At 49.2% G+C, this 243,793-nt stretch overlaps 7 protein-coding genes across 18 annotated transcripts; 2 read left to right on the forward strand and 5 right to left on the reverse strand.

Moving 5' to 3' along the window:
- Nucleotides 1–3,417: 3,417 nt before the first annotated feature.
- On the reverse strand, nt 3,418–7,756 carry TFF2 (trefoil factor 2). The gene is made up of 4 exons (XM_003823885.6): nt 7,629–7,756; nt 6,629–6,778; nt 4,552–4,698; nt 3,418–3,610 (listed from the first exon to the last, which is right to left on the reverse strand). Exons 1-4 carry the CDS (start codon nt 7,705–7,707, stop codon nt 3,597–3,599), a joined length of 390 nt encoding a protein of 129 aa, XP_003823933.3. The 5' UTR covers nt 7,708–7,756; the 3' UTR covers nt 3,418–3,596.
- An 11,913-nt stretch (nt 7,757–19,669) lies between these two features.
- On the reverse strand, nt 19,670–23,909 carry TFF1 (trefoil factor 1). 2 transcript variants are annotated; one of them, XM_008977591.5, is made up of 3 exons: nt 23,785–23,909; nt 20,637–20,789; nt 19,670–19,883 (listed from the first exon to the last, which is right to left on the reverse strand). In XM_008977591.5, the coding sequence occupies exons 1-3, from the start codon at nt 23,867–23,869 to the stop codon at nt 19,867–19,869; spliced, it is 255 nt and encodes an 84-aa protein (XP_008975839.1). In that variant the 5' UTR covers nt 23,870–23,909; the 3' UTR covers nt 19,670–19,866. The 2 variants fall into 2 exon arrangements, with proteins under 2 accessions (XP_008975839.1, XP_034803832.1); XM_034947941.3 differs by having other exon boundaries at nt 19,704–20,789; nt 23,785–23,886.
- Nucleotides 23,910–26,548: 2,639 nt separating this feature from the next.
- TMPRSS3 (transmembrane serine protease 3) lies at nt 26,549–53,653 on the reverse strand. The gene is made up of 14 exons (XM_034947989.3): nt 53,532–53,653; nt 52,922–53,066; nt 47,532–47,642; nt 46,534–46,650; nt 46,010–46,133; nt 42,991–43,116; nt 41,475–41,518; nt 40,499–40,664; nt 39,527–39,696; nt 37,540–37,635; nt 33,972–34,117; nt 33,147–33,299; nt 30,139–30,192; nt 26,549–26,816 (listed from the first exon to the last, which is right to left on the reverse strand). Exons 2-13 carry the CDS (start codon nt 53,013–53,015, stop codon nt 30,175–30,177), a joined length of 1,365 nt encoding a protein of 454 aa, XP_034803880.3. The 5' UTR covers nt 53,016–53,066; nt 53,532–53,653; the 3' UTR covers nt 26,549–26,816; nt 30,139–30,174.
- A 7,846-nt stretch (nt 53,654–61,499) lies between these two features.
- Nucleotides 61,500–105,583, forward strand: UBASH3A (ubiquitin associated and SH3 domain containing A). Of its 2 annotated transcripts, XM_003823881.5 has the most exons (15): nt 61,500–61,619; nt 63,817–63,870; nt 66,866–67,052; nt 70,552–70,750; nt 70,938–71,051; nt 73,928–74,097; nt 75,873–76,081; nt 84,165–84,288; nt 89,936–90,035; nt 92,872–92,994; nt 95,479–95,571; nt 100,364–100,508; nt 101,224–101,330; nt 102,447–102,556; nt 104,975–105,583. In XM_003823881.5, the coding sequence occupies exons 1-15, from the start codon at nt 61,507–61,509 to the stop codon at nt 105,110–105,112; spliced, it is 1,986 nt and encodes a 661-aa protein (XP_003823929.4). In that variant the 5' UTR covers nt 61,500–61,506; the 3' UTR covers nt 105,113–105,583. The 2 variants fall into 2 exon arrangements, with proteins under 2 accessions (XP_003823929.4, XP_003823930.4); XM_003823882.5 differs by lacking the exons at nt 70,938–71,051; nt 101,224–101,330; nt 102,447–102,556.
- Nucleotides 105,584–130,359: 24,776 nt separating this feature from the next.
- On the reverse strand, nt 130,360–155,315 carry RSPH1 (radial spoke head component 1). The gene is made up of 10 exons (XM_003823879.5): nt 154,464–155,315; nt 153,782–154,324; nt 150,611–150,724; nt 150,403–150,508; nt 144,096–144,186; nt 143,394–143,529; nt 140,346–140,417; nt 134,980–135,133; nt 133,733–133,882; nt 130,360–130,744 (listed from the first exon to the last, which is right to left on the reverse strand). The coding sequence occupies exons 2-10, from the start codon at nt 153,833–153,835 to the stop codon at nt 130,692–130,694; spliced, it is 930 nt and encodes a 309-aa protein (XP_003823927.1). The 5' UTR covers nt 153,836–154,324; nt 154,464–155,315; the 3' UTR covers nt 130,360–130,691.
- A 1,939-nt stretch (nt 155,316–157,254) lies between these two features.
- Nucleotides 157,255–241,493, forward strand: SLC37A1 (solute carrier family 37 member 1). 8 transcript variants are annotated; one of them, XM_055105134.2, is made up of 22 exons: nt 157,255–157,397; nt 159,952–160,073; nt 166,243–166,339; nt 176,004–176,237; nt 183,465–183,546; nt 192,330–192,462; nt 193,116–193,194; nt 197,162–197,297; nt 200,051–200,127; nt 201,117–201,283; nt 204,801–204,838; nt 211,749–211,829; nt 218,319–218,450; nt 221,652–221,742; nt 223,450–223,512; nt 224,333–224,418; nt 225,451–225,499; nt 226,618–226,691; nt 227,993–228,071; nt 234,778–234,875; nt 239,801–239,865; nt 240,407–241,493. In XM_055105134.2, exons 4-22 carry the CDS (start codon nt 176,182–176,184, stop codon nt 240,420–240,422), a joined length of 1,602 nt encoding a protein of 533 aa, XP_054961109.1. In that variant the 5' UTR covers nt 157,255–157,397; nt 159,952–160,073; nt 166,243–166,339; nt 176,004–176,181; the 3' UTR covers nt 240,423–241,493. The 8 variants fall into 8 exon arrangements, with proteins under 8 accessions (XP_054961109.1, XP_054961105.1, XP_054961110.1 ...); XM_055105130.2 differs by lacking the exon at nt 166,243–166,339 and having other exon boundaries at nt 157,261–157,397; XM_055105131.2 differs by lacking the exons at nt 157,255–157,397; nt 159,952–160,073; nt 166,243–166,339 and adding exons at nt 171,604–171,651; nt 172,358–172,444.
- Nucleotides 228,095–240,400, reverse strand: LOC103787009 (uncharacterized). Of its 3 annotated transcripts, XM_055105137.2 has the most exons (3): nt 239,785–240,400; nt 233,688–233,769; nt 228,095–233,567 (listed from the first exon to the last, which is right to left on the reverse strand). In XM_055105137.2, exon 3 carries the CDS (start codon nt 230,250–230,252, stop codon nt 228,828–228,830), a length of 1,425 nt encoding a protein of 474 aa, XP_054961112.2. In that variant the 5' UTR covers nt 230,253–233,567; nt 233,688–233,769; nt 239,785–240,400; the 3' UTR covers nt 228,095–228,827. The 3 variants fall into 3 exon arrangements, with proteins under 3 accessions (XP_054961112.2, XP_054961111.2, XP_063457400.1); XM_055105136.2 differs by having other exon boundaries at nt 228,095–233,769; XM_063601330.1 differs by lacking the exon at nt 239,785–240,400 and having other exon boundaries at nt 233,688–234,782.
- Nucleotides 241,494–243,793: the final 2,300 nt, after the last annotated feature.

Consider the following 243,793-nt stretch of genomic DNA (forward strand, 5'->3'; position numbering starts at 1 on the left):
CGGCTCTGCCATCCACTGGGCCCTCCCGCCAAGCCTCACCGGCTCTGCCATCCACTGGGCCCTCCCGCCAAGCCTCACCGGCTCTGCCATCCACTGGGCCCTCCCGCCAAGCCTCACCGGCTCTGCCATCCACTGGGCCCTCCCGCCAAGCCTCACCGGCTCTGCCATCCACTGGGCCCTCCCGCCAAGCCTCACCGGCTCTGCCATCCACTGGGCCCTCCCGCCAAGCCTCACCGGCTCTGCCATCCACTGGGCCCTCCCGCCAAGCCTCACCGGCTCTGCCATCCACTGGGCCCTCCCGCCAAGCCTCACCGGCTCTGCCATCCACTGGGCCCTCCCGCCAAGCCTCACCGGCTCTGCCATCCACTGGGCCCTCCCGCCAAGCCTCACCGGCTCTGCCATCCACTGGGCCCTCCCGCCAAGCCTCACCGGCTCTGCCATCCACTGGGCCCTCCCGCCAAGCCTCACCGGCTCTGCCATCCACTGGGCCCTCCCGCCAAGCCTCACCGGCTCTGCCATCCACTGGGCCCTCCCGCCAAGCCTCACCGGCTCTGCCATCCACTGGGCCCTGCCTGCACTGGACAGGGATTATTGGAGCCTCTGCAGGGAAAGGGAACGGAAGGGAAGGGAACCAGGGGCAAGCAGAGGAGACGAGAAGCAGCCGGAGACCCCAGGAGGAAGGGGCAGGGAGGCAATGATTGGGGGAGAAAATGGAAAAGAGGGCGAAGGGAAAAGAAAGCCTTGTTTTACTCAAGGGGTGGGTTCAAATGTCACCAGCTGTTGCTCCAGGGCCCCTGGGGGGACCCCCTAAAGGAGGAGGAAGGGGGTGGCCCACTCTGAACTATCTTGCGGTGTCACGTGGTTAATTAACTCACTCGTGGTGCTGGAGCCGGCGGGAGCTGTACTATTGGTAACAGATCAGAGTGGCCCATGGACCCCCAAGCCCAGGCCCATGGCAAACACAACGGAAGTTACTTCAGAATGCCTGCTCAAGGATCCAAAAGGCAATGTAGGAACTGGCTCAGAAAATGGGGCCTTCGTGCATCAGAGAATTTCTGAAGGAGGAAATGGGATTGGAGTACCAGCATGAGAAGAAAGTTCCCAGAAAGACACCATGGGAAACACAAGTGCCCACATATTAAAGACGTTCCTGCACCTAGAGCCTCATGCCAAGTGGCCTGCAGACAACTGCCTGAGAACAAAAGTCTGCAGACCAGAAACTGCCCGAAGAGGCATGAAACCAGAAGCTTTCACCTCATCCGGCACCCAAGAAGGCCCCAGTGCCAACTCCGGGAGCAGAACCTCCACACTCTTCACCCGGGAGGCACAGATAATTCACATGCCCCTGGAGAGCATGCCAACCACCCTTTCCAGGAATCCACTGGCCTGCTTTGGCTTTTCCGCCAGTGTGGCCAGGGCTGGCTGACCCTGGAACCCATAAACTAAGTGTACTGGGGGGGAAAAACGGGAGAGGACACGGCAGCCTGGGAAGAATAAATTCACAAACATGAGCATCCGTCTCCGCCACCTGATTATCTTGAGTGTTTCTGAGACCCCGTGTTGCTAACAAGGGCCACTGTTCATTGAGCTGATGATATGTTGTAGGTAAGACTGAGACACAGCTGAGACCCAAGGCAGCATGTGGCCTCCTCGCAAAGCAGGCATCCGGAGAGTTGATGTAAGGCCACATCCGTTCCTTGAAGAAGCACTTCCTAATACTCCCATCTTCCAATAGGAAGCTAGCGGCACTGGCCCCACCCCACCCTGGAGGGCAGAGGCCTTGGATTTTCTGGGGTGACAGGAGTGGGCTATTGGGTGACACATTTGCTAAGCCAATTGGCTTCGGGTAGAGAGGGATGTTGGGGGAAGCAACAGAAAGACTGGCCTAGCGTCATCCACTCTGCACTCCCACCACGGAGCTGAATGACACCAGAACCTCTTAAAGGAGACACAAAAGAATCTTTCAACTAAACACAGAGCTGCTATTCAATGCAGCAGTCCCCACTGAGTATCTATCCAAAGGAAATGAAATCATTCTATCAAAAAGATACCTGTACTTGTACATTTATCGCAGCACTATTCACAATAGCAAAGATATGGAATCAACCTAAGTGTCCATCAACAGGCAAATGGATTTAAAAAGTGGTATGTATACACAATGAAATAATATTCCGCCATAAAAAGAATTAAATCATGTCTTTTGCAGCAACATGGATGGAACTGGAGGTCATTATCTTAAGTGAAATGAACTAGACACAGAAAGTCAAATATCACCTGTTCTCACTCGTAAGTGGATGCTAAAAATGTGTCCACGCGCACATAGAGAGGGATGGTGGGCAATGGACATGTGGATGGCTGACGGGGGTAGGGGGCGGATGACGAGAAGTTAGTTAATGGGTACAGTGTACGTGATTCAGGTGGTGGACACCCTAAAAGCTCTGACTTGACTACTATGCAAACTACACATGTAACAAAATTGCACACGTACCCTGTCAATTGGTACGATAATAATAATAATAATGAATAAATAAGAATCTTTCACACAGTGATCTCCCCACGGCTGGCATTGCCTTAATGAAATGCTGTCAACTTCCTCCCTTAGCAGATTACCAAAGCTACCCTCAGGCAGAGGCCAGAAAACACAGAAGCAAAGAGTTGGGAGAGAATTTTTGGCCTACCTGGTCAAGGCCCCTCCCTGCTTGCCTTAGAAATAGGAGACGACCGGCTGCCCCACACTCGTCTCAAAATCGAGGGGTCTGCGATGCATTCGGTCAAAGAGAAAGGATTTTGCAATTGCAATCTGAAGTCACGTATCACTCCAAGAGGTTTTTAGGGCTAGTCATTTGAGTTTTTATAAAAAGGACTGAGAATGGGAGTTACAAAGTGATTGTGAATTCTGAAATGTTCTTACATGCAATACTTTTTTATTGCTTTTAGAGAAACCTGAATGTATTTGATGAATTTTTTCTCTTAGAAAAATGGAAGGGACATTAAAACTGCCAGGCATGGTGGCTCACGCCTGTAATCCCAGCACTTTGGGATGCCAAAGTCATCCACTTTGGGTGGACCACTTGATGTCAGGAGTTCAAGACCAGCCTGGCCAACATGGTGAAACCCCATCTCTACTAAAAACACAAAAATTAGCCAGTGTGATGGTGGGCACCTGTAATCCCAGCTACTCGGGAGGCTGAGGCAGGAGGATAGCTTGAACCTGGGAGGAGGAGGTTGCAGTGAGCCAAGATTGCACCGTTGCACTCTAGCCTGGGTGACAGAGCAAGACTCTGTCTCAAAACAAACAAACAAAAACCCTGCATATACACTCACACATATGCACATTCGCACATATACACACACCCATACATGGGTACGCACGCACACCACCATTACCACCTCTGTGTTAATGAAACCAAAAAGAAATTTAGCAGATTTTAAGGGTTTTATTTAAAGAAATTATATGTTAAACCATTGAAAATGAGGAAAAGATGGTTAAGAAAACCCAGGATTTCATGAAATATGAAGCTGATAAGAAGGCGAAGTTTCTTCTTTGGTTTCGGAACACCCGGTGAGCCAGATGCATCCTCTGGAACCAGCTTCTCTTAGTAATGGCAGTCTAGAAGTTTAAATGCAAGATGGTTGGTAAGGGAAGCCCAGAAATGGGAGTGCCTAGGCTGCGAAGCTGGGGTGGGCGCGCATCACTTTGCCCAGGAGCTTGCTACTGAAGAAGGAGCTCCTTTCCCGGGGAGGGGGTGTAAAGGGACCAAATCTTCCCACCTCAGGCCAGAGTTTCCTCTGTGGGGCGCATTCTCCCCAGACAAGTGAACATTTTCTAGGTGGACCTTTAGGTCACATAAAAAAATCACTCGGAAAATCCTGAACATGAAATATTTCGCTCTTTGGAGTGCTTCGATGTCCTAACAAAAGGAAAATAAAAGGCATCCTTCAAGGACCAGTAGCTCTTTCCCCATTTTCCTGGGTCTGCTTGGTCTTTTTTTTTTACCTCGCCACACCCCGAGTCAGGAACACACTATCACTAAGCGGGTGGGAGAAGTGGACCCGTTCACCTCTGCCGGCGGGACCCTCCCGGGACTGCCCGGAGCAGGAGGTTGTGGATGAGGTTTGTCATTCGGGGTCATGTGGGGGAGAACGGGGAAGCCACGGGAGAAGGGGCCAGGTCTGCTTGAGCTGGGCCCTCTCTGGTACCCAGCACAGTGCAAGACACTCAGTAGCCTCCAAATGCAGATGGGTTTGCAATAAAATAGGCAACGCCTCTGAACGTTGCAACACCTGGGGAGGCCACAGGGATGAGCCGCTGTTTCTAGAACCATCACAGATGACGCAGTGGCAATGCTGGAGGCTATAAACTTATTGAAAAGACGCTGTCTTTGCCAAGAACATTCTGGAATTGGCTTCAGAATCCCGTAGGAGGCAGGGGCCCTGGCCTCGATGGCATTGAGGCTGCGAGGCAGCTCCCCTCCCTGCACCCCACCTCTACGGACGGAGGAGGAATCATGGTGTCCGGGAACCAGACAGAGAGTCCCACAGCGACATTACCTTCCACAGACTTCGGGAAGAAGCACCAGGGCACTTCAAAGATGAAGTTGGAGAAGCAGCACTTCCGAGAGGCGCATTCCTCGGGGCTGATGCCCGGGTAGCCACAGTTTCTTCGGTCTGAGACCTCCATGACGCACTGATCCGACTCTGCCATGGGACAGGCACAGCACCGAGACCCAGTCAGGCCTGCTGTGCCCTGGAAAGCTCCACCCCTTCCTCCTCTGAGAGCAGCGCTGATTTGCAGCCTCCGTGGATCATGAGGTGCTGCCTGGGGCAGCATCCCCCGGGACCGCCTCCCCCGGGGACTGTGGAAGTGTCGGCCCCAGCGACGCTTGGCTGGCCTGTCCTCCGCGAAGGTGGGGCCTATGTGGGGTGGTCACAGTCAGAAGCTCTGGAGTCCCCCGCCTTGGGGAAATCATTTTGCCTCTCGGGACTCAGTGTTCTCAGTAAATGGGGTGGTCCCCCGGGCCAAGATGAGAAAGGGTTTGTGGGCACCTTGGTAAGATGGAAAGCGTTTGGACATGGTATTGATTCCCAAAGACACTGCCATTCAGTGGGCGCTCGTGAACAATCCACCATCTGCCTGGTTTCCCTGCGGGGCCCAGCAAGCCTCCCAGCAACAATCTTGGGGATGAATCCCCCTTCTCCAGAGGACGTGCCTGGTTCCACACACACAGGTGCACGACACACACACAACCTTCCTTTGAGCACTCGTCGGCGTTACGACTTGGGTCCTGATCCCGTGCACTAACATAAAACTCACTCCCAAAGAACCCTAGAAGGCTTCACTTCCTTCCCTAACATTTGAGGGCTGTCAGCCCTTATGTTACTACTGTCCTATTAAATACCTTCATTTCCCCCATGGAAGCTTCTTCAGAAGTCACACTTCAAAAGCTAGAGGAGACCTCCTATATATATATATTTTTTTCTCAACTAAAGTAAAACTGATGGCTCCACACACACGTCTGTTGAAAGAACTAACAGTGTAGAAACAGGGTAGGTGGGAAATTTTCATCTCACTGTTGGCTGACCTGGGTTACCTCTAGACTAACAGTCCAGGCTGGCCCCAGGCTAACCAACCTGGGCTACCTCTAGACTAACAGTCCAGACTAGTCCCAGACTAACCAATCTGGGCTACCTCTAGACTAACAGTCCAGGCTAGTCCCAGACTAACCAACCTGGGCTACCTCTAGACTAACAGTCCAGACTAGTCCCAGACTAACCAACCTAACCAACCTGGGCTAGCTCCAGACTAAACAACCTGGGCTAGCTCTAGACTAACAAACCTGGGCTAGCCCTAGACTAACCAACCTGGGCTACTAGCCTCAGACTAACCAACCTGGGCTAGCCCCAGACTAACCAACCTGGGCTAGCCCTAGACTACCTCTAGACTAGCAGTCCTCTAGGCTACCTCTAGACTAGCAGTCCAGGCTAGTCCCAGACTAACCAACCTGGGCTAGCTCCAGACTAAACAACCTGGGCTAGCTCCAGACTAACAAACCTGGGCTAGCCCCAGACTAACCAACCTGGGCTAGCTCCAGACTAACCAACCTAGGCTACTAGCCCCAGACTAATCAACCTGTGCTAGCTCCAAACTAACTAACCTGGGCTAGCCCTAGACTAACTAGCCTACACTAGCCCTAGACTAACCAACCTGGGCTAGCCCCAGACTAACCAACCTGGGCTACTAGCCCCAGACTAACCAACCTGGGCTAGCTCCAGACTAACCAACCTGGGCTAGCCCCAGACTAACCAGCCTATGCTAGCCCTAGACTAACCAACCTGGGCTAGCTCCAGGCTAACCAACCTGGGCTACTAGCCCCAGACTAATCAACCTGCGCTAGCTCCAAACTAACCAACCTGGGCTAGCCTTAGACTAACTAGCCTACACTAGCCCTAGACTAACCAACCTGGGCTAGCTCTAGACTAACCAACCGGGGCTAGCTCGAGACTAACCCGCCCAGGCTAACCCTAGACTAGCAACTGGGCCTCCTCCAGCCCCTGCTCTGGGCTCCGCCTGTGAAGCTGGGTCCTGGGTTGCCAGCTGCTGGCCCAGGAAGATTCCCTGGAAGATTACCTTGCTTTGGGAGGGGGTGGAAACACCAGGGGACCCCAGTGACACTGGAGTCGAAACAGCATCCATTGTCAAAACACTGGTCACTGGTGATTCCAGGGAAGCCGCAGTTCGTCCTGTTACGGGGGCTCAGCCTGGAGCACTGGCAGGGGGCTGTGGAAAGACCCTCAGTCGGCCCCACCCTGGTACCCCAGACCACACTGCTCCTTCTCTCAGAGGTTCTAGGGGATGCCTCTACTGTCTTGTTGCCACATAGAGAAACACAAAGTCTTATCTTGCCCATATTTAAGCAATGCAGTTTCCTCCTGAGAAGCCGATAGGGCTTTGCTGAAATTGTTATATTAGTTTAAAAGGAAAAAAAAAAAAAAAGCCAGGCATGGTGGCTCATACCTATAATCCCAGCACTTTAGGAAGCCGAGGCGGGCAGATTGCTTGAGCTCAGGAGTTCAAGACCATCCTGGGCAACATGTCGAAACCCCATCTCTACAAACAATACAAAAAAAAAAAAATTGGCTGGGCATGATGGTCCACAACTGTGGTTTCAGCTACTCAGGAGGCTGAGGTGGGAGGATCACTTGAGCCTGGGAGGCAGAGGTTGCAGTGAGCCAAGATCACACCACTGCACTCCTGCCTGGGCGGCAAAGCCAGATCCTGTCTCGGAAAAAAACAAAAACAAAACCCTCCTAGAAGAGGGTGAACAGATGGACCCAAGGCCAAGATCCAGGCGAGAGGTGAGTGCTCTGGGACTCCAAGGACCCTTGGTGGGAATGCCCTCCTGGCCCGACACGGGGCCCGCTGACACCTGCCGTCACTCAGCCTTTCCCTAGGAGGGAGGCCCTTCTTGGAGCCACCCTCCTGAGCAGCGGCAAATCCCATGTGAACAACACACATTGCCAGATGCCTTTATAGCCATTCCCCCTCTCAAGTTAATTTATGGTTGTGCTTTTTTTTTTCTTTAAGAGAAATAAAGAAAGCACATAAAAAGACCCTCTCCTTCACTTACAGGGTTTCTCACTCCCCGCCAGGGCACATAGCCCCAGGACGAGGAGCGCTGCCAGGAGCTGGGCGTCTCGCCGTCCCATGTCTAGCTCAGCTGCACCCCAGGGTGGCTTGCAGAATGCATGGTGCCCACTGCTGGGTATGTTTTATAATCTCCTCTCTGTTTGTCCAACAAGCAGAGATAACCTTTCTTCTCTGCCCCGTGGCCCCAGCCCTTCCACCGTGGAGGCGAAGAGGAGGCAAGAGGCAGCTGTGCCCTGTGCAGGCGAGGCTTCCGGGCCAGGGTGACTCTCTCCCTGCTCGGCGAGACCTCTTCCTGCCCTGGACAGGGAGTTGGGTCATGCCAGGCTGCCAGCGTGGAAAACCGGCCACGTGCAGGTCTGGGGCTGGGCACACACAGGGTCACACCCAGGAAGGGATAAGCTATGCATTTCTATTGATAGAGTGGGCAGGGACCACAGGAATTTAGAAAATATTAGGGCCAAGTTTACTGGGGAAAACGTACAGGCCAGCAGATAGCATGGAAAAGTCCCCTCCCTGAGGAAGGGAAGCATCTCAGAGGAGGTAAGAGACTGCTCCCAGGGCTGTGGTTAGAGCCTCCCCAACCACAGCACGATGCCCTTTGTCCCATCTTCAGCAGGAGGGGCTGCTCTCCATGGAGATGAGGCTGACAGGGTCAGCGGAGTAGCCTGTGATAGGCAGGTTTTAATAAGTTCATTTTCAGCCAACCCCTGAAATGGGTTATTTTTGTTCCATGGGAATGCTCTACATCTTCTGAAAGATGGCACCTGGGACCCAGCCCGTGGCCTTCCTGGGGTGGGATGTGCTGGAGAAGGATTCTGTGGACCTGACAGAGAAGACAGAAGCCAGAGAGTAGACACCTGGAAAGAAAGAGGGGAAAGTGTGGTGGGAAGGACAGAGGGGACCCGAAGTTCCCCACGCCAGGGAAATGACAGGGGGTTGCCAGTCTGTTTCTGATGGTTGAGCAGTCAGGGGCCCAGAGACGCAGGAAACCCAAAATCCTTGGTCCACCACGGGGCTGTCCTCAGGGTCTGGAGAGCAGGCCCCATACTCCAGGCCCCCATCCTCCAGGCCCCATCCTCCAGGATCCATCCTCCAGGCCCCCATCCTCCAGGCCCCCATCCTCCAGGCCCCATACTCCAGGCCCCCATCCTCCAGGCTCCATCCTCCAGGCTCTCGTCCCCCAGGCTCCATCCTCCAGGCCCCCATTCTCCAGGGCTCCATCCTCTAGGCCCCTGTCCTCCAGGCCCTCGTCCTCCAGGCCCCCGTCCTCCAGGCCCCCATCCTCCAGGCCCCATCCTCCAGGCTCCATCCTCCAGGCCCCCATCCTCCAGGCCCCCATCCTCCAGGCCCCCATCCTCCAGGCCCCTGTCCTCCAGGCCCCCATCCTCCAGGCCCCCATCCTCCAGGCCCCCGTCCTCCAGGCCCTCGTCCTCCAGGCCCCTGTCCTCCAGGCCCTCGTCCTCCAGGCCCCTGTTCCTCCAGACCCTCGTCCTCCAGACCCTCGTCCTCCAGACCCTCATTCTCCAGGCCCTCGTCCCCCAGGCTCCATCCTCCAGGCCCCCATTCTCCAGGGCTCCATCCTCTAGGCCCCTGTCCTCCAGGCCCCCATCCTCCAGGCCCCCATTTTTCAGGCCCCTGTCCTCCAGGCCCCCATCCTCCAGGCCCCATCCTCCAGGCCCCTGCTCCTCCAGACCCTCATCCTCCAGGCCCCCATCCTCCAGGCTCTCGTCCCCCAGGCTCCATCCTCCAGGCCCCCATTCTCCAGGCCCCCATCCTCCAGGCCCCTGTCCTCCAGGCCCTCGTCCTCCAGGCCCTCATCCTCCAGGCCCCTGTTCCTCCAGACCCTCGTCCTCCAGACCCTCATTCTCCAGGCCCTCGTCCCCCAGGCTCCATCCTCCAGGCCCCCATCCTCCAGGCTCCATCCTCTAGGCCCCCGTCCTCCAGGCCCCCATCCTCCAGGCCCTCATCCTCCAGGCCCCTGTTCCTCCAGACCCTCGTCCTCCAGACCCTCATTCTCCAGGCCCTCGTCCCCCAGGCTCCATCCTCCAGGCCCCCATTCTCCAGGGCTCCATCCTCTAGGCCCCTGTCCTCCGGGCCCCCATCCTCTAGGCTCCATCCTCCAGGCTCCATCCTCCAGGCTCCATCCTCCAGGGCTCCTCTGGGTCCGGGTCAAGTACCTCCAGGCTCTCTGCTGACTGTTCACCACTGGGCAACCACAGGGACTCGATCCATGAAAACTCTGGCAAGGTCAGTTTCCTTGTTCTACATCCCTGTCACTTTAGTCACCATCATGATATAAGTGCCTGAGTCATTGTTTTCTCTCATATTCCCACCCACCTCTCCTCTCTGCTTCCTCCCCATCAACTCGACTTCCCACCGCTCACTGCAGCCCCTTCAGGATTCCTGCTGCGACCACCTGACCCATGCAAAAGAGACCACTTCTCGGCCTCTCACACTCTCCTGGCCCTGGCGGAAGCCTGTGTTGTCATAGGCATGCTTCCCTGGAATCCTGCTCAGGCCCCCACGCAGGGACACTGAGTGCCCACAGAGTTGGGAAACCATTACACGAGATGGGACGTCTGCAATAGAGTGGCATCGCTAGTTGAAAGTGAAGCTGTTCACAACCTCCACAACTGTACTTGGTGGCCACGTCCCCATCACATGGGTTCAGACTGGGGGGACTGGACATTGACTTTGAGCCCCAAGTCTTCACCCTCATGCAAAAACCATCCTCCTTGGAGATGCAGGCTGGGAAGGGCGCCATGTCCGGAGTCCCTGCCCTGCTGTCATCTGCCGACCTTTGTGCAGCCTGTCCCTTTCGTTAAGAATTTCAGCACTGAGTTCACTGTGTTCCTTGTCATGCTAAGACTTGGCCACATCCCAGGTATCTTCAACATGGCGGTGGATGTTTCATCAAAATTCACAGTCGCTCAGATTTTATTTTTCCTCATCTCTAGGAACTTCTATCTCCACTCCACTTCTGCCACTTCTGCCACCCTCCCATGACCACACTCAGAACTTGAGCTCCACCTCTGAAAGAGGGTATGCAAATGTCCTTTCTGCCCAGGATGTCCTAAGCTCCTAACATTCTCCCTTTGTCTGAATCCTAAAGCCCTCCAATCCCCTATTCCCCTGTGAGCCCCCTCCTGTCTATCCTTCCTTCCTGCTTCTCCAGCCTGATTTCAACGGTGCTTACTTCACCCACCGTCTTCCTCACTGCTGTTTCCCACTGTCTCTGTGCCTATGCCATCTGCCTAGCGTGGCCAACACCTACTTTGAATTGTTGCCACTCTCAACGCATGATCTCAGCGCCATCCAGGCACTCAGGGCTGGCGCCCTCCTCTTTCTGTCTATCCTTCTCCACCCCTGCTCACTTCCATTTTGCACACTTTGGGGATGATACTTTCCATCAGTTCACATAGAAAGTCAACAAATGGGAACCACCTCAGCTATCAGCCATGTGGACTTCCGCTTTTGACTATGGAGTCACTGGTACCAGGCTAGCCTCCCACCATGAGTAACTCTAAAACTACATAAGTAACAGTCTGCAGATGCTGAGCAGCAGGCAGTGCCAGACAGCGATCCCTGAGAGAAGAGAAACAATAGGGGGAGTCCCATGGCTGCCTTGGTTTCCTGGAGACGCTCTCCAGACTACAGCACAGGGAGGGGAACCCAAATAGCACTGAAGTCCCATCGGGCTGAGGAGACAGAGGCCAGAACTGGAAGCTTCTGAGGCAGGCGGGTTATCAAGGTAAGAGAAGGAAGCTCCAGAAATATAAAAGTGTGTCCTTTGAGCTTTTCGTCAAATACTATGCTCTTCGTGCCCACAAGGCCAGGCTAAATAGCCCCTGGGGACAGAACAATCACTGGGGAGGCTGAACTGAACAACTAGTGTAGGGTTCGTGGGGCTGGAAAGCATTTGAGCTCAGAGCAGCCAGAGGTGTTGACCACTTCAAGCATTCAATAAAGGCCATGCCGTAAAAAGAAGGCTGATCTTTCTAGAGGAAAGCTACTCAAAATCCATTCGAACAAAACTTTAAAACAAGTCTTGCAGGAATCAAGTTAACCTGCAAGTAAATTAACTGCTTGTATTAGTTCACTCAGGTTGCTGTAACAAAATACTACACATTGTGTAGCTTAACCAACAGAAGTGTACTTTCTCACAATTCTGGTGCCCAGAAGTCCAAGATAGGGTGTCAGCACATCTGGTTTCTACTGAGGCCTCTTTCTGCTTGCAGATGGCTTTTTTTCCCCATATCTCACATGGTCTTTCCTCTGTGCACGCACATCCCTGGCGACTCTTTTCTTATAAGGACACCAGTCAAATTGAACCAGGGCCCACCCTAAAAGCCTCATTTTAACCTGATTACCCCTTTTAAGACACTGTCTCCAAATGTAGTCACATTCTTAGGTAATGGAAGTTAAGGCTTCATATATGAATTTGGGGGAAATAATTCAACGGATAACACTACCTGAGAGAGCAAAGCATTCAACACTTTACTAATGAAGACAGTAAAACCTAAATACACAACATAACATCCCTAATGTCTAACAGAAAATCAGAAGTTACTAGATGTGTGGAAAGAACTAGGAAATATGGCCCATAATCATTAGAAAAATCAGTGAACAAAAACAGACTTAGACATGGCATAAAATGTTCAAAGATTGAAAGAAAAACATAATATAATAAAGGAACAAAAAGGAATCTCAGTAGATAAATGGAAACTAAAAATTAACCAGGTACAAATTTTAGAAATAAAAAATACAACATCTGAAATGAAAAATACACTGTATGGGTTTTCGATTAGATACTATTAGATGCTGCAGAGGAATTGTCAGTTTACTTGAAGTGAAGCCACTGCAAGATAAACTATGCGAACTAGAGCATAAAGTGAAAAAGGGCTAAACAAATAAACAAGATTCCAATGACCGGTGAGACAATGTCAAGCAATCTAACATACATGTAATTGATGTACCAGTAGGAGAGGAGAGAAAAAAATCTTTTAAAGAAATACTTGATCAAGAATGAGTATTGAGTAGATATTCATTAGATTTTTCTGAAGTTGGTGAAAAGTATAAACCTACAAATCTTAGAGGCTCAAAGAACTTCAAGGAAGATAAATAGCAAAAATATCACATCAAGGCACAGCATGATTCGTCTGTTGAAAATCCAGTGACTTAAAAAATTCTTAAAGCAGCTGGAGGAAAAGACTTCTATAATTTGAATGTCCCTCCAAACTCATGTTGAAACTTAATCCCCAATATGGCCGTATTGAGAGGTGGGGCCTTTAACAGGTGATTGGATCGTGAGAGCTCTGCTCTCATGAATGAATTAATCCACTCATGAATTAATGGATTCATGGGATGATGGATTCATGGGTTATTGTGGAAGGGGACCTGGTGGCTTTATAAGAAGAGAGACCTGAGCTGGGACATTAACACACTCAGCACCCTCACCATGGAATACCCTGGGCTGCCTTGGGACACATCTGAGAGTCCCCACCAGCAAGAAGGTGCTCAAGAGATACAACCCCTCAACCTTGGACATCCCAGTCTCCAGAACTGTAAGAGATGAAGTTCATTTCTTATAAATGACCAGTTTCAACTTAGCAACAGAAAATAAGCTAAGACAAAGACATACAGCATGGAGGAGAACATAATAACAATAATGACTGATAACACAGTATTATTTACTCAACACTCATTCTTGATCAAGTATTTCTTTTTATCTGATAATGCAAACCAGAAGACAATGGGATAACGTGTAAGTGCTAGGGAAAAGTTCTATATTCTGAAAATATGCTTTCAAAACAATTGCAGAGTTGATTCATTGTGACAAAGACTGTAAGGCCTCCAAAACCTACAATATTTACTATCTAGCCATTTAAAAAAATCCAGGCTGGTTGCAGTGGCTCTCGCCACAATCCCAGCACTTAGGGAGGCCTAGGTGGGCAGATCACCTGAGGTCAGGAACAGCCTGGCCAACATGGTGAAATTCCATCTCTACTAAAAATACAATAATTAGTCAGGCATGGTAGCTCATGCTTGCAATCCCAGCTACTTAGGAGGCTGAAGCAGAAGAATCGCTTGAACTCAGGAGAGGTTGCACATACCCCTATATTGTAGTCTTAAGCTGTCTAAAAATAAAATTTAAAAATAACAATGGAGGGAAATATTTGTATTCTATTTTTCTTAAGAAAATGTTACAGAAATGAGCCTTATGAGCCTTAATCCTTTTTCCTCCCTCTATAATCTTGTCCTGAAAATAAGATATTTAGTATACTGGTTGTTGGGAGACAGTTCTCCATAAATTTCTCACATTTCTGCACATCCTGTGAATAAGAAACTAACTATCCTTATGGCATAAGACCTAAACTTAAGGCACAATATTAAGTACTGCCTTGACATCTGGTGAAACAGAGAGGGCCTCAAGCAGCCTCACCGAAAGTTCCCCTCCCATCTCTACTCATGGATAAGGTCCCCTAGCCAAACAACCCTCCCTATCAAGGGATCAGGCACCGTGCTTGCTTATCCGTGAGTAGCAGATTTCAGTTTTCTGCCAGCCCACAGAATTATTTAAACAAGCCAATTGCATCCTCCTGGGGGAACCACTAGCCACTACGCCCTCTTGATACTACAAAGCCTGCTTTCCACAGCCTTTGCTTATTCACTCTGCTCCTGAATGCCACCTCTGTGTGGCTCCACATGGCACAGTGTCCTCAGCCCCTGAGCTATAAGGATATGGGACTCACAAACTGCTATTGTTCTCACCTATGTTGTGTTGGGGGTGGCGTGTTCAGTCATCCCATCATCCTAGGGTGAAATCCCCCCCTCACTAACGAAATGCATAGGAGGCAATTAAAACAGTTCTTTCTTCCAGACTATCTCTCCAAGGATGTTTGGGTCACAAACAATCTTGGAAAGTGGATAAAGTGTCTCCCTCTGAAGCAAAGAGCAGGCAAGCTCACTGTCCCTTATAAAACACTTGGATCCCTAAGTCCAGGGCTTCTCTCCTATAAGGCAACCCACTGTGTGTGCAGGCACCCATCTGAGCCCATTCCCAGTCCCAGTCCCTTGGGGGTCTTGGAGGCAAAGAGAACCAACACAAGTAACCTTTCTTCATGCTGCTTGCTGTAGCATGAGTAATAAAGTCATTTGTCTTTAAACCAGGAATCTCCTGTCTTCTGCCAGCAAACAGGAAACTGGCAGACTCACCTGCTGGCTTGCACGTAGGATATAATAAGCTCAGCCCTTCCCACTTCTCGACACTGATAGACTAGATCAGATGAAATGTAGAAAATCCTTCCAATACTTGCCTTTAGCTTCACTGAGTCCCCTTGTAGCACGTGCATGTGTGGGCATGTATGGTTTGGTCTAATTTAGTCTGTTTGCTACCTCAAAAATGTCCAGCTCAGGGCACTGTTAAGAGCTGAAAAGAACAAGTCAGAAATCCTTTAAAAATAATACTATTTATTCTTGTGTTACCAACTGGTGTCTTCTGTCTACTTGGACCTTTAAGTCAGGGAGCCCCTTCTTCCTAATGGCCATCCCTTCCTTCTGGTAAGTTACAAGGACTGGGATTTGCCAGGTGTGTGTCTCTTTCTTATGAGCTGATGTTTCCTATCAGACTCATAAAAATTAAATATTGCAACAAACCACCCCTCCCTCTACTTGCAAAGAAAGGTGAGGGAGTTTTCTTAAGTTAACGATATCTTTCCCAGTGACCTTACAAATATGAACTTAAGCCACAGCTTGCCTTCGAGAATTAGTTCCTGGTCTGACCTTTAGTTCAATAAATGCCCTGAACAGAACCCTGTTGTGTAGGAAATTATCTAGAAGCAACTGTGGCCTCCGAGTACATAGCCAGTGGCAGAACAGAGGTGTGCATAGACCAAATTAAGGTGTGAAACCTGCTATTTATTAAATCAATTGACAGCACGTAGTGAAAAATGAAGGGAAAGAGAAGGTGAACACCTCATAGAGGTGTGGGAGGGTAGAAGGACCACACGCCTGAATTCTGGCCACGAGGAACTCACGCATCCTCTCCGTCTCTCCACCTTCTCCACCAGGATCATAGTAATGGAGATCTCAGCTGGGGACCAGGAGGTGGAGGGAGCCTGGGGCTAACACATGCTCTTGCTTTGTCTAAGAGATTCTGGGGGAGGGCTTGTGAGCTCAGCTGCAGCCCCGCACGATCCACAGAGCAGCCCATGTTTACTGCGCATTTCCGGGGCCAAGCGCAGGGTGGGTGGTCACCGTGAGCTGCTGGTTCAGGGCTGAAGGAGTTGTCAGCCTAGAGCACACCATCGGTTCCCTGTGGCGCGGCCTTCTCATCCTTTTCTCTCCCTAATGACGTTCTTGTTGGTTCCATCCTTCTCATCACACAGCATATCTCACAGAGGACCACGCCTTCCCTGTCCACCTTGAATACTCCTTATGAATGTGTGCCCCCATATGCACCTGACATACCTCCAGTTTCCCAAAATCCACTTTGTTTTCTTGCCTCCCACAGCAGAATTGCCTTGTCTCACACAGTGGTGACAGCACTCTGTAATAATCTGCATGGGCCAGGGCTCCTTGGTTGCAGGTAACAGATACCACTGTTACGGCCCAACTCTGTTCTTCTATGTTGAAGCCGGAACCCCCAGCGCCTCAGAATGGGATCACATCTGGAGAAGGCGCCTTTACAGAGGTGATTAAAATTGTGAAATCAAGTTTAGCCTAAAGCTTCCCCCTTACATATTTTAAATTTGGACTAAAGGTTTCTCTGTACATCGTGAACTATAACAGGTGGAGGCGTAAACCGACCGTAGCCTACACTTGTGCCCATCACCGAGTTCTGACCAATCAAATGCAGCCAACTGTCCGAACTGAGGGGCCAGTCACCGAGTTCTGACCAATCAAATGCAGCCAACAGTCCGAACTGCGTTCAAGTGAGGCAAAGGCGGAGCTGTAACCAGTCCGGCTGTTTCTGTGCCTCATATCCATTTTCTGTGCCTCACTTTCCTGTCTCTGTCCATAAATCTGCTTCCACCCCATGACTGTGCTGGAGTCTAAGCCTACTCTGACTCAGCAGGCTGACCGATTCGTGAATAGTTCTTTGCTCAATTAAACTTCTTTAAATGTAATTCAGCTGAAGTTTTTCTTTTCTTTTCTTTTCTTTTTTTTTTTGAGAGGGAGTTTCACTCTTGTTGCCCAGGCTGGAGTGCAGTGGCACAATCTCAGCTCACGACAACCTCCGCCTCCCGGGTTCAAGCAATTCTCCTGCCTCAGTCTCCGAGTAGCTGGGATTATGGGAATGTGCCACCACACGCGGGAAATTTTGTATTTTTAGTAGATGGGGTTTCTCCATGTTGGTCAGGCCGGTCTCGAACTCCTGACCTCAGGTGATCTGCCCGCCTCAGCCTCCCAAAGTGGTGGGATTACAGGCATGAGCCACCACGTCTGGCCAAGTTTTTCTTTTATCAAGTTAAAATGGGGTTGTTAGGGTGGGCCCTAATCCGACCTGACTGGTGTCCTTATGAGAAGAGGACATTTGGACACACAGACCCCAGACACACAGACAGACAAGCATGGGAAGAGGCAGCACAAGGGTGCTGCTTGCAAGCCAAGGAGCAGCTTACAAGAAAAGTGTAAACTGACATGTAACTCCATTGAGCAGATCTGAAGTGGAAGGGCGCTTTTTATTTTTTTTTTTTAAGACAGTGTCTCACTCTGTCGCCCAGGCTGGAGTGCAGTAGCACAGTCTCGACTCACTGCAGCCTCCACCTCCTGGGCTCAAGAAATCCTTCCACTTCAGCCTCCCTAGTAACTGGGACTACAGGCATATACCACACACTCAGCGAGTTTTTGTATTTTTAGTAGAAACAGAGTTTTGCCCTGTTGCCCAGGCTCCACTGAGTGGAGGCCCAGGGAAACCACAGGAAGGCAGTGACCCACCTTGTTAACTGGCTCTGCCTGCAGTCCTTGGTGAGAGCGGTTGTTCCTGGCCATCGTGGCTGGGCCATAGGCTCACTGCTCTATGGTAGATGGAAGATATGGGCCTTGGTAATATACTGAAATGCCACAGGAAACCAAACCAGAAGTGATTTAACCCACAAGCACACTTAGGTTTATTTAACATGATGTCTCAAGGTGGGTGGGGGGCTCAAATCAGTAGCTCAGGATTATTAAGGCTCTAGCTCTTGGGCCTTACCTCATTATTACATAATGGCTGCCTGCAACACCACATCACACCCACCTTCCACAACACCCAAAGGCAGGCTGCAAGGGCTGGCCTAGGAAGCCAGAGGGCGCTCTTCATTCATCAAGGGAGAAGCTTGCCCCACCTTCAAGGAGATGCCCCCTATGTCTCATGGGCCACATAGAATTGCATGGCCACTTCTGGCTAAAAGAGGGGCTGGGAAAGTGAATTCTTTCTCCCCCTTCCTTCGTAGAGTGCAAGTTAGGTAAGAAAGAACGGATGGTGGACAGCCAGGAAACAGTCGGCTACGAGATGTTGTGTGGAAAGCCCACCTTTCTGACACTGGAGAACTGTGGGAAGAACGGACAGGCCACACACCAGCTGGGCTCTGAGAACCCCCAGCTTCTGCTCCACAGTGGGCCAGCAGGAATCCAAAGGGCATGGGCAGACCCCAGGGGCTCCTTCACCCCACACAGGGGTAGAGAGGGCAAGACAGGGTAGAGCGAGGTAAGAGACTGAGCAATGCGTTCCCAAAGACTGTGACCGACATAAGCTGTGCAAATTATTATGACAAACTGAATTTTAAGAGGAATTGGACTAAATAAAGTTAGCTCGTTTTTACCTGTAATTAGCAGACAGAGAGTGTAAGATCAGACATACCATAGATGGAAAAGAAAAGCTAAAACTTCCTTGCACATCTGAGAGGTAAGAGGAGGTGTCTGTGGTCCCCCTGACACATACGTGACATATGTATTATTACGGCTCATGTGTGTGCTGCTGTGTGCAGGGGGCAGGGGGCTTCCCGTTCCTGATGGTTCTTCTTGGTGGGTGTCTCCCGGCCTCTCAGGCCTGTTTATCTGCTGAACGTGGTAGCCAAGGGTTTGGGAATGATTTGCCAGACTGGTTAATGTGGAAAGAGCTGGCCCCGCTCAGTTCTGCACCTCCCTCTGGCTGCAGAGAGCTTTCCAGAGCTCCGGGGGACCCCATCTCCAGTATAACTGTGCAACGTGTGCCCAGCACAAGAGCACCAGATGGAGGGACAGGTGGGAGGAGGAGGAACCCAGGGTGCATTTAGCTTGGGGCTTGCTGAGCTGAGGTCCCCAGAGCAAGGACGACTAGGCTGGGGGGACACCCTCTCCCAATCCTTGCCAAGCTACAGAGGGGCCAGTGGGAATAAAGTGACATTTTGGCTTCTGTATCCCTCCCCTGCTGTTCTATTTTCTAGTTCGTTCAGATCTGAGGTTGGGGAGGGGTTTTCCTGGAGGGGTCAGTCCATGCCACCCTCTGCAATTTTTATTACACATGCTTTCAGACATTCTGCTACAGGTTTCATCTCCTACGCCAATTTCTATGTGGGAAAGCAAATAAACGGAAAGGTAACTTGTATCACTTGGTCGCTGGGGCATCCACGGTGAATAGTTAAGAAATGCCAGGGGAGTCGGTGTCCATTTTCATGCCTGGACAAGAGTGCGGCTTGGACTTGCGTCCTGCTGCACACCCCGCCGTCCTGCTGCACACCCCACCGTCCTACTGCACACCCCACCATCCTACTGCACAGCCCACCGTCCTACTGTACACCCCACCGTCCTACTGTACACCCCATCGTCCTACTGCACACCCCACTGTCCTACTGTACACCCCACCATCCTACTACACACCCCACCATCCTGCTGTACACCCCACCATCCCTGCTTTCTGCACTCAGCTGCCCACTTGTATCCCAGCTCAGGAAGCCCAGAAGATGCAGAACCTCTGCGAGAGCCCAGGGCGAAACGCTGCGCTTCACTTTCAAAGAAAGGAAAATCATTCATATTCTTTAAAAGAATGAACAGCACAGATTAATATCGATCTCTTTTAATTTTTAGGCCAATTTTGAGTAGTCAAAGTCAGAGCAGTCAATCTGTGTTGTGAGCCAAGGCACAGCTGCAGAACCGTGTCTGAGGTGTCCGGTGGAGGTGGCAGCCGAGCTCTGGGACTAATCACCGTGCTGGGGACGGCACCGCGTCAGGATGCAGGCAGATCCCTGCAGAAGTGTCTAAAATTCACACTCCTCTACAGGGGTGAGGGGGAGGGAGGAAGAGATGCTTTAGTGAGGATAAATATTTTCTTTCACATTTAAACAATTACAGAGTTTTTACTTTAAAGTATCAATAGGCACATTCTTTAGAAAACATGAACTGTCAGCCGGGCACGGTGGCTCATGCCTGTAATCCCAGCTCTCTGGGAGGCTGAGGCGGGCAGATCACCTGAGGTCAAGAGTTCAAGACCGGCCTGGCCAACATGGTGAAACCCCGTCTCTACTAAAAATACAAAAAAAATTAGCTGGGCGTAGTGGCACACGCCTGTAATCTCAGCTACTAGGAAGCTGAGGTTGAACTCAGGAGGCAGAGATTGCAGTGAGCCAAGATCGCACCATTGCACTCCAGCTCAGGGGCAACAGAGCGAGACTCCATTTCAAAAAAAAAAAAAAGAATACATGAACTGTCTTCAGATTTTGTCATGCCTTCCCCCTCTATCCTAGGCAAGCTAGAAAGCGTTACCAACAGTGGCTCTTCACAGGCTTTTAGTTAGAGATGTGAGGAGAAGCCGGGGGGAAATCGGGTTTCTTCCCAAGTCCGTTAGCCCTGCCTTTCTATTCCTGGACCTAAATGCAGCCTGACTCAGGCTACCCCATTGCACCACCACTGGCGGCCGTGACTCTGGGTAAAGGCATAGCTGGTGATGCTGATCAGAGCCTCTGTAGTCTTAAATGACTTTTCTAACTAATTCTAAATCTTCAGAACCCATGGTATAAAAAGGCCATACCTTCTGGAGGGACGTCGATGGTATTAGGATAGAAGCACCAGGGGACCCCACGAACGGTGTCGTCGAAACAGCAGCCCTTATTTGCACACTGGGAGGGCGTGACACCAGGAAAACCACAATTCTGTCTTTCACGGGGGGCCACTGTACACGTCTCTGAAAGTGCACAGGTAAGAAGCAAAGTAAGTTGTGGGCTGAATTCCTTGATGTTATCATGCACACACCCATCCAGCTTCCTTCTCCAATGACATCAGCAACTGTCCAGTGAGGCAGATATAAAACCCTCAGGACATGAGAGGGAGACGTGGTCCTCACATCCTGATGTGCAAACATTAAGCTCAGGGAAAATGCAAGGTGCCCCGGGTTTGTGGACTTTGCATCTTTCTAGGTAACTTATTTATTCACTTTTTAATTTCAACAAATGATTATTAAATTTTACTCAATACATAAATATTTACTGAGCACCATTTGTGTGCATGAGAAGCGGGAGCTATCATGGCAAAAGCCAGGCACTGTGCCAGGTGAGAGAGACCCAGAAATTAAAACCAGAGAAGTCATTAATAAGAGTCTAAATATCTGGGCCCAGGCTCACGCCTGTAATCCCAGCAGTTTGGGAGGCCGAAGGAGGTGAATCACTTGAGGTCAGGAGTTCAAGACCAGCCTGACCAACATGGTGAAGCCCCATCTCTACTAAAAATACAAAAAATTAGGCGGGCATCGTGGCACACGTCTGTAATCCCAGGTACTTGGGAGGCTGAGGCAGGAGAATCACTTGAACCCAGGAGGCAGAGGTTGTAGTGAGCCAAGATCGCACCATTGCACTCCAGCCTGAGTGACAGAGCAAGACTCCATCTCAAAAAAAAAAAAAAAAAGAGTCTAAGGATCTGATGGAGGAGAAAGGCAAGAACATGTGCGAGACAACGCAAGGCCATCGTCCCAGGGTGCCCAGGGTAACCACGGGGGTAGGGCACTCCCCGGAGAGGCCAATGACAAGCAGGCTGAACAAAGCAGGGGGGCTCCCTGCAGGAGGAGGTTCACCAGGTGAAGATGGAGCCGCATGGGCAAAGGCCATTCCAGAGACCCAGGTGTGTTCAGGAGGTGGAAACCCATTGCAGGTAAGGTGAGAGGACCGGGTGGGGTGGTCTAGTTGCCGACGGAGGGTACAAGCTGTGAAACAGCTTGAAGCAGGGCAGTGAGGAAAGGGATCTAGAGGAGGAAGACACGTGGACAGATGGGGCTGGCTGGGGGCTGCCGCAGGATCTTATGCAAGAGGTTCTAACACCAGAGCTTCAGGCTCTGAGCTCCGCGGAATCAAAGGTCTCAGAAAGCAACCTATTAGGATCTGGTGGTTGACAGCCTGCAGCAGGGGGTGAAAGAGGAGCCCAGAGCACCCTCCGGTCCCTGTCCCTGTCTTGGGGCATAGGAGGGGAGGAACTCAGTCTGGCCACACTGGCTCAGGTGAGGGCGCCCCAGGGGAGGCCGAGAGGGGCTGTTCTCTTGTCTGCTTTGCTATCGGGGACTGCCTCGAGCTGTCTTTGGAGAAAGTGTTCCTGGCTTGCTGGGAAGGATCCGTGTTCACCTCCCGCTGCCCAGCAGCTTCCATGGGAACCTTGCCCTCCTGGGGTCTGGACCCGTCGCGAAGTGAAGGTGATCATCACCCACCCCCGGGTCACTGTGGGGGTCAAGAGAGGCCCCGTGGTGAGGGAGGATCATCATCCTGGGGGTTGGGGGGGTTTCCTCCGCAGGGAGGAAGATTTCCAGCCCCGGCGCTCTGCCTCCGGCAGACTCTGTCTTGCCCACCCGCTTTGTCGCATGATGGAAATAAATGGAAATGGTTTACACACACTAATGCACTAAACTGTAATCACAATTTTCTAGATTTCAGTTGTAACAGGATCATGGACCTGAGTGACCCGCAAAGACGCTCTGAGCCTTGAGCCAGAGGGTGTGTGGGGTGGGGAGAGGAGTTTGCCACGGCCTCTGTGATCCCACAGCACAGGGGGCAGAGCTGGGGGCTGGGGTGGGGGCAAGGGCGCAGGCAGATGGGCCTGGGGGTGGCCAGCACGGGGACCCACCCAGTTCGTTCTGTACACCGAGGCCACTTCCTCTCTCGGGTTCCAAAGCTCCCCCGCTCCCTGCCATGGGCTTGGGGGTATTCCCACTGCAGCCCAATGCTGGCTGCTCTTCTATGCTGCCCAAGCCCACCCCTCAGGCCTGGTACCCCACAGCAGCGATCAAGAGGTGGCTGGAGGGCAGTGGGGGCACGGACAGCACCACTGGGCGCTCCCTCTTCAGGCCTCTCTGGAAACCCTTGCTTTGGAAACGTGGAAAGCCCTTTCTCCTGCCCCCACCTTGAAACTGTACCTAACAACGGCAAGTAAGTTATTCAGCTCCCCGCAGCTGGCAAAGTGCAAGTCGCAGATGCTGCCACACAGCATTTCCTGACAGCCCTAGGGCAGACCGTTGATCCATTCTGCAGGTAAAGGAGTTGAGATGCAAACACTTCCCAAGGAAGCAAGAATGGCCTCCTCCTCCACTCCCTAGAAGGACCCAGGGCAACCGATCCACTTGACAACACCAGGGAATATGGGTTGCCAGCCACGCACTCATGAGAGAGGTGGCTTTGACTCCCAGAGCATGGATCCCAGGGGAGCCCAGGAACCTGTAGGAGAGGGTCTCCCCGTTGGCCACCACTGGGACGGGCATTCGGGCCTGTGGGAGAGGGTCTCCCAGGTGGCCATCACTGGGACGGGCATTTGGGCCTATCTGGATGGGCCTTGGGAGGGTCTGCCCCTGGGGGAGACGTTGGCATGAACACTCAAAAGCACTATTCTGAGACCCCACGCCAACACTTCCTCTTTGAAACATGACACTTGGGAGGATTGTATAGTCTTCCTAACACAGGAAAACAGCCCCGACTGAAGGCAGCCCCCTCCTCGTCGCACTTCTCGAAGGTCTCCGGGGGCCCTGCCACCCTGCTTTACTCTCCACCTGCTTTTGCCGATCCTGTAAATTGGATATACTTTTAAGGGCCTAGAACAGCACCTGGCACAAAACAGGTGCTCAAAAATATGTATGTAAAACAGTGGCTCCTGGCGGAGGCTGCCCGAGCTGGCTGTGGCCCCACAGAGCAGGAAGAAGCACGCCTTACCTGTCTGGGCCTCGGCCAGGGTGCCGAGGGCCAGCATGGACACCAGGACCAGGGCGCAGATCACCTTGTTCTCCATGGCGGCCATTGCCTCCTCTCTGCTCCAAAGGCGACCCCGAGTCAGGGATGAGAGGCCGCCCGAGCCCCGGATTTTATAGGGCAGGCTCTGTTTGCTTAAAGAGCTTTAGATAACATTTGCCTAAGGAGGCCCGGGGATCCTCTGAGACAATAATCTCCACTGATTTTTATCAAAGGTGTTTCCTAGACATGGTCAAGCTACATGGAAGGATTTGCTGATAGACAGAGACGACATGTGGTGAGGTCATCTTGGCTGAGGGATCTGAGATTCAGAAAGTCCCTCTTTCCAATGGGAGTCTCCTCCAACCTGACCTTAATCCAGGTCCTACTCATATCTGAGAGGCCCTCCCGCCAGGGTAAATACTGTACTCACTGCAGAAGTGATTCATAGTGAGAGATGGCCGGAAAAAGGCTTGGCCGTGACAACAGTGGCTCACGGGGTGGCCACCGTGACCTTGCAGGGGGAAGGGAAGGAGCTCATGAAGCCCATTCCATCTAGGCCTAAGCTAATTCTTTTACAGTGGAATTGTTTTAATAATGAAATTGTAGGCCTGGCGCAGTGGCTCATGCCTGTAATCCCAACACTTTGGGAGGCCAAAGCAGGCGGATCACTTAAAGTCAGGAGTTTGAGACTAGCCTGGCCAACATGGCGAAACCCCGTCTCTACAAAAAAAAATACAAAAATTAGCCAGGCATGGTGGCGGGTGCCTGTAATCCTAGCTACTCTGGAGGTTAAGTCAGGAGAATCACTTGAACCTGGGAGGCGGAGGTTGCAGTGAGTCGAGATCACCCTACTGCACTCCAGCCTGAGCGACAGATTAAGTCTCCTTCTGGGAGGGGCTGGGGGCAGGAGGGAGAAAAAAATAGTATATACGAGCTGCCATCAAAAACTGACAGAGTGAACGTGGTTCACTCCCCTGTGTCTATGGGGCTCCCTCCCTCCCCCTCCCACGCCTTCCCAGTTAGTCCCCTGGACTCCTGTATTTCAGAGGACAGCCTCCTGCTCTCCTGTACCATGCCTCACTCCCCTCCCCTGCTTGGAGCTTTCTCTTTCATAGCTCTTATTACCTCCTGCTGGATAAAACAAGTGACTGACACATTATGTTGGTTATTTATTCATTGCACTCCTCCCTGCAGCAGACGGGAGGGCGCATGGGAGCAGGGGTCCTCGTCTCCTAGTGCCTTGAGGTGGCCCCAGACCCTAGAACAGTGGCTTTGATTGGCATTCGAAAAACAGCTGTTGAAGAGCTGCATGAAGAAATGGACAACAGGAGAAATCTTTTCTTCTTCAGTGAGAAATTAGGCCCTGAGGGGAATGCATGCTAGCCTAACAAAGGTACTTTCTTTTCTTGGGTGACCTAGTCAGTACATTTCTGCAGCCCCTCTGGGAGGGGAGCCTGGGCCAGAATGGGGGCGGCCATGTTCCTCTTCGCTCCATCCCAGGACCCAGCCCCTCCTCCAGGGCTGCCACTCCTGCGCCGGGGTCTCCACTCCTGGGCCAGGGTCTCCAGGAGGGGCCTGACCGCAGGACCCAGGGAGGGGCCAAGGCCTGGTGTCCTCTGTGGTCAGCTTAAGTTTATTGAAAACAGGACGGGGGCACCAAGCCCAGGGTGGTGCTCATAGTGACGGTGGTTTTCCCTGCTCTAATTTCTCGGATCAAAATGGGGGCTCTTGGAAATGGGATGTAAATTGCACAATCATTTGGAGAAAAGGTGGGCAGTGTTCGGTGAGGTTTAAGCCATACAGATTTTACAGCTCAGCAAATTCTTCTGTTTCCAGGCCTGGTCTCTTAATCCCAGAAACATGTTCATACTTGGGCAGAAGAAAACACAGGCAAAGATATTCTTTTTAGCATTGTTTGTAACAGCTGGAAACAGGGAAAGAAGGAAGGAAGGAAAGGAGGGAAAGAAAAGCAAAATAAATATTCATTAACCAGGGAAAGGGAAAATGAACTTAAAATACAACACAGTCATCCCTTAGTACCCCTGGGGGACTGGTTTCAGGACCCCCCAGGGATGCCAACATCCACAAATGCTCAAGTCCCTGGTATAAAATGACATAGTGTGCAGAAACCACGTGCATCCTCTCATACACTTTAACCATCTCTAGGTTAGTTATAATACCTGATGCAATACCTACACCTCATTTCATTCTGCAGATTCTACATAGTACTTGACTTGCGGCACACCCAAGTTTTGATCTTTAAGATGTTGTAAATAAGATTTCAAAATACTTTTTTTTTTGAGACAGAGTCTTGCTCTGTTGCCCAGGCTGGAGTGCGGTGGCATGATCTCAGCTCACTGCAACCTCCACCTCCCAGGTTTAAGTGATTCTCCTGCCTCAGCCTCCTGAGTAGCTGGGATTACAGGCATGTGCCACCACGCCCAGCTAATTTTTGTGTTTTTAGTAGAGACAGGGCTTCACCATGTTGGCCAGGCTGGTCTCGAACTCCTGACCTCAGGTGATGCACCCGCCTCAGCCTCCCAAAGTGCTGGGATTACAAGTGTGAGCCAATGTGCCCAGCTGGATTTTAAAACAGTTTTGATCTGACATTACTGGAATCCATGGATGTAAAACCCATGAATATAGAGAACTAATTGCATACATGTATTATACTTTACATATATTATATATGTATGTATGTGAGTATCTTTCAGAAGATGAAAATGAATAAATAATGAGAAATATTGAAAACAAAGCAAAGTGAAAAATCCTTTAAAATGGTTTGTAAAGTAGGATATCATTTATAATGTAGATTTCCAAACTATGTGAAACAATGTGATATACTGTTGGAACTGCATCCAGATGAACAAAATGATGACAGTGTAGACAGGAAGGAGACACTGACTTCAGCATGATGGGTCTGTCTAGGAAGGAGGAAGCAGGAAAAGGCGGCGGGGTAGGGCGCAAAGGGGCCTTCGATGTCTCCGTAATGTTTTCTTTTGTTGAAGAAAAATCTGAGGGAAATAAGGTAAAAAGGTTAGCATCCATTAATGAGGGGCAGCGTAGATTCACGGATGTTGTTCTAGCATTCTGTACATGTTTGCAATTGCTTTCTTGGAAAGCCCAGCTCCTATCTCCTTGGGAGAGCTGTGAGATAACTACCAAGTGCCGGAGTTTGGCCTCCCACATTAGGGCTGGAGCGGCTGGAGCTGCCCCCAGGACTCTCCATTTCTCGGGACAAGAGCTTTATCCCTGTGAGAGTGGGCGGAACCCAAGACCACACCATACATAGCCTTATCCATAAAAACCTGTTGAAGACAATTCCAGTGTGGCGAGGGAGAGAACGCAGAGGCGAGCGCCAGTCCATCATCAGTGGGGGACCCTGTGCCAGCATTTTCACAGCTCTGGGTCTTAGTTTTCTTATCTGAAAGACGCAGTGGCTGGGCCACAGGACATCTGAAGACTCCGCACCTCAGACCCTCTCCGGCAGGCATCTATGGCTGTGGGGGCGTCTGTGGCTGTGCAGGCATTGCTTGTTTCCTGCGCCCAGCCGACCTCCCTGCGGTCTGGCGAGAGCCCCTCATTTTCAGTGCGAGGCCCCGCAGCCGCCCAGATTCCCCACAAGGGGGACGCGCAGTTGGGGAGTCAGTCTCCTCCTGACGCTCCCCACCTGCCCGCTGCCCCTGACCTGTGCCTTGGCAGGAGGGGGTTCTGTAGGTGGCCCTGGAGGGAGGGAGGAGTTTGGGAGGAAGTGGATCCGGGGCTCTCCTCCAGGATCCCTCCTGGGATCACCTGGGACGGGCCACGTCCCCCTCTCAGCCACAGCCCAGGTGGGCGTCCTCTCCACACACCATCTTCCCCAGGCCCCAGAGCAGACCCCTCACTCCCCTGCCCCAGCCTGGGGGGTTTACCAGCCGCAAGGAGACTTTTACACTGTCTTCACTCTCCTCGCATTGCCCAGATCCGCTGTGGCGAAGCCCGTTTCCTGGCAGGCCTCTGGTCAAAAAAGCAACTGCCACCCGAGGGACCCTTTACAAGGACACCCAGCATGAGGCCCTGGGGTTGGGGTCCTCAGGTATTGGAGGAGGCAGGTACTTTCCTGGCCAGGGAACTTGAGGCACAGACCCACAGCGTGGAGCGGGACCACATTCCTCAAATTAACCCAGAAGGAGAGGGGAATGAGTGGAGTGTGAGGCCAGGCTCCTCCAGGGAGAGTGGCTGAGGCGCTATGCTTCCATGGTGACAGTAGGGCGGTAACCTCGTCAAGTTAGCCAGCTTCTTCCAGAGCCACACACACCCAGAAAGGAAAGAGGAGATCCAGGACTCAGCATGGACGCAGGACGATCAGAAAGGCGTCCTTGGTGGCACACTCTCCAGACACCATCCACTCCCTCCGGACACCGCTCACACCCTCCAGCCACCGCCAACTCCTTCTGGCCACCAATCACACCCTCCGGTCACTGCTCAGTCCCTCCAGTCAGGGATCACTCCCTCCAACGACCACTCACACCCTCCAGCCACTGCTCACACACTACAGCCACCACTCCAACCCTCCGTTCAGGTCTTACATCCTGTGGCCACTGCTCATTCCCTCCAGTCACCACCCACACCCTCCGGCCACTGCCCACACCCTCCAGCCACCGCTCAAACCCTCCGTCCAGGTCCCATATCTGATCACTGCTCACTCCCTCTGGCCACAGCCCACACCCTTCAGCCACCACTCACACCCTCTGGCCACCGCTAACACCCTTTGGCCACCACTCACTCCCTCAAGCCACCGCTTACTCCCTCTGACCACCCCTCACACCATCTGGCCATTGCTCACACCTTCCTGCCACTGGCCACTCCCTCCAGCCAGAGCTCACTCCCTCCGGCCACACCCTTCGGGTGCCACTCAAAACCTCCGGCCATGGCTCACACCGTCCAGCCACTGCTCATACCATCCAGTCACCACTTATGCTCTCTGGCCACCGTGCACTCCCTCTGACCACCACTCACACTCTCCGGCCACTGCTCACACACTACTGCCACCACTGAGACCCTCCATCCAGGTCTCACACCCTCCAGCCACCACTCACTTCCTCCGGACACCACTCACACACTATGGCCACCACTCAGGCCCTCCATCCAGGTCTCACACCCTCCGGCCACTGCTAACTCCCTCTGTACAGGGCTCACTCCCTCCGGCCACCACTCACACCCTCTGGCCACCGCTCACTCCCTCCGGCCACCGCTCACTCCCTCCGGCCACCGCTCACACCCACTACTTTGCCTGGCCTTGCTCTACTTTTGAGTTCTGTGTATGACACGAGCTGATGCTGATCTGCTGAGCAACCTGTTCCGACAGAAGAATGCCAAGTCCACAACGCACACAGGAGAGATGACAGTAATGGAGCCCCTGGAATTCAGTGGATGATTTTGATTCACGTCACCAGTCCATGCAGACACGCCAGACAATGAGGGAAGGAAACATATTATTTGGAATCAAAGGACAATAATACGTCAAGCACCAAATGCTACAAAGAAATCATGAAAATAGGCCTTAAACGAGTCATTCCTAGATTAACCTCCCCACATGTGAAAATAAGTCTTGGAAGTAGAAAGGGTGGGTTTGGTTCTGGTCCCTAGAGATGAAAACGTGCAGTGACTGCAGTTCTGCACTTCTGGGCTGGTGCGTCTTTTCTGAGTGGCTGTTGGTGGCTTTGCACGTGAGGTCACATAACTGCTTATCTCGTCAGGAATTTTGCAAGACCCCTGGAGAGAAAACCAGATGGACCCGTGGGAAAGGCCGCCCTTGCAAGTTGCTGCTTCTTTTGTTCTTAGTGAAGATCAGAAAGGAGCGTGAGGCTAGGCGTGGTGGCCCATGCCTGTAATCCCAGCACTGTGGGAGGCTGAAGCAGGCACATCATTTGAGGTCAGGAGTTTGAGAGAAGCCTGGCCAACATGGTGAAACCCTGTCTCTACTAAAAATACAAAAATTAGTTGGGCGTGGTGGCGGCCGCCTGTGGTCCCAGCTAGTGGGGAAGCTGAGGCAGGAGAATCGCTTGAACCAGGGAAGCGGAGGCTGCAGTGAGCAGGGATTTCGCCACTGCGCTCCAGCCTGGGCAACAGAGCGAGACTCCATCTCAAAAAAACAAAACACAAAAAGCAGCTTGAAGGTTGTGCTGGAATCAGATGGAAGGGTGCCTCTTTCGGGCCTGCTGCTGGTGCCGGAACTCAGAGCTCCGAGGGTGTCTGCTCGTGTGCAGGTTCCCGGAACTCAGAGCTCCGAGGGTGTCTGCTCATGTGCAGGTTCCTACACGGGAGGCCAGGGGAGGATCGGGCTGTCTTCATCACCTCAGGAACTCAGGTGGCTACTTGTCCCCTTCCTCTTCAGGTTTTTAGGTCTCTCTATAAATGAAAACAAAGGCGTTATTGTTTTTAGCACTTCCAGCCATCCGTCCAACATGATGACGGAGCGGGCACCTGCATTTTGCCCTGTGGGAATTGTGGGGCTGTTCTCCACGATGAAGACAAGGTTGGCCTCCCCCTGGGGCTGCCAGCTCTGAGCGGATCCCAGGCAGGCATGAAAAGCTCCAACCAGCAATGCATCCGCAGGTCCCATCTCCGCCCTGTGACAGTTCCGTCACTTCCGTAGGAACCTTCCAGGTCTTGGCACTATGTTCCTGAGTTCTGGTTTGAGTCAGAACAATTTTGTTTTAAACCCCCAACTAGATAGAGAAAAGTGCTGGATGAAAATGAAGATGAGGCCACGGGCATGCCACCAACTAGCACACGGGACACTTCCCCGCGAGACAGTGAGTCTTCGGAAGGCCCTCACGTTGACTTTCCTCACAATGGACAACTGAAACGCACAGCAGGCCCGCTGGAAAGCCTCCCAGGAAAGGAAGTCTCTTCTGGGTCTCCCCTAGGACGTCTGAAGAGGGACTTGGGAACGGGCGTGTCTGAGGCTACGCATCTCTCGCATGCACTGGTGGGTTGGAGGCAGCGGATGACTAAGGCGTTGTGCAGGGAGCAGGGGCTCCAGGCATCGCCGGAGCCAGCATCACAGACGAGCTCCTCCACCACAGCTTCACCACAACAGGGGAAACTGCCTCCAAGACCCTCCCAGCGTTTCTCAGTGTGCCCTGAAGCCCCCATGCAACACATTCACCAGGGTCTTCACCCCAGACCTCCCAATCAGACTCCAGATAAATGCCCTGCAATCTTCACATTTAACAAACAGCCTGAGAGAGGCTTCTGCACCCCTAAGTTTGAGATCTGTTGATTCTGCTGTGCAGTCACACTGGGGCCACGTCAGGGATCTGATGTGAGGCACACTCTGCCCTTGTTAGCTGGGGGGCCTCATGCAGGTGGCCTCCGCTGTAGTACAGGGAGGGTCACAAGGTTCTGTGGCCCAGGACGGTGCTGACATGGGAGGGGCTGAGGCGGCCCCGTCATGGAACCGTTGTGAGCGGGCTCCCCAGACTGATTTTGAACGTTTGTCTCCAGCTCACCCACGACAGCTGGAAGACATGGCGGTGGGCTTCTCTGCCTTGCGCCTTCAGTGTCTTAAGGGGGACTTTTAGGATCACCAGCTCAGTGCTCAGCCCCTGGGGATCTGTGTCCCGTGAAGGCCTCCATGTACTGCAGACCCGTGTGGAGGACCGGCTTCTCCTTTCCTGCCCTTTGCCCTCTGTGCCCGCACGACCCTTCTGTGCCCCAGGCTCCCACAGCACCCTGAACAGTGAGGAGGTCTCCCATTCAGTTGTCCATCCTGGTCCTTTCTACAGTGCGGGCGGGCTGGGCTGAGCTTTATACTGAAGAGCATAGCAGGCCACTCAGTGCCTAGTATGGGGCCAGGCTGCCTCTCCCAGCAAGGTGAGCAGGAGCAAGCACTTTCCACCGAGCCGGAGCACAGCCCTCACCACGCCCCGAGGGTGTGCTCAGAGCTGCAGGGCGGCAGTGCTGGAGGTGAAGCTAGCCCAGGTCTCAGTCCCAGGCCTCAGTCCCAGGCCTCACCCTGTGCCCGTGGGCACCATTCTTTAGTTTCTCATTTAAAGCACAAAATCAGTGAGAGCAAAATGGGAGTTAACGCCTGAGGCACATTCAGCATTTGATGTCCTTTCTTGGCCAATTGTTTCAAATTAAATGAGCTTTTTAAAAAGGTCTTGGAGCCTTGGAGACAGAAAGCTGACTGGTGGGTGCCAGAGGCTGGGGAGGAAAGTGGAGTGGGGAGTAACTGCGTGCTTCTGGGGTGCTGCGTGTCTTTTGGGAGATGAGAATGCTGGGAACTGACAAGGGTGGTGTCTGCACAGCCCTGGGAATGTGCTGATGCTACAGGGTTGTTCACTTTAAAATGGTGAATTGTATGTTATATAAATTTCACTTGAATTAGGAAAAAAAAGTCCTTACTTTGACGTCATTGTTAGTTCTTGGAAACTATGACTTTAAGCAAAATGATATATAATGAAACCAATTTTTTTTTCTCATCGACTTTATAACAAAATTACACTGCAAGCAAGGACGTTGCTGGAGGGCCTGTGCGCACTGTTTCTCCTCCAGCTGCAGTTTCTAAGATCCCATCAACCGTATTCAGTGAGGACCTCCTGTGTTTGAAACCATCCCAAGGAGTGGGGTGAGAGACTTCATCTGAGATCAAGCCAGCAAATGTTTCCCCGGCGCCCACATGAGAAAGGCGCCGCGTTCACCTGCCAGCGCGCAGCTGCCAGGGTCCCAGCGAAGCCCTAAGCCTCCTTCTTCCTCCTCCACCGTCTCAGGTTTCCCCTCCATGCCCGGGTCCTGCCAAGCCAGCCTCGCTGTTGGGTGCCCCCCTGCAGGCCCCTCCCACTTCCACGCCTCCCCCTCCAGGACCCTCCACCCCCCCACACCACCAATGCAGAGCTCCCCAAGCCTCTCCTGACTGCTGCCTCTCATCCCTGGCTCCCAGCGAGGTTCCAGCCCCTCAGCAGGCAGGCAAGGTCCTCTCCCGCACTGTCTCGGCCCCCCGCCCCCTCCCACTTTCTCCCTGCTCCTGGCGCACACGGGGCACGCCCGACCCATCCCCATCCCAGCAGGGGCTCCTCCTCGCTGCCTCCTCCTTTCCCATGTCGTGAGGCTCCTTCTTCCTCCCGGCCCCAGCTCCTCTGCCTGCCAGGCTGCACCCACCCAGAGCTGCCCAGGACTAGCTGTGATCTCTGTTTTCAGCACAAGCGTCTGACACCCTGGAGCCACCAAATCACTGCTGCTGAATTGACAACCACTGGGTCACGCCCTGGTTTTTATAGCAAGACCAGGGTTACATTTAAGGGACCTTAGGGTCAAAAGCCAGGGACAACGTGAGCTGGGGAGGGCGCCGCACCCACCTCCATCTGCTCGTGGATCCAGTCCAGGAAGGAGGTGACACGGGTGTACACCCCAGGCTTGTTCACCTCTGCGCAGCCGATGCCAAAGCTGGTCGCTCCCACTAACTTCCACAGCCTCCTCTCTTGACACACCAGGGGCCCCCCGCTGTCCCCCTGGGTGACAGGAAAGAAGCAAAGATTGGGGGACAGTCACCGCCATGCGAGATTGCTTTCTGTGGACAGTCTGCCGTGTGAGGCTGCTTGCTGTGGAGTTGGGACCCCCCTTCATGACGTCACAATGGATGACCCAGGTTACAGAAGGGAACCCACCAGCCCTTCCAGACACAGCATCCCCAAGGGAGGATGTCCCTCGGCCCCTTTAGGGTGCTGCCTCCAGCTGTGTGTCCCTTCCAGAATGCAGACCCTGACCCTCTGAAGCTCAAGGGCAGCTGGTGAGAGGGAGGGTCCACCTGGCCAGGGCCCTCAGGTGACCTGTGATCCACCTAGTAGAACTGGAGTCCCATCCACTGCAGCTTTCAGAGGGCCAGATTCACTGGTTCCCCGCCACCTGCCTCCCCACCACCTGCCTCCCCTGTGGTCCCCCACAAAGTCAGAATTGGAGGGGAGCAGCATGAGACCCCTCCCACCACCCAGCACCCACGCAGAGCCAGATCACTGGGTAAACACAGGCCTGGCAGCCAGGAAAAGGACTGATATCTTGAGCAAATTTCTTCTCCACGCCCTGTAAATTTACTTTTTGTTCCGTCACAGGGAAACGCTGGCAACGGCCTGTCCCAAGGGCTGGGTCACCCTGCCACGGCCTCGCCCACCGCCGTGGCCCCGTACCTGGCAGCTGTCCACGCCACCCTTCAGGTAGCCCGCGCAGAGCATGGAGGGGGAGATGATGCCACCGTACACGTCCCTGTGGTTGCAGATCTTGTTGGAAATCAAAGGGACGGCCGCGTGGTTCAGGACAGGGGAGGCGTCACCTGCTTCAAAGTGAGTGAGGGGATGTGTGTGAGAAGGAAGCCCGGCCCAAAACACAGAAGGCACGTGCTGAGACCAGGGGGGTGAGGGAACGAGGGACGAGGGGGATGCTCTCTGGTGTGACGCAACGGCGGAAAAGGACAGAGCCCTGCGGGTGGGACGAGCAGACTCCCACTGTCTCGAACCACGTCAAGCCCGAGCTTGCCCTCCTACGAGTGGCCGCAAGGGGCCACTCTGCTTCAAGGCAGGGCCACCGACTCTCCTAAGGTGTCCAAAGAGGAGGAGGAGTGGGGGCAACAGTGGCCAAGACACCTCCCCAGGGCACCAGCCCAATCAGCCATCAGAACACCCCAGGTTATGGGAGGGAAACTGAGGCTCAGGAAGGTCACTCCCTCAGCGTCTTTGTGAACTCTGGGATGGTCAGCAGAAAAATGACCCCAAAGACATTCTCACCCCAATCCCCAGAACCTGTGACTGTGTCACCTTACAGGGCAAATGGGACATTGCAGGTGCATTGAGGGACAGGCCTTGAGTGGGGAGATGATCCCGAGTAAGAGGGTGGACCTGACGAAGTCACAGGGGTCTTTTGAGGAGCCGGAGGAGAAGCTGTGACGACAGAGCAGGGACCAGAGTCAGAGAGTCAGAGAGAGATTCGAAGATGCGGCATTGCTGACCCGGAAGACCAAGGAGGGGCAGAGCCAAGCAGTGTGGGCAGAGTGCAGACGCTGGGAAAGGCCGGAGACAGATTCCCCAAGGGCCTCCAGGAAGAGCCAGCCCAGCCCACACTTGACGCCAGCGCCCTGAGACTGAGTTTGGACCTGTGACCTTCCTAACTATGAGATGATACCTTTCTGTCATTTTAAGCCACGAATTTGGGGTCGTTTGTTGCAACAGTCACAGGAGACTTAATCCACGTGCAATGGGCCAAGCACGCCCCCGACACCGAGGGATGGACCCCTCCAACTCAGCTGGTTTGTGACCCAGGCATCTTGGTGTTTTAAAGACTCCATAGATTCCATGGAGACAACAAAATCACACAATGACAGGACCCTGAGGGGCTGCTCTGAGGAGCACATGGTATCGCAAGACACTCAGCTTCCTGCCCGGAACGTGGCGAAACAGCTCAATGCATTATGGGAGAAGATTCCAGGACAGGCTGGAGCTGAAGCTACATCAGGACAGGGGCTCGTCGGACCTTTTGCACTGGACAGAGCAGATTGACAGCGAGAAGAAAATCGGCAGCGGGATGGAGAATCTCCTGGGAGGATGAAGCTGCTGCACAGCCTCCTCTTCAGAGCCCAGTGTCATCAGAATGACTCTGGTGGGCTGGGTGGTCCGGAATGAGAGCCCACCATGAGAGGAAGGGGAGCGTAGATTGGTGTCCCAGCTCCCACCACACACTAGGGGTGCTGGTTCTGATGAAGTTAGAAAGGCCCTGGACCAGCCACACTGGCACAGAACTGGGCCTGGGCTATGTGGGTGGGTTGGAAACTACAGAGAGCTGTGAGTGCCCTCGGCCAGGTGGGCAGCACTGCCAGTGGGTGGGGGGTAAGTAAGCCCCACAGACTCGAAGCATCCGGGTCAGCTCCTGGGTGCCTTCAGCCGGGGGTGGGCTCAAGTAATCGGTGTTGAGAGGAAAACACTGAAATTCCTGTGTTAGGTTGAACTGTGGGCCCCTCCAAAATATGCCTACCTGCCACTATGGAGCCCAACCTTATTTGGAATAGGGTCTTTGCAGATGTAATTAAGGTAAGAATCTCAACATAAGATCTCCCAGCATTTAGGGTGGACCCTAAATCCAACGACTTGCTGTCCTTATAAGACACAGGAGAGGGAAGTTTGAGATACAGAGACACAGGGGGCAAAGCCACGGGAGGAAGGAGGCTGAGGCTGGAGATCCAGCTACAAGCCCAGGAATGCCAGTGCAGCCAGCCGCTGCCACCAGAACCCAAAGGAAAGGGGTCAGAGCCTCCAGGAAAACCACCCTACAGACACCTCAACTGCGTGTGGAAATAAATCTCCACTTTTTTTGTTTTTGTTTTTGTTTTTTTAAACGCAAAGTCTCACTCTGTCACCCAGGATGGAGTATGATGGCATGATCACGGCTCACTGCAGCTTAGAATTCCTGGGCTCAAGCAATCCCACCCCAGCCTCCTGAGTAGCTGGGACCACCATGTCAGGCTAATTTTTGTTTGTTTGTTTGTTTGTTTTGAGATGGAGTCTTGCTCTGTCACCCAAGCTGGAGTGGAGTGGCATGATCTCGGCTCACTGCAACCTCCGCCTCCTAGGTTCAAGTGATTCTACAGCCTCAGTCTCCTGAATAGCTGGGATTACAGGTGTGCGCCACCATGCCTGGCTAATTTTTGTATTTTTAGTAGAGACAGGGTCTCACCACGTTGGCCAAGCTGGTCTCAAACTCCTGAACCTCAAATGGTCCACTTGCCTCGGCCTCCCAAAGTGCTGGGATTACAGGCATGAACCACTGCACCCGGCCCAGGCTAATTTTTTAAATTTTTTGTAGAGACAGGGTCTTGCCATGTTGCCCAGGCTGGTCTCAAACTCCTGGGCTCAAGCAATCCTCCTGCCTTGGCCTCCCAAAGTGCTGGGATTACAGGTGCATGCCACCAGGCCTGGCTAATTTTTGTATTTTTTGTAGAGATGGTGTCTCTCTATGTTGCCCAGGCTGGTCTCAAACTAATGGCCTCAAGGGATCCCATAGACTCGGCCTCCCAAAGTGCTGGGACTACAGGTGTGAGGGAACACACCTGGCCAATTTCCATCGTTTTAAGCCACGCAGACTGTGATAATTTGTTACGGCAGCCACGGAAAATGAATCCTCTTCCTACTAACAAAGAAAGTGATTGATGGAAAAACCTAAGACTCATGACCAGCTCTGTACTCACACTAAGGAAAGGGTGGCCCAGGCTTCATTTGCATGGACTATGGTTACTGCCACTCCCACTTCCCTTATTATTACAGCGATCTCATCTGCTGCTGCTTCCACTTGCTCTTTGTAGGATGAAAGAACACATCTTCCAAAGTCCCACAAGACAAAGAGTCTTCACAAATACGAATCTTTGAGTTCTGAATGAAGCCTGGGAGGGTTGTCTAGGTGGGCTCTGTATGTCCTCAGTTAACAAGGCCGGGGGTCCGGGCAGGGAAAGGGAAACACCTGCTGTGTTCGAGAAGGTCTAACTCTCTCCTGAGAAGGTCTGCAGGGTCATGTTGTCCCCATAACAATGGAACTGTGACTCCTGACCCACAGTTCCTTGGCTGACTGTGTGTCCCGAGAAGCTGACATGCACTCCCTGGCCGGGGTATCTGGGCAGCCCATGGGAACATCACACTGGGACATTGGGGGAGCCCCCTCCGCAGCCCTCTGGGTTCTGAGCTCCTGGACTCCGAATCTTGGCTTCAGCCCACTGACCTCCATCCTCTGTGGCCCCCCATCCTGACGTCCAGCACACTTTTCCATCGGGGAAGTTCTCTTCAGAGTTGGGCAGGCACACAGGCTGGATCATTTCTGCTTGAAGGGAAACAATAGTTCACAACTCAATTGAAGCAGGAGTCCGAGAAAACAATCTCATCTATGCTTCTGCCTCTGAGGAGCCCAAACTATCTCCCAAGGGAGGGAAGGTCGAGCCCTTGGTTACTTGAAACCGATCAGCTCACAGCAGGAGCACCTTACCCCATCCACCACACCCAGAGCATTTAAAACTGTAAAAGAGCCCTCCACCGTGGCAGCGTGAGGGAACCTAGACCAGGGTCAGCACACCTCTTGTGGAAAGGGCTGAATAGTCAACGTTGTAGGCTTCGTGGGCTGTGCGGTCTCTGGCTGCCATTGGAGCATGAAGACAGCCCCAGGTAATAGGTACCCACATAGGTGTGACTGTGTCCAGTAAAATGTCTATTTACCAAAGCACGATGGGGCAGACCAGGCTCTCAGGCCAGCACGTGCCCACTCCTGGCTAGATCACAGTGTGGGTGTTGCTTATAGAACACGGCTCCATGAATATTGCTATGGTTCCTGGGATATCTGGAGGCGACAAGTTTGCCTGTGTGTAGGGCTGGGTCCTGTGGGCCTCCCCCAAAGCCAGAGTACCCTGCACATACCTCGGGCTTTCGTGTGAACACACCCTGAGGTTCCCCGAGCTTTTCTGTGCAGAACAGTAATGGAGAGGTAGAGAAGGAATAAAAGAACTCACTTGAAACTTTGGCAAAGTACAAGTGCTGGCACCTCATTTCCTATAACCAATATCATTAATAATAGTTGGCAAACTGGCACCACCATAATCATTTTCCTGCTTCTCTGAAAATATTTGTTTCTGGGCATTACATGTCCATGTGATGGATGCAGTAATGACTCTGCCAGATAGAGCCTGCAGCTGGTCTCAGGTCAGGATTCTGCTTCAATAAGAGGGAATTCACCTATTTATTATGCTTTCCCTGCTTTCTTAAGAAGGAAAGAGGGCTGTAATTTAATTGGGAGTAGTCTCCTAGTACTTTGTTTGCATCTATGAGATGTTTGAAAGTTTTATCAGGTGTAGCCCTTCTGGCATTTTTGTAATGTCCAGAGGGCAGGGCTTGACTTTTCCAAGAAACAGGGTCTTTAGGAGCTGCTGGTTGGGAGAGAACTTTTCTCTAATTCCAGGGAGCTGAGGGTGCCCAGCATCTTTCAGCTTGTAAAGAAATGAGAGGACTCCACCACACCACCTGGCCAGCCTGGGAGGTTCTGTTTCTCAACCAAGATGGCCCCTCTACCTGGAGAAACCAGGCAGGTGGGAGGCACTGGCTGAGTGACCCCTCCACAATAGGCTCCTGGACAGGAAAGTGCTCTTTGTCCCTACAGATGGATGACTCTCTTCCACCACCTAGAGGCCCCAGGGGGTCTGGCCTCAAGAGGCTCTTCCTGCCTCCAGGTGGCACCAACAGGGAGAAGGTGGCACCAACAGGGAGAAGGTGGCACCAACAGGGAGAAGGTGGCACCAACAGGGAGAAGGTGGCACCAGACAAAGCACACAGCCCACGAAGGCTCTAAAGTTATCGTTGGAACTACAGCCCACCAATCTACCTGGCAGAGTCATCAGTGCATTCATTCTGTAGGCCAGGATCTACAAACTACATTTAAGCAGGGTAACATTGAAAATGTAGGTAGGACTCAAGTCTGCAAACATGAGAGCCACATTGTCCAGGATACAATTGAAAATCACTTGTCATACCAAGAGCTAGGAACATCACAACTTTAATGAGAAAAGATAATCAACTGATGCCAACACCAACATGAATCAGGAGTTGGAATTATTAATATCTGACAAGGATTATAAAGCAGCCACATAAGAATGCTTCAATGAGCAATTTCAAATCCTCTTGAAACAAAGGAAGAGCTGCAGAACCACATAGAGACCCAGATGTACCATTGAACGTGAGCGGCCCGGCCAGCTTCATGAGGGCGATGTCATTGCCCAGCCTCTTTGGCTTGTACTTGCTGTGGTAGACAATCTTCTCCACCAAGTGGGATGGGGCTGGATTGTCCAGCAGGGAAACTAGACCCACCTGGATGGTCCATGACTTGGGGAGGTACAAGCTGAAATGAGAAGAGCAAGAGGTGAAGCACAGGAAAAGTCCAACCACTGAACTCATTGACCTCAGGTATCCTGAAAACCTAGGAAGATGGTGGGAGAGGTTATCAGGCAAGATGTGGTCCCATCACCCTGCTTGTTTATGCTGTATATGCAACTGCACTGCCACACCCTACAGAAACACAGACCCACACCCCATGTGTTTCCCAGACAGGCCTCACTCTCAGCACCTCTGAGGTTGTCTTGGCATTTGAGGGCTGAACTCAACGTTGGTCACTGCAAGGAGTCTATCAGGGACCTTTCTTCATCAAACAGCAACAAAATAGGGGGTAAAAATATCAGGGAGAACCATTGTGTTTGGAAGTCTTTTCTGTAGTTTTCTTGCACTCTAAGCTCCTGAGATTTTAAGAAGAGACCCAGTAACTGGCCCCCAACATATTCCCTCTGGCCTCCCGCACCACCATCTCACCCTGTCTCTGCCATAACATGGTCCACTGGAATTAGCTATGGGAAGATCTAGGTCCTTTCATTTTTGTGGGTTTCCTCCAGCACAGGAGCTTCCTTCCTCTTCTGTCTGCCCTTTCTCTAGGAGCTACAATCCTTAAAACAAGCTCAGGGTCAGGAGTTACCCCCAGCCGATGATGATGGGTCCACAGTGAGGCTGGAGACTCCTCTCCAACTGTACATTACTTGGAGGTTGGTCTCTCTGTCTTCCCTCTGGACCCGCTTCTCACCACCCAAAGCAGCCCCACCCTGACATGACCCAGGAGTGAACAGGGGTCTGGGAAGATGGTCAGCAGCACTCACTCGTAAACACAGTGTGCAGCGGTGACGATCCACAGGGGCGTGATGACAGAGCCCCCGCACAGGTGGTAGCCCTGGAACTGAAGGCTGGCCTGCCAGGGCCACTGCGAGAGCAAGGACATGTTTCCACCCACGATGCGTGAGCTGTAGCCTCTTCTATGACCACAGGCTATGGAGGGGAACAAAGGCTTGTGGGTCCACCCTGCAGACTTCTTTGGGGGACATGGTGTCACCACCCTACACCTGGTCCTCTCTCCCCACCCTCACTGCCCCCGCTCCCAGAGCTCACAGCAGCTCTAAGACAAGTGCTGCAAGGGGGAGCTCAGCAGGGGAGGTGGTCAGGCTCTTGGGGAGACCTGAGGATGGTGGGTGCTGTGGGGGATGCGGTGGGAAAAGCACCTGCCCTGCTTGGTCAGTGCCCAGCATTGGCAGCGCCACTCCCCATCCTATTCCCCCAGTGATGACAACACCCTGGGATGTCAGGAGCAGGCAGGAACCTTCTGCAGCCCCCTCCTCACTGCCGCTGGTGCACGCACCTCCCTGACTGCTCCAGACCCCACCCTTGCGGTGTGAACACTCCCCTCTGCCAGGAACGAGGGGCACTGCCCGAGGCCTGGAGTGGGCACTGTGCACGTGTAAGGAGGAAGTGGGAACTGAGTCAGGGACTCAAGGCTCTTCAGAGTGATGGGACATCATGGGCCTTGGTCCTGTCCGCTGCTAATGAGTTGCTCTGGCTGTCTCCCCCACCTGACAGGTGAGGCCGACAGGTGAGGCCGACAGGTGAGGCCAACAGGTGAGGCCAACAGGTGAGGATGACACTGCTCCCCTCCTCCAGCAGGTAGGGGTACACAGAGTTCCCGCCTGGCACCCAGGAGGAAGGGATACAGAGCCCCATGGGGGGAGAGGACTCTGAGGGCAAGGAGATAGGACTCAGCATGTGCTTGCTCCCCCTGGACCCCTGCCTTTCTGGAACTCTTACCTGTGCACTGCAAGGTAACCACGTGGCCAGAGGCACATCCCTCCCTAAAGCGGAGAAAAAGTAGGCTCTGTGAAAAACGCCCCAGATCTGTGAAAGGAACACTCTTAAAAACTCAATCTTAGGGTAACAGAAAAATAAATTATATTTCCCCCTCTTTGAATGTAGATTACAATTTTAGTCTATGTTCAAAAAAAAAAAAAAACCATGAGGATGAGGTCACACAATTCATTGTAAAACACTCGACTAACAGTGAAGTATTGTGTATACAACAGGCCGTTCTGTATTTCTAAGCTTTAGATAGCTAGTGATAAAGGATGTGTAAGGAGATATATTCTATCAACATATCACGCTGTCATTGCATGGCGATTCAGCCCAATGTTCTCCACGTCCTGGCCCCTAGGGACACAAGAGTGCCCAAGGGACAGCGTGGCAAGCTCTCTAGGACTCCTTGTAGCCTGGGTTCACACATCTGGCAGAGGACTCCTTCCCCAGAGCAACAAAGTGTGATTGCCCCAAAATTGACACTCCTACCCCCACCCCCACACACAGGTGGAGACCAGGGTGTGTGCTTTTCTCATAGTGAAGGGAAAGGGATCCCAAAATCTTTGTAATGTTTTCTGCCTTTTGAGCCCCAGCTCATCATGCAAGAGAAAGCTAGTGTCACCAGACTGCGGATTTAGCACCCAAGACATGAGCTGTCCCTCCAGACTGCATGTGGGTCCCGGGGTGCTTATTCATCCCCGACGGACAGACCAACAAGCCTACTGTTCCCAGAGCAGAAAATGCACATCTTAGGGTTTGGGCCTAGATGTCAGGGAGAGAATATGGAATTGGATTCAGAACTCTTGGCTGTATCTGCTACACACCGTCTAACCTGGGGCAAGGCATGTGGTCCCTGTAAGTTTCAGTTACCTGGTGGTTATTTAAGAACACCTGGTTTTACCTTCCCCGTGAGTTGTTGGGGAAAACATGTAAAATAAATAATGAATGCTAAAATACTTCGTAAACAAAGAAGGATAAATTTCTATCTTAATTTCTGTTTTTCTTCCTTTTACCCTCCCTCTCTTCCTCCCTCCCTCCCTTCCTTCCTTCCTCCCTCTCTTCCTCCCTCCCTCCCTTCCTTCCTTCCTTCCTTCCTCTCTTCCTCCCTCCCTTCCTTCCTTCCTCCCTCCCTCCCTCCCTTCCTCTTTTCCTCCCCACCCCCCTTCTTGCTTGCCTGCTTTCATTCCCCAGACACACCCAGAGTGCCTGTCACATGACAGTACATTGGTCACACTCACAGCATTGTTACCCTTCTACTCTGTTTCCTTCCCTTTCTTTGTTGGGCCATACTCGCCCAGGTTCTCACACCCCCAGCCTGGCGCATCCACCAGTCTCATCAAGGTGGCTAACTCCCACCTTCCATCTGAGATAACACATGCATGCCTCTTAAGTCCTTGTGGAGTTGTGCATAGCATCACAAATCCAGCAGGTGACTCGATACCTGTGCAGACAACAGCATCGCCTGACCACCTACCTCACATATACTGAGTGGTGTAACGCAGTCACCCTGTCATCTGGCAAGAGGTGATCGATGGACACAAACTCCTCCCGGAACTGCCCCTCCAGCGAGCTCACTCTGAGGTTATCTGAACTTACATAGCTGCAAGCACATCGGAAAGACAGACCCGACGTGGTAACTTTACACTTTGAAGCATTCAACCGATGTGCAAGTCACAATATTACAGGGATTGTACATGGGGGATGTCATTTTGTCCCCCCAAACCCATCAAAGGCTTCCTTTGCCAAGAGAATGAAGTTCACTCACCCTGGCAAGGCATTCAGTCCAGGCCTGCTGTGTTCTGGGATGACCCCCGCTTCTGGCCTGTACCTGACAGCCCCGTCCACCCACCCTGGGCTGCAGCCACACAGTGAGTGACCACCTCCTATGTCCTTGGTTGAGTCACTCTTTGCGCATTCCAGTGAAATGCCCTTTGCTTGGCCTGAAGCAAGTCCAGAGGGGAGGTGAGCACAAAACTAGGTGCAGTATTGTCGGGGGGCACCCAAGCAGGGACACCAAGCTCTCCAAGAACAGTGAGTTGGAGGAACAGGAGAGACGTCCCTCACCTGCCCAGGACCAGCGCAGAGCCCCACTGGAAAGAGATGAACACATACAAGAAAGCGATTCCACGAACACCAGAGCCCAGCTCATGTTTACAGTGCCAGGACACAGGTCTTCTGGAGAACAGTGGTGAAAGTGATGCAACTTTTTAAAAAAGAATCACATGTTTGGAGAGTCACAAGATGGAAGATGGTGAATAAACAGCCATGTCCTCCTTCCCTTGTGAAATGAACAAAACACAGTACAGTAGGCTTGTTTTCATAGTGAACACACCAGCTTATCAACAGGATTTCTTCAGCTTACTGTAAATGCTATGGGGGTGTGTACGTAGAATACAAAGTTCAGTCAACTTTGAGTTTTGAGGAAAATGTAATCAAGGCAGCGGGCACGACTTTCGCAGCCCTTCCAGGGATTGCTCAATGCACGGATTCCGCTGGCACTGGCATGAAAGAGCCGATGGTTGCTGGGATGGCTTGGCCCCAGTGCAGGTGGCGGGGCTTGTGCCAGGCAAGGGGACCCCAGTGCTGCAACTGGAGCCTCATGAACTGTCCAAGTCTCAAAATGGTAACAATGACAGCCACAACCACACACTTGCCCAGTGTGCTCTTGCCCACCAAGCCCTTCCATACTCACAGCGTCAGCGGAACTTCAGTTCCCCTCCAAGTACGTGCTATTATCATTCCTCTTTTCTAAGAAAGGAAACTGAGGCATGAGCTGTGTGTGGAACTTGCCTGAGTCTACACTGGGATTTGAACCCAAGCAATCTAGTTTGACCATCCTTTGGTTATTTATTTATTTATTTATTTATTTATTTATTTATTTATTTTTGAATCACAGATCTCTGACATAGGATGTAGTAGAGCAGAGAAGATTAAAGAAGGATTTTAAGGAGAATTTAAGAAAATAGAACAAAATGCAGAAATAAATCTTAGAAACTGAAGCAATGGATAGAGAACAAAAGAACAAGCCTATAGAGAAGAAAGTAGGCAATATTGGGGTAAGAGATGGGGGACATCGCATTCCCTGGATTTCCTTGTAGAGAGAGCGTATTAAGGATGAGAAGGAATATTTTACCAAACGGGCTGGGGTGGAAGAGAGACGGGAAGGCTACCCCCACCATGAGGTGGCCTCTACCTGATGCCTGGGACAGCTGGGGCTCCTGACTTGGGTCTGCTGGGTGGGGAAGGAGAGGGATTGAGCTGAGTTTTCCTGCATAACAGAGCAGAGAGGCCTTGAGGTTTGCTCAGACAGAGCGGTGGTCCTCCAGGACAGAGGAGGAGGGCAGAGAGAAGAGAAAAGGAGGCCCCCCAACACCCCCCACCCAATGAGTCAGAGGAAGAGGCTCAGCGGGGAAGAGAAATGCCCAATGGGGAAGCTCTCAGCTGTGTGCAGTGTGTGTGTGTGTGTGTGTGTGTGTGTGTGTGTGTGTACCTCTTCCTCCTTGTCTCTAAGGAGTAATACATCATTCCTGAAGACGTTAGTGTGGATGATTTTTGCTCTTCTCATTGAACTTGAATTGCAGCTCATTTCTGAATCTCAGTTGGTGTGGAGGGAGAGGGAGGCAGACCTCAGGGCTGGAGGCTGGAGGGCATTTTGGCTTCCACCAGCTTTGGGGAAAGACAGCCGAGAATATGATTCATGGAATTTGAAAACTGAGACTCTGTGGAGGACTCAGGGCAGTGTGGCTTTAACGACCCCATCTACTTGAGTGCAAAGCAGAATGCAGCCTGCCTGCTTTGAGTGCTGAGACTTGAGAGCAAAGGGGAGTAAGGAGGCTGCTAGGGGAACCCGTGGAAGTACAGCGGCTGCAGGAAGTCAGAAGGAAGGGGCCAGGGGAGAGAAGGAGGCCCATGCCTAGGCCAAAACTGTGTCACTCCAATGCAAAAAATCAGGTAGGCAACACAAACACTAAAAAGTGAATAGTCAACTGTTATAGTTCTTTGTTCTACATGTTGCTAAACAACTGTTTTGGATGATTGTGTCTTCACTAAATTTCTGACTTTCAACAATTGGTTCTGTGGGGTTCTTGGGGAAGTGTGCATGGGCATTGATGTGACCACCAGGACCAAGCAGGAAAGTGTCCAGGAAGCTACTCTAGGAGCTGCAAGCTGAGGAGCTGGAGGGTTTTTTGGTTTTGTTTTTGTTTCTTACTTTGAAACTTTTTATTGCATGTTTGTATCTCCGATCCTGGCCTCACCCTGAGAACCCCCAAACATGCCACTTCCCATGTGCCTTGAGCAAGTCACTTAGCCTGTCTGGCCTTGGTTTGCTTGCCTGTGAAGTGAGGATGATATCGGGCATCCTAAGGTGGATGTGAGGATGTAATCTGAGAGTGTTAAAGCACCCAATAGTGCTCAACTAAATGGTAGTTGTCTTTCTTCATTGTTATCCTCTCTGTGTTTTGCCCATGGGTTGGAAATGCTCTTTAACTTACCTTGGGAAACCCAGCTGGGCACAGGCAACATTTGCGTAGTGACCCTTCCAGTCATCGGAGCACATGGTCTTCCACGAAGCAGCTGTGAACACCTGGAGCACGGCATTCTGACCACTCACCCGGACTGGCCGATGTGCGGAAAGAAAGGCTCATTAGTGGCTGGTGGAACCCTGAGACCATAGGCAGGGGTTTCTCCACAGCCAGCTCAAACCCCTCCTCTGCCAAATCTGACCCACTTCTTGTCCACGGCAGCCTCCCCATCACAGAGCAGTGACTCTGGATCCCTGAGACTTCTTGGTGGTCTCATCTTATTGCTTATGTGGTCTCCCCAAGAGAGTCAGAGCTCCATGGAAGGCCCTCCCTGACCCCCAGCCCAACATGTCTTTGGGCAAATGCCAGTTCAATCCCAGCTGAGGACATGACCTAAAAATGGCAATGACTTGGACCCATTTTACAGATGGGAAGGGTTAGGGTTGGCTTCTGCTGCTTCCTTCTGTTTCCCCGGGGAGGAGCCATGACCTTACCACAGCGGTACTCGTCCTCCCCGTCTTTGCAATCCGAGACTCCATCACATCGAGCTGTCAGCTCGATACACTTAAAGGATGAGCGACATCTGTACTTCCCCGAGCAGTCGAAGTGGACTGGGAAAAGGGAGGAAGGCAGGAATTAACCAACAGCTCTTTCAGAGTGCAACACTAACAACTGTCCCCCTGCCACACAGTGCGGAGCTGGCCCATGAATAATGAAAACTGTATTGAAATTGCATCCCTGTCAGCAGCCTGTTTCCTGCAGCCCAGTTTCTGTTTTGAATTCCAAGGGGTGGGGCTGCTGTGCCCCACTTTATCTCGCTATGTGGCCTGGCCCAGGAACCACAGTGCAAGGTGAATTTAGACTCTGGAGGTCTCAAGGTCAAGAGAGAAACTGCATGGCGGGGGGCCGACCTGCTGAGCCGGCCGAGCAAGGAGTCCTGACTGAGAACTGCTCGGCCTTCCTGGTTTCTCTTACCGAGGGCAGAAAGTGAACGAAGTGTGGACCACACAGTGGGGCAGGTGGCGAATTGAACTGACCTGTGATTCAGGTATTTGAAAGAAAAATTGTTCCCTATTAGAGACCCTCCATCCAAATGACCCACTTTCTCAAAAGCCACATGCACCTTATTGTAAAAACAGCTGGTGCGCCTGCATTGCATGAATAGGTCTCTTTGTCTTCTCCCCGCTGCCCCGGTCAGTGCCTCCTTCCCACCTGCAGGATTCTATTTCATCAGCTGCCTTTGGCCACTCCTAACCGGGCAGGTTCCTTGGTGACAAAACCATGAGCATGGCCAGCAGCCCTTGCTGCACCCCAGACTGACTTTACATTCATGTGGGCAAATAAAACTTCAAGTCACCAAACCAAAAGGATGTTTGCCTCCAGTAATTAAGGCTGGGCAGCAGCAAAATGCTGGGATGAGAGGGGGCACTCATGAAAGTTTAACTACTTGGCTAGGTATTTGAGATCCTACTAAATAATGAATTGTACTTACTGCCCAGACCAATGGCCAGTGCTAATATCAATGCAATGATCCCAATGACGATGATTGGAAAAAACTTCAATGGCAGCAGTGACAGGATCTGTGCAGCGACGGCATCTGCATCTGAAAACCAGAAAAAGGAAGAGCAGAAAGCCATAGAACCTGACTTGGAGTGCCATGAAACTTACAAATGTAACTATCCTTTCCCCCTCCCCTCTTTGCAGAGAAGTCTCAGCCCAAAGAAAGGTGCCTTAATTAGGGAAAGGGCCACCCACCAAGGGGCACATTCTCTAGTTCAGTCCTACCTGCTCCACCTCTGACCCGGTTATTCCATGGGGGATGAGGGGATGTGCTATGGGTTGAATAGTATCTCCCAGAAAGACACGTTGAGGTCTTAACTCTTAGTACCTCAGAATGGCATCTTATTTGGAGATGGCCTTGAGAGTCTTTACAGAGTCATCTAGTTAAAATGAGGTCATTAGGGTGGGCCCTAATCCAACGTGGCTGTTGTCCTTATAAAAAGGGGAAAACAGCTGGGTGCCGTGGCTCACTCCTGTAATCCCAACACTTTGGGAAGCCAAAGCGGGTGGATCACCTGAAGTCAGGAGTTCAAGACAAGCCTGGCCAACATGGTGAAACCCCATCTCTATTAAAAATACAAAAATTAGCTGGGCATGATGGCAGGCACCTGTAATCCCAACTACTCAGGAGGCTGAGGCATGAGAATCGCTTGAATCTGGGAGGCAGAGGTTGCAGCGAGCTGAGATCGCACTGCTACACTCTAGCCTGGGCAACAAGAGCAAAACTCCGTCTCCAAAAAACAAAAACAAAAAGGAGAAATCAGAACACAGGGACAAACATGCATGAAGGGAAGAGGATGGGAGGAGACACAGGCAGAAGCCAGCCTCATGAAGATGAAGGCAGAGATGGGAACAATGCATCTACACGCCAAGAAATGCCAAAGATTATTGGCAAACCGCCAGGAGCTAGGAAGAGGCAGGGCACGGTGCCCTATGGGTTTAAGAGGGAGTATGGCCTTGATGACACCTTGGAATTCGGACTTCTGGCCTCCAGAACTGAGACAATAAATTCCTGTTGTTTTAAGTCACCCAGTTTTGGGGACTTTGTTTCAGCAGCCCTATGACACTAAGATGGAGGGGAAGTAGCATCCCAACTTCCAAGGCTGTTCCCCTGCAGAGGAGGGGGTGAAACCCACATGGGGAGCTTGCAGGCAGAGGTAGTGCTGAGATCTCCCAGAGGAGATGCAAGGACAAGATGTTGATTTTTGTTTGTTTGTTTAAATTTTTTCTTATAGAGATGGGGATCTCACTATGTTGCCCAGGCTGATGTCAAACTCCTGGGCTCAAGTGATTCTCCCCACTTGGCCTTCCAAAGTACTGGGATTACAGGCGTGAGCCACCATGTCCAGCCGAGGACAGGATGTTGATACACCATTCTCCACAATTGCTGTGCACAGACACTGACAGCTTTCATTCCAGATCATCTCTTCAAGAATGTGTGTAGAGCAAACAGCCTTGGAAGATACAGATAGCGTCTCCCTCCAGAGCAAGAGGCAGGTTTGTTTACTGTCCAGTTTAACAAATATAATGCCTTCCTCCAGAGCAAAGTTTGCACAGGTCTGCTTGCAGACCACTATAAAGATGAGGGTTCCCTTAACTCTGGGATATGCAGCAGCAATGCAAACTACCTGCACGTGCAGCATACACGTAGGCTGCTCCACATGCCTCTGTGGGACTGAGAAGGCAAAGGCAGCCAGCACAAACAGGATGTTTGTGCCCCTTGCTGCACTGTGAGGAACAGAGTCCTTTGTCTCTGACCCAGGACTCTCATGTCTTCCAAAGCACCCATGAAACTGTGGCAGGCTAAATTTTGGCTTGCAAGTAGGGTGACATCTCAGGCCCTTTACAGTTCTTGCCCCTAGAACCAGGCAAATCTGGTGGAAACGATATGTAAGGAGTGTCCAGATGCCTCGCCAGAAGTATAAGCCTCTCTGGGCAGCAGGAGAATTCCCACCAGCACTCTTCCCTCCTGGGGAGAGCAGGCCATTTCACCTAAATTACCTCATCAATCCTAAAAATACATGAATGCTCAAGTTGTCTTTGTTAAAAATAAGGAAGATTGGAATCCAGAAAGGGGAGAGAAGCCTGCCCAGGGTCACACAATTGCCCAGGATGAGACTAGCACCTGCCTCTCTTCTCCTAGTCTTGGACATGTTGAGCCGAGAGCTCTGTCATGGAAGAGCTAAAAAGATCTTTCCCTGCCTGACCGTGGAGACTCACAACTTCACCCTCTGGCAATAAGGAGTGTGATTATGAAATGATCAATATCAGCTGAGGCTGCCTAAGAAAGAAGAGAATTTGAAGACAAAAATGATGAAAAGACATGGAATGCGAGGAGAAAAGAGTGTGCAGAGGAGAGGGTGAGCAGGAGATGGAGGAAGAGCAGGGAAATAGAAGCTGCACTTCGCAGATGTGGAGGCTGGGAGGAACGCAGAGTGAGGGAGGATGAGAGATCGTGGCAAGTTCTGTGTTTTAGGCCTGGACAAGCTCAGTGGTTTGTTGACGCTGCATTATCCATACCTAGAACAGCAGGGGACACACAGCAGTCCTTGATAAAAATGTGCTAGATGAATGAGTGAATGACATCATGATAATGAAGGCCGTTTTAACTCAGGGTCTGAGACCAAGTCCTTCCAGGACAGCCCATCTGTGGTGGTGAGCTGGCAGAAAGGATCCTCTCTCCACCCTCACACCTCGATCCCCCGCACACTAACAATTCTCCTCTATGAGGATGCCCACCCTCCGTCTTATACTTAGAAATCTGCAGGAACCCCAGGAATGACATCTTCACATTCCAGCTGCTCTGTATTTAAGTTGGATTTAGAAAATGACCCCAAATTGTCAAATCAAAGATTGACATTTAATCGAAAGGCTGTGTCAGTTCCCATTTGCCCTGCTTCTCTGCCAGGCTGCCCTGAGGGCACTGCAGGGGCCCCACGCCTCCTCTGTGCTTGGTCCTTGAGGACATTGCCTGGAATAAACAATGAAATGTACAGCATTTCTCCAAAGAAGGAATGCAAATGGCGCACAAGTATGAAAAAGCTTTCAACTTCTTGACCAGCCTGCCCAACACGGTGAAACCCGCCTCTACTAAAAATACAAAAATCAGCTGGGTGTGGGGGCACGTGCCTGTAATTCCAGCAACTCAGGAGGCCGAGGCAAGAGAATCGCTTGAACCCGGGCGGTGGAGGTTGCAGTGAGCCGAGATCACGCCACTGCACTCCAGCCTGGGCGACAGAGCGAGACCTCGTCTCAAGAAAAAGAAAAAAAAAAAGCTTTCAACTTCTTGAGAAATGAAAACAATGCAAATGAGGCATAACTACATACCAACTTCACAACGATTCACATGAAGTGAAAGGAAATGGCCCCCCACCTACAGTCACAGGGGTAGAAACTGTGTAAACTTCCCAGCCGTGTAAACTTAGACACCGGAAAGCTCAAAAACAGATGAAAGTTTTGAAAAGTTTTAGGAAATTATCCTAAAATGTCACCGTAGATATACGCAAATATCGACCCCCAAGGACACTTAGAAGAATGGCACTTATAATACTGATGCACAGGAAACGGACCAAATTACCCACAAAAAAGAACGGGTGAAATAACAAATGAGGTACACATATAATGGAATACCTATAGGAGGACAAGATGATATAGAAAAGGGGTTGACGAGATTTTCTGTAAAGGACCAGACAGTAAATACAGCACTTAAACTTCATGGGCCACGTGGTCTGTCCTAACGACCCCGCTCTGCTGTTATGGCGTGAAAGCAGCCACAGACAGTATGTGAACAAATGAGCATGTCTGTGTTCCAATAAAACTTTATTTACAAAAGAAGGGGGTGGGCCAGATTTGACCCATCAGCCATAGTTTGTCAACATCTAGAAAATATTTAATTATTTAATGCCATAGAAAGGTGAAGGTGATATTGTTAAAATTTTTTAAAAGCTTCAAAATAATACAAATAGTACATGTTACTTCCAAAGGAAATATAGATATATAGATAGAAAAAGGCAAGAAATTCAATAATAAATTGCTAATAGGATTATCTCTGAGTAATGATGCCATCGTGGGTAATTTTTAAAAATCTTTTCAATGAACTGTATTTTCTAAATTGTTCTTCTAATGAACAATACATTACTCTATTTATGAGGAAAACTTTTTGTTCCTCCCCACTACTTAGTCATAGCAAAATAATCAAAAAATAAGAGAAAGGAATATTACAGTGCTATTAATATTCATATTATTTATATTATAAAATATTAGGAACAACTATAGGTCAAACTATGATCAAATGGCTATGTAAACTGCATATCTACTTGATGGAATACTGTGATTCCATAAGAAAAAATTTATAAAAACCTTTTATGGAAAAAAACCCACCTGCCTATATCTGTACTGTGCATGAAACCACACATATGGGCAAAAGCAGGAAGAGACTTTGCAGCCATAAAAACCAGGTAAGTTTTGGGAGTCAGGTGATTGCAAGATTTTTTTTTCTTTCATTGACACTTAGCTAATTTTGAGCCGTATTTTTAAATGCGTGTCTTTTCAGTTACTTGAAACCTCTTCTCCCACCTCCCATCCTTTCCAAACCTCCTCCAAGCCAATTTTCCAGTTGGTTTAAAAGAAATCATTAGGGTGACCCCCACTCCCACTTTCTGGAACCTCAGGCAGAGCTCCTGTGGTTCCTCCCTAGCACCAATGTGTCAGGAATCTGCCTGCGTCCAAGCCCTGACTTCCAGAACCAGCAACCCCACAGCTCCCTTTGACCAGTCCTGACTATCTCTGGTCAAAAAGATCCTAGCCGTATAGGTTGCTAGAGAGTCCACTGTTTTATCAGGCATTTGTGACTTATTTACGAAACCAACTTTTTTCCTTCAGTTAGGAGCCACTCCGTCATCTGCTGCTGGATTTTAATCTAGGCCTCTAATATCTTTGGCGACATCTGGTTTATCCTGAGTTTTCGGAGGGACTGGTGGCCACTGCTTCTCAGGACTTCCTGGAGCACTCAGAGATTTCCTGGCCAGGATCTGACCTCCTTCAGGATTGACAGGGCAATTGTGGAGCCCCAGTCTCTGAAAACCTCCAACAGGAGAAGAAAACACCGGTCTCCAGGGAGAGAGCAAGGGGCTTAACAAAACGATCCCCTCTCCAATGCCCCTTCTCCCCAAGATTCTGCAGATCTAGGGAAGTGCAGGTGTCCAGCCTGTGGGTGTCAGAATGACTGGGGAGATATTTCCCCCACAGGGACAGTCAGTCACATTGGTCACCTACATGAGGGTATGGGCAGAAATCACAGAGTCCTCACCTGGGTCCACTTACCTGGTGCAACAGGACTGATTTTCAAATCGTCAAGGCCAAAAAGCGATCGGAATGAGAAGGGGGCTTCAGCAGCAGGCGGATCATTTTCCCCCATGGTGACTGTTTCAGGACCTCTGACATCCGGCTCCGCCTCCACCTCTACCTCCTTAGCCGAGGAAGAACAGAAAGCATTTGTTCCCCTATTTATACTTGTAGCATCAGGTGCATCTTGGTCATACGGTAAATCTTTGAAATTCGACAGTCCGCACAAAGCGCATTCAGTATCGATTAACCAAAAACAGTCATCTGGTGAGAATGCATTTTTGTCTGAGCTACAGCAGATAACAGAAAAGCTTCTAGAATTCACAAAAAAAAAAAAAGTATGAACTTATTTCTGCTAAGACAATGACTTTCCCATTGTTTGTCCAACCAATCTTCAAATCGATTGCTTTAGAGAGATTCCCTCTCACCATTTAGAAGTTGCCATATTGCTGTTGTTCAGAAGATAAATTACTCTCAAAGCCCTTTCCATTGCTTTTTTGCGATTGTTTTCACCTGTCCCACATAAACGCAATTCTTTCCCTGTGCGTGTGGTACACCTACCATAAGCATAAGTAGTTTCGGTACTCACATAATTCCCGAGTCCCAAAAATGTAGATGGCACCACGGAAGAGATAGTAGGCCACAGTATTACTGGCTTCCCATAAACACAGCCCTTTCCTGGCTCACACGGGCATGACCTAATTAAGAATGAAAGTACCCAAGCCGTCCGGTGCCCTGTCCTTCCCCCACATAGCAAAGTGGGGAGTGGCTTTGGACCAACGACTTTCATCAAAATAACCCCGGGGCTGTGTTTCCTACGAAAGAATTCCACCTATCACAATGCCAAGGAGACCAGAGACCTTTCTAAGTCATTCCCTGTAACTCTGAGAGGGTGGAGGAAACAGGCAAATAGCAGAAGCTTCCCAATTAAATTCTAGTTCCCTCTCCCAGATATCAGGCATGGCTGCTCTGGGAACCTGCTTCCTCCAAGGGCTAAAATCCACAGGGGCTCCAGCAGGCACATCAACACAGATACTCAGATCATCCGCTTTCATTCCCTTTGTGACTACCTGTTGTAACGTTTGAAATTCCAAAGGGATCTAGTAAGCCATTTGAAGCAACCCGTGTTTCCCAAGATCATAGTAAAATCTAAACAAGAGTTTTGTGCCAAAAATGTTCATTTCATTTCTATCGCAAGAAGAGCTTGAAAGAGTAACTTAGAAAAGCAAGAAGTTCATGTTGGGCCATTTTCTGGCTTTCATTCTTGCTGATACCTCTGTTTACTATCAGCATGTAGCCAATTACATAGTTTATCCATATAAAAAGAATAAGTGGGCAAATGGCTTCTGAAAGATGGAACCTGGGTGAGAACATCCCCTCCCAAACAGGCTGTGGTTGGCAGGCTGTACAACATTGAGAAATGTTGAGAAGCATCTTCTCTCCTCACACCCATTTTACTCACCATTTCTGGAGCTGCCATCATTAAAAGCAGAAATAATTTCCTTTTTCATTATAAAAACAAGTGTGATGGTAAGCAGGCCGCCAACAGGTTACTCCAATAGGGGAATATTTTCCCCAAGTCACTCAGCCTTGTCGACTCAATCATCACAGCAAATGGCATTATCGCGGGCATCTGTGTAACCCAAGCTGCCGTGTGCCTATCAAGTAGCCCTTGGTGGTATGGCTGCAGAGACCAGGGAGGGAAAAATGTGGCTTCCCTTTAATTAGTCAGTAAGGTGAGCAAACCTTTTCAGAAGCTTTGCATCAGAGAGTGATCGGAACACAGCCGCTCCTTTTACTTGAAAGAAGGGGTAGGCTCTGCCCAGTGCTGAGCATGTGGCCGTCAAGAGGGCAGACATACTCTCTGGTGGGGGTTTCTGTCCCTCCCTGTAACTGAGCCCCCAAGTTCAATTCTGCAGCTGCTCCTGCAGACAAAAGATGGGGAGCCTGAAGATGCTCATCACAGCCTGCGCTCCACAAAAGACACGTCATGTTTCCTTCCTCGGGGGCCTCTGCATCCCAAGAGGCTTCTGCACACAGCACTGCTTAAAGGGGTTTAACCGCTGCTGTGGGGATCAGAGTGCTGAGCATCTTTGAAGGGCTGAATTTACCATTGTGGATGGCAACTCGCGAATCCATGCATTTATTCAGCAAATATTTAGCAAGCATCTGCCATGAGCCAGACTCTAGACACAGTGCAGCCAGCAAGAAAAACAAAGTGCTCCCGTGGGGCCCCAGATGTTAAGCGCTAGGAAGAGATTAGGCCGGGGAGGGTCTGAGAGAGGTGAGGGCAGAGTGGTACAGGACAGCCTCTAGGGAGAGTGATGTTTCAGCAGGGACCTTGATGATGTTTTAGTAGAGACCTTGGTGACCAATGAAGTGAGTCCTGTGAAATTCCTCCAAGGAGGGCGACCACCAGCTCCAAAGCCTGGAAAAGGGGCCACGCTGGAGTGTTTGAGGAACCCCAAGAGGGGCCGTGAGCCTAGAAAGCAGGGAACAGGGAATAGCTGATGGCAGATCCCACGGCCCAGGGGCATGGGAAGGGCTCTGGTTTGCCTTTGATGTGTGGAAAGCCTTGGGCGATCTGGATGGGGCAAATTTGGGTTGACAGGCAGGGCATAGAGTGGGGTAAGGATGGGGGGACACAAGGACAGCCACAAGGAGGCTGCACCTCATGGGCCACAAGGGCCATGACTCAGCACGAGTGGTGAAGATGGTGAGGACTGGCTGCCTGAGGTTGATTTTGAAGGCAGAATTGGCAGGATGTGCTGACGGCAAACGCCTGAGAGATGCGTCCAGGCAGTCCTTGATTAAGACAGTCTTACTTTCTCCGTCCCAGTAGGTACCTGCCCACACACCTGTCAGTGCCTTTGGCTGTGATCTACGGTCTCCTTCAAGCTCACACATCTCTCCTTCACCTATTTCCTGACTACTCTTTCTGGTCCTTCAACGAATGTTTGCCCTCAAAGGCAATGACAGGAAATTTAACATGTCATTCTTTCTTTGCTTTTACCTGTGTGTTATAGGAGATGCTCCCCGCCGGAGTACAGCTCTGGCGGGACAGAGTCTGGAACGCACTTTCACTCCTAAGACCCCGCCGTGCCCAGCACAGCCACGTGTGTGTGACAGGGGCTCTGTATGCATAGAAGAGCTGATCATAAACCCTGGGGGGACAAATAACACCAAATCGACATGCAATAACCAACTACGAGGGCATGTTAACACGTGTGTCAGATGTAGGTCAAAGGTCAAGCCAGCTCCCCACGGGGTAGCAGGGAGAGGCCCTACAAGGGTGGCTGGTCTTCCTTGCTGTAAAATATCCTCTCAGAAAGTTTACCGACAAATCAATTCCATTGAGCTCAAACTAAAATTTTGAGGAACCAAACAAATAAGCTTATCTGGGGCCCAGCACGTGACAGTTATGCAGCCAGTGCCATGAGCAGACTTGGTTTCAGGGCATGAGCGCCTTATCCTATCCTGATGTCTCCTGGGAGCCCCAGGAAGCTTTAGTAACGATTTGCAAACAGCTTGAGTTACAGGCACATTCTCTTCAATAAGTGAGGGAGGAAACTGGTAGACTCTTCCCTGATGGGCTTGGAAGAGAACTTTTCAAGTTAGGAAGGTAGGATGAAGCTAGATGTAGGCATCTTCTTGCTTACACAAATAAGATTTTTTTAAGAGAAATTCATAGAAGCATTTTTCATTTTAATATGTTATAAACATAACACAATTGCTCAAAACAGGGTTTATTATTTAGAAGAGAAAAATATACTTGAGTAGAGACTATATTTCATACCCAAATCTACTTTTTCCCTCTGGGTCACAAGCTTTCTCTATTTGCAGACTTTCAAATTCAAGATAAATCATTTGATTGTGGAATTATTTCATCTTTTGAATTCCTCAAAGAAAAAGGATAATGAAGTGTGTGGACATTATGCTAAATGAAATAAGCCAGACGGAGAAAGACAAATACTGCAGGATTGCACTTATATGTGGAATCTTAAAAAAAAAAAAAAAAAAAAAAAAAGTTGAATACATAGAGAATAAAGTGGGGTTCTCAGGGGAGGGTGTGGGGGCAGGAAATGGAGAGGTGTGGGTCAAAGGGTGCAAAGTTGCAGATGTGTAGGATGAAGAAGTCCAGAGACGGAAGATACAGCTGACAGCCAGAGGTATAATATCTTATTGAATACTGAAAATTTGCCCACAGCAGATTTTAGTTTCGGTTACCATGAAAAAAAAGTAAAAAAAGTAACAATGCAAGATGATAGATATGTTAATTTGCTTGATGACAGCGCTCATTTCACTATTATGAATATAGCAAAACATCCCATTGTACACCTTAAATACGTACGGTAAACAGAATATTATTATTATATTTATTTATTATTATTATTATTATTTTGAGACTGTCTCACTCTGTCACCCCGGCTGGAGTGCAGTGGCGTGATCTCAGCTCACTGCAAGCTCTGTCTCCCGGGTTCACGCCATTCTCCTGCCTCAGCCTCCCGAGTAGCTGGGACTACAGGCTACCACCATGCCGGGCTAATATTTTTGTATTTTTAGTAGAGACAGGGTTTCACTGTGTTAGCCAGGATGGTCTCGATCTCCTGACCTTATGATCCGCCCACCTCAGCCTCCCAAATTGCTGGGATTACAGGCATGAGCCACCGCACCCGGCCTCAAAAGAATATTATTTAAAAATCAGGCGGGGCACAGTGGCTCACACCTGTAATCCCAGCACTTTGGGAGGCTGAGGCAGGTGGATCACCTGAGGTCTGGAGTTCCAGCCTGGCCAACATAGTGAAATCCCATCTCTACTAAATATATAAAAATTAGCCAGGCATGGTGGTGTACGCCTGTAGTCCCAGCTACTCGGGAGGCTGAGGCAGGAGAATCACTTGAATCCAGGAGGCAGAGGTTGCAGTGAGCCTAGATCACGCCACCGCACTCCAGCCTGGGTGACGGAGTGAGATTCTGCCTCAAAAAAGTGAAAATAAAACTATACAAATAAATATCATAATATGCTCACATTTAATGGTGAAATATTGAGACCTTGTCCTCTGAAATGGAGAGTTATACAAGAAGGTGCACTAGTACCACATCTGTTCAACATTTGACTTGGGTTCCAAGTCAGTGCAATAAAGGCAAAAAAAATAGAAGGAACTATTATGCGTAGAGCTGCCATGAACATTCATAGACCAATCTTTGTGTGGACACACGTTTTCATGTATATTTACCTTTATAAGAAACCCTCCAAATGTTCCCCAAAGTGGTTGGACAGTTACGCATTCCCACCAGCACAGTGTGAGAGCTCCTGTTACTCCCCAGCCTTGTGTAAACCTGATATTTTCCATTTTAGCTCTTTTGGTGGGTGTGCTGTGGAATCACATTGTGGTTTTAATTTGCATTTCCCTGAGGACTAATGATGTTGAGCATCTTTTCATGTCTATGTATATATCTTCTTTTTAAAAGTATCCTTTTTGATACTTTGCCCATTCTTAAAATAGATGCTTGTTTTCTTATTATTTGTTATAAGTATATATAAAATATTCTGTATATTCTAGATACAAGTCCTTTGTCAGCTATATGTATAGTGATACTTTCTCCCAGTCTGTGGTTGACCTTATTATACTCTTTATGATGTCTTTCAAAGAGCAGAAGTTTTCAACTTTGGTGAAGTCCAGTTCATCAACTTTTTCTTTTGTTGGTTTATTCGCTTTATGTCCTAAGAAAGTTTTGCAAACTCCAACATAGCAAACATTTTTTTTCTAGGTTTTCTTAAGGAGTTTTATAGTTTTAGCATTTACATTTTGAGTTAATTTTTGTATATAATGTGAGGTAAGGGTTGAGGTTCATTTTTCCTCATACCAATATGCAGTTTTCCTAGCACTAATTTTTTTTTTTTTTTCAGACAGGGTCTCATTCTGTCACCCAGGCTGGAATGCAGTGATGCAATCACAGCTCATTGCAGCCTCGATTTCTTGGGCTTAAGCCATCATCCCACTTCAGCCTCCTGAGTAGCTAGAACTAATGCCACCATGTCTTTTTTTTTTTTTAAGAGATGGAGTCTCACTCTGCTGCCCTGGCTGATCTCAAACTCCTGGGCCCAAGTGATCCTCCCACTTTGGCCTCCCAAACTGCTGAGATTATGGGCATGAGCCTCTAGCACCATTTATCAAAAGCATTATCCTTCCCCCATTGAATTTCATTGGCATCCTTGTTGAAAATCAATTGATTGTAGGTGTGAATCTTTTTGCACTACCCAATGACACACTATGACACACCATGGCAACCTGATTTGTAAATGTTTATGAAAAAGCAAAGGACAAAACCAGAGGGTTTAGCACTATAGTGATTAAAACAGTGTAGAATGGGCACAAAGAGGGACAAATCAAACAAGAGAGCACACAAGTTAGAAAAAACTAATCCATATACAGTCACTTGATTTACAATAAGCCTACTACTGCAATTCACTGGGCAAAGGATGGCCCTTTCAATGCGGAAGTAGATGAAAGTTTACCCCAACCTCACGCCATACACAGAATGAGTTCAAATGGATCATAGAGCTAAATATGAACAGCAAAAGTAGCAAAACTTCTAGAACAAAACATAGATATCTTCATCAATGTTGGATTAACAACAATCTCTTGAACAGGATGCAGAAAACTCTAACCAGAGTTCCCACAAATTGATAAGAAAAAGCAAACAACCTAGTGAAAAAAAAAAAAAAAAGAGCAGAATATCTGAACAGGAACTTCCCCAGAGAGGATATTCAAATGGGCAATAAGCCTGTGAAATGGTGCCCAATATCATTATCCCTCAGGGAAATACAAATGGGAACCACAGGGAGATACAACTACACACCACCCCCACCACAGAGTGGCTAAAATTAGGGACTGATAATATTAAGTGTGAATGAGGATATAGAGCTTTGTACAACTGCTTGGCAGTTCCTAATGGAGTTTCACGTGCTCTGTGATCCAACAGCCCCACTCCTAGATGCACACCTAATAGAAATGCATGCACAAGGCACTCAAAGACACATACAAGAATGTCCTCAGCAACATTAGTTACAATAGCAAAACAACTGAAAACTTCCTGAATGCATATCAACAGAGAAATGGATAAATGAATTGTTATATTTATTTTATTTATTTATTTTTGAGCTGGAGTCTCACTCTGTCCCAGGCTGGAGTGCAGTGAGGCAATCTTTGCTCACTGCAACCTCCACCTCCTGGGTTCAAATGATTCTCCTGCCTCACCCTCCTGAGTAGCTGGGATTACAGGCATGCACCACCATGCCCGACTAATTTTTGTATTTTTTAGTAGAGACAGGGTTTCAACATGTTGGCCAGGCTGGTCTCGAACTCCTGACCTCAGGTGATCCACCCCCCTTGGCCTCCCAAAGTCCCAAAGTGCTGGGATTACAGGCGTGAGCCACCACGCCTGGCTGGTATATTTATTAATCAAATACTACACAGCAATAACAGTGAACTAACTGTGGCTACAAGCAATAATGTGGATAAATTTTACAGGCATAATTTGAGGAAAAAGAAACTAGATATGATAGAGAATATGCTATATGGTTCTATTTACATGAGGCTCAACCACAGGCACAATTCATATACAAGTGATACAGCAGTTTACTTTCTGGGGCAGGGAGGAGATAACTGGAGGAGGCTGAGCTGGGGGCAGAGGTGCATCTGAGGTTCTGAGAATGTTCCAGAGCAGGCTATCTCCACCTTGGCACTAGTGAAATTTTGTTGGGGAGACTGTCCTGGGCACTGTGACATTCCCGGCCTCTGCCCACTAGTGCCGGTACCACGATGTCCACCCCACCCACCACCACCCCCGCCTCATTTTGGAAACAAAAATGTCTCCAGACATTGCCAAATGTCCCCTTGGGTGGAGGAAGTACAAAATTCCCCTGGTTGCCCTGTTTGATTTTGGGTCGTGGGGGAATTAGGGGTGTGGGCTCATTTATGGAAATTCCTTGAGCTATATACATATGATTCATCAACTTTTCTGTACACATATAAAGCTTTTAAAGTTTTTAAAATAAAAAAAACAAGTCAATGAATGACTGAAAGAACCAGTAAGTTTTCCAGCAATCCGAGACAATAGATAGAGTGGGGTTTAATGTCTTGTTCACAGACAAGGAGACTGGGATCCAGGGTGGGTCAGGGCAGGGGGCCAGCAGGATCCAGGAGGGAACTCATTCCCTGACTTCTCCTCCACTTCCTTCCCCCATGCTCTCACGCATTCTTGCTCCCGAATACTAGCCAAGTCCCTATAGAGGCTGATCCCATGCAGGGGCTCGGTTGGACCTTTAGCCTCAAACCCCCGTGGTGGAAACAGTTAGGATTGGTGGACGCTGCACCCAGCATCCTGCAAACAGAATTCTGAAAACTGATATCTCATGCAAACAGGATATCAACTTTTGTCAGAAAGATCAAAAAGAGCTTGAGGTTTTTCTTCACAGCCTCAGCCTTGCCTCTCCCCCTCTTGCTTTATCTCCTCATTTCTGTGTGCAGGCGAGCTTCTTGGCCTACGGGCAGGAAGAGATGGCAGCGGGGGAGACGCAGCTCTACGCCAAGGTCTCCAACAAGCTCAAGGGCCGCAGCAGCCCCTCGCTCCTGGAGCCCCTCCTGGCCATGGGCTTCCCGGTGCACACCGCGTGAGTACTGCCCAGAGACCCCGGGGCCCAGCCAGTGAGGCTGGTGCCAGACCCTGCTGCGGCCCCCGGCATGGAGCTGCAGGGGTGTAGGGTACGGCTTCCTGTGAAAGCAGTGCACCTTGCAGGGTAAGACACTGCCTCTTCACAGGGCCCTCTTCTGCTTTTCGTAAATGAGGTGATCTTGACCAAGCTTGTCCAACCCACGTGAGGCCCAGGACAGCTTTGGGCTTAAGCCATCATCCCACCTCAGCCTCCTAAGGCTGCCCTGTTCAATTTGTGTTGGCTGCCCAACACAAATTGGTAAACTTTCTTAAAATATTATGAGATTTTTTTTTTAGCTCATTAGCTATTATTAGTGTTAGCATATTTTATGTGTGGCCCAGGGAGGCACAAGAATACCCCTGATATTCTTGACTTTTTAAAGACCAGCTCGGCTGGCTGACTGGGGGACCCTGAAATTTGTGAAAATCAGAAGCCATGTATTACTCCGGGTGCCCCATTTTGGGGGTTTGGAGGAGATTGGGGCCTGGTTGTAATCACTTTGTGTGCAGCTCAGTGACTCTGAAGGTGGCGTTTCAAGATATTCAAACTCTAACGTGAAAGGCCCCAAAGCTCGCTGAGTCTCTAACACTGGGACCAACTGTCAGCAGGGCTGTGCTTCCACGCTGCCCGGGGAAAGTCACTTGTCCTCAGAGACAATCCCTTGAGTGTCTGATAACGAAACAAATGGGTAGGAAACTTCAGACACAGTGTGAGCGCGACCCTGCTTACCCAAGGGAAAGGCCTGCATGTGGAAGAGCTTAGCCTTCAGAGTTACCGCTCTCGGAGAGGGAGGCCACGACACCAACATTGGGTTACAGCTTTCATGGCAAACCAGTGCCTTAAATCTGACCCATTCATTTTTTCACATGGAAAAATGTATCAGAAACACACTTTAGGTAACTTTGGGTTGGGGAAGGAGCTAAACTTTCCTTCCACACTATAACAAAAGCTTGGCCAAATTGGGTGAAGTAACTCTGAAGCTAGACAAACCCATTTCTTCTCCCCAAATCAGGGCTTTGTCGTCACTGTTATGTTCAAGCTAAGCCAAGGGCCTTTGAATGGGGAGTGGGGTCAGGCATGTGCAGGGCGGCCACCGAGCACCGTCCAGGCATTACAGACAAGGCAGATTTTGTCCACTGCTCGCCACCCAGTGCAGGCAGGACACTGGGCCCACAGAGTGCATTAGTGGCGGAGGTGGGACCCGAACCAGCTCTCCATGCCTTTGAAGGAGTCCACGCTGGATTTTACTACTAAACCTATAGCATGGACTTCTACTCAAAATTCCTTCCAGTTTAAACATTAAGCACATGTTGGAGGAAGAGAAATGTGTGTTAATTTCCCCACACCAGAGCACCTCATAGTAAGGGCCCTGCACCAAGGCTGCCTTGTTCAAACCTCTCCAGGTGGCCACAGCCCCATCGGTGCCCACCCAAATAGCAGCATTCGGCATCATGTGGTGGGTTCCTCATAGACACCTGCTGTTTCCAGTCTGCATTCCTGATAAATTACCTTTGCTATATTCCATTCTGTTTCATTTGGTCCAGTTCTGCCCAATTCAATGCAATGTACTTACGTCCCGGGTTACCGTGATGAATAAGACTCAGTCCTGTGTTCAGGGAGCTCTTGGTCTGGCAGGGGAGAGCCGTGGGTGCAAGGGGACTGTGTAAGCCGTGACAAGTGCCTGCCTGGCTGCTTTGGAAAGGGCTGTTTCCCAGCAGAGAGGTGTGGGAGGCGAGCCTGGGGATCAGGGTCGCTGATGCTGGGGTGAGGAAAGCGTGTGTCCGAGCCAGGTGCACGTTCCACAGGGTGGGTCCATTTGCTCTAGGCAGTGGGGGGGGGGGGGGCAGGCCAGGGAGAGGGATTGCAGGAGCAGGCGGAGGTCAGGTCCTCAGCACTGAGACCCCGTGCCAAGGGCTGAAGCGGGTAGCCAGGGAAGGACAGTGAGGGGAAGGTGTGAGCTGGTCAGCATTGTCCAAAACCATGATGGCAGCACTCAGGGGACAGGCGCTGGAACTTCCAGCTGGAAGTTCAGCATCAGGCCCTCTTCAGAGCACCCCCCAAAAGATCCTGGGTGTGCAAGGCTACACCCTGCCTCTCTGACCCTTTTCCCAAGAATGGGCGACGTGACTCTGTGTCTGTGTCTGCTCTTCTGCAGGCTGAAAGCGTTGGCAGCCACGGGGAGGAAGACAGCGGAGGAGGCCTTGGCCTGGTGAGTGCAGCTGTTCCTGTAGACCCAGGGGCGTTTGGGCTGAATGCCCTGTGCCTAAGGACTCCCCCCCACCATGGCTGACGCCAGGAAGAGCCGGGCGCCTCTGGGTGGGATGGGGCCACTGCGGAAGTGAAACAAAATAACCTCCCTGCCTACCCATAGTGCACTGAGGGAGGGGCACAGGGCTTTGGTTAACCATGGAAAGAGAAAGAGAGAACTCTGAACAAGGCTTTCTTCACTTACAAACCTGATTCAATCCAATTTGACTGCCAAGAAGAACAGGTTCATGTGCTTTGTTGAGTAAATGGGGAAGACATGATTGTTGTGTTGTGATAAGCACGTAAATGAGGGTAATTGTTAGAATAAAGTAATTAGGTTAAAAATGGTAGCATTTGGGTTTTATATTAGTACTGCTAATATTCAACCTATTTCAGTAATTGAAGAGCAGGCTGGGATTTTGCATACTTGTGTTTGATTATGTCCTCCTCAACTGCCTACTACGATGGATAAGATTCAGATAGATAGGAGGATGTTTGTGTTTATTGATGGAAAGATTTGAGACATAATTGACATCTTTTCTGATAGAAACTAGCGACCACCATGCTCTCGGGCTGCCTCTGAGGGGAAGGGAGTTTACTGGTGGTCATGAAGCCAGGTGTGTGGGTCAGGTGAGGGCTCTGATTCGAGGTGACCTCACCAGGTACCAGCTGCGTGAGTGATTCTGCAAGCCACCCACTGCCACGGGCCTGTTCTCTGCTCTGGGGATGGAGAGGAGGGCCACCGTTTCTCTAAAACCCTCTCCCACCTGGATGTGCTGTGGGGAGTCCTTCATCCTCTGCCCTGAGATAGCCACGGGGAAAATCAAACAATAAAAACCAGGTCCCGGGAGGCTGGAGTGTCCTCCCCAAAGCAGGAGGGCAGATACTGATCCTGGGTCTCTGAACGTGCAGTTTTCCCAATGGGATGCCCCCTCCTCCTCCAGAAAGTGTAGACCACAGGCAAAATGGGCAACCCCTTCACAGACTCCACTAAAGCCAGTTGCCAATTTTGGATCAGAAACAAGCCCACTGCTGTGAGGGGCATGGCCAGCACCTCCCCACTGCAACCCGGTCAATAAGACTAGGAACCCCACCAAAAAACAGGTAGGCAATGGGGTCCCCTAGACTGTCAAGAGCACCCCAACCTCTCACTAGTAACCAGGGAGGTGGTGCAAATTAAGATATCATTAGAGCAAACAAGGTAACTCCAAGTGTTGATGAGGGTGAGGGAAGCGGGGCCTCACACGTCACTGGTGTCACTGAGGAAGGCAGTGCTGGGTATCTGCCAACCTTGGCAACATGCACAGCCCACCAGCCTCCGTCGTGTGTCTAAGCAGATTCCCTGGAGAAATGCAAGGAGCCTAAAGAGACATGTACAAAGATCTTGATTGCAGGGTTATGAAATGGTTTTAAAATAAAATAATTTAGATGTTCATCAGTGCGGGAATGAACAAGTGCAACATTGTATATGTATACATGAACTATTACACAGCCTTTAACAAATTCGCGCTGACAAACTTCACTAGACACGTGGGTATCAACAGGGATTAATTGAAAAGACATGGTAGAGGAAAAATGCCAGTTGTAGAATAATTTGAATAACAGCTTATGATTTATGTAAAACAAGTGCTATCTATAAGTCCGTTACTTAAATTTCTGGGAGAAGACAAAGCAGCTTCACCCTCTGGGTGAACCCTGGAAAGGGGGAGGGTGGGAACCACGATGGAGAGGAGAGGTAACTTCTTCTGTGATTTTTATTGAAGAGAATATGGTCTTGCGTAAGTTCTGTTTCCTCTAGTGATTGAATACTACTTTCTAAATTGAAAATTATATCACAGGCACTTTGCTGAGTAATTAGAAATTCTTCCAAACCATGATTTCTAATGAATGCATGGTAAATAGATTTGCTATCAGTTATGGAGTTTTTCTTCTTTCTTCTAAATAACCCTAAATAACCTTCTAACTTTCTTCTAAATAACCCTAAATAGATGTTTCATGTGCAAAGTTTTGCCTATACAGTACTTTGTGCTCTTTCCTCGGGAGAAATTTCTGGAAGTAGAATTATTAATGCAAAGAGTGTGGGCATTTTAAGACTCTCGATACCTATTGGCAAATTGCTTCACATAAAAGTTGAAAGGTCTGTCCTTAAGTCCTGCTGCACCTTTTACACATTGAGCAGAACTTTTATCCTTTTTATTGAAAAAATGTTTGTGAACTTGACAGATGAGAAAAATGCCGTCTCAGAGCTATTTTATTTCCATTTTTATTGTTAGTGACAATGAACTCCTATGTTGGGTCATCCGTCATTTTTCCTTTAATTTAAAATAACTGTCTGCCTGAAATCCCAGCCACTCAGGAGGCTGAGGCAGGAAAATTGCTTGAACCGGAGAGGTGGAGGTTGCAGTGAGCTGAGATTGTGCCACTGCACTCCAGCCTGGGCGACAGAGAAAGACTCCATCTCAAAAATAAAATAAAATAAAATAAAATAACTGTCTGAATCTAAAGAAACGCAGCAGCTACCTAAATTTTGTCTAGGTTTTTGGTTTTGGTTTTTATATGTAATTTGAAGTTTGAGGTAAAATACAAATGTGAGGTTTTCCCGCAAAATTTTCCCACACCATCAAGGAGATGCTGGGCCCACGGATCATTGGAAGACCAGGTTTTAGGTCTTGCTGTCAACTTTCTTTCATTTTTTCTACCTTTGACTTTGGAATCAGACTAAGGTGGGTCTGAGAGCAGGACTTACACTGACCAGGTCTGTGCCACACACAGCTGTGCCACAGTGCCTCCCACCAGTAGGATGGCTGTGAGATTAATTTATGTCATGAGCATATATGATGTGTTCAGTGTGCCCTACAATTCTGCATTGCTGTCATTGTCATTCTGTTGTGTGTCCTCAAAGGGGAAAACCCTTTTTGTTGTGACAGTGGGTGACGCCGGCTTGCTCTCTGTTGCAGGCTGCGTGATCATTGCAATGACCCTTCCCTAGACGACCCCATCCCCCAGGAGTATGCCCTTTTCCTCTGTCCAACGGGGCCCCTGCTGGAAAAACTTCAAGAGTTCTGGAGAGAGAGCAAGCGCCAGTGTGCAAAGAACAGAGCTCATGAGGTCTTCCCACACGTGACACTCTGTGACTTCTTCACGGTGAGTCAACCCAGTGTGCCTTCAATGCTCACGGCAGCTGGAGGCATTTTTCTGTGCTAACCAGGCCATGATGGGACAAAGTTGACTTATTTAAATGGGATAGTCCAGAACTGCATCATTAGCTGGCACCTTCACATGAGCTGTCCTTTATTTTCCTCTTTGCCTTCATCTGGTCAACTCCTGTTCATCCTTCAGAACCCAACTCATTTATCCTCTCCCCTTTTTGAGTCTTCTCCAGCTCCCCAGGCAAAAGGAGTTGCTGCCCATTTTCTTGTTCATGTGTCTAGTGGCACTTTTGTATCATATGGGCCATGTGTCTGGTGCAGCACCGCATCCCTCACCAGACCGAGTCCCTCAAGGGAAGGCAGATGCCTCACTCATCTTTGCACCCCCAGAAACTAGCACAGCCCCTAAAACAGAGTTTGTGTTTCCAAAATGTGTGGTAAGTCAACTCAAGGACGGGTGATTATTGGCTACCCCCAAATGCAGAACTTTTCCCTGTCTCAGGGACCAGTCGTCTGATTCAGAAAAAAAATGGCCCAGTGGGTAGCTCCACAGCAAAACACAATGGCCCAGCGGGCAGCTCTACAGGGGCACCGGGAAGACAAGAAGAATGTGGGAGCTGCTCAGGAGAAAAGAAGGAGAAGGGAGAGACAGACAGCCACTGCTCTACTCAGCTCCACCAGAGGGGCTTAAGGAAGGGCACACCCACTTCCGCTACCGTGGCCTGGCCCCAACTCTGCTGTTGGCAAACTGATTTGTTCCACCCATTTCAAGGAATTCCATCAGGGCCCAAGGAACCCTCCATTCCAACACCAGGCCCCTCGGTGCTGGATGGAAAGGAGGAATGCAAACCTCTGAAGGGAAAAGATTTCTGGAAGATGTCCCAGGAGAAGCAGCACCTTCCAAAGCCTCCAACCACCACCCTGGATTGCCCGAGACTTGCAGGGATCCCCAGAGCACAGGACTAAGCCTGGGAAAGCCCCAGAAAAATCGAGAGAGTTTTCCCCCTACATCGACATCAACGGTACTTGTGACAAGCTGACTCCCTTCTGGCTCACCCTCTGGAGCCAATGGGGAAAGGCAGGGCAGCCCAAGCCATGTGACACAGCTCAGAAATCAGAGCAGGCCTTGGCCCCCCGCTCCTTCCCCAGCCCACTGAGGCGCAAGCACACACACACACACAGATAGACACAGAGACAAACACATAGCTCACACACATAGACACACACAGGTTGACACAGAGACTTACACATGCACACAGATACACACACATACATGCATATAGACATACATAGATATAGACACACAGACACACACAGATAGACACAGAGATGTACACATGGCACACACAGATACACACACATACATGCATACAGACATACATAGATATAGACACACAAACACATACAGATAGACACAGAGATGTACACATGGCACACACAGATACACACACATACATGCATACAGACATACATAGATATAGACACACAGACACACACAGACATGGAGACGTACACACAGCACACACAGATACACACACATACATGCATACAGACACACACAGAGACACACAGACACACACAGACACACACAGATAGACACAGAGACGTACACACAGCACACACAGATACACACACATACCTGCATACAGACATACATAGATACAGACACACAGACACACACATATATACATGCATACATGGATACAGACATACACAGACACACAGATAGACACACATACACACTACATGTACATAGGTACACATGCACACAGATACACACAGATATACACCACAGGAATACACAGATACATGCACATAGACACACACAGACACACACAGAGACACACATTAGATAGACACACATGCACAAACACAGACATGCACATACATGCACATACATAGACACATGCACACATACAGACACACACATAAGCACCACATACACACATATGCACACAGATACACACATGCATACACACAGACACACATATAGGCATACGCAGACACACAGACACACGTAGACATAAGCATATGCAGACACACACACACACACATATTGACATATGCAGACACAAATACACTTACACACCTCCCTCTGTCGTTAGCTCCTCCCAGTCCCCCACCCCAGGTCTGGCCTGGCCGTGGTTAGTGGAGCTTCCCTCACAGGCAGAAGAGTGTAACGGAGACTCGCTGTGTACCTTGATGCTGTAAAATGAAAACGCTAATCTTCCGAAGTGTGATATTGATCACAGCTACACTTATAACATGACTATTCTTGAAAATTACATATCTGAGGCCAAGAAACACAACATGAGACGGATTCAGGAATGGACACGCGTTCACTGGGTGGTTTTGTGTTGAGTGCCGTTGAGGGCTGCAGAGAAAACAGACAGGGAGGAACGTCAGCCCGGCCTGTCCACGGGGAGACGGAAGCTGCATTAAACACTGTGATCTGGCCTCATACTTGGGCTTGTAAGAAGCACTGTGGGAAATTCTGAGGGCAGCCCGGTGCTGGGAAGAGAAGGGATCAGGCCAACTCCCGCCAGGAGGGTGTGGTGTCTGGGTTTCCCCTGTGGTCCGATGTGGCCAATGGCACTGGGAAGGTTTTCAAGCCCAGGAAGCAGCCTGCCCAGGGCGGTAGGCAACACCGAGCCCAGATGTCAGGAGAGGCTGCGTCTGGCTGGAGGATGGGGGTGGGAGGCCCGTGGGCAAGGCTGTCGGGCCAGCACCTGTCGGGCTCTGTGGGCCTGAGGGATTCTCCAGGTGACAGAGAGCCTGCAGCCTCAGGGGTGGGAGCTGCATCAGAAAGAGGGTCCTGCAGCCACTCAGGGGGCATCAGGGAGGCCGGGCCAGGGGCTGTGCAGGCTCAGGTCCTCCAGGGAGCAGACCCCAAGGCAGAATTCCCAGTGCAGGAGACGCACAGGGGAGAGACTGCTGGTGAAGGCAAAAGAGGAGGAGAGGGTTGGAGGCAGGCAGAGCCTCAGTGCCTTAGAGGAGTCCCTGTGGAATCCGACTCGGTGCTCGGCCGTGGACGAGAGGGCGGCCCCGCAGCTGGAAGTGCAGCTGAGTCCCCCTCACTACAGGCTCTGAGCAGTGCCTGGGCAGCCTTGGAGTCTGCTAGAAACCTCCAGAAGCCAAATCATGCAAACCTGAGCAAAGCAGTGTGCCATGGGACTGAGGAAAGGGCCTGGCAGGTGATGAGCACGTGCCATGGAGGGAGGGGATGCAGTTCAATGACGAGGGGATTTCCAACCTGGGCACCTAAAGGAGACTCCAACCCGCAAAGAAACTTACCTGAAATATTTGAAAAAACCGAGGTCCAGGTATAGAACAAATCCATAACCCCAGACACAAAGGGACGCAATAAATTATGTTACAGCGCTTTGAACAGAAAAGAGTCTCACTTTAATTGCTGCCTGATTGTTATTAATTAAATTAATAGATGACTTCTGATGAGAGGTGTGGAAACACAGGCTCTGTCTCTGTCCCCTTAGTGTGAAGACCAGAAGGTGGAGTGCCTGTACGAGGCGCTGAAGAGAGCTGGAGACAGGCTCCTGGGCTCCTTCCCCACGGCCGTGCCCCTGGCTCTCCACTCCTCCATCAGCTACCTCGGCTTCTTCGTCAATGGCAGCCCCGCAGACGTCATCCGGGAATTCGCCATGACCTTCGCCACAGAAGCATCTCTCTTAGCAGGTGGGCAGCCCTGGCCAGTTGCAAACACAGGGCCGGATTCACAGTGAGTGAGCCCTCTGTGGCAGGGACTAGCCCCCGGCACATGGATGCAGTGGGTGGGTTCCAGGGGAGCAGAGCCCAGCAGCAATGGTGGGATGGCTGGGTGGGCTTTCTTCTGGGCTCAGTGGCTGCACCTGTCCTCACCCAGGCACTTCCGTTTCCCGCTTCTGGATTTTCAGCCAGGTGCCTGGACATGGCCCTAACCTGAGGCTGAGCAATTTAACTAGAGCCTCCTTCGTGAGCCACTACATCCTTCAAAAATGTAAGCCATTAGAAAGCTTCCAGACCAGCTTTGGTCTTCTCTTTAGGCGGGAATAGCCTTGTTCTCATTATGTGGTTTTTAAAATGCTTAGCTATATGCCAACAGCCTGGGAAAGTGCCCCAGAAGGGTGTGCCAAGCATCAAGCCTGAGTGGGTGACTGTGACGGGGTTGGAGGCTGGTGCACACAGGGAGTCAGGGCCTCCCCACCCCAGCCTTGAGTGGGAGACACACAAGTCCTACGTGACTTGTTTCTGTATTTTCAGTATGAGCTTAGTGCTCTCTCCTTGGCCTCTCCGGGGAAAGATTATTTAGACTCATATTGAGAATCATCAAAATTCCCTTCTCTCCAAACACCAGCCCTGGCCTGGAGACCAAGGCTACCATTGGGGTTTAGTGGAAAGGATTGTGGACTTGACGTCAGAAGATGTGATTTTTTTCTGTGTCCCTGATGAGTGGCATGACCTTAATCAAGTCATGTCCACTCTCTCTGTCTCTTTTTCTTTCTCTACAAAACAATGAGGGCTCTCACTCTTCAAGAACAATGTTGCCTGAGTCTGTGGCCCATCCCGCCATAGTTCCCGGGACACAGAAGGCACTCAGTATTGCTGAGATTTGCCGACTCTAAAATCTGACGAGGCTGCAGTGCCTTGGTGGGAGGGCTCCCCACTTTCTCTCTCTGGGAGTGTGTCTGTCTGTGCTCAGACAGGTATGAAGCACAGATCCTGGACTGTAAATCCATCCCTGAATCCTGGGCTTCCACTTGGATGGCAGCTTGTGAGTCTGGAGATCGAATCTGCTGAATAATTAGAAAGTCGCCCCCGGTCTTTGTGGATTAGTATCCTTTATCGAATGATGGCTCTTTCACTCCCAGGCCCTCCCCCAGTGAACCTCATTGGCAGCATCTTAAAAACAGGAAGACTGAGGCTGCAAAGGGTGAAGGGCCTGCCCAAGGTCCTGTGGTGTGTAGAGCGGTGTCCCCTAAAAATGGATGTCCACCAGGAACTTCGGAATGTGACCTCACTTGGGAATAGGGCCTGTGCAGATGCGATTGGTTGGGAGGAGGTCACACTGGAGTAGGGTGGGTTCCCATAAGTGTAGAGGCCGCACAGAGACACAGAGAAGCCACACAGAGAAGTGATGTAGCCACAAGCCAAGGGATGCCTGGGGCCACCAGAAACTGGAAGAAGCCAGGAAGGACTCTTCCCGGGAGCTTTCAGGGAGAGCGCAGCCCTGCCAACACCTTGATTTTGAACCTCTAGTCTCCAGAAATGGGAGACAATACATTTCTGTTGTTTGAAACCAATCTAGTCCCCTAACCAGGCTGGCGGAGCAGGGACCTGAACCCACCTCTGTCCTGCTCCGTGCTGCCTGGGTTCATGCTGGGCAGCCCCACTTCCTGTGGGAGCCAGCGTTGACCTCACATCCATGCCCCGACCCTGAGCAGGCTGTGTCCTGCCCTTCCATGGCCCATGCTCTCAGCCTGACACCGAGGGGATGGAGGGGACTCTCTCAGTGATGAGTGACCAGTCACTGCTCTGAAGTGGCCGAGGTCCCTCTTGGGGCAAATGCATGAGGCCCCCTTGCCCACGTTGGCCCTCCCCAGTGAAACATGCCCATAGGCACAGGTCTGCAGAGAGAAGGAAACGCAAGGGCCCGTTCAGAAGTCGGTGTGACTCACTCTGACGTCAGCAACCTGCAGTGGGTCTTTCCCAGGCCACACTCACTCACATGGCAAGGCAGTCCTCCCCGACTGCTAAAAACAAAAGTCAGAAAAGGAATTTCCCCACCACCTACACACTCACGCTGCTCTGGGCTGCGCAGCCTCAGTGCCCCAGCTTTCCTAGAGACCGTGGGAGCTTCCCATCTGCCTCTAAAGGCTCACCTCTCACGTGGGAGACAGCAGTGAGCCCCAACTTCGGGGCTCCAGGGAAAGGCTTGCATCACCCTTGACCTTTTTTAGGGGGTGAGCAGATCCTGTTTGTAAGTGCCCTGCCGTGGAGTGGGGGCAGGGTACGTCTGTGCACCGACACGGCGTCTCTAGCAGGAAACTTTAGGTTAGGAGGCTGATTTCCCACTGCAGCCTTGGCGAGCAGGTGCTGCCATCCTCCAGCAGATGCTGCTGAAGCAGAAATTGGGCCAGGCCCAGAGGCTCGGTCAAAGTCACCCTGCAAAAGGGGGCACAGTGCAGCCTAAAACTAGGTCTATCCGACACCAAAGTTTGTGTTGTTCCCGTCAAGACACAGACCGCCTCCCTAGGACATAAAATACTTTGTGGCTCAACTGAAATCAGATCCTGGCGGCTTCGGTGATGCCAGCTGCTCTGCTCAGACTGACCTGAGAGCCCCTGGCAGGACCAGGGAGGGCTAGGGCCACAGGGGCAGAGGACACCCAAAAAGACCTGAGACTCAGCCACTCCCAGGACTTCCTGCTTCACCAAAACAAGGTGAACCTTAAAGACACTGTGTGTTTTATAGTTTTGTTGCCTAAAGAGTTTTCTTCTTGAAACTCTACAATTAAACAAAAAGCCGTTGAACTGGAGCTCGGGCCTGCAAGTCCAGGCCACTGGGTAACGTGCACACCCCGGGGAATGGAGTAGCCGTTTACTCTGTGCATCTGAATCGTGCGTTCGGGCAGCTAGCCTGCAAACCGATAGGCCCCCAAGACCCTGAACCCACATCTCCATATCCTCCTCTTTCCTACTTCCTGGAAAAATCTGCAGGGATCCAGCCATCTCCTTTATGATGTGAGTTCTCAGCAGGCCAAATGAGCTCTGAGTTCTGAGAGCCCTTGCCTTGTGGAAGAAGCATGGAGGTCGGAGGAAGGCGGCATTTAGGTAACGGTGCCCTGGCACCCTCTGTGTTTCCCTGATTTCACAGACTGCTCCGTGAAGCCTTGCACCAAGCAGCTGCATCTGACCTTGGCCCACAAGTTCTACCCCCACCACCAGAGGACGCTGGAGCAGCTGGCCAGAGCCATCCCCCTGGGCCACAGCTGCCAGTGGACCGCAGCACTCTACTCCCGAGACATGCGCTTTGTGCACTACCAGGTGAGAGAGCTGAGCAGGGGTTCATAAGAAGCAGATGAATGGGCTGGGCTCAGTGGCTCACGCCTGTAATCCCAGCACTTTGGGAGGCCGAGGTGAGTGGATCACGAGGTCAGGAGATGGAGACCATCCTGGCTAACATGGTGAAACCTCGTCTCTACTAAAAATACAAAAAATTAGCCAGGCGTGGTGGCGGGCACCTGTAGTCCCAGCTACTCAGGAGGCTGAGGCAGGAGAATGGAGTGAACCTGGGAGGCAGAGCTTGCAGCGAGCGGAGATAGCATCACTGCACTCCAGCCTGGGCTACAGAGCGAGACGTCTCAAAAAAAGAAGCAGATGAATGAACGGCCACTCACCTGACAGTACGTACCCCCTGGAGCCCTCCAAGGGAGATATGTTAGTAGCAAGGAAAATTTCTATTGCTTCTCTAAAGCCATTCTCTTTCTTGTGCAATTTACAACCAGCTTTCTTTTATATGTGAGTTAGAGATGCACAGACAACAAAATAGAAGCATTTCCAATATTAGAAAAGGAAGCTGGGTGTGGTGGCTCACACCTATAATCCCAGCACTTTGGGAGGCTGAGGCAGATGGATCACTTGAGGTCAGGTGTTCGAGACCAGCCTGGGCAACAGGGCAAAATGCTGTCTCTACTAAAAATACAAAAAATTAGCCGGGCGTGATGGCACGAACCTGTAATCCCAGCTACTCGGGAGGCTGAGGCAGAAGAATCACTTGAACCTGGGAGGTGGAGGTTGCAGTGAGCAGAGATCGTACCGTTGCACTCCAGCCTGGGCAACAGAGTGAGACTGGCAAAAAAAAAAAAAGACAGGAAAGGACTATTGTAAAGATCTATGAATACATGTTTTGCTTATTAATTCTTTTTTATTTATTTATTTTTTAAATGTACTGGCCATGCTAATCTTCTCTGCAGCATTCCAATTTTAGTTATATGTGCTGCCAAAGTGAGCACAATTCACTTTAAAGAACGATTTGAGTGAAACCTCATTCTGGGACTTCCTGCCCATGAATCGATGGGTTTAGAAATGAAGTGTGTGATGCTCCTTTCAGACCCAGAGAGCACGTGTGAATGAATCCACCATGTTCTGTATCGTATGAGAAGGTGTCAATAACCTCACACCGAGGAAGGCGGATGTGAAAGTCTGCTTATGCCTTCAGATCTTTTGTAGACAAAAAAGTACCTAGATGGATGGATGATGGATAGATCCCAAAATGTATTTCTTTTTTTTTCTTTTTTTCTTTTTCTTTTTTTTTTTTTTGAGAGGGAGTCTCACCCTGTCACCCAGGGTAGAATGCAGTGGAGCGATCTGCCCCCACTGCAACCTTCGCCCCCCAGGTTCAAGTGATTCTTCTGCCTCAAGCTTCCCAAGTAGCTGGGACTACAGGCACCTGCCACCATGTCCGGCTAATTTTTGTTTTTTTAGTAGAGACGGGGTTTCACCATATTGGCCAGGCTGGTCTCAAACTCCTGACCTTGTGATCCACCCACCTCGGCCTTCCAAAGTGCTGGGATTACAGGCGTGAGCCACCGCGCCTGGCCCCAAAATGTATTTCTAAATCTATCCAAAGAATTCTATGCTGCGTTTCATTACATTCTGTGCTATATATTGCCAGACAAAGCTTTGGATGGAGTCTTGGAGACACAGAACACATTGGAGGGGCAGAAAGCAGGAGGTGGCAGGTGATAGGCCTCCTATTGCTGCCATTTTCCAATGTAAATCTTTGCTCGAGACGTGAAACCCCTTTGCCTCTTTTCTAGACCCTGAGAGCCCTATTCCAGTACAAACCCCAGAACGTGGATGAGCTGACGCTAAGTCCTGGTGACTACATCTTTGTGGACCCCACGCAGCAGGACGAAGCCAGCGAGGGCTGGGTGATTGGGATCTCACAGCGGACAGGCTGCCGGGGCTTCCTGCCGGAAAACTACACGGATCGAGCCAGTGAGTCTGACACGTGGGTGAAGCACAGGTGAGTGCTGCCTCTGGCTGCAGCCCCGTCATCTCTCTCTGAGTTACTGTGTGAGAGTGCCCACCTGCCAACAGTGTGCTTCTAGACCATTCCATTATTGGTAAAATTGCATTCTCTATGCTGGCAAAATTATTCCTGCAGGTATATAGTAAACATCTTGGTTCGTCCCTGGTTTTCTGATGATAACATTCAAAATAGAATGAATTACTCTGCATTAGAGTAATTTGAGATGGTAATCCCCAAATTACTGCAAAATACTACTTCTTTATCACACACATAATAAATTATACTCAGAGGTCCTGAGCTTGGGTTTATTTATTCTTCTGCTCCATGTATTAAATGTAAAGTCCTAGGGCGTATTATTAGTTTTCTATGACTGTATAATAAATTACCACTAAAACAAAGTGCAATTATTATCTTATTGTATTTATGGGTTGAGAGTCAGAGTCCAGCTTCACTGGGTCCTCAGCTCGGGGTCTCAAGGCTGTAATCAAGGTGCCTGCCAGGGCTGGGCTCCCCACTGAGGCTTCATACCCTCGCCTGAGCATACACAGTTGTTGGTGGGAGTGATTTCCTTGAAGCTGTAGGGCTCCTGGTGAGTTGCTTCTTCATCAGCTGAAGAATCTCTTAATTTTAGCGCCTTTAGCATCATCTGGTGAGGCTAAGGATTTTCAGAATCATCAGATACTGGTTCTTTTTTGTTCGATGTTCTTCCCTCAATTTATCTCTTTCCTCTCCTGCTTCACTATAAATAACATGAAGAAACCAGGTGATACACTTAACACTTTGTTTGGAAATAGCCTTAGCTATGTGACCAACATCATCACTTACAAGTCCTGCTCTCCATGGACAATTTCATTAAACTCTCTGGCACACATGGGAAGGATGCTCCTTGCTCTGATTTCCTGGACACCTGTCACATTCCTTTCTGAGTTCTCCCCGGAGGATTCACCTTTAGCATCCCTATTTCCTCTAGCAGTCTGTTCATGGTGATTTGGGCTTTCTCCGCCGTGCTACTCAAAAGTCTCTTAGCCTCTACTCACTGCCAAGTCCCAAAGTTGTTTCCACGTTTTAAGTTCAGAAGGTTTCCAACTTACAATGGTTTGGCTTAGGATTTCATAATGGTACGAAAGTGATATGGGTTCAATAGAAACTGTACTTCAAGTGCCCATACAGTCATTCTGTGCTACACTTTCAGTCCAACATTCAACGAATTACATGAGATACTCAACACTTGATTATAAAATCGGCTTTGTGTTAGATTATTCCGCCCTATCATAGGCTACTGTAAGTGTTCTGAGCGTGTTTAAGGTAAGCTAGGCCAAGCTGTGATGTTCAGTAGGTTAGGTGCATTAAATGCATTTTCAATTTATGATGGGTTTGTTGGAACATAATCCCATCTGAAGTTGAAGAGCATCCCCTGTTTGTTAGAACAGCACCCCATTCCTGATACCAAATTTAGTAAAAGTTTAACCAGAGATGCAGAACCAGTCACTTTCATACAATATATAATACATATAAGTATATGTACAGTTGTCCCTTGCTATCTGCAAGGGATTGGTTCCAGGACCCCCACAGATACCCAAATCCTCATGTTCTCAAGTCCCCGATATAAAATGCTGTAGTATTTACATGCAACTTATGCACATCACCCTGTATCCTTTAAATCATCTCTAGATTACTTGTGATACATAATACAATATAAATACTATGCAAATAGTTGTTATATGGTATTGTTTTTTATTTGTATTTTTTTAATTGTATTGCTATTTTTTAATTGATTAATCTTTTGAATATTTTTGGCCTGCAGTTGGTTGAATCCACAAATGCAGAACCTCCAGATACAAAGGGCTGACTGTACATACATAGTATTTTATATTATATACACATGTATCACACACATATATATATGGAAAGGTATATATGTGTACACACATCTATATTGATTTACTACAATGAATTGCCTTATGGAATTACTGGGGCTAGCTAAGCAAGGGCAGACAGGCAGGAAGGGAGGATCCTATTCAGGCTGAAAACCCATGGGCAAGCTGAAGCTTGATGTCCACATGTGGCAGTTGGAAGGACCACCCGGGTGATGGGAGAGCAGTCACAGACACAGCTGCTATTGAAGTCTCTGAGTGTGAGGAAAGCCTAAGTTTTTTTAAAAATGCCTTCCAACTGCATAAGTCAGGCCTGCTCAGAATAACCTTGCTTTTGATTAATTTAAGTTCAGCTGATTAGGGGTTCTAGTCGCATTTGTAAAATCTCCTTCCAGCAGCACCTAGACTAGCATTTGATGAGATGGCTAGGAAGGCTGTGTGTGATGCTTAGGATGGCTACTGCCTCCCTTCCATCCTCCAGCTCTCATGAGAATGCCTCCTGTGGCCCACCCTGATCAGACATGTGCTAAAAAGGAAGTCTAGGAACTGTCGTTCAGTCTGGCCAAGTTGCCACACCATAAAGCCACTGCAAAGTGTTAAGGTGGCTCTTGTGAGCTTTTTCTCTCTCTTCTCCCAGGTTCCAGTTAGGAGAGTGGAGAGAGCAGGCAGAGGTCAGAGTACACATGGTGAAAAAAGAGAAAAGCTACTCAGCCTCACGGGTGTGCATGTTGGGGTGGAGCTCTTGCAGGTGTCAAGACTGATGGTTGGAACAACTGAATGATGAGAGTGGGAGGAGAAGGGCAGAAATACACAGAAAAACCCTATGTTGTGGTTCTGGGCTTCCTGGCACCTTCAGAGCTGTGTGGCTGGGGAAGAGAGCCTGGAAAAACACCATCGTGGCCATCCCTCTGTCTCCAGGCAGGAGGTCTTAAAACCATTTTATATTTCACTCATTTGTTTAATTCTCTCCTAAAATGCTCCACAGCTTCTCTAGGGTTCCCCCCACCACCCTGACAAATAAATAAATCATTAAGTGAACACAGATGTATCAGCATCTACTCAATCTACAGATTTTCAGATCTGTGCTGGACATTTGCTGTGGACTTCTATTTCCAGCATCTATACATCCAGGGAATTATTTTCTGTACCCTTCCTAATGAGGTTCATGCATATGGCAAAACTATGAAAATTGTGACATTTTATTTGAGTAGTCATTAAAAGCTACTTAAAAATTGTCAGAGGCTATATGGATAAGCCTCTGTGTGGATAAGACTAGCATTTTAAGTAAATTAAGAAAGAACATATTTTGAAGAGCTGAAATAAATGATTGCATATTGGTCATTTTTATCCAAACCCCCCAAAAAAGAAAAGAAAAGATGGTTTAATAGTACCTGATAGAAGCTCTTGGTGAAATGATTAGAATTTGCAAGAAATAGTAGTAAAAATAATGGAAGTATTGTCTGAAATATTTATAAAAGGAGATTTGGTGACTATGGCTGATTTCTTTAGGTATTATATTTCTTTTTGCTAATTATTCATACACTGAGATTTGTATAACAAGCCAGGGACAGTACCTATGTCCCTGGGCTCCCCCACTAAACATAATAGCCACTTGATATTCAAGGAGAGCAGATTCCAGCCAAAGCCCCACAGCTGTGCATACATGACATTCCATATCATCTTCTCTTGAGGCCATTTAACTTCTTACCCTAATGAATAAGAACTTAGGACCACAAAATGCAAATGTGGGATGAAAAATGCAGCCGTAGTCACATGTCTTTATTTATTGATGTGTTGACTCCTAATCCACTTAAATCTATTTTAAGGCAGCTTAAGAGATGTCCAATAGCTTTGCACACTAACATCACCCCCTGTGCCTGGCTCTGTGCCATGCATTTCCCTTATTAACTGATTTACTTCTCCAATACCCCCTGGATAGGCACTTTTATTGCTCCATTTTATAGTTGATGAAACTGAGACACAAAGAGATCAACTCACTTGCCTGTGTTCACACAGCAAGTGAGCAGAGGAAGCCGGATTCCAGTCTTATACCTAATCCCATGCTTGGGCTTTCAACTATGACCTCAACTGCCTGTAGAAGAGATCATTAAAATTTAAAAATAAGTCCATAAATTAAATTATGACACATCCATACAATAAAATATTTGCAGCTTTAAAATAATTAAAAGGGAGAATTTTATATATTGATTTGAAAAAATATGCAAGATTTATTGATAAATGAAAAAAATAAGTTGCAGAACGATGTGTATGGCATGATATACTTGTGGGGGAAGGGGAGAGAAACACATAACTGTCTGTAAATACATGTGCACAATATGTATTTCTATACATGTGTATGCCTAAAGGTTCCCTGGAAGGGAGAGTGTCTAGAAACTTCTAACCATGGTTACCGTTGGGTGTTGGGAGTGGGAGCCAGGAGAATGGAACAGAAATGGGAGGGAGTCTTTTCAAACACGACCATTTCATAATGTTTAAATGTATGAAGCATATAAATGCATTACTTACTCAAAACATAAATTAATCCATTTTAAATTTCAAGAAGAGAATGTAAGAAAGCTGGGTCAAAGGGAGAGTAAAGGTGGAAAAGCTAGACAAAGCCAGGGCTGAGGTTTGTCCGTACCATGGCATGCGCTGTGAGCTCCCAGCTCCGAGCTTTCCCACATCCAGTGAGAAAACAGACACACATTCAACCAACAGTCATGGCCATCCCAGATGCGTGCAGACCAGCAGTTCAGGAGAAACACAATTTGCTGACATAGACATGTCCGTGGTTCCAGGGGCCACATCAAAATCACAGGATGTGGGTGCCACAAGGGATTGTAGAGATAACCGAAGGCAGCTCCCCTGCTTGAGAGGTGAGAAGACTCGGGCCCAGGAGGCCGGGTGACGTTGTGCAATCAAGGACGCTCTTGCTTTCTTGCAAGCTCAGTTCATCACCTGATCCAATCAACAGTTTAAGGAATAGAGAGGAGATGCTGGCTATGCCCTAACTAACCATCTCAATTTCAGGAGGGTTGGGGCTCCCCTGTGGCCCCGCATCATTTAGCATGTCCTTCGCTCTCCGCCCAGGATGGGAGAGTTTCACTGTCACAGAGGAACCACAAAGACTCTGCAGAAGATGAGTCAGCGGCTATGATACTTTTCACTTCACAATTAATACATTAGACACCTGCCATCAACATAACCATTCCAGCTTTTATGCCTGATATTTCTGGGACTATTCTTTCCAGAGGAACTTTCTCTTGAGAATTAATCAGTATTAACGAAAATTGCAATGAAAGGAAAGAGAAATAAGCACTGGGCTAGGTGCTGTGGGTTGTCTGATTGGTCCTGTTTTGGAAGCACCCTCATTGTGGCTGGGGGAGCAGCAAGACACCCTGACAAGCTGTGATCTGTGCTTATGGGCCAGTGAGGCAGATGATGGGAGCTGTTGGACTCCACTGTGCTGGCTAAATCTTTTCAAACTGCTGAAAGTCCTTATTAAACATCTAAAGCTTTCAAAATCGGAAAATGATCCTTGAATGTCTCCACACATCACTGACATATTCATTAGTGGAAAATGGGGTCAGACAGCAATGTCCAGAGGCCAACTGACCCATGGACTGACAGATAGCTGTGCAGATGTTGAATAATTACTTCCTACGAGCCCTGGTCAGGACTCACACTTGCATGATCCAAGCAGCAGAACCACTGGCGTTAGAGTGCCTGGAAACAGACCTGCAGGCGCATCAGGAGGAATCCCCCTGCCCGCCACAGAGGGCACCTTTCCAGGTACGAGTCTGCAGCTCTGATGCATAGTACTTGTCAATTAACACATCAGTCACCCATCACCACTATAATGACCCCAGCCTCAGCCTCCGTGCCAGACGGTGCAGGGATTCTTTGGACTTATCTACCGCAAAATCACACTGTGATGTTTGTCCATTGCTTTGAAGATCAGAAATGGCCTGGAGCGACTGGTGATGGAGGACCGTATTCACAAACCACAGCAGCTTCCAATCCTCTGTCCAGGAGTGCAGAGGGAGCACCCCTGCGGGACAAAGAACAGGGGGGCTTGAGTGTGAGGGCTCGGGAGAATAAGTGCCATCCCCCAGTCAAGATGAGGACTTTCCCAACACTGAAGACAGACACAGCAGATTACTTCAAAAACCTCAGAGCAAGTTTACAGCAAATATCTCAGACATAAGAAAGGTACAATTAAGGGCTAAACTGCATCCTGCCAACATTCATATGTGGAGGTCCTGACCCCTAACACCTCAGAATGTGACCTTATTTGGAGACAGGGTCTTTAAAGAAGTGATTAAGTTCAAATGAGGGCATTAGAGTGGGCCCTGATCCAATATGTCTGGTGTCCTTATAAGAAGAAATGAGGACACAGACACACACAGAGGGACAGCCTGCGAGGACACGAGGAGAAGGTACCTGTCTACAAGCCAAGGAGAGAGGCCTCAAGAGAAACCAGCCTCAATGATGGCTTGCCCTCAGACTCGCAGCCTCCAGGACTATGAGGGCATCTGTGGCTGTCGTTGAAGCCGCTCAGCTGTGGGACTTTGTTATGGCCACCCCAGGAAATGAACACAGGGACGTAGTGATGCAACCCCCAGATGGCAGCTATGTCCTTTTAAGAACCAGGGAGAATTCAAACACGTCTGTTTCATGGTGTAAGTTACCGTCAAGAGGCTCTCTTAAGTTAAAGAGAAAAATGGAAATGTGAAAATGCTAAGCTCTTTTCTTTCTCCTTCTGTCACCCATGTTCACAGCATAATCTTGATCGTATTTCATTTGAAAGACTAGCAAAATGCACTCCGTTTCTCTCTGTAAACCTCACAGATGTCACCAGTCGATAGCAAAGCCCTACTGTCTGCAGAGCGAGCCGCAGGGAGGCTGTGGGTGCCCTCGCCTTGCCCTCAGGAAGGGGAAACCAACCAATATTTCCTGTGCTAATGTGGGGCTATGAATTGTGCCTCACTGCTCTGAGCATGTTAATTTGAAGAGGAAACTGTTGATTGTTCCAATGAGACTATCTATATTCCTGGTCTACTTAGGACCAACTCAAGTGTGCATTTCCTATCTATTAGCATCTGACAGCTTGAGAAGATGCAAAGTAAATTGGCCTGGACCTGCCATAGTTTATAGATGGAGACAGGGCAGGCAATCGTGTGAGAAGATCAGGTGCAACGCAGGTGCTGAGATGCAGAAGAACAGATGCCCTTCCTGGCTCTGGACGGGTCTCGGTGGAGGCGTCGGAGCTACTGCTGGTTTTATGAGAATGTGGGGACTTGAGGCCTCTATGGGAGAAATGCAAACATCTGCAAATGGGCTGGATAAATAGAAACGTGCCCTGTGCATGGCTGAGCACAGTCAACTGTGGCGGTGTGTCAGTTCCTCCCAGAGTGGATCAAAGGGGATGGTGTATTAGTCAGGGTTCCCCACAGACAGAGACAGAGACAAAGACAGAGAGACAGAGAGTGACCGAGAGAGAAAGAGAGAGAGAGATCTAGTTGAAGGAATTGGTTCAAGACTGTGAGCCTGGCAAGTCCACAGTTTGCAGGGCAGGCCGGCAGATGGGAGACCCTGGGAAGCGTTGAGGTTACAGCTCAAGTCCAAAGGTGGTCTGGAGGCAGGATTTCCCCTTCCTCATGGGACCCCAGTTCGTTTTCTCTTAAGGCCTTCAACTGGTTGGATGAGACCCACTCACAGTGATGTGTCGAGACATTCAAGGACCATTTTCTGATTTAAAAAGCTTTAAATGTTTTTAATAAAGACTTACAGCTATTTAAAAAGATTGAGCCAGCACCATGGAGTCCAACAGCCCCATCATCTGAAGGGTGGTCTCTGCTTTACTCAGCCTAGTGACTTAAATGTTAATCTCATTCTAAAAAAATACCTTCATAGTGACATCTAAAATAACATTTGACCCAATACCTGGGTACTGTGGCCTAGCCACGTTGACATGTAAAATTACCCATCATAGACGGTGATCATTGTAATAAAACAAACACATCATCCACACTTCCTGAGTCTTGAGCACTTTGCACACGCTACTTCATTTTGTGCTCATGGGAACCTTTCTGCTGAGGTTGTCCCGGACATTCTCAAGTACGTACATGACCAGATGCTGGGTCTCCATGGCAACAACATGGTCTCACTTCTGTTCAAGCCATGCTTTCCTTCCCCCGCAGGATGTACACCTTCAGTCTAGCCACAGACCTGAACTCCAGAAGGGATGGTGAAGCCAGCAGCAGATGCAGCGGGGAATTTCTTCCACAAACGGCAAGGAGTCTTAGCAGCTTACAGGCCTTGCAGGTAATAGAACATTCCCTTTTTTCTTTTAAGTAAACTAAGCAGAACTACACTTTGTATTAACTTCACGGTGGACGCAGCTTCGTAGGTGTAGATTTTGTTCTATAGACACATCCTCCCTGCCCCAGAGCGTGGTCAGCAAGGGGGCCTCCCAGGTCTGAGGGTGCCAGGGGGTCCTGCCCTGGTCTGTCTGCTCTGGGCAGACAGGGAGCCACCCCTTCATGGCAGAGTGCCCCACCTTGAGCTCAAGGCAGCTTCAGTCATGGCACCAGGACACGGGGCAAGGAAGAGGCAGGCACACAGCACTGCCCTGAATCCCGAGTTCTCATCCCATTCCCTCATTCATGAACCAAGAGGCCCCCAAAACGTCAACTGCCCCGGTGCCTTGGCCCCTCATCTTTTGAGGCAAAACTCTCCATAACCTGGGGTTCAGCAGACTCAGGCCAGGGTCCAGGGCACAGCAGGGCACCCCGAGCCAGCCACCCTTATGGGGCACATCCAGGAGTGCAGGCTGCCAGGCAGGGACACCAAGGAGCAGGCAGCCCCTCCCTGAAGGCAAACAAGTGACATCACATCCCAGATCCCTGTCCTGTGATCTGAAGCTTCACACTCCTTACAGAGGAGCCCTCAGGAAGGGGCTGTACCTGCTGCTGGCCTTTGTCTGGTTGCCACAGTAGTGGAAATGCCTCTCTGTCCTTGTTCTTCCCAAATTCGTCCGCCTGTGCCCTGCCATGTGCCGCACACGTTACTTTAGGATCTCTCATCCCTGCTATCCCCAATCGACACAGGAGGCGCTATTCCTGCCCCTTACCCATTTTACAGATCTGAAAACTGGGGCTCATGGAGGCTAGGAAGCTTGTCGGAGAGCACACAGACTCCTAACCACCCTCCCATCAGATTGTTGGAAGGATCACATGAGATGGGCCATCCAGTGCCCACCACGGCCAGGCCCCTGGTGCGGAGAAACTATTGTGCCCAGAGGGTGGGGTCACAGTAGCCTGGCTTATTCCCTAGTCCCCAGGGCCCAGCCTGGTGCCTGGTCCATAAATCTCCAGAACAACCAAAGGAAGGCTCTGCCGGGACTTGTCAGTGGCTCACTCTAAGGTCAACGCTCACCCTCTGTTACAGATTGAATTGTGTGCCTCCAAAATTCCTATCTCGAAGTCCTAACCCCCAGTCTCACTGAATGTGATTGTATTTGTAGACAAGGCCTTTAAAGAGGTATTTAAGGTTAAATGAGGCAACACAGGTGATGCAATCTGATCCAATCTGACTGCTGCCCTTATAAGAAGAGGGGATGAGGAAACAGACACACAAGAGGGATGGCCCTGTGAGGACACAGGGAGGGGACACCACCGGCAAGCCCCAGAGAGAGGCCTCAAAAGGAACCAGCCCTGGCAACACCATCATCTCTGACCTCCAGCCTCCAGGACTGTGGGAGAGTAAACTTCTGCTGTGGAAGCTAAACAGTCAACCCACACGCAGCATCCCTGTCGCCATTTGTGCCTCCTGGCAGCTGGTGCAAATCAGCCCAAAGCTAAGTGGCCTTGGCAGGTCTTTGCAGCCTTGGTGGCTAGGTGAGGAGGCCTTTTCTTGAGAAATCAAGAATGTGTCTCTGAAGCTGGGTCCATGTGAAAAGGCGATCAGCGTTCACCATGTGAGAAAGGCCCAGACTTGGGAGAGCCGAGACTCCCCAGGGCTGTGGCCTGGGGATTTAAAAAGCTGATTTAAAAAGTTTTAAATGTTTTTAATAAGGACTTTCAGCTATTTAAAAAGATTGAGCTAGCACCATGGAGTCCAACAACCCTATCATCTGGAGTAAAACAGAGACCACTGTGTTTTACTCAGCCTAGTGACTTTAATGTTAATCTTATTTTTAAAAAATACCTTCACAGTGACATCTAAAATAACATTTGACCCAATACCTGGGTACTGTGGAGAAGTACCCAGGTATTGGGTAGGGGGAGAACCTGGAATGGAAGTCTCTGCTCGTAGCTCAGCCTGTGTCTAAACCGTGCTTTCAATGGCTGAAAACAGAGCATGCGTCTGCCTGTGAACTGGCGCCCCTCACACGGTCTTCTCTATAGGGATTTCACCCCTTCCCTACAGTAAGAAAATACAACTGGCCACAGGTCTGGTAGAATCATGGCCCCAGAGATGATGCCCTAAGCCCGGGAACTTGTGCATGTGACCTTATTAGGAAAGAGAGTTTCTGCAGATGGGATTGACTGGAGGGTCTTGAAATGGGGAAATTATCCTGGGTCATCCAGGAGGGCCCTAAACCCCATCACGAGTGTGCTGACGAGAGAAAAGCAGAGGGGATCTGATACAGCAGCAGAGGAGGCCATGCAGCCACAGAGGCAGAGACTGGAGCAATGTGGCCACAAGCCAAGGAACACCTGGGGCCACCAGGAGCTGGAAGAAGCAAAGAATAAATTCTCCCCTAGAACGTCAGAGGGAGCATGGCCCTGCCAACACCTTGACTTTGGACTTCCAGCCTCCAGAGCTGTGAGAGAATAAATGTCTCTTGCTTTGCACCACCCAGCCTGTTATGGCAGCCCCAGGACACCAATGCAGCACCTTCTGTCTAGAGAATTGGTGCAGCCCTGCCTCATTCCACAGATCCCAGGGGTCAGTCCATTCCACTCCCCACAGGGCTTTCTTTTGCTTTATCATCATATTCCTGTGGCAAAGCTCCATAGAAGAACATTTAAAATGCTCTGAGCTCTTCCAGGAAGAAAATACCCCAAATCCAAAACTTCAGCCCGCAACTTCAGGGACTTTTTTACTAGGCAGAATGAGGTTCCAAGCGCATGCATGCTTTGCAATCTACTTGCAGATCAGCTCTCTACAGCTATCTAGGATTTTTTTTTTTTTTTTTTTTGAGACAGAGTCTCGCTCTGTCGCCCAGGCTGGAGAGCAGTGGTGCGATCTCGGCTCACTGCAAGCTCCGCCTCCCGGGTTCACGCCATTCTCCCGCCTCAGCCTCCCGAGTAGCTGGGACTACAGGCGCTCGCCACCATGCCCGGCTAATTTTTTTGTATTTTTAGTAGAGACGGGGTTTCACCATGTTAGCCAGGATGGTCTCAATCTCCTGACCTCGTGATCCACCCGCCTCGGCCTCCCAAAGTGCTGGGATTACAGGCGTGAGCCACCACACCCGGCCTCCAGGATGTTTTAATATTCATTCTGGGATAGGGGTGGTGGGTGCTGCCTCTTGGTGTCAGTGTAGGCAACCTCTGCATAACCACACTTCACATGCAAGAGAGCAAGACAGCAAGACAAACCTTCCCCTGAAGCTCTTCCCCAGGAGATGCATGTTTCTATCCTGAAACAAGCAACTGAAGTTCTCCAATAAGGGAAAGCAATACTATTCACTTGGCCTTACCGTATATCCGTTTTGAAGACTCAGCCCAGTGACCCTAAGAAAGTGTTTGCATGGTGACTGCAAACGTTCTCACTGGCTCACCAATCCCATAGTTTATGCACCTACCAAATGTAGTCAGGGCCACTGAGAACTGTCTGGTCCTGATAAATTTCAGCAGCTGGAAATTCTGCATTGTCCAGGCCAGCGTGGACTTCACAAGGGATCCACAGGATCTGGCAGGAGCTGCCCGTGGTGCTGACCCCAAGAATGCTTGCAAGGCAGGTGAAATTGGCCCCCACCCTACTTTCTGGTGTCCCTTCCTTCCCAGTAGTTTCCAATCACTTCCCTAGGTACAGGGACACCACAGGGGACCACTCTTGCCAGAGCGAGTGGCCAGTTAGTGCAGACCCTTGAGACTGGGTCACTGTTCACAGAAGAAAGTCCAGACAGGAATGATCAGCGGCACTGGCCAGGTGGAAAATGAGTCCCTTCCTCCCCGAGGGTGTTTGGATGTTAAAGCCATTTGCATTTTCCTCTCTAGGATTTGGAGGGAATCAGGGTGATGCTGGGGCTGGTGTATGAGGGTTTATGCGGACAAGGCTTACCTCTCCTCACCTCTCTTCCTTACCCTGCTCAGTGGGAAAACACACACAAGAGCCGCCCTCTCATTTTAGCCCAGAGAGAGCTGTGTGGCCAAGAGGGAGCAGGGCAGGGATAGTGCCTGACTGAGCTGCCTCCTGCCCAGGGGTCCTCCCTACCCCGTCCATCCCTGGTCGCCTAGGCTCCAGGCAGGATTTGGTCCCCAGAAGGCCCCACAGCCCACCTCCCGTGGCAGGCCCTGTTCGCTCTGCCCCCACCATCTCTGTTAATGACTCATCTTTCCATGTTCATCCCTTGGCCCAGGGAGACCTGCAGCTCCCTTAAGCAGGGATGCTGTGGACTGCAGCTTCATGGACCAGCATGTGACATGCTCCCCCCTGCAGTGCCATGTCACAGGGAGGTTGAGGCATGAGTCCTGGGTGCCAGAGGGCAGCACCACTGGGCCTGTGTTGCTGCAGGGCTCCCCACCTCTTGCTCTGAAATGGACCCCCCTGGATAGCCTGGGCCTGGCTCTGGGGCTGGGAATGTAGGTGAAGGGCCGATGTCAGCTGGCACATTAGTGCCCTCCAGGGAAGCAGCCGAGCCTGGTGTCTCCCTCCAGGGTCCTGGTGCAGGGCTTATGCTCCACGCAGCTGTCCTGGTGGCCTCTAGCTGGCTCGGCCCCTAGCACTCTGCTCTCTGGTCCCAGGGGGGGCATCCTCAGCTCTCATTCACTCTCTTCATCTCATTTGCAGTGGGTTCCTCTCAAGGCCAGTCCCTCAACTTGATCAGCCCTGCACAGCATGGGGAGAAGGGTGGCCTAGCCCCTGAGGACAGAGCCCCCCACAACACCATCCCACACAGTGGAGGCCCCTCCCAAAGGGTAGCCAGCCTCGCTGCCCCAAGCATGACCTTTGGGCTACTTCCCCAAAGCACAGGCTCCCCAGAAAGAGGGCGGGCGTGAGCCCTGTAACTGCAAGGCTCCAAGGCCATCCTGCGGCTGCCTGAGGCCGGGGAGGAAGGTGCCAGAGAGCTGCTGTCCCTGGCTCGAAGCTGCTGGCCACCGCCAAGCCCAGTCTCATGCCAAGAAGAAGTAAATAAACTATAAAGTACTGTTTTCCTTTAGCATTCAGCCAAACAGAGAATGACCAGCTATGGGAAAACAGCAAGGGGATGGATGAGGGCTTCTCCCCTTGGTGCTCAGAAGCAGAATTCATACCTGGGAGCCATAAAAGGACGGCCCCTCAACAGGTCAACACCAGGGCAGTCCTGGAGGGTTTCTCAGAAGAAGTGTGCCAGCAAGAGAGGAGACTAGATATATAGATAGGTAATCTATACTATAACAATACATATTATAATATAGATAGGGATAATGTCCTAAGACGTCTCTATGGGAATGATAAAGAATTAGAAAAGACAGAAAAGTAGAAAAACAGATGTGTCATGGTAGGGGCCAATCCTGTCTCTTTTCATTTTCTTGATGTTAGAAGGCCCAGAAAATAAAACATTGGAAGAAATTGAAGAGATTGCCAATTTCATGTCCTCTTTCATTCTAATGATTTGGGCAAAATGGGCTGAGCTATTGACTAACGAAGGAAAAGATTCCCTCGCAGTTGCTGGGTGACTGGGAGAGCTGCCGTTGGTGCAAGTCCGGTGAGTTGGATGTTAAACTGCATGTGCCTTGCTTCCTGCCCCACCCCCCAGGCTACCGTTGCAAGGAAGAGCGTGCTGGTGGTTCGCCACGGGGAGAGAGTGGATCAGATCTTCGGGAAGGCATGGCTGCAGCAATGCTCCACTCCTGATGGTAGGTCATACTCAGGCAGGTCTACGGACAGAAACACTGTAGATCTAACCAATGAGATCTCCTTCTTAATGACCTTACATGGCACCAGATCCCCTGAGGCACCATTCTGTAGAATGACCATGTGTAGACTGTATGTGTGGAAAACGTGCCTGCTACATCTTCCTCCAGGGGTGTTCCATGTATGCATTTGAGTGTCTGTGTTTTCTGTAAGAATCTTCCATCAACTTCTCTGTGGATCATGGAGGAATGGTTCTCCATAGGAAGCAGTTACGCTAGTGTGAATGCTTGGACAGGTCTTTTCATCCCAGCAGCATATATATGTCATTTTGTTAGTGAATGCACCCCGACCTGTGGTCTCTGACCATGCCACTTCTGGCACATGCTGTACCTCTCAGTCTCATCTCTGAACCTCTCCAACCTAATCTTAACTGATGTAATTTTTGGCTATGCTGCTTAACAGATGGACGTATTCTTGAACATGCCTCTTGCACACCCCAGCTTTTCTCCTCTGAATGCCAGGAAGTAAGAATAGTGCTTATAAATACACATACCCACAAGCCAACCTCTGTATTGATGATCAATGTCCACATCAATGCTAATCTCCTAATAGGAAGCCTGTAGTGTCACAATTTCTAAGCCATGACCCATTACATAAATTAAGGCATTGAATGTAGTGACAAAATCAGTTCACAGTTGCTAGGTTAGCCGAACCCTTTTGGGATCCCCCTCCAGAAGCCCAGCAGACCCAAGAAAGTGGGAAATGAGTAGGGAAAACCATTGGCAGATGACAATCACACACCAGAAAAGATTCTGAGCAGATAACATCATGATCAAGCATATTTCCAAGAACTCACAGAGCTAATAATATGGTCACCTCTATAAAACAAGATCAAGTAAAGATACAAGAGCTTAAAGCAACAATAAGACAATAGGTGGCTATCAGGATGCATTAACAAACATATAAGAAACTTTTTTTCAATAAAACAGTTTTTTTAGCTATTGAATTACTGAAGCTATAGATTGAACTGACACACCTTGTCCATGGTGGGGAGAACCAATACAAAACAATCAACACCAAAAATAGTTATTGAACTCCATAGAAAAAGAGAAAATATTTGGTCATCTGGACAAAAGATCAAGTCACTTATAAGGGAAAATATTTTAAAGGCACTGAAAATCCCCATCTGAAAGGAAACTCCTAGTGGATCTTTTCCCAAGGTAGAGAGGCCCTTGATAAAGTGAAGAATTACATCTAGTTTGTCTGAATTTTGTATATTGCAGGGTTTAATAAATCACAAGGAGGTATAGCCACGTCCTCCCCCAAGGTGACCAACCTCAGGGGACACAAGAGAGATTTGGGGGGCTCTACTGGCCTCTCCCCAGCTCAGCTCACTTTTGGCCCAGGCACCCACATCCTCACGGGGCCCCTCACCTCACCCCATATTCCACACAGACTCTGCTCCCATCAGGACCTGACCTTGCCCCACATCCTTGTCCTCTCCTGAGCTCTGCCCTCTGCCCCCAGGGTGATCACAGCTGAAGTGTCAATGACAGCAAAATACCTAAATGGAGTGTCTTGACATTTTAGAGGGGGATCACAGATGCCTTTGAGAACACAATGAAATTGATGGACTTTCTCTCTGACTTTAAAACTGCCTTTCCCAAGAGCTAATGTTGGCATTGAATAAACACCTCTAAAATGCAGGGTTCAAGCAAGAGTCTCTGCCCATGGAAATCCCAGGGAGGCAGTCTTCAGAAAACTCCTATATGGAAACTAAAACGCAGGCATGAAAAATTGCCCCCCGCTGACCCCTGCTGCCCCCCACTGCCCCCTGACTCTGGGTTTGTGCAAGGCTGTGGGCCAGGATGAAGGGGCCTGGCATATTCCGGGGTGCAAAGGGCAGGGCCTGCTATGTATGGCAGAGCAGGTCTCAGGAAGGTCAGTGTGGCTGCTGGAACCTCCTAATAACCAGGAGGCTTGGGGTCCCTTTGGAGAATGTGAAGGCAAACCAGAGTGCACTGGAGGGAGCAGTGTGTCGTGGTGTCCTGTGTGAGGATAATCAGTCATCCTGACGTGGTGACATGAGACCAGTGCCCCGATTCGTTGACCACTCCCTCTTGAGTCAGACGCTGGGCTATGGGTGTTACCTCACTGACACCTCACAATCGCTACTCTTTCCCTGTTTTTTACTGATAAGAGAGATGAAGTCATTTGTTTCTGGCTGCACAGTGAGGAGATGGTGATGCCAGGATTTGCTACCAGACTGTCAGATCTTAGAACTCAAGGTCAAACTCCACGTGAACCCTGGCACCGGGCAGCCTCTGGTGGGAGACAGTCCCAGTGAGCCCACCTGACTTCCAGCCTGGCTTCAAGCAATTGACTAAAGAATGCACAACACAGGCATCTCCAGCTCAAGCGCTCTGTCCCCTGAGCAAGAAGGATACGTTTAAAGCTAGGGGGATGGATCATTGATGCCAACTTCAGATTCTTACCGAGTTACACTAAACTAGTCATAGAGACACTTTATCAGGTTCTTCATCAGGAAAATGTAAGAGTTAATCTTCATGGGGCATTTTGGGAGGACAAAGAGGGTTGCATAGTTCCTGGGGCTGAAACCTAAGTTTTCTGCATTTGAGAAAATGTTGTGTGCACAGCCGAGCAGCACTTTCTTCTCAAATTGAAGCCACGTTGCAGAGCATGTTCAGAAACAACACAGTTGACAATAATTTCAATAATAACATTGCTGTTAGCGTGGGTCTTGGTCTTGGGAGTTTTGTGGAACAAATCTGTACTAACTTGATGAAACTGAACGTCTGATGCTTATTTATACTTCAGGGAAATACTACAGGCCAGACCTGAATTTCCCCTGCAGTCTGCCCAGACGGAGTCGTGGGATCAAAGACTTTGAAAACGATCCCCCATTATCATCGTGTGGCATTTTCCAGTCCAGAATTGCAGGTATGTTTGAGGGCTGTCTAGTAGGAAAGGTAACAATAACAGCAACAATGATTATGGCTAGCAGTCTTCCAGCCTGAGCCCCAGCTATACACCCTTTGATATAGTGTTAGCTTTGTCTCCAGTCTGCTGAGGAGGCTGGGGCACAGAGAGGTTAAGCAACTTGCCCAAGGTCACACAGCAAGAAAGTGGCAATGTAGAGGTTTGATCTAGGAATGGATGATTCAGGAAGTTGGCAGGAATGAAAGAAAGGCATGGAAAGAACAAGAGAGGGGAGGAAAAATCAACTACCAAGGAGCTCCAAGGAGCTCACTTTACAAATGGAAAAACCACATCCTCTCATTCGTTGGTTTTATTTCAAAATCTGTCACTTTGGGCTTTTGTTTCATGTCTGGCGGTTCTACTTCTACGTGACTGAGTTTATGTAAACAGAAGAGACCATTGAGTTCATCGAGTCTTCATTTCCTAAATTCAGAAAATGGAATCCAGAGAAGCAAGTTACACCAATGGTTAACTGCAGAGACCCCCACGGCCCACTCGCCCAGGGCCCCACTCAGAGGTGTGCTCAGAAATGTTTACCCACCTGCTCCAGGCAGGGTGGGAAGTCCGAGTTATAGAGTTATAGAGTTAGTTATAGAGTTATAGAGTCATGGAGTTATAGAGTTAGTTATAGAGTTAGAATCATAGAGTTATAGAGTCATAGAGTTATAGAGTTAGAGTTATGGAGTTATAGAGTTATAGAGTTGTAGAGTTATAGAGTTGTTATAGAGTTATAGAATTATAGAGTTAGTTATAGAGTTATACAGTTATAGAGTCATAGATTTATAGAGTTATAGAGTTAGTTATAGAGTTATAGAGTCATAGATTTATAGAGTTATAGAGTTAGTTATAGAGTTATAGAGTCATAGAGTTGCAGAGTTATAGAGTTATGGAGCCATAGAGTTATAGAGTCGTAGAGTTATAGAGTTAGTTATAGAGTTATAGAGTCATAGAGTTACAGAGTTATAGAGTCATAAAATTATAGAGTTAGAGTTACAGAGTCAAAGAGTTATAGAGTCATAGATTTATAGAGTTAATTATAGAGTTAGAGTCAGAGTTATAGAGTTATAGAGTCATAGTGTTATAGAGTTATAGAGTTAGTTATAGAGTTATAGAGCTATAGAGTCATAGAGTTATAGAGTTAGTTATAGAGTTATAGAGCTATAGAGTCATAGAGTTATAGAATTAGAGTTATAGAGTTATAAAGTCATAGAGTCATAGAGTTATAGAGTTAGTTATAGAGCTATAGAGTTAGAGTCATAGAGTTATAGCACTTGCTGAGTGCAGTGGTGAGAATACTGCACTCCCCGACAGCTGATTCCAGACTCCCAGTGTGAGCTCCCAGGACACTGAGTCGGGAGGAGATGGTGGTCCCAGGCCTCTGTCCCTGGCTTGCAGGTGACATTTTCTGTCTTCCTCTTCTCTTCTCTGCATGTCTCTGTGCACAGATTTCCCCTTTTAGAAGGGCACTGTCACACTGGATTAGAGCCCACCCTAATTTAATTGATTGAGGTGCACACCCTTATTTTAACTTATCACTCTGTAAAAATCCTGTTTCCAAATGAGTCACATTCTAAGGCACCAAGGGTGAGGACTCTAACATGTTTTTCAAGGGAGGGGATACAGTTCAACCCAGAAGAGCCTCCACTGAAACCTCGCTCATCAGCTTTCAGGCTGTGCAATTTTTGTGCTGTAGGGACTCCCATATTTCCCTGAGAGCAGGGCTTCCAATATCACAGGGGGAAAGGCAGAGTACAGGCTTTTCCTTCCACGAGCTTCAGTGGGTCTTGAGTTTTCTCAAACGACCACAAATGTGAAGCCCCGCCCATTTCTGAGCTCACAGTGGTGCAGATCCAAAGCCCAGGCCCACAAGGCTGCTTCTCTGCTGAAGGTCTTAAAGCCTGAAGTCAAGGTCTCTGCTGGGCTGAGTTTTCATTGGGAGCTCAAGTCTCCTTCCAGACTCATTCTGCTGTTGGCCAAATTCAGATCCTTGCAGTGGGAGGACTGAGGTCTGTTCCTTGCTGGCTGTTAGCTGGGGGCTGCTCCCAGCCCTAGTAGAGGCTGCCCACATTCCTTGCCATGTGGTCCCCTCCATCTTTGCAGCCAGCAATGGAGAATGTTTTGCTGAATCCTTCTCACTTCACACTTCTCTGACTTTTTTCCATGACTGGCTGGAGATAATCACTGCTTTTAATGGGCTCACCAACTTGTCAGCCCCACCTTGGATCCCTTCCCTTCTGCCATAGGATGTAATTGTCCCAGGAGCAACAGATCATTCTGGTCATGGGTTCTACCCATACTTGGAGGCTGTGCAGGGTGTGTCACACGAGGGGGTGGAAACCCGGGGCCCTTTGAGGACCCTGCCTACCACAGGGAGCACATGGCTCATCTGCCATCAGAGGCTAGAATTATGAAGGGGCATTTTCTGCCTTTTTCACTATTTTCCAGGGGACGCGCTACTGGACAGTGGTATCAGAATCAGCTCTGTGTTTGCCTCCCCAGCCCTCCGCTGTGTGCAGACAGCCAAACTCATCCTGGAAGGTCAGTGAGAACCTCGGTGAGCCTCTCCTACTGCCTTGACCTTGGGGCTATTCTCCAAGGGGAGTGGGAAGGGAGTGGAGGTGGAATTGGATGACTGGCAATGAATGCCCACACCAAAGTCATCAGGCAAGTACGAGCCAGCCCTCCAAGGATGCTGGCAGGCATGCTGGGTCCATGAGCGTGTCTGGAATACCAGGACCGTCAGACCAGTAGGGGCTGGTGTAGCTAAATGCCAGGGCCTGTCCTCATACCGTTTATCTTTGGCCTCCGTCAGCTAGGCATTTTTAAAATACACCTGGAAAGCGGCATTCGAAAACCTTGAGAGCTGGGAACTGCTACGGTTCCTTGTAAGTCTGAATTGCATGACCCTTCCCAGGGCAATGCACTGGGCCAGTGGAGCTGTCCAGCGTCCTCAAGGGCTGATGTGTGTCAGGAAGTCCTGGGCAGACCCTTCTGCAGCTCCCATCTACGGGAAGAAGAAAGTTCCTGCCCATAGGAGAGCAGCTTGTCCCAGAGGCCTGGGCTCTGCCTTCATCCTGAACCCTGTCCTGCTCCTCTTTGTCTGGGAAGGGGGATAAGATCTCGGTCCCCAGGCAGGGACTGGCCATGGCCAGGAGCATGGGTGACATGCGAGAGGGCATGTCGCCTCCATGGTGACAAGGGAGAGGGCAGAGCACACAGACGCAGATGCAGCAGGAGGGCAACTGTGGGGGACAGGGCTTGCCTCGACTTTCTCAGAGACCTAGGAAGTCAGGCCACCAGCGGAAAGTGGGGGCAGGGACTGTGGGAAGTTTGGGGTGTGCCGAAGGTATGAATGGCTGTCAAGCAGAGGGGCCCAGGACATGGGCTGGGAGATGCAGAATGACCACTGGGCAGCACTCAGAGCCCACCCACAGTTCGTGAGCATGAGTTTAAATGGAGATGCATCAGCCGGGCTAGGGGGTCTCTTCCAGCTTAGACCGGGAGTAGGTGGAGAGTGGGATGCAGGTAAGGGCAGGGTTGAGCTGTGAGAACGGTGGAGCCAGAGGGGACGGGAAGACTTGAGGGCATAGTGAGGGGGTGACCGTGCCCATGGACTTTCAGCTGGGTCAGCTAGGAGGCAGAGCACGGGGGAGGTGAGTGCAGGAGAAAGGAGGTGATCTGAGCGAGGCTTAAGGTCCACGAGGGGGGCTGCTTGGAGACAGCAGAGTTTGGCACTGCACCATGGCGGGGCTGCAGTGGCTAGAATGACAAGTCCCAGGTGGAAGGAATGGATGCTCAAGGCAGGGAGGAAGCCATGTCCTGCAGGAGGGGGGCAGGAATAGAGGGGCCATGGAGGAGCCATCCCGCAGATGGTGGTCTTGCCGGGACTTGCACATGGGGCCACATCAGAGCTGGGGCCACAAGGGGCCGGGCCCTTCACAGGAGGAGTTGTTGGGACAGCAGTGGATTCAATGCACACATGTGCATTGCCGGTTCCCATGTCCTCAGATCCCCTCCACCCCGTCAGAGACGCTCCCTCAGAGCACCTTCAAATCCAGGTGCCCAGGAAGCCCCAGCCAGGAGCGGACCTGGTTCCACCCCGGAGCCTCTCAGTCTCATCATTCCTGTCCTGTGCTCTCATGAACTTTCCATCCCATAATCCAGTCCTAGTTTCACGAGGCACAGAAATCCATTGTATCAGCATGGAGCATCCACGATCCACCTTCCACACACTTGAAAATGTCGAGACACTTTCTGCCCACCTCAGTCTTGCAGCTTCATCCTTTCATTTCCCACCCAACTGTGGCACAGGGCCCCACCCCTCTGCACGGCATCTCGGGTCACAAGACAGAAATGCAGACTTACTTCACTTTGCCTTGGAGGTTCCCATGCTGATTGCATCACGGCACCTCTGGGCTCTCAATGAGCCAGATGAAGATCAAAGAACAATGTCAGCTTCTTTGACCAAACCACGAAAGGACTTGCGAATCCCCAAAGGCCTGACGGCAGTGTAGCCGGAGGCCAGAGGCAGCTCCACCCGAGGGCAAGCAAGGCTTCCACAATCCTTGTCTCTCCTCACAACGCTGGCATGCACATACACATACCACACAGCACACACATCCACACACACCACACGCCACACACACACTACACACACCCACACACACACCATGCACATCCACACACCACACACACCCACACACACCACACACACCCACACACACTACACATACACACTACACACCACACACACACACCACACACCACACACATAACATACAACACGCTGAACACACACACCACACACACCACACACCTCACACACACCACACACATACACACACCACACACACGACACACACCACACATCCACACACACACCACGTGCCACACACACCCCACACCCCACACACACCCACACACAACACATACCACACACCACACCACACACTACACACCACACACCACCTACACCCACACACACCCACACACCACACACACAACACACACCCACACACACACCACACACACCACATACACCCCTTGGGGTTTCACTTGGGGGCCGAGTCACAGACCGCAGAGGAGGAGACTGTGATCTTTGAGAGCCATGACCCCAGCTCAGGTGACAGGGTCCCGCGATGTCCGCCTCTCCCTGTTCCCATGCTCACAGCAGCAGGTCCCGCCTTCGTGTTTTCAGGAAGGCCTGAGAAACAGGACGTGGCCTTTCCAGCTCTGCGCTTTGGGAGGGACGAGGGTGGCAAGATCAGAAATGTGAAGGGGCAGGGTCTCCGAGTATCTGGGGACCCTTCAGTGTGAGGGTGGCTCTTAATAACTACGGTGGAATAAAGCAAAATTGATATATAGCAATTTCATCCCTGGTTGTTTAGGATCAATGTATTTATAATTAACCAAACACCTATAATCATCAGATGTGAACCAAGCAAGAAATGCACACAAATATACGACAAGAGGGGATAGGCCTGTGCCTCAGTTTCCCCTCTTCTCCCCTGTCCCTGGTCTTTGCACCCCACCACTCAATGAGCGCATTTTGTTGGAAACCACCTAAGATGCTGCTGTTCTTCCACTAAGTTTCAGAATCACTTTGGTTTCTGCCACTGGCTGGCCGCCCACTAGCAGGCCGTGCGAGAGTCCCCAGGTCGCCCGTGCCTGCCAGGCCAGCAACAACAGTCTCCTCTCACTGGGGCTTTTACTGCCTCAGCCTGCAAGTTTCCTTTCTAGTGAAAACCTTCGTCTTTCTTTCCCTACCCAACCTCTCTCACCACGATAACAACAACGAATAAAAAAGGAATCTCTTGGCCAGCCTTTGTAATAAAAGAATACGACTGACTAAAAACACTTTTCATAATTTTATCTTTTTTTGTCATTGTTTGTGGTTCCTCATTAACACACTTATTCTCGTTTTTGGTGGATTTTCTGACTTCTATTATTTGGGTCACTTGCATATAAAAAGCTTTCAAAAATGTCTTTTGCCAGCAATAATGTCAAAATCCTTAATGTGATCTCTCAGTGACCTTTAAGTGCAGATGATGATGATGATGGTGATGATGATGATGCCTGTTTAAAGGGCATGGGTTTATAAATCCTCTGTTAATTCAGAAAAACAAGGACACCCAGTCTTCTTTACAAGGCCTCAGACATGATCAACCTGCTTATCAGATGGTGTCTGAGATGCTAAGGTGCTCAACTTTGTTTAAATTCAATGTCAGAGAATGTCCACATGAACCATTTCACAGCCAAGTCCACAAAACACTGGCCTGCAAGAGGTCTTCAAAGGAAAGAGACCCACGGTCACACCTGTCTGGGAAGCTCTCACACTGTTCCTTCATCTTATTTGTTCACAATGGAAATGAGCTCTTCACAAGCTTGGGGGAGATTTCAGGGGCCTGGTTAATCAGGGAGGACTTGGGGGCCCGGTTGATGGGGGAGGACTCGGGGGCCTGGTTGATGGGGGAGGACTCAGGGGCCTGGTTGATGGAGGAGGACTCGGGGGCCTGGTTGGGTGGGGGAGGACTCGGGAGCCTGGTTGATGGGGGAGGACTCGGGGGCCTGGTTGATTGGGGAGAACTTGGGGGCCTGATTAACTTGCTTTAACCCTCTTTTCTAAGCATGCTTGATGAAAGAGCTCCTTCCATGTACCTAAAACACATTTGAGGAACTGATTTTATGTCCAGCCTTTGAGTTCAATGACATCTTCTCCATTCCCAGTGAAAACATTCAGGTCTTTTTTTCCACTCAAAAAGAGATGGCCTTACTTTATGCCTCTTCCTTTAATCAAAATATGAAATGCTTGGGAAATGTGAGTTGCAGGGAGTCAGAATATTCCAGAAGATGGCTCCTTCCATTCTTCACCTCTTGCCCCGTCTGTGTAAGTGTTTATCAGGAAAGTGCCTCATGAGGCCAACATTCTTCGTGATGGGTCACATCTTGTCCATTGATCATTGGATCTGCCATGTTGGAGGATGCAGCCGGTGGGCTGGTTTCACGGTGGAGCTGTGCTGGGTGCTCAGGTGAGCCCCAGCATGAGCCTGCTGCCTGGGACACTCACCAGCTCTTGGGAGACTCTGGCCCTTCCTGGCACACAGGGGGCCATCACTCCTCTGATACCTTCCCACTGCTCGTCAGTTTTGACTTCAGAAATAGCACAGCTATGCCTAATCACAGAACGGTATTTGCCAAGAAGAAAATCACACTGTTTAAAAGGCATGATTTAGACGTGTGTGTGACGGTCTGAGATCTAAAAGGAGACTTATTTATGCAAAGTCAGGGTGGATGTTGAGGAAGATAAACACTTGTATTCTGTTGAATCCAGAACTCAAACTGGAGAAAAAAATCAAGATACGAGTGGAACCTGGAGTCTTTGAATGGACGAAATGGGAAGCTGGCAAAACCACCCCAACCCTCATGAGCCTGGAAGAGCTGAAAGAGGCAAATTTCAACATTGACACTGATTACAGGTATGCTGTTCTAAAGTTCTCTGCCACTGGGGCTTTTCCAGTTATTGTTAAAGAAAAATTTCATGACACTGTTAAAATGGTAAGAAAGACTTTATTCAAGAGGGACCACTGCAGTGGGGTTTTGCAGCAGGGGAGAGAGGTGGGGCTCAACTCCTAATACAAGGAAAAGAGGGGAGTTATAGCCACAGAGCAGGGTGGGGGTCAGTGGATGGAAAATTCCTGAGAAGGTGGGTCATTCTTGCTAAACTGACCTAAATGGGGACTCTTGCTGAAGGCAGGCCAAGGTGATCAGACATCACCTGGGGGGTGGTAGAGGACAAGGAACTTGATCAGATGTCGAGGGTAGGAGGTTCTTGCTAAACTCACTCTGCAAGAACAGACACAGAAGCCCAAGGGTCAAGACCTCATCGAGAAGAAGGTTCAGAGGAGCTGGACTGCAGTTTAGTCAAGGAGAGAGTCTTTGTCATTCTCCACCCATGTCTGACTCTGCCATCACAGAGCCCTCCATGTGTTGAGTAAGAATGTGTGCTGGAGATTGACTGTCAGTGCTTTGCCAGTTTTCAGCACAAAACTGGAGCCTCCCTGTTGACCATGAGCCTGCCTTGAGGCAGAGCCATCCTGGAAGAACATTCTCCTTCCCCAGCTAACTGCAGCTGAGCCTTCCTAATCCCTACGAAAGTGCCAGGGCAGCAGCCTCTCCTTCTCATCCTTCCAGGCCCGCGTTTCCCATGTCCGCCCTCATGCCGGCCGAGAGCTACCAGGAGTACGTGGACAGGTGCACAGCGAGCGTGGTGCAAATGGTCAACACGTGTCCGCAGGACAGTAAGTGCCTCACCATCCTCAGTATGAACAGCCCCTGGGGCTTGGGGAATTATCTCTGAGATGGAAATTGGCCAATTTTCTGAACCTATGAATGCCCCTACTTCTCCTGCCTGCCCCCCCCCCCATTCTCCAGCAACAAAGTTTTCATCACTGCTGCTGCAGCTGCAGTAACCGGGTGCACAGACACATACTCCCCTGCCGCCCAGGCCCTGGGACCCCCCATCCTGGGACTGAGTGCTGATGGGAGGGGAATTATCTCTGAGATGGAAATTGGCCGATTTTCTGAACCTATGAATGCCCCCGCTTCCCCTGCCCGCCCCCACCATTCTCCAGCAACAAAGTTTTCATCACTGCTGCTGCTGCTGCGGCAGTAACCGGGTGCACAGACACGCACTCCCCTGCCGCCCAGGCCCTGGGACCCCCCCATCCTGGGACTGAGTGCTGATGGGACCCAGGCCAGCAGGGTCAGCACAAACCACCTGTGTCCAAGGGATTTGAGTCAGCTTCCTGGGAAACAAAAGAACAGAGAGAAAGAACAACCAACTTCCAGGTGGCGCCCCCTTCCCTGACCCATCACGCGGGTCTCCTAACCCTTCCGTGTTGCTTTGTCCTGGATGAAGCATGCACAGAAGCGCTGACTTCCCACGCCTTCCCCTGAGCTGGCAGGGACAAGCGTGTCTCCTGAGGGAGACCCACTCAGCCTGTGGTCTCCAGGTGTTCGTATCTAAAGCAGGAGTCGTAGCAGGCTCGTGTGACAAAACAACCAGCTGACCTTTCTAAAGTGAATCAGGTCTGGCTTGGGCGTCAGCCACCGCTACATCCCAGTCTGTGGCTGACAGGGCCCAGGCAGCCAGCGACCACAGCGGGTGGCTCAGCTCACTTCCTAGGCCTCCCTGAGGCTGGTGGGCAGCTGCTGCGTGCAGAGGAATCCATGAGCGAGGGTGGGACGCAGGCATCACTGAGCCGTTACCAGCCACACTACTTCTAGCCCGGGGGTCTCGCCAGGCTTCGGGGCACTCTGAGATAGCTCTGCCCCCCACCACTTTGGGGACCCCAGTCTAATAAAAGGTGCTCTCTGGGGCTGCTTTGACCTGGAGGTGTGCTTGTTTTCCACAGCGGGTGTCATCCTAATTGTGAGTCACGGCTCCACTCTGGACTCCTGCACGCGGCCACTGCTCGGGCTGCCGCCCCGGGAATGCGGGGATTTTGCCCAACTCGTGAGAAAGGTACGCGCCCACTCTTGGCTCTTTGGGCCACAAAATCAAGCACCCCGAAGACACAGGTTTATCACATCCACTTCTCGGAATGAAAACAAGTGTCTGGCTGACCCAGGGCCACCAGGATCCACGTGCCTCCGGAGACTGTGCCCACCACCTCTTATGCGAAGGGTGACTTCGGGCTGGGGCTGGTGGATAGGTCAGTCAACCTCATCATCATTGGCCACTTGCCAACTTTTTACCAGTCAGCTCATGCCATGACCCCTTGCAGCTCTCGTAGAAAAACAGACGGTCCAGGAAGGAGTAAGCAGTTTAGATGAGGAGGGAAGAAACGACTGTGGGACTCGATTCTGGCCTCTTCTGGGGACCTGGGGCAGGGCGGCTGATGGATGAAAAGGAGCCCCTTGATCCTCTTGCCCTTGGAGTCACCCAGCATGGAAGAAGCTTGAGCTGGTTGTAGCTGCCAGAGTGCTCAGGTGCTGGCAAGGGCCTTGTGAATGACAAACAGAGGATAACGCACACGTGGCATCTTGGACAACCTTGATTATCACTCAGCAAAGCCAGAGGGTGATGTCCAGTCCATGGGTGAATTGAGGCAGGCAAACTCAGGAGTGCAGATCCCACCCCAGTCCCAGCCCTTCCCTGCAGATCTACTCAAGGCTGGACTCGCCACAGTCCTGACCTTTTTATGAAATTCATCAGTCCACTGGTCAGTGCCCAGGCAGCACGTGCAGCACAGACAATGCCTGTCATCGGAGGTGCTTGAGGCCCTGACCTGGTTTCTTCACATAGCACTGCCACAGGACCACACTGGCCACAGCTTGTTTGCCATAAGTTGTGGGCAGGAGTGGGGGTTGCTGAGTCCCCCCAAGAGGTCGGGGGCTTCAGAGGAGCCCAACTCCCGGGCCCAGCCCAGTGACACCAGCCAGGTGCCTGCAGGAGGGCTTAGCTCTCTAGCTACGCCTGCCTCAGCAGCCAGATGAGAGGTTACGCACACGAAGAGCATGCCTGCCGTGGGTCATTGTCACTCAGCAATTAGGCATCAGACACCCGAATCTCCCTTTCTTGCTCCATTTTCCTCTGCACCTGAGTAGAAACATGCTTCCCCTGCAAAATGTCTCCAGGGTGGTGTGTCCCAATTATGATCCAGACATTTCCGAGCGCCCTGGATTCTGGAGCCACCAGGTGAGCATTGTCCAAATAGGGCAGCTCAACCCCCCTAGGCCACACTGGTAGAGGTCTGCATGGATTTTCCTGGGGACTGTCCGGGGCAGCCCCGGCACCACCTGCTCCCAAAATGTTGCTCTTGCTTCTGCAAATGGGTCTCCCACACATGTGCTCTGATGCATCCCTCCTGTCCCTGCCCCCACTTCCCGCAGTCCCATATACACATACCAAGCCTCCAGCCCCAGGCGCTCCTGGGGGTCCACGTAACCAAGGGTGGCAGCACTGCACACACCAGCTGCTGACAGTTCCTCAAACCCATGAGCCTTTGTGGCCAAAGCTCCACCCGCTCCTTGGACCCTTCACCCCCTTCCATAGATGCCAATCTTGAACTTCCAAACTCCTGGACTTTCTTATGCTGGTCACGTGGTGTTCACCCTGCCCCTGCCCCTACCCCAAAATAAGCTGGACTTGCTCATGCATATCGGAAAATACAAAGGAGTCTCTACCAAATGATGGGCCCCCAAATCAGGGCAGCTGGAAAGGGAGCACTCAGGACCCTCCCCGGCCAGCCCATCACCGCCCCCCGCCCACAGCCTCTACAAGCACGAGGAGAGAATCACCCTAGAGTCAACACCAGCCTCACTCAGACCCCCCTGCCAGTTGGCATTTTTGTAAATTTCATCTGCCTGAGGAATTTCTAGACATTAGAAAGAGGAAGGATAGAAAGAAAAGAAAAGACAAAAACAAAAAAGGCTTCACCACAAAGCTCTGTTCCCACACATCCATTTCACAGATGAAGGGATGCAGGTGTAAAGGTTCACTTTGTGCTTTTCTTTTGGGTCTGAAAACTCAATGTCTGTGTCTTTTTGTGATGCTGAATATGAGAATATGAGTCACTCCTTAAGTGGTGGACGGCAATCTCCACCTCAGCCTGCAGACCTTTGTGGTGGGGGCCGTTCTACTCATTGTAGGATGTACCACCTTGTAGGACCTCTACCTGCTAGGTGTCGGCAGCACCTCCAACCTCAGTTGTGACAATCAGAAATGTCTCCGGAATTACCCAGTGTCCCCTGGCTAGGGGACATCCCCCACGGGGCACCGCCTGGGCAGATGTTGGTGCCATTCGATGGTGGCAGTGCCGGCCTGGGCAGTTGCAGACCCTCCAAAGTAGAGGAGTGCCTGACAGTTGGCTTTGGGGCTAGTCTGAAATTGATGGACTTGCTATAAGATATTAACAAGTGATTTAAAACTCTGTTCCAGATCCCTTCCCTGGGCATGTGCTTCTGTGAAGAAAATAAAGAGGAAGGAAAATGGGAGTTGGTGAACCCACCGGTGAAGACCCTGACCCACGGGGCGAACGCAGCATTTAACTGGAGGAACTGGATCTCAGGCAACTGAGAGCCACGGTGATGTTCTCATAACCTCAGAGTGGAGAGGCAGAAACCATGCGCAGAGGCTGGGAGATGCTGCTGTTTCCAGAGGCATCTTAGTCTCACCCAATGTGATTTGTAGAAGCACAAGACGCACTTTTATATTCTGGAATATTTCCCTCCGGCTTTCGCCTTTGTAACTCCTATCTGTGGACCCATCATCCACCAGCCCAGCTGCGGGGAGCACGGGGCAGGTGGCTGGGTGAGGATGCCGCCCTGCAGCATGTACACCGAGTGTCTGCAGCTGGGGACACAACTGCCCGGGACTCTAACTTCCAGGAATTAAAGACTCACCACACACGAAGGATCTAACCACTTCATTTTCCATGGTCTAATCATTAAATTCCCAATCGTTTTTTCTTTTTCTGCGTCCATCACTCTTTAGCCATATCCACATGGGCTAAAACAGGTGTAATAGTCAATAAAATGGTCCCAGAAAACCATCGACCAGATCAAAACTGGGTTGCTGCTCCGTGCTGTCAACATTCATGTTACTACGTCTCTGTGGTTGCTGTAACCAATGACCACAAACCTGGGGGTCATGGAAAGAACACAAACTTTACACACACACACACACACACACAGAGGCATATACACACATGCACATATGCATACAAAGACACAGGCACACACGAGCATGCACACACACAAACACGTGCACATACACATGCGCACACACATGCACACGCACATGCACACACATGCAGGTACACAAGCATGCAAACACACATACACATACAAACGCGTGCATGCATACATGCACACATGAGCACACAAACACATGCACACACTCGCACACATGCACACAAAGGCATACACATGCAATGCACACACACAAACACACATGCACACACAGGCACACACATGCTCACATGCACACACACACGCTGACTCTCCTACGGTTCTGGAGGTTGGTATTTTCTCAGCAGGCTATGTTTCTTCTGGAGCCTCCAGGGGAGGATCCTTGCCTTTTCTCACTTTTAGAGGCCACCTGCATCCTCCCTCCTCAAGTACAGCAGCGTAGCAGCCTCCAAGCTCTCTCAGTCTCTGCCTTCACAGCTACATCGCCTTCTGCTTCTGACTCTCCTGCCTCCCTCCTACAAGGGCCCTTGTGTTGACACTGGGCCCACCCAATAACCCAGGATCAATTCTCATCTCAAGAGCCTTAACCACACATGCAAAGTCCCTTTTGCCACATAAAGTTGCATATTCCCAGGTCCCGGGGATTAGGACATGAACATCTTTGGGGGTTATCCTGTAGCCTGCCATAACATACCCCAATCCTTCCAAGCACAGCGGAGCTGCCCGTACAGGGCCTCAGACATAGGGATTTGAGACCCTCCCCTTGCAGGCCTTTTTTGGCTTCTCCTATTCTTGTTTCTGATCATGTAGAGGAGAGAAGAGGACTTTGCCAGTGGGAGAAGTAGGCTCCCCCGATTTAATGGGGCCCCAAAAGAAGGGCCACGAGCAAAGTGGAGTCTGTCCATGATGGTGATGCTGAGGAAGCTGGTCCAGCAGGGGATGGGGTCTCCCCAGTGGGGAGTCTCATGCCCCAGCCCACAGGTCACACCTGCTCCCACAGCCCACACATGTGGTGCCTCATGCTGCAGGCAGAGATCCCAGCACGGTGTAGTGACAGTCCATCAGTCTTTCATCTTTTCTAGCCCCCTGATCCAGTGCAGGTGTTATTTCATGATTGCAGTTTGGGGCTGTGGTGGTGGCTCTGTGAGTGCCTTTTATAGTGTGAATGCAGAGACAGGGCAGGAAGGACCCATGCTGCACCCTCAGCCTCCCCTGTGAGCACCCAGGCAAGTGGAGGGCAGAGCACAAAGGGAGATCTTGTAGAAATAAAGATGGTGAACACCCCGGGCTGTGACAAAAACGGCCCACATTGTGTAGAATGCGCAGGAGGCCAGACCCAATAAAAGTTTCCTTGCTGTTTTAGTCAATCAAACACGACCTCCTGAGAAAAAGGCGCATCTGTCTGTCCCTTGTTTTATTTCACTAATGATGTAGTTTTTCTGTGTCCAAACATAAAGAAGTTTGAAGTTGACACAGCCACAGAGAGCAGAGCATGCACCCCACTCACAGGCCTGCTTCGAGTCCAGGCCACACCGAAATGACGTCTTCAGGGAGATTGTTCTAGATGCATCCCAGCAGATACCGACTAGAGAAGAGAAGGATTCACTGGGATGTAGGTGGCTGGGCAGTACGTCCTGCAACAAATACACCCCACCGCTGGGCACCTGGGTGGTTGTTCTTTCTCCTCAGCAAGTGTGTGGTTGGGTCCAAGTCCCTCCTGGATACCACAGTGCCACGCTCGCTAATCATGATGATGAATTAAAGTGCTCCAAGTCAAGGTATGGCATTGAAATCACAGTCACGTGTTCAGGTGGTCTGTAATGAATCTCTGGAATCACCTTCTCAGGGGTGAAGCTTCCAGGTCCCCCACCCTGGGCAAAGCCAGACACAGGTAATTCCCCTCTCATCCTGCTGGGCTGCTCACAGGTTTTGCAAGGAGAATGAGATGGGTTTGAAACTCAGATCTCCAGATCTCCAGATCTAGTGTGCAAGAAATAGCATTTTCTCGATATTCTATGCTTCTGGTTCTGTCAGACCCTCATTCCACCCCCAAGGCAGAGGACCCCAGTTCAGTGATTCTGTTCCTCCAGAAGGAACCATTCGCTGTATGGACTGAGCCTTGCGGACAGAGCTGGGCTGGAAAAGGGCAGAGACGGAAATGGCTGGTGGGATTATCATGATTGGGTGTAAACTGTCTACTCTATGAACCAATAGGAAATCCCAAAAAAAGAAAACAAAAGACACTCTTTTTTCCTTCCTCTCCCTGGGTGGGTCGCTTTGGTGTTTGTGAGCCAAGTCTGACCCCTGCTGACACCGTCTGGAAGTGGACGTCCTGTCACCAACGCCATCCCAACCCATGCCCCACCCACATTCTCTTGTTGACTTCCTCACTGTGTGCTTGAAAAAAAACAAGCCTGGGCCAGGCACAGTGACTCAGGCCTGTAATCCTGGCACTTTGGGAGGCCAAGGCGGGCAGATCACGAGGCCAGGAGATCGAGACCACCCTGGCCAACATGGTGAAACCCCGTCTCTACTACAATACAAAAACTTAGCCAGGCGTGGTGGCGCATACCTGTAGTTCCAGCTACTCAGGAGGCTGAGGCAGGGGAATCGCTTGAACCAGGGAGGCGGAGGTTGGAGCAAGCCGAGATCGCGCCACTGCACTCCAGCCTGGCGACAGAGCAAGACTCCGTCTCAAAAAAAAAAAAAAAAGAAAAAGAAAAAAACAAGCCTGAAAGGGAATTCTACCAGCATTCCCTGAGGCTGAGCGGATGACAACGTTGTTTTGTAGCTTAATGTTCCCCTCTGAGACCTGGTTCTTTGGAAAGATGGAAAGTGGTGAGAAGGGGTCGGAGCCGGCCTCAAGCTGGGCAGCCAAGGGGCCAAAGGCCTAAGCCAGTGCCTGTCTCCAGGCTGCAGCCTGTGGTGCTGAAGAGCTTAAGGACAGGCCTGGGGCCACCAAGCCAAGCACTGGCCCTGGCAAACACTGCTGCACTTTTCTAAGAAGAAAGAGCTATCATAACCGTCCACCAAAGTACATCTTATTTTAGAACCAAATTTGAGATTTTTTTAAACGTGATTCATATTGGTGCATATTATGGGCTGAGTTGAATGCTCCCTCCTCCACCCAAATTCAACCAGCCAACAATTCTGCAAGGATCAGAGGTCGGAAGAAAGGAAAATGGCAGCATCAAATGCACAGCCACAAATCCCAAGAAGGCCCCAGGAGCCTGGGAGTGGCTGCGGAGGAATTTAGGGCTGGATGGCCCACAGGACATGGTGAGAACCACTATCATGGGCTGAATTGTGTCCCCCTAAAAAGCTATGTTGGAGACTGATATGGTTTGGTTCTGTGTCCCCACCCAAATCTCATGTTGAATTGTAATCCCCAGTGTTGGGGGAGGGACCCTAACCCTAACCCTATAAACATGGTATTTTTTATATCCTCATATCCTCATACCATATTTAAACCTATGGTAAGCACCTGCTCTTCCACAGGAACAGCAGATAACTGGAAATCTTAGAGGCCTTCCCAGAACTGGGGTTCATCAGAACATGGGTGGCTCCCGACCCATCACTCCCAGACCCAGAGCTTATGCACCATAGGGGAGAGGTGGTTCAGAAGGGATGTGCAGGACAACTAAAGTACAGTAACATCGAGGTCGCTTGCCCTGAGGGCAGGACCTATGGTAAGTACCTGCTTTTATGTAGGTATATACAGTAAAGGGAGCAGTCATAGCAGTGGGGTAAGGAAGGTGATTAAATAAATGACACTGGGACAACTGGATCACATTTGGGGAAAAGAAGGTTGGAATCACTCCTCATTCCTCATACCAAAAAAAAAAAAATCAAAGATTTAAATATTTAAAAAAAAAGAAATCATGGGCCGGGCGCAGTGGCTCACGCCTATAATCCCAGCACTTGGGAGGCCAAGGCAGGTGGATCACTTGAGGTCAGGAGTTCGAGACCAGCCTGGCCAACGTGGTGAAACCCCATCTCTACTAAAAATACAAAAATTAGCCAGGCATGGTGGCAGGCACCTGTAATCCCAGCTACTCAGGAGGCTGAGGCAGGAGAATCACTTGAACCTGGGAGGCGGAGGTTGCAGTGAGCCGAGATCACACCACTGCACTCCAGTCTGGGCGGCAGAGTGAGACTCCATCTCAAAATAAATAAATAAATAAAAATAAACACTATCATAGAGTTAAAAAGTAAAAGGTAAGCTGGGAAAGCTGTGTGCTTCTCATGCCACCCAGTTCCAGCCCACCCCCTCCAGGAAGCCCTCCTGGCTGCCAGCCCACCTTGCTGCCCCTGAATCCCAGCTCAGGCGTCCTCTGCGCAATTCATGTCAGTTGTATCTGCCTTGTCCTATTGTTGCGGTCTCTCATCGCCTTGTCTGTCACTCCTTCCCAGGGGTTGCAATAGTGACCGTGTGCCAGGCTTCCAGGCAGCCCCAAGTCCAGTGGGACCAGTGACCCCCCTGCAAAGCTTCTCTGCTCCTATAGGCCAGGATTTCCCAGCCTTGGCACTATTGACATTTGGGGCCAGATACATCTTTGTCAGAGGACGCCCTGTGCATTGTGGGATGTCCAGCAGCATCCCTGGCCCTCCCCTACTGAAGCAGCAGTACGTCCCTCACCCCAGCCCACCAGTTGTGATAACCAAAGATGTCTCCACATGCTGCCAAATGTCCCTGGGGGAGCAGGATCGTCCCCAGCTGAGAAGTACCGATGTATTCCCTTCACAGGGCTGCATGAAACCCTGGCCTCAGGGCTCCCACCAGGGCACTCAGGCACAGCGCGATTGGGCACAGGTGTGTTAGGAGTCTGGAGTCGCACATGTGCACTCCTGCTGAGCAGACAGACCTTTATGGAGACGAAGGTTGGAAAGGAATCGGTGCACATCTCGAGCTGAACACTTGTGTGATGCTGCTACGGAGGAAGTCCGAGCAGAACTGGAACTTTGCGGACACTGCCCCTGGACGTAGGTGTGGGCCTGGGCAGGGGGAGCCACGCGGAGGTGTGACCAAGTCCTGCACGGACCCCACTGCCTCCGTGTGATGTGGTGGCTGTGCTGTGATGGCAGCTGAGCCCTGTGTCCAGCCTCGTAGTCCTCTTGGCTGGCCCCACACTCAAATTCTAGAACACTTAAGTGCACCGTGGACACCACGAGGCTCCACGCTGTTGGACTCCAGTCCTTTAGCCCAGCTGGGAGCAGCCCTGACACAATAATTCTTCAACAGAGGCTTCTCCTCAACCCTGTCTCATGCTTCTCCTCTCCCCTCATCCCCAAGGCCGACAGACGGTGGCTGCACACACATTCAGGAGACTGCAGGAAATAATTTCCAACAGCAAATGAGACATTAATTATTCAATGCAGATAAACATCAACAACAGCGCTTCATCCAAAGGAATTCCACTGCGATCCAGGGGCTCTGAGTTGGAGCCCAGTTCGGTCCTCTACTCATGGTGACCTCAGACACAGTCTCTGTGTCTCGGGCTCACTGCTGTAAAATCATGCGGCCTGTCGATGGGTCCATGTCACTTGCAGCATCTTAGTCGTCATTCTGGAGGACACGTGCCCTCTTAGCAGTGAGCCCTAGAGAGGCTGACTCGCAGTGTCTGCTGTGTTTTCCAGTTTCCATGATGTAAACGCACCAGGGCTGATTCTGGGCTGCCAGTGTTTTGACAATTGATTTGCAGACTGCGTGAAAATTTAAAACTCAGCTCTCTTGAGCTGATATGAGCCACCCCAGCCCACCCCTGCAGCAGGCGCGAACGTTAGTTTGCAAGGAGAAGCCAGCTGAGCTGCTGCACTGACCTGCTGGGATCATCACAGCTGTGCGCTTCAGGCCAGTGCCTCTTCCTGCAGAAGGAAACAACATTCGCTCTACAGAGGATGGAAGGACAGAAGGGCTGAGGCCCATGTGCAGGCGGGGTCAGGAGAGAGAGGAGGCCAAGTCCCTGGGCCTAGGAAAGACGGGTGGGTGGAGCCAGGCCAGGGGCACTAAGTGGAACGCTGTCTGCTCCCTGCGGAGCACTGGACAGACTTTTGGTTCCAGGGATTCATCCCGAGCTGTGTCTCTTCCGGGATCCTTGGCCAGCAGCGACTCTGGCACCTGGAGCACACCTGAAGAGAGCCCCCAAGCTCTCGCCTCTCTCCAGCCCTGCTATCCAACCAGATGTTCCCACTCCTGCTCCTCCCTGCCTCATCGCCTCAGCCGCCCGGGGTGAGCCACCTGCTCTCCCAAGGCAAGACACAGCCGGCATGCTTCACACACTCACCTTGAAGTTCAGGGTTGGAAGGTCAGTCCATCCAGCTGAATTTCACTGCTGGAGATGTAATTGAATCAGCCCTGGCAGGAGCATCTGGACCACAGGAACAGGCGAACACGGCTGCGAGTCAGCCCCTCCAGGGCTGGCTGCTAAGAGGGCACATCGTGTCCTCCAGAATGAAGACTAAGATGCTGCAAGTGACGTGGACCCATCGACAGGCCACATGATTTTACAACGGTGGGCCCGAGGCACAGAGACTGTGTCCGAGGTCACCATGAGTAGAGGACCGAACTGAGCTTTAACCCAGATCCCAGTGGAATTCCTTCGGATGAAGCGCTGTTGTTGTTTATCAGCATTGAATAACTAATGTCTCATTTGCTGTTGGAAATTATTTCCTGCAATCTCCTGAATGTGTGTGCAGCCGCTGTCTGCCGGCGCATAGGGGGTTCTTCATGAAAAGTGAGAGGGGTCCAGCTGTGTGAAAGGCCTTTGCAAGTTGCCACAGCAAACTCCCAGAATTATGATGTACTTCTTCCTGTGTGGTTCCAAGTAAATGCCACTTCCGGCTGTCCAGTACCATTTTTTCCTAGGACTTAAGGCCACAAAAATGGATTAAGAAACACACATGCATACATGCAATCTTCCTGGTGAAGTCTTCAAACAAAGTTCTCCAAGAAGTCATTAAAAAATTAATCATCTGGAAATGTCATGTTTCTCCTTCTCTCTCCAAAATGTATTTCTTTCAACCATTAACTCATTCTCTTTCACTGTGTCCCATAATGAGACAAAACTGTGTTAGGACAATAAACCAAGCAATTTTCCAAAGAAGCTACAGCACGAAAGCAACGTAAATCCCGAAGGAGAAACGCCTGCGAATGAGCTCACCGAAGGCACACTCTCCTCCCAGGAGCCTCCCCGGAGAGGCAGCCCGTTTATTTGAGTTAGTGATTTTGGAAGACACACTGCATTTTCTTTGCCTCCAGCTATCCTTGAGCCATTTTGTTCTCCTTGCCAGGTACTGATAGCACTTATTATCTAGAAAATATAACCAGACTTTGAGGAAAGGCAAGGGGCCCTATAAATTATTTATTTTTTTGCTTCTCAAACTCTGGACCGAGGACCAGGATTACAGGCATTGCCTGGGAGCTTGTTAGAAATGCAGGGCCTCAGGCACCCCCGTCTCCCGTGTCAGCAGCTGTGTCTTAGCAGGATCCCCAGGGCATTGCCTCACAGTCAGGGTGGAGCAAAAGTCCCGCCTGGCGTCCTGGTGAGTGGACCAGGAGGGGGCAGGTGAAGGCGATATTATTGGTCCTTCGACTCCAGACAAGAACTTGCAGCTTAGCCTGAGGAAAGAAATTAGCCCATATGATGAAACACAATCTGATGACGTAAGGATTTTTGTACTTATGCCCACATGTTTAGACATGGCAGCCCGCATCCTCTTAAACCTGAACTTTAACATACCGTGACTTAGAGCCACAAACAACAAAACAGAGGGCAGGAACCAGAGTTCTCCAGAGAAACAGCCAGTGGGAAACAGGACCCACATCCATACGGATACAAACATATAGATACAGGCTGGGAGAGGGAAGGAGAGAGGGGCATTGGCTCACACTGTTACAGAAGCTGAGAAGCCCCACGATCTGCAGGAGCTGTTGGCCTCCCGTCTGGAGGCCAGTAGGCTCGAGACCCAGAGAGAATCGATGTTTTCATTCAAGTCCAATGGCAGGAAAAAGCCAATGCCTCAGTTCAAAGGCCGTCAGACATGAGGAGTTTCCTCTTAGCCTTTTGTTCCATTCAGACCTTCAACTGATTGGATGAGGCCCACCCACCCTGGGGAGGGCCGTTTGCTTGACAGTCTCCTGATTCGAATGTTCGTCTCATTCAGAAGCCTCCTCACACACCCCCAGAGTGACACTGGGTCAAAACGTCTTTGCACCCTGCAGCCCAGTCAAATTCACATGTGCAATTGAGCTTCACATTGGGCGTTTCTGCCCTGGTAATGTCCTCCCATTACCAAGAGCCTGGCATTTGTCCTTCTTTTCAGTGGGTTTCGCAGCCCAGCAGCAGCTGGCCCTCTTGTAGAGCAGCAGTTCCCAGCCTTTTGGCACCAGGGACAAGTGTCGTGGAAGACAATTTTTCCACAATCCAGGGTGGGGTGGGGGTGGGGAATGGTTTTGAGATGATTCAAGTGCAATTACATTTATTGTGCACACTTTATTTCTATTATCACGTTGTAATATATAATAAAATAATTATACAACTCACCATAATGTAGAATCAGTGGGAGCCCTGAGCTTGTTTTCCTGCAACTAGACAGTCCCATCTGGGGGTGATGGGAGACAGTGACAGATAATCAAGCATTAGATTCTCATAAGGAGCTCACAACCCAGATCCCTCACATGCACAGTTCACAGTAGCGTTCACAGTCCTATGAGACTCTAATGCCACCACTCATCTGACAGGAAGCGGAGCTCAGGCGGTAATGAGAGCAATGGGGAGTGGCCGTAGATATAGACGAAGCTTCACTTACTCATCCACCCACTGCTCACCTCCTGCTGTGCAGCCTGGTTCCCAACAGGGGTTGGAGGCCTCTGTTACAGAGGACCCTCTCCTGACCACCAATGACACCCACGAGCTCACCGTCTTGTCTGCCCTTCCACAGCCCACGCCCCCTCCTCAGCCCACGCCCCCTCCTCAACCCACGCTCCCACCTCAGCCCACGCTCCCTCCTCAGCCCACGCTCCCTCCTCAGCCCACGCCCCCTCCTCAGCCCACGCCCCCACCTCAGCCCACGCCCCCTCCTCAGCCCACGCCCCCTCCTCAGCCCACGCCCCCTCCTCAGCCCACGCCCCCACCTCAGCCCACGCCCCCTCCTCAGCCCACGCCCCCTCCTCAGCCCACGCCCCCTCCTCAGCCCACGCTCCCTCCTCAGCCCACGCTCCCTCCTCAGCCCACGCTCCCTCCTCAGCCCACACTCCCTCCTCAGGCTCAGCACTGGGAAGAGTTCGTTCTTCCTCACCTCAGCCCTCATGTGTGGAGTCCGGCCCCTCAGTCATCCACTCAACAGACATTTATGAGGGAATGCTTGGGTGCCATTAGCACTGCTGGGAAAGCAGCAGTGGATCAGATACAAGCTCACTCTCAAAGAGCTTATATTTCAGTGGAAGGTGGTGAGCAATGGACTAATAAGCCAGTGAACACGTAACACCTCCTCTGCCAATACGTGAGGTGAAGGGAAGACAGCAGAGAGGGGGACAGAGGCAGAATACAAATGTTATGTTAGCAGTGAACAATCAGTAAGTAAAATAAAAACATCACTTATAGTAGCATAAAGAAACCAGAAGCAAAAGAGGATGTACTGCATGATTCGATTTATATACAACTATTTAGAGACAAATCCAATCTGTGGTGACAGAAAGCAGCACATCAGACGCTTAATGCTGGGAGTAGGGGAATGGATTGCAAATGGGCACGAAGATATTTTCAGGCCGACGGGAATCTGTGTGCTGATTGTAGGGTGGTATATTAGTCTGTTCTCACGCTGCTAATAAAGACATACCTGAGACTGGACAATTTATAAAGGAAAGAGGTTTAATGGACTCACAGTTCCACATGGCTGGGGAGGCCTTATAATTATGGCAGAAGACGAAAGGCACATCATACATGGCAGCAGGCAAGACAGAGAATGAGAGCCAAGCGAAAGCAGAAGCCCCTTATAAAAATCATCAGATCTTGCGAGCCTCATTCACTACCACGAGAACAGTATGGGGAAAACTGCCCCCACAATTCACTTATCTCCTACCAGGTCCCTCCCACAACATGTGGGAATTATGGGAGCTACAATGCAAGATGAGATTTGGGTGGGGACACAGCCAAACCATATTAGGTGGTCACATGGTTGCCTACATTTGTCCAAACTCATTGAACTGTTCACTTAAAATGGATGTTTTACTGTCTACAAAATATACTTCAAGAAAGCTGATATAACATGTTTTTAATTTTTTAATTAGATTGGGATATTAGGCTACTGGTGCCAATGCCCAAGGGCTTCCCGTGGGCCCCACGGAGGGCCAGCTCTTGTCACACCCACCGGGTGAGGCACAGAGAGGCCAGTGTTCCCTGAACCCATAGCCAATGGCAACTGATAGAGCACTTCACATATATCTTTATGATGGTTAGGGTATTTGGATGATTTTGTTAATTTCTGAGTTGTCTACATTTTGGGGCGTTGGTTGGAAGCGACACTTACCAGGTTCGCACAACACAGGAGCCAGATTTCGAAGTGGCACAGGCAGTCTAGGGTTGTAATTACATGAGCTCAGGTTGGTTCCTCCATCCGTTAGCCACCAACCCCCTTCCAGTCCCTCTTCCACATACCTCCCTTCATTCTGTGCTGTATTATTATTATTATTATTATTATTATTATTATTATTATTGAGATGGAGTCTCACTCTGTTGCCCAGGCTGGAGTGCAGTGGCATGATCTCCGCTTACTGCAAGCTCCGCCTCCCAGGTTCACCCCATTCTCCTGCCTCCCGAGTAGCTGGGACTACGGGCACCCACCACCACACCCGGCTAATTTTTTGTATTTTTAGTAAAGACGGGGTTTCACCATGTTAGCCAGGATGGTCTCAATCTCCTGACCTCCTGATCCACCCACCTTGGCCTCCCAAAGTGCTGGGATTACAGGCATGAGCCACCACACCTGGCTGCTGTATTATTATTTACTCACATACATATCTTGCCATGACGTTGCAGGGATGCAACATGAGTTTACTACTCCATGCTCCTTCCACATAGCCACCCCCACTCCTGCCCAAGCCTGACTCCATACGCAGTGTTTGATCATAGTCCCCATTCCATAAATTGTGGTCATATTAAAAGTGAATAAAATAATCCCCAGAGTTTAGTTGTGTATCATTCTATTTCAATAGTTGTTTTTATTGTGGTGGTAAAACTAATATAACCTAGTTATAACACTCTTTATGATATTAATATAGCCTCTAATCTGTCAAAGTTTCTAATTTTGTGGGCACTCCTTTTTATTGTATTTGCAAAAAGCAGTAAAATCCGGGAATGCAGTGTACTCTTGTTCCCGGACCAGGCTGAGTGTCGGGCAGCTATTTCTTGTGACCCAATAATGAGATGCAGATGAACTGGGGAGGAGGAGAGTTTTTATTTCTGAAACCAGTTACAGGGAGAAGGCCTGGAAATTATCACTAGGCCAACTCAAAATTACAAAGTTTTCCAGAGCTTGTATACCTTCTAAGCTCTATGTCTACATGTAAGTGTGCATTCATCTGAAGACTTAAGTGATTAACTTATTTTAATCTATAACTAATGTCTGAGTCCTGGAGACCTTCCTCTGGAGCCTCAGTAAATTTACTTATCTAAATGAGTCCAGGTGCTGGGGTGATTACCCTTATCTTGACTTCTGCTAAATCTTGGAGGTCTGGGGAGTTCCTTCAGACTTCCAATAAACTTGTTTGTGGAAGCCTGGGGAGTTTTTTAACCCCAGTAAAACTTGTTTAATCCTAAATGGGTCCTGTTAAGAATTCTTTCATTATTTTGTCATGCCTTAAGGCCCAGGAAAGGCCTGGGCAAAACCCTTGGTGGGCTTTTGTTACATTTCAGCCTTTGTATAGGGGCACTGGCTTTTCTTAGCTTTTAATATTTAACTTAACTACTTGGTCAGTACTGAAGCAGTTGTTATGGAGGCCTGCGTTAGTGAAACCTGGCCTTCCACACTCTGTGTTACATACTCTTACAAATCCAAGTTCTAGAAAATTGTTTTCAAATAAATTTATCTTATGCAGCAGCTGTGTTCTGGATTGCAAGTGGATAAAATGAAACTGAGTGGATTTAACCATGCAGCACCAATAACTACCAGGTAGGGGCTTCCCACGTGGAGGTGTCAAACGAAGTTCGTTCCCTGCACTCCCTCATGCAATCCTCAAGGCAACATGTGAGATTTGCAATGAAGAAATTATACAACATGCAGAGATCACAGAGCTAGCTAACTGTGACGCTGATGTAACCTGGAAGTTACCAGTCTTTGAACTGGACGACTGTTACACTGAGCCGTGAAAGCTGACGGTTCTCAAAATGTGGCCCCTGGACTAGCAGCACCTGTCCCCACTGGAAACTTGCTACAAATGCACATGCTCAGGGGTGGATCCGAAATTTGGGATGGGGCCCAGCCATCTGTGATTGGACAGGCTCTCCAGGTGATTCTGATGCAGCTCAACCTGAGAACCATTTCTCTTGGGGAAGTGGCTTTGTGGAGGAATGCCACTACAGATCCAATACAAAGAATGGCCCTGGGAGGTTGGCAGTCAGGTGTTCAGGTCAGGTTTCCTCAAAGGCAAGACTCCTATATGACAGGAAGATGATCCTGTGACTTCATAACTACAGATGTGTGTGTGTATATGTATCTATGTGTGTGTGTCTATGCCATTTGTATACACGTTTTTTTTTTTTCTTCCTACAATGTGATGAAGAATCAAATTGCAGGCTCTTAATCCACAGAAATTCCCCCTTGTGATCTGAGGCTCTGCCAAGCAGTGGCCCCTCCCCAAAGCAGCCCCAGTTCTCCACTTCCCTCCTGGTCCCCACCCTTGATCATGGCTCCTGAGCATTTTGGGTTTTGTCCAGGGGCTCACTAAGAGCTCTGAGCAGGAAGTTCTCGCTACAAAGATTCAGCTGTGGGCGAAAACCATATCATTTCCCCAGGTGACGTGGGGTGTGAGGGCAGAGCTGGAGTGCCCTGGGTTCACTGGGGAGCTGCAGAGACTATCACTTGCCTTCCAGGAACCCTTACCGTGTGCCAGCTTCCACAGGACTGTGGTGGAAATGTGGTCAAGGTCTTAGGAGCAGGCCACACGGGGATGGTTCATGCACTGAGGGAGGGGTGTGGAGCCTCTGATTCTGATGGGACTCCCAGGGGTGCTCACAATGGCAAATGGGCTGCTGTTACCTCCTAGCACTGGACTCTGGGTCACCCGCAAGTGTAGGTCACTTCCTTGCTGGTCAGTAATGGGGCACAAGTCACCACAGCAGGCGCTGCTCCTGAAACTCTCTTCAGGGATAGCACGGGGGGAAGTGCAGGCAGCAGGCAGAGCATGGAGGTCCGTGTGGTGCTCAGTCACTATGGCAACTAGAGATCACAGAGCCACAGTCACCATCCCCCTAGGGCACCTGCCCAGGGAAAAGGAGAAATGTAAAACCACAAGCATACAATTAAGAACAGGTGCAGAGACCCAGCGGCTTCCAGGGCAGCTTTGAAGGGATCCCTCATCTCTCTGGTCCCAGGACATCTGTGCCAAGGGCCAAGCATGGGCCTGATTATAAGGAGCAGCACTGAGGTTCCGATTAAATGCTCAACCCTGCCTGATCTCTTACAAGGAAAGGGTGTGATATGTCCCCACCCAAATCTCATGTTCAATTGTAATCCCAAGTATTGGAGGTGGGGCCTGGTGGGAGGTGACTGGATCATGGGGGTGGATTTCCACCTTGCTCTTCTCATGATAGAATTCTCATGAGATCTGGTTTAAAAGTGTGTGGCACCTCCTCCTTCTCTCTCTTCCTCCTGCCCTGATCTTGTAAGAGGTGCCTGCTTCCCTGTCGCCTTCCGCCATGATTGTAAGTTTCCTGAGGCCTTCCCAGCCATGCTTCCTATACAGCCTGCAGATCCCTGAGTCAATTAAACCTCTTTTCTTTATAAATTACCCAGTCTCAGGTAGTTCTTTATAGCAGTACAAGAACAGACTAATACAAGGTGTCCATGGGGAAAGACACATGGAGAGATTTGGGCAGAGAAGAAAGAGAGGCTGGAAATTTGGAGCTGCCAATTCCCCTGAACCCCTGTTGTCTATAGAGGCAGCTCCCCTTTGCTCTCCCTTCTCTTTCTCCCCTCCTCTCTCCTCCTTTCCCTCCCCCTCCCTTTTGCCCCCTTTTCCTCCTTTCACCTCCCATCCCCCATGGAACCCAACACTCCTCTATTAAAAAGCCTTGCAATGACTGCACCTGGGGAAGTTGCCTCCTGAGCTGATGCCACTTCCCCAGGACCCACCTCACACCTCTCATTGCCTCCAGTCCCAGAAAACAGTTGAGACCATCAGAGGCAGGGTGAGGAGGGCCCAAGACCCCCCTGGGAGGAGGTTGCCTCAACATGGAGCTGCAGGTCCACTCCAGCAGGTAGCAGCTAGAGCCTGGGAGCAAGTGTGGGGTGGAGTCTGACAGTGCCTGCCCCACATGGAAGAGAGCGAGCCTGGATTAGGCTGGGTTTCAGGGTTTAATATGTTGGCTCAACCCCTGAGAAAGTGGTTAATAATCCTCCAGGTTGGCTAATTGGACAAAGTTAATGAGATTGAAAAGCTTGAAATCCTGGCACGCTCTAGAGAACAGAGCTCAAAAGACTCAAGGAAATAGAAATGTAGAAAGGCGCCTACTATTTGCAACTGACTCAGACCTTCCCTAATATGCTTCTTCCCCAAGGGGCCCGGAGGAAGAGAGGAAATGCATTGGTGAGTCCTTCACCAGCTCTGTGGGCGGTCCTCTGTGGGCTGGAGGCAGCGCCACTCTAAGCACCAGAGTAGGGGCGGCTCTTAACCATCAGAGACAAGGCAGGTCTCAATGCCCCAAGGAGCAAGGGATCGCAGGTAACAGTATTTTGACCCATAATTGTCTATGGCAATGGGTCCTTGGTCACAGGCACCCCAGACATGAGACAGAGACCTACTAAGTGCTGCTTGACATATTTAGGTGGGGAAAGCCCAGGTCTGCTAGGAAGAATCCTGCCTCATGGCTAAACCCCAGGTACCAGACTGAAGGCGGTTTGCCACCTTTATCACAGGGTTCCAACATGAGGGCCCTTGAACTCTCCTATGGTGAGAGACCATCTGTTTCCTGCTGGGATCCTGACTGAGAGGATGGTGCCTTCACAGACCTCACATTTCAGTGAGGGGGAGGGTCAGCACAAAGGTAATTATGCAAATTAACACAGCAGGAAGTTCTCCTTATCAGGAGATAAACAGTACAAAGTCATGCACAGCATATCCTGTTAAACCAAAATACAAAGTAAATAGTGAGAAGTAGGGTTTGATTTAGAGTCTATCTTGATCAATTAAATTAAAAATTATGAACATTGGTCCATTTTACCTTGTATTTTAAAAAGGTAAATTAGGCAAAATTGCAACTATGCCCAAATTCTTAAAATAATAGTAAGTCAACATTAACGGTGGCGGTAGAGTTCTTATACATTTTCTGACTATGTTTTATGAGAGCAGAATGCAACATTTTTAACTTCATGTTTGACTTAATACATCATGTGTTCAGCAAAAGAGTCATTTTTACAAAAATGTGTATGGCCTTTAATTTTCCCAAGAGCTCTTCATCATCCTTTGAATTAAATTATTTGTTTTGTCAGGGCTGGTTTGTTTCTGTTTGTTTGTTTTTTCTTGTATCCCCCTAAGTAAGGAAACAAAGGACTAGTTGTTGACAGTCTCATACCCTATTGTTACTTAGTCTCATTTTTCCAGAACCTCCTTTGTCAGTAGCTTTGTGTATAATTTGAGTAGTCCCCCACATAATGTTAATCAATTCCATGAAACCTTACAGCGTTTCCAAGATTGAAAATTTCCCTTTGCCATCCATTGGTGTTATATTTGTATTGTGTTGTGGAAAATTTGACAATCAGAAAAACTGATTGCCAAGCACGTGGACACAAGGGTTAGAGGCAGAGAGATGCTCAGGCTAAACAGGGCAGGTGTTCAGTGAGGGTGCAGCCTTTAAATGGTGCGTTTGTGGCAAATATTTTCAAGGCAGTCTGACCACTTTTGCTTCTCTACCAACTTTCTAATACGGGGTCCGAATAACGAATGCTTGGAGGGCATCCCTGGCCTACCCCAGCCCCAGGCACAGTGCCTGGCACACCCTTAGCTTTCCAGAAATAGTTATTGACTGGATGAATTGCAAATTATGGTAAATGGCATTGGTAAAAAAAAAAAAAAAAAACTTCAGCCAAATTAAATTTAAAGGAGTTTAATTGAGCAATGAATGATTTGCGATGCGAATCAGGCAGCCTTCTGAGCCAGGGTAGGCTTAGAGACTCCAGCTACGTGATGGAAGCATATTTATGGACAGAAAAAGGAGAGTGACGTACAGAAAACAGAAGTGAGGTAGGGATGCAGCTGCATTGTTTACAGCTCGGCATTTGCCTATTTGGATACAGTTCGAACAGTTGGCTGCATTTGATTGGCCAAAACTCAGTGATTGGCACAGGTGTAGGCCAATCTGCTTACACCTCCGCTTGTTAGTGTTCACGACTTACAGAGAAACCTTTAGGCTGAACTTAAGTATGTACGGAGGCTAAACCTGGTTTAACAGCATAAAGAAAAACAAAAGAGCCAGGAAAGAGGACACCAGAGAGGCCTTAAAGAGTCTAGAGGCAGGGAAGGCCTCTGTGCGGGGTGAAATGGGAGGAAGTGGCTGAGGAAAAGAGGAGCATGGGGCAGGAAGTACGGGTCAGGTCGGGCGAGGGTACCACGTGTGAGTGTGAGGCAGGAGCGCAGCAAGGTGGAGATGGGGAAGGCGCGATGACCTGGGCCCTGCAATGACGCTTGTCTCTGTAAACCACAGAGCAGCAGCAGTGGACAGGGACAGAGGCAGTAAACACAGGGCATGGTCCCCTCCCCACCCCAGGGCCAGCAGCCCTAAGGAAGAGTGACTTAGGAGAGTAGTGGCTGACCAGCTCCAGCAGGGCCTGGGGTCTGTAATCCTGCTTGAGGGCTTCCAGAATTCCAGTGCTGCATGCTACTTTCGGTTTAGAAATAAAAGTATTCAGCTGGGTTTGGTGGCTCATGGCTGTAATTCCAGCACTTTGGGAGGCCAAGGCGGGAGGATCGCTTGAGCCCAGGAGTTTAAGACCACCCTGGGCAACATAGCAAGACCCTGTCTTTACAAAAAATAAAAAAAATGAGACTGGCTTGGTGGTATTCACCTATAGTCCCACTACTCAGGAGACTAAGGTAGCAGGATCTCTTGAATTAAGAGGTTGAGGGTATAGTGGGCTGTGATTGCACCACTGCACTCCAGCCTGGGGAACAGAGTGAGACCCCATCTCTAAAAAAAAAAAAAAGAAAAGAAAGAAAAGCATTCTCATAGTGTGATTCCCTTGTACCTGTAATAGGTCCATTGCCTGATGCACTCTGCAAATCAATATGCTAAGACCCTGGGCTGCAGCAGAGAAAGAGGCTTAATCATGGGGCTACCAGAAGAGGAAATGGCAGGAAACCTCAACTCTATCTCCCCAAGGAGTGTGGGGCTAGGGTTTTTAAGGGTTTTGGCGTAGGCTGCAGTGTGGAGATGGTTGATAGGTTGGAGAGTGGAATGAAGCCGTGGACAGGGAGATGGAAAAAGGGTGTTCTCATGCTGACTCGGTTCCTGTTGTGGGGATCTTCAAACCGGTTGGCAACAGCTGTTCTGCTGGAATTCAGGATCTGCTTAAGCAATTCTTAAACAGAAGCCTTACGATTCTAACAGCAGGGAAGTTCCTGTCTAGAGGAACAGTGGGGTGCAGATGGTTGGTATCTCATGCTATGGGACTTTCCCTTACAAGGAAGTGGGTCAAAGTGTAGCCTGATTAATGTTTAATTATAACGATATTTCTGTCCAGAACTATTCTTAACCCTGAACCATGGCTCCACCATTATTTCAGATAGCAGCGGCAGCAGCTCCCTTCACCCTCCGCCTTTCTTTCTCCACCCTTTTCTACCTTCTGTCCCTTCCCTGCCTCCCTCTATTAATGGTGCCCTGACTACAGTTCCTCCCCTTTCTCCACTATCTACTTGCCCACTCAAAACCACCACCATAACCACAAAATGCTGTGTGCAGTCCCAACAAGAGTGTCCTCTGAGGCTGCGATCTCAGGGCAGGAGAACAGAGAAGTTATCCAGGGTCAGGGCCAGCCCTCATACCAGCTGGGGGAAGAGCAGGTGGAGTTGAAGGGTTTCTCCAAGGTGGAAGTCCCAAAACCCCCGCTCAGGAAGGCATTGATGCAGGGTGGTGCTAGACATCCCCTAGACAGGCTCCGGTGAAACTGCCTTTGCAGTATATTATGACAGTAAGAGAAGTCCGACATCATTGACTCTATCTTGCTTCTGACTACCACGCCATCCTTGGTCATTCCTGGGCACAGGCCAAGCTAACTTTGGGGAGAATTTATAGTTTAACTTGAAAGCAAGTATGATAACAGTCCCTTCCTAAAACTAACCCCATCCGTGCTCAGGAACTGAAAACCACCTTGTAAGACTAATGAAAGGCCACAAGAATAGGATTATAGGAGGGACCTGAATTCTGCTAAAATGTAGGCATAGTTTCTATAATCCCTTCTTTCCAGGGGCCATGTGGGGATTTGTGATTTTTCCCAATTGCTTCTATAAATAACATCACTATTGTAAAACCTAAGTGTTTTTTTTTTAATTATTATTATTTTTCCAGACTGACCCTTTGGGGATCTGGGACTCATGACTCAACGGGTCTTGTGGCCCCACCCAGATGCAGACTCAGTACATGTGGACCATTTTCTGCACCCCTGTGATTTCATCCCTAACCAATAAGCAGCACCCATTCCCTAGCCTCCTGCCCACCAAACTGTCCATAAAAACCCTAGTGTCCAAGGCTTTGGGGAGAATGATTTGAGTAGTAACTCCAGTTCTTCTGCGTGGGCCAGCCTCGTGTCAGTGACACCTCTTCTCTACTGCAATGCCGTGGCCTCGGTAAATTGATTTTGTCTGTGCAGTGGACAGGAAGAGCCCATCGGACGATTACACTGGCCGGGGGCCTGCTCTGAGGATGCTGACGCCAAGGAGACTCAAGAGAGCTGGCAAAGGCCGGGAACAGCCCAAGGTGGTAGAGATACCTGAAACAGGAATCACGCACATCTTGAGATCAAGATGAATATCTTAATATTTCAGCTTATGATAAAGACATTTGGTGATCGAAACTTTTCTCTACCCAGAGTCACATGCTGCAGTCTCCATATCTGGTCAGCTCCTGCCAGAGCCAACCCCTCTGCAGACAGCAGCTGTCCACGCTGGAGAAATTACAAAAAATAACTGCCTGATGCCAGCGGAGAGTGAACAAGATGAAACCAATTCTGGAAGGGAGTTGACACTTGGAAGAAAGGAGGGCAGCAGGGAGCTTCTGTCATGAAGGCTGTGGTGGTGGCGGTCGTAGCTATGACAAGTGACGAAAGGAAAACAGAAAACCGCAGGCTTTCTGGTCTGCAGAGCCAGCGGACTAAGCTCATGGCAGCCGCAGCTGATAAAAAGCAAGTGAGCACCCAGGACAGAAAAGGCCACAAGGAGGAGCCTCAAATCCTGTGGGTAAACTCTGCCCAAATTAGATCATCAGAGCATCAGCCTTTGGTGACAGAAGCCCTCATCTGCACGTCTTCCCAGCAAAATGGAAAGCGAGCATTCCCCGTACAAAAACCAAGTGCACTAGACTTCCAGCCACTGGGCTGAGCTCTTCCCCCAACTCCGACTCCACCGCTCCCAGCTGTCCTAATTGAAACTCAGAGTGGAATACCAAGGTCTTTTTAAAACAAACAAACAATATTCAAACTTCTCATCAAGGACGCAGTTGAGAAAACAGCAACAGTTTGTTGTTGAGCCACAAATTAAGCAAAACCTTGCTTCTGACAAAGGACAGAAAATGTAGAGGATTTCTACAATCCAAAGAACAAGACAGCCCAATACAAACTTGAAACATATTTGAACAGGCATTTCCCAAAGGAAGATATACAAATATTCAATAAGTACATGAATGAATGCCCAATGTCATTAATATTAGCTAAAAAGGACATGATGGGGGCAACTGGTACAATGTGAATATGCACTATGGATTACAAAAATTATATCAATGTGAAATTTCTTAATTTGATAATTATACTCTATTTATATAATATCTTGTTTTTACAAAATAGATACTGAAATAGGCCTATCATACTCAAAAGGTTGTGAAGAAATGGTGTATGTCTACCGTGTATTTATACCTTCTCTACATGCTATTCTCCCTCTGTCTCTCTCTCTCTCTCTCAGCAAGATGATAAAGCAAATGGGGCAAGATGCAAATAATTGCTGAGTCTAGTTAAGGAGTATAGAGGAGTTTCATTCTCTATTCTTCCAAGTTTTCTTTAAGTTTAAAATTATACAAAAATAAATTACAAAACATCAAAAACACTAAAAAGTACTGAAGTTTTCAAGGACCAGTGGGGTCTTGTCAACCGGACAAAACAGTGGCATGAAGACGCTATCACTGGCCAAAGTTGTGTCTGTCTCTGCATCATAAAGAAAAGTGATTGGAGTGGATTGAAATGCATTGACTCAGTGACATCCACAAGCCCATGGTGACTATGCAAAAAAGATCCAGAACAAAGGGACTTGTCACCTTTGAAGCATCTGCTAAACTAACACCTCGCTTATAAAATTGGTCATACAAGGGAAAGAATGAAAGGTTTTATTCTGTTTTTCTAGGAGGAGCTGCATTTCATGGGAACCAAATAAATCCATGATTTACAGCCTAATAAATTCAGAAGGAACAGTGGAGTTGGAAAAACACCATCTCGCAAACCATACTTGTAGTGGGCTGAATCATGACCGCAAAGATATCAGGCCCTAATCGTTATCTGGGGTTAACTGCTAACAGTGGATCAACCAGATAGGCTATGCCTTAGGCTGTAATGAAGGAGGAAGTCTGTAGCACCACAAATGTGATTTCCAGCTAAGAACATTACCGTGAATCCACCAAACCTTTAGCTCCAGCTTCTTTGGCAGTAAGAAGTGCCCAGAGCTTAAAGAACAAGAGAGCCCAGACAAGCCCAGAAGATGAGATATTCTGCCAGGCAGCCCGCCCAGTCCCTTCAAAGCCAGCAACATGAAAGGGACTGCACTGAATGAAAAGAATGGGGTGCAGGGATTTCCATGAAGCTGACAGCCTCCAGCTTCAGACTCTGCACAGGCACAGGCCCCTTGCAAGGTCCAGACAGGGTGTCCACCTGGCCCTGTGTTTCATCTATTTTGCATTAGTGAAGGATTTTAACCATAATCGTGCCTCTGCCACTTTCCCCTCTAATTTCAATCAGACATGTGTCCCCTCAGGTGGAAGGGCATTGAAGTGGCCACAGGCACTTTTAGAATCTGTTTCAGGGGCACTAATTGAATTGAATCAAGGGTGGATGTGGTGGTTTGGGTTCCAGAGAGTATTTGTGTATGCCACTGGTTTGCAGTAATTTTCATATGTAGTACAGTTGCTGCCACCTGTCCTGGAGTAGTATCACTTCCAGAAATACTTCTAACACTCATTTTGCTACTTACCTAGAATTGAGACACGTAAGTGCAGGGTCAAACTTCAAATTCCAGTATGAACCTGTCCTCCAGCTCCAGCACCATTGCGTGTGGGAGTGCAGAAGAAATTAGGTTCAAAGTGCACTGAGTCAGAAGCTGGGCTATGGAGATCATTTCAATCATCAGAAGTGGAAAACTGTAAGAGTGCGCTGATGCCTGCTTCTAACCAGAATATCTCCTGTCAGGGGCGTAATGATATATCATATATATTTTTTTCTTTTTTTGAGACTGGGTCTCAACTGTATTGCCCAGGCTGGAGTGCAGTGGTGCGATCACAGCTCACTACAGCCTCAACCTCCTGGGCTCAAGTGATCATCCTGCCTCAGCCTCCTGAGTAGCCGGAATACCAGGCTAATCTTTGTATTTTTTGTAGAGATGGGGTCTTGCTATGTTGCCCAGCTGGTCTTGAATTCCTGGTGCTCAAGTAATCCTCCACTCAGCCTTCCAAAGTGCTAGGATTACAGAAGTAAACCACCATGACCAGCCCATCATATATAATTTTTTTTTTTTTGAGATTGAGTCTTGCTCTGTCACCTAGGCTAGAGTGCAGTGGCACGATTTCGGCTCACTGCAACCTCCGCCTCCCAGATTCAAGCGATTCTCCTGCCTCAGCCTCCCGAGTACCTGGGATTATAGGCGCGTGCCACAACTCCTGGCTAATTTTTGTACTTTTAGTAGAGACAGGGTTTCACCATGTTGGCCAGGCTGGTCTGGAACTCCTGACCTCAAGTGATCCATCCACCTCGGCCTCCCAAAGTGGTGGGATTACAGAAGTAAGCCACAGTGCCCTGCCCCTGTCATATCTAATTTTGGATAAGAATCCATGCAATTGGATTTATCAGCACAACTGTTTGTCATTTGCAATCCTGTAGCAGTTTCGTGCACGGTGTTATGTTTGTATGTGAAGATGAATGTTTTATGCCCCTCAATTATCAGTAGTGAACAAACCACACTAAAGAAAGAGTGTAATTATCTTGCTAATATCCCTATAGAAAATATTACAAAATAGTTGTAAAAAGAGGCAATCAAAGAGTATGCTGGAAAAAAATGCAGGAAAAGACGTATTACAGAGTTGTATTAAGCAGTGAATTAATAACAATATTCTGATAGTTTTCTAGATTTTGTGCTGCTTATCCACTTTTCATTTGTAATTTTATTATAATTTATTTTCCTATTCTAAATAAACATTTGTTTTAATCTAATTTTATATTCATAATGCTGTATGTGCTTTCTTTTTTAGATTTTTTTTAAATGTATTTCTTTAGGCTGGGCACAGTGGCTCACGCCTATAATCCCAGCACTTTGGGAGGCCGAGGCGGGCAGATCACCTGAGGTCGGGAGTTCGAGACCAGCCTGACCAACATGGAGAAACCCTGCCTCTACTAAAATTACAAAAATTAGCCAGGCGTGGTGGCAGGCGCCTGTAATCCCAGCTACTCGGGAGGCTGAGGCAGGAGAAACATTTGAAACTGGGAGACGGAGGTTGCAGTGAGCCAAGATCACGCCACTGCACTCCAGCCTGGGCAACAAGAGTAAAACTCCATCTCAAAAAAAAATGTACTTCTTTAGAGATGGGTATCACTATTTTGCCCAGGCTAGACTCAAACTCCTGGGCTCAAATGGTCCTCCGGCTGCAGCCTCTCATGTAGCTGGGACTACAGGCTCGCGCCACCATACTCGGCTTGTGTGCTTTGTCTTAAAGAGGCCCTGTTCCATGAAAGGGCCGTGTATGCAAAGTAGACCCCAAATGCCAAAGGAGCCAAGAAACCAAAGGAGAAGGCAGACAAATCCAGTTTGTCGATATTGGTTGATGTATTGGGGAACTTACACATGGAAGCGTGGCCCTGGGCGGCCACAGGACAGGTGGCTCTCTGCACTGTTACTCCCCAGACCTGGGGCTTATATACTGCAGGGAAAGGGCATACACGCTCCAGCAAGACAAAGGCAACTCTCCAGGACAGCAAGAATGCCATGTGCACTGTGGCCTCTAATTTGTGCGGCAACGTCAAGGTTGACAGGTTCTTACACCAGAGACAGTAGATAAAGCGGACACCAGGAGGCATTCACAGGACTGGGGCCGATCAGACGTCAACATGGTGGGTTACCATCCAAGAAGGAGCCACTTTTGTCTCCACGGGCCCCCTGTTTAGAGACATAGCCCCCAGATTATGTCTCTAGAGGACATTTTGGGGTGAACTGATAGTGTCTGGGGTGAACTGTTTCAGGGTGAACTGAAGATGTCTGGGATGAACTGAAAATGTCCTTAACATTTGTTAAACTAACTCTAAAGGACATTTTGGGATGAACTGAAGACACTTGCTCTCTGAGTAACTCAGGAGAGGGGAGGATACATGAAGCAGAGCCATGAGAGCCATGCACGATGGGGAGTCGGGCTCCCCTGAGAGGTCCTCGCTTACCTGCCCAGGAACAAGGGGGTGGCCAGGCACTGGGGAGAGAAAGGAGAGGCAGAGTCTGAGACAGTCCTCAAGAAATAAGAATGAGGTGCAGGTGGCAGCCTCTAGCACACTAAGAAACCGAAGCGTGTGCAAAACAGGCCAAAGCCTGGCCTGCGGGCAGCCCTTCTCCCCAGCGACCTGCAGGGCCCCCACAGTGGGCCTGGGCTCCACATGGAGAGGCGAAGGAGTGGGAGGGAACCCTGCGGGGCAGCGGGCGGTCTCCTACCCAAGCTGGCCGTGTACCCATCACACTGCATTCGAGGAGCATTGCACACAGCAATCCTCATGTTCTAAGTGCTTCCTACCTCCCTTGTGGGAAATCTGAGAGAGGGGTTTGGGTACAGAATTACTCTCCCATCTCAGCCAGAAGCCAAACTTCCATTCACTGTCTCCCGCAGATTTACAGTTTTCTCTATCCAAGAAGACACCACTGAAAAACCATGGCAAAATCACGTGGTAACCTTCAGTTTACAGAACTTGAAGCAGAGACTATTTCAGAAAGAAAGGATAATAAAGAGGTTTATTTGCATTTGTCAACCAACTTAACACACAGCTGAGAAAGAAAGACTAAAAACCCTCTAATAAAGATTGTTAACTGACAGAAGCATTTTGTTTTTGTTTATTTTTTGAGACAGGGTCTCGCTCTGCCACCCAGGCTGGAGAGCAGTGGCGCGATCTCCACTCACTGCAACTGCCACTTTCTGGACTCAAGCAATCCTCCTGCCTCAGCCTCTCAAGTAGCTGGAACTAGATACACGCAGCATCGCACCCAGCTAGTGACAGAAGCATTCTTATGATACGATCTCCTCTCGGCTCACTTCATCTTAGTCATGGAGGTCTGACTGTCTAGTTTCTTCTTCTTCAGAATTAATGTTTCCTGAAAAGAAAAGAGAAACATGAGTACATCTCATATTTACTTCGTTCTATTTTTAAAGTCTTTATTCACTAACAGATCTTTTGCCGAAAAAAATTATTGTAACTATTAAGCATTCATCAGTCAAAACTTGAATGTTAAATTTTATCTCATACGCACTTCAACAGTTTTTTCTTTTGGTACCCGAAATAAAATAAGCAAAATACGTACTCAAAGTAAATGCTAAGACAAGACTATCCATGTAACATCAGTAATTCTCTTATGCCTGCACACCTGTCCAAAACAGCCAGCTTTGTGGCTAAAACATGTAATTGCTTGGCTATTAATTTAAAAGAAAAGCAGGCCGGGCACAGTGGCTCATGCCTGTAATCCCAGCACTTTGGGAGGCCAAGGCAGGCGGATCACTTGAGGTCAGGAGTTCGAGACCAGACCGGCCAACATGGTGAAACCCGGTCTCTACTAAAAATACAAAAATTAGCTGGGCATGGTGGTGCATGCCTGTCAACCCAATTACTTGGGAGGCTGAGGCAAGAGAATCGCTTGAACCCGGTGGCAGAAGTTTCAGTGAGCCGAGGTCACGCCATTGCACTCCAGCCTGAGCAACAGAGCAAGACTCCATCTTAAAAAAAAAAAAAAAAAAAGCAGAAATTTGCCACATTCTTATAAGGCGCTATATTTAAATGTTTTGTGAAAGGTAGAGTTATTTTTTATTATTAATTAAACTCTATAACTTTCACTGTTGGGTATATTAAAGAAGAAATTAGCAGGGTAAATCTCCAATGTAATGTGGGATTCATGATGAATACATGCTGAACTTGCATTATTTTGATAAATGTTCTGCCAACTAAGCCTATTTTGTATTACTCCCTTTTCACTTAGGGCCCTCCTGACACTGTGGCCTGGGTGACCCTTTGCTGGGGGCTGTTCTGTGCCCTGCAGGGTATTCAGCACCGTCCTCGGCCTCCACCCAGGAAGATGCCAGCAGCACCTCCCTCACCAGCCTCCCAAGTCTCCAGACATTGCCAAATGTCCCCTGGAGCCCCAAAACCACTGAGTTAAGGGGGTGTTCCCTCTGTCCAAGGCTGGTGCATGAACCCACAGTCTCAGACGCCCGCTGGTACTGGGCATCGTCCACTCGGCCCCATCTCTCCCAGTCCGGTTTTCAGGATTCCTCCTGCTCCATCCCCTCTGTTATCTCCCCCACCAAGTTTCTGGGGCCTCCTGCCTTGCCTGGCTCCAGGGCACCCATCCTCATTGCCCCAGAGAAGCTCAGAGAGCAAGCCTGATACAGGCAATCCCCACAGCCCCCAGAGGTCCCGCCTACTGGGCTCAGGATCAAGTTCAAAGGCCATCTGGTTCCAAGGGAAAGGGGCCACCTCCCCACCCCCACACTCTTCTGCTGTCAGACTCTGCTCTCTGCCTGGAATTTCCTTCCTGGTTCCACCCATTCCTTGCCACCTCCCTCCCAGCTAACCCGGAGTTTCCTGGTCCTGCCCCAGGTGAGTCATCACTTCTCCTGGGTACATGGTAACACGTCCCTGTCACTGCAGGGAACTCACTGATTCCTTTATTCCAGCTTCCCATTAGGTGCTGGAGGGCGAGAGCCCAGCCCCTCACTCCCACACTGCCTATCAAACCCAGTGTCTCCCCCTCCAGCCGTGCTCCACAGTGACTAAGGACTGACATCTGTGGGCACAGCTGGATGCTGCTGTAACACCGTGCATACTCTAGCCACTCAGTCCTAACAGAATCCTGTGGACTCCCTACCTACCAGGGCTCACTCTGTCCACCCTCCCTGTGCAAGTCAGAGAAGCAGAGACGATGCTCACTTGTAAAGCCAGGTTTCCACCTGACCCCACGTCCCACCTCAGCACTGCGTCACTGGGTGCATCGCTACAGCGCTCAGGGGAATTACCGATCACGAAAGTCTATGCGTGCTTCAAGCATCTAAGAGAAAACTGCTTTATGTGATTTCATTATTTCAGGTATTATTTTCAAAGGAATGGGAAGTATATTCTTAATTTACAACAGAGACAAACTAAGTGGAATGGGACTGCAGACCCCGTGCCTGAGGCCGCCGTGCCCAGGCTGTTCCCAGATGGCCCTTTCCCTCACAACCACGACACACTCTTTCAGTCAGATGTGAAAAGTGCGTTAAGGGAAGAGAGTCCTCTCTCCGGGCTTTCTGCAAGTGCCCACAAGCACTTGGGGAAAGATTTTTAAAGATTCCAGGAACCTGAGGCTTCAGTCAGTCAGAACTGAGGTCAAATCCCTGCCCTATGAGCTGGCAGAGGCAGAAGTTTCTAGATTAATCTTACATACAAACCCATTGAAAAAGAGCTCGTTCCCGACACCACTAGTCTGAAACCATACTCCCGTTAGTCAGCCCTGCTAAAAATCATGCAAATCCCAGCACTTTGGGAGGCCGAGGCGGGCCTCCTGTGTGAGGTCAGGAGTTTGAGACCAGTCTGTCCAACACGGTGAAACCCACCTCTACTAAAAATACAAAACAATTAGCCGGGCATGGTGGCATGCACCTGTAATCCCAGCTACTTGGGATGCTGAGGCAGGGGAATTGCTTGAACCAGTGAGGTGGAGGTTGCAGTGAGCCAAGATCGCACCACTGTACTCCAGCCTGGGTGACACAGCAAGACTCCATCTCAAAAAAAAAAAAAAATCACGCAACAGAAGCAAGCCAGGCTCTGCATGTCTGACAGGGCTCTCCAGCCTGGGGACGGGCCCCCTGTGACAACGCGCATGGGCACCGCTGCACACCCAGGCCCCTCCCACTGCAGCCAGGCTTGCAGGAGGGCCTGCCAGGGAGCAACGTTCTGAGATGGCTCCAGTGAGCGCTCACAGGGGGCCCCCTAAGCCTTCCTCGAGTCCCTGGGGCCCAGCCGAAGGCAGGCCTTGGTGGAGGGAAGGGGAATCCCACTGTTTGTGGCCCCTAAGTGCGGGCCCTCGCCCCACTTCCCTGCGCAGGGACCTCACCCTCATCCATGTCATAGCGGAACTCCTCCTGGTCATACTCCCGGCTCTCTTCCCGGAGGACGCCTGCATCTTCATCTCCAGGCCTCATGTCCGTCTCACCCTCCAAGCCCTGCAGCAGAGCCTGGGCCTCCTCCCCGGGTTCTCCTGCACCTGAGATAAAACACAAGTCGGAAGCCTGAGTTCCTGGGAACAATGGAGCCTGCAGACCTGTGCAGGGCAGCCGTCCCCTGGGCTGCCGTGCCCCCACCCTCCCCCTCCCACTGGCAGCACCTCGTGTTCCCCATCTCAACATCCACCCAGCCCAGCCCAGGCCTGGCCAGGGGAGCAGCCCAGGCCCCACTGTAGTCAGTGGCTCGGGGATGGGAGCAGGTAGTCTGATAACTTTCATTCCTGAGGGTGTTGATGAGACTCTTGAGAAAGAGAAGTCCCCTGGGGTTCCTGAGAGTGCCAGCCAGGGGAGCCAGCAGAGAGGAGAGCTGGGACAGAGGGCAGAGGCTGCCCGGCCATTCTGGGGGCTGTCCCGGAGCTTCCCAGTCACATGAGCCAAGAAATTCTTAGCAGCATGAGTATTCTTTCACGGAAGCCAATCGGAGTTGGCTTTCCTCCGCTTGCCATGGAAGGGATCTCACCCGGGGTAGCCACCTTCAACTTTCCCCAGCACATTAAGGACTTCCAGAAAGACCACTGGGTTGGACATGGAGGCGCCACGCGGACCCTTCTTCAGGGAAGGGCTGTCCCCTCAGCTGCTGTCAGTGCCAGCCCGGTGTCACACCCACATTCACTCACTGACCTAGGTGAGGGGATAAGGGTCCCCGAGACGCCACAGTGCTCCCCATGGAATGAAGCAAGGTTGTGGAGGCCACGCCTCTGCCTCTGTCCAATCAACCCTGTTTCTTTCCTCTCCCCTCCGCTCTCCGGGAGTGTCCTCCAATCCCAAAGGCTCTCCCTAATAACATCCCGCACACTCAACTGACCCAGCATCTGATTTTCAGAGAGTCCAACCACACCTGGCCTGAAAACAGGATGTCCCCAACTCCCACAGCCCAAAGGCGCCCCACACCCTCCATCCCACAGCCTGGGGATGCCCCACACCCTCTGTCCCATAGCCCGGGGGTGCCCCACACCCTCTGCTGCCTCCACCCCACAGCCCGGGGATGCCCCACACCCTCTGACCCCTCCACTCCACAGCCCGGGGGTGCCCTACACCCTCTGCCCCCTCCACCCCACAGCCCGGGGGTGCCCCACACTCTCAGCTCCTGGAGCGTCTTGGCCAGGTCCATCCGTAGAGGTCGGCTTTTTGGGGAGAGTTGGTGTCCACAGGGCCAATTCAGTGATTTTGGTAGCTTTCCATTTTGGAACAACAGTTACTAATTCTTCCTCCTCTTCCTCTTCTCCTCTTTCCTATTTTAAGTGCAAAAATGTACATTTACCAACATTTGTGTCATCTTGGTCTGGAATATTAAAAGTGAGGGAGGAAGGACAAGTTTTGAAAGACAGGTTTTGGCTTGTGTTTCAGCCTTTTTAGGACGTCACTCAGGAATCAGACCAGTTGCCGACTATCCATGGTATAATCTCAGGGTTGAGAATGGATCTTGAAAGAGCCAGGGTGAGGAATAAGGTCTCCAGAGCAATGCTGGGCCAGCGAGCTTTATAATGGGTGCCACAAAAGGCTTTCAGATGAGCATGTCGCAGTCGCCTGCAATAGCTAAGACATGGCCAGGACTAAGTGGCCAGAACTGAGTGACCAGGAGTAAGTGGTCTTTTCAATTGTTCGGCCACATTTTGCAACTCTAATATAAAAAATCGTGTATTATATAATTATATGTCTATTGAGCTTAGTAGAAACATAATTATTTATATTATTCTTTATATAAATAATAAAAGAAACAGCCATTTGTTTTAGGCTTAGGCCTAAGAAGTTCCTAAGATGTCCATATGATATGGATTTGAATAAACACGAAAGCTCAAGTGTCAAGGATTATGGGGAAAAATAAAATTCAAGGAAAGCAGAATGAGAGTTCATCAAGTCTGAACGTGGAACACTTTGTAATAAAAAATGTACAATTCCGACAATGGTGAGCAGCCAACATGTGCCAATTTTGCCAAGCATATTTGCCTACTTCTCAGTTTTGTGACTATCACAAAATTCCAAAGATCTGAGCATCAGCACTATGACTATGGAACACTTCGCTGCCACATAGGTGATAATACCGATGACAGAGAGGGGCAGACACCTGCCTCTTCCACTGAGTCACTGGGAAATCAATTACTTTGTATTTTGGTCTCAGAGTGTTCGAGTACGGCCACCCATGAAGGGTGACACCAATGCTGCAGGACAGGGTCCTCAAACGTGACTTAGATCAGAATCACCCAGAAAGCATTAAAAGACAGATTGCTAGCCCCACCCCCAGAGTTTCCGATTCAGCAGGTCTGGGATAGCGTCCAATAAGCTGCATTCCTAACAGATTCCCAGGTGAAGCTGACAGCGCTAGTTTGGGAACTGCACTCCACTTTATGTATAAAACCAAGAGGTGGAACCCTTTCACATTGCTGGTGGGAATGTAAAATGCTGCAGCTACTGTAGAAAACATTTGGCAGTTCTTCAAAAAGCAAAACAGCATCACCATATGACCCAGCAATTCCACTCCTCGGTATATAACCAAAGGAACTGAAAACAGAGATTCGACCAGATGCTTGCACACCAATGTTCATTGCAGCATTATTCATAATAGCTAAAATGTGGAAGCAACTCAATTGTCCATCAACAGACGAATGGATAAGCAAGAACCTTGAAAATGTCGTGCTAAATGAAAGAAGCCAGACACAAAAGGACAAATACAGAATGAATTCATTTATACGCGACATCTAGAATAGGCAAATTCATAGAGAAAGAAAGTAGATTAAAAGCTATCAGGGGCTGGGGGAGGTCGAATGGGGAGTTGTTGCTTAATAGGTACAGAGTTTCTGTCTGGGATAACGGACAAGCTCCAGAAATGCATCGTTCTCACAGCTGCACAACACTGAACGTACTGAATGCCACTGAAAGCATGCTTTAAAATGGCAAATTTCAAACTCTATAAACGTACATATAAATCCATAATTTAAAAAGAAACAGGGAGTGAGCCGTGGGCTGCAGCTTGGCAAGCCCTACTCTAGAAGGGATACATTCCCCTTACTAGGGAAAGAGAACACGGAGGCTCTTCTGTTCCACCACCATCCTAATCCATCCCCACAGCACAGTGGGAGGCCTTCCACAAAGCCCTCAGGTTGTTGCTGCATTATTTCATGGGTGGTTTTTCCTAAACAGCAACAGGACTTGGGGCTTATATCAGTAATTCTCTCTTAGATGTTACTGATGCTCCTTCTACCTTCTTCTCATCATCCTGAAATACTGACTTCTAGGAACTTTTTCCAGTAGAGTCTAAAGCTGCAAAGCACTTAATAAGATGGGCTTTATTTTTATCACTACACAAATGTAAAAACTTGCTCAATCACCAGTAACCCTAAACAGTTATTACCAGTGCTGACAAGATATCAGTCTAACCAATAGGTTCCTTCAGGGAACAGATGAGAGGTGTCCAACCCCATGGAAATCCCAGCAAAATACTAAATACCTCCCTGTCACAATCAAATCCTAAAGCCGACTGTCTTTCTTAGGCTTCTGACTATGTGTGTAGGAGGTTACACACACACACACACACACACACACACACACACACATAAATGGAGTGGAACCTCGGGGGAGGACAGTATGTCAAATTCCTCTACGTTTTGTTAGATGCAGGTGACTTACAGGAAGCTGCCTTCCACCCAGACTAGAGCACCCTGCGGTCCATGAAGAATCCATGCTCAGAGGAGGTAGGGCCTCTTACTTAGCAACAAAATCAAGCATTTTGGCCATTTCATTTTCTGGTTTTCTAGGGACCTGCCCCTAGCCAGTGGTTCCTTTTAGCTGGAGCAAAGCAGGAGAAGAGGCAAAGAAGACAGATCACTGTGAGGCCACACAGGATTCTGGTCAGCCAAGAAGGCGGACCATGAGCAACCACGGGCTGTTTGGGGAAACTAAATAACCGTGGCCAGAGTGATGTGCAGAAAGTAGAATATCACAGGAGCGGGAATCAGGAAAAGAGGGTGGCTGAGGTCAGGGCCGAGAGCCCTGGGGATGTCCAGACTGTGGCCACTTGGGAAGCAGCAACGGAGCATGGACAGTCACTCGATCATGGGAGGTTAAGGGATAAAGATTCAAAGACTCCCTTTGGTTTTAGAATCTAACAAACTCTAGGAAGAAAAATGAGAAAAGTTAAAAAACTGTCTGGAGGGCTGGGCGCAGTGGCTTACGCCTATAGTCCCACCACTTTGGGAGGCTGAGGCAGTGGATCATCTGAGGTCAAAAGTTTGAGACCAGCCTGACCAATATGGAGAAACCCCGTCTCTACTAAAAATACAAAATTAGCTGGGCGTGGTGGCACATGCCTGTAATCCCAGCTACTCGGGAGGCTGAGACAGGAGAATCGCTTGAACCCGGGAGGTGGAGTTTGCGGTGAGCCGAGATCACACCATTGCACTCCAGCCTGGGCAACAAGAGCAAAACTCCATCTCAAAAAAAAAAAAAAAAAAAAAAAAAAACCTGTCTGGAGAGCATTGGAGAGCATTGAAGAGCATTGAATTGAAAAATTAGTGATGAGTTTAGACTTAGGATTCAAGGCCAGGGCCCTTGGGGTGAAAGGATGGAGCATTAGGTAGAGACAGCAGTGGGTGGCACAGAGCAGGTGCGGGACAGGCCCTCATGCACAGGATCTCCCGCAGCCTTCCAAGCTCCCCACAGTGTGGCTTCTACCTCCTGTGACCAAGGATAGCTTTCCACAGCCTCACACCTGAGCCCAAGGTGACGAGGAGTCGGTTTAAAGCAGGGCCTCTGGGTGATGCCAACGGCTTGATGAGGGACACAGCAACAAAAAAAACAAAACGAGGTGACTTGGCTCAGGTTGTGACATAGTTTGGGTGTTTGTCCCCTTCAAATCGCATGTTGAAATGTGACCCCTGGGGTTGGAGGTGGGGCCTGGTGGGAGGTGTTTGGGTCACGGGGGCAGATCCCTCATGAATGGTTTGGTGCCTTCCCTGTGGTGATGAATGAGTTCTTGCTCTATTAGTTCACACGAGAACTGGTTGTTAAAAAAATATATATATACCTGGCACCTCCTCCCCTCTTTTCCTCCTCTTTTGAGCTATGGTACCAGCTCCCCTTCACCTTCCATCATGAGTGGAAGCTTCCTGAGACCTCACCAGAGGCCAGGCAGTTGCGGGTGCCATGCTTTTTGTACAGCCTGCAGAACTGTGAACCAAATAAACCTCTCTTCTTTATAATCTACCCAGCTTCAGGAATTCCTTTATAGCAGCACAAAAAGGACTAACCCAGGTTTAAAGGGCATTGATGTGATGGTAGACCCAAACAAGCCGTTCCCCGGCTTTCTTCAGAAAGAAAGTATGCAGATATGGGAGAGTTTGTGTACAATAATATATTCTTAACTCATTAGGAGGGGACACCTCAACAACTTCAGAGACCAAAAAACAAACAAAAGCGTGATTCCACGCTCCTCCTTAAAACTCAAAATTTCTTACAGTGAGAATGACCTCAGCTAAACAAATAAGTCAAAAGGATCAAAACCACTACCAGGGTCAGGAAATGTTACTGAATTGCTAATCATCTACAGGGATTGGTCAGACATTAATAATGAGAGGAATAGGAACACATATATTCCCACCTCAACACACATACGCATCTCGATGCCTTGTAACGGCAATATTAGCTGACTAGCTTTACTATTAACCAGGGAATGTCAATGTAGTGTTAATATTAATGTTAGATATTGGAAAGGAAAAAACGAGAGAAAGACTTACCAACGGCACGTTCAGAGGAGCATGCTGCACACCGGACAAGCTAACAGTCACTGGACAAACTGTGGCAACACCAGTTACAGATTCAGTTTTCACTTGCAGGACCTAACACTGTCTAGAACCCTCCCACTCAGGATTAGTTTTTTATTTGTTGTTTGTTTGTTTGTTTGTTTGTTTGTTTTTGAGACAGAGTCTCACTCTGTCACCCAGGCTGGAGTGCAGTGGCGTGATCTTGGCTCACTGCAAACTCCGCCGCCCAGGTTTAAGCGATTCTCCTGCCTCAGCCTCCTGAGTAGCTGGGATTACAGGCATGCGCCACCATGCCCAGCTAATTTTTGTATTTTTAATGGAGACAGGGATTCATCATGCTGGCCAGTCTGGTCTCAAACTCCTGACCTAAAGCAATCCACCGCTTCGGCCTCCCAAAGTGCTGGGATTACAGGCGTGAGCCATTGTGCCCCGCCAGGATTAGTTTCTATCAACAAAAACGGTATCTGTCAACAAAGTCTAGAGTTCTGCAATAAATGGGAAATGATATTGTTTGCTTCTGGCAATTTAGTTCTGTACTAACACATGCAGATAAGGAAAATGAAAATGTGAAAGTGCCTAAGAGTTGGCATAACTTTTAGGCGAATCACCTCCAACCTTGCAGGATCAATATTTTTGAGCAGCTACTTCCCTGTTAATGTAACAAAACCATACATGCTCCGCAACTTACCATATCTGTTAAACGATATTCACCATGCTGTTCACACCCAACATCAAATACATACTTCCCAGGGCCAACAGGCTACGAGCAAAGAGAAACCATTCTTAAGTGTCAACACCCAGCAGAAAATACAAAATACAAATGTCACCACCACAATACCCACCTCAAATCACCAAATTGGGTAAAGTGTAACGTGGATTAAGGAATGCTTCTGTGAACTCGTGGCTGATGGGATTGGAACTTATATGCCCTGTTTTGTTTACTTTTGGAAACTTTAACCACATTTTACTTTTTTATAAAAGTGATGTATTCATTTTCAGAAAACCTCAGTGAATCAGTATCCGTAGGCAAACTAGCTAGAGATGGAACTACTACTAATATTTTGACGCATTCTTTGTAACTTTGCTTCTAGTATACATGGTTAAATAAAAATCTGATCATAATTATACATACTAACTCATACTCTATTTTTACTGAGAAATACGGCATGAACTACTTCCCGTATTTATAAATATTCTTTCCTAATACCAGTTGCCACCTGGTATTTTACTTCATCTATGGATTGCAACCTGTTTTACTCAGTTACTATTGTTGGTATTTGGGATACTGATTTTTTTTTTTTTTTTTACAAAGAACGCTCCAGCAAACGTACTCTGAGTTAAAACTTTATGTACGCTTTTGATACCATCCTTAAATTCTCAGAATTTCTGGACAAAAGCATACATGTGTTTTGATTAGATGAGGCTCTAATCGTTTCATTCCCATAACTGCACTTAAGAGTCCCAGATCCTCAAACTCTTGATTTTAGGAGTGTAAAAATGTTCTATTTTTACATGTTTTTTATATAAAACAACGGGGTCTCACAATTTTAATTCACTTCATTTCAGTTGTTAGTAAGCCTGCATTTTTTTCAAGATTTTTAGCCATTTAAATCACATTGATTGATAAAACACTTTATATATTAAATGTTGCAAATATTCTCTCCTCATTTAACAGTCATCTCTTAGATTTTCTTTACAGCATTTTCTAATCTATAAGAAGTTATTTTTATAAAGCTAAACCTATTGGTTTTTCCTTTCTATTTCTGTTTAGAAAGTTCTCTTTCCTCATTTCAAGGTTAACATTCATCTACATTTTTTTTCTATATTTCCTAGGGTACATTTAAAACTTTACTTCTTCTAGAAAGTATCTTCATCTGTGTGAAGGCAAAACTAATATTTTCCTCCCAAATAATTATCAAGTGTTCCTAGCACTATGTCTTGACTCCTCCCATCATCCCTTTGTTAATTTGACATCCTTATTGTGTGTGAAATTATTTTATATACTGGGAACTGTCTCTAGACTTTCTAATTTGCTTCACTGGTGTGTGTGTGTGTGTGTGTGTGTGTGTGTGTGTATCCTGGTATCACACTGTTTTAATTATTGAAGTTTTGTAGTATTGATAACTTGTCCACAAGGACATGTACAGGGAATTTTCTGAGGAAGAAACACAAACCAGCAATAAACGTGTGACAAGATGTTTGACCTCACTAGTAATCAGGGAAGTACACATTAAAACAATGAGATGACATTTTTTACCCATAAGATTGGAAAAGAACAAAAACAACATTAAAGACTGAGAATATCCAATGTCGATGAGAATATATGATAAAGAGACTCATATTCTATTGGCAAGAGTATAAACTGACACCACTTTTTAGGAAAATGGGCACTACCGATTGTGATTCTAAATGCCAATCCTCAAAGGTTTCACAATTCCATTATCTAACCTACATAATCGTCCCAAATGTGCAAAATGACAAAGATGTACCTTTATGTATATTTTTGTATCCTGACACAGTATGATCCTAATTATGTAATTAAAACCCCCAAACAATAATTCTGTGTCAGATGACTGTATTAGAATGTGCTTACATGACACACAGAAATAGTGTGGAAGGATTGGGCCCAGGGTGGTGGGGCAGGATCCTAGTGTTTAAATGCTTTACAATTGGAATGTACTTGTGTATTATTTGTATAATTTAAAGTTTTTTACTAACTAGCAAAACAAAGCCTCCATTTTTACCCTGATTTTTCAGACTGGTTTAGGCTGGACAAGTTGATTGATTCTTCCAGATTCATTTTCACCAAATTCTCTTCCTCTGCAACCACCTTCCCATCTCCTCCAAAAAGACCCACAGAAAGTTTGCTGGGAATTATATAAACAATGTATGGGTTTGAGGGGAATGTGCTGTTTTGATGAAGACTAAAAGTAAAATCTGTGGTTAGGGCATGAATTATATGTAAATGAAAACTGGGTTCTAAGAGAGTCTGAAGAGACTTCGTTGTATCAGCTAAACATTCCCTCTGTCAACTTCTAACACCATCAATTTGCTCCACAAATTCTCTCTTCAGGGAAAGTTTCTGCTCAACCCCTGATCAAAGCTACCACGATGGCCTGAGTATTAGCTTCTGAATTATTCAAGGTTTCTCTGCACAATAAGGGCAAGAGGAACCACCGAGTCTTCCAAACAGAAACGACCCACCGTGGGTGCTAGAAGCTGGCAAGCCTCCAGACCCAGGGCCAGGCCCTTGGCAGCCTTAATTCCCACCACAACTAGGAGCATGCAGGCTGGCCTGTAGCATGAGGAGGGAGCTGGGGGTCTTCCTCCCCAGGGATGTTGCACCTCCCCTTCCAGGGAAACAAAACCCAAACACCTCTATGCTCAATTGCAGGAAATAGATATTTGGTATCTGATTTACCCATGAGAAGGAATACACACAAGAGGTTCAGATGCCCTCTCGTGTTATATAACAATGCAACAGGTCCCCGCTGAAAGACAGTGGGAATTTGTGCTGAGATCCAGAGAAACGGGCCAATCCCTCCCTCCCCCCAATTCTGTGCTCTGTGGGTACCAGAGGCTCAGAGAATGGCACAGCTGTCCTGTTCTCCACATTTGAATAGGCCGGACTCAGTTTTCTCTGAGTTTTTGGTATTCTCTGGTCACACATTTGCACAGGCTGCCAGAGGGGGTTATTTTGTACTTCATTGGCAAATGTCACTTCCCATGGACTTACATTTTTGTTCAAGAACTTGCCCTGGTACCTGTGGTTCAGGTGAATGAGCTCGGCCGTGCCCTCCTGCTGTCCGTTCACCCAGGTGCCAACATACTTACTGCCCGTCTCCGCGTATAAATAGGTGCCTTGTCCATGCCTGGTTAAGACAAGGGGAACATGGTATTTCGTTCCAGCACAGTGAAAAATCTCCCAGGTTTAAAACACAGACCTTGACATTGAGGGAGGCCCAGGCTGTTGCAGGCTCACAAGCGATGTAGCTTCTATATCTGTGTCCAGTCAGAAGGTGCCCCTTGCTCAGTCTGCCCCAAGCACAGGACATTGCCAGAGGCACAGAGGACAGGCCAGCTGGACAGAGGCAAGCCTCCTGTGTGTCAGCTGCTTTCCCGAGGGAAGAGGCAGAGCTAGTGGGAGCTGTGGCTCAGGTGCCCCAGTGGCTCTTCTGTGCCCTCCACTCCCTGGGACTCTTGGGTGAAAGACTCACGTGCTCTGCCCCAGCTGAGGTGCAGATGTCAGATACTTGAGTCTACACTTGCACAGAAAGGCATCCTTGCCTCAAAGCCATAGAAAGATTGGACCTGCCTGGCAGAGTTGGTAACTGGGCTTTTGTTATGATTCTGTTCCTCAGTAAGTGTAAACAATCTGCAGACATCATGTTCTCATTATATAAGCAAATCCCGTTAAGACCCAAGATAGAAACCGAACCTTTGATGAGCAAACCACTCTCCAGTGTAGGTGTCATTATTGATGTAGTAGTATACGCCATGGCCGTGCCTCAGGTCATTTGCCCACTCTCCTGAAAGGAACAACACAAAGGCAAGCCCAGGTGAGAAGAAGGGATCGATGCCCTGTACCATGTCTTCAAATTGTTAACCATGGCAGAGGCAGATGTGTTGTGAAGCAAATGAAGCCCATGCACGCACAGGCCCCTTCTGCTCAGGAAATCCTGCAGAAGAGAGATTTTTAACAGCACTGACCAAGGCTGCTGTCTGTTTCCACTCTGACATCCCTCCACCCCTTCCTTTTGTGCCAGATGGCACAGGTGCTGAGCCACGGTGGACAGTGGGCTAAGAGAGGGCTGAGTCAGGAGTTCACGGGGTACACAGTGAGGTGTATGGATGTGGGCCACAGCCACCTGCAGGTACTGACAAGCACATTTCACAGGTTAGTCAGAGGCACCACGAAGATGCAACGAGGAGGGAGACAAACCAAGGTTGTCTGACCCATTGCCAGTGATCCTAACACCACACTTCATTTACCTTGCAAATGTTTAGAGATCCAGCAACAACTCCAGGGCTTGACCGTCTATCCTCAGCCACCTGCCAGCATTTCAGTCTATCTCCCACCCAATCATCTGACTCCAACGTGCCACCCTAACCCCAGCTGCACACCAGCTCCATCCGCTGGTGCCATACCTCTGTTTGAACTCTTCCCTCACCTCCTCACCTCCATACGGCTTCTGCTAAGTCCTTATAGGCTTGGTAGGCAGTACTGAAATTGGCAAGGATATCATAAAATTCATAATACCACTCCATGATGTGGACAACTGCAAACTACTTTTGTCAACCACAGTATGAATCCCTGCACTAGAAAACTCAAAATGTCCTCAAATCTTACAGCTCACTTAGGAAAGAAACTTAACAGAGGTCTCCCAAAGGTGACAGCTCTTAAAAACGTGCATATTACACCAAGTCATTAAGCTAAATGATATGTTTTGAGACTATGAATAATAAAAAGCAAATGTTGATCAATTTGTTGATCAAAGAGAAAAGAAGGAATTATATTTCTATTCTCTCTATAGAAAACATTACAAAATGCTTGCCATATGGAGAAGCATTCAAAGAGTATTAGCTAACAAAGGTAGAGAAAAGCTATTCTAGAAGTATGTCAGACATTAAAACTCAGACTACTTAGATTCTGTGATGTTTGCGGTATTTTTAAATTTTTAACTTATTTTGATTTATCATTACAAATGAAAATTCACTTTTATACCAACTTTATATTTTCTTTTTTTTAAAGAGGTTCTCAAAACTTACATAAGCTTCTGGCTTACGCAAAAACTGGACCCACTTCCACATGAAGATAAAGAAAACCCAATAGGCTAAGAAAATGCTAATTATTCAAGTAATATTTGTTTATGTGAATAACCCCAAAATTTATCTGCAGAAGGAACTTCTACATATTTATTTCCTCAATCATCCCATTATTTACTCAGCACCTACAATGTCCTGGGCACTTTGTGAGATGAACGAAGAGCTGTACAAAGGACAGTGCATGTCCCCAGGGCGCCAGCACCAGCCTGAGGATGGAAGGTTGGCACCTGAGCAGCAGCCGAGGACAGGGAAGGCAGCACAAAAAGCTGCATGGCACAATTTCAAAAAGTGGGTAAGTCATTCAGAAAAGAGCAGGCTTACCAAAAATTCATGGAGAGAGGGAAGGTGGCAACTGCTAACAATTAAGGAAGAGGACTAGGTCCCATGATGTGATGTGTGACAGGAACAATGTGAACAAGAGAGATGAAGATCCCCAAATTGAGATAATTCAGTAAAAAATACTTCAGGTCCCTGAACCTAAATTAACCATGAGGATGTGCAAATACCTAGAGGGATTTGTCTGGGTCTTAAGGGGCAGTGATGTGTCTGGATTTGTAGCATTTGCCAGGTTCTGTGGTGTAAATACTCACACCGCGGCCAATTTCAAGCTACACATGGAGCTGGGAAGAGATGCACAGAATGGGTTTTTGTGAGCTACTATGAGGGGGTTCCAGCACAGCCCTGGGGCATAGAGACCTCAGCTGAAACAGGTACATCATTTGGTTTCTTCCCAACAAAACATCATGACAAAATTATTACATCCCTCCTCTCTTGGCCATGTCAGAGGATCTCCAGGGTGTCATGGTGAGAAAAATATATTACATATTTTGCAGAAAATTTTCAAAAATAAAAGAGAACAGTTAAGTTGCAAAAGACACTAAATTTTGCACCAAGAGGACTGTGAGCAAAATTTTTTAAAGTCCCAATCTACTTAAAAAACCTGTTAAGAGGCTCTGCCCAGCATTTTGTAATGCCACCACAGGGACCCTGCACAAATAGAGAAGGTAATTCAGAGAAAAGTCACCTGCTGAGGCACATCTCTAACAGCTATAAGTCAAGTTTCCTTTTTTGAGGTGAGTGACATTTGTAAACTTTATTATTGTGGCTTTAAATTTGCACTTAATTTTTTTTTAAAGTCTTTCTACCCCAATCCTATACTTTCTGATCATTCTTGAACTTGTCAACTGAGGTTTTTTCCAACTATATTTCTTCTCAGGAGTAACTCCCAGTTGGTTGGTTGGTTGGTTGGCTGGCTGGTTGGTTGGTTAACTGGTTGGCTGGGTGGTTGGCTAGTCAGTTGGCTGGTTGGTTGATTGGTTGGCTGTTTGGTTGGCTGGTTCGTTGGTTGTTTGGTTGGTTGGCTAGTCAGTTGACTGGTTTGTTGATTGGTTAGCTGTTTGGTTGGCTGGTTGGCTGGTTGGTTGGTTGGTTGGTTGGCTGGTTGGCTAATTGGTTGGTTGGCTAATTGGTTGATTGGTTAGACGGTTGGTTAATTGGTTGGTTGATTGGTTGCTTGGTTGGCTAGTCAGTTGGCTGGTTGGTTGATTGGTTGGCTGTTTGATTGGCTGGTTGGTGGGTCAGTTGGTTGGTGTGGAGCAGGTGCTCCTTGGGTAGAGCAGTTTGTCTGGCACTTGGGATTGAAGACAATTTAAATGAGAAGCTCTCCAAGATGCTCCTCCCCCCTCAAATGCTGGTTGGTCACTGGTTTGCCATGCTGACCCATGGTCTTGCCAAGTTGGCTCCCTAAACTGCTGGGTCAGCCAAACACAGGAGAGAAGGAGCCCACACTTATGGGGAAACACTCGGTGTCAGACCCTGGGCAGGGTTCCGTGCACTTGCCACAGCATTTGGTATGTGTAATCGCTGAAATATGGTTTTACAGATGCAGAACCTGAAAAGCAGAGAGACTGCATGCATTTCCCAAGGTCCCACAGCTGGTAGGTAGCAAGACTGAAATGAAAATTGGAGTCTGTCTAACACCATGCTCTCTTCTCCACAAGCATCCCAACAGTCAAGTGCTCATTTTTTCCAGCTCCTGCCATTCGGGGGCTTCCAAAAAACCCAGGTTCAAGTTATCATATCATTCTTGTTTCTCCACAATGTCATTCTTAAACTTCTTTGTTTTGATGAGTTCTGTTTGACAGGCAACAAGGCCAGCAGGGAATAGGGATGCTCTTTCTCCCCCTTAACCTCAGAGTCCTCAGTTGGCCCTACACCCCCAACCCTCAGCATCAGTACTTGGGGTCCAGGCCTCCCCAACATCTGGCACCCACCCTCCCCTCCATCTCATCCCCCACTACCCCTAAAAACCTCGGCCTTCCTGCCTGTATCCAAGTCACCCGCCACCCAGGACTGTCTCCCCACTCCTCTCCTGCAGCACTGTAGCCTCTGCTGGCTCCTGGACTCCCTAATTGGACTTGTGTGACCATCTGGGAGACAGGTAGGGTACTGGACTTTATGCCACAGGGTCCTGACGTTGAACACGCTGCCCTGCACAAAACCATTCTGGCCCATTGTGATGGCAGCCAGCCAAGATACACTGTTATGAATAACTCAGCCATACATTAACTGAGATTTTGTGATTGGAAGAGTATTGGCTTACTATGTTATAATTAATATTATAACTTCTGACCTCAGTTTCCATTGCTGCCTTCATGAAGTAAGACACTTATTTAAGCTTTTGTCAGAGAAGAAATCTCTGGGTAGTGGCTAAATCTTGCACCCTTTAAGATACAAAGCCATCTGGAGAATCAAAAATCCCAACTGTTACCAGAAGAGCTTTATATGTTAGTGTGGCATAATAAGAAATATTGGTCTTTATTCATGGTTCCCAGCACAGAGCTCCTAAAACCCTTGACATTTCCTGACTGATAGAAATGTTTTTGTTATTCAAAATGAGACTCTTTTGACCACACCTGAACTTATGCAAATGAGGCCCAGGATGGCCTCAAGATGGGACTGAACACCAGAAAGACCAAGTGATAAGAAGGATAGAACCTCCAGCCCCACCCACCAACTCTGGTAAAGAAGAAGGAAGGGGCCAGAGATTAAGCTCAGTAAAAACTCTTGAGCAAGATTTGTTGAGCTTCTGGGGTGATAAACATATCATGTGCCAGGAGGGTGGTGCACTCCACCTCCACAAGGACAGAAGCTCCTGTGCTTGGGAACCTTCCAGGCCTTGCCCTCTGTACCTCTGCATCTGGCTGTTCATCCATATTCTTTATAATATCCTTTACAGTAAACCTGAGTAAAGTGCTTTCCTGAGTCCTATGAGCCGCTATGGCACATATCAAACCTGAGTAGGGTGTTGTAGGAACCCCCAATTTGTAGCCGAGTCAGGTAGAAGTGTGGGTACCCTCGGGATCCACAACTTGAGGTTGACATCTGAAGTGGGGCAGTCTTGGAAACTGAGCCCTTAACCTGTGGGGTCTGTGCTAACTCTGGGTGGTGTCAGAATGGAGTTGCATCATTGGAAACTCAGTTGGTGTTCACAGAAGACTGGAGAAGTACACAGCATGGAAAATCCATGCATTTGGTGTCAGAGAAACAGTTACCCCTTTTTAACCTTCATATTCAAAATTCCTTAAATCCCTTATCCTAAATATCTTCGTGTGTGTGTGTGTTGTTCAAATTGTATCAACATCTACACTAAAATCAAAAGTGACAAGAATGAGATTAGGTGCATAAGGATTTGGAAAGAATTAAATTAAGCCCCAAATTAAATTGTTTAAAGTTGATTTAAAAAGCAGATGGTGCTTCTTATAGAGCAAGCCTTCTGGGATTTATGAAACAAAACAAAACAATTTCTATCTAACAGGGATGGTATTAAAACCCTCCATCTTGGTCTCAGAATTGGACAGAATCATCACTGACATCTATTAAAATAAGAACCACCTACTGGTTCTTATTTTATCTAGGAGCAAAGCAAGCAACTACAGCTCGCACTTGGTAAGCATATGTCCTCCTCACTAAGAAGCGATGCTGTCACAAGTGGTACATCACAGTCCTAGCCCCAGTTACTGAGTGCTCACTATGGATCAGGCAAGGTTGCAGGTGTCTCCCTGTATTTATCCATTGAATCTTCATGCTACAGATGAGAAACTGAGGCAAGGAGATGTGAAGTCACCTATGCAAGCTCACACCTATTGTCACCAGAGTCCAAGGTTAGGGTGACAGATCTTTTTGGAAATCTGAAGAAAACTAGGCAATTTCTTTCTTCCTAGGGAAAAAACAAAAAGCCCAGAACACAGAATTTTATATACACTCTCTGAAGACTCACAACACGCTCCCTGCCGGTCCCCCTGCCCAGGTTTGGGATATCACTAATGTTGTGGTCACACCAGGTGACAATGGCACAAGGGGCGGCAGGGAGGTTCTTGGAAATAAAGGAAAAAGAATCCTCCTCAAACATAACATTGGCCTGTAAGGACTTATGGCACAGGTAGGAAAAGTCAGTTTAACAAGGCAGGAAGACTCCCAGACAGGAAGCCCTGATGTAAGGAAACACTCGATCTGAAGAAATAACACATCCGTCAGATGGCGGGGTTGGTCAGAAATGGAAAATGCAAAGACAGGTTCAGGAAGATGAATGCCGCAGAGCAGCTGAAGCCGTGGGTCCACCAGCGGCGAGGCCTGCGTCCACTCAGGAGCCTCCCTTTTGTCTGCTCCCAGGACATGGACATGCTGGCCACAGGGACAGATTTCCCACTACAGATTCATTAGTGAGTTAATTCATTACAAGGCTTTCCTATTTCTGCATCAACGCTGTGAATATAGTAACATGATCTGTGTTCGTTGAATGAGTAACTGGAGAACTTTAAGCTTTCTCATACATGTCAGTATTCACAGACAAGTTCAGTCATAAAGAAAGAAAAACAAACTTCTGTAACACGAAAATCTGCTTAGTGATAACATTTTACCTTCATATCTGGATCCATCTGGATATATAAAAGTGCCTTGACCGTGCTTTTTATTTCTAACATATTCTCCGATATATCGAGCACCATTTTTAAATTTGTAGATCCCCTGAAACACATTGATTATATCATTCATATCATTGCTGAATGTAGCATTTGCTAACAGAGTATTAAATAGAGAAAACCATCCAGTCAAGTCAACGGTTCTGACCTGGCCATGTCTTTTACCGAATTCGTAGCTCCCTTCGTAGGTGTCCCCGTTGGGTAGCCGTGCCCTCCCACGTCCGTGCCTTTCGCCTGCCTCATTCCGACCCCCCTCATATTCCTGGGTAATGAAAATTGACACAATTACAGCTACCATTCATTAAGCGCTAACCATGTGCTAAGCATTTTGTAAATATCATACCCTTGAGTCATCCCACTATGCTAAACCCCTGGCACTATACTCAATTGTCCCACCTTTCCCGCCTTAAAGTTGAGGTAGGTAACCACGCCTGGGCTAGATGAGGCACTGGTCCAAGGCCACACCCCAGCACATGTCCAGGGCGGAAGCCTCATTCCCTCCCTCCAACACAGAGCTTGCAATTCATTGTGATAATCCTTTACCCTGTAAGCAAGGTTAACCAATTTGTGAAAAATGCTAGATACTCTAAGCTGTGTTCTTAGTAGGAACATGCTTGAAATAGCACATGCGGGTAGAACAGTTCAAGTCCACACAAATACCTCCCTGTTTGCTTCCTTCAGTAATCCAGGATTTCAAAGGCAAATGCCCAGAGAGAAGCAACTCTTCCCTCAAATGATCCCTGGGGTGGGGTGTGGCCTGAAGAGACCTTTGCCCTGCAAGGAATTTCCGATGGAAGGGACAGGTTGGAGGGCACTGAGGAGTACACAGGGCTCCCTTGCCGATTAAGTTTATCTTATTTTTAAAACCCCTAGCAAGAGACTTAAGGTTCAAACACTCATGACCCAATGCTGCAATAATTATGTATCTATCTGTGGTTTGTTTTTGTTTTTGAGACAGGGCCTCACTCTGTTGCCAAGGCTAGAGTGCAGTGGCACAATCTCAGCTCTCTGCAACCTCCGCCTCCCAGGCTCCAGTGATCCTCCCACCTCAGACTCCTGAGTAGCTGAGACTATAGGCATGCACCACCATTCCCAGCTAATTTTAAAATTTTTTTGTAGAGACAAGGTCTCACTATATTGCCCTGGCTAGTCTCAAACTCCTGGACTCAAGCGATCCTTGGCCTCCCAAAGTGCTGGAATTACAGGTATGAGCCACCATGCCTGCTCAATTATGTGTCTATCTTAAAAGTAAATCAATAAAAAATGTGATCAAAGCTTGCAATTTTCCTATCCTTCAGAAAATAAATGTTCCTTAGCACCTAATACATGGGTATAGAGTGAATATAGTAAATAATAAAATGCTGAAAGCATCCAGTAATGATTTAACATGGGTATCTCATAACATCACACTGTATTTCTTAAATATACATAATAAAATTTATTAAAAATTAAAATTAAGAAATTGAATTGGATGTATATAGACTTATTATAACACAAGTACTGACACACTACATTGAGGACTTCAGAAATAAACGTCTGTGCAATTCTTGCCCTTTTCTAGCACTGTTTGGACCACTAATTCCTGCCTAGAATATAAGGTAAAAATCTGCGACCTTACAGATTTGTTTCAGGGTTAGTTTACATCAAAATGTACAAAAGTCCCCTCCTTCCATCCAAGATGCTTCCCAATACACCCAACACTGAGCCGCTGGGGTGGCTGAATAAGACAGAAATCCTTTAAAATGACCCCAAATGTGATCTGAACCTAAAAATTATAGGCACTAAAAGGTTACAAATCAGTGGGGCCATTTGAGGAGACAAACTAGAAAGCTTGCTGGTCAAGTGTTGCAGGTTGGGTTCACCTAGAAGCAGACCCTGAACAAGTGATTTTTTTTTTTTTTTTTTTTGAGACAGAGTCGCTCTGTTGCCCAGGCTGGAGTGCAGTGGCGTGATCTCGGCTCACTGCAACCTCTGCCTCCCGGGTTCAAGCCATTCTCCTGCCTCAGCCTCCCGAGTAGGTGGGATTACAGGTGCCCGCCACCATGCCCGGCTAATTTTTTGTATTTTAGTAGAGACAGGGTTTCACCGTTTTGCCCAGGCTGGTCTCAAACTCCTGAGCTCAGGCAATCTGCCCACCTCGGCCTCCCAAAGTGCTGGGATTACAGGTGTGAGCCACCGCACCTGGCCTGATTTTTTTAAGTGCTCTCCTGGGAGAAAGTAGTAAAGAGGGCAGGGAAGTAGACATGAAAGGGCAGGCAGCTAAGGAAGGATGCCTTGCAGGTGAAGTCCCAGACTTGGCCTAATCCAACAGGGACTCTGGGGGCATCAATTGCACTGCAGACTTTGTCCTGCTTCTTGCACTAGCTACTGGCTGTCTGGCCGGATGTGAATTTCAGGCACTTCTGGCTCTCCATACTGGGCAGGTAGTTCCAGTGCACAGAGGTGATAGCTTGAGTAGCAAATCAGGCAGAAGCTGGGAGATGAGTGCCCAGAGCTAGCAAAAAGGTCTGGGCAGGCACTGACAGCACCACTGCAGAGTCGCTAGATTTTTCAGTTAATTCTCAAAGTACCTCAACTCTGTACTGTGCATGCAGACCATAGTGGCTGAGGTTCCCTACCTGTCAGCCATGGAGAGGTCACTCTCTGGAGTAGGGAGGAACTACTCTCTGGGTGATAGAAATATTCCCACACAGAACCCAGCTCACAGGCTGGATGTGCCCTCTTTCTCCTCTCTGCTGCCTAACTCAGGAAATAACTCCAAAGACCTGGGTCAGTTCAGATGGGGACTGAAGAAAGCACATGTGAGGATACGCCTATAAGGTAATATCTTCAGGAACCCTCTCCTGAGCCCAGGGCCTCCTCAGCATTTCTTGGAGGCTGCCAGGAAGCAACTATCCTCCATGCATCTAAATGCCGGGGGAGCAAATCTCAGCTGCAGAAATGACTTATTCAAGGGCAGTATGGCAGCGTGGGATGATCTGCTCATCCAAGAAAACTGCCTCGATGGGAATTAACACAGGGAGGAGGAAACTTCCAAAGCCTTCTGCTGGGAAATCTTTGCCTTTAATGGGAGGCAGGATGGGGATGGGGGAAGAACGAGGCGGCATGTGGTAACCAGACGTCACAGCGTTTCACTTTTCACCATCAACTTCCAGGACGCACGCAGGTATGTCTGGCGTGGCCTTCGTCCCTGCCGGGGATCCTGGGGAGCTGTGGCTCAGACCTCTGGTTTCTGCGCCTCCTCACTCTCCAAACCCAACCTCGAGGTTCCCCCGCCGCTGCGCACCCTGGGAAGCCCCTTCTCACCAGGAGCTCTCACCCCAATATCATTCTCTCCCTCCTCCTCCAACTCCTCCGAGCCCAGGTCCGACATGGTCTCGCCCCAGCCTGGATCACAGCCGCAGCGCCTCTAGCAGGTAGGTAGCAACCGCCTCCACCGCCGCGTCCCGCGTCGCCATGGAGACGCGGCCGGTCCCGCCTCCCTCCCAGCCCGGAAGATGGGGAGCGGGGACAGGCGACACGGACGAAGCGGGAGGAGCCACTGGCAGCCTTTGCGTACTGTCATAGCAACGGGAAGGGCACCTCGACCAATCACCGAGCGGGAATACGGAGGGGCGGGGCGGAAGGGACGAGGTGGAGCCAGTGGCAACACTCGGGTGCCGTCCTAGCAACGAGGGGCCGCCTCGGCCAATCACTGCTCGGGAAGGGAGGGGGCGGGGACTGGGCAGGGCCTGAGCGGGTTCCGTGCCTGGCTGCCCACCGGCTCTCTGACCTGGACCTCGCCGTCGCTGGCCCCTGAAATCCATCACTTTTGTCGGCTGTTCTGTGACGCCACAACGAGGAGCCACCTGGGTACTGGGCCCTCAAGAGGAAGGACGCGGGAAACGCGTCCGGGCCAACTCTCGAGAGGGTTTCACCCCTGCCCAGTGCGGGCACTGCCCGCTCCCTTCCGCCCCCAGGCCTCGCAGGCCCCTCCGGGGGTGCTGCCCACCCCCACTTACCTTTCTAGGCTCTGCTGACCCTTCGGGATTCGCGGCTAGCTGTGATGTGTCCGCCAAGATCTCTTCTCTTGTCTGTAAACAACTTCACTCTCAAGGAGGCAGCTCTGGCCTCTCAGCAGGTGCGGCCTACACTGATGTCCGTCCGGGTTTTACATCCTTACCCGACCTCGACATGAGTCCCAGCCCCCTCGGGCCTCTGACTCTCAGGTGTCCCCTACGATCACCTGTCCTCTCCTCTCGCTCCTGGCTCCCCTCCACTGTCACACACCCACACAATCACAGACGCACACGCATGTACACGTGCAGGCTTGGAAATCTGCTTTACCTGACGCACTCCGCCTGCCGAAGGCCCCTCACGATCTCCCATTTCCTCTGCCATCATCCCAGACTGCAAAGCTGTGTTATTTGTTGTTGCTGCAGGAGCTGGGGAGGAGTGACTGAATAACTATAGGATTTGGTCTTGATGGGAGAATCCCAGAAGCCAAATCCACGCGGTGAATAAGCTGTTGATCTTCCAGAGCACACATCCCCTAGAGATTCTTCCCAATGCTAATATGAAAGGTTACAACCATAACCCATCATCAGGCCCAAATATATTACTTACTGAATAAATACACAAGTTACAACAACACACAAGATTCCAAAATTATGTCGTTTTTTAGATGCAAAGATAAAAATGTTGTAAACACCAAAATTTAACAGCTTTTCTTATGGGGAAAAGTGGGGAGTTAGGGATAACAGATGATTATTATTTTCTTCTCTACATATTGGCAGTTACCCAGTTACTACAATTAAGCATGTCCTATTTTTATAATAAAATGCCGGAAGCATTTTAAATGTTAGAAATCTAGAATGGTAACGTAAGTATATGCAAATAAATACTCATTTTTTACATTTAAAATGTCAGAAATTTAGCTTTCAAATTTGTCCTAACAATGACAGTAACCAGTGTTTACTAAGTTCTGACAGTGTGTGTGGGCACTGTTTTAAGAATTTTATATGAGTTATCTTATTAAATCCTCACTATCATTCCTCCATTGAACATCTAAGGAAAGGGAGTTATAGGGGGGTATAAACTAAAAATAACCTCCTAAGCCCCACCACAGCCAACTGAATGGACCCCCTCTTGGCCAAGAGGGCCCCAGAAACCTTAAAAACTGAGTTCTCAGCCATGATGGGAAGGGAGGTCAAACATGCCTCACTAATACCCTTTTGCAGTTTAGACACAACAACTAACAAGCATTAATGTTAAAATAGAGATCATAAGACTGACAGAATGGACGCTGTGGCAGTAAGATACCAACTTATAAACAGCACCTAAGGCCATGCCGGGCATGAGTTAAGTCATGCATCCCTACACTTAAAAGAATAAACTATATTTTAACTACCTGGAGAAGGTCTTATGACTCATGTTTTACATCCTGTACTTGAGCAAACAATCTTACTGTGAATCTCTCAAATCTTATCATGAGTTTCTCAGACTGTTGATGTACAAATTAATATGTAAACTACTGACACTGAAAAGGATACTGATTTGTTTCTAAATCATGACGTTTCACTGATTGTCTTGTGCATATGCAGAAAACATTTTAGCCTGTATGTTGTCATCTGTAGCCAATGATTGTAACCTCTATATTGTCCCTCCAATGAAAAAAGACAACTCCAATATGAGGAGTCCCCTTCCCATTCCTCAACTTTCTTATAAAAACACTGCAACTTGTAACAGACTTTGGAACACACCCAACTTTGTTGGTGTCTTCCCCATTCAATCTTCAAATTTGGCTTTCAATAAGCCTTTATCAATTTCTGCCTCAACAGCCTTAACTTTGGTCGACAGCAGTTAAGATCCTTACCCAAGATCATACAGCTAGTGGGATTCAAATCAAGCCATCTGACCCAAGAGCAATTGTTGCCCATCACTATACTGCCTCCCAGATCTGTGATATAAAGAAATAACTATAGTTTTCTGGCAGTGACTGTAAACCATCTACCAAGCAGAGGACCACTAGTTCAAATGCCTTGGATTGCAAACACCAGAGAGTGGCTTAAGCAAACCATATGGTTAAGCAAACCCTGTTCTGGATCACATCATTAGCAGCTAGACGTCTAGCTATAGCTATTAAATCCTAAGGTTTGCAATTTGATTTCTATCCCATACAAATTAGCCAGGGTCTTCCCTCCCAAATCTTTCAGTCAATCTATAGTAATTTCACCACACTGTGGGTTTAGCAATTATCCAAATAATTGACACCAAAGGCAAGAAGGGGTGAACAACAGGATGGGCCTCCCGGCATCTCCTGCAGCAGCACCTGGACTGGATTCTAAATTCCTCCTTCCAGAAAGAAGCTGCATCCCAGCCCAGATCCAGCTGAGAGCCACAGCTGCCAAGAGGCAGTCGGAGCTCTGGGCACCTCTCTGTGCACCCAGGAAGCCCCAGGAGGACTTCATCAAGCCAAGTCGATGCCTCACTCAGAGCCCCAGGATCCCTGACCCCTAACCCCACAGTGACCTGGAAATGCCTGGTGATGCCAGAAGCAGCGCTTTCCAATTCTGAAGGCCCTCAAAATGCTTGCTCAGCCCACCTTCCTCCTTTCCTGGGGCGTGGGAGTGGTGGGGAGATGAGAGGCAGAAAGATGAGGACATCATCAGGAGGTTTTTCCTTACTGGAAAATGAGAGGAAATCCTCTTTCACTACTTAAAAATCAAAAGGAGCTGTCCATATTCCTCTGGCAGGGGTCTCCCATCATCCCCCGCGAGGCCTTCCCATTATCCCCTGCGGAGCTTTCCCATGATCCACAGAGGCCCTTCCCATAACCCCCAAGCGGGAAGTTCGCGCAAGTGCGGCTCTGCAGGGAGGAGCGAGGGCCGAGGGGAAGGCCCTCGGGAGAGTGGAGGGCAACAGTGGCCACGGTTCCTCTGTACTTCGTTTCTTCCGTAAGAAATGATCTTCTTGTCCTTCTTAAGAATAAATGGAGCGATCCATTTCCTTTTACCCATTAACCCCTTCAAAAAGAAGAAAAACAGTCCCAGGCTGGCCATGGTTGATCTCTGCAGAGGGGCTGGTCAGGGTGCCTTCTGCTTCCTGGTGGGATGGCCTAGGCCGGGGAAACTGTTGAAACCACCCTGGGGCTGCCTTCTGTAGTTTCCACAACCTTCCAGGCCCACCTCCCAGCTGGAGGCCCTGCAGCTTGGCAGTTTCCATGGCGACTGAGTCCCTAAGTGTGTCTCTTCTGAGCTCTCCTGGACGGTGTGGAGAAAAGGCCTTAAGAACTGAGGGGCTTCAGTAAAATGCAAACAGATTTTTTTTTTTGTAGGCACTGTTCAGATGAAAAGCAGGGACTTTCAACAAAATGAGTTCAGGTCCATCTTAACTATAGAACTATGAGGTTGTTTATTAGAATAATTGTACTCTGGTAAATTTACCAATTTCATATATGCATATTTATAAACAAACATATTAGGGTATATAGATAGAAAAAGTTCTATCTACATGTAGAATCGAAAACTTTTTAAAATAGTGTTGGTAGTATCACACATTGCCATTTAGTGGATAGAGACAGACCTGAGACTGGAGCCCTAGCTCCATATACTTCTTTCTGAAGTCAATCTACTCATCTGTAAAATGGGCTGTTGTGAGGTCAAAATTAGATATTCATAATGAGAGTAGCATAGTGCCTAGCACAAAGTAAAGCACTTAGTAAATGGGAGCTATTACTATTAATTGTACTGTTGTTAATCTTACAATAGGTTAAGCACCTTTTGTCTATCAGTATGTCTGGGGGGGAATTTTAACTCAAGTTTATCTTAATCGTTTTCAGTCGTGTTTTTTTCTTGAATAGAATCAAACTGCCAAAGATGATTCTGTCAGTTGTTTGTGACAATCAGAAGTTAGTCTGTGATGAACAGATTAGTTTTAATGCTCATATTCATTAGCACTAATATACATAAGGGTGGGGAGAGACTGAAGCTTCTGGAAATATATAGACAGGTAGATTCTTAAGCGTAAGTAGGTATTTGAACTGTTTGTGGATTATGTCTCATAAAATTGGCACCCAGCAAGGAGGAAAATGCCAGATACACACACGCCCATACCTGAGGTATGTAGGTCAATGGAAGGCTATTGAAACACAGTTGTCAAGAGAGAAATGTAAATTATTTTTCACCCAGGAAGTGAGATTATTCAGTGATGCATCATAACCAGTAGGGAAAACAGTTTAGTGGACACCAGCGTGGAGACAAGAGATGTCAGAAAATTGGATAGACTCGAATTTCACGTTGGGTAGCAACTCAAGGACATAGCTCAGTGCTTGGCACATAGTAAGTGCTCAACCAACACAGGTTTATCAAATTGAATGTTAGATATTATTTTGCAACAGAGCTGTGCTTTATGCAGCAGTAGGAAAAGAGAAAAATTGACGTGAAATTTTTTCTTTTTCTTGTTTTTTTATTCTTAAATCACACTCCATTTTCCGAGGGCTCTCTCAGGATATCAGTTGCTTAACTACGTCTGAGTGTCTTCTAGGTCGAGTACTAGGGGATTACAAGGAAATGAGAAAGAAATTACAGACCCATTGGGGGGGCAAATTCTACATTAATCTACACTGTTAAAAAAATTTACCAGGGCCGGGAGCGGTGGCTCACGCCTGTAATCCCAGCACTTTGGGAGGCCAAGGTGGGTGGATTGCCTGAGCTCAGGAGTTCAAGACCAGCTTGGCCAACATGGTGAAACCCTGTCTCTACTAAAAATACAAAAAATTAGCTGGGCATGGTGGCGGGCGCCTGTAATCCCAGCCACCCAGGAGGTTGAGGCAGGAGAATCGCTTGAACCCGGGAGGCAGAGGTTGCAGTGAGCCGAGATTGCACCATTGCACTCTGGCCTGGGCGACAAGAGACAACAGTGAAACTCTATCTCAAAAAACAAAAACAAAAACAAAACTATTATGCCTTCTGGCTACATGTTAATCCTTCATTCCAAAGTGGAGGTCACTCTTTCCTACTGGTGGATATGTAAGGCTGGTTCTAGTTTTGATGCTGCAGATAGCCTCACTCTAACCAGCAGTTGTGGTGGGAGATCCTGTGCTACATGGGGCTGTACTTTTCAAGGTCTAAGGGTGGATCAGATTTTCTAGAAAAGGGACGGGGAAAGAGGTGGCATGCTGAACCACGTGTCCATGATTTTCCCAGAATAAGGCTCCCCCTACCCAACTTACAGGAAGGTCATGATCAAATAAGATAACGAGGATGAAATGATTTGGAAGTGCTATAGAAATGTAACGTGTATATTTAGCTCAGGTTTTAAAATCTTTTAATTATGTAACATTTGATGCATGCAAAAGAACACATATTCACGTATGCCAGCAAAGTAATACAGTGAACACCTGTGAACCCCTGCCCAAAGTAAATAGATGAATGAGTAAATGAAATAAATATAAACATCTGAATGCGTAGATCTTTGTCCACATCTCAAATTCAGCTCTTTGGATTGCAGCTTTATAGAATTGAGAGATTGCTGAGCCTAAATACATGTTGCTGCATTGCCTCCGAGAATGGCCGGACCTATCCCCACTCTCACCAAAACAGAGTGTGGGACTCACTGCTCCCTCACCTACTGTAAGTCCTATTTTTCTTCTTTGCTAATCTGATGGACAGGCAGTGTCTCATAGTGACTTTAGTTTGTATTCATATTTTCTCGATTATTTGAGAAGATAAGCATTTTTCCCCAAATGTTTATTCTTCACCTATGATAACCCTTGTTAATTATTTAGATTAGTTTTTTGCAGGCCACTTTCATATATCTGTGTATGTTGTTTTCTCTTTCTGAAATGTGATGCCCATGTTTCTCTACCTGGTGAACAATTTGTCAACTTTAATATCTTATCAGATGTAACCTTCCTAGGGATGCTGTTTCTAACTGCTGCCAGCCCCTTCTTACCGTCTCTCTGGTTGTGCTTCTGACGCATTCCCTACACAACTGGAACGTGTTTCCAGGTCAGCCTCCCTAAGCACCTCCCAGGGCCTCCACCCCACAGTGTCGCACAGAACTTGACACATACCAGATGCTCCAATTATTAAATATTACTGAATACTTTTAGAAAATTGGGAACATACAATAAAGTATAATGAAGAAAATAAAGAAAACCAATAATCTCACTTCCCAAAGATAATAACTACTGCCATTTTGGTGTGAATCCTTTCATGCTTTTAAAATGCATATATATGTCTATTTAATTGAAATCATTCTATTTGTCATTTACATTATCACATGTCATTATATGGTGAACATGTCAAAAAAAATTTCCAAAGTGTTTTAAAGACAATAGTATTTCACCTTAAGGATATACCAAAATTATTATGTCACAAATGTTGGATAAGAGAATGCATGAAAATCTTTAATATGAAGTTGAACAAGGTAAGGGGTATTACTTAAGGAAATTATACTCCTCTTTTTTTTTTTTTTTTGAGACAAGGTCTGGCTCTGTCATCCAGGCTGGAGTGCAGTGGCATGATCACAGCTCACTGCAGCCTCGACCTCCCAGGTTCAGGTGATCCTCCTGCCTCAGCCTCCCGAGTACCTGGGAATACAGGTGCCTGCCACCACACCTGGCTGATTTTTTGTATTTTTTTTTTGTAGAGACAGGGTTTTGCCATGTTGCCCAGGCTCAAACTCCTGAGCTCAAGCGATCACTCACCTCAGCTTCCCAAAGTGCTGGAATTACAGGTGTGAGCCACCACACCCAGCCTCCATTTTGTTTTTAAGAAAACAATGTTTCGGGTGTCTTTTCTCAGTATCTCATTCACTCATGTTTCTTGGGTGACTACCAGAAGTTCCTCAGCTCTGGGTACTGTTGCTGTCCTCCTCTCGTGGTGCTGGCATACCTGCTTGTTTGAATTGCCTTTCTCCTCTCCTCAAGCCCATTTTTAATTATGTAGTTACTAGGACAAGCATCTAAATAGTTGTGGAGCAAATACAGTTATCAGAAGAGCTAAATGAACCATTTCCCTCTCCCTCTACAAAGAGGAAAGCCAGAAAGGTTTTAAACTGGACTGGTAATTTTAGGTTCCCCAGAGCTGGCTTTGTGCAATCTGACCACTGAGGCCCTGCACTGGGAGGGACCAGACGGGGCCCCTGGCAACCACATCCGGGTGGTACTAGAACAGCTCAGTGCTGTTATCTATGACCCCAGAACAGAGTCTCAGTTCAGGGGCCCTAAAAGAGTTTCCCCACTGAACAAGCATGGAAATGTGAAAATACGTATTTATTAAACAAGATAAGTGAAGATTGTTTCATTTAGAATGTGATTCACTAATGTATTTCTTTGATTACTTAGTTATCTTGGTATGTTCAAAATATTGTGGCTTTCTTTTTAGCAGTTCTTTATACTAATACATTTAAAGAGGGTCCCAGAAGGGCACCAGGCTTTAGGATGGCTAGAAATGGGGACATGGCCTGGTCATTTTGGGTCATCTTGGCCCTGGTCTCAGTTCCAAGGATGTGTTGGAGAGAGAATAGGGGTGAGAGCTTAGGAAAACTCTCCAGAGTGAAGAGGCAGCTTGGCTTTATTAGGTTGTTTTCTTCACCTTAATCCTGAAAACCTTTTCAAGCTAACTGGCAGCAAGCTGGACATCAAGGTATGTGTTTAGTTCTAGAAACTTCTCTATGTGTGTCATGATATTTTCTTTTGTTACTATCTTAAGTCATGCACATATATGATATGTATTACAATGTAGTAGAAAAAGTAAAATTTATACAGTAAAGGGAGAAAAAGGACCCAGAGAGCAAGAACTCATTAGCCTGCCTGTGCCCAGCATGACCCTGCAAGACAGGCGTCTTACTCCCAAGTTCACTACCAGAATAAATGAATTAATTGACTCTAAAAGGGTTTTGAGAACAGTTTCAAGTTATTATTGCTTATGCTTCCTCCCCTACATTCCAGATCCCACAAAGAAGCCACTTCTTGGGCTGACCTTTTTATCATCCACCTCAAACTCAACAAGGGCAAAACTGAACTTCTTCTCTCCTCTTTATTTCCTTATCTTAATGAAGGGCCCACTTGCTACCGGTTTACTAAGCCAGAATCTGAACATCATCAATGTCGGGGACCAGTTCTTTCCTTCCCCCTTCCCCAACCAATCTCCAAATCCTGGAGAGTCTTCCTTCCAAATTATTCCAAATCCATCTACTTTTTTCCATTCCCACTGCTTCTTCCTTAGTCAGGACACCATCATTTTCTGCCAAGAAGACGCCAACAGCCCAGGTGGTCTCCCTGCCCTTAGTCTCACTGTCTTCTGATCTATCTGCTGCACTGACCAGAATCATCTTTTAAAACCACACATCTAATCTAATCACGTTGTTCTTCAGTTTAAAATCTTTCAGTAGTGAAGTCCAGACTCCCTCATTCGATTATTAGGCTCTGAATGATGTGGCCACTAAGTCCCTCCCCAGCCTCTTCTCTTGCCTTATGTTCACACACCACACTCTCTGCTGTGGCCATAATGACTTTCAGTTCCCCAAACCCAACTTTCTGTAGGATTGCTGGGCCTTTGCCTATGCTGTTTGTTCTCTGCTTGGAACACCTTCCACTCTTCTTTTGGGTAACTCGATGCCTTCTCCAGGTCTCAGCTCAGCTGTCACTTACACAACCCCATAGGCAGGCTTTATCCCCAACCCTTGTCCACAGTGTCCTCCAGGTGACTGTGTCTCCCAGGTGGGTAGCCCCTGAAGTAACCCTCTACACTCCATCACTGTCAGGCAGTTGGAAGGCTGGAGAGGCAAACCCCTCAGAGTCAACCTAGATCCTTGTGGCTTCAGCCCCCAGCAGGTAGGGAGCCCACCAAGCTTCAACTCTACAGCAGAGACACAGCCAAGGCTACTGGTATGTGCAAAATATTGGCTTGTGAAAATTACAGTATCCAAAACATGATTTTTTTTCTAAAAGAGCTTTTTAAATTTTGTTTTCTAAAAGTTAAAACCAGAAAATTTCTGATTTCTGACAGGTTAAGGATTTAGGGGAATTTTTAAGTTATGTGATGTGAGGTTCTCTGTAGTTTTGTACCAATTAGATTGTTCATTTCCTAAGAATGAGGACCTCTCCTATTCATCTTTGTAATAGGGACAGTGTCTTACAGATGAAAACATTCAATGACCCTACATTAGAGGAGAAGAAACTGGAGCACAAATTGGTTGAATGTTCCCCCATGTGACACATTTAATAAGGCTAATGTTGTTGAAGTGGAGGCTGGGCAGGCAGTAAGAGGATTCCCTTGTATACTTGCACGGTGAACATGAGTACTGGCATCGCAGGCCTCGTTCAATGTTGATACTCTTGAATTTAAAGTGGCATTTCCATGTACTCTTACAGATGTTCCTTCATTTGCCATCAGAAGGATAGCTGTGAAGTGATATATAGGAACTTTGTAGGCATATTTGATTTTTAAACCTCTATTAACTTTGTGTCAAATAATCAAAGCTTAACAGGATTTTATATTAAGGATGGTGAGAGGGAATCAAACTTCATTTTTAGAGAAAAATAGCAAATCAAAATCAGCTGATGAAAGGGACTTTGTGGTTCTCTCCTTCCTTCAGCTCCTGATATGAGTCCTAGACTTATTACATATTCATACTAATTAGCTGTGCTTTCCAATAATTAGAGTAGCCATAAGCATTTGTACACTAATTCACAGTTCCTAAAGCATCCTTAGGAATATTAGCATAAATGTTTATTGAATGTCTCCTGTGTGCCAGGCATGATTCTATACATGATAAGGATTCACTGATGAATAAAACCGGTTAAAAAAATCTCTGCTTTCATGGTGCCTACATTCTAACACCTTACTTTCCCCATTCATCCATACCTCAACCCCACAGAGTCACACTAGGAAAACTGGAGTTCAGGAGAGTAAAGTGACTTTCACAGGGTCCCAAAAATAGTAAGTTTGGGGTCACAATTTGAACTTGTCACTCCAGATTCCAAGTCCCATGCCTTTTTTTTTGCTAGGTCAGTATTCACTGTGGAATCATAACTGATGCTCAAAAAGATGATCTTGAGTAATATTCAGGAAAGAATATCATATTCAATAAGTTGCTTTTTTTTTTCTTTTTGAGACAGACTCTCACTCTGTCACCCAGGCTGGAGTGCAGTGGTGCAATCTCAGCTCACTGCCACCTCTGCCTCCTGGGTTCAAACAATTCTCCTGTCTCAGCCTCCCAAGTAGCTGGGATTACAGGCACATGCCACCACACCCACCTAATTTTTTGTATTTCAGTAGAGACGGGATTTCATCGTGTTGCCCAGGCTGGTCTTGAACTCATGAGCTCAGGCAATCCACTTGCCTTGGCCTCCGAAAGTGCTGGGATTACAGTCATGAGCCACCACACCCAGCCCAATAAGTTGCTTTTATTATTGAGTTACATAAGTCTTTTTTAGAAAAGATTTAAGATACAAGAGTTAAACACTAATGATCTTAACCATAAGAGTTAAAACTATAAATTAACTGGAAAGGAGCAGCTGCCTAGAGGAACCCAGGGCATGCGCATTCTGATGGCCACAGTGAGTGCTGAGGTCTTCAGTGTAGGCTGTGAGGGGGACTGGCTGCCTACTAAACTGTCAGCCTCTGGTAAGTAGGGTAGATTAAGCTGATGGAGCAGAAAGCCTCACCATCCAAAGCCATCCTTTCCCAGACTCCATGTCTGGTGGGAATAGATAGGCAACCCGGGAAAGAGTACAAAAGTGTGTGTCTTAGTCCTTTTGGGTTGCTATAAAGGAATCCTCAAGGCTGGGTAATTTATAAAGAAAAGAGGTTTATTTAGTTCATGGTTCTGCATGCTGAACAAGAAGCATGGCACCAGCACCTACTTCTTGCGAAGGCCTCAGGAAGCTTCCATTCCTGATGAAAGGCAAAGTGGAGCAGGCCTCACATAGTGAGAGGGGAAGGAAGAGAGAGAGCATGGAGGGAGGTGCCAGGCTCGTTCTAATCAGTGCTCACAGGGACTGATACAGTGAGAACTCACTTACTACTGAGAGGATAGCACCAAACCATTCCTGAGGGATCTCCCCCCATGACCCAGACACCTCCCACTAGGTCCCACCTCCAACAGTGGGGGTCAAGTTTCAACATGAGATTTGGAGGGGACAAATACCCAAACAATATCAGTTTGATAAAGAGGATATGAGTAATTTCATTCTCCCATCAGACAGTGTTTGTTTAAAAGAAAAGTACCACGTCCATAAATCATCAAATGCTGGCCCAGAGGGAACTTTAAAGAACAGCCCCTTGATTTAAGCCACACAGTTTGCCAAACTATAACTGGACTGAAGAGTATGCTCTTTTTTTTTTTTTTTTTTTTTTTTTTTTTGAGGCGGAGTCTCGCTCTGTTGCCCAGGCTGGAGTGCAATGGCGCAATCTCAGCTCACTGCAAACTCTGCCTCCCGGGTTCAAGCAATTCTTCTGCCGCAGCCTCCCCCGTAGCTATGATTACAGGTGCCCGCCACCATGCCTGGCTAATTTTTGTATTTTTAGTAGAGACAGGGTTTCACCATGTTGGCCAAGCTGGTCTCGAATTCCTGACCTCAGGTGATCCACCTGCCTCAGCCTCCCAGAGTGCTGGGATTACAGGCATGAGCCACCGTGCCTGGCCTAAGAGTATGCCTTTTTGCAGACCCCATAAAAATTTTCCAACTTGCTTATCTCATGTATTTGCACTAGCTCAACTGCAAGAATGACTCCTTAGTTGATGGGTCAGTTTCCTATTTCCACATACCTGACCTCATTCTACCTATAGGCATAAACTCAAGAGGAATTTACAACAGATGGGCTCAGGCAACAAGTTAGCCCCAGAGTGGAGCTCAGCGACAGAGGAATGCTTCACTGAAAGAAATGTAAGTCCCTGAATCTGATTCAAGCCTTTATCAAGTCCTACTTCAGTTAGAATCCAGTTTACTCCCCAAATACCCGTGAGTACTCTCTCAGTTACTATTTCCCTTGCCACACATATAGAAGAAAAGCAAGAAAGTTACTCTGCTGGGAGACACTGCCAAGGGCTCTTAGAAGCAAGAAAATTTGCCTATTTTATACAGGTAGTTTAAAGAGAACCACCCTTATAAATGGGTGTTTGTCCCCTTATTATTTCAGGACACTTGCAAAGCTCCTCTCCTCCAATATGTCTCTAATTCAAGTATCACAGTGTCTAAAATTCTACCACTAAAATGCCATTACCTAAATTCAGCACAGCCTTCTGTCATCATGTTGATATTTCTTTAAATATCATGCCAATAGTTTTAAAATCAAATGATACTAAAGGTATATAACAACAAACAGTCGGGCCTGGCTTTATCCCTTCAACTCCTCTGTCTCATTCCCCTACCATTTTCTACTCTTTTACCCATTTCTTCTGGTAGTTCCCTATATTTCTAAATAATATGAGTAAACTATGATTTTTATGTCCAATTTTAAAGCTTTTCTATGGACCTCTGGTTTTAGAGACAACATCTAGTTCTCTTACATCCCTTGCCACTTCCCCTGATGCTGTAGGACAGACAGGTCTGTCCCACCCACGGTGACTCAGTCATTGTTGTTCATGGCCGCTGCCCGTTCTTCGCGATCAAGGAGGAGAATTCTTTGGAGGAAACAGAGCTTTCATACGTGAATCAACTGGGAAGCGAGTCAAAAGTACTGCAACTGGAAGTGTGGCATGGGGAGGGGGCCGTGGCCAGTCTCCTCACTGGGCTCCTGGAAGTGTGGCATGGGGCAGGGGTCATGGCCAGTCTCCTCGCTGGGCTCCTGTAGGACTGAGAACGCCTACTCCTTCACACCTAATTATGTTTGCTGGATTGGGTTATAGTTCTTCAGTGTGTGGACTCTTGTCAGTTTTATATCCGTAGACCGAGCACAATGCCTGGAATACAGAGCATGCTTAATAATCAGAGGCTTTTCATTGTATTTCTTATCAACAACACTAGTAACTGAATATAAATCACCCTTCCTCGCCAGTCAGTGCACCATACTATTAGAATTCTTGCTTTTTGATCAGTGGAGAGAAAATGAGTTTCTTTTCTCTATGTTAAGTAATCGGGTTCTGATTTTCCCTTTTCTTTCTCTCTAATAGTGTTTAATGCTCTAATGCTTTCTAAGCATGAGGTATTTTCTTGAGTCTGAAGCCCAGTATCCTCAAAGCCCCCTTCAGGGAAACCTCAGTTCCCTGTCTGTCAAGGCCTGTCACTAGCTTTGCCTTGGCCTTCTCTGGGAGAATGTCTGCTCCTTAAGTTGATGGCATACAAGCCGAGGTGGGGAGAAATTAAAGTGTAGGATTTCTGTAGGCAGCTAATGTTTTATTACTGGAGTGCAGTGATGCGATCTCAGCTCACTGCAACCTCTGCCTCCTCGGTTCAAGCAATTCCCCTGCCTCAGCCTCCTGAGTAGCTGGGACTACAGGCACACACTACCACGCCCAGCTAATTTTTTGTATTTTAGTAGAGATGGGGTTTCACCATGTTGGCCAGGATAGTCTCGATCTCCTGACCGCATGATCTGCCCGTCTCAGCCTCCCAAAGTGCTGGGATTACAGGCGAGAGCCATAGCGCCTGGCCTAAAATGTATTATATAAGCATCATAGTGACCACAAAACAAAAACCTGCAGCAGATATACAAAATGTAAAGAGAAAGGAATCAAAGCATACCATTACAAAAATCATCACATTAGAAAGGAAGATAGTAAGGGAGTAACAAAGCAACAAAGGAACAACAAACCGCCAGAAAGCAATTTTTTAAATGGCAGTAGTAAGTCCTTATCTATCAATAATTAATGTAAATGGATTAAATTCTGCAATCAAAAGATAGAAGTGGCTGAATGGATATTAAAAAAAAAAAAATCTAGGTGCTGCCTGCAGGAGACTCAGCTTTAAGGATACACATAGGCTGAAAGTAAAGGCATGGGAAAAGATATTCCATGCAAATGGTTACCAAATAGAGAGCAAAAAAGATACTTATATCAGACAAAACAGACTTTAAGTCAAAAACTTCATAAGAGACAAAGTCACTATATCATGATAAAGAGATAAATTCATCAAGAGGATATAACAATTATAAATGTATATGCACCCAACATCAGAGTACCTAAATATATATTAACAGAACTCAAGAGAGAAATAGCAATACAGTAATAGCAGGGTACTTCAGTACCCCATTTTCAACAATGAATAGATGATCCAGACAGAAGATGAATAAGGAAACAGTGAACCTGAACAACATTCTAGAGCAAATGGACCTAACAGACATACAGAACACTCCTTCCCCCAGCAGCTGAATGCACATTTAAATGTACACAGAACATTCTCTAAGATAGATCATATGTTAGGCCACAAAACAAGTTTTAACAAATTTAAGAAAATTAAAATCATATCAAGTATCTTTTCTGACCACAATAACATGAACTAGAAATCAGTAACAGGAGGAATATTGGAAAATTCACAAATATGCAGAAATTAAATACACACCTGAACAATCAGTGGGGTCAAAGAAGATATCAAAAGGGAAATCAGAAAATTCCTTAAGACAAATGAAAATGGAAACAACATACCAAAACGTATGGGATGCAGCAAAAGCAGTACTAGAGGGAAGTTTATAAAGAAAATGTGGTGTATAGCTGTATCTACACAATGGAATACTATTTAGCCTTAAAAAAGAAGGATTTCCTGTCATTTGCAACAACATGGATGAACCCGGAGTACATTACACTAGGTGAAATAAGCCAGGTACAGAAAAACAAATATAGGCCAGGCATGGTAGCTCACTTCTCTAATCCCAGCACTTTGGGAGGCTAAGGCAGGAAGACTGCTTGAACCTGGGAGTTCAAGACCAGCTTTGGCAACATATGAAGACCCTGTGTCTACAAAATTTAAAAAATTAACTGGGCATGGTGGCATGGGCCTGTAGTCTCAGATACTCAGGAGGCTGAGGGGGAGGATCACTTGGGCCTGGGAAATCAAGGCTGCAGTGAGCCTTGACCATTGCACTCACGCCACTGCCCTCCAACTTGGGCAACAGAACAAGACCCTGTCTCAAAACAAACCAACAAACAAACAAAAAAGAAAAATATGCATGACCTCACTTATTTTTGGAATCTGAAAAACTTGAACTCAGAGAAGCAGAGCATATAATAATGGTGGTTACCAGGGGCAGTAGGGTGGGAGAAATGGGGAGTCGCTGGCCAAACAGTAGAAAGTTTCACTTAGGAAAGATGAGTAAGTTCTGGAGAGCTAATGTACAGCTCTAATGTATAGTTAGTAATAATACATTGTATACTTGAAATTTGCAAGAAGAATAGATCTTAAATATTCTCACCACCAAAAAAAAAAACAATAATGTGAGGTGATTGGATATACTAGCTTGACTGTGGCAATAATTTTACAATGTATTCATATATCAAAATATCACATCCTATACTACAAATTATGTAATTTTTATTTGTCAGTTATACGTCAGTACAACTGGGTGGGGGGTGGGGGGGTGGGAAGAAGCTGTCTCGATATGAGGCCGAGGTGTCCTATATATCCTGAGCCTGTATGATCGCCTTTCAAGTGTAGAACCTGTAGGTGATGGGATGCCCGAAAGGTTTGAAAATCAGGAATGACAAGATCAGATTTTGCTTTAGGAGGGCAATTTGAGGCAGCTTAAAGAGCGGATTGCAGGAGGTAGAACTTGGAAGTGAGAACGCTGTTGCACAAGTGCAGTGAGAGAGGGGTAGCCTCGAGCCGAACCAGTGGCAAGGGCCAGGGCTGGGGAGACCATTGGAGAGAGGGGTGGGAGCCACACTGGGCTATCACCGGGAATGGAGAGCTAGAAAAGAGAGGAGAAAGCACTGGCAGAGGGGGCCTGCGGAGAGAAAGAAGGTCTGACGAAAACCTGGCCAAAAGGAGAAGACTGGAGCCCTGGGCCCTCCCGCTTGCGGAATGAGGGGCCGGCGGCCTTCCTGGGGCTGAACCCTGCGTGGCAAAGAAGTGGGCAGGTTTTCTTTCTGCCTGCAGAAGGCTTCTCAAATGCCTGACAAAGTGATGGATTTCACGCAGCCCAGCTCAGCAAAGAGAGACACAGATATCAGAGTGTTCTAGAAACAAAGCAGGGCCCCAGGGGGAAACTGCGAGGCCTAGCAGGGCAGGGGAGCCAAACACAGGGAAGAATGCCTTCTCCATTCTCCAGAGGGAAGCTCAACGTGCCTGGGGAAGGGTGCGAGGGGCACTGGCCTGTTGGGACATTTACAGCCAGGCCTCGGGTTGGTTTTATCCTTAAACATTGTTTTATCCGGGGGCAGGCTTTTTCCCCGGAAAATTTCCCCTCTGCCTCACTTTGCTCTTCCCCGAGGAGTGGGCTGGGAGCCCCCTCTGCTCTGAAGCCATCCTGGGGGTCCACTGTGGGTGTTCGGCAGTAGCTTCTAGGGGACTGGCCAGGCCCCTCCCTGGGGCTGCCTAAGGAGAAGAGTTGTTTCTGGGGTGACATGGGAGCCTGTGTGCCAGGGCACTGGCCCGCAAGGGTAAGAACCCGGCGGGCTCCCGCAGCCTAACAGGGAGCTGCCTGTGTCACGTGCCTGCGAGGTGGGACACAAGTTGGCTTACAAGTTGGTTCGAAATAGCCAAATCCGCGTGCCGCATTTCCACGCTATGGAGTGCTAGTCTTCATGATTGTGCCCCTTGACATGACACAATAGGAATAAAAGCCGAGAGGCCAAGCAAAGGCCCTCTTTGGGGGTGGGGGCGCGGCGGCATGTGTCCCTCGCCGCCTGTGGGGAAGACCTGCCTTGAGGACAGAGCGCCAGGGGTGCAGAGGCCGCCTGGGACTGCCCGGAGGCCGGTGGGGAGCGCGCCAGCGAAAGCCCGTGCGCCCTCGGAGCCGGGGAAGGCGCGGGCCATGACCCGGGTTCGCCCGCAGAGGCCGGGCAGTGCCGCAAGGCGTGGGGGCGCCCCCGCCCGGTGGCCCCGGGGCTGGTGCGACCCTGGGCACGCCGGGGCCGGGGCCGGAGCCGGGGGTCGCGGCGGCCGGGGAGGGGGAGGAGCCGCGCGGCTCCGCCGGCGCCCCGCGGGCCAGGGAAAGTGAAAGGGCGGCGGGGCCTCCCGCGCGCCGCTCCAGGAAGTCGCGAGCAGGAAGCGCCCGCGGCGGCCGGGCCGGGCTGGGCTGCGGAGCGCGGGCCTCGGCGGCGCAGGTGAGGCGCGGGGCCGGGGCCGGACCGGGAGGCAGGGACCCCCCGCCCCACCGCCCGCACCTGCGGGGCAGCCGGCGCTCAGGCGCCGCAGCCGCTCAGCACCTGCGGCGCCCGCAGGGAGCCGGGCGCGGGGCCCTGCGCACTCGGAGCTCGGCTCCTCTCCTTCCTTTTCTTTTTTTTCGGGGGGAGGTGGGGGCTGGTTTGGATGTTTTCCGAGAGCCGGGGACGGTCTCAAGCTATTTTCGCGGAGGGAAGTCTTTGAAATACGACATCTAGAAGAGTGGCCCTCGGCGACAATGCCGGGCGTTCCCGGACCGGGGCAACGCTGGGATTCCGGGGAAGTGGAGGCAGAGGGAGCGGGCACGGGGCCGGCAGCCGCTCCACGGAGTCCCCGGCAGGGGCGAGCTTAGCTGTCCAGCCGGGTCCCCTGCCCACCCCGGCCCGGGCCGCGGTGACAGCTGAGGGTCCAGAGAGCCGGCAGGAGGGGACCCTGCGCATTGTCTGCCGCGATGGGGACGTGGGCGTGCCCGCGGAATTCACCTCCTCCGGGGACCAGCCGCCCAGGGAGGAGCCGGCACAGAACGCTGGCTCGGAGCGCCGGCACCCTGGGCCTTTGCGTTGTTTGTCGGCTGAGCAGCTGGTTCCCGGAGCCCGTGGGCCTCCTGGCCAATGCGAGTGACAGCGACCTTCTGGGTTTATAATAAAGGGCTTGACGCGCCGGAAAGTCCCCTCGCCGCTGGCCACCAGCCTTCCAGCCCTTACGGCCCACGCTGTAATCCTGGTGACCGAGAAGGTACGTACAGTCTAAGGATTTGCATTTGAACGAAGGATACTGGCCAAGCCCCTTATCACCCCCACTCCCCGCTAACACCCCAGCCCGCGGCCCCAGGTTTGAATTTCCAAAGGAGGAATTGCTAAAGCCTGCCCTTTCCGGGTCTCCCTTAGCTCTTTGCCTGGAAGGTGCCTGCCTGCCTGCCTGCCGGCCCTTGAACTTAAATTGTCTGAAGTTGTGTAACTGGATAAATATTTTAGACTTCCCCCCGTTGTTTTTTTATTAATCCCCTTTGAGAGCAAGCTTGAAAACACCTGGCCCCAGACCTGTGATTCACCAAGTCATTTTGGAACTGCATTTACACGCTCTGTTTCATGCAGCCCACCTGTGATGTTCTCTTTGTTGGGGGTTGGAGGCAGGTAAGGGAGGTGGTGCAAATGGAATTCAGGTTCCTTGTACTTCAGCCAAGGGGAAAGAGATAGTGACCATTTTCATTCATCTTTAATATGGAAAGCGCCTTTAAAAGCAAAAAGCCATAGAAAGAGCACACTCTGGACAGGAAGTTGTATTCTATCTCGTAATTTAAAAAAAAGAAAAGAAAAAATGCATGAAAACTTTTGGAGGAGAATTGCATTTCTCACCCATCTTTGCCTGTAAAGTGAGACCCAGTTAAAAAAAAAAATGTCATGAAGTAGATTATTTAAAATATCTGTGGGGCCGCTTTGATTATGTGTAATGCCACCTCAGCCCTAAAAAGACTGATGAACCTTACTCCTGCTATTGCTCACTTCCTATCCCCATTATTTGAGTCTCTGCAGATTACTTGGAACCTTCTAGGCAGCACAGATCACATGTGGGTGGGTCTGGGAGTGGAGCTTGTGAATGTTTCTTTTCTCAGCTTATTCTGTTTTACAGTTGCCTAGGGTGGGTTTTTTGAAGAAATGGGTATAAAACCATGTGTCTTTCAGAGTTTGTTTGTTTTTTTAACTTTTAGTTTCAGGGGTACATGTGCAGGTTTTACAGGTTGTAATAAAGATGCTCTAATGGGCTGTTTCCTAAGTTACTATCTTTTTTTATTTTTTTAAGACAGGGTCTCGCTCTGTCGCCCAGGCTGGAGTGTAGTGGTGCAATCTCAGCTCACTGCAACCTCCGCTTCCCAGGTTCAAGTGATTTTCATGCCTCAGCCACCCAAGTAGCTGGAATTACAGGTGTGCACCACCACGCCCAGCTCTTTTGTGTATTTTTGGTAGAGATGGGATTTTGCCATATTGGCCATGCTGGTCTCGAACTCCTGGCCTCAAGTGATCTGCCTGCCTCTGCCTCCCAAAGTGCTGGGATTGCAGGCATGAGCCACCATGGCTGGCCTAAGTTGCTGTGTTTGACAGTGCAATGAAACTGGACGTTCTGCCGCTTTTCCTCCCTGGAATGGTAAGTTCCAGGGGCGCCTGTAGAGAGTGACTTTTTAAAAAAGTATCTCTTCTTTTTATGTACTTGGGCAGTGTGCCAAAAACTGGGTTTAAACCAAGTGATTTGCTCCCATTCTGCTGCCCTTTCTCTGCAGGGGATGGGCAGGAAGAAGAGTGGCTGGAGGGAGGAGGTGGCTCAGAGAAACAGGACAAACTGGAATCTGCCCCACTTATCCAGCTGACCCAGGCGAGCCGCCTAGCCTCATTTTTCTCCCTTGTGAAAAGAACGCCCTGCCTCTTCAGGGTGGTCACGGGGCTCAAATGAGAGCATGTCAGTCATGGTTCGTGCTTCCAGAGGTCTTGACCCACTCAAAATGAAGTGGTCTTTAGTGGTGCTGCACAGGCCAGGGAGGAAGGGCCTCATTAGTTGAGCTCTTAACATCCCAAATGTAAAATCACTGTCTTTGCACATCTTAACTGCACTCACTATGAGAATTTATAGCACTTTTCTTTCACCCATTTTACAGGGAAAAGAATCCATCGTTGTTTTAAAAAGAAATCAAAGAGGTTTTTTTTCCCTTCTTGATTTGTCAGTGCCTTCTGGGCCTTTGATGTTGTTGTCACAGGTTTTATCAGAGTTGGAGGTTTTTGATTAGTAGATGGCAATGGAATGTTTCCAGACACGCTGGACATGGAGAAGCGGCACTTAAGAGGAAGACGTTTGCTTCTGACCATCCGTTTCCAGACACTGTTGAACCAAATTCTTTACTCTGAAGTTGTCATCACAAAGTCGTTTCCCAGAGTAGATCCAGACCCATTCTGGAGCCCACCCATTTTGAGCAAAATATTGCTTAAATCTAGAGGTTTGAGCAGACGTGGTTTTGAAGTATTTGTGGCTGTTCATTCAACGTGAGTTTCTTGAGCACGTGGTCTGTGCTAGGTTCTGGACAAGGAGATGGAAGTAGGACCTTGCCCTGCAGTCCCGGGCCTTCCTCTTTTGAATTTACAATGAGGATAATATCAGCTAGTGTTTGTTGCACATTTACTACGTACCAGGCCACTTATCAAGTGCTTCCCATAGGTTATCTCATTGCATGTTTATAACAACATGGATGCTATCATCCCCATTGTTTAGCCTTGAAGGAGAGGGAGCAGAAAGGTTAAGTGACTTGCCTCGGCTTACACAGCCCAGGGTCAGCCTTGGAAGGAGGAGGTATTGGAGTGGGGTGAATCCCACCTGTTCAGGCCCTGGAGGACCTAGGAGAAAGGTGTAGTTCTGGCTGGAGCAGATAGAAGAGATGAGGGGCGGCTCCTGGGACGAAAGCTCAGCAGGGATTTTGAATCTTTTTGTAAAAGGTGGTATAAGGGAAAAATCCTTGGAGAATGTGCATTTTTGGAAGCTCACTCTCGAGGGAGGCAAAAGTGAATGTGGGGAACTGATTGGCTTTGGAGGACGCAGTGACTCAGGAATGTCATGAGTTTGACGTTGGGATGGGAGACCAGGCCTGCCTGCTGTGCTGGGCCCCTTCTCAGTTCTCCGGCCTCCCTCCCCATTCCTTCCTATATTGCTCTGCCTTCAGCCCTGGCTTCATAATCACGTCATTTTCTGTGACCTCTGAGGTGACCACAGGAGATGAAAAATGAAGAGGCAGACGAGGCAAATTCATTCCTCCTTTCGATTCAAATGGCAAAGTCACAATTAAATGATTGGTTTGAGCTGCCCTCTTGTCTAGGCCCACATTTCTCTGTCACTACGGTTCAAAGGTGGCCTGGTCCATAGGGGTGGAACTGAGGCAGTCCAGTGCCCTGGCATGCCTTGATATCTGGGCACATAGCGTGGCTGCTGGACACATACTTGGTTTTGTGAATGGGTTGATCTCTAGATGCCTCCCAGATAGAGATGAGTTCCTTGGTTCCTTTTTATCCACCATCAGAACATTATTTGAAATTCATTTCCAGGTTCTCAGAACAAACCGCCTCGAGGGTAGATACTCCACCTCACTCCCCCTCTTCCTAGTAACACTCCTGGTGGGGGCCCCTGCTTGTATCAGACGTGCAGCTTTGATCAGGACTGGGTACTGCTACTGTACGTGTGTGTGGTTACTTCTGCCAGTAACGCTGAAGGTGTGAATGTCACGACACTGGACTCTGAATGCCTCTCCTCCTCCTTGTAGAGAGCAGAGCTGCTGCCAGAAGGAAGGGGACAAGACCCAGCAGGACACCTTCTTTCCACGCTTTCTAGCCTGTGGGAGCGGCAGGGGCAACAGAGAGGGGACCTGGAGCCAGGATTAATGACTCATTTATGAAGCATCTTATTCTGCGACCGAGGCTCAGTGGTCAGTGGCGACGTAAATGGCTCGACTCCCCGCTGGCATTCGCTTCATCATCTCATTCTCCAGGGATCAGTGGTGAGTCCTGGTGGGGCAGGCCCTTGGCATGGAGCTGTGTATAGGTGAGGGCTACTGTGCAGGTAGTTGTGTTGCCCCAGTTTCATTATAAAACACATAAAACTTGAATCACTGACCTCACCCATAACCGTTGAGTTGCTTATTGGTAGTGGAAGCCGTGACCCAGAACAGTGCTGAGGTGTCCTTTGTCCTTGGTACTGGCATTGTCAGATAGTGTTTGGGCTCCCGCGTGGTCTCCAGTGGTTTCTCTAAGAACCATGGTCCCTACAGAAAAATGACCACTGACTACCAGCGGGGTTAGCAAATGGCTGTGGTGAAATAAGCACATAACTTATATATAAGTTACACAACTCTGAGATCAGACGAGTGGCCTTGCTGGGGCAGAACTTTCAGAGAGAAAATGAAATGTTCTGGTGCAACCCAGAATGCTGCTTTCCGTTCAGAGAGCGCCTCCCCTTGCATATTCTGAGAATCCTTCTCTTAGGTGGCCTCATTAATTCCATTCTCCTTGAAGGAAACAGTTGACAAGCCCAGAGTCTGAAGCTGGGCTCCCTGGCCTCTAACTTGTCCTGCTGACCTCTTCTGGGAGAGGAAAAACTTTGCTTCTACCCTCGTAGGTTCTGTTTTGGGGGACCTGGGAATTAAACGGACAAAAGACAGACTAGCAAGAGAAAAGACAGATTTCACCACTTACGTACGAGAGGTCATAGAAAAGTGTCCCTCAAAGGGGCATTTAGAATTCTGGGCTTATGCACCGTCCGTCCTTCACAGGGGAAAGGGAGTGAGAGAAAGGTACCTGTGGGCAAACGAATGGCTTTTTGGAAAGACAAGTGGGCCCTCAAGAGAACAGAGAACAGATGGGCGATGTGGTAGTTTTGTGATCATTCCTGTTTCAGTGCAGTGTGGAGGCTTCTCATCTCCAGTGGTAAGAGTCCAGTTTCCCTGGCCCCTCCTAAGGGACAGGATTTATAGCAGATGGATTCTTTTGACTTCTTTTGGGGAACTCTGCTTTTCAGTAGCTAAGAGAATTCAGGAACGCAAATGCCTTCTGCTCAAAATGATTTTGATGCCACAGCGGCGGATTCTGGGCCCATTCATCTCCTCCACGCCAACCCCCTGGCAGCCCCCAGCCCTGTGCAGCTTCTCAGCCCTGCTGGTTGGTGGAGCATCCCCAGGGTGTCTCAGGTTTGATTTGAGGGCATCTGTGTTCTTCAACCAGATTGCTTCTCTTCTTGATTTATTTCATGTCTGCTGTGAGTCTAGCCACAAGTGCCTGAACACTTAGGTTTTATTTAGTGAATGTCTAGCTTCTTCATTTTGTAAGTTTATTTTGATATAATTTCAAACTCACGTAACTTACTAACATCTGTAAGAATGTTCCTGTAGAACCGCTGTATGTCAAAGATTAACATTTAGCCTCATCTGCTTCTCTCCCTGCCCCTCCACAGTGTGTGTGTGTATGTGTGCATGTGTGTAGATGTATGTTTGTACACACACACTTTTCTGAACCACTTGAGAGTAAGTTGCAGACATCATACCCTCTTATTTGTAAATACTTCCGTGTGTATTTCCTATGAATAAGACGTTCTCTTATAAAACCACAGCAAAAAGATCAAAATCAGGAAATTTAACACCGATAAGATACTGTTATCTAACCCGCAGTCCGTGTTAAAAACGATATCAAATGTCAAATATCTGTGATAGCATTTCTTCTTCTGTTCAGGATCTAGTTCAGGTTCATACATTACATTTAATTATCCTATGGGTCTCGTCTCTTCATCTAGCACTGTTCCTCGGCCTTTTTTCATCTTTTCTGACCTTGGCTTTTTTTTCCTCCTTCTTCTGAGACAATGGCCTTGTTGTGTTTGAAGAGTTCAAGCCACTTATTTTATAGAATGTGCCACATTTTAACTTTGTTATTTCCTCATCCTCATGATTAGATTCAGATTATGCATTTTTGACAGAAATCCCATAGAAATGAGGCAGCTTTCTCTTTAATGGAGAAGGAGCTGCAGGCATGGGAAGAGGGAGGGGAACTGGAAGGAACTGAGTGAGATTGGATTGGAATGAAAGGTCTCTGGATAAACTGGTGATGGTCGATATAGAAATAGAGAAGGGTGTGTGTGTGCGTGTGTGGGGGGGTGTGTGTGTAAAATGCACCCCGCTAGGAGGTCCTGGGAACAGTAAGAGCACCAAAGTGAGCACACTTTGGTCCGGGATCTTGTTTTCTGCATGGCATCTCCCACTAAAAGGAGTCAGGAGTCCTTGGAGACCTGGCCAATGCCAGGACTGGGGCAGGGCAAGGAATAGATGAGCCCGGAACATCTTGTGCCAGAAAATAAGGAAGTGCTTACAAACAAAGGGCCTCTGACTTGTCAAATCTAGGACAATCTTAGATTTACAATAAATGAGACTCATGAATGATAGCCCATTGAATAGCGTAAGATTCGGTGAGTCCTACTGATATAACTAATGACGTAGGAGAAATGCACGCTCGCCATACAGTGGAAGCTGGCCGCTAGGTGGAGTGGGGATGTGGAGCCGCTGCAGGGTACCCAGCGCAGGCACAGAACGCCATGGATGCACCCCGTGGGGCGTCAGCTTGAGGAACAGGATATCTACATTATCTCAAAGCAGGTTACCAGAAATTCCATATTCATTACTTAGAGGGAAACGTAGTGGTTTCACTGAGGAACTATGAGGCAGACAGCACTTTAACCAATGACCAACGTCAGTGTCACTGCCCTCCTGCACCTTCTGACGGGATACTCTGAACAGGACATGGCATCGCTTCTCTGTCTCAGAAAACATAGACAGAATTACAAAATAAAAAAGGATTTTGGGAGGGCTGTTTGGCTTCTGGGGGTTTGAGCCCATCCATGCTGCAGAGTGAAGCAGAGGATGTCTTTGGACTAATTTCTGCACCAAATCATATCACTCAGTAATTCTCAAAAGTGTTTCTTTATTCCTTATTTGCATGTGATTGAGGTAATAACACTCAAACAAGGAGACAGATATTTTGCACAGAGCCTCTCACCCTAAGCAGGCTGCCATTCACCTGAGAACACGTGGTCTTCCAGAACATCTCTGAGGAGGCCCAGGGGGCACCCCCATCTGGTGCTGTCATTGCTGAGACCTGCTTTTTTGCTAGAAATGTGGGATTTTTCATATTGGTGGAAGCCAAGCATGCTATAAGTAGTCATAACTGCAAAAAGTAAGCAGAACACTGAGGAGCAGATAGATTAGATCATTTTTTTTATTGTATTTGTTTTATATTCATAAGTCTAAACATAACACAAAACAAAAATGAAAGGATTATTTTAGCCTCCTGGGGCTGCTGTAACATGGTACCACAAGCTGGGTGTCCTGAAACAACAGGAATTTACCCTCTCACAGCCCTGGAGGTCAGAAGTCCAAAGTCAAAGTGTCAGCAGGGCCACACTTCCTCTGCAGGCTCCGGGGACAGACCCTTCCTTGCCTCTTCTAAGCTCCTGCTGCTGCCGCCGTTCTTGGCTGGTGGCTGCATCACACCAGTCTCTGCCTGTGTGGCCACGTGGCCTCCCTTCCTGTCTCTGAGTCTTTGTGTGGCCTTCTGGTGAGGACGCCAGTCGTTGGAATTAGGGCTCACTCTATCTAATATGACCTCACCTGAGCTAATCATGTCTACATGACCCTATTTCCAAATAAGGTCACGTTCTGAGGTTTTTGGGTGGACATGAAATTATGGGGGATGATATTCAACCCAGTACAAAATGAACAAAAGGAAACATATCATCCAAAACATCTGCTTTATAAATGATAAAGAAAACGTAGATAGAATTACGAAATAAGAAAGGACTTCGGGAGGGCTGTTTGGCTTCTGGGGGTTTGAGCCCATCCATGCTGCAGAGTGAAGCGTCTGCCTACCCAGAGGCCAGGCGTATCGGGGTGACCACCAGCAAGTCATGGGAGCTGAAGTCAGACCTTTCAAAGAGGAAAGTCTAGCCTCCAGCCACTGCGTCCCCCATCCCCAAGCCCCAAGTCCTAAGTACAGAAGATGAAGAAATGAGAGAGGAAAGACGAATTTGGAAATAGAAGTAGAGTTGGCCTGACACCAGCTAAATAAATACAGCGTTTTCCTCTTCAGTCTTTAGGAACATTCCAGTTTGCTGTGTAAATGGACCCTTCACCCAATTCTACAGGACAGCTTCTGTCAGCCTGGCTACACCGTGGCAGTGACTCTTCCCAAAGGGGCTCATTCATTAAGGTGTCTCCCTCCACACAAGGCTGAACTAAAGGTTCCAGAGGCATGTGCTGCCCCTTGTGTGCTCCTCAGTGTTCTCAGGGCATCTCTAGGCGTGTGCTGTGAGCACCAGCCGGGAGTCACCCCGCAGAGGAAGGCAGGAGCCCAGAACGCATCACCAGGGCCTGATCACCCAAGCAGCCCTGACCATCGGGAACGCGGTGTGTGTCGGGGCCTCAGCACTCTTCAGACCTCAGCCTGACAAAGGGAGACCGCCTTCCTTCTGGGCTGTCTGGGTGGAGAGTGGAGATGTGAACCCACAGCCCATAGGACAGAGCTGCTCTTCTCAAAATCCTTCCTAGCTGGGTGATAACACCTGTAGAACTGGCACTGTGGATGGAGAATCCTCCTGCATGGAGCAGGAGAGATGGTCCATGGACTTGTCTGAGACTGGGGAGGTGCTGGAGGCAACTTGGCCTGAGAACTTTGTTCACCTGTTTTGAGGAGATTGGAGAAGGAAACCCTGTACTCCAATGAGGGCCGATCAGGGTCACCCATCAGCCTTACTTGCCCTAGTCAGCTCCAGCAGGTGGGGTGGAAGTGACCAGTTTGTCAAGCTGTGGGCTGGACAAGTGAGCATTGAGGGCCGGTGAAGCCCAGTGGCCTGGAATCTTCCTGCACCAGCAGTCGAAGGCGTGAGAAGCAGTGGTGGCCTAACAGACAGCTTCATCCAAAGCGCTGAGACTTTCTTTCCTTGCCAGAAAGGATGGTTTTCAGAAACACGAGGACAGAGGCTGGGGCTTCTGGAGCAAATCCACTGTACCCACATAGCCTTTGTTCTTTGGGCTTTGGGATAAATGATAGGCTCGCCTTTTAGGGTTTCACTTTTTTCCCATTTGGCCCTTGCCATGGGCTTGGAGAGGAAGCATTGGAGAAAGGCCATTGGAAGATAGTTCCCTGATGAAGAAGAGAGCACTGGGGAATTTCTGTCTTCAGTCAGCAGGTATTCTGCGAGTTGGTTTGGTTTGGTTCCTTCCGCAAAGGCACAGGCATTCCAAAGGTTGTAGTTTTGAGTCACACGGAGCCACCAACCTTTCTTTCCCACCTGAAATATGGTCTTTTTTTTTTAAGAAAAATCTGGAAATATTTATTTGACCCCTACTTTAGCTGGTGACCAGAGAAGAAGGCAGCTCTGGGATCCTAGGATTTTAGTTACTTGTGGAAAGCTTCCCTCGGAGTAAATCACAACATTAAAAATGTAGATGCGCAGCTGGGAGAAGCAACCCCTTATCCCAGGGACTCTCGGAAACGCTGCCTTTCTTTGTCCTGTGTAGGACGCCGCCTTAGGTAATTATTGATTCAGGTTGTTGGTGGCGCCGTTTGAAGTCTCTTCCCAGGCCACAAGCAGGACAGGTTCTCCAGGGTAGGGAGATGTGCCTAGGACACAGAAGAGCTGCCCCTCGCCTTCCACTCCTGTCAAATACTTCTTTCTCCCAACCCATTTTGTTGCCCCAAAAAGTATTTTTCTATGCGGTGGTTGAGACTCTTAGACTGGAGTTGCCCTTTGTCTTCTTTCTAAGGCACCTTCTTTTCTTCTTTCTTCCTCACACTCATGCTGACTCTTTCGGCTGCTTTTCTCCCAGCCAAACTGAGCGAGGGGCTTCGTACCAGTGTTTCTGTCATTGGCCTATTGAGAGCCTGCCAGCGTCACTGCCTTTTTCTCTTTGAGGGCCGTGAAATATTTATATGTCTGCCTTGCTTGCGTGCTTCTGAAAAGTTGCATAGAAACCAAAGAGCCAAAAATAAATATGATCTTAATTGCCCAGGATAGCAGGCTACGCCAGAAACTTGTGGTTAGTTTTGTTGTAAACTAAACATTTCATCGTGCTTGTTCTGCTTTGTAAACTCAAGTGTGCATCTCGAGTCCCAGGTTTCCCTTTGGTTACGGTTTCTTTAAATAAATGAATGCTTTTGATATTGTGACGTAATAATAAGAAACATGCTTTTGGTCTCTGGCCCTGGCTCTGGGCACACAGCTCCTACAACCGTTAGTGCTGAGTGTCTTTTTGTTTGCTAATGAGGTGACTGTGGCTGGGGCTCCAGGACAGCCTCCTGGGGGACTGGTTGCCAGGGCAACCGACCGCGTGACCATGTAATTAGAGGTTGGGACTCCACCCGTGGACCTCTGGGGAGGGGAGGGAGCCCGCAGAGGTGGAGTGGATCACCAGTGGCCGGTGTTCTGCTCGATCGTGCCTGTGTAATGAGGCCTCCACAGACTCCCTCAACGACAGCGTTTGGGGGCTTGCAGGCTGCTGAGCACGGGGAGGTTCCCGGAGGGTGGAGCCCTGGGGAGGGCACAGCAGCTCCGAGCTCCCTGCCTCATACCTCGCCCTGTGCATCTCTTCATCTGTATGTATTCTTTGTAACATCGTTTATAATAAAGCAGTAAATGTGTTTCCCTGAGTTCTGCGAGCTGCTCTGGCAAATTAATCGAACCTGAGAAGGGGTTCTTGGGAACCACCCTGAGAGCCAGTTGGTCAGAGGAGCAGGTCACAACCTGGGGCTTGTTGCCATTGGCATGTGAAGCGGGGCAGCCTCGGCCGGAGCCCCGCCCTGTGGGGGCTGATGCTGACTCCTGGAAGACAGTGTGAGAACTGAATTCACTTAGAGGACATCCAGTGTCGGCTGGAGAATTGCTTGGTATATGGGGAAAACCCCTACACACGTAGTGTTAGAAGTATGGTATGTTGTGTGTTGTGCATGAGGGTGGGAAAAGCAGTCTGGTTTTTCCTGTCTCTTACAGTGTTCAGTTTCCATTTGGACAAAGCAAACGTGGCAATATTTTTTAATGTTCCAATATTATAGTGACATAAGTAATATTGATAATGGCTGTAGAACTGAATGAATAATACACAGCATAAGAACGTTTCAGAACACAGTGATATGTATTCCTAACATAACTTCTGTTATTTCATATCATCCTCTCCCACTGTTTTGTGTTTCAGGTACAGAGCCTTCATTTTTATTTTGACATTTCTGCTGTATGCAAGTTTTCACTTATCTCGAAAGCCTATCAGCATAGTTAAGGTAAGAATCATGGAAAGCACTGCCTGTCGTCTCTGTGAGGAGTTCGTCACTTGAAGAGCTTGTGGGGCAGAGGATGGGGATGGTAGCAGGTACATGGGAAAACAGATTATGTAGAAACAAGTTATTCTGCTGCTTTGGCTTTTTGGTTTCCCTTTTCTAAAATTAAAGTCTTTTAAATGTTTTTTGGATTTATATTTTCAGAGGTAGTAGACTTTTAGTTTTATTAGTTGACAGTTCCAGAATTTGAAAGCTTAGCTAAATATTTATTTTATCTTGTGTGACTGTTCCTTCCAAATGTATCCAGTCTTAAGTGGTTCCCCAAATTCCAGCTCTTCGTGCGATCCAACCCCAGGTCTGGCTGCGGAGGTGGCTCTCCATTGTTCTTGGAATGCTGCATTTTTGTCTGAGTGATGGGTGGGCAGGAAGTTGTTAAGCAGGTGTTCTACTAGACTTTGAGAAAAGAAGATTAAAGCAGACAAGCCTACATAATCACCAGTTATAACCTGGAGAAAAGCAGGAATAATTTTCTTACCCTCATTGGGATTACGTCACCCGGCCTGTAGACCATCAGGGGCCTGAGAGGCATTAGAGTCTCTATCGTAGAAGAACGAGGAAATCATCCACTGCCAGAGACAGTGCATTCACAGCCCAGTGGCCCCTCGCTCACTCTCCGGGAGTTGGCAGGGACCCAGCTCCAGGACTGCAATTCTGTGACCTTTGGAGCTGTGCTTCCTCCACTCCTGCTGGCGGCTGAGCCATGGGTGGCTGCCCTCCGCAGCCCTGGTCGGCAGAGGCAATGCAGAGGCTGGCTGTTTTGTGACAGTCCTAGGTTCCCCACTCTCCAGCAGCTTTCAGGGGATGTTAAACATTCATTTACCCAAAAGATTCTAAAATTCCCCCTTGGCCCCTGATAAGCAAGAAACTTCCATGCCTCTCAAGTTGTTGACTGAGGAAAATGTTTGCAGACCTTTGAAAATGTGGTTTTTAAGAGAGAAGAATATGAAAAGAGGTGGTGGGCCTTAAACACTCATCCACTTGACAAGAGACTCTCAAATCAGTACCAGTAACCAGTCATTATAAATCTGAATACTACTACTTCTTGTCTTTCTGGTTAAAGAAATATACAAACAGCTCAAGAAAATGGTAAATTATAAAGATGGAAGTGACTATTGAAGAGACTTGGTGAGCGTGTTGGAGTTGAAGGATCTGGTGTAGTTGGGGAGCCTGTGTGGGGTTTCAGGATTGACCTAGAAAGGTTGGGTGTGGATTGTAGGGGAAGAAAAACAGCTTTGCAGGTGGGAGAACTGCCTTGAGTGCTACGTGCAGGGATGGGCGTCTCCATGAAGGCACCACCTGTTGGGCTGGGGGGCTGTTGGGGCAGATGTAGCGTGTAAGGTGGGCTGGCCTTTGGGGGAATCTTTGTCAGGCCGCAGCTGTTGGGGTCCACCTGATGACTATGAGGGCCCCTGTGAGCCAGGAGCAAGTGGGAGCCCTGTCCCGGTCCCTCTCCCGGCTTTCCTGGTGGTCCATCTCAAAGCCCCCGCCCCTGACTCTCGTGTGTAGTGGTGTCCAGGCCACTCAGGACTTAGGGCTTCTGAGGAGGCGGTGTCAGGGTCAGCTCTTAGTTCAGTGTCATCAGTAACAATATAAATAACTGCCGCTTACAGAGCCCTGGGGTTTGACAAAGTGCCACATACATTACCCCTGTGATCCTCACAGCAACCCTGCGAGTGCCCCTGTGAGGAAATTGAGGCTCAGGTCTTCGTTCCCCAGGCAGGGCTGCCACACACTCCAGAATTCCCTGTGGGTCAGGCTGCCTCCAGGGCCCCCACTCATCCTCTCTGTGCCTCAGGGTTTGTCCGGGTTTAATTACCTGAGTATAGTCCCAGCATCACCCTCAGATCCTCCTAAACGCAGATTTCCTGACCTAGCAGCTGCGATGTGCCTGGGCATGGATTGGCTTGACGCTGAATCCTGTGGGTTTCTTTACCTTTCAAGATAGATCAGAACATCACACCACATCAAAACTAAACTTTATAGTGCCTTCTGAAGCGCCCGTGTGCTTGAGCTCATGATATAAATGGCATCAACGAAACTGAAAGTAGTAGTGATTCTGTTGACCCACAAAACAGTTGAGTGATTATTTACAGCCTGCATTTCCCAGAATATTGTAAGCAAAACCAAAGCAAAATATATTTGCTTACTTGAAATTGAACCAGAGGCTGTGAATTAGAAAGTGATTCTTATTCTGTTATGTCATTTATAGAATGACACGGCACACCAGGTCACATTGAAGTTAGTTAAATGGAATGTTTAGACTTACCTTTGATCACTGCTGATTAATTGTATTTTTCTCGATGGTGATGATAAAACCAGGGCTGGGAGGATAGTAGTGTTATAAGTGCAACCCTGTCCCTTCTACCTGCTGCTCCAGCTGTGGCCCAGCCTCAGGACTCAAGGCAAGCGTCTGCCCAAGCTGGTAGACAGGTGAGTCTGACTCCCAGCAGAGATCTTAGCGCGAGCTCTTTTCCCCTGGACTGGGCCAGAAAAGAAACCTGAAAGCAGAGGCTTCCTGGAGAAGCTTAAACTGCAGGGGTCCCTGGAGCCAGGGGGATGGCAGCATTGATTTGAATGTGAGTGTGCCCACCCCTCTGTGGACACACAGGACTTAAAAGGAGAAAACTGGCTTGGCGCAGTGGCTCACGCCTGTAATCCCAGCACTTTGGGAGGCCGAGGTGGGCGGATCACCTGAGGTCAGGAGTTCAAGACCAAACTGGCCAACATAGTGAAACCCTATCTATACTAAAAATACAAAAAAAATTAACCAGGCATGGTGACGGGCGCCTGTAATCCCAGCTACTGGGGAGGCTGAGGCAGGAGAATAGCTTGAATCCGGGAGGCGAAGTTTGCAGTGAGCCGAGATCGCACCATTGCCCTCCAGCCTGGGCGACAAAGTGAAACTCCATCTCAAAAAAAATGAAATAAAATAATCCTCAGTGGCAGACAGAAAACAAAGTCTGAAAAGCTGGAAGTATGTACTATGGGTGGGAAACTTGTTATTTGGAAAGTTCCAATTCTCCCAGTGTTAATATTTAAATAAAATGCAACTCCAGTGAAAATCTTAGCAGGGTTTTTTTTAATTGAATAAAATAATCTTAAAGTTTGTATGAAAGAATGTCCAGGAATTATCAAGAAAAGTGTAAAGATAACATTTTATGATATGAACATATGCAAAAGATTAACATATTTTAATACCATAATCAAATTATAATATTACATGAGAATAGACAAAAAGGTCAGTAGAATAGATTAGAAAATATGGAATATTTGACAGAGCTTATTTAATAAATTTAATAAATGGTGTCGGCACAACTGGTTATTCGTCAGGAAGAAATAAATATTGAATCCCTATTTTATAAAAACAAATGGCCCAGGCACTGTGGCTCACACCTGTAATCCCAGCACTTTGGGAGGCCGAGGCAGGTGGATTACCTGAGGTCAGCAGTTCGAGACCAGCCTGGCCATCTCTACTAAAACCCCATCTCTACTAAATGGACAAAAATGAGCTGGGTATGGTGGCGGGCACCTGTAATCCCAGCTACTTGGGAGACTGACGCATGAGAATCACTTGAACCTGGGAGGCGAACGTTGCAGTGAGCTGAGACCACACCACTGCACTCCAGCCTGGGCGACATGAGTGAGACTCCATCTCAAAAAAATAAAATAAAATAAATGGATTAAAGACATGAATGTAAAATACAAAAAGTAAAAATCCAAGAAGAAAATTATGTTTATCGTAGGAGTGAGTGTGAAGTTAGGAAACCCAAAGAAACAACGGGCGAGGGGGATGAACAAGCAGTTTACAGACACGGAATTCAGATCGCCAGGAAATATGTGAATGGTGTTCGAGTCTGCCGGTATTCCATATGCAAATTAAGGCAACACTGTGCTCAGTGGCTGGCACAGCATTGCCCAGGGCAGTAAGTGCTATTCACTGGTGAGGGGAGAGGAATTTTCATGCGTTCTTGATGGGATGTCAAGCGTTAGCACCTTTTGGTGACACCCAGTGAAATAAAAAATACTACAGCCTTCAGACATACTTCTGGGAATTTCACCCTAAAAATAAAAGCACCTTACTTAGGAATATCTTCATAAGCATCTTTATGGCAGCTTTGTAGTGACCAAAAAAAGCAAAAAGGAAAAAAAACAATGCTGGATATCAAGGGAACCTAATAAGTAGGTAAAAGTTTGAATAAATTATCACAAGTCCATATTATGAAATGTGCAGGTCCCTAAAAGAATTTATCACAGGCAAACCAGTTGACTCAGAAACATTTCCAGGAGGTATTTTGAGTAAGAAGTTAACATGTGCATAAGGATGTATAGAATGATTCCATTTTTGAGAAGTAAACAATGACCAAGAAGCTCCTCCATCTATTTCTGTATCCTTCATGAGTGGAGCATTTGCATGTCTGTCCCTGAGTGTGTATAATGCATTTCACGTGGCACCTGTGACTCATCGCAGGAGGCTGGCCGTGGGCAGGTGCTGTTGTCTGTGGGGGAGAGCCTGGCTGGTCGCTCCTACTTTTGGTACCAAAACTTTAATTGCTCTTCCAGGACTTAGATAATGCTTTGGAGAATTCTTGTAGCCTTATAAAAGGAATGTGAAGGACTGGTTAGAATCAGTGCACCCACACAGCCTAATGAGCCACGTAAAGTTGACTAGACAGATCGTCAAATGCAGATGATACACACACACACACACACACACACCCTCTGTGTTGGCTGAAGGTGGAGTGAAACTGGCCTAACCCCACTGTCCTCCAGGGGGATTCAGTGAGGCCCGAATCCCCTGCTCCTGTCCTGTCCTCTCACTGTTGCCTTTCAGTGGCTCCTGCACCCTCCAGACTGCCTGATAATCTCCTCTATTGGAGGCCACGTACCTGCTGCAGAGAATGTGTCACATGGCTGTAGTCTTAGGCAACTTAGGTGGGGCTGAGAACCCAGGGCAGGAATGAGTGGTTTCTGTCTGCGAAGTGGCTCAAATTCAGCATGGAAAGAACGGAGCCTTCGTGGAATGCAGGCAAATACAGTGAATGTTTGTGCCTAAATGACCGCGTGGGGCTCTGCAGGTGTAGGATGAGGGAGGAGTCCAGTCTTTTCTAGTGTCATGAAATTCCCACCGCAGCTGCCTGCTGCTCCCCGGACGGGATTTCCTCTCGCTGCCAGTGGGAGGGGTGGGGAGGGCTGGATGTGGCGAGGGAGTCTGTAGACAGAAGACATTGCCAGCTCCCGGCCCCGCCGCCTTCCCCGCACACTCGTCGCGCTGTGACTCCCGGCCCCCGCCGCCTTCCCTGCACACTCGTCGCGCTGTGACTCCTGGCGGTTTCCTGGGTTCTTCCAGAAGATTGGCACCTTTCTTCTCCCACCCCCACCCTCCACCCGCGATGGCATCTGCTGTTTATTTTTGTTGCTGTTCTGTGCGTTGCATGGACGCTTTAGCAGCCGTGATGCCCGCGTGTTCACAGGGCCCACTCAGCCTCCCACCTCACATAAGTGTGGAGTTCAGTTGCTGCAGAGGCTTTTGCCTGATCAGTTTTTAATATCTACCTGATGTCGCAGGTTGATTTTGTATGTAACTTGTTGAAAGGCACTTGTGTAAAAAGGTGTGAAGAAAGCTGCTTTTATGAAAGCAAACGTTTCCCAAAGGACTTGACCCCCTCCCCACAGGGATGGTGTGGCTATGCAGAGGTGAGGGTGCTTCCCTGAAGCGCTTTGGTGAGAATTTGCTCACCTGGCTAGGGGTTTGCTTACCAGTTCATCTTAACCTAATTAAGTTTGCATTGTCTCTGGAACGCCACGTTTGGGGGATAAAACTCATAGAAATACTGAAATATAGCAATGTTGTTGAAAACCTGTGGTTATGTAAATATCCTCAGAACTCTTTGTGCTGGAGTAATATGAAATCTCGATGGCTTTGGCAGCAGCCTTCCAACAGGTCTGCGGGGTGCAGGTGAAGGTGACCTTTCCAACATCAAGGAGAAGGGCCAGAGAGGCGCCCGGACTCACAGCGGCCCTTTTCTGGACCCTTCCCAGGGGCAGAGGGCCAGAGAGGCACACTCCGATTATGGTCCATCTTTATAGTAACGCTGGGACACAGGCATTGTCATGCCAACTCCATAACTGATGGCCAGGGAGTGTAAGTGATGTCACCAAGGCCAGAAGCCACAGAGAGGCACCAAGATCCCAGCTTAGGCCTGTCTGCTGCCGAAGCCTATATCCCTAACCAGGATGTGAGACCCCCACTCATTACATAACAAAACTAGAAAAACTTTTCTGCTTATTTATGAAAAAAGGGAGCATTTCTAATCGGATATGTTTTCCACAGGTGGTTCCTCCCCAGAAATATTAAATCACAAAGGATATAAAATTCTGTTTTAAGCGGCGGCCTGCAGAATCTCTTTTTCCTTTCTTCTGCGCCAGGTTAATGTTAGAAACTTCAGCTTCTCCCTGCACATGATTCTCCCTCAGCCGGAGAATGTCCTGTATTCCTGCCCTAGCTGTGGCTTTCTTCAGTCAGAGGTGAATTGTAGTGGCGATGCTTAGGTCCTTTGGGTGTGGCCAGATTGACTTCCATGGGAGGCAGCAGGGAAAGGTGGGCAGAAACACCTGGCTTCTGAAGGTGCCAAGGAGGAGAAGTGTCCAACAAGGCGGCAGGTGAATGGAGAAAGGCCACAGATACCAGCTTGATACAGGGAGGAAGGGCTGCAGGCACCCGCCCTGGGTCTCAGGATCACACTCCCAGCCCCTCACGTCCACCTTGGGTGGAGAACTTAAAACACAAGCAGGAGCAGCCAGGGGGCCCCAAGCAGTCGGGGAGCAAATGAAAGCACTCTCTTCCTGAGATGCCAGGAGGTCAGCATGGCGCCTCCAGGGAGGACCAGCTCTGCCAAGGGAGCTGCCGGGCAGATGATGACTTTGCATTGTAAAGTAGAGCCCTTGGCTAGTTTTTGGGGACAGTGTTTAATTATAGCAGAACAGCCCAGTGATGACGGCAGAGTCACGTGACCATGGAGCAGCTGCATCCCGTGTGACATGCCAGGACTCAGTGACGTGGCCCACGTGCTGCCAGCTATAAATCAGGGTGTCTAGCTCCGATTCAAAAGCCCTGGCCTTTTGAAAGTGGCCAGCCGTGTTGGCCACTCCCTCCTGAAGAGGAGGGGCAGGACTTCCGGCTGCTGCCTGCCTGGGCACTGGGGTGGCTCCCTGCCCCGCGTTCTGTGCCCTGACCTGGAGCCAGCTTTGTGCACTGCCCTCCAGACCCCTGGCCTCTCTCAGGTTCCAGCTCACGAGGACACCCCTCTGGTATCATGGGCACTGAATGGGCACTCGATCCCCCTAAGGGACACCCCTCTGACCACAAGGACTTCACTTGCCGCCATCACTCACGCTTGATGGGGCAACTCCTTTGAGTCTTGAATAGTGCAGAATGATCACTACAGAGGCCCCTGAGAAGAGAAGCATGGGAGTGACAGAGGCCACCAGGGAGGGACACACAGTCACAGAGCACATTCTGTCTTCCTCAGTTTCCCCCGCAACAAGACGAGCCCCTGCCACATGTGGCGCTGTCCTGGAAGTTTTGTTCCTCTTCCCAAGGAATGCGCTGAGGAAGAGCCCACTTAGGCCCCTCTGCCTCCCAACGAGAAGCACCCACTCAGGCCCCTCTGCCTCCCAACGAGAAGCACCCACTCAGGCCCCTCTGCCTCCCAACGAGAAGCACCCACTCAGGCCCCTCTGCCTCCCGACACATGAGCTTTCCTCTCTGCCCAGGGTTTGTTTCACAAGGGCTGTGCAGCAGCCTTGTCTGCAGAGGGGGAGACCGAGGCAGGGGCAGCAAGTAACACGCTCACACAGCCAGTCACCAAACTCCAGGGTGATGGCTTTCCCCTCCTCCCACCTCCCAGACAAGTGTCTCCAACCCTGGCCCTGCTTGCTGGTTCTGTGGACAGTTTGGTGGGTGGGTGGTCCCCTGCCCCAGGGATATTTTTAAATTGAGGTATGATTTACACTTACTAAGTATACAAATCTTCAGTGTACAGTTTGGCAGATCTGTACATGCCCATAGGGGTAGTCATCCTCTAGGTTAAGGGATGGACCCTTTCTGGCTCCCAGACAGCTCCCCATCCCCTGTCCCACATTGTCCCCCTTTAGGTAACCGTGACTCTCACCTCTAGCCGCATGGATTCGTTGCCCATGCTTGGACTTCCTATGAGTGGAATGCTGCAGTCTGTACTCTTTCGTGTCTGGCTTCTTCTGCTTCATGTTATGTTTGTGAGGTTCATCCTCATTGTTGCCTGGACCTGTAACTTGTTCTTTTTCACGGGTGTGTAGCATTGAGTTGTGTGAATCTAGGAAAATGTACCCCTTCTTCCTTGTGGACAGGTGGTCAAGGATGACAGGCAGTCGGCTTTCAGCTTGGAGCTCTTAGAACTAAAACTGCTCCCGAGGCTCGTCTTCCGGTGGCATATGAAGATGGCTTATGTTCGTCGCGTGCTCAGGAGTGGGGTTGCTGGAGAGTCCTGCTGAAACGTCACCAGCAGGCATTCTTGTGGGTCCTGCAGACACACCGCCAGCAGCGCCTTGTGTCCCTCTTAGAATGCAGGGTGCAGGTGCCCTGGGCAGGCTGCTGGGAGAGGAGGGGTGACTGTTCCTCTCTGTGCCCCATGCTGAGCCTCACTGAGGGCACTTCCTCTCCCTGCTTCTGCCCTCCCATCACGTCCCAGGGTGAGCTCCACAAGTACTGCACTGCTTGGGATGAAGCTGACGTCAGGTTCAGCAGCCAGAACAGGAAGTCTGGGTCCGCTGCCCCCCACCAGCTACCTGACAATGAGACCGACTGTGGCTGGGCACCGTTTGGTAAGTCGATTATCGGTCCGTCCAGGAGCTGAAGCGGCTGTCCTTCCAGCACCCTTCCAGCCTTGCTATTAATAATTTTAGCAGCAGTAATGCTGTTCCCAGATGTAACTGCATTTCCATGACAGCCCTCTCCTACCAAAAAGCACATGACTTCACCGCCACTGTGTCCACAGTGCCTGTGCGCAGAGCTGTTCCTCCTGAAAGAAGGTTCTCTTTATGGGGAAATGTGCTGAAGATCAATTGCATTTTGTATTTTGGACTTGCAGGGCATAGTTCTGTGGGTGAGAAGAAGAGAGAGACACGAGGTGCTGGTGTGGGTGCTGGCCTAGGCAGGCGTGCTGCAGAAAAGCCAGTGGACACGTAAAACAAAAGGCATCAATCAAATGTGCAGCCACCATGCACAATGGGGATTTTTATCTCATCTGAATGACGCCTGTATTATATTTAGTGATTATTTGAAACTGCGGTGACTTCATTTTCCTTTGCAAGAAACCGAACGGAAAATGCACCGCCTTGTTTTCTGTGTGGAAAACCACGCGTTTCACTAAGTACATCCAGATTTCGGGAACAGATGCTTTGTGTTTTATAGCCGTGCTCTAGAACATAAACTAAACAATACTGAGCTTGTCCTGCTGGTTTTCAAATTCATATAGATAAGAACAACTATCAGCAGCTGCTTGGGGCCCTGGACTACTCCTTCCTGTGCGCCTATGCCGTGGGGATGTACCTCAGGTAGGTCTGCTTCAGTTTTCCAGACCCTTCCTGATTACCTGGCCCCTCCGTGCAGAGAAAACATCCGCTATGCTGAAGTGCACAGGCGCGCGGGATTGAGGCCCCCGCTTGCCACTGGCTTCCCTGCTGTTCCCTTCCCAAAGACGAGGCCAAGCTTAGGAGAGAGCAAGTGTGTGTGCTGTGCCCACAACACAGGACCTCGAGGCAGAGGATTTCCATGTCCCAGGCACTGTGCCAATTGACACAGGCTGCCCTCAGCTTTCCTGGCCCTGAGGTTTAGGACCTACCATGAATCCTGCCGATCCTGGGACGTGGTCATTCAGGAACAGAGGACTAGTTTCCTGTTCAGCAGAGCCCGACCTCTCCTGTGGTTCAGAGGTTGCCATGTGTTTACGTGCCCCAAATAATGAATTTCACCTGATGATCGGAACAGTTGACACAGGATGTGCTGAACAGCTCTACCTGGATGCCCAACTTGGCCCCAGAACTCTGAGCACAGCAGAGGCAGCCATGCATGGCGGGTGGGGAACTCCAGAGAGAGACCGGCTCGGATCTGAGTCCCAGCTCTGAGTACAGCAGAGGCAGCTCTGCGTGGTGGGCAGGCAACTCCAGAGAGACACCAGCTGGGATCTGAACCCCAGCTCTGCCACCTGCTAGGATGTGGCCTTGAGCAAGTTACTATACCTCTTTGGGCCTCAGTTTCCCCTTTGCAACATGGAGGAAATAATAGTTCTTATGTCATAGGATTGGGGCAAAGATTGAGTTAATGTATGTAGAAGCTCACAACGGTGCCTGGCCTGTGCTGCCAGCCCAGCCCATTCTTGATCCCACTTTGAACTGACCAAGGCAGGTGGTGAATATTATATGGGTCATAGGACGTGTGATTGGCTGATTAAAAACTGCTATTGTGTCAGTCCAGCCAGGTTTTTTTTTAAAGGCAGTAAAGGGATGTTCTAGCCCATTTTCTGTTGCTATTAGCACAATATCTGAGCTTGAGTAATTTATAATGAAAAAAGGTGTATTTAGCTCTTATCTAACTGGGAAGTTCAAGATTGGGCAGCTGCATCTGGCAAGAGCCTCGTGCCACATTGTAATGTGGTGGAGGGCGTCACCTAGCAGAGGCCCCTGTGAGATGGGTTAGCAGTGAGCAGGGCATACAAAACAGACACAGCACAGGGGTGACGTTGCTTTATAGCAACCAGCTCTCACCTCTCACAATAGCTCATCAGTCCTGAGAGCGCGGCCACTCACTCCTGCGGATTCATTCCTTCGTCAAGGCGGATCCCTAATGACCCAAATGCCCTTCAGAGCTCCCTGTACCTCTCAACACAGTTATACTGGGGGCCAAGCCTCAACACAAGTTTTGATGGAGACCAACCATAGTCACACCACAGCCAGGGACTGAGGCATGTGGTCCCAAGAGGCTTTTGTTCAGAGACAGAGGTCTTTACCGCCTGGAGAACCCCAGGGATCCCCATAAATGTTTAGCTGCTTCCCTGAGACCTGCCCAGAGTGTAGGATCATCAAGACCTGGGCCCCCCTACCCCGCTCAGAGCCCTGGTGGGTGGTTGGTGCCCAGGCAGGCAGTGTCTGCTGTTGGAGGAGAGTGCATAGCTCTCCCTTTATTGAACGTGTGTATTTGCCTCCTGCTGCAGAACTTGTCTGAGTGAACAAATGAATAATAAAGATTTGGAATCCCAGAGTGTGTGGTGTGCAGCAGACCATGAGCCTAGCTGGAGAGAGCGTGGTGTGTACCTTGGGCTTCCTCAGGGCTTGGGTCTCAGCCAGGCTGCCAGACCTTCTCCATTTTGAGGTCAAATGTTTATATTCCCCACACTGCAGTCTTACTGAACACAAATAATCTGTGGTATAAAAAGACCCAAAGTGGGAGTGTGTTTTTCTCAGTTACTAGAAAACTGTATTTAAATCTGGTTCTCAGCTGGGGGCAGTTTTGTCTCCTAGGGGACATTTAGTAGTAATGTCTAGAGACATTTGTGGGTGTCACAGCCAGGGAAGGGATGTTGCTGGCATCTAGTGGCTAGAAACCAGGATGCTGCTAAACATCCTACAACACACAGGACAGCCCCTAACACCACAGAATTACCGGAGCCAAAGTATCAATAGTGCTGAGGTTGAGAAAGCCTGCTTTAAGTAAATAAACTGGTTTATTGTTGCTTATTTATCGGTAAAGATAATTCCTATGCAACTTGTCAGTAAGGTTATTAAAACAAAATTTGGTCTAATGTGACATCTACACAGTATACTCATGACTGAAAACAAGGGCACATGCTGCTGCATTGAAGGGGCCTTTTTGTGTGACAGTCCCTACCTGAGGTCTCAGTGATGGGTGGTGTTTTGTTCGCTATGTCAGATGAAATCAGATATGATACGGTAAAGCCATTCAGCCCAGGTACTGCCTGGTGGGTTCAAGCAGGTGCAGCGTGGACTTGAATCCCTGTATGAGTCCCACGTAATGTGAAATGGTGTTTGTTCAATTAGACCTTTTCTTTAAAATTTTTCAGTAGAGATCAAAGTAGGCCCAAATCATATAGCAAGATTAGAGAATACTTCTAAGCCTAGCCAGCAGCACCCAGCTCTCAGGAGCCCATCTGGTTGTGCCAGCTGTGCTGTGACCTGGGCAGGTCAGCCAGCCTCTCAGGGACCTATCTCCTGGTCTCTGAAGTGGGCAGGTTGAAGTCAGTAACTCTCTAGCTCTAGAATGCTCTTGAGTCTGTGTGTGGTGAGGTTTTAGCTGAAATTTTCACCTGGATGTTGTCTATAATTTTAAGTTACTTTCTTCTGCTTTAGTGTTTAAAAGGTTATTTGCATGATCCAAGGTAGATCTTTTTTACTTGGTGAATTCGGAAGGAAAATCTCTCTGGCGTAGGTTTTTGAGATGAAAGCTGAGAACATTGGAGCTGACTCCCGGAGTGGGGTTCATGGCAGGCAGGTGTCACTGTGTGTTAGGTTTCCTGTTTATCTGACTCCTAGAATGACCCTACAGAAGAAAGTGAGACCCATAGAGTCTCTAATGCTTGCGAAGGGCTCACGTCCATCCGTGATACTCTACAGCTTTTCTGTTTACTTAATAAGTCACAATGTTAAGTTGGTCCATAGTGACATTTCCCATAAAACAGTAAGGGATGTTTTGGATGGCATTAGGTATTGTGCCGTGGTGGCGGCTAAAGACTGTTAAGTCTGTTCCCTGCTGTGAAGCTGGAGACTTTTTACCACCCCCCTCGAGGCTGTTTTAGTGAGGCGCTAAGCATCCCTTATGCCACCAGGTCCCCAGACAGCTCTAGAAGATAAGACACCAAAGAGGGTAGCTGTCTAGTGAATCGCATTGCTGTTCAGAAGGATCAGAGAGATGCCACCCCAGCATTTCAGACCTTACCATAGAGCAAATCTTCTGCCTTTAAATCAGGTCAAAGTGGTGTGGCAGGAGGCGGTAGTGGCAAAGCAGCTGAAAGCCACTTCCCCACTGAGCCCAGCCAGCCAGGTGTATTAACACAGGTGACTTAATTACAGCTCGTGGGGCCGAATGACTTGCTCAGGGTCATAAGTATTCTCATGACATTTGGTGTAGTTTGACAGTTGGAATTTTAAGACACTATATACATTTACTGGATATGGTTTATGTGAAAGCAGGATTAACTAGCAAGACAAGTTCCTGTTTCCTTTCATTGGCAGCTATCATAGATAAGTCATAGTGTTTGAATTTTATTATTTGACAGATAGGACTTTTACTAGAAATAAAATCTTCTAAGATGTTGCCAGTCTCTGGTTTCTGGTGAGTAAATGCTCCATAGGGAAATAGGTGTATGAAATCTTCCTGGAAATTGTAAGGCTTGAGAGTTCCCCAAGCTCAGAGAACAGCATGAAAGCATCCCGCAAGAAACAGCCACAAGGTTGTTAACATTCGGGCGTGTTTGTTATTCCTATTTGTCTTTCCTTCTCTCCACCTCAGTGGCATCATTGGGGAGCGCCTGCCGATTAGGTATTACCTAACTTTTGGGATGCTCGCCAGCGGAGCCTTCACCGCCCTGTTCGGCTTAGGGTATTTCTACAACATCCACAGTTTCGGATTCTACGTGGTAACTCAGGTAAGGGTTTGGGTCCGTGGCTCACCATGTACGGGGTTTCCTTGGTGAATAGGGTGGGGTGTTTATGTCACGTCACCTCTGTCAAGGTGTTGGGAAGGGGGAGAAGTGCATCCTGTCGGAAGTCAGGGTCAGCTGACGTAACAAAGTCCTTCCTTTCTCTTCTGCTCAGAAATTCCAGCAACCAGGAGGTTTTCCTTAATTTCAGGAGTTGCCTCGTAAAGAATGCTGTCTGTCAGTGCCCCAGCAGGGAGACTGACATGCAGAGCCCTTGGGAGTCACTCTGTCTTCATGTGGATAAGTTTGAGATGTTTTATCTTGCGAAAGATTTGACCACTTAGGGGTTGGAGGGTGTGTCCTCCAGCTGAAGCCCCAGCTGCAGTCACCCTAACAGCAGTGGCAGGGAGTTCCCACCAGGGAGCACCCCAAACCATCCCAAGAGGGGCTGGTTGGGATTCCAAAGAACAAAGCACTGAATGCTGGGTGATCAATTTAAAGCATGTATTAGGGGAACTTACATACTGAGGGCTGCAGTGTATGGTCGCAACACACAGCGGGACAGGGCGTTCCACCTAGGTCTGTCCACAGCGAGGGGTTGGCATATGGAGTTTATTTGAGGGTTTAAGGAATTTGGCTCAGGGCCAGGGTTAGTTTCTTTCCATGTTTTGGGTCAACAACTGAAACACCTTTATCAGTGCCTAGGAGTGTTCAGGGACCAACTTGGGTCCAAGCCTACAAAGGAAAACCTGCAGCTGGTTGGGTCGCAGTGAGAGGAAAAAGGGGGAGACCTGAGGAGTCTACAGAGGGATGCACGGGCGGAAGGAAGGGCCGACTTTGGAGTTGGGCAGCAGGAGGGGGTGTGAGGCAGTCAGTGGAGAGAACAGGAGAGATCATGAAGGTGCTAGAAGGGGAGAAGGCCTGAGGACAGCCCGCGCTGGCTTTGCCCTTGGAGCTGGAGCCCTTCCGGAGTCTCCTGGCTTCTGCCCTTCCCAGCAGTCCTGTGGATCAATATTCAGCAGCCGAGGGAAGCTGCTGAAATAATGATGCTCATCTCGGGCTTTGTGATGCTTCTGGGGCTCCCCAGATAGCTCAGGGGAATGCTATAAAACCATCAAGCAGATTGTATTTAATTTTGCTTTTCAAGATTTTGCCATAACACTTGAAAAAGTTTGGCTATTTTAATTACAAAAGCAATTCACACTTGTGTAGTAATATAGAAAATTAGAAGGGAGGAGAAAACAATTTTCCAGAGTCCCAGCATGTTTCTGGAGTGAAGGCCCAGCCCGGTCAGCCCAGAGGCAGCAACAGGTAGACCAGCGGCTCCCAGGCGTGTTCTAGAGCAGCAGTTTCCAACCTTTCTGGCACCAGGGACCAGTTTTGTGGAAGACAGTCTTTCCACTGGGGACCAGGGTTGGGGAGAGGAGGATGGTTTGGGGATGAAACTGTTCCCCCTCAGGTCATCAGGCATTGGATTCTCATGAGGAGCACACAACCTGGATCCCTCACATGTGCAGTTCACAGTAGGGTTCACGCTCCTACGAGAATCTAACGCCCCGCTGATCTGACAGGAGGTGGAGCTCAGGCGGCAATGCTTGCTCTCCCACTACTCACCTCCTGCTGTGTGGCCCGGTTCCTGATAGGCCACGGATCAGGACTAGTCTGTGCCTGGGGTTGGGGACCCTGCTCTAGAGAGCTGGCTTACTGCAGTGAGGTGGTCAGAGCTGCCAGGCTGGCCCAGGGTTGGGGACCCTGCTCTAGAGAGCTGGCTTACTGCATTGAGGTAGTCGGAGCTGCCAGGCTGGCCCTGGTTTCGTGCAGTCTTGTAGAGCCACCCCCGAGTCTCAAGACGCTAGAGCGTCCTCAGCAGTACATTCCCCAAGTCCCTTCATGAAACTCAAGTCAGGGATTCTTCAAAAGTGCAGAGATACTTTGTCCAGGCGCAAAGTCAAGTTTGTGTTCATTCCAGAGAATGATTAACAACAGTACCTTCTCCATGGCATGGTAAGGGAAACATGCAATTCACAAGCCGTGTTTATCATACAATTCTATAGACAGTTCATAAAGAGAAGAAAGGTTTTCTCTCTTTAAAAAGTTTGTATTTGTTTATTTTTTGAGATGGGGTCTTACTGTGTTGCCCAGGCTGGAGTGCAGTGATGCAATCACAGCTCACTACAGCCTTGACCTCCCAGGCTCAAGCAATCCTCCCATCTCAGCTTCTTGAGTAGCTTGGACCACAGGTGTGCACCACCACACCTGGCTAATTTTTAATTTTTTGTAGACAAGGGGGTCTCTCTATATTGCCCAGGCTGGTCTCAAATTCCTGAACTCAAGAGACCCTCCTGCGCTGGTCTCCCAAAGTGCTAGAATTACAGGCATAAGCCGCTGCACCTAGCCTCTTTCTATGAAGTTTTTGGATTCAAAAGAGACCGGGAAGCTTGGCCCGACACTGTTATGAGGTGTGATCTCCTGGTGGTGGGTTTCTGGCTGGGTTTTTTTTCCTTGCTTTTCTCTGCTTATTCTAAAATTTCCACAATAGGCATGCATTGCTTTTATTTTGAAAAATATATAGATACCTGTATACATGGTTTAAAAATATATATGTAGTTTAAACTGTATATAAATATAAAACTGACAGTCCATCTCTGGCTGTCGTGCCCCCTGCTTTGTGTAAGTGGAGCAAGCTCTGTGCACCTCCCTGCAGCGCTGTCCCGGGCCTGCTTCCCACGGGTCAGTCTCTCCTTTGGCCTCTCCCGCAGGTCATCAACGGGCTGGTGCAGACCACCGGCTGGCCCAGCGTCGTCACCTGCCTCGGCAACTGGTTTGGAAAAGGAAGGTGAGAAAAAGCAGCCCTGTTTCCAATAGCAGATGAAAACTAGACCATTTTACTTTTAGTTTTTCTGTAGACTGATTACAGCAAAAACACTTTAGTATCCTCTTTAAAATAAGATGGCTGAAACCTCTGGGGCTTGAATTGCTGAAATTCAGATGGCCTGTGTCCCACGAGACAGGGGAGCTCCGCCCTCGCACTGTGGGCCCGGTGAAGTCCGTGTCACTCGGCGGCTCCTCTGACAGCTGCATCTGGCCTCCCAGGTGTTGTGGGAGATGCAGAGTCCAGGACCCTGCCCCAGGCCTTTTGAAGCCAAAGCTACATGTTAACGTGGGAGTTTGGGAAGTCCCGACCTGGGTCACCCAGGGCACAGCACCAAAGTAGCAGAGCTGGGACCCAGCCTGGCGAGTCCAGATTTATTTGTAAATGGCTTTTATTTTATACAGATAAATTTTATCTGTATAAAATTTATTTTATACAGATAAATTTTATTTATTTGTAAAATTCAGCTCAGCCAGGCCAAAGGCTTATTTATGGTGGACGATCGCAAACAAGATGCGGAAGCTAAAACGGGAACACCAGCGTCATCAGGTCTTAAGTCTTAGATACTGTGCCTCATTCACCTGGTGTGTGCATCCATGAGTTTTGTTCAAATGACAGTTCATCAAGTGACTGTATGTATTAATTGATTGTAGAGGCACAAATTTTAATTTCAGGCCTTCCAAGACTTTCAGGGAAAGGCCTCTTTCTTCTTCTTGAGTACAGAATGCGCTCAGAGCGAGAGGTAGAATGGGTGATGGCACAGCCTGAGGCCACATAAACACATCAGCTCTCGTGAGCATCGCGAGTCCTGCATGGCACAGAAGCAGGGTCTGCATGGCCCCCGTTGATTCTGCGCCGACTCCCTACTTTGCAGGCACTGCTGCGCCCTGCACTGCTGGACTCGTTTCAGCTTCTCAGCTCCATCTTCTGTCTTCTGTTTTGTTGTGCTGCAGGAGAGGTTTGATTATGGGGGTCTGGAACTCCCACACCTCCGTGGGCAACATCTTGGGGTCATTGATCGCTGGCTACTGGGTGTCCACATGCTGGGGCCTGTCCTTCGTCGTGCCTGGAGCCATCGTGGCAGCCATGGGGATAGTGTGCTTTCTCTTCCTCATTGAACGTAAGTGCACGTGGCCTTGGAGACCACCCACCAAGGGAGGCCTCGGGTTTCCCTGCCCGGGTGGGCCTTGGGGGCGAGTGTGAGAGCTGCGTGGCCTAGCGCCCTGTTTGCCCATGGCTGCCTCAGCACTCTTCTTACCAGGGAGACTTCCCCGGGGAGCCGGTTCTCTCCTGGTTTTGCTGGATTTCCTACTCTCCCCTGATTCTGGAGTGACCCATGTCCCCATTCCTTCCTCCCGTCCTCCTGTCCTCCCTTGCCCCGGCATCAGGCGTTCATGCATGGGAGTCTTCCATCTTCCCACAGGCTGTTCCTTCTCATGCCCATCTTGCCACCACAGCCTGAATTGGACCCAGTCAGCTCTTTGCCTTCTGATAAGATATATCTTGGACAGTGTTATAAAAGACTTACTTAATATCTTAACTGGGTAAAAAGTATCTCTTGGAAAATCAAATCTCTTATTCCATTTCAGATTCAATAGCAAACTTTTTATTTTATTTAATTGAATTTGAAATTCGTTTCTGAAGTAGAGATCCAGCAGGCTCTGGTGCTGAGAAGATTCAGGACAGTTACAGCAAGAATAGAGATACCCGGGTGGCCCTGGCGGTCACACGACAGGGGCTCGAATCCCGCAAGCCATTCTGATAAGCTGTACTCAGCTCTTAGTTCTTTGACTGAGTTTAAAACCACTGTGAAACCATATGGCAGGAGACAGCTCCCTCATGCTGCCTGCCAGGTAGGGACACTCAGAGCCAGCTCCCTCCAGCCACACTGGGCATTGCTGATCACTTCAGCTCTGCATGCAGAAGTTAATCCATATTCCATTTAGTCGCTCACTTTTTTTGTCTTGCAAAAGCTAACCTTTTAATTTTTAAGGTAACCATCCTCTGGCCACACTGTGAGTTTGGAGACTCTCACCCCATGCTTCTGTGTTGGTGAAAATGGAAATAAACATTCAGATGAGGAATGTCCAGACACACCCATTGGTGTGAGCAAAAAGTGGGGGCCCCGGGCTGCACTCCGCTCCCCTTTCCCCGCTTCTGCAGAGGCTGAGTAAGCCTTCGGCCACACCCCAAACAGCCTGAGCAGGGGCCTCGTGGGATGGGTGGGGGTCTGGATCCCTCCCAGTGGGCCAGCATGTGGCTTTCCGCTCTGGCTGGTATGTCACTGCAGTTCTGAGAAAGGCCATTTCCACCACCTGTTTTCTTCCGCTCTGGTTCCTAGAACCTGGAGTTCTGTGCCCCTGCGCTCCAAGTGTTTGAGACACCAGCCACCCGGAGAACAATGTGCCTCTCTTTGTTAGCACACAGGGGCCCCTGGGTGTCTCCTGCCTGAGGGTAGAGTCCATGGGGTCTTTCGTTCTCTTCCTTAACTGGAAAGGGGCTGGCTCTGGGGAGAAAAGGACATGTGGAAGGGAAAGGAGCTTGCTCAATGGCCGGGACCTCAGCACCCGCTCCAGGCATTCACGGCCCTATATTGATGTTTGTCTCTGTAAGCAGAGAGAGCTCGGCTCTTGTGAATAAGCCTCCCTGATCCAATTTGGGCAGATAGCAATGAGCCAGATGCCCCCTGTCCCTGGGTCCTCTGGCCACAGGCCCACTCACCTACAGGAAGGCTGCATGCTTCATCTCTAGCCAAACAAAACCAAACTACCAGAACCTCCTGCCCAGGGAATCTTTCTGACACTCTTTCCCCTTGTGCCTGGGAGGTGCACTGTGTCTGAATGATGAGACCCAGCTGAGACAACAGTGGCTGGATGCTGAGTCTGAGAACAGGAGCTCTTTGCAGATAGGGAGGAAACATCAAGTGCCCCTTGGTTTGTTTCTGCCCCTCCTTGTCCCGAATCACTGATCCTGGGCAGGTACTAAAGGCATCAGATGTGCAATTCTTGCGGTCAACAGAGGATGTGGCTTTCTCTGCTGCTCCTTCACTCCTGTCTCCTGCCCAGGGTGAGCCCCAAAGGACAGGGCGTCCCCTACTCCTTTCTCAGGCCTCTCTGAGTCTCCTTTCTGAAGCTGTTCTCAAATGTGTCCCAGCCAAGGGACGTGTGTGCCCAAGTCCCTGAAGGTGAAAGTCCAGGAAGAGCCATATCAGGGGAAGCCCCTGGCTTACCCCTGGGGGCATCACACTGTGAGTGGATACCGATGGGGTGAGTTGGCTGATGTCCTTTAAATTGGTGACCATACATCACAGGTGGACCATTGGGACTGCCCAACATGCCGACCATGTGTCCTTGGTCAGTGGCCTCGCCCTATGGGCTGTGCCCAGGACAGGAGGGCGACGCACCCCACAGCCAGCCACGGACCTCTGGGTGCAGACCCACCTGGCCCTACGGCATGTTGATAATAACCTTATCAACAAAACCCAGACAAGAGGTTTGATGCTGGCCTCGAGGCCAGCAGGAGTGTGCTCGGCGGCTGCATGTCCCTCTATGATGTCACCCTGTGTTGTGTGGGAATGGACTTGGCTGTGGGGAGCCTGCAGCCCTGTAGCTCAGTTTGGGTTGCAAGGCAGTAACCAGTTTCATCCAAGGTGATAAAGAGACCAAGGTGCTTGGTAGTCAGAGGGGGCTGCAGAGGTGGAGCGAGAAGCAGTAGGGCTGGTTTCCCGCAGCACCTAGAGGCCTGGGGTCTGACTCTGGGTTCCCGCATTGCTCGGGGCAGGTTGCTGGTGTCTGTAAAGGACACGCTGAAGCCTCACTTCTGGTTCTGTTCCTTTTCAAGTTTCCTCCCTTCCTTGCATTTACACAAAGATGTTTGTTCCATATCAAGATAGATGTTTTATCTCCACTCATTTTTATTTCTAATGAATTTCATAACATGAAATACCTCATTACAGTCATTCTTCCAGCCTCGCTCCCCTGATGTGCTTTTCCTGGTTTTGCTTTTCTTCTGGGGCTTGTCCTCTGAATGAGAGTCGTGGGCTTGTCCACACAGCGTCCGCATGCTCTGCTTGTGATTATTGGCCACGCTGGGAAGTATTTTCCATATTTAAAGTAGCGTTCACGTTCACAGTGTTGGCACTGGCTGGCGGTGATCTGCCATACCCCCCTTGCACACAAGTGGGCTGCCAGGCCGAGTGACTGGGGACAGGCCGGGGCGTGTATGGGAGTCACTGGTGGGCCAGCCAAGCTGTGCCCTTGCCCTCACCTGGCATGCTATGGCGATGGCTTTTTTCTGAAACGAATGCCGATTTAGTAAAGGTATAAGATGGCATCTTGTGTTTTATTAAATTTTATTGTGTATATTTAAGGTATGCAACATGGTGTTACAGATACATAGAGATAGTAAAAAGGTTACTAGTAAAGCGAAGCAAGTTAACATAGCCATCGCAACTCACAGCTGCCCACTTTTGTTTTTGTGGCAAGAGCAGCTCAAATCCACTCATTTAATGTGAATCCTGCATACAGTCCAGTTTCACATCCGGTGCTCCCGTGTTGCCCTGTCCTCGGGTTACGTAGCTTGCTTGGCATTGCCATGGTGGTGGACCTGCTCAGCCTCACTCATGTTTGCTCTTTCAGATCCGAAGGACGTCAGGTGCTCCTCCACCCTGGTGACGGTAAGGACCCTGTTTTCTTGTCCTTTTCTAGAACAGTGTGCAGTTCTGACCACTTCCCCAGCCTGCTCCTGCCTGTGCGGTGTCAGACAGAAACACACAGGGTAGACAGAAGTCCCACCCTCAAAACATTGGCAGTTCTAGGAATAGAGAATATTCTGTTTTGGGTTTTGCTGATAATAACCTTATCAACAAAACCCAGACAAGAGGTTCAATGCTGTCCAGATGAAGGACTTCATGCTAAGGGGAACCAAAGGCTGGGTCCTGGCCAGGCCTCCTCAGGAGTGGAGACCTCCTGGTTTCCCCAGGGGCCTCAGTGTGACGGGGAAAAACGCACGTGTCATCTGCCTGCCATCACTTAAGTTGGTGGCTGCACGTCTCAGGTGGCCGAGAGGTCTGCCCAGCACGCCATTCCTTCTCTTCTGTACCCCTGCCCAGCTCAGCCAGCGTAGGCCCTGCAGGCAGGATTGCTGACCACGTTGGCTGCCATGAATGAGCCCTGCCCTAGCTGCCTCCACCCGCAGCCAGTCACCACTGGCCACTTTCCCACCTGGCTAAGGCCAGCCCTCCTGCGGTACCGGTCCCCTCCCTCTCATGGCCCAGGGCTTGACTCCCGCAGACACACCCCCCGCCCCAAATACCATTCCTGGCACACTCATGTAGTATTGGTGGCTGTCTTGGAAGAAAGTCCCTCTGGCCCTCATGCCTGCTCCCAGCCGCCCCGCTCCCCATGTCCACTGGCATGACACCCCTCCTGTCTGCAGGCCACTGCCACCTCACGGGAACAGCCCATCAGATCCCAGCAACGTCACCTGGACACATAGGGTGGTCAGCTCTCTGGCCTCACCCTGCTGGGCCTGTTGCCCGCGTCTGACCCGATGCTTCCCTCCCTCTGGGGGTCAGCTCTCTTCCCTCCCTCTGGGAAAGGCTCCCCTCCCCGGGCTAACATGTTAGTCACGTCTGTGCCGAGTGTCAGACCCCCGATGTGGGGGTGCCCCCAGGCTGCCCTGCGGCCTCCTCTCTCCTTGTCTGCCCGCTCGCTGCAGGAGAGCACGCTCGGGCCTTTCAGCGGCCCCAGGTGCGTTGATGTCGAGTCACCATGCTGTCCCCAGAGTGACCCTCCCCTGAGCTCCGCAATCTGAGGTCTCACCACCACTCAACCTTCCCACGGAGATGTCTGAGTGTCCTTCAGACTTAACACGACCGGAGGAGACCTCTTGATTTTACCCCTGCACAAGCCGATCCCCCAGCATCCCCCATCTCAGTCAGGAAGCTGCTGTCCACCCTGTGGACAGGCCAGACCCGAGGAGCCAGCCCAACACCCCCTCCCTTCAGCCCCGCACCCCATCCTTGGCCATGTTCTGTCAGTTCTGCTCTGTTCTGTGAGGGGGTGTGGAATGGAAACCCTCTCACCTCCTCCGCCTCTACCACCCTGGTCCCCGTCACCACCGTCAGCTCTCCTCCGAGCCACTGCTCATCAGCCTCCTAGAACGATCCACTCTTGCTCCCCAGAATCTCTTCTTCACACCTCACTTGCAGAGACTGTATTGATACAGACGCCAGAGCACATCAGCCCTTGCATAACACAGTCCAGTGGCTCCATGTCGCCCCATGTGAAATCCTCACCAGTCCATCTGGTTGGTCTCTGTCACCCTCACAGAAGGGTGCGAGCCCCTCGGGCCTGGATCATCACTGGGTCCCGGCGCCTGGGGCAGCACCTGGCCTCGTGCGGGAGGGGGCCAGAGTCCTTTTTCTGTCTTTTCATACCTCGGGCTCCTGGGTGTGATTCATATGGAAAGAAGGGTTCTGATACTTGATGACAAAAACAAAGAAACAAAATGAAGTTTGAAAACCAGCTTGGCCTTCAGGAAGGTCAAACACCATATGATGTTTTTAAAACTATGGTTGATATTTTAAAATGTTTTAAAAAGCCGTGTTCCTGCCATGAGCATGAATTTCAATTTCCAAGCTTGTACAGTCGTGCTGTGAAGTAGCTTAAAGCTGCCCGGACCAGCCATCTTGAGACTGGGGAGAACTTCGCACACACCTTCCGCCCTGGAACATCTTCTGTCCTCTAAGAAGAGCTTTTCTCATGCAGGGGCGGCCAGGCCTGAGGATAGGAAGCAGGCGTGCAGGGGGTTTTGGGGAGGGGCAGCTCTTCCTCACACACAGCTCTTAGGAATATGAGAGCTCATCTAGGCGAGAGGCATTGCTTCTTCTCCTTGTGTGTATGAGTTTGGGGCTGAAGCCTGTGTTTCATTCTCCCCGTTCAAATCCTCTCCGAGCAGTTCACTGAGATCTACTGGTGCCCAGGTGTCCCCGACGTGCCCTGAGGCAGGTGGTCCAGAGAAACAGCTTCTCGTCCTCTCTCCTCTCCATGTTGGCTGGTCGCAGAGGGAGAGATGGCTGATATCTGGGGATATTTTATCAGCTTCTGCAAACAGCCCCAAAGTTCTTTTTCCTGCAGGAATGTTACCTGCTCTGTGCAGGACACCAATGAGACCCTTGTCACGGGCCTTCCTGAGGGAGCTGAGGGCAGTTTGGCCAATGTGCCATCAGCTGCTGTCCTTCTGTAGTATCTTCCCTTTATCACAAATCGGAGCTTTTGGGCAAAGCAAAATGCATTTGTAAGAGATTTCAGATGTGCTGACTTGTTCTGGGAAGTTCCCATGTGGAAGTGTTATTTTTAGGATAAAATTCTAATTTTTTCCAATATTTTAAAGTTCTTGTTATGGAGACTTTAAACATATAAAAAGGTAAAAATAACAGCATAATGAACCCCTGTGTGCCCATTACCCAAGTTTCCAACAGTTGGCCAATCTGACTCTATCAACGCCCCTTCTAATACTATCCCTTCCCACCTCCTGCTGATGTATTTTGCAAGCAAATAGCAATCATCTTAATATTTTGTCTCTGACTACTTCAATATGTTTCCAAAATATAAGGACTCTTTTATGTGAAACAAAATGTACTATACCATTATCACACTTAAAAACCAATGGCAAAGAATAGAAAAACAGTAGAGAAAATCAATGAAACCAAAAGTTGGTTCTTTGGAAAGATCAACAAAATTGATCATCCTGCACCTAGACTGACCGAGAATAAAGGAGGACTCAAATTACCAAAATCAGGACCAGGAAAGGTGGCATTTCTGCCACATTTACTGAAATAAAATGGATTATGAGGGAACTATATGCCAACCAATTAGAAAACTTTGAATAAATGGAAAAATTCATAGAAGGACAGAAACTACCAAAACTGACTCAAGAGAGGAGGAAATCTGAATAGTTCTAAAACAAGTAAAGAAATTAAATTGTTAATTTAAAAACTTCACTCAAAGAAAATCCCAGGACCAGATGGCTTTACTGGTAAATTCTGCCAAACATGGAAAGAAGAGCTAATACTAATTACTCACAAACTCTTCCAAAAAATAAAAGTGGGGGGAAACTTCCTAATTCATTCTATGAGGTGTTATCGTAATAACAAAAGAAGACTAAAACCTCTTAAGAAAACTGTACAACAGTATCTTTTATGAGTGTAGATGCAAAACTCAATAGCAGCAACCTGAATTCAGCCACCTACAAAAGGATTATATACCATGATCAAGTGGGATTTATCCCAGGAATACACAGTTGGCTTAACAGGTAATGTTAATGTAATACACCATTTGAATGGATAAAGGACAAAAGCTGCATGATCATCTCAGTAGAAGCAGGAAAAGCACTGGACAAAATCCAGCACCCTTTCATGTGAAAACACTCAACAAACTAGGAATAGAAAGCAACTTCCTTGACCTGACAAAGGGCATCTAATAAAACCCACACCTCAGAGTGTGCTTAATGGTGAAAGACCAGGTGCTTTCCGCCTGAGATCAGGAACAAGACTAGGAGGCCTGCTCTTGCCATTTCTATTTACCATTGTAATGCAGGCAGGCCAGTTAGGCAAGAAAAGGATATAAACGGCATGCAGATTAGACAAGAAGTAAGACTACTTCTCTTTGCAGATGACATGATCTTTTATACAGAAAATCATAAGGAGTCCTCAAAAAAATGGTTAGAGTGAATTAACAAGTTAGCAAGGTTGCAGAAAACAAGACCAGTATACAAAAATCAATTGTATTTCTATACACTAGCAGTCAACAATCCAAAGATGAAATTAAGGCCGTTTCATTTACAATAGCATCAAAAAACATTATGTGAAGCAGAAGAAACCAGTCACAAAAGGTCACATATTGTATGATTTCATTCATATGAAATGTCCAGAATAGGCAAACCTAGAGATAGAAAGAAGATGAGTGGTTGCCAGGGACTAGGGTGGGAAGAAAGGGGGGATGACTGCTGACAGGTATGAGGTTTCTTTCTGGAGGTGATGAAAATGTTCTCAAATTGTAGTGATGGTTGCAAAACTGAATTTAAAAACCACTGAATTGTGAACATTAAATGAGTGAATGGTACAGTATGTGAATTCTGTCTCAACAATGCTATTACAAATTTTTAAAATCTATAATCCTTTCTATTATCATACAGCTACTCAATGGTCAGATCTGCTGATTGTCTTATAAATGATTTTGCACTGTGTTTAAGCAAGGCCTAGGCAAGGTCCACTCCTTCTGATTGGTTAATTTAATATGCCTCTTAAGCCTCTTCTATTTATAGGACCTCAATGGTTTTTTTTGTTTTGTTTTGTTTTGTTTTTTTGGTTTGGTGTTATTCTCCTTTGAATTGCTTTTGTCAAAATAAAAAATGGTCATTTTTTCTACCAAGTTTCCCACATTTGAGGCTTTGCTGACCTTGTACCTGGGGTGTGTTTCACGTGTTCCTCTATCCCCTGTATCTCCTGTAAACTGGAAACCTTGATCTGATCCAGATTTGATTTTTCTAATTAGTTTTTGTTTCAAATGAATCACAATTAATATGAAAGAGAGTATTCAATTCTTTACCATTTGCCTTGAGTCTGAGGGTGCTAATAAGAATGTGTCTCTTTATGCTTCTGCCCTGTGCTATTGAAGAGCCATGGGAACTTGTTCTTTTGATTTGTATTTGATTCCTAGGTTACTTAGGTTTAGGATATCTATTTTGTGCCCTAATCTAGGACCTCATTGGGTCCAAAACCCTGTATCAGTTGTGTCAAAATTAATGCTTTTTATTAATATCTTCAGATTAGTTGGGGTTGTGTTCAGCAGCAAGCAATAGAAAAGCCCACAGGCAGTTACTAAAACAAGATGGGAAGGTATTTCTCTCTTCTATTCAAGAAATCTGGAGAGAGCCAGCCCAGGATGATGTGGGGTGTGCGTGTTGAGTGTCAGGGACACAGACTCCTCTTGTCTTTTCGTTCTTCCCCTGTGCATGGCTTCATGCCAAAGGTGATATATTCCAACCAATTAGAACAGTGCCAGGCACAGAGTTGATGCTTAATAATTATTTGTTGAATGAGCGAATGAATGATTGGTCAGTGGCTGCTGGAGCTCCAGCCATTACATCTGTATTCCAGCCAGCAGGAAGGAGGGAAAGGACATTAGGGACAGGCCCCTTCCCTTTCAGGAGACTTCCTAGCATTTCCTAACATCATTTCTGCTTAGCTGACCACATCAAGCTGAAAAGGAATTTTAAGATAGGCTTTACCTGAGCACCCACGTTCCTGGCTGAAAAGCAGGAAGAAGAGGGCCCGGGTGATGCTGGTAGCCTCTGCTCACTGGGGGGGGGCCGAGTGCTGGGGAGCAGGAACCCATCTCTGCTTCTGCCTGAAATGGTCGGATGATAAACTGGCCAGATAATCACCCCTAGCCTGGCAGGCTTTGCCCTCCCTCTGAGCACAAAACAAATGTATTTTTAAAGGTATTTTGTTACATTTTCAAGTAATAAGATCAATAGTTTTTCTTAACCTTCAGAAACCTTTTCAGGGGAAATGCCTCGAAATGTAAAGGGTGGGATCCAACTGTCCATCTGAATGGAGTTTAACCCATGCTCTGTCTTCCCCGTGTTTCCTGCCTTTTGGAGGCCCCATAGATCTCTACTTGCAGATCTCACAGTTAGCGTGCAAGCCTGGTGGTTTTTCTTCTCAAATGCATCCAGCACTAGTGCCAGAAATCTAAATCATCTGGGCCTCTCTAAGCCTTAGAAATTGTTTTGTTATGATTTATACTAGAGTGAATGAATAACATCTTTCTAAGTACAGACTGATTCCTTATTTTAAAGGAAGTTTGTTTGGACTATTTCATCAACAAACAACAACATTTTACCACTGGAGAATTTCAACAATTATTTTTATACCATTAATTATCTTCAAAAGGGGTTCTACATAGAGCCCTATAGAAATAATGATTAGGAAATGGTACCTTTATTCTAGTGCCCAAGAAACTGCCTTCATTTCTTCACTTTTCACTTGGTAACAGGAGATAATTTTGAAATGATTTTGAGTTGTGGAGTGCATCAGTGCAGTCCTTCCACCTCCCTGCCCTCTAGCGGCAGGTCCACATTCTGGGGCTGTTGAGCAAGCCACACTCTCCTTCCGTAGAGACGGTTTTTTTTTTTTCCTTCAGAAGCATTCGGCTGACCTAGGGAGGGCAGGTGTTCCTCACATGTTAAAGGGAAAGATTGGTCTGTGCCTTTTCATTTCAAAACCGTTGAAACAATCTCACAGCCATTCAGAAAAGTTAAGTTGGCTTAATGGGTATTTTTACATTTGATTACACCTCTGTCTTAGCTCTTTCTTCAAGAGAGGATTTGATGTTCACATTCTATTATCTGAGAGTCTGGAGTGTTGAGATCAACCATTATTCTGTTTAAATCAGTTGTCTTATGTCCTCTTGGTAGCTTTTTTGGGACGATAGTAAGTATCCTTGCTACAGTAAAGCCAGGTTTAATTTCTAGCTGTTGAATCAGTATCGCTCTAATGAAACTTTTTTTTTTACCAGCACTCAAAAGGCTATGAGAATGGTACAAACAGATTGAGACTCCAGAAGCAAATCTTGAAGAGCGAAAAGAACAAGCCTCTGGTAAGTCACACACAACTTCCACTTCCTAGAATGTCGGAGCTGCAGGAAAACTCCTTTGAGCCACGTCGGCTCTCTGTCCCTCTGCCTATGTGACATGTGTCACAAACATCCAGGTCTTAAAAAAATTCTGTCTCATTGTATTTCTTCAGTAAAATTTGAGTTTGCCCTTATTGGCTTTCTTTGGATTTTACACTTAACCAATTCATTCATTCAGCAGCTCTGCACCTTTCAATGTCCCAGGCACTATTCCAGGTGTTGGGGGCGGTGCTGGTGTAGACGGAACGCAGGCAGAGACATCCCCCAAGCGGTGCCAAGCGGCAGGAAGACAGGCTGAGCAGGCTCTATTTTCAGCTGGCCTTGGGAGGCTTCCCTAGGCAGGCAGTGTTGAAACAGAGCTGTGAGGGACTGGAGGGAGAGTCTGCAGGTGCCTGAGCACAGAGGGTGTCAGGGTGAGGGGCGCACGGTGGGCTGGCCACGTGAGGTGCACACAGAAAACTGACATCATGGGACCAAGAAAAGGGAGAAGCAGGTAACAGAAGGAGGCATCTCCACCTCCCCTATGTCACAGATGAGGAATTCCGGACACAGAAATGCTAAGTTAATCTGCCTTGTCATCTGCGGTAGCAGGGAGGCCTCAGTGCAGGTCTGGCCCACCCCTAGCACCTGAGCCTCCTGTGCCCTACCCTTCCCATCATCGATCCTTGTAGAAGCTCCTCACATTGTTGCTGCTTAGCTGACCACACCAAGCTGCAGCAGGCATTTTAAATTTGACTTTAATCATTGAAGTTATAAGCTGTTCTCTTTCTAGATCAGGTTTTTGTTTGGTTGGTTGGTTGGTTTTTTTTTTTTTTTGAGACAAGATCTTACTCTGTCGCCCAGTCTGGAGTGCAGTGGCATGATCTCGGCTCACTGCAACCTCCGCCTCCTGGGTTCAAGTGATTCTCCTGCCTCAGCCTCCCTATTAGCTGGGATTACAGGCACCCACCACCACACCTGGCTGAATTTTGTATTTTTTTAGTAGAGATGGGGTTTCACCATGTTGGCCAGGCTAGTCTTGAACTCCTGACCTCAGGTGACCCACCCGCCTTAGCCTCCCAAAGTGCTGGAATTACAGGCTTCAGCCACCACACCCGGCCTCTAAATAAGGTTTAACCTTCTACAGCAGACACAGGGCCTCTACTCTGTCAGAAAGACCCCTCCAGCATGTGTGAGGGGCTGCTCTCCCTATCTTTTTAAATTAAATAGCTTAAAGGATTAATGTACTAAACATGCATCTCACTTTTTTATTGACTGCAGAAATTTATTTGTAGTGGCTGAAATATTAGAAAAGGGAAGAATGATGTCTCGTGCATCTGGGTTCTTGGATTTTAGGGAGACAGTAGGCAGTGACTAATTCAACCAAAATGCTTTAAAATCTGTACTTACTTGTGAATTCACATTTAAACAAATCATGTCCCAATCAGTGTCCAAAAGGCTGTCACCCCTCTCTGATGATACTGAAGCCTGCCACTTGTTCTGAATCAAGACCACAGGCCCTTTCTTCTGGTGTAGTAACTGACCCATAGAACTAGCCTTGGCTTCTAAGTATAGTTTCTCTCTTTCCTTTTCCGGCCCTCTAAGAAAGGCTGTTTACAGACTTGCCATCAAGGAGCCAGTTATGTAAGTAAAGGCACTGGCAGGCCTTATTTCAGGCTGAGGGTGACGACCACAACCGGGCGCATGCTGACCTCGCTTATGTGGCATCCCCTTTCGGCAGGCCTGCCATTGCTCTTGGGTCAGGGTAGGCGGGGAGAGTTCCCCATGAGGTTGGCTGCACACCCTGGATGTCCCCTTTCCCAGAGTGACCGCTGGGCTCAGTGGGGTGTCACCCAGCCCCTGACCTCCACTCCTTTTTAGACAGAGCTGCTACACTATGTCACGTAGCAGGTAGTTTCTCAGTGGCCTCTTGAAGAGACATGTAAAGAAAGCTGGGGGGCGGGGAGCAAATGTGGGAAAGAGAATGAGGCGCTGCTGTCACTTGGCCACGTGGTGAGCCCGCAGGTCCCCGCGGGCATTTTAGAGGATTGTCTTGGGGACGGTCGCACTTGCCGTCCCTGTAGTCACTTGTCACTTTTCCTCCTTGACGTCTCTGAGGATCCTTCTGATTGGCTGTGGCTCAAGAACTGTTGCGCCCACCAAATGCGGCGTGAGCGCGGAGTGGGTATTTGGAGGTTGAATGTGACTCCACCGTGCACTTTGCACGCCAAGTGGGGACTCCACAAATCTCTCTGTGATGGCCTTTCCCAAAGGGAAGCTGCAGACCGCATCGGGTAGCGGGGTGAGCTTAGCATTTTTAGATAGAGCGATCGTTATTACGCAGTCCCCCCACATGCGTCTGTGTGTGTTTTTGTTGTGTGTGGGGGCATTTTAGTAGAGGGAACCCTTTTCTCTTTGAAAGTGTAAGCCCTAAGCGTGGAGTGCACTGGCCACAGAAGCCCCCACACCCACCGGGGGCTCCACAGATCCCATTTGGGGCTCTTGGGACACAGACTGGAAACTGCTTGTTTAGAGGCAGAGGTGCCTGTTGGCCTCCAGCCTTGTCTTGGTCCACCCAGTGGCTTCTTGTTTGCTATGTAAGGAGGAGGCAGCAGCAGCCCCCTGTTTGTTTTGGAAAACCAGCCATGGCCCCACACTCTTTCCCATCTCCTCCAGGAGCAAACAACTGGGGTATGGTGGCTACAAGTCCTGTTTAAGATGAGTGGCTGTGAGCACAGGGCCTGTTCTCAGCAGAAACAGAGCCTTCTGTCTGTCTCGGGGGCTCCTTGCTGCTTAGATAAGGAGCAGAGGGTCTGTGTCTGTAGCTTTAAACCAGCCCAGCAAGTGGACCCTGAAGCACTTTACAAATCCTGCAAGGGCCGTGGGCGGCCCTTGGGCATCTGGGTCCTACCTGAGGCCAAGTAGGTCTTCTGTGTTGACCTGCGGTCACTTCTCTGCGGGTCAGAGGGTGCGCTTCTCCTGGCTAAGCGGCCTCGTTCCCGTTGACTTTTCTCCAGCTGGCTGCATTTCACCCACTGCTTAGCCTGTTTCCTGCGGAACAGCCTGTGAAGTCCTGTAGCCCTCAGCTTGCTATGAGTGGAACTCGCCTGGGGCTGCCCCAGGGACTGCTTCCGTGGGGCTGGGGGAATTCGAGGCTTCTCAAAGCCCCCTGAGGAGATTCCAGTGCTTAGCCACAGTAGAGCATTACTGATTTAGTTTCCTAAACTGGACGATTAGCAGAATTCATGAGAGAAAAGTTTATTCAGAAACTCAAGTCGCCATTCTTTGCTTTCATGTGCCGTGATGGGATTATCATCAGGAGCATGTTAGGCATCTGCACTCAGCCTTGTCATCTTCATTCCAGAGCACCTGACTATGTGGCCACATGTGAATATCTTCATCAGAGACCCGCTCTCCACGCCAGAGTCCTGGCTGTGAAGCTGGGCTTCCTGGGGCACGTAGACGCTGGGCTGCCCCCAAGGCCACCCGTTGTGTGCACACACTGGGCTGCACTCGGTGCCACCTGCCACCCGGTTTCCAAATGTCTGTTTTCCACTGGAAGAGAATTCTAAATATTCTAAATATCAAGGGGCAGGGGAATGTGGAATACATTACCATTTTCTTTTTTTTTTTTCATTAAACTACATTTTTAGTCCAACTTATAACAGGTTATAGTGAGATAAGTACCACAAAGCCTGTTTGATTTTGTGAAAGGTCTGAGATACCTAGAAGCATTTCTTTGTAAGACCTTGAACCTCATAGCTCACTCATGAAGAATATTTTTATTTTATTTTCATTCTTTTTTGAGACAGGGTCTTGCCCAGGCTGAAGGACAGCCGCACAATCACAGCTCACTGCAGCCTCCACCTCCTGGGCTCAGATGATCCTCCTGCCTCAGCCTCCAGAGCAGCTAGGACTACAAGCGCATACCACCACATTCCACTATTTTTTTTTAAGGTCTTACTGTGTGGCCCAGGCTAAGATTATTATTATTTTTTATTTTTTATTTTTTTAGTATTTATTGATCATTCTTGGGTGTTTCTCGGAGAGGGGGATTTGGCAGGGTCATAGGACAATAGTGGAGGGAAGGTCAGCAGTTAAACATGTGAACAAGGGTCTCTGGTTTTCCTAGGCAGAGGACCCTGCGGCCTTCCGCAGTGTTTGTGTCCCTGGGTACTTGAGTTTAGGGAGTGGTGATGACTCTTAAGGAGCATGCTGCCTTCAAGCATCTGTTTAACAAAGCACATCTTGCACCGACCGCCCTTAATCCATTTAACCCTGAGTGGACACAGCACATGTTTCAGAGAGCACGGGGTTGGGGGTAAGGTTATAGATTAACAGAATCTCAAGGCAGAAGAATTTTTCTTAGTACAGAACAAAATGGAGTCTCCTATGTCTACTTCTTTCTACGCAGACACAGTAACAATCTGATCTCTCTTTCTTTTCCCCACATTTCCCCCTTTTCTATTCGACAAAACCGCCATCGTCATCATGGCTCGTTCTCAATGAGCTGTTGGGTACACCTCCCAGATGGGGTGGCGGCCGGGCAGAGGGGCTCCTCACTTCCCAGACGGGGCGGCCGGGCAGAGGCGCCCCCCACCTCCCGGACGGGGCGGCGGCCGGGCGGAGGCTGCCCCCCACCTCCCGAACGGGGCGGCTGGCCGGGCAGGGGTTGCCCCCCACCTCCCTCCCGGACGGGGCGGCTGGCCGGGCGGGGGCTGCCCCCCACCTCCCTCCCGGATGGGGTGGCTGGCCGGGCGGGGGCTGCCCCCCACCTCCCTCCCGGACAGGGTGGCTGGCCGGGCGGGGGCTGCCCCCCACCTCCCGGATGGGGCGGCTGGCCAGGTGGAGACGCTCCTCACTTCCCAGACGGGGCAGCCGGGCAGAGACGCTCCTCACCTCCCAGACGGGGTGGCGGTCAGGCAGAGACACTCAGATCCCAGACGGGGTCGCGGCTGGGCAGAGGCGCTCCTCACATCCCAGACAGGGCGGCGGGGCAGAGGCGCTCCCCACATCTCAGACGATGGGCGGCCGGGCAGAGACACTCCTCACTTCCTAGATGGGATGACGGCCGGGAAGAGGCACTCCTCACTTCCCAGACTGGGCGGCCGGGCAGAGGGGCTCCTCACATCCCAGACGATGGGCAGCCAGGCAGAGACGCTCCTCACTTCCCAGACGGGGTGGCAGCCGGGCAGAGGCTGCAATCTTGGCACTTTGGGAGGCCAAGGCAGGCGGCTGGGAGGTGGAGGTTGTAGCGAGCCGAGATCACGCCACTGCACTCCAGCCTGGGCAACATTGAGCACTGAGTGAGTGAGACTCCGTCGGCAATCCCAGCACCTCGGGAGGCCCAGGCAGGCAGATCACTCGTGGTCAGGAGCTGGAGACCAGCCCGGCCAACATGGGGAAACCCTGTCTCCACCAAAAAATACAAAAACCAGTCAGGCGTGGCAGTGCGCACCTGCAATCCCAGGCACTCGGCAGGCTGAGGCAGGAGAATCAGGCAGGGAGGTTGCAGTGAGCCGAGATGGCGGCAGTACAGTCCAGCCTCGGCTTTCACAACTTTGGTGGCATCAGAGGGAGACTGTGGAAAGTGGGAGACGAGGGAGCGGCATCAGAGGGAGACCGTGGAAAGTGGGAGACGGGAGAGGGAGAGGGAGAGGGAGATTATTTTTATGTTATCCTTGCTCTGACTTGAAATCCCACTCTAGGTTGGGGAATCACTCTTCTTTGCTTTAATGAATGTACACTTTGTCCTTTAGGAACATCTAGACAATCAGAATTCATAAATTTCAGAATAGGTGTATTTTAAAATAATGTTGGTGTATTTTAAAATAATGTTGTTTCTGGTCATATATGGCCATTGTGAACTCCTAAAAAATGCAGGATCATGTAAAGAATTTCTTATTAGCATTTCGATAAAAATTACACATAATTCCACCACTCGGTGACAACCATTGTTGGCTTAGATTTTAGCTTCTTTCTTTCTAGAAATAGATCCTATAGTTGCCTAGTTACATACGTAGATATTTAAACATTCTTTGAGGTTATAATGACATGCAGTTTTGAATGATGTGTTAATCTGTCATAAGCATTTTCCTGTCATTAAAATCTCCCAACCTTTTTTTTACAAGTTGTCATTCGTATGGATGTATTTGAATTTTCTAATTTTTCTCAATGATGATGTGACATCCATTTTACTTTATAAGTATCTTTTTACTTTTCAAATTATTTTTTGCAAATAGATTCCTAGAATTTCTGGATCAGAGGATCTGTGTACCTAGCCGTTCATGAAAATGCATGAATGCTAATCATTCTAACACAGTGGCCAGGTGGGAATGTCACCCAGGATGTCTCCAAGGCAGTGGAAGAGAGAGCCACCAGGCACCCTCGTCATTAGGAAGCCTGGCCCCACTTCACCCAGACTGCCCGGCTGGTAACACCTTTCCTTTTTGTTCCCAATGGATTTGCCTCCAGGACCCAGAGATGCAGTGCCTGCTGCTCTCAGATGGGAAGGGCTCCATCCACCCGAACCACGTCGTCATTCTCCCCGGGGACGGTGGGAGTGGCACGGCCGCCATCAGCTTCACAGGGGCCTTGAAAATTCCAGTAAGTAAACGTGCCCAGGAGGAGTTTCAGAAAGAGCTGCTGTGCTGGCTGTGGGAAGTCTGGTCGGTTGATGATTAAGCTTAAAAAGAAATCTGTGGTTGTAGAACCCGGGGATTCGAATCCATAGCCAAAGCTAGACGCTGCACAGTGCTAGCTTCAGGACTGAATATGGCTGCAGTGATATTTGGTTTGCCTCATACCATGTTTAAATTTTTTTTGAAATTCAGTTTCTCCATTTAGAAATTCAGAAGGTTCATAGAAAAATGGGGCTCCCTGCCTTCACTGGAAAAACGGAAAGCCTGGCGCCCTGGGCCTGCCCCCATGTGACAGGTTGGGGAACTGAGGCCCTGACTACTGTGCCACCTGGCCCCTGTGGCCCGGCCCCTCCCCAGTGCACTTGCCCTCCCACAGGCCTTGAGCGTGAGCCCATGGGAGGCGGTGGCACTGAGTGCCGTGCCGTGGCCTTCGCGAGCCCGGCTGGATTCTCTTTCCCTTTAAAGTGCCTTTAGGCGGGGCACAGTGGCTCACGCCTATAATCCCAGCACTTTGGGAGGCCGAGGCAGGCAGATCACCTGAGGTCAGGAGTTCAAAACCAGCCTGGCCAACATGGCAAAACCCCGTCTCTATTAAAAATACAAAAATTAGCTGGGCGTGGTGGCAGGCGCCTGTAGTCCTAGCTACTCAGGAGGCTGAGGCGGGAGAATCGCTTGAACCCGGGAGGCAGAAGTTGCAGTGAGCCAAGATTGTGCCACTACACTCCAGCCTGGGCGACAGAGCAAGACTCTGTCTCAAAAAAAAAAAACACACAAAAAGTGCCTTCAGTGCCACAGCCCGTGGTCTGATTGCCCACGTGTGAGCAGAGGATGCCAAGAGTAAGGGGGAGGATGCAGGGACCAAGGGAAGAACGAGTAGCACAGGCGGGAGAAGCCCTCAGAAGCTGGACCGGGCTGGTCCTCGGTGGTGCTGCTGGCCTTGCCTCCAGACTAGAAGGGCGTGATCAGCGGGTGATCAGTATCGGGAACAAGGTGACTTGGAGCAGATGAGCGGGAGGGGCACTGTAGGGAGATTTCTTGCTGCTTTCAGTTTTTATTACATTCATGGACTCTCTCAGCAGAGAATCTGAGGAGCCGTGCACAGGGTGTGGAGACACTGTGTTCTTCCGATGGGGGCAGAGAGCTGAGAGCAGGGGCGTGGGAGGGAGACCAGACCCTGCCGTGTGGGCTGGGCAGGCTGTCCAGGGTGGGCTGTCCAGGGGGCGCTGTCCAGGGTGGGCTGTTCGGTGGGTGCTGTCCAGGGAGTGCTGTCCAGGGGGCACTGTCCGGGGTGGGTGTTCAGTGGGTGCTGTCCAGGGGGCACTGTCCAGGGTGGGCTGTTCGGTGGGTGCTGTCCAGGGAGTGCTGTCCAGGGGGCACTGTCCAGCGTGGGCTGTTCGGTGGGTGCTGTCCAGGGCGTGCTGTCCAGGGGGTGCTGTCCAGGGTGGGCTGTTTGGCGGGGCTGTCCAGGCCGTGCTCTCCAGCACTGACAGCCACAGCACCAGGGAGCAGACACAGCTCTCGCTTGTTGACACGACCTAGAGAAAGGCAGAGGGCCGGGGCACAGGCCCGAGGCTCCTCAGCAGGTCAGGGCTGGAAGTATAAACAATGCAACCCAGACCTCAAAATCATATCACAGAAATTAAAGACTGGGGAGAACCTTGGCTTCAGAACAGAAAGTATTCCAGTGCCCAGGTGAAACTGGGTCTGCAGAGGTGGACCCTGGAGCCAGTGTTCAGCCAGAGGAGAACGTCCCAGCCCAGGGTGGGCACCAGCTTATGGGGAAAGGGCTGTGCATGCTGGCCTGTGGAAGCTGCTGGGTTTAAGTAAAAAGATTTGTTTTTAATTGTGTCCTTAATGCTAGTGACCTTTTCTGCTGTACCTTCCTCTGTAGCTACCCCCAAATACTTGTACTAAAAGTAGGGTGCACACTAGCATAAAAATACAGGTTTTTATATAGTGGAGGTATAGACAGTATGGGCTTCAGAGGTCCCGCTCAAGCCTCCCCCTGCCACCGCCAAGCTGAGTGTTCAGGCAAGTGTGGCACACTCTGAGCCTCCATGTCCTCATCTGTCACACGGGTTCCATCCCTGGGGTAATACCATATGTTGTTCTGAGGATGAAGTGAGGTCATTTAATGACAACTAAGCACAATCCCAGGCCCATGAAAGGCATACGGTAAATTACACGTACACATCCTCATCAACTGTGAAGACATCAACTCGTTTCATTTTAGAATGACTTGGCGAAGTAGAGCGCTGGGTTCCCCCGGCCCCCATTTTGATTGATTTCCAGTGCACAGACGGCTGGGGGATTCAGTGCCACAGTGTTACTGGATTTCTCACTCTGAATTTTCAGATGGCATCTGGAATTTTTATCTCACAAGTGCCACCTCTTTCTAAAAGTAGACATAAAACAAACACAAACAGGCATTTTACAGAACCCACCACTCGATTTCCTCACTCATACCTACGTGTCTCTTTTCACTATTTTCCCTGATACGGACTGGTCTGTAGTACTCACAAGGTGGGATGCGGTAGCCTGTATGCCTGTGTGCTGACACAATGGTCGGAATTGTTTGATCTGTGTGTTTCCAGGTGGCTTGATAATGTACAATGATTTCAGTTCCAGGGAAGAAGGAGCCATTCAATACTCAGTCCACTGCACCCGGCTATACGAGAACTCTTTTAATAGCTAAGTTTTCCAGGCGATGTAGTATGAAAATCAAACCCATCCATGTTTGCATTGACTCGACTCTGATGTAAGGACACTGGGTTTTGATCCTAAAAGGTAGTCTCCATTTCGAAATTCAGAAACGCCGTAGATAAATAGGGCTTCCTGTCTTCACTTGAAAAGTAGAAAATCTGGCCATGCTGGGCCTGCACCCCATGTGACAGTGGCCGAGGAGCTGCAGCTGTGGCCCCACCCTTCTCAGAGGCCGCGCCCCTCCCTGGTGCCCCTGCTCGGGGTGAGCGCTCCACTGTTCCCTCGTCCTCACTACACCACACAGCGGTGCAGCACCCTCCCCAGTACGTGTCTGGAGGTGCTAAAGCCAGACCAGAGACAGGATGTCTTTATGGGAGCGAAGTCATATTTAACTCTGTTGCATGTTTACACACACCTGCTGACTCCACATTTGGAGGAGACGCCTGACTGCTCTCTCTTTCAGGGCGTGATAGAGTTCTCACTGTGTCTGCTGTTTGCCAAGCTGGTCAGCTATACTTTCCTCTTCTGGCTGCCCCTGTACATCACGAATGTGGGTGAGTATCCACGCTAGAACACATTAAATTCCGCACAGTGACTGGGGTCTGAAGTCTCTTCTATCTGCTGGTTTCTAGAGTATTGAAAACACAAGGTCATGAAGGGTGATTTGAGAGGCACACCTTTGAATAAAGTACTATGATGAAACATGGGCTAAAAGAATTCAGATATGCAAATTGTATTGCCATAATGGTAAACTTTATGGGGCTTAACGGTTGACACGTTCTATCCCAGCTAGGGCTACCAGTTCATGAGGTACTTCCTGTTCTGGGGCAGCCTGCGTTTAAACATGGGCTACACTGAACTTTGGATCATAGCAGCCAGTGAGCAGAAGCAGAGCCTCTGGGGACCTGAGAAAAGAAATCTCTGATACTCTGACCTGGAAATGGCTTCTGGGAGATAGCGTCTCATTTTTGGCAGGGCCGACAGTTTGCTTTATGTTTCAGAAGCCCCGCAGTGGCTACAGCTATAGATTATCAGAAAACGTGCCAGTGAAATAGTGACATGCCCCCCCATGTCATGTGTGAACACAGGACAGACAAGAGGGGATGAACAGTGCTTAAGGGAAGGAGCCATTGAGTGGGGAAATTGGAACCCTGGCTGAGAGGAAGCGGGGATGGTCCAGGAGCACGTGGAGGGCTCTTCGCCCTGGGAGCCAGAGACAGCAAGAGGAAGGAGAAGACACACGCTGGGCCGTCAGGGAGGGGCAGAATCCGGCGATGTCTCAAAGAGGAGGCCTTTGAGAATGGGGGAGGCTGAGGAGCGCAGACCACCTATTCTGGGGATGCAGATCCCACCAGAGGAGGATGCTGGCAGCACGAGGCTGGAGACTGAATACCCTGGGAGGGAAGTTGAGGAGGCGGTCTGGGGACTGTCCCACAGCCTAGCAGGGACAGGGCCTGCCCCAAGGGCCAGTGACTGGGGAGGCAGCAAGGAGCGCCCTTGGATCCTGAGGTTCCTTCCCTGCCTTGTGACCCCCGCCTCACTTTGGCCAGTGAGCTGCACACAGCTGGGCCTTCTTTCTCCCTTCTTCCCCTGTGGTTGCAAAAGGGGTGACGTTCTCAGGACTTGAGTCTTGAACTGCTGACATTTCCAGTCTGTTTGAAAAAAGCAAAATTTTCTGTCCATGCCATTGATGATTCGGAACGGCTGGGTTTGACCCACAGCCCCAGATGCCGTGCAGTTTCCTCTCCCACACCCGGCTGGCTCAGTCCACCTTAAAGCCCAGTCTCCTTTCTCACGCCGTGGCCAGCTCAGTCCACCTTAAAGCCCAGAACCTGTACAAAACCTCATGGAGGGCACCCTGAGCTGGTGCCGGGAGGCCTCTGTGTCCTCATCTGCAGTTCTAAAGCCATGTGGTCAGACAGCACGTGTGACAGGATGATCGAGCATCCAGGCGCCTTCCACACCTCCACTTCTGTCCTGTGTTAATCTAACTTTATGGCGGAGGGGCCCCTGGGGGACCTCTGAACCAAAGGTGGGATAATTAGACTGAGCAGAGGAAAGCCACGGTTTTTGGTTAAGAGTGTTTTCATCCTTTCTGTGTTACTTGTTTTTTAAATCTGAGTTAACTACTAATTGCTCCTCGGTATAAATCAAGCTTATGAAGCCAGAGTCCCGTGCACGGGTCCTGTTCTGCCGTGGTGTGTCGCTGCGATGCGTGAAGGAGATCCTCACTGTTTCACACTCCATTGTCATTTCAATAGATCACCTTGATGCCAAAAAAGCGGGGGAGCTCTCCACCCTGTTTGACGTGGGCGGAATCTTTGGTGAGTTCATTAAGACTTGTTCTGCTGCAACAATAATTTCGCAAGGCGCGTGATCTCCGAGTTGATTCACTGCTCAGGGGAACAGGGTTCCCCAAGGTCTCATATCCCCTGAGTGGACCCAGCCCAAGAGGGTCAGGCCGTCACCTGGGGGTGGTTTTATTGTCTCCCGTCCCTCCCCAGGGCCCTGACTCTGCACTTGAACAGCTTCCCTCAGAAATAGCATGCCAGCTGGACTCAGGGGCTCATGCCTGTTATCCAGCACTGTGGGATGCTGAGTTGGGAGGATCGCTTGAGGTCTTCTTGTTATGAAGACCAACCCGGGCAACATAACAAGACCCCTCTCTACAAAAAAACATAGCTGGGCGTGGTGGCTCGAGCCTGTGGTTCCAGCCTTGGGAGGCTAGGATGGGAGAATGGCTTGAGTCTGGGAGGTTGAGGCTGCAGTGAGCCATGATCATGCCATTGTGCTCCAGCCTGGGTGACAGAGTGAGACCCCATCTCAAAACTAAAACAAAAAAAGCAGCAGCATGTCTCCTGGGCAGGTGACAGACTGGCCACCTTAGTACCTTGATAGGTAAAGGGGCTTCGAGGCTGGCCTAAAACCTGAACCTGCAGATGTCTCCCAGACTCTCACATCTGACCACAACTAATGGAGGCCTGTGGGGAGGTCAGGGCTGTGAGAAGGCTGCCTGCCCGTGATGCATGGAGAGAGGGGCCTGGGAAAGGAGGAGACCGTTCTCCGGGCTCCTGCAGTTCTGCTTCCTCCCCGTGGGCTCATGCCCCGGGACGTCAGCGCCTGAAGCCCGCCTCTCCGTTGCAGGTGGGATCCTGGCCGGTGTGATCTCAGACCGACTGGAGAAAAGGGCCTCCACCTGCGGCCTGATGCTGCTGCTCGCGGCCCCCACGGTCAGCCGTGCTGCCTTCCCTGGGCCCCAAAGCCTGCAGACAGTCCCCCACTGTCCTCCCCGCCAGCCAGCATCCTTCCATCTGGCCCGTGCTCCACTTTCCTGACAAGCCCACTTCATTCCCTCTCATGCCTCCTGTCCCCCGACCCCTCCCTTGGCACCTGCAGGCCTCCACCAGGCTCCCTCTGCCACGTGCACAGCTGCTGCTGGTTTAGCATGGGCTGCGTGCAAGCTGCTCCTCTCTTTGGGGTGCCCCCTTGCCCCAGACAAGCTCCTGCCCATCCTTTGGGATCCACAACACCTCCCCAACCTCTTAGGCATCGTTGACACCTCCCGTCATGATGCATGGTGCATAGTGCTTTTCAGGCATTTCGTAGCTCCTGACCTTGGGCTGTGACACCCCCCTCTATGCCCCAGTTCCCTCATCTGGAAAATGGGACGTCAGTATCACCACCTTGCAGTGGGTTAGAAACAATGCACATGGTTACTGTTTTTATCATCGTAACATTAGAGGTAACAGGCTTGTCAGTGGACGCTGTAGCTCTGCACGTCTGCCCCTCCGCTAGCCCCAGAACAAGGCCTGGCTTTCAGCCATCTTGGGGTTCTGGACATGGCCCAACACAGAACATGAAAGAATGCTGAGTGAAGAAATGCTTGGGTGGGCCCCTTGCTGCCACTGGGGGTGGGCAGCCTGAGGACTTGGCAGTCAGACTTGCAAATCAGGAGCTCAAGAAGGCAGCCCCTTGGCTGGGTAGGAGCTCAGGAAGGCTGCCCTTGGCTGGGGGTGTAGGGTGGGAGCACCCTGCAGACTTCCCCAGGTCGCCTGGGGTGCTTGGTCCAAAGCCCTCGTGGTGGGGACAAGGCTCAGTACCTGAGACGGGAGGGGGCGTGGCCGTCACACTTTTTTAGGGGTTTCCACTCTTGGGATGGCTGCCTGAGAATCACCCGCCGGGTTTTTGAGAAGTAGATTTCCAGCAATCTCGCACTGCTTGCAGCCAGCCATGGCTTTGACCTTGTGTCTTGATGTCCACAGCTCTACATCTTCTCCACCATCAGCAAGATGGGGCTTGAGGCCACCATCGGTGAGTATGGAGGCCTTCCTGCTTTTCTTCCACACACGTTTTTAAAGTTCACACAGTTGGCAAGATGAAATACTAAAATCCACAGGCGCACTGAGCTGGTTTAACTGGAGCACATGGTGTGGCTAAAATTGTCCCATGTCCTCCTCTGGGCAAGGCCATCTGGAGAGGCCGGGGTCTCCTCTCCCCAGTGCGAGGCTTGCCATTCTGTGGGTTTCAGTGTGAGCTGGAAGAGTGCGAGCCTGGTCTGGGGCAGTGGCCCTGGGCACTCAGTGGAGAAGCCAGATGTGACCTTGAGGGCAGCCCCTCCTGGGGCCTTGGTGGGGCTGGCGGGGCTGCAGCAGCCTGCGACCTGCCACCTGCACCCTGCACCCCGCACCCCTGGTGGTGAGAGCAGCCCAGGCTGGCTCTTGGGCCACGTCAGGTAGCCAGGAACCTGGCGGTGTGACCTGAACAGGGTCCGGCCAGGAGCCAGGGCAGGTGGCCCCCAAGCCACCTCCACCCAGCTTTGTCAGCTGCCCCTCCAGGAGCGGTTGCGTAACCTTGGAGGACTATTTTGAACACCCTGCAGGCAGCGCTATCAAACTATGCCTCCAGCACTTAGAAGTGTGCTTTCTGTCCTAATGAGCCAGCAGTGGGGATGTGTGGTCCCCTTAAATGTTATCCAGAAGGCAGCTTGCCCACAGGAGAGGAAGCGGAATTTCCTGTGACCCCCACCTCAGGCCAGAAGCTTCCTCACCTGAGTGTGAGCCTAGAGGAGAGTTTAGGAAATGACCTGGTCCAGAGAGAGGGTGGGGGTCTGCCCTCAGCGAGCACCACAGCAGCTGTGGGTGAGGAGAGGAAGGCCTTTCTGCTGCAGATGAAGCAGGGGTCCGCCCAGGCCCAGGGTCCGGCCTGTGATCGCTCCCTCATGGTGGCAGCTGCTGCCCTTCGAGGGTGGATGAGCCTGAGTCTTAGGGAGGGTATGATTTGCTTTAGCTCCTCACTAGACAAGTTTAGAGGAAGCTGTTTCTGCTGCACCCCCTCCCTGTGCTCCCCAGGCGCCCACCTCAGGCTGCTCCTATGCACGCGGGGCTCTCTGGAGGGCACATTTCCATTCTCTGCCCCTCTGCCTCCCACAGCCATGCTGCTGCTCAGCGGAGCCCTGGTCAGTGGGCCCTACGCGCTCATCACCACCGCTGTCTCCGCCGACCTGGTGAGTAGAACCGGGAGAGACACCAGCCCTGTGGGCACCCTGCCATGTGCCATTCATGACAAAAGTGGCCTCCATTACTGTTAGTAAAACTGCATTTGCAGAAGCACGTTTTTGGCAGCTCACCTACACCTGTGGTCTCCAGCCTTCCCGCACCTGCCCCCCTGCTCACCCTTCTCCTAAAATCATGGGCAGGTTGGTGCAAAACTCACCGTTCAGCACAACAAAAGGCTCTTGGGCGCCATCCTCATGACTCAGGCGCCTTTTCAATCCAAGGGGGCAGGGGAGAGGTCCTGTCCTGGACGCCTCTGCAGAGAGAGAGGGGCCACGAAGAGGCCCCGGGGGATTCAGCCCTTCTCATCCAGGTACCATGCCCTGCCTTGGTCACCTTTGTATTGGACATGTCCTGAAACTGCCTGAGTGTGCGTGAGCATGCAGACTTGTGTCTGCATGGGCATGGAAAATTCTGGAAGGATCCACATCAGACCATTAGCAATGGTCAGCCTTCACGGGGTAGAGGCAGAGGAGAGACTTTCACTTATTTTTTAGACTTCAAAATACGTAGGTTCTGGATGATTTTCATATTGTGTGTTCTTTATTTTATATACATATTACGAGCATATACAAGCATTTATTTTTTTGAATGCTGGTTCATTTTTATAGTTTTAGGCTTCTAGGGCCTGTTTCCCCTGATCTTTTTCCCCTCCTATTGTCCTCATTTTGGCTTTTTTCCCATTATCTATGCAACATTTTCAAAACCAGAGCTCCTGGCGGCTGCTCACCGAGGACCTGCGCCAGCCTTGGTTTCTCAGCTCTCCCCTCCTCCCTTCTTCCCCTGGCGTTTGCTATTGATCAGGTTGAATTTTAGGTCCTGCAGAGACATCTGACAGGGGTCCCAGGAAGGCCCTGGCTGTCGAGGAATCCAGCAGACGTGTGGATGTGTCTGGGAAGGAAGGCCGGCGCAGCTCAGGGCAGGGGCGCGCATCACGCACCTTCACGCCTCTCACGCTGGCTGCTCTGGGGCCTCAGGGAGGAGCAGGACTGTGCGGAACAAACGTTTTTTATTTGAAGAGAATCCTAAGAGTTCTTGTAACTAGAACCAAGCATTTCTGATGACTTTTGACTCTTAAAAACCCTTGAAGTTTTAACTCTCCAAGGCAAGCTTGGGGTGGAGTTTAAATAATGGGAAACACCCTCACGATGAGTTGTTTTGCAGAGCAGTTTGAGTAGATGGTCATACAGAGGCTTAGGTTTACTTCTCATGCTGTGGCGATAACTGCACGTCTGTTTTTCCTCTCTTCTAGGGGACTCATAAAAGTCTGAAAGGCAACGCGCACGCCCTCTCCACCGTGACAGCCATCATTGACGGGACCGGCTCTGTAGGTGCGCAGAGAGTTTTAGCTCTGGGAGGTTTGGTGTCTTAGGGGAAATCACATTGTCACATGCTCGTGAACAGGTACCCAGGGTTCCAACTGCATCTATAACATTGGGTGGCCCGGCTTCTTACTATACGAGCAGATGAGCAGGGGACATCGGCACACAGAGATGGTCACGCATGCCTGGGTGGCTTCAGAGAGACGGGCGTGTGACTAGCTGTGTGTGTCCAGGTTTTCACCCGAGGCAGTGGTTGGCAAACTACAGCCCGTGGGCTAACTCAGGTCCACTCATTATTTATCGCCTTCATCTCAAGAAAGGCAGAATCTTATTTAAATTACAGAAAAACCAATTGGTCCAAAATCATACAGGGTTCTGAGTGTTACCAGCATCATCGAAGCTCTTGAAGAGAATTCAGTGGCATATTCTGGAATTTAAAAAGGTGGCAGAATAAGCAAGCCATCCCCTTAGGGAGCAGGCAGGTGGAGCTGGCAGAGCGCCAGTCTCCTCGCCCATGTGCAGCCTGACGGCACGGCCGTGGCCTTCCCTGAGCCCTTGTATGGGGAGCACGCACAGTGGCTGCGCCTGCCAGGCGAAGATCAGGAGTTGCCACACCTGCCAGGTGAAGATCAGGAGGGTCCTTCCTACATGGGGGACGTTATGGGGGGCTGCCTGGTGTGGCTGTCACAGCTAATAAGGAGGACCTGGGGTGCCAACCTGTGTGTCACTTGCTGCGTGGGGGTCTCCAGTAAAGCCGAGTGTTTGCTAGATGAAGGTGGCTCGGTAGACCCAGGTCAGCCAGAACCTGGTGCTGGAGCCTTCCCGCTGGCTCGTGCAGGGAGCTGATGTTGCTCTTGGCTGCCCCTGGCCTTGGTGCCAGCAGGCTGGAAACATCACAGCACGTTTCTGGGTGCCCACTGCTGTCTCAGTGATGCAGAATGCAAAGCCCTCCCGCCACATGGCCTCCCTGCTGCTCCTCCGAAGGCCAGGCTGGCCCCCGTGCGGGCTCTTGGCTCTGGTCACACCCCGTGCCTGGGAAGGTCCCCACAGGTCACCTCGTGCCGCACTCCCTCGTGCCTTGAGTCTTTGCCCAGATATCATCCTCTCAGTGAGACTTCCTGGGACCACCCTGCTGAGAACGCATGAACCCTTCCGACCCGGCCTCCAAGCCCCTCTCCCGGGTCTGTTCTTCTCCGGAGCGCTCTCCCCATCCGCAGTGGGATTCGGTGCACTCCTCTGCTTTGTCTCCTCTGTCTCCTGCCACTGGAACGGAAGCTCCAGGAGGACGGGATTTGCCTGGTTCTTTGCTGTATCCCAGTGAACTGAATGAGCTGCTCCCAGACAGTTAGAATTGCAGCTGGGGCCCAGGCGGCTGACTGCACAGTGAGGAGCCAGGCCAGACAGGCCCCAGGCGCCCCCGCCCAGCCCTGGGTGGCGGGAACCCCAGCTCCACACTGCTGCTGCTGCGTTTCCTTGTTCTGGTCTTGTTCTGAGAAGCAGCGGGCAAGGTGGCCGTTGCCATGTGACACACGGCCTTGTTCTGAGAAGCGGCGGGCAGGGTGGCCGTTGCCATGTGACACACGGCCTTGTTCTGAGAAGCGGCAGGCAGGGTGGCCGTTGCCATGTGACACACAGCCTGGTTCTGAGAAGCAGCGGGCAGGGTGGCCATTGCCATGTCATGTGACACATGGCCTGGTTCTGAGAAGCGGCGGGCAGGGTGGCCGTTGCCATGTGACACACGGCCTGGTTCTGAGAAGCGGCGGGCAGGGTGGCCGTTGCCATGTGACACACGGCCTGGTTCTGAGAAGCGGCGGGCAGGGTGGCCGTTGCCATGTGACACACGGCCTGGTTCTGAGAAGCGGCGGGCAGGGTGGCCGTTGCCATGTGACACACGGCCTGGTTCTGAGAAGCGGCGGGCAGGGTGGCCGTTGCCATGTGACACACGGCCTGGTTCTGAGAAGCGGCGGGCAGGGTGGCCGTTGCCATGTGACACACGGCCTGGTTCTGAGAAGCGGCGGGCAGGGTGGCCGTTGCCATGTGACACACGGCCTGGTTCTGAGAAGCGGCGGGCAGGGTGGCCGTTGCCATGTGACACACGGCCTGGTTCTGAGAAGTGGCGGGCAGGGTGGCCGTTGCCATGTGACACATGGCCTGGTTCTGAGAAGTGGCGGGCAGGGTGGCCGTTGCCATGTCATGTGACACACGGCCTGGTTCTGAGAAGCGGTGGGCAGGGTGGCCGTTGCTCAGAAAGCCATGCTTTGGCTTTTGCTGTTCACCAAAGTGAGACCAGACCAGCCTCGTCTCTGCCCTTCATGTTGGTTCCTTCCTTTCACTGGATCCAGAGGGGCTTTGAGTGTATTGGGTGGCGGCAGCAGTCACCCCTCTGATCTTCTGTCTTGGGCATCTCAGTAGGAAGTCGGGGGACTGCGGGGCTGAGCTCAGTTCTGTTTGACGTTGTGACTGCGTGGCCTTCTCTTGGCCTTGTGCCCCAGTGGCCTGCGGTCTGCAATTCGGTCTGACTCCACTGTGAAACCCTGTTCTTAAAGCTAACTTGGCGCTCTACTGGCAACCCCGATTGCTGTTTTAAAAGCAGAGGATCAGCATAAAAAAAGAGAAGGAAATCATGAACTAGGTGAAAAAACACATTTTTCTTCATATTCTCAAAATGAGAGGGAAGCAGAAGTCTGTGGCTAAGGGTGGAGACCCTGCGTCTGTGAACAGAGGCCACTGCCCACCACTGCCCCCAAGCAGGTGGAGGGAGGCACAGTTCTGAATGCCTTCGGCCCCTCACAAGGAAGGTGGCACGCACACCGGACCCCCTCTGGCCCTCTGTTAACCTGCACCAAGTCCTGACTGTCCGCGGAGCTGCCGCGCCCACCTTGATGGCTGCTGCGTTACACCAGAGGCAGGACCAGGACCCGACTCCTCCAGGCTCCACTGCCCATCAGTGCCTGCTGCCTGCTCAGTGAATGGTCACCATGGAAACGGCGCTCAGGCCTACCCACCCCCACCACCACGCTTTGGTCATTGTTCCTTCCATGAGTGAGTGCTGCCCAGCGAGACAAAGTACAGGCTCCAGTGGGAAGGCCACCATGTCAGCCAAGTCCCTTCCCGAGGGAGTTGCCCGCATGCTTATTCAGTGTCACTGTCCACTCCTTGGCAGTGACTCGGGTGGAGGCGAAGCATGACTAATCGTAAATCACCCCTGCCTTCTCCCAAGTGCCACACGGTTGGTTGACACGGTGTGCGCCTGGGGCGTTCGCAGTGCTTAGAATCGCAGGGGTTGCCGTTTCTGTACATTTCATGCAGAGCAATTAAATAGGGCACTGCATTTTTCTTCAAGTTAATTTTTATTTATTAAAGTAAAACATAATGTACCTTAGAAGCCAGACAGTCCTACAAGCTTATCATGTTGTACAGCGGCGTTCCGTCCCCCTCCCCAGCCCTCTCTTTCTAGAGGCAGCCAATTTCAGCTGCCTCTCTCTGCTTACCTACGTATTTCCATGTTTCTTGGTTCATCATCTGAACGTCATCAGCTGTGCTCCTCTTACGGAAGAGGGGACCTGGCTCCCTTCCACCCCGACATTGCCCACCCCTCCTCCTCCTCAGTTATACCAGCCATGCTTCTGCCCTTCACTTTCCAGCCAAGAAACAAATTTAATTATGCACCCTCAATAGATACATCTTGTTTTTTCCCGGGTAAGTAAACATCTCATCTTTTCCTCTTTTTCACATTTCCGACAAAGTTCTTCCTTCCCTGCACCGTGGTCGCCATCCTGCCCTGCCCCACCCCTTTCACGCCATCAGCCTCACTCCGCCCACTGCGCGGCTTGGCCCCAGAGCACCTGTCACCACGGTGCTGGGAGTCCCCCTCCTCTCTTGCCTGCGACACAGCCCTAGCAGTCTAGACCCCTGTTTACCACTCCTGTGGTGGAAACTGTCTCCCAGCAGCTTCCTGAGTTAGGGGAGGTGGGTTCTGCAAGCTTACAAGTGCGTGATGGCTGGATTCTGCTCTCGCCTGAGGCAATGTGGACGTGGAAACACCTTCTCTTCAGAACCCCCGTCTTCCAGCCTCCATTGCCGTCACTGACACGTTCACAGACATTCTGACCCCAGCCCTTGCTTTCTGACCTTCTCTTTTTTCTCTCAGAAATCTCCAGGTTCCCTTCCTTACCCCGGGAGCCTTTCTTCATCCACCGTCCTGGGGCACCTGGTGGCACCTTCAGTCTGGAAACACCTGCCCTTCATTTTAGGGGAATTGGGCCCCTATTCGTTTGATAAGTTTTCCTACCATTTTCTGATTTGTTTTTTCTTTCTGGAAAATGTATTAGTCAGATGTAGGCTTTTCTGGATTAATCCTTCAACTTTCCTTTCTTTCTTTCCCTTCCTGCCTGTCTCCCTGTTCTTTCTTACACTTTCTCAGGGAGATTCTTGACTTTATTTTCCACCTTTGTATCGACCATTTTACTTTTCCTGCCATATTTTCAATGTTTACTGATGTTTCTCTGCCCTTTCAGTGCATCCTGTTTTATTTCATGTTAGACTGAATCATGTGAAATTGATAACAGGTTTTCAGCCACAAAAAAAAAAAAAAAATGGGAGTGTCCTGAGGTTCAACTTAGTCTTCTGTTGGCTCTCTGCGGGGAGGTTCAACTTAGTCTTCTGTTGGCTCTCTGGGGGTGCTGTGAGCTCTGGGAATGTTCTTCTCCTCCAGGCTCCCTCCTGCCAGCTTGCTTGCTTTCACGTTGGGGCGTTCCCCAGACACAGGGCAGACCTTGGTTGCCCCTTCATCACTTCCCATGGAAGAAGGGGCCCTGCATAGTGGTTTGAAGTCTCTCTGTGGGGACAGTGTGCTGGCTGCTGGTCTCCAGGCAGTGGGACCCTGCGGAACCTGCAGGAGGAGACTCCTTCAGTGCCCAGGGGAGCCTGGGTCCAGCTGCCGACATCCTTGCCATGGCATGGAAGCTTGGTGGAAGCTGGTGTCTTTCCCCAGATCCCCTGTCGCCTGTTAGGTGAGCATCCCTGTCCTGCACTGGGCTTAGTGTCCCCACGGGTTAAGCTGCGCTGTCCTGCACGGGGGCGTCAGGAGGAGTCTCTTTATCAGTGAGGATGAGAAAAGAGACCTGGGATCCGAGGTGCGGCAGAGGGAATGTAGCTAACACTTTGTGATAAAAGACTCAACCCATGCACCTTTTTTATCTTGCTGACCCCCTTCCCTTCCCCCTGCCTTCCTCCTTCCTTGCCTTCCCCTCCCCTGTCTCTTGGGCTCCGCTGGGCCTCGCTCTGCTCCAGGTGTCCCTGTGCTGTCTCCCTCTGAGGATGCTCAGTGGAGCAGGGAACACTGGAGGCTGTGTTTGCTGTCAGCCCTTCTGTGTCCATCTTCCAAAACTACGTGCCCTTCGGTGGGAGGATTTATCATCTTTAGAAGTCAGTGATGGTGCAGTTCATGTTGCTTGCGGGGGTGGAGATAACACATGAGTAGCCGACCATGTTTACCTGGAAGTTCTGAGAATTAAAAAAAAAAAAAACATACAATTGCTCCAGGGATTATAAAATAGTAAGTGCACTTTGTGAACACTTGAAAAAAATGAGTGCCTAGGGCATGAAAGACCCTGGTTATCTTACCTCTCAGAGTTGAATATGTCAGTTCATAGGTTGGTGGAAATTCTTCATGCTTTTTCCCATGCATCTACCAAAACAGGCCATCCTACATGTGTATCAGAATTCATTTCAGTCCCTCTTGGTAAAATGCACCAGATGCTACAAAACACATTCTTAAACAGCAGTCCTTGGGCATTTAGGGGGATACGTTATTTGTTTTCATCATTTAAAAACACATCTTGACATAATTTCAGACTTTGAGAAAGTTGCAGAAATAGTACAAAGAATTCAGACATTTTAGTACATGTGGTTCATCATGCACCCCTCGTGTTTTTACACACACACACATGCACACACACATGCATAATTTTTCTGAACCACTTAAGAGTAAGATGCACACATGCTGCCCCTTTCCTCATAACTATCCAGCATGTACTTCCTAAAAACAAGGAGTTCCATGACAGACCACAGTGCATGATCAGAATCAGAAAGTGAGTGTTGAAAGAATATTAGTATCTACAATTCTTATTCAAATTTTACCCAGTTACATTTTTATAGCATAAGAATATCTAAGATTGTGCATTGAATTCAGATTTCCTTACGTGTACTCAAGAAAATAATGGGAGTGTTGGATGAAAAGAATGAACATTGCAATGTCAACACACATTTTTAGGATGGTTCTGGGAAAAGGCTGTGCCAGCTCTGCCTTCCCAGTATGGAGGCGTACAGGTGGAGTATCCTTATCTGAAGTACTTGGGACCAGAAGTGGTTATGTCTTTTTATTTTTTCAGATTGTGGGATATTTGCATTATACTGGTTGAGCATCTCAAATCCCAATTCTGAAATGCCCCAGTGAGCATTTCCTTTGAGTGCCAGCACTCAAAAAGTTACGAATTCTGGAGATTTTGGATTTCAGGTTTTCAGATTTGGAAGGCTCAACCTATACTAGGCCTTGTACCCGCTCCCAATCTGATAGGCCAGGATGAGGTAGTGTAGTTCCATATGTGTTCCTTTCATTGTGAGTGAGGTGTTGAGCCCCATTCTGTGTGGCTGCTAGTTATGTGCTGGGATTTTCTCTAAACAGCACCATGTGTGTCCATTTGCCTGATTTCAGGAGCAGCCCTGGGCCCCCTGCTGGCTGGGCTCCTCTCCCCGTCCGGCTGGAGCAATGTGTTTTACATGCTGATGTTTGCAGATGCCTGTGCCTTACTGGTAAGTCGGCCTATTTTTAGTCCAATCCACCTTGAATGCAGATCTCTGTGGTTGTGGCCAAATACTGGTGGAACTTTCTCCCATGCATTCCTGAGTTATCAGAGAGGTTTGGGTCTTCCCATCTTTTCTAAATATGCATGGTTTAAAGCTCCTTCTCTCTCTGATTAGAAAAAGTCAGAAACAGAAGCAGGACAGTCTTGCTCTGCAGCCTTGGGCGGGATAGCACAAAGGCCAGGAGCATGGAGCTCCGTGGCTCTAGATCCTGCCTGTCACCTGTCATGTGTGTGACTTGGGCAGGTTTTGTAACCTCTGCTCCACAGTTTCCACAGCTTTAAAATGGGCATGATAATGGCACCCAGTGACAAGATTGTTGTGGGAATTAAAGCAGATGATACACAGAGCCTGGCCTCCCAGTGGTCATCACTGTCCTGGTGTCCCTCCTGCAGCCATGCTGTCAGACGGCGGGAGCGGCCCCAACTTCTTTCACCTGAAGGGATGGGAGAGAATAAAGGAGCAAAGAGGTTGCCAGTGCAGACACTGAGTCGCCTTCTGCCCCCTTTTCTCTGGGCTCCTGCTTCTGTGCCCTCCTGTGTTGAGAAAGTTTGAGGTTTTCCCCTGGGTAGGGAAGACCAGTGATGATGTCACAGTCACATAGATGTGCAGCTGTGAGGGGCGCATACACATCTTTACAAGTCACCTGGCCACAAAGTCCCCAGACCCACAGCCATGCCTCTCCTCTCACTTCACCAGACAAAACCTTAGGCTGATCCCAATAAAAATGAGTTGAGAATTTCAGAAATATCAACTCACTCAATTAAATGAAAGTCTTATATTTAAATTCCAGGAAATTCTAAAACTCAACTTCCCCACCACATACAAAATCAAATACCGACTCTCAACCTATGAACTTACTAGGTTTAAATGGCTGTTCTTTGGATCATCTGTGGGTTCTTTTAATGCCTGAATGTTCTAATGAAGCCTCCAGATGGATTTCCACTAAGTAGCAGTAAAATTCCTGTCATTACAACTGTTCAGAGAATCTGAAATATCTTCTTTAGAAATATCTGGTAATATATATTGAAAATTGTTTTGATGCTTAGCCAAACTCATAAGAAAGTAAAGGAACTCCCCAGGAGCCAGAATTGTAAAGGCAATATAAATACACAAGCTCAGGAATCAACGGGTTGGGGTGGTTGTGCCCACACTGGGTAAGAGACAAGGCGTTAGGCTGGCACAAGATGAGGATTTGGAACTGGAGACTTCATCATAGAGCCAGGACCCTTGAAGAGCCATGCTTGCAGTGAAAGAGTATTCTAGATGATATCTGCACACTGGCACAGGAAGAAAATGGGAATCTGCCCATCTTAGCCAGATTAGGGGGAAAAAAATCTCCCTTGAAAATTTTTAGCCATAGACCTCCCCACAGTCAGCTTTAATCTTTGAGCTTATATAAACATATTTTAAATGAGCAAAGTTGGTCCTTAGGCAGTGATAATACAGAAGCAAATAGGGACAAATCTCAACCCTGCAGCATAGGATTTCTGTAGCTAACACCCTACTAAAGATGAGCTCACAATCCAAAATAATGAAACATAAGGAAGCAATCCACATTGAATGACAGTAACAGACATAAAAAATGGTGGAATTGGACTCCCCCAAAACTGCAGATAAAAGAGTTATGTAAACTAAAAATAAATATATGCAATGTTACTAATGACATAAAAAAAAGGAACTGACCTCATGACAAAAAGAACAAGACACTATCGAAAAGACAGCGGGCTTCAAAAACAACCAAACAGGAGTTATAGAAATGAAAAATGTGATCTTTAGCCTGGAAAAAGACTCAATGGATGGGTTAGAAAAGCAAATTAGATACCGCTGAAGAGAAGATTACTGAAGTGAAATATAGATATGAAGAAATTATCCAGAATTCAGCACAAAAAGAGAGATGGAAAATATTAGAGAGAAATTAAATATAAAATGGAGGACCAAATGAGATGGCCTAAAGTTATCTGAAAGTAATTCCAGAGGAAGATGATAGACTGGATTTGAAGCAATATTTTAAGACAAAATAGCTGAGAATTTTCCAGATACATGAAAGACAAACATTCTTAGATTCAGGAATCAAATGACTTAGAATTCTGTACCTAGATAAACTTGCACGCAAGAGTAAGGGTGAAGTGAAAACATTTTTAACCAAAGATGCTCCCAGCAAAAATTGCTAAACAGTGTATTTAGAGAAGGAAGATAGATCCAGAAGGAAAGTCTGAGATGCAAGGAGAAATGCAAGCAAAAAAAAGTGATATTCTTAAGGATGAATCTAAATGTACTCATTGACCATATAAAATAGGGGCCAGCTAACTGTGGCCTATTTTTGTGTGATCCTCCAGCTGGGAATGGTTTATATTTTTAAATATGTCTTTAAAAAAATCAACAAAAGAATGTGCAACAGAAACCATATGGCTGCAAAGCCTGAAATATTTACTATCTAGACCTTTACAGAAAAAGCTTTCTGACTCTCAGTTTAAAACAACAGCAATAATGACTAATTTGGGCAATATAAAAAAGAACTGAAATACTGAAAATGTAAGGTACATGTGGGACAATGAGAGTTCCAGTACACTGCAGTTCTTATATTGTCAAGCCAATAGCAATAGAATGTGTAACCTTCAAGGCAATACAGGGAAATGAAGACTTAATCTAAGAGAACCTAGGGTCAGGGGAAGCATAGAAAAAACAGGGTAAATACAGAAATACAGAGCAACATGGATGAAAATGATCCCAGCATACCAGCAACACAGTAACAATAAATGGACTAAACTCATCAGTTAGGAGCAGAGATTGTCAGGTTGCTTTTAAAAATACAGGCACTGATTATTTACGAGAAACACACCTGCTACACTGGAATTCCGAAAAGACGAAAGTAAAAGAATGGGAAACTACACGACAGGTAAATAATAACCAAAGGAAGCTGGATTTGCTGCGTTGGAAGAAAGAGACCTAAAGCTGAAGCACTTGGGAGACGGGGGCTTGTTGCAGTGGAGAAGGAACTGTACCAGGATGTGCAGCAGGCCCGTGAGCTTGAGTTGGGCTTTTCAAACCTCAGAACTAGACATACCTTTTTCTCTTCCCTGATCAACATGCTTTTTGGTATCTTTTCACCAAAATAGACAAGTGTTTCCTCCCAAGTCTGGGGCTGAGAACCTCCATGATCTGAGCAGGTGTCCTGGGGGGCCGGAGGGCACCATGCTTCCTGCCTCACAACGCACACTGATGGCCAACTCCGGGGCCTGCAGGACTGCCTGGCACACAACCGAAGGCCTCAGGTCTCCAGTGCGTGTCGCCTGGGCTCCTGGAGTTGGTAGGGCCCCTCCTTGTTGGTCATTCTTGCATGCATGAGCCAAACGTGGGCATGTTTTGAAATTGGATCTCTGTTCTTCAGAACTGTCACCATTTACAGTTCATCCTGTACCCACAGATAACACTTGCTACTACATTCTTCATCTTTTTCTCTTAATGATCAGCTTTTCATAATCATAGGCCTCTTCGGGCTAGCACTTTTCATACATCACACTTGGCAGGATGTAGATGTGGGTAAGGTACCGGCTCAAACACAATAAGCCTGTGCCGGTAGTTGGAGCTAGAGGTTCAGATTCACACAGATGGATTTATTTAACAAAAATCTTGCTATTGCCACCAGCACTATTGTTCATACCTGCCGTGTTCCCACGACCTTTACCACCTAATTGTCGCAAACACCTTTCATGCACCAAGCAGAGCAGCTGGATGCATCTTATCTGTAGGAGGGGCCCCTGTTCTCTCCAGCTTGAACTCACCTCATACAAGGGACTCCTAAGCTCCTACTTGAACCACAAGCACCTAAGAAAATAGAAGAGTTTCTGCCTTCTAGAGCTCAGGCCTGAGGCTTGGGGGTGGGGCCATGTGTTTGGTTTTTAAGTAGCCCCTCGAGACCCTCCAGCACCCCTTCCCTGCCTCCCCTGGACCAGTGATCCACCCTGGGTCTGAGGGCATCTGCTGCCCTCTAAGAACGTGGGGCCACGTCCAGGGAGAGCCCTCCTGAGGGCTGATGTCACACTTGGGGAGAGACTGGATCCACACTGGAAAATGCACTAGTTAAATTGGAGGTAGCACAATCATTTGTCTGGATTTGCAGGCTGGCGTTGAGCCCTCGAACATGTGAAGGGCACGGAGTTAAAGCTCTGGGTCCAGTGAGGAGCCAAGGCTGAGGCAGTGATGTTGGTGGAAAGCCCTGGGCCCCGGCCAGGCCTGGCCTCCAAGGGGCTCCCAGTGGGGTGCGGCTGTCCTGTGACAGCCTCTTCAGACCCCAGGGCTGGCGCCAGAGGAGGTGCTCACCTGGCTTTAGAGTCGCCTGAGAAGCTCGAAGGTCCACCCACTGGGCCACCCGCATTATGGTCCTCTTGTCTTTATTTCCTTTTTCCCACTGTGGACATTTCATGATTGGATTAATTTTAGTCTAAACGTGACTTGAACCCAGAAGTAGTTCAAGCTGCATCTCTCCCAAAAGCCTTGTTTTCAGGGCAGCTCCTGGTTCTTCGTGGGCCCTCATCAGACAGCCCTGCCCTCATCAGACAGCCCTGCCCACATCAGACAGCCCTGCCCTCATCAGACAGCCCTGCCCTCATCAGACAGCCCTGCCCACATCAGACAGCCCTGCCCTCATCAGACAGCCCTGCCCACATCAGACAGCCCTGCCCACAGGAGCCCAGGCCTCCGGCTGAGCATGCAGGCCCCACTGCTCTTGCAGGGAGGCCACCCCAGGGAAGGTGCTGTGGGGAGAGAGCCACCCGCCCAGGCCTTGCGGGCCAGGTCCTCATGGTGCCCACGGCGCGGGCCGCCCTGTGCCTGCTCCAGTAACAGGTGGGCTCACCTTTGTTTTGGTGCAGTTCCTGATCCGCCTCATACACAAGGAGCTGAGCTGCCCAGGGTCAGCTACGGGGGACCAAGTTCCGTAAGTCCCACTCGGGCCCTGACTCCGTGCGTGAAAGCCGGCTCCAAAGCGCCTTCTGTCCTATCTGCCTTCCGCACCTGGCTTTCCTGAAAGAAAGAAAACGTGTGGCTTATCTTTTCACGGCACGCCACCTTCACTCTCGCTTTTTCTTTTCTAATAAATACCTCTGGATGGGTTAGTGGTAATCTCTCCTCAAACCCTGAGTGGAAAATGTGAGGGAATTGCCGTCTTTGGCATTCTGTTGGAGCTGCAGCCCCCCAAGCTCTCCTTGCCTTCCTGCTCGCCCCCTTCTCCCTCCCTCTTTTCCCTCCCCCCTTGGTCCTCCCTCGCTCCCTTCTCACTTCTTCCTGGCCCCCAGGAGGCTGCGGGAAAGGTGCAAGGGTTTATCCAGCATCCAGCACCCCTGCAGGAGAGGAATTCCTGCTGGGCCGGGAGGGCAGCTGGCTCCCCATGGGATTTGCACATGGTGTGTGAGGTTCAGCATCTCTTGCTGAGCCACTGTTGGCTGTTAGAGCAGCTCTTCTTTCAACCTTTCTTTCAGATTTAAGGAACAGTGACACCCCACCCCAGTCCCGTGGAGGGGGTCTGGGCCCACCCTTCACAACTGCCTTTCAAGGACAGTTCAGACAAAGGGCCCTGCATGGAAAGAGTGACCTCCCTTTGCCTTTTGCACACGCACCTGGAAAAGACACAGAAGCCAACCTGAGAACTCCTGGTGCTATTTTAAAGGAGACATATTGCCGAACAGCAGTGAGAAAAGTCTGCAGGAACTGCTGCCTGAGCCGAGCCAGAGAACCGAAGACCCGGCCGGCCCTGGCCTCACAGGCGTGTGCCCATGCAGCCATCCAAATGCACGCGTGACAACAAGGCCGGGAGGGTGGGGGGGGTGCACAGGTAGCCCCGACCCTCTCAGGCATTTCAGCCACAGAACATCAAAGTGAGCGAGTGCTGCGCCGGCTGTGGCTTCAGAGAACCAGTATGTGCCATGTGGAAAAACAGGACACCAGAGCTCACCAGACAGTGCCGGCCAGCAGAGAAGCAGAGAGCCAGCGCCACACAACATCAAGAAGGCCAACAACCAGGCTGGAAACCAAGACGGAGCTCAGCCCCACCACATTGCCCCAGAGGCTTTTCCAGCACCCACGATGCTCCGGACTGACCTGAAAACTAATTGTCGAGAAGCCAAGGGTGAGGAGGCAGGAAGCACCTCCGGTTGGAGGCACCCAGGCGTGCCAGCCACAGAGCGCCCCGAAGTCACCGTCATCCCAGCCCCTGGCCTTCCTGCTGCCCTCCGGGGCCATGGCGCTGCTGTTCAGCTCAGGCACAGGGGCACAGCAGAGGCTTGGGAAGCGGTCTCCCCACCGGCACTGGGATTGGCAGGTCCAAGCCCAGCAACTGGCTTCGCTCCACAACACACACCACACCTGGGACTGTTTTTAATACATAGCAACAGACTGGGTTATTTATTTAAGATGTGTATTGTGTCATATGAAGTTTAAGAGACATAAATGGCATTTTGTTATTTATTAAGACAAACTCCAATTGTTCTCTGGCTGTTTTTTTCAGTTGTGTCTAGCAAAATACTTATCTGCCCTTTGAAATAAAATGTTTTTGTTTAAAAAATCTCAGAACACTCAGAGAATGTTGATGATTTCTGCTTACATTTCCATTACGCTAAAAAAGGGAACTTCCAAATCGTGTTGTGTGTTTTGGGTTTTCTCAGGTTTGGACACATTGAGGTTTCTCGGGTTTGGACACATACTGGGAAAAGACCATTTCCAGCAGAAAAGGGGCCTACCTCTCGGTCCCTTGTTTGCACAGAAGGCCAAGCTGAAGTAAACAGCCATCTGGGTATTTTATAAATCACGCAGTTTAAAGAATATCCTAAGATTTGTCCTTGACGAAGAGGTGTCACACCCCGTGGTGGTGGGGAAAGGTGCTGACCTTGGGAACTACATGGTGGGGTCCAGGCTTTCAAACGTCCTCAGAATGCTGACCGTCTAGATGTGCATGGTGCGGGCTTTCTCTGGATGGAGTGCTGTGGAAGTTCACTTGGGGACCTCTCACAGAAGCAGGGCAAAGGTCAGAAACAACACACCGTGTGTCCCGCAGTTCTCAGGGGCCTCCTGCCCGAGCTCTGCGGAGAAGCCCACAGGAGGAACAGACCTGGCTGTGGCGGCTTCTGTGTGCCAGCTGCCCCACCAGATTGGCTCACTCTCTTTTTAATGGCAAGTTATTTATACATTTAAAAGCTTTCTGCTAAAAAAGAAATTCCCTAAACACCAAATGGATGGAGTGTGTTTCCCACACACGCAGCGCACTCAGCTTGTGCTGGCCTTTCCCGGTCCTCCACCCAGTGCTTCCCGCTCCTGGGAGTCTCCCACTTTCCCTCTCTCCCTGACCTGGCTCCAGGCACCAGTCCAGCCCTCTCCCGCTGGTGTCACAGTGGCCTGGGCTGCCCTGAGCCCCTGCCGGCTGCCATCCCTGAGGACGGGCACCAGCCCCGTGCTCACAGGGCACCTCTTCCCTCTGGGTGTGCAGCACTCGTATCCGTGGGGTGAACAAGCGAGGGATGAGGCAGTTGGCACAGTATCATTACAGGATGCACAGAGGGCTTTTTCCATAAACAAAATTCTTTGCATTCACTGCCCCCTGCCTCTCCAGAACTGTCCCCTCTGAGACCTCATCTAGTCAGAGGCCCAGGGCTGGTGGGCCGGAGCGGACCCTCCTCACCCCATAGCCACCAGCCAGCGTTCAGCACAGCAGCTCTGAGGTGGCGATTGCTATTTCCCCAACTCAGTGAACTAAAGTACTAGAAGAAAATCTCCCACAACTCACAAAGGAAGAGCAACTTCCCATTTCTGAATCCTCTGAGCTAAACCCTGAGAACTTTTGAACATGGAGAGTCGATCCTTTTTTTAAAATGAAGAGTATACGCACAGCTATTTTTTAAAGCAATTTAGCGGAAATTCACCTTGATTCATGGATGGAAGATTTCATCATGACTTTTAAGGAAAAAAGTACATGATTTCAATATAAAAATACATCTTCATTTGACCATAGCTGAGGTATTTTCCATCTGCAAACAGCCAGCTCTGAGACACACACACTTGCCGTCCTGTGAAAGCGTGGCTCTGCCTGTCACGCATGTCTGCACTTGCCGTCATGTGGAAGCGTGGCTCTGCCTGTCACGCACATGTGCACTTGCCATCCTGTGGAAGCGTGGCTCTGCCTGTCACGCACATGTGCGCTTGCCGTCCTGTGGAAGCGTGGCTCTGCCTGTCACGCACGTCTGCGCTTGCCGTCCTGGGGAAGCGTGGCTCTGCCTGTCACGCACGTCTGCGCTTGCCGTCCTGGGGAAGCGTGGCTCTGCCTGTCACGCACGTCTGCGCTTGCCGTCCTGGGGAAGCGTGGCTCTGCCTGTCACGCACGTCTGCGCTTGCCGTCCTGGGGAAGCGTGGCTCTGCCTGTCACGCACGTCTGCGCTTGCCGTCCTGGGGAAGCGTGGCTCTGCCTGTCACGCACGTCTGCGCTTGCCGTCCTGGGGAAGCGTGGCTCTGCCTGTCACGCACGTCTGCGTTTGCCGTCCTGGGGAAGCGTGGCTCTGCCTGTCACGCACGTCTGCGCTTGCCGTCCTGGGGAAGCGTGGCTCTGCCTGTCACGCACATGTGCACTTAGTGCACATCACTAAGACTCTCCTATTCATGTTGACAAAAAAATGCCGGATGATGGAAACACAAGCTGGTGACAGGGCCAACAAAAGAGCTCAAGGTGGGACTCCAGCTCTCCAGCCTGTCTGTAGGCAGGAAAAACTACTGGAAGCTCACCTCAGTGAATGCACCTGAGTCCAAGAGCTGCCGCGAATACAGGGGCCTGGTGGCTCGTATACTGTGCGTCTCAGAGCAGAGCCAGCTTTCCCATCACCAGC

The sequence above is a fragment of the Pan paniscus genome, chromosome 22 (assembly GCF_029289425.2).
Source record: "Pan paniscus chromosome 22, NHGRI_mPanPan1-v2.0_pri, whole genome shotgun sequence".
Classification (NCBI taxonomy): Eukaryota; Metazoa; Chordata; class Mammalia; order Primates; family Hominidae; genus Pan; species Pan paniscus.

Excerpts from the sequence above, each read along its gene's own strand:
- UBASH3A (XM_003823881.5), top strand. The coding sequence starts at position 61,507 with ATGGCAGCGGGGGAGACGCAGCTCTACGCCAAGGTCTCCAACAAGCTC. Across the intron at positions 76,082-84,164 it reads GACACGTGGGTGAAGCACAG|GATGTACACCTTCAGTCTAG; the intron begins GTGAGTGCTGCC and ends CTTCCCCCGCAG. Across the intron at positions 100,509-101,223 it reads AACATTGACACTGATTACAG|GCCCGCGTTTCCCATGTCCG; the intron begins GTATGCTGTTCT and ends TCATCCTTCCAG.
- TFF1 (XM_034947941.3), bottom strand. The coding sequence starts at position 23,869 with ATGGCCGCCATGGAGAACAAGGTGATCTGCGCCCTGGTCCTGGTGTCC. Across the intron at positions 20,790-23,784 it reads CCTGGCCGAGGCCCAGACAG|AGACGTGTACAGTGGCCCCC; the intron begins GTAAGGCGTGCT and ends GTGCACTTTCAG.
- TFF2 (XM_003823885.6), bottom strand. The coding sequence starts at position 7,707 with ATGGGACGGCGAGACGCCCAGCTCCTGGCAGCGCTCCTCGTCCTGGGG. Across the intron at positions 6,779-7,628 it reads GGCGGGGAGTGAGAAACCCT|CCCCCTGCCAGTGCTCCAGG; the intron begins GTAAGTGAAGGA and ends GTCTTTCCACAG. Across the intron at positions 4,699-6,628 it reads CCACCCCCTCCCAAAGCAAG|AGTCGGATCAGTGCGTCATG; the intron begins GTAATCTTCCAG and ends GTCCCATGGCAG.
- RSPH1 (XM_003823879.5), bottom strand. The coding sequence starts at position 153,835 with ATGTCGGACCTGGGCTCGGAGGAGTTGGAGGAGGAGGGAGAGAATGAT. Across the intron at positions 143,530-144,095 it reads GAGTGGTTTGCTCATCAAAG|GCATGGACAAGGCACCTATT; the intron begins GTTCGGTTTCTA and ends TGTCTTAACCAG. Across the intron at positions 135,134-140,345 it reads AATATCGTTTAACAGATATG|GAAAGAGGAGAAGAGGAAGA; the intron begins GTAAGTTGCGGA and ends CACTTAAAATAG.
- SLC37A1 (XM_063601329.1), top strand. The coding sequence starts at position 176,182 with ATGGCTCGACTCCCCGCTGGCATTCGCTTCATCATCTCATTCTCCAGG. Across the intron at positions 200,128-201,116 it reads AACTGGTTTGGAAAAGGAAG|GAGAGGTTTGATTATGGGGG; the intron begins GTGAGAAAAAGC and ends GTTGTGCTGCAG. Across the intron at positions 218,451-221,651 it reads CAGGGGCCTTGAAAATTCCA|GGCGTGATAGAGTTCTCACT; the intron begins GTAAGTAAACGT and ends TCTCTCTTTCAG.
- TMPRSS3 (XM_034947989.3), bottom strand. The coding sequence starts at position 53,015 with ATGGGGGAAAATGATCCGCCTGCTGCTGAAGCCCCCTTCTCATTCCGA. Across the intron at positions 43,117-46,009 it reads GCCCAGCTGGGTTTCCCAAG|CTATGTAAGTTCAGATAACC; the intron begins GTAAGTTAAAGA and ends ATGTGCTTGCAG. Across the intron at positions 39,697-40,498 it reads GCTGCACACTGTGTTTACGA|CTTGTACCTCCCCAAGTCAT; the intron begins GTGAGTGCTGCT and ends TTCTCATTTCAG.
- LOC103787009 (XM_055105137.2), bottom strand. The coding sequence starts at position 230,252 with ATGGCAACGGCCACCCTGCCCGCCACTTCTCAGAACCAGGCCATGTGT.